Genomic DNA, 237268 nt, shown 5'->3' with positions numbered 1-237268 from the left:
CCCCCCATTTTTCTGTATGATTAGAACTTGACCTCAGTGGGCTAAAGAAAGCTTCCATATTTCCTGGATCCTTGTCAACGTGACGTCATTCTAATCTTCCTGTGAATAATTCAAGGTATGTGTAATAGTTACATCCATCCATTTAATTTATGCCTATTAACAATGAAATCATCCCTTAATCGCTTGAGTGCTTAAATAAGGGTGCACCAAGAGTTGTGCCAGTACTGTGTCATAATAAATCATTATATTACGCTTGTGTCTTGCCAGGGTTGTCTCACCTTCACAGAAAGAGATGCTGATGCAAATGTTAAGGATGAGCCTGCTAAATGATATTGATGCAAATCACCATTCTTAGAACAGGATGACTTCTATTATCTGTCAAGATTCCCCCACCCCCTTTTGGAGTCAGGATGTTATGTTGGTAGCGGGAATGGAGATAGCACAACACCAGTGAGCAGTCACTCCCAAGCAGTAGGATCATAAGGTTTGGAGTGCTGCATTAATGGAAAACTTCACCCACCAATATAATCTATCAACCTGGAGGAATTTATTAATAAATAGCATTCCTTTGTTTCATATGGTTCCTCATATGAATACAAGACTTGCCATTTCTCATGAGCTCTTCTAGAGTGATATTGCAGCATGCATTGTGGAAACGTTAACTACTATATTTGTTATTTTATGTGTATCTGTTCTGAAACCAAGGAGACCAATCAGTCCCAAATGAATCAAACTTTTCAGTTGGGGTTTTTTAATGGAAACGGTTAGTTTGTCGAAATAAATTTTGAATCAGAAATGTAAGTCTCTTTATCTTTCATTTGCTTTTGACATATATATCTGTATAATATATTTTTCAGCCAAAGGGGAGGAAGGGAGAAGCATTATTTGCACCGTTCATCCCTGAAAAGTTTGTGCCACAGCTTGTGCTTGAAAGGGATATACAAAAGATGGCAGACTATCATACTCTAAGTCCATCTGGAGATTGATTACTGCCACACACTATTGGAAGACATCTTGCCAAAAACATCTTCAAATAATTTTTTTAAATCTGTGTAAAAGCAATATATCATGAAAGCTTACAGAATACTAACTACACAACAGAGGGGGTTTTTTTGCAAGTTTTTTAAAAAAAGAAATTAACGAATTTATATAAACTGGATTTAACCTAGACTCACTTCACAATATTATTTTCAGTCCTTTGTCTAGGGAGCTTAATTTGGTATACAGGGTCACTTTCCTTTTAGCCATACAACAACGATGTGAGGTAGTTTAGAATGAGAGGTGGCAACTGGTCCATGATCACAGCATAATTTTCCTTAGGTTGGGTCCAAAATTGTAAGCACTGTACTACCTCAGTTCTCATGAGCTTGACCACATCTTTATTTATTTTATTTATTTACTCGATTTATTTCCCGCCACTCCCTAATAGGCTCGTGGCGGGCAACAACAGTCTTAAAAACCCCATTAAAACTCCCATTAAAAGACTCAACATGGCAAAAACTCTCAACATGGCAGAAAATAACCCACTCCCACCCCTGCTGCCAAGGTGACAGACAAATGGAGCAGGAGTGATGTACACTTCAAATCCCAGAGGGGGGGCAATAGATGTACCTCACTGACCCCAACCCCAACCATAGACCTGGTGGAAGAGCTCCAGTTTGCAGGCCCTGTGGAATGTTGTCAGATCTCGCAGGGCTCGTAGCTCACCTGGGAGCTTATTCTACCAGGTAGGGGCCAGGACAGAGAAAGCCCTGGCCCTGGTTGAGGCTAGGCGTACTTCCCTGGGGCTGGGAACAACCAATAGATTTCCCCCCCGCAGAGTGTAAAGCCCTGTGGGGGGCATAGGGCAATAGGCGGTCCCTCCTGTTTTTATTTACAGAACGAAGTTCTCAGGGGACATCATAAAGAAGAGACTTTCTTATTATTAAGTTAGAGGGCATATCACTCAACGGAGAAGATGGCATGCCTGTATACACAAGGCTTGAAGCTCCAGTGGAGGACAAACTAAGCAATCAAGGTGCACGATGAAGATAATGGGAGCATTTAATTGTTCTCCCCTGTATTGTCCCCCTTGTAGAATTATTCCACCCAGCATCCATGTGACTGAAATTCTGAATAGACACAGCAGTCGAGCCATTAAAGCTTTGAATGTACTAATTAAAAAACTAAATTAATATTTATGTAACCTGTCAGGTGAGAAGATTTCATGGAGCTCTAAACCCAAAAGCGACAATTTAATGCACTATAATTGTTTCCTTAAATCTGCTTTTTTAAAATCGTAGCTTTATTCTAAATTGGATAGCATACATGAACATTGAATGTTACTTTCTAATATTATTCAGAACTAGTAATAAAATCACCCTAAAAGGCAACAGGCGCTAGCCAGGGCACTGGTGTCGGTTTTGCTAGGGGGACGTCACACACAAGCATGCCTGTCATCACAAACTACTCATCTCCAGAATATAAAGATCAGCTCTGCAGGGGAAAATGGCTGTTTTAGAGGGCAGGGAGGCATTGCACTATTTTAAGGCCCCACCTACAAACCACAAGGAATATTTCCAACCCAGGTGTAGCTAACCTCCACGTAGGGCCTGGAGATCTCCTGGAATTAGAGCTAATTAGCAGACTATAGAGATCAGCACCTCAGGGAAAAGTGACTGCTTTATAGGGGGGACTCTGGGGGCTTTGTACCCCACTGAGGTTGAGGGATGCCATGCTCCAGGTGGGATCTGGGGAACCCAGATATTATTACAAATTATGCAGTTTGTAACCCCTAAAAATGTGGCAGCCAGAAATGAAGAAGGGAAGACAGTTAGAGCATAAAGTGATTTTCGACACTATTTAAAAATAAGAATAATTGGTTTGGGTCTGTGTTTGCATTTGAAGCGCTAGATCTGCTGCCAGTTATCAGATCCCTTCGGAAGCAGGTTCATTGTTTCTAATTATTAATTTTCAATTGTACCATTCATGGCAAATTTTCCAAATAAATATGGGCAGTGATAATGTCTAAAAAAGAGAAAAAACTTTTGCCCTTAACCATGCTTTCTGTCCCTAACCATTTGATGAAAGGAGGTAGTCAGAAGGAGTAAAAGGCCCAGTGCCTATATCTGGAGATGACGGCCCCTGAAAACGGTAGAGACCCAGGACGTCTTTATTCAGTTATATTAAACAAAGTTACTTAAAATTTCTTTCTGCTGCCAAATCAGTGCAAAATGGTTATTATGGCTGGTAACATTATGTTTGTTTGCTTTATCGTGTAGCCATAAGTAACAATTCTGCACTCCAACAGCATGGAAGTATTAGCTAAAACTGGGGGTAGCTTTCATTTCTACTCAAGCACTTTGGTTCAAATCCATTGCAGGCTGTGTTATCAGAATTCAAGAGAGCACTTGGCCATGGCTGTGCTTTGTATATTAGTAAACAAAGCAAATTACAAATACACCATAAGTCTCCTAAAAATCCTTTCTTGGCATTAAGTCCTATTTAATAGATCTGAGTAGTCCTGTTTATGATTCCTCTCTGAAACCTTAGAGTATTGCCGATGGAATCTACAAGTGGGAAGCTCCTGACAATATTATTAACTGTAAATCCTGATTTCTTTTCTTAGGCTACTGCATCTCAATCTAAATATGGGGATCTGTTTGCATACACTTCAAAGATTACTGCATGACTGTATGTGCTCTGAGTGGTCACTGCAGATATCAAGAGCCGTATGGAGCAAAACAGCCACAGCACTGGGTAACCCTGAGTCCTTGGTCTTATCCACTTGTCTATATCATAATTTGTGAATGCCCATTATGTGCCTGTATAATCATACTTTTTCTAACCTGAAAACCCCCAAACTCCTTCCCTCAGAGGGGAAATGCACCTTTTCCAACTCTGCAATATTGTTTTTTGAAGTGTTTTCACTAGAACTGTTACAATAATTTGAATGTGGCCACATCATACAGGGATGTTATGATACTGTCCATTTACTTTTGAGCCTCTTTCCTGAGAACCATCAGCTGTCACACACTAAGTATCAATTTCTACTGAACTGTCCACCCCAACACCACCAATCCCTTTTCTGGTCAATCACTGACAAGTCGGCTCCACTTAAGAAGACAAATGTTTCTCTCTCCACTATGTGTCACCTTATATTTACTTACATTGAGTCTTATTTGTCATGATGTGTCCATTCATTCCATTTGGAGAAATGCTCTCAGTGCTGCTCTCGATCCATTTTGATTCACGCCATCCTGAATAATTTGATATCATGTGCCAATCTGACTACCTCACTGCTCACCACTGATCACAGATAACTTATGGCCAAGTTCAGCAGCATTTGTCAAAATGACATATTTCTAGGGGACTGCATTATTTAGTTTGCACTCTCTGTTCACGTCTGTAAAGATGTTTTTGTTTCATGTTCCCTTCTGGGCTGTTATTGTTGTTTATGTTTTAAGGGATATTTTATAGGTATGCATTGTTTTTATAGTTGGTTTTTCATGTCTTTTTGACAATTTGCTGCTTGAAGGCCCAACTGGATGGAAATATAGTATTTTTTAAACAATAAACTCATAACTCCCAGTTTTAAAAAAAAGAATATCCAGAAAATTACAAGCCAGTTAATCCAAATTCTTTACTGAGTTAATGTATGGAAAGTGTTATGAAACCGAAACTTGGATCCAAAGTACCATAACCATTGACACAGCAGTTCCTTGACAGAATGTCATTTTGATATTTCTCCATTTTGGTGCTCTTCCCCTTCTCCTGAGTGGCATTACCTAACCCACCCCTAAATCTCCAAGGATTTTCAATCAGGAATTGGTGACCTTATTGCCAAATCTAAAATGGCTCCCATGACAGTCAAGAGCCAACCATAATACCATGTTCCTCACTTCATGAAGCAGTCGCAGAAGGGAACTAAAAAGAAATGAAGGAAAACTTGGGTAGGGAGGAAGGGAAAGGGAGAAGAGAGAATTAAAGGAAGGAAAGTTTGAAGGGGTAAAGGAAACTCAAGCCCTGGTTCTTCCTAGTCTTCTTGTTCCTTCAGTGACTGCAACTGCTATTGTAGCCATGGAAAACCTTTCATTCTAACAAGGGCAGCCATTAATGAGACCTGCCTTACAAACGCCTCTTCTCACCCACTTTATGAAAAAAATAGAAATAAACAAGATATACACTGCTAATGAAATCATTATCCCCAGAGTACAAATTACAAAATAATAATCAAAGCCCAATAGGGGGGGGGCACACATGCCACAATACTGTACTTCAGCAACAATAGAACTGTGCAGTCAAAGGGGTAGCTTTCAAAGGCTTATTGGAAAAAATTAGTTTATGTAACTTTCTAAACCTGCCAGAGACTGAACTCTGTTCACCTCCCTTGATTTAAAAAAGTGGGTAATTCCACAGAGAAGGTTGTAGTATTGATGGAGGGTAAGTGCACCTCCAAGAAGTAGGGTACTCCAATAGTATATACTGAGCTCACTTACATTGATGAGTGGCGCGTAGGTCCTTCAAAGTCAAACTTTATGGCTTTCCAGGCAACTGGTCTTTATTATTCTGCACTTTCTGTAATTTTTATATCTAGTTTCCTGACAAGAATCTATAGCTTTGTAAGCAAATTAGTAAAAACATTTAGTTTGAGAAGTCTAAGCACTGGCTTTAATCAGAGAGTTTTTGGAGGTGTTTGCTGCTCCTATGGCACTCTGCTTTGATGTTGTAGTTTGTTTTGTAAAGTTTATAAATATCTCACATTTATTTATTACTAGGGGCCAAGCCCGTTGCATTCAGGAATACTACGAGCACTAGATTAGGGTGTTGGAGTGGGATATCTCTGTGGATGGCCTCCCCCTCCCTCCAGGACCTGGAAAGGCGGCAAGCAGCTTTTGTGGAACTCACTGGCAGGGGCAGCTCTCACGTAGCAGGGATCTGCAGCCTCCGAGCCTCAGAGAGAAGTGGAAGGAGGAGGGGATTGAACCCCCTGGACTGAAATGTATTGAAAATACATTATCCACCCTGTGTGGTAAGCAGCTAGATTAAACCAGAGGCAACAGTGTTGTGTATATAGTTCACAATCTAATGAATGGAATCCTCTTCGATCAAGTCTATGCTTGCAGTGTAAAGAAAAGAGGGTTGAACTATGATTGCATGGCCATCGATTGATTCAGAAATGTGGTACAGTTCCAAATGTCCACATCAATAGCTGAACAGAATATAGGAAATGCCCTGCTGGATCAGAGCAGTGGTCTACATATAGCCCAGTACTCTATTTCATACAGTGTCTAGCCAGTTTCTCCAGAAGTCCAATAAAAAGGTCACAGAGGTCAGGCCTTCCTAGATACTGCCTTCTAGTACTGCTATTCAAAAAATTGCTGACCCTATATATACAGATTTCATTTACTCACCATGGGTAGTAAACACTGATGGACCTATCTTCCATGAAACTGTCCAACCCCTTCCTATGTCTGGGCCATCACTAATCAATTAGCAGTGCATTCAGTAGTTTAATTACTGGTTGACTAAAGAAGTACTTTCTTTTGTCTGTCCTGAACCATGAACTTCATCAGATGCCTTCTAGTATTTTGGGAGAGGGAGATACAGTGACTAGAACTATACAAAGTATTCTGAATGAGGCTGCACCACAGTTCTGTGTGTGGGTATTACATTATTAGCTATTTTATTTGCACTCCATTTCCTATTAGTCCAAAGTACATAGTTGGCCTTTTTATTGCTGCCGCCCAGTGAGTCAACATTTTCATTGAGCTATCCACTATTACCCCAAGATTTCTCAACCAGTTCACATCGTTTTAAGCACTTATTGAAAAATCAGGATCCTCCTCTATTGTGACTTAGTCTACATTTTCTTACCTATACTGACCTTCATTTTCCACACTGTTGCCTATTCAATTTACAGAGATCCTTCTATAAAGGGTAAAAGTATCCCTTATGCAAGCACAGAGTCATGTCTGATCCTTGGGATGATGCCCTCTAGTGTTTTCTTGGCAGACTCAATACAGGGTGGTTTTGCAATTTCCTTCCCCAGTCATTACCGTTTTACCCCCCAGCAAGCTGGGTACTCATTTTACCAACCTCAGAAGGATGGAAGGCTGAGTCAACCTTGAGCCGGCTGCTGGGATTGAACTCCCAGCCTCATTGTCAGAGCTTCAGACAGCATGTCGGCTGCTTTACCACCCTGCGCCACAAGAGGCAGTTCTATAGCTCTTGACAATCCTCCTTGATTTGCACCATCCTGGAAAACACTTTAAACAATGCATATAAACTCATCTTTACTGCATTTATTGCCTCTCTTACCATCTACGTTGTATTTTGTTGTAGTTTATTGACTGCAGATGAAACACTTATAACGTCCATTGCTAACCTGCCTCATGAAATAACTCCCATGCTACCCATAACATAAATCATAGCATATTATTATTTCTTGATACCATGAAGTAAGAAAACAAATAAATCACACCTAGAATAGCTTTGTATTTTCAGTCAGCTCACTTGTAGATGCAGTTGTCATGCTGAATTCTGTTGATATATCTTCTATATATATTACATATATTTTGACAGCGATTACATTGAAACGGAGCATTATTTCCTCAATGCTTAGCCTTGGAACAATATCTCCAGATTTGTGGCTCCGTCTATGTTCTTCTAGGTTTTTCTCCCTCTTAAATCCCATCCCATAATGTTGATGCTTTCTTATATTTTTTCATGGCTACATACCTCTTAAAGAGGGAATTCATGGGAATTATAGTCCATGGACATTTGGAGGACCACAGGTTGACTTCCCCTGTTGTAATGCAATGGAGTCTGCTCTCCAAAGCTGCCATTTCCTCTGGGGAATTGAGCTCTGTAGTCTGTAGTTGTAATTCAGGAAGAGCTACAGGTCCCACCTGGAGGCTGGTAACGCAGCTCATACAGGCTATTTTAGAGCTGAAATAGATAAATTTATTTTTGTGAAAACTTTTAATAAAATATCTCAAAAGTTTTCTGCCTCACATCTTGATTTTTAAGTGTTTATTACTACAATTCCCAATAAAATTTAGGACTTTTACAGAAGTAATGACCCACTGAAGATATACTAGGCATGCTATTTTAATAGTAGAGGGTATCATTATGATGACTCTGAAGCATGTAGTATCCAAACAGGGCTCTCTGAAGGATCATTTGCCTTTTGGCCAAGCCAAGGACCTGAAAGTTGACTGAACAAAAAACAGAATAAAAAACAACTATTTATTACCTAGTGTGCAAAATTCAGATGATAAACTATACAGAGAAATATTATTGAATACTTAAATCCAAGTTTATAGCACCAAAGATGTTGTATGTCTAATTCCTAAGTATCACATTAATATAACACCTGCTACACCAAAAGACCCAAAGTGTTATGACCTTGAGGGCCTTCTTCAGTAGTCACAATTATATCACACACACACAAACTGTAACTTTTCCAATTCAAAATATCTCCATCAAAAGTGATGAAGATAGTACAGGAATCCTGAAATGCTCCCAGCATCTTTCACATATTTTATTCCACATGTTCCATGCAATGTGTCCGTTCATAGGTAACTGTATTTGTACCACAGACTCGTTTATGCATTAGGAAAACAGGACATTTGTTCAAAATGCTGATTTTCCAGTCTGCTCTTAGCTGAGTATGCCATGATTGCCGCCTTGACCATTACTACAAGCTGGACCAAGCAGCCACTTTGCAATGTGTGGAAAGAGGAAGAGGGGCTGAAATGGCATGACTTCCTGTGAGACAACAGTGGATCTCTGAGGATGATTTCACCCTGGATTAAGTGCTGAGATAGGGTGTCAGTAAATCCCAGTTGCAGCTGGCCACAAGCCCAAGCGGTTGCTGATGTGCTTTGGAGTGCACCCAAGTCACAATTCAATACTCATCTATGCATTTTAGGAGTGTGGCATCAGAAGGCTCGAGCTGTGAGTGGAGACAGTCACACAACCATTTCAGCAAGCTTATTGATGAATGTATATCAGTATCTGTAGCTCACTTTTCTCTCCCATCAGGACCCGAAGCAGCTTACAACATCTGTCTCTTCTCATTTTATCCTCTCCTCATCAATCTTGTAAGGTAGTTTAGAGAGTGACTGGCACAAGGTCACCCAGCAGCAGCCATGGCAGAAGAGAGATCCAAACCTAGATACCCCAGATTCTATCCCAACACTCTCAATATACACGTCCATTTATATATTTTCACAGTAAGACTAAGAATGTGCCTGCTTTGCCATTAGCAAACTGTGAGGGGATAAAACAGCAAAGAGCTTGAGTTAATGATATTCAGAACTAAACATTAGTCAAGACTAGCCAAGTGAGCATTCTGTTTTTAATCACCTGCCCCTTTACCTTTCTGTATGTGTTTGCTGTATATATTATCTCTAAAGTAGTATTAAGATAGGAAACAACAACAACAGCATGTAGTCCTAAAAACTTCCTTGGTAATGCTAAGCCAAATGGTTGTTACATGTCAGTATTTTCAGGATCACGGTCTTATAGGTCATACTGCTACAACAACTAATATGTAGATATACTGGATTATATTCCTTCATTAATTTAAGACATATTTGGTCTAAATATAAGAATCAATTGTGGCCAAAAATTCCATACTGGGTGTCGCCACATGAGGCATTATATGGTAGGGGAAAATGGCACTGAAAGGAGTGTCTAAAATATAAAGCTCTGTTAGATTACTCTGAACAGCAAATAAAATTTAAACAGAGGGAAGATGTAACAGTAGCAAGTGGTATCTGCAGTTGGTTTCAATATAGACAATGATATGATAAATTTAAAACTGATAGACAGATTTATCAGTTTGAAAATTTTAAAAATGAGGCTGATCTGTGTATATATGAACAAGAAGAGAAATAAATTACAGCATCTGTTAAATAACATTCTATTAAGCCTCCATTAAAGTTACAAGGCAGCTTTTTTTCCTGCACCTGTTTGCAATCCTACAAATTTAGGGTTGCCAACCTCCAGATGCTGGTTGGAGTGCATCTCCAGGGATTACAATTGATCTCCAGGCAACAGAGATCAGTTTTCCTGGAGAGAATGCCCATTTTGGAAGGTGGACTCATAGAATCATAGACTCAGGGGCATTATAGCCCACTGAAGTCCCTCTCCTCTGTCAACCGATCCCTCCTCAGGCTCCACCCACAAAATCTCCAGCTATTATCCAACTGAGAGCCGGCAACTGTATAAAATGAAACTTAAACCAAGTAGCTTGACTGAGTTTTTATTTCATAGCAATGAAAGGCCAACTACTGTATAGGCAGAGGGAGGGAATTGCAAATATGGCTGAGACATCACCTGCATAGTATAGCTTTCAAAACTCAGGAGAGCTTTTCTGCACGTGGATGTATGTTTGTGTGGGTCACCGTTATAAAGTCAGCAATGCTAGAACTGACTTTTGAGTTAGCCACAACTAAATGGAGGTAGGGAAACCCAAACCCGATCAATTTTAGCAGGACTGGTTAAGTATTTTGCATTGGATCACATGAATGTATTGATAAATGCCCTTGGACCCAGCAGGACTTTCTTCTGAATTAGATTTGCTTAATAGAATGTTGTCATCCCCCCCACTGTTGGATTCTTGGGAAACGTTAATTTCTCTGAAACTAGAATGTAGTTCTTATTACACAACTGCATGCACAAGAGGCTGTGCAACCTGTTGTTTACAGAAGTAAATATTTGGATTTGGTTTCACCTTTCTTGCCTGACTAGCATAAAACTGTCATTCCATAAAGAGGAGGTTACTTTACACATCTCGAAGAACAGCTTTGATTTCAGCCCTTAGTACAATCTGAAGGAGAGCTCTCTAGCCCACTAAAGGCCTGCAATCTCCAGCATGTTTATTCAGGAGCAAACCCCATTGAACTCTATGGGACTTCTCAGTAAGAATTAATCTAACTAGGCTTCAGGGATCACTTGACAGAGCTTACTTAGCTCTCATCATCATGGAGCTAACCCTTCGCACTCTCAGCAATGTGGCCAAGTGTCCCTCTCACCTCTCTATTGTTGAAAGGCTTCTAAATGTGTGCTGTGAGTACAGAACTAGGTAGTGGTAGTTACTCCGGGTAAGGTAATATGAGAGTGTTTTATCACAGAGCCAAGGTATACAACTAAACTTAGTATGGATCCTGTAACTCCACTAGCCGGCTCAAAAAGATTTTCCTCCTCTTTCAGCGCCGAAGCTGGGTTTTGGGCCATGTCAGCCGTTGGCAGGAGTGAGTGAATTGAGATGACAAGGTGAGTTTCTGTCTGGGCACCATTTTAACCTGTTTTCCTCCGCCAGACAACCACCCCCACCAGGGAAAAGGAAGGGGGTGGGGAAAATGATATGCCCTCCCTGCTGGGAAGATTTATTTATACGTATCCCCCCCCCCCCGCCGCCCCCGAGAGCGAAAGCGACCTCACCTCCGCTCTGGAGGGGGCTATAGGGCGCTTCCACCGCCGGCTTGCCGCCTCAGTGGGTTGCCACTTCGGGGGCGTCGACTGGCTGGCTGGCTGGCTGGCTGGCGGTCGCCCGTGTGGGTGGGCTGCGCCGGTGCCGCATCCCCAGCCCGCCTCTGCCTCTCTCTCTCCCCTGTAGGGAAAGAGGCAGACCCAGAGGGGGAGTGCGCCCGCCCGCCTCCCTGCCTGCCTGCCTGTCTGCCAGCCAAGTGCTGCTCCCTGGTGCTCAAAGGCTGCTCCATCCCCAACTCTCTCTCATTCATTTCGCCGGCTAACATGAGAGATCATGGCCGCCTTCGGGCTCCTCAGCTATGAGCAGAGACCCCTCAAGCGAGCGCGCCTGGGGCCCCCCGACGTCTACCCGCAGGACCCCAAGCAGAAGGAGGTGAGTGGCCGCCGGGCCGCCCGTCCCTGTTGCGCCCCCGGCGAGGGGGAGAAGTTTGCCCGGCTGCTGCCCCCTGGGGGGGAGGGGAGGGGAGGGGAGGCTGGCGAGGGGGGCGGAGGCAAGAGGGAGCAGGAAGAGGCGCCGCTTCGCCCCTCAGCGCCGCTGCCCTCCGGCTGGGGCAGGGAGCCCGTGGCCAGCTGGAGGGAGGAGAGAGGGGGGGGGGTTCTCTGTCTGTCTGTCTGTCTGGGCCTGACGCGCTCCAGGCTGGCCTGCCGCTGGCTCCCCGCCCCCTCTCCCATCTTCCCTGGCTCTCTCCTCAGCGCACCCCCCGAAACTTTTGGAAAAATGTCGCCTTTGCACAGGGGAAATGTGCTGCCCCCCGCCCCAACACAACACGGGCTTGCATTTTGTGCCCCTAAAAAGCAGCTGGGGTTGGGGCCGCCTGGGCCAGCTCTGCTAGCCCTGTGGGAATAAGAGCGCATCCCTCCCTCTCTCTCTCTCCCCCCCCTCCCGGGAAGCCGGTTCTCCTTGGACGCCCGTCCCCCTGACCCTGGCTGCGTGGCGGGAGGGGCTGGCCAACCCGGGGGGAGCTACTGCTGGGGTTTGTGTGCCTACATGATGAGAGCAGGTATAGCAAATGGGCAAGTCACTTGAAAGCTGGTTAGTGGCAGGCGCTCCTTGGCGTGATTTCTCTGGAAGGGGAGGGGGGGGAGTCTTCCTCAAGCAGGTGACTGCAAAACACCTGCACTCTGTATTTTTTATATTATTATTATTATTACATTAGCTGGTCCAATACAGTAACTATGATGTTCTCTAGGTATGCTACAGAGCAATTAGCAGATAATTGCTTAGGGGGCTTGTTATAACAGCAGGCTTGTTATAATACTCCCCAACCGTTTGTCAAGGGATTTGTTTGTTTCCTCAACTCACCTGCTACCCGTTTGTAACTCGTTTCTTCCCTCTTAAGGTTAAAGTCATAAGTTATTGATAAACTGTTTCTTAAAAGGTCAATTCTGGCATGCTATGGCTGTTGTAATTTTGGAGTAAGTCTCTCTGCTTTTGGGTGGCAGTGGTTCTGTGTGAGGGCTGTAATGTTTGCATACTACTTGGCTCTTTCCCTGTAGAAGTCTCCACTTCGGTGCCTCTTAGAAATGTGTGGTATTTGAATGGAATCCCTCTCCATGCAACTGGATCAATCAGCATGGCTTTGCAGCATGGAAATGTTAGAGCTCCCTGATGAAACTAGCACTGTGCAGAATGCGGACCTGAACCTCCCCTTGTGGGGGCTTTGTTTGATGTTTCCCTTTAAAAAAATAATCAGTGGTGGCTTCCAAATTGCTGCCCAGCTTGTATGGCTAATTTGAACTGCGTACTAGTAAAAGCATATTCTTGTCTCACTTAAAAACTTCTGGTTTTAAAATGATTTTTAAACATTTGTTTAAAGTAACAATGCCATCATAAGCAAAGGTGCATAGTTATAAACCCACTAACTGGACTTACAACAGTGAAATAGCTGTCTAAGATGACACTGTGAAAATCTGACACTTAGTTTTGGTAACTTATATAGTCTAAAACAGGGGTAGTCAACCTGTTTTAGCAAACGCTGGCAGGGGCTCATGGGAATTGTAGTCCATGAACATCTGGAGGACCGCAGGTTGACTACCCCTGGTCTAAAAGGTCTACTGGATTTGCTGGAAAAGTTTGCTATTCTTGAGAGATACTACTAATAAGTATTTGCCTAATGAATACTTTTTGGCATTAATTAGGGCAGGTTGAGGTCTCTTAAAGCATAAAGAAATGATGCTCAAATGTCAGACCTTTAAAATAATTTTACCTACATTCTCATACAAAATTTTTATTCTTGAAAGTAAACATATGGATTGCTAAAAAAGGAACAGAGGAGGCTGCTCCTCATGTTAATAATAGAACTTCTATCTCACTTTATCAGGGAGAACTGATATTATAATACTTGTTCGGTTAAAGAATGGAGGAGTATCATGTATATTCTACATAAACTGACCAGTCTGTTCTTTGACATTGTTGTATTATATATCTAAAAGTGAGAGTTACTATGCATAGGACTGAGTTCAGTGGTCTCAGTATTAGTGCAAGGGCACAGGTAATCACTACAGTTTGACATCTCAGTCCTGCCTCTACTGTGGGAGTATTTGCTGTGGTACCCTGTTTCTTGTCTTGGCTGCCAATATTCAGATGTGCTAAAAACATCTGCTTCTCTCTCCTTGATACTCTAGCATCCCTACCCATGGAAAGGTTGGTAGCTTCATGTAGCTCTGTTTCCTCCCTTTTTATTTGGCCTATTTTTCTGTGGATTGGAGACAGACATGGTCAGTGGGTTATCAAAGTGGCCATTATAGGCTGGTGTGTGAGGCTCTGAGCTTTGTAACTGGACAAACCAATCTTTCTCTGTCTGCTGGGGAATTCCTGAGAGGGCTAAAAGAGGCAGCGATTCAGCCTTTACTGGGAAAAGTTGGACTTCTAGGACCTAGCCAGCAACTGCCCTATCTTGCATTTGGTGTTTCTGGGGAAGGGTTGAAAGGGTGGTTGCAGACTGACTCTTAGCATACTTAGCTTCAGTTCTTAACTCTTTCCTGTTTGGCTTCCATCCTGGCCATGGGGTGGAGACAGTTATGGTTGCCCTGACAGATGACCTCCAATGGCAGCTGGGCAGAGGTGGGTCACTGCTGCTTGTATTGTTAGATCTCACAGCAGTATTTCATCTGATATACCATGAGCTTATCACTTTGCTGAAACTGGTATACGAGCAACAGCCCTTCAGTTTCTGATCTCCTTCCTCCAGGGCTGCAGACAGACGGTTGTAGTGGGAAAGAATCAATTATGATGCTGCCAGCTTCCCTGCAGAGTACTATAGGGCGCTGTTCTGTTTCCCACCCATGCGCCCTCTAGCCCAGCTAGTTTTTGTGTTTGGACTTGGGTGTCACCCATATGCAGATGATGCTCAGCTCTGCTTTCTAATGGATGGATGACTGGGCTCTCCCCCCCTCCTACATTTTCTGGGTGTTTCGAAGCAGTTCATACAGAGCCATCTGCAACTCAACCCCTCCAATACAGAGGTCTTGTGGCTGGCAAGCCCTTTATCGAATGAGTATTTTAATTTTTCTATTATCTTCATCAGGCTTATGGGGGGAAATTTTGTATTGAATTTGAGCTGCCGATTGCTTATTTACTGGGCAGGTTGTTATTACTGTGTCATGACTGCAAGGTTTCACATTCCAGCTGTTCATGTTGCGTGAGGGTGTACAGATTGGCAATGTGGTGCTGATGTGAAGTGTAACCAGTGGAAAATAAGTGTATGTGCAGCTGCGAAGATACATGAGGTTACTTCTTGCTACAAATGCCAGAGGGGTAGCTGGACTGGTCTGCTGCAACCCAAATAACAGTGTGCCCAAGACTAATGAATTTAATGTGATTTAGGGTTTTGTGAGCCAGATCTCATAGTGTTGTTAGATCTCATAATGTTATTGGCTGTGTCTTTGTGAAGGCTTATACTACAGTGAAATTGTTAGTCATTAATATGTTGCTCACTGGAGAGCGTTTTTTGATGGCATCCCTGGGGTGCCACATCCTGAGAGATTAATTATCGCTGGCAGGACATTTACCCAATAAGAGTTTGATCAGTATGGAACATGTCTACATGGAATGGCTGATGAGCAGCAGATTTGGAAAGGATGTAGAATTCAGACAGGAAACATCAGGCAAAATATACCATTGCTAGCATCAATCTCTATCTTCAGATGTAATCTCTGAATGCCAGTGCTAGGATGTGGCATCAAGGGCAGCTCTTTGGCTTCTGTGCTCTGTTTGTCGGCCCTCCAAAGGAGCTGACTGGCCCCTGTGTGAAGTGAGTTCCTTGATGGGCTACATCTCTGGTGATTAATCTTGGACAATTCCAGACAGGACAAAGTGCATCAGAACAAGGTGCACCGTGATCCTACTGTCCTAGTTGTGAAGAAGGTAGCTGAAGCTGTGATGTGAAGACCTAGAAAATTAGACTCTCCAGTGAGATATAATTTTTAGACCTTTGGGGGGGGGGGAGATGGTAAAATTAAGAAGTCTTGACAAATACAAAACTCTTTTGAAACATTTTTACTGTGAGTAGGATAAATGCTTGTAAAAGGGAAGGCTTTAAAATAGCTTGTCTTCTGCATACTCCCTCAAAATGCCTTTTGATACATATATAGTAATTTATCATATCTGGGTAATTACATCTCCTATATAATGCTCAATATGAGTGTAATTCGAGTCCTCCGGTCTATTTCAGGTTCTTCCAGCTGTTTTGACTGTTGAAACAAAATATGTATACCAAATAAAAAACATAAGCAAGTTGGCATGTGAAAACAGTAGGGAAGTTTTAGTCTTTGCAAATTGTCAATTCTCTGAAGTTTGTTTTGATCCTAAGGAGAATTTGAAAGACTCATTCGTAGAGCATACACTCCCTTCTTGCTTTTGTATGGTTTCTTGTTTGTATTTCTGACATAATTTAGAGACTTTTAAAGTTCAAATTCATAAAAATATCCTGCCTTGAAGCAAGATTTAGAGTTTCTATTTTATCCTTTCCCCTATTTTTACAATTGCCACAAATACATGTTGCAGCTTGCTGCACCATCTCTGTGTATACTGGTAATTTGAATACTAATCCTTTTAAACTTCAGAATACAAAGAATTTAATGTACCATTAAAAACTTATTTTATGTTAAAGTAGAAAAGTGTTTATCTAATTTTAAAAATTGGGAACGTTTCAATTTTTTTGGCTTTTACATCCTGCTTTTCACTACCCAAAGGGGTCTCAAAGTGTCTTACAATCACCTTCCCCACAATAGGCACCTTGTGAGGCAGGTGGGGCTGAGAGAGTTCTGACAGAACTGCTCTGTGAGAACAGCACTATCAGGACTCTGACTAACTCAAAGTCATCCAGCTGGCTGGTTCTCCAGACTATAGGCTACACGACAATGGCTCTCCGTATAAATTAATTCCTCCTGGAGAGATAAAATGCTCCCCCCTCCCTTTATGGTTTCAGAACTGCTTACATCACTAGGATTTGAAGGGATTTGGAAGGTGTGCAACTGGCCAAGAGAAGTAATTCCTTTTTTTTTGTTCAGTCCTTATAAGATTTTTAAACATTCTGTTTTTCAGCAAAATGAAACCATTCAAGATTATTTTAAATGTTTTCCTTCCCACCATGCAACTTCTTGTACATGCAGTCTCTTTCTAGTGTAAGCCATTGAACCACTGAATGTTAAGAAGAGTAATAATTTTCTGACTTAGAACAAATTTAGAGTCAAGGCACCTTTAAGACCAACAAAGTTTTATTCAAGGTATGAGCTTCTGTGTACACACACTCTAAATTTGTTCTGCTGCTTCAGACCAACACGGCTACCCACCTGAATCCATTTTCTGATGTATTAAAGTTAGCATTGCAATGTGGGTTATATATAATGTTTCCACACTAAAAAGTGTTACGCTGGTTCACGTAGATAGAACCTATTTATCAACCTGACGTTTAGATACTAGACTTTATTTTGTGTATTAAAAACTACATTCTTGCTTCAGAAGCTAAAAATGCTTTTGGTTAGCCCACACATGAAGCTGCCGTACCTTAAGTCAGACCACTGGACTATCAGTGTCAACATTGCCCAGTTTTTTTGGCTGGTGCTATACTGGGTATCAGAAAGAGGTTTTTAACCTCATGGGGTTTTCAGTGGAGATGCTGAGGACCTTCTGCATGTAAAGCTCTACCACTGAACCACTCTATCCAATCTAATACATGCTTAGTATCAAACTGAATGTCATAAAGAAGAGTTGTTTTTTTATATGCTGCTTTCTCTACTAGGAGTCTCAAAGACCCATTATGCACGGGGGTTTTAGCGCACATTCGGGGTGGAATGGCGGCGACTAAAATCACGGATAACGCACGGAGCCGGCTGCAACCGGCTGCAGCTTCGGTGCATGCCGCCGAAAAAGCCGCGTCAGTGAAACGCGGAAGAAAGCGCAGCTTCCGGGTGAGCGGGGCGCAACCAGAAGCGGCGCCCGGATCGGCGCGTGCATAATCGGTTACTCTGGGTTTTACCGCCGTCGCGCCCCGCCCCGTGTATAACCGGTATGCGTCGCGTCTTCCCCCTCCGCGTTTTCCATGTGACCCGAAATCGCCATTTCGGCGGCCGTGCATAATGGGCCCAAGTGGTTTACAGTCGCCTTCCCTTTCTTCTCCCCACAACAGACACCATGTCAGGTAGGTGGGGCTGAGAGAGCTCTGAGAGAAACTGCTTTGAGAGAACAGGACTGTGACTAGCCCAAGATTACCCAGCTGGCTGCATGTGGAGGAGCGGGGAATCAAACCTGGCTTGCCAGATTAGAAGCTGCTGCTCCTAACCACCATGCTGTACAGGTGGGAGAAATATCCATATGGCTCTGTTGCTTGCCCCTTCCCCTGTAAAGTGATAGTATAAGGTGTATTTGTAACCAAACATGCAGTGCATGTGTGAGGATGCTAAATCTCACCTTTCCCCCCTTCTGACTTCACCGCTTTCCATTGCTTTAAGCATTTGTTTCCCAACTCAACCCTTATATTTGAAGGAGATTAAGCATTGGTAAGGATTTAAAATCCAGAAAGTTAGCAGAGTGCCTAAGGATGGCAAGTAGCGCAGCGTGGGACAAAGTACATGTGGTCAGAAAACAACAAAGAAAAAAAGACATTCACCAACATGGTACTTAGCTAATGTAAGCAGTATTTATTACAGAACTTAATTCTACATACTTAGGGGTAAAGATGTGGTCCCTATTGTAATCTAAATGGATGGAGAGAGTTACTTGAGGTATCTCCCTTCCACCATGTTGTGGGCTGGAGAGATGGAGAAGTGGGAGAGAGAATGGGGAAACAGGAAATTACCCTCTAGGGACAGGTCAGTGAGATCAAAGGTGAGCAGTCAGTGTCCCTGTCTATTGCACTAACTCTATGACAAAGAGTCAGGAGACATCGCTTAGAGCAGTGGTCCCAAACCCCCGGGCCGGGTACCAGTACCGGTCCGTGGATAAATCGGTACCGGGCCGCGGCTCCTCCTCGTCCTCCTCCCTGGCTGCTGACTCGGGGGCTGCCCAGACACTCCACAGCTGGCTCTCCTTTGGTGCTCTCCAATGGCCGCCATGGCTGGGGCTCCCCCTCGGCGTGGCACTGCGCAGCTGCTGCTGGCAGCACTCCCCAGTGGGCGACGGGAAGTCAGGGGCATCGACAGGAAAGCAAGTGGAGCAGGAGCTCAGGCAGCGGTGGTGACGTCCCTCGGCAAAAGACTACCCCCCCGGGCCTCAGTAAAATTGTCAAGCTTTGCCCGGTTCCCAGTGATAAAAAGGTTGGGGACCACTGGCTTAGAGGGCCGTTTCCAACCATACTGGGAGAAAAAAGTTTGAGTCCAGTGCCAGTTTTATTCAAGGTATAAACTTTCCCATGCATGCATACTTCTTCAGACACAGTGAAACAAGTGATCCTCTACGTATGGGGGTGGGGGGGAGTTAGTTGGCAGGCATTCATGCAGGTAAAAACTTAGATTTTGTTATCTATTTTACTGAAAAACAAAAGGACCCTCCTCCCCACTTAACATGTGTGGAGTGCGGCATCTAGTTGCCCCTTAAACTTCTATGCATTAATGAACAGATTTACAAACTCTCTAACTTTCATTGGTCCTTGTTTGTTTATCTGAGAATGAAGTTTGCTGGTATCGCATCTGATGCACAAATCACACTAAGTGAAGAACCACCAATTATAAAAGAGCTACTTTATCTGAAAATGAATGCTGCAATCTTCTTACTAGCAAGTGTGTCACATTGAATCCAGTGGGGCTTCCTTCTCCAGAGAGCCAGTTTGATGTAGTGGTTAGGAGTGCGGACTTCTAATCTGGCATGCCAGGTTCGATTCTGCGCTCCCCCACATGCAGCCAGCTGGGTGACCTTGGGCTCCCCACAGCACTGATAAAACTGTTCTGACCGAGCAGTGATATCAGGGCTCTCTCAACCTCACAGGGTGTCTGTTGTGGGGAGAGGAAAGGGAAGGCGACTGTAAGCCGCTTTGAGCCTCCTTCGGGTAGGGAAAAGTGGCATATAAGAACCAGCTCTTCTTCTTTTCTTCTTCTTCTGAGTAAACAGGCGTCACGTACAGAATGCTGAAGGGCTGCAATTCAGACAGTTCTCGTTTGTTTCCAGTCTCTTGCTACTCAATGCACTGATTTTGATGTTTTTTTCCAGTGTGAAGACCTAGCTGGGCCAACCTCTTTCCCAGCACCTCTGCACTATAAATTGATATGTTTCAGGCTGCAGTCACCAGTATACTGAGGCTGTGCTAACGTCCAAGGTTTCCCTGTATTATACTGCTCAAGACGTGGCTGAAGCAGGTCTGAATGGATTGAAAATCATTGTGCTTGTTTTATCCCCAAAGGACAATTTATAAATATAAGCTCCTTAAAGAGCTGGGGTTTGAAATCCTGCATAATTGGGGAAGGAGGGGACTGCCAATATAGCGGCATCATAAGACTTTCTAGTTTCTCTTCCAGAATTACTTTAGAATGCCTCCAATGTAATCCTTTGTGGAGTTACTTCTACCTTTTTTTTTACCAGCAAGTTGCAGCCAACTTACAGTAACCACAAAAGTATTTCAAGGTGAGAGGTGTTCAACAGTACTTTGCTGTTGCCTGCCTCTATGTGGAGATTCTAGACTTCCTTGCTCATCTTCCATCCAAGTATTAAATAGGGTTGACCCTGTTTAGCTTCTGAGATCCAATGAGATCAGGTTAGCCTGGGCTCTCCAGGTCAGGGCTACTTCTGTCTAAGCCTGTTGGAATCAAGACCAATTATAGGAGGCAATGCAAAAATTGCTGAGTCACCTCAGAATAAACAGAAAGCTGCTGATTACTTAGGTGGCTTGGAATGGGCCATGGAATTGTATACGGTTTTGTTGACTTACCTTTGGAGCCTGAATACATCTCCAAAAGACTATAACTGTGGTTAACTGTTACAAGGATTGTTAGGACTACCTAAACATTTACAGTTTAAGGGAATTTTGACACCCTGCTACTTGAGCCACTAAAGAGTTCTCAAACCTGGTGTAAAAGCTTTGAAAATGCTCATCCCCTATATTTTCAGCATCCAGGATGAGAACTCCTTATCAGGAATATTTGGCTCCAGGAATACACCTGGTGAACAATCATTGTGGCAGGTCACATATTTAGTGTTTGATGGTGCTGTAGGGCAGTAGTCCCCAACCCCCGGTGCGGAGACCAGTCTTGGTCCGTAGATCAGTTGGTACCAGGCCGCAGCTCTTCCTTGTCCTCCTCCCCGGCTGCTGCCTCAGGAGCTGCCCTGCCACTCTGCTGCTGGCTCACCTTTGGTGCTCTCCAGCGGCCGCCATGGCTGGGGCTTCCCCTTGGCGTGGCACTGAGCAGCTGCTGTTGGCAGTGCCCCCCAGCGGGCGGCGGGAAGTCGGGCGCTGGCAGGAAAGCAAACGGAGCAGGGGCTCAGGCGGTGGTGGCAACGTCCCTCAGCAAAAGACTACCCCCCCGGGCCTCAGTAAAATTGTGAAGCGTTGACCAGTCCTCGGTGATAAAAAGGTTGGGGACCACTGCTGTAGGGTATCTTCAATTATTCCCCTGCCTTGGCTGACCATCTCTTGACAACTCACCAGATGTTACTGTTGCTTGGAAACTGTAGGGTTACAGGGCATGTTAACAACTTGCTTGCCTCCAGATGAATTCCTGTGAGTGTTGGCCATGTTTTTTGTGTGCCCCAACCTTGATTGTGAGGTTCCGCTTAAGGAATGCTCAGCAGAGGTCTCCTTAGTGCCCAGCCTTGGTAGTTGTAGGCATCAGGCTAAAGCTTTCCTCTTCACCCAAGGAGTGCAGCTATGGTTCAGTGTCTGCCTGGCATGCTGAAAGTCCCTCCAAGAAAGTTCAACCCCAGCATCTCCAATTAAATGGTATGGGTAGTAGCTGATATGGAAGACCTCTGCCTGATATGGAAGACCTCTGCCTGACACTCTGGTCTGAATATACAGTACTGATCTTGATGTGCCGATAGTCTAATTCAATATAAGGCAGCTAATTTTTAGTTGATTTTTTTTTACTGTTCTAGTTTTAAATTTAAGTTTTAAATAAGTATTGTTTTGGCTTATTTATTGTGTTTTTTTCTTTGTTAAAGCAATTGTGAGATGATTTGTTAGAAGGGTTGAGAGTGCAGGATGTACTTCTTTTTAACTAAATTATTGTCAGATAAATCAAGACTAATTCTTACATGAATAAGAATTGGAGGTTCTGCTCTTCTACTTCCTCTTATGCCTCGCAGTTCCATCCCTCTCCATTGCAACAATACTTTGCTGTTAATATCCCAACTGGCACAAGCTGGTTTGCCCTTAACTTTTTGAACAGAAATGGGAATTTCAATCAAGCCACTGTCTTGGAAGACTGTGCAAGTCATAAATTGCTGGTTCATGTGAAAAGGGAAGGAACCGTAGCATCCAAGGAGGGGAGTGACAGCTGGAGGTTAACTTATGCAAGCCTTTGTATTTCAATGTCAAACGTCCATCATGTTCCCATTAGTTTTATACATGTATTTAAGTTGCCTTGTTTTGGCACTGCTGCATGTGTAATAGAAGGTAATATACAGACAAATGACTTCTTGATAGTATAGCTGACTGAATTGGGTCTAGGCTATTTTATTGCCATGCTGTTCTGCCATAGAAGTGGAGAGCTGACCCTGGGATTTATTCTATTGCTTGAATTCTCAATGTATATCTTCGATGCTCCACTTCTGCTACTATTTTAGGTTAAGCCTTGGTTCTTTATGATCCAGCTAGAAGGCATTTAAAAATACGTTATCAAGATTTGAGGTATAGGTGACTGCCACAGAGTGTTTTCTTTCATTTTGCCTGCTAGATATGGTATCTTCATGGATCTTTTCTGAGTAACAGTGCGGCCTTCTGGGTCTTCATTTTTCTGCGTGTTCAAGAATGCCAGCTATACGACCTTTGATGGATCACACTGCATCTTTTGAATGATAGCTGGAGTAAACTAAATTGTTTACATTATTTATATATATGCAAATTGGTAGAGGCTAAGAATCAAATATAATTGTTTCCATTCATAAAAAGGCTATAATAAGCATCCTGAAAATTATAGGCTAATTAGCAAGTATATGCAGCTTCTCTAGATCTTTCAACAGCTTAGTGAACTGAGGCCATTGCAGAGATATGTTTCCAAACATAGCATCTCTATGAAACTCTAGTGCCGACTATATATACAAGTAGGGGTCGCGGAGTTAGGGTAAGCCAGTGCAATAATATGATACATAGAATTCCTAGGAAAAGAGGGACAAGACAGCCCTCTTAGTACTTGTTAACATCATTTTCCTTTTATTTTGTGTAAAAAACCGCCTACATGATTGAAGAATTCTGAAGGCCCAGTTCTCTCTCACTGTCTGCTTGAAAACTTCTCAACATTGATAACATTTCACTTTTTCAGCTGTGCATGTAAGGATGTAGCAAAGAATCCAGAAGGATAACTTTAGTCACCAGTATGAAGGTTGCTGAAAGGCTGATGAGTGCATACTCTTAGTTTTCACAATGATTATCATACCTTTGGAAGGTATCTTGTAGATTTAACGGGATACAACATTAAGCTTTATTCCTACTCAGTTTCAAATAACATTACCCTGATTTTGATAGCTAAGGGTAGCCCAGTCTTGTCAAATGTTGGATCTAAGTAAGGTCAACCTTGGTCAGTATTTGGATGGGAAACGACCTAGGAATATCGGGATCATGATGCAGAGGCAGGCAATGGCAAAACCACTTCTGATAATCTCTTGCCTTGAAAACTCCATGAGGTTGCCATAAGTCAGTAGTTACTTGATGGAAAAACCCTCCAAAACATTGGCCTCCATTGTACATCGAATCATAGAGTTGAAAGGGGCCATACAGTCCATCTAGTCCAATCCCCTGCTCAATGCAGGGTCAGATGAAAGAATCCATGAAGTATCTGTCCAGCTGTTGCTTAAAGACTGCCAATGAGGAGAAGCTCACCACCTCCTTAGGCAGCTGATCCCACTGATGGGGCATTTCTGCACATCGTTAAAAATAGCGTTATGCCAGCTGAGTGACATAATGCTACATAGAGGAGGTGGTGAGGACTACCTCACTGGCAGTCTTCAAGCAAAGGTTGGATACACACTTTTCTTGGATGCTTTGGGCTGAACCTGCGTTGAGCAGGGGGTTGGACTAGATGGCCTGTGTGACCCCTTCCAACTCTATGTTTCTATGATTCTATATAAGCGCGCTTCCTGGACCCTCCTTACCTTTTTTGCTCTCTTGCTCTTCTCTGCTGCCATTTTGCGCTTCTCCTGATCCACAAGTGCTGCCGGAAATGGCGGGAGAGAACAATGCAATTTATATGCAACTCTCTTCCACCTGTCAATCAAGCCAGGCAACCAGTCCTCTTTCTCCATGCTTTGAAGGGCCTGCACCTATTGTATTTTCCAATACAATGGGCTTTTCTGTTAGTTTTTATATAAAAAGCTGCTGTAGCTATGATTAATGTGGTGAGTAGCTGGGGCTGAAATGCTGGAGAAAATATATGGATAATTCATTTTTTTTCTTCCACTGTGAGTAAAAGTAGCATGAAGAAAGGGATTTGTACAGGAAGACACTGCTAGGAGAAAGAGTTAAATAGCTCCTTGTCCCCTGTGCTGGTCTTCTGATTAATATTTCAGCCTCATTAGATATGCTAAAAGAGATTTGTTGTGTATGTGAGAAAGAATTGTGGGGCTATGCATACTGTGTAGGATCCAGCTTTTAATGTGTAGTTCTGTCCACAGTCTTGAGGAATTTTTAAAATCTTCATTAAAATCCAAATATTACTTGATCCTCAGTTGCCTATATGTTTGTTTACATTTATTTTACTTTTAAGAAAAACCAAAAGCAATTTGTGAAGGCTTCAGATTTCGTCAAAAGACTGGTGGGGACAGGGATAATGTAATTCTTGCCTCTCTGACAACATCTCAGTAAAAGTCCTTCTCTACAATAGCAAAATCTTTAATGCATACTTGCTGTGGTCTAGAGAGGGATAATAGAAGAACAATATTGCTGTTGCCATACTTCCTTGCTATAATCATCTCCTTATTTTAAACCAAGGTGTTCAGTTTTTTCATGTCGAAATGATAGGTTCCCAAAGCTGAGAATTGCACCTTCTGTTACCCAACTTTTTAATTTGGATCAGAGTGTCCATTACAAAAGAAGTTGCACTGTTATGAACATGTTGTGTGAAATTTGCAAGATTGCCATAGCAATTTCCAAATAGTGAATAATGAAGGACATAGACACAGCACTGTCATTTTTACAATTACTTCTTTGAGCAGGTCGCAATTTAATGTAAAACAGAATTTTACAAAGGGGGCAAAAGGGATGGGGTGAGAACTGCGAAGGTGTAGCTGCTGCGTTCACAACAAATGCAGCTGCCTGCGGAGCTGTCTTTGTACAGCCAGAGAAACTTGATTAGACTTCACTTGGCTTCAGCTGACATTTTGAAAGCCAATATGATGTCCTTGCAAGAGCCTGCAAAATCCAGTGTGGTATGTCACCTGGAGTACATTATTTTGTATGTGACAGCCCTGTTCAGTCACCCTGTGTTTATTCAGTGGGGGATGACTTGGAAATCAAGTCATGCCAAATGACAGCGTGTTCAAGCTTTATACTTCCCTTAACTGAGCCTGATGCTGTGTGAACTCCTTGCTTGTCAGCTGATTCCTGTCCACCCCCACCCCACCAGTCCCACTGTAAGGTGCTTGTTGTTGTTGTTGTTTTGACTCTGAGCCATGTTGTGGGTAGGGAACAAAAATTTAATTGGAAATAAAGAGGGAACAAAATGATTTTCAACTCTGATTAGGAAAATTTACTTACCTTAAAGGTAAAGGCATCCCCTTTGCAAGCACATGGTCATGTCTGACCGGGGTGGTTTGCCAGTGCCTTCCCCAGTCATTACCGTTTACCCCCTCGGAAGGATGGAAGGCAGAGTCAACCTTGAGCCGGCTGCTGGGATTGAACTCCCAGCCTCATGGTCAGCGCTTCAGACAGCATGTTGGCTGCCTTACCACCCTGCACCACAAGAGGCTCTTAGTAAAAAGAGGGAACAAAATCATTCTCGACTCTGATTAGGAAAATTTACTTACCTTAGACGAGGAGAAATGCTTAAACTTTCTGAGAGTGCTTGCTTTGCTTCATGTGCCAATCAGATCTTTATTTATGCACAATGAAGTTTGTGAAAATCTGTGTCATGTAGTGGTTAGAGTGCCAGGCTAGGACCTTGGAGATTCGGATTCAAATCTGAGATAAGCTCTCAGATGTAGTGCTGGATAGACTCCCCCCCCCCCCGGTGGCTTTACCATACATGATGAATGCTCTTCACATGAGAAGAATTTTGAGTCTAAGTGTCTCTAGCATGACATCTGAGAGTACCTCTATCAATTGTGGGCCTGTTAGGGGGAAAAGGAGGGAGCCCCTGTCAGCACTTGCCCTTGCCCTGAGTAGCCACAGCTGCAACCTCACTAGGCCTTGGTGGTGCTGTGGGGAGGGAGGGAGGGGGGTGGTGAGCCAGTTCCTGCCAGAGCTCAAATAGGTGTTAAGGAAAGAAGTTCCATTCAAAGATTAGAAAGCGTTTTCTGATGGTGAGGGCTGTTCTCAGATGGAATATGATGTTTCAGGGAGTGGTGGAATCTCCTTTGTTGGAAGTTTTTAGGAGGAGACTGGATGAGTACATGTCAGGAGTGTGTGTTTTAAGTCTCCTAGAAGGTGAGGGGCTAGACTGGATGGCTCTTTGTGTACTCTTCCAACTCTGCGTGATTCTTGGATATTAGCATTTCCATCATTAAGGGCACAGATCCTAACATGACTCTAGTATTAACCACCTCACAAGGGACTCCCTTCTAAAACAAAGTGCTTTAAAGAGGTCTTTCAAGCCCTCACATTTTGTACTTTATTCTGCCCCTGGACATACTGTCACAGCTGACATGAAACAATAAAATCCTTTTGTCAAGAGGAGGCGGAGTATGACCTCATTTCACCTACTCTACCTCCCAATCTTTTAAAGCTTCCCTCCATGTCCTTCCTTATTTTCTTCTCTCATTTTATTAGGTCATCCATTCCTGATTGTCTGTCAGTCTGTACAGTCTTCTAGCTTGTCATGATTTCCACCACCACTCCTTTCCCCCAACAAAGCTCTATGATGAAATACTCTTGAGCAGGAGAATCAGCTATGATAAAGGATGAAAGGATTGGGGGGGGGGGGAGAGCTACAAAGTAATGTGGAGTTTTTTATTGTAAAGTAAAACATAGCAAGCTAAAAAAAGGGGGGGGGTAATAAAAAGAGCCCTGAGGTCCTCATAAAGTGGACCTGGAGCAGAATATGAAAAGAGGTGTCAGTCTTAGTATAGCAATAAAATCAGAGTCCAGAAGCACCTTTAAGACCAACAGAGATTTATTCAGGGCGTGAGCTTTCGAGTGCAAGCACTCTTCCTCAGACTGTGTCACACAACCAAATACAGCCAATGATAATCCTTTCTCATAATAGCCAATCAATCCCCTAGAATTCAGTTGTAGTTTACAAAAACACAAGTTTGACAAAGAGTGCTTGCACGCGAAAACTCACGCCATGAATAAATCTTTGTTGGTCTTAAAGGTGCTACTGGACTCTGATTTTATTGTTCTACTTCAGACCAATACAGCTACCGATTTGAATCTAGTTTGAGTATAGGGCATGGACAGAGTATCAAAATACAACATATTCATAAATCTACTCTGGTGAACCTGCGAAGGGTTATCACTTAACCTTGCCAGACAGAAGTCACTTACAAATCAAGGTACAGTCAAATAATATTAAGAGGAGCAAAACGATGTACTCTAAATCTGCTACTTTTCATCCCTGGGATTTCTACTTGGTTACAGGCAGCCTATTTCCCCAATGAGCACACTTTTTGAGTTGATAGAGGTACTCTCAGATGTCATGCTGGAGACACTTGGTTTAAGCCAGGATGACAGAACATATTTTGTTTCTTAGGTTGTAAATCAGCACTTTCACATTGAAGGTTTTCCTTGTGACACTCAAAAAGTACTAGGTGGACTTAAACCAGCCAGGCATTTGATTATGTTTCCAGCGTCTACATGGGTAGGAGATCTGAAAGGGTGGGTTATTTGTCCTAGAGGCATAGACTATTGCTTATTATTGGTTGTATGGAGCCTTTGATAGATATGTTCTGGAATTCTGATGGCAGCAAGGTTACTTCCTCTTGCAAGTAGATCTACTGTAATAAGGAATCTCTGGTTTGATATCAAAAGATAGATTCCCTCAAGCTTCTTGGCTATATTTGTCCCAGGGATCTCTGCACCCCGATTTCTTTTTACATTTTTAAAAGTCATGGATATTATTTACATGTCATGTATTTTATATATCTATTCCTATATTTCTTCCAGGAACTTTATTCAATATCAAGTTGAATGAAGTCTGTCTGGACCCTCTTAGCATATTCAGAGGGCAAGCTCCTTGCCATCCCCAGAGTAAAATAGTTTCAGACCTGTATGTTCAATTTGAGCAGCAGAGTTTCCAGGAGTGTTGATGGATCAGGCAAGAAGTGTGGGATGTAAGAATTTATGCCCTGGCTTGTTGACCATATACAGAATTCCTTTCCTACTTCACACAGAGAATAGCACTGGGTTTTTTTTGGGGGGGGGGCATCCCGACTGACCCCCTTCAAGGATCGCTGCCTTGTTGTGGCAAGGGGGCTTGCGTAGTTCAGTGAAGCTATGAGCTATACCGTGCAGGGCCACCCAAGACGGACAGGTCATAGCTGAGAGCTCTGACAAAAGGTGATCCACTGGAGAAGGAAATGGCAAACCACTCCAGTATCTTTGCCATGAAAACTCTATGGACAGTTCCAATAGGCATAACGATATGACGCTGGAAGATGAGCCCCTCAGGTCGGAAGGTGTCCAATATGCTACTGGGGATGAGCAGACGGCTAGTACGAGTAGCGCCAGAATGAATGAAGCGGCTGGGCCAAAGCCGAAAGGACGCTCAGTTGTGGAAGTAACTGGTGGCGAAAAGACAGTCCGATGCTGTAAAGATTTTTATTCCATAGGAACCTGGAACGTCAGATCCATGAATCAAGGCAAGCTGGACGTGGTTAAACAAGAAATGACAAGACTGAACATCGACATTTTAGGAATCAGTGAACTAAAATGGACAGGAATGGGTGAATTTAATTCAGATGACCATCAGGTATACTACTGTGGACAAGAATCTCGCAGAAGAAATGGAGTAGCCTTCATAATCAATAAGAGAGTAGGAAAAGCAGTCTTGGGATACAATCCCCAAAATGACAGAATGATCTCAGTTCGAATCCAAGGCAAACCATTCAACATCACAGTGATCCAGGTCTACGCCCCAACCACTGCTGCTGAAGAGGATGAAGTTGATCAGTTCTATGAAGCCCTACAACACCTTCTAGAAGCAACGCCCAAAAATGATGTGCTTATCATCATGGGGGATTGGAATGCTAAAGTAGGAAGCCAAAAGATAACCGGGATAACAGGCAAGTTTGGCCTTGGAGTACAAAATGAAGCAGGGCACAGGCTGGTAGAATTTTGTCAAGAGAATACAATGGTCATAGCAAACACTCTTTTCCAGCAACCCAAGAGACGACTCTACACATGGACATCACCAGACGGTCAACACAGAAATCAGATTGACTATGTGCTCTGCAGCCAAAGATGGAAAAGTTCTATCCAGTCAATAAAAACAAGACCAGGAGCTGATTGTGGTTCAGATCATGAGCTTCTTGTTGCAAAATTTAGGCTTAAATTGAAGAAAGTAGGGAAAAGCACTAGGCCACTCAGGTATGAACTAAATCATATTCCCGACGAATACACAGTGGAGGTGACAAATAGATTTAAGGAATTAGATCTGATAGACAGAGTGCCTGAAGAACTATGGACGGAGGTTCGCAACATTGTACAAGAGGTAGCAACTAAAACCATCCCAAAGAAAAAGAAATGCAAGAAATCAAAATGGCTGTCTGAGGAAGCTTTACAAATAGCTAAGGAGAGAAGGGAAGTGAAAGGCAAGGGAGAAAGAGAAAGATACACCCAACTGAATGCAGAATTCCAGAGAAAAGCTAGAAGAGATAAGAATGACTTCTTAAATGAACAGTGCAAACAGATAGAAGAAAACAATAGAATCGGGAGGACCAGAGATCTTTTCAAGAAAATTGGAGATATGAAGAGAACGTTTCATGCAAAGATGGGTATGATAAGGGACCAAAATGGTAGGGACCTCACAGAAGCAGAAGAGATTAAACAAAGGTGGCAAAATTATACAGAAGAACTATACAAGAGCGAGCTTAACATCCCTGATGACCACAATGGGGTAGTTACTGACCTGGAGCCAGACATCCTGGAATGTGAAATCAAATGGGCCTTAGGAAGTCTGAGCAACAATAAAGCTAGTGGTGGTGACAGCATTCCAGTTGAACTATTCAAAATCTTAAAGGACGATGCAGTAAAAGTGCTACACTCAATATGCCAGCAAATTTGGAAAACTCAACAATGGCCACAGGATTGGAAAAGGTCAGTTTACATTCCAATCCCAAAGAAGGGCAATGCCAAAGAATGTTCAAACTACCGCACCATTGCACTAATTTCTCATGCTAGCAAAGTTATGCTCAAAATCCTACAAGCTAGGCTCCAGCAATATGTGGACCGAGAACTTCCAGAAGTACAGGCAGGATTTCGAAGAGGCAGAGGAACTAGAGATCAAATTGCCAACATACGCTGGATCATGGAGAAAGCTAGGGAGTACCAGAAGAACGTCTACTTCTGCTTCATTGACTATGCTAAAGCCTTTGATTGTGTGGAACACAACAAATTGTGGCAAGTTCTTAAAGAGATGGGAATACCAGAGCATCTTATTTGTCTCTTGAGAAATTTATATGCAGGTCAAGAAGCAACAGTGAGAACTGAACATGGAATCACTGACTGGTTCAAAATTGAGAAAGGAGTTCGGCAAGGCTGTATACTGTCGCCTTGCCTATTTAACTTGTATGCAGAGCACATAATGAGAAATGCGGGATTAGAGGAGTCACAAATTGGGATCAAGATTGCAGGGAGAAATATCAACAACCTCAGATATGCAGATGATACCACTCTAATGGCAGAAAGTGAAGAGGAACTAAAGAGCCTGTTGATGCGGGTGAAGGAGGAGAGTGCAAAAGTTGGCTTGAAACTCAACATCAAGAAAACAAAGATCATGGCATCCGGCCCTCTCAATTCCTGGCAAATAGAAGGGGAAGAAATGGAGATAGTGACAGATTTTATTTTCCTGGGCTCCAAGATCACTGCAGATGGGGACTGCAGCAAAGAAATTAAAAGACGCTTGCTCCTGGGGAGGAAAGCTATGGCAAATCTAGACAGCATCCTAAAAAGCAGAGACATCACCCTGCCAACAAAAGTGCGTTTAGTCAAGGCTATGGTCTTCCCAGTTGCAATGTATGGCTGCGAAAGTTGGACCATAAGGAAGGCCGAGCGTCAAAGAATTGAGGCTTTTGAACTCTGGTGCTGGAGAAGACTCTTGCGAGTCCCTTGGACTGCAAGGGGAACAAACCGGTCAGTCCTAGAGGAGATCAGCCCTGACTGCTCTTTAGAAGGCCAGATCCTGAAGATGAAACTCAAATACTTTGGCCACCTCATGAGAAGGAAGGACTCCCTGGAGAAGAGCCTAATGCTGGGAGCGATCGAGGGCAAAAGAAGAAGGGGACGACAGAGAATGAGGTGGCTGGATGGAGTCACTGAAGCAGTCGGTGCAAACTTAAATGGACTCCAGGGAATGGTAGAGGACAGGAAGGCCTGGAGGATCATTGTCCATGGGGTCGCGATGGGTCGGACACGACTTCGCACCTAACAACAACAAATCCCGACTGGGAGTGGGCTGTAATAAAATGTTTCTAATTCAGTGTTCATAGATTTGGTAATCACTCATTAATCAAACAGATAATGCTGGTAACTTACAACTTGATAGCATTAAGGTCCCAGAATCAGAAGTTGCTCAGGGTCTCCGGCCCCAAAGAAATAAAACTAGCCTCAACTAGAACCAGAGTCTTTTTGGCCATGGTCCAAACACCCTGTCCAGTTTAGTCAGGTGGGATGCTAAACATTTCTGAAGGGCCTGTAAGACCAGGCCTATGGTTGAAACCAAGAAACTAATACCACCAGAGCACTGGCCTCCCTACCTGGAAACCACCTGAAGACATCAACTCAGGTGCTGACCACGCGCCCCTGAAGTTTTTAACCATGAAGAGACAGCTTTTAATCCTAATTTGTTAATTTTTAAAACCTAATTCATTAAACAATTAATGTTTTATTGCTATAATGTATTGATTGTTGTTTTGTTTGATTTTGCTGTTACCCACTCTAAGTCTGTAGGGAAGGGTGGGCTACAAGAATAAAATTGTTATGATATTATTATCATTTGCATAGTGACCAGTCAGAAGGACCACCATCCAAGAGAAAATCACTGCCTCAACAAAAGAAAGTTTAAAAATACAATTAATAGGTCCAGTGTGCTGAATTATTATGCAGTACGCATCTCTGCATCTGGATGCACAACTATTGCTTTAAAAATGCTCTGCTGGCAGAATTGTGCATTACTGCTTATTTGAAACTTAAGGAATTTGTCTTCATCTGTAAATTTCAGTTGTATTAAAGCATCTCTTATTCCTAAACTCTATTAATAAATGTGGTCAATACCAAGGTGCTGTTTCAGGTGTCTACCTTGAGTCTTTGTCTTTTGGATTTCCTCTTGTTTTAAAAAAAGGTGGGTTGATAGAGCCAAGGGATTGCTGCCTTGGGATAGACCTTCAGCTAATTTATTTCAACCTCTCAATTGTTCACATGGAGTAAATCAGGAAATGAGGTGATTGGAAGAGTTTAGAGTCCTTTCCTCCCTCTCTCTGTTGTGAAAGGATGGGGGTATTAAGAAGAGCTCATCCTTTCCCTGGCAGTCAGCCCTGCTGCCCTGGCCTTAGCAGATGCTTCCACCTTGTAACCCTATTAGTAGGTGTGGTGGAGCGTATGAGGATACACTCCTTTATAGATGTGTCAGTAAGAAAGGATTCACAGGCTATGGGGCTAGGACATGTTGACCACAATCTCATTATGAGCCCAGCCACCTTAAGTGTGAAAGAACCAGATATAGATTGCAATCTGTGCTTTGGTCACACATGCTAAACGTTACGAAGAAAAATTTAGGCTGGGGAGAGCAACTTTATAGAATTACATTCTATCCATAATAAACAGGCCGCAAGTCCCAAGAGATACAAGGAAAGCATGATTATTGTAGTGTGATATTATGTCAGCATACACAATTCACCAGGCATCCTAATTCCTTAAGAAGATTTTGAACTCTGTAATTAAAATTTAAGACTAAAATAGAAGTGACTTAAGAAAAATACTCTCTTTGCAGGATGAACTTACAGCTGTGAATGTAAAGCAGGGTTTCACGAACCAGCCAGCCTTCTCTGGAGATGAGCATGGGTCTGCTAGAAATATTGTCATTAACCCTTCAAAGGTAAGCTCTGGGCTGCTGAAGTCCCTGCCAAAAACATTTTCTTTAAAGGGATACTGTTTCAAGGCACATCCTTTTGTAGGCATGATTCACATGGGACGGTGAGCCATGATTTGTAATTATTGAAAAAAAACCTGGGGAAATTTTCCTAAGCACTGCCCTCTTCTCTTGATGCACAGCTAGGAAATTAAATGTTTAGATGGCAAACCCTAGTCCCTCCCTCTTCCCAAACACACTGGAAACACAAACAAGGAATCCAAACCATGGTTTATTTCTGTCTTGGAGGCAACAGAACAAATCATTGTTTGTAATTCAGATGAAATAAATAGTTGTGGTTTGGTGCCAAAACATTAAAGATGCTATCCTAAGAACAATTTCCTGGAAGAAACTCAGTTGAATAACATGAGACCAGCAAGGCCTGATGCATGTGGAGGAGGAGGAGACATGCATGCATGAGGACTCCCTGAACTTAATTAGGTAGATGTGTCTCTTAATCATTGAGTATAAAGTCTGTGGCGCTTGATAATTTACCATTCTTTATTCCAATGGTGAAGTAAAAGATACTGATTTTTAAAAATGCTAATCATTTTTCTATAAGTTGACATGATTACACCTGTCAGTGTGAAGCCAGCATGTATGTTGATAGGACTTCATTTCATGGCACAGCATCTGCACGCTCATTATGAGCCTAACTCAGCAAAAGATTTAAATCTTGAGTGAAGCCTGTTGCCACATGCTTGAGGTTAAAGACTTTTGCTGGACAGGAGCCTAAACTGATTAGGACGATTCCATAGACGACCTTAAATGCCGCATGTCTAATACGGTTGCCATGTGCATTTTTCTCCTTAATGTGAATGGCATTTTATACATTCTTAGTTGATTAGTTGACCGACTGCTTTCATTTTATAGGCTTGAAACTCCTCCTTCTTCTCAAAGGTAATGGGGTACTACTTAAGCACTTCGCACACAAAGATCTCTGACTACCACATCAGGGAATTAGAGTATAATCTTATTAAATGAATAGCCTAAACCTAAGTGATGCTTAGACCTCTTCAAATGGGGATACTGTTCGTGCCAGCGGGTAGCGGATACTTACTTTGTTGTTTTTTTTCCTCCTCCAATCAGATTGGTGCTTATTTTAGCAGCATATTAGCAGAGAAGTTAAAACTTAATACCTTCCAAGACACGGGAAAGAAGAAGCCGCAAGTAAATGCCAAAGACAACTACTGGCTAGTGACTGCTCGCTCCCAGAGTGCAATTCACAATTGGTTTGCCGATTTAGCAGGAAATAAACCACTGACTATTCTTGCAAAGAAGGTACAAAATTAGTATTTTGAAAATTTCACAGTTTGGGTTTGGAAGGCAATGAATTCATTTAAAAGTGGGGGGGTGCCAGTTATATACCCTTTGGTAATAGAATATGCACACACAAGAATCCTCTGTAGAAGAAATTGAACTCCTATATGAGTTGACTGTGTAGTCAACAGGATTGCTAGCCCCACTGGGAGATTTGCTGGCTGCAAAGAGAGGTTTAGGCCAGTGTCACCAGCCATGTACTGGTGTCGCTTATGGTGTTTTAACCCAAATACTAGAGCCCTCTGCATTGCAGGTGATGAAATGCAGTGATGCCTCTTCTGGTGCATGCCAGGGGTAATGTCACTCTGTCCCTTCCAGCACCAGCCTAGATCTAGTTGCCAGAAAGTCCCACCCCCAATTCCCACTGATTGTCTGCAGGGACCTGGCAACTCTACTTAGGATCAGCTCTATGCACATGTAGCATGAATGGACCCCAACAATAAAACAGGAATCTTTATACAAGTGGAAAGTGATGGCAGCAGCAAGCTGGATCAGAGAAGCAGACTGTATATTGATTTGGTGCTTGATATAGATAGGTTCTGAATGATACATACTCAGTTTAAAATGATACCTTGTAATTAGCATGGATTAAATCTTAAATTGGTGTGGATTTTTACTTTCCTTTTCCTTTGAAGCCTCTAAGCAGTGTTTAGCTGATTAATACTCTTTTAACTCCATTCTCTTTTACACACACTTAGTTTTGATGAAATTACATCCTTACTGTTCTTCTAAATCCTCTTCATCTCTGTGTTCTTTCTTCTAAGCCCTTGCTTAGGTTTGTCTGCATCAGCAGGTTCCCTAGAGAGCTAGTTTGTGTAGTGGTTAAGAGCAGCAGACTCTTAACATGGAGAACCAGGTTTGATTCTCCACTATTCCACATGCAGCCAGCTGGGTGACCTTGGGCTTGTCGCAATTCTCTCAGAGCTGTTCTTGCAGAGCAGTTCTTTTAGAGCTCTGTCAGTCCCACCAATCTCACAGGATATCTCTTGTGGGGAGAGGAAGGGAAAGGTGTTTGTAAGGTGCTTTGGGACTCCATCAGGTAGTGAAAAGCAAGGTATAAAACCCACCTCTTCCAGGAATTCAAGAGCAGCAGACCCCTCTGTTGCTTTTGAATGCACCATAGTATTTCTGGGACTTGTCTTTCCAAAATAATTTCTTTCTGATCTAGAAATCCACAGTAGTTGCTAAGGTATTGGGAAAGAATATTGGATAAAAAACAGAGTCCTAAAATGTTTGTGTATGAATGGCTAAGGAAAGCCATAAGGAAATTTTTGGGGAAAATTGTAATTTCACTAGAAAGTAAGAGCAGTGATTTTTCTGTTAATTTGTAAAACCCTCCGTTCTGCTTAGATAAGAATGCAGGTGTAACATGATACCTAGGGCTGTCTACCACTTTTATTTTGATCACGTAAAATTATTCTGTGTTTGGTACCATCCAGTGAAGGGTGCTTTTAACATGAATAGGAAATATGCAGGGGACCAAGCATTGGGTTTCTGTATGTCTTCTGTTGGCCTATCTGCTTTTCCAAAATGTTGTCGCTGCTTAAAACTTGTGCATTGGACATTGCTTATTTCTGTTCGTATCATAAAAGAAACAATATCTTTTGCATGTATCTTACATGACAGTGGGTTTGGGGTGGGTGTAGGGAAGCCAACCATACTGGCATTGGTATGATTCACGCTTTATTTAAACTGCGAGAAAAGATACTTCAAAGGCATACTGTATATGCCTACCATTAATTACAGCAGGAAGTTGTAAGGCATGTGTCACATGATCACCACATCTTACCCCAGAGGACACAAACTGGGTTTTTTGTGTGTGTGTTTCTTTCATTTGAAAGCAATATATTATGAATGTCTTTCTAGCATGGGTTTAATTGTATTAGGAGAGGAAGAAGAGTTGGTTTTTATACCCTTGAATTGGCTTACAATGGCCTTCCCTTCCTCTCCCCACAACAGACAGGTAGGTGGGACTAAGAGAGTTCTGAGAGAACTGTGACTGGCCCAAGCTGGCTTTATGTGGAAGAGTGGGGTATCAAACCCAGTTCTCCATATTAGAATCTACCTCTCTTAACCACTACACCAGGGATGGCCAAACTGTGGCTCTCTAATTGTTCATGGATTGCAATTACTGTGAGCCTCTGCCAGCATGGCCAATTGGCTGGGGCTCATGGGAATCGTAGTCCATGAACATCTGGAGAGCTACAGTTTGGCCACCCCTGCTCTACACCTTTCTGGAAAAAGCTAATAAGTAAACGAATAAACTGTAGCTATGGGCTACTATTGACTTTACCTCTGCATGGCAGATCAAAATTCAAAGAGGCAGGGCAAATTTTGTATGACATAAAGTTGAACCCATGTAAGGAAACGACAGAAGCTTTGCTGTTTGTATTAATTGCCAGAGTGGCAATGAAGGGAAGAGAGATGGGGAAGGACAGCAGTAAATCAGAGTTGGAATTTCCAGCTGTGCTACCATTCCATTACTCTTTGTCTTCTTCACTCTAGTGTTTTAGTCCTTTTGATGTTTTGTGAAATGGTTTTCTGTTGGTCAGTGCTTTAGTATTAAGGTTCATTAATCTACATCTTTAAGGTATTAAGTAATATTGTTAATTCCTTCCCCTTCTCCCACCCAGGTCCCCATTCTTAGTAAAAAGGAAGATGTCTTTGCATATTTAACGAAGTACTCTGTGCCGCTGCTGAGAGCAGCATGGATGATCAAGATGACCTGTGCCTACTACTCTGCAATTTCTGAAGCTAAAATCAAGAAACGTCAGGCGGCTGATCCAAACCTTGGTAAAATACAGTGATCAGGAACTGTAATGCCTTTTTGTATTAGAGGACTTCTGTGCATTCATTAGAGCATTAGAGATACCAGCCTATGGAAATATTTGTGTTGTCTGTTTTATACGTGTATTTTTGCAATTAAAAACAACCCAGGTGTTACATTTTTTTAAAGTTCTCCATGTTAATAGGCCAAAGGGAGAAAGTCATATCTAAGGGACTGTACTACCTTTTACTCCATTCCACATGTCTCCAGGGGCATGTCTAAAAAATGACATGCCCCTTCTACGAATTCAGAATTCAGATACCTTATATTTCTTCTTTCTGGATTATAAGAAGGTTCGCATTTACTAGAATGTTAATTATTTTGCTAGGAACTGAGTGGCAATCACTGAAGTGTTTAACATTCCCGAGTGCCTTTCTTAATCTTCAGTTATTCCAGAACAGAACAAGGGAAGAAATAGGAGCAACTATCTCAAGGGCATGTACGGCAGGATCTGTGAGAATGCTGTGCGTTTCTGACCTCTGCTGGTGGGGGCAGGGTTTGAATTCCATTTTGTAGCTAGGCATGCAAGGGAAGGACACATGAGAAAGCACATCAGCTCATTTGGTAGAGGAGGTAGTGGAAGCCCTGTGGCCACTCTTAGGCAAAAGTTCTGATCCTATTGTTGAATAATGTCCCTAGAAAGAAATGGAATTTTTTGCAAGGCAACTAAATCATAGACATTGAGGCAAGCAATAACAGCAGATGCATCTGTGTATTCCCGGAAGGCATCTCTCCAGCAGTTCACCAGGAAAAAGCATTGTTGAGTCCATCTGGGGGAAAGGTAGGAATAAACTGTGGAATAATCCAACCTGATTGGGTCCCTTGCCTTTGGGGACTCTCCATCTGTTGTTCTACTATGACTGTATGTTAACAATGGGTACTTCTTGACAGTGATGCCAAGGCAGAGAAAGAGAGCTAAAGAACTAGATATACAACAATCACCAAAGCTGTTAGGTGTTGGAGGCTCAGGTCATGCCTTTTCCCTCTGTTAATGGGCTGCCTGAGAACAGCCAAGAAGGAAAAGTACAATCATTAGAAAAGAAGCATTGTCAGTAGGTCTAATCCTGTGCTTGTTGGCAGCCATGACTATTTATTCAGTGTTCCACAAACCCTTTCCACAAAGTACCCTTTACCAGAATTCCTACTAGACTGTTCTGATTCTACAGGAATGGGGGACAGATAGTGGTATCCTGGCTGTGAGTGCCTTTAGGCTGAAAGAGCTTAGAATCCTGAATATGTCCTGCTCTTCCCTGACATGACCCTAATGCTTCCCACTTCCAGGCTTTTTGCTGGCATCTTATTGGTTGGGTTACTTCTGTATCACACCTGTGCTGTGCTGGCCTGTCTCCCAGATCCACTTGAGTGAGGCTTAAGTGCCAACCTGAACTCTCTACTGTGACATTGTGATTGTGCTGTGATGGTCCAATACTAATTACTTTTAAGTAGTGCTCTGGAAAATAATGAACATAAGAAGACTCTTGTGGCGATGTTCAAAGACTGAAAATATTATGCATTATTTTTTTCTTGACTGACAATTTCTCCGAATTAATGCTGTGTCTGGTAGGTGAAGCCTTCATGAAAATGATTGGCAGCTCTCTCTGTTAGCATGTATTTTTATTCTCAAGGTTGCCATGTAATTATTCATTCCTTTTAGCATAAGCATGATCCTTGGACCAAGGTTAATATCTGTGCTTGTAGGGCAGCAGGCATTGCAGCATTTTGCAGAAGACATTGTGTTACGCACCTGCTGTTTGTCTTTAAAATGTATTTTTGTAGAGAGTTATTATGCTAATTATTGATGGAAAGAGAAAATCCTGGCAACTAATTTGTATCTCCATAGAATGGACTCAAATTGCGACCAGGTACCTTCGAGAACAGCTTGCAAAGATTGCAGAATTTTATCATGTGACCTCAAACCAAGCTAGCAGCTCTGTTGCAGTGCCTCCTGAAGTAGAACAAGCCCTGAAGCAGTGGGAATATAACGAGAAGCTGGCATTTTATATGTTCCAGGTAACTTTTTCTAAAGAAATGGGATTTCGTGGGTGCTCAGTTAACATGTAGTTACACAGAACTTGCACCTTTTCCAGTTTATATTGAACACTGGGCTATTGCTCAGTGTATCTCTTGCTGTTATTTAGAAAACGAGTAGTAATCTAAGCTAGACTGTCTTGGGGTATTTGAAGACTGCCACAGAATAGGATTGTGGGAGTTCACCAAGATGTCAGCAAAATGTCTACCTACGTTTGGGTAGAAGTTTTGTGGTTATAAGATTTGTTGTTGCCAACTGGATGTGAATAAACTGGATATGCTTTTCATAAAATCAGCTGTGACAAAAGCCCTCTTCTTCTCACCAATGAGGGATGATTCTGTTTCTAGAAACCTTTAAATCTTTTGTATACTATAAAGAATATCCCTAGCGACATTTGTGTCCACTGTATTTCATGTTCCTGTTTTGCAAGTAGAGCATGAATCTGGAAATTGAGGAAATAGCAACTGCATATTAATCTTCCATCCTATATGAATATATACCACCCATCTACATGGTCTCTGCTTCCCTACATATGCTTTGCTGGAACAGAGATATAGACAGGTCCCATGACAATTCTTGTAGGCTTGAAACCTAGAAGAAATATTCTGTAGTTGCACTATTGATCATTAAAAATTCATTTCCTAATAAAATTAATACTTTAAAATCACAGACTCATTATTTATTATTTGAATGGTCAGTTGATCACACCTTTTTTTTACCAGTGCACAACCCTGCCGTCATTAGTTGAATGTCTTTTCATTGGCTGGCATATCAGTTCCATCATCTTTCTTTTTTTTTTTTAGTTAGTGTTCTCAATAATAGTAGGATGAAATAAAAAGGTAAAGGTAAAGGTATCCCCTGTGCAAGCACCGAGTCATGTCTGAGCCTTGGGGGTGACGCCCTGTAGTGTTTTCATGGCAGACTCAATACGGGGTGGTTTGCCAGTGCCTTCCCCAGTCATTACCGTTTACCCCCCAGCAAGCTGGGTACTCATTTTACTGACCTCGGAAGGATGGAAGACTAGGTGAACCTTGAGCCGGCTGCTGGGATCGAACTCCCAGCCTCGTGGGCAGAGCTTTCAGAGCTTTTAGGATGTCTGCTGCCTTACCACTCTGCGCCACAAGATGCTCTTAGGATGAAATAGAATTGTGTATATTTTATTTTTACCGGTTTTTACTTTTAACCATATTATCCCTCATATTCCTTAAGGAAGGAATGCTTGAAAGACATGAATATCTAACTTGGATATTGGATGTCTTGGAAAAAATAAGACCAGCTGATGATGAACTTCTGAAACTCCTACTGCCGCTAATGTTGCAGGTATAGTGCATCGGGCAATTGCTATTTAGAAATTGGTTCAAAACATGGCTTCTTAGATCTTGGATAATTTACTTACCATACATTTATCTAATTCTAAGTTTTAAGAACCCCAGAAATTGTGCTAATGGCAAATTGTTCTGGAGTACTGCATGACAGAGCATTACTTACTCTTAACTGAGTTAATATGGGAAAAAAATTAACATTGGCTAAATTTTTAGAGATGTTAATTGATTATTTAACTACTTACAATGGCAACAGTGATTGTTAAAATCTATGATTATATCAGCAGTTGTCACATAATGGAGCAGGGCCACGGTTCAGTGGAGAGATACTGTTTTGTATGCAGAAGGTTCAGGGTTAAGTTCTTGCAGTTTCCAGGTGAAGTAACTGCAGATGTTAAAGCTGGAAAAAAAATTGTTCTACTTTCTAGAAGCCCAGAAGGAAGAGGTACACCAATAGTCTAGCTCAGTATAGGAGAATTGTATATGTTAATATTCCATCAGAATGATATTTAAAATAATCTTACCTAAAATATGTTTTTCAGTATTCAGAGGAGTTCGTTCAGTCGGCCTACTTGTCACGTCGCCTTGCATATTTCTGTGCCAGACGTGTCTCTCTCTTGATAAATGATAGTCCTAACCTCATAGCTGCCCATTCACCTCATATGATTATTGGACCAAATAATCCTCCACTAGCAGCTCCAAGCCCAACTGCAGCTGGTCCTGTGATGAGCCCTGCACAGATGGCCTGTTCAGATTCCCTTTCCTGCCCACAACATCGTCCGCTTGTTTATGGACTCAGTTGTATGCTGCAGGTAGGTTGCTGTTTTGATGCTTCCTGGTGTCCTAGGAATGAATCTGGAAATGAGGGGCATGCATTTAGTACTAGTGATTCTAACTGCAATGAGTTGCATGGGTTTTCAGTATTTCAAATATGCCGGGAGAACTACTATTTGGTGGTGGTTGCCCTCAGTCGCAGTCTGCATCCAAAGCAGCTGAAATAATCCTACCTTCATGAAGAAGAGGTAGCTGCAGGAGTGAAAAGTTCAAGCTGGTTCAAATTTCATCTCAGCTGTGAGGTCACTAGGTGACTTTAGGGAATCCTCCTGTGTCTCAACTACCTGCAATCATGGAAATAATAATTCTACACAATGGTTGTAAAGATTACTGGGAACCTCTAGGCATTGCATTTGCATCTGGGATTGGTAACTATGTGGTGAATTTCCCATCTGCAGCAACTATGTTTAAAGATTTAGGAAAACAAATTTTGGGTTCTGGGTCTAAACAGTATGCAACTCATGATATGTTGGGGGAAAGTGCTAATGGACATATGTCTTTCTGGCTCCCTACTCTCCCAGCAGCCATTTCCAACACTGGGAAAGTTTTATTCCTGGGGTTGCAGGATGCATGTGGGTTAACAGCCATGTAGATTCGTAGGTGATAGTCGGGAGCGGGAAGTGTCCACTTGTGTGGTAAACCAGCCTGGATTGTGATTCTGTAACTGAAGTATATTTGTCATTACGTATGTATATAAATAGTTACATTGATATGGTCTTAAATTGGTGCATACCATTAATTTTCTAAATATTTCCTGTTACAGACAATAACTCTTTGTTGCCCAAGTGCCTTGGTGTGGAATTATTCCACAAATGAAAGTAAAAGTATTAATCCAGGTTCTCCTTTGGATTTACTTCAAGTTGCTCCATCCAGTTTGCCTATGCCAGGAGGAAACTCTGTATTCAATCAGCAAGTACGTTTCTTTTTGGTCTCCCATTTAAGCAAGATATTCCATGTTATGTGTTCAACAGTTGGGTCTGATGATCTTTAGATGTCAAGTTGACACAGCCAAGTCAATACATACCATTCTCTTTGCCTATTTTTTTTAGGACAGTGATGTTGTGATTATGCCTGGTGCAGTCTTGGAAGCCAAGAACTCCCGGGGACTTAGTGCCTTGCATAGCTTCTTGCCTCCCTATGTCTAGATGAAAAAGAATTAACCATGTGAATGTGCTGGACGCACATTGTTTTTACAAGTTAAGATGATGAATCTAGCTCATTGGACAGAATATAGGATATTAGGTGAAAAATTAAAACTATTATAAGTCTCATGAGGAAAGGTGTGGTAAAATGTTTTCATGAAAAAATAAATGCTATAGCCTGGGGGTGGGGTGGGTGCTGCCTTCATATGAACATGGTTTTGCCCTGCTTTTCAGGTTCGGGCAAAAATTTATGAAGTAGAGCAACAGATAAAACAAAGGGGACATGCTGTGGAAGTGCGGTGGTCGTTTGACAAGTGCCAAGAATCAACTGCAGGTAACTGATTAAATGCCGTCATAGCAATAACAACAGCAATAATAATATTGCAGGAAGTGTCAGCCTTGTTAGCCTTTATATGACCTGGACCTTCCTGAAAGTCATTATTGTTACCTTTTATAAATGGGTAAGAAATTTTATTTTTTGGATTGATGGCCCAGTGTGAGTTGGCATGGTAATCACCACTAACACTCCAGTGACAAAACTTCTTGAAAGGAATACGGGTGTGTTATAAATGTTGATATGAGAAAGCGGTAGCCTTGTGAATTATAAAATTGTATAAGGAGCAATGATTTTTTCCCCATTGATATATCATAAGAAAAGAAACAGGTGAGGGAAAGAATAAGGTAAACGTAGAATGAAGGTAGAGTGTCTTGGGTAGAATATTGAAGACTGATTGAACATGAGAATGAGCAGATTTAAAACCGGTGAAGGTATAAGGACCAAAAGCAGGACCTGGGAGAAAGGATCATCAGGTCCAGAGAAGTTGACACTCTTCCTTAGCACAAGCATTATTGCACAATTAATATTACTATTACTTTATAGTCATAGAAACTCGATTTTATGCTTCTGGTAGGTAGCTGCTTTAGCCGGTAGTAGTAGAGCAGAATTTGGGTCCAATAGCAGAGAAGAGACCATTAATTTTCCAAAGTACAGATCTTCCTGAATCAAACCTCATTTCATCTGGAAGATGATTTTTGTTGTTATTGTTGTTGTTGTGATTTCCTTGAGAAAAGTAGTCAACAGCTCTTCATGAGATTCTTCTCAGTTGTCAGGCTGTATGTGCAGTTATTTCTTTGCTGCTTCTCTTTTTACTAGGGGTTACTATCAGCCGTGTTTTGCACACCTTGGAGGTTTTGGATAGACATTGCTTTGATCGATCAGATTCCAGCAACTCAATGGAAACTCTTTATCACAAGATTTTCTGGCCAAACCAGAATAAGGATAATCAGGAGGTAATTTTATTTTCCCCATTTGTATTTTAGAACAGCAAAAATATTTTCCTTCTGTTATTTATTTGATCAAAGTTTGAAGCACCATAATAGTGTGCAAATTCCCACTGATGTTGTAATAATTGTTTTTGAAATGTTTTTCATTTTTAATGGACCATGATTTTTGCTGGTTTAGGAGCCACTTTATGATCTGGGCTTTCTTTTCTCAGGAGTGAGAGTATGGTTGTAGAAAAGTAGACTGCTGTAAAACTATGATTATCTTTACTACTTATAATTTCCCTGACATCTGGATCAGATTCTAGGGAGTGTTGCCAATTCTGGATTAGAGGAGGAACTGGTGGAGAAGGAGCTCAGTAGAGATGGGGTGGTATAGAATCCCTGTTCCAAAGCTGCCATCTTCTATGGGGGAACCGATTTCTGTAGCTGGTAGATTATTTGTCATCTGGGTGAAATCCAGGCCCCTTGTGGAGGTTGACAGCATTAGGTCTAGGGCTGAGTTCTGCCTGAGATCAAGTGCTAGACAGAAAAAAAAATTGATAATCCCTGAAGAACCAAAATGTTAAAAATCCAATAGTTTTAACCAACACAATATTTATTACATATAACATTCTTTTCCTTCTCATGTTGTTACATTTGAATGGCAAAGTTTTGCACCTTAGACTTAATGTTTCTGGGGGTTTAGTCATTTGAAGTTTAAATAATAAAATTTACAGTATTTCCTATGCTGTGAATAAAAGCAGTTAACTTTCTGACTGCATCTGAAAAAAATCATTTGTTGATGTTAAAATGTTAGCGGTTGCTGCTGTTACAACCTGTCGACTCTGTCTCTTAAAAATAATTTTATAAGGGTTATGCATCTGATTCAGACTTTAATCAGAATAAAAGGTCTCAATTATGCTAAAATGCTGCACTCTGAATAGCTTGATTGCCAATCAACACTTTCATGATTTTTCTAAATAGGCAGCAGGGAATGCTAGTGGGGCGTAAAACCATTTCCTTGGACCTGTTTTTCGGGCTTAGATTCAATGTACACAGAGCTGCACACTTTGTGTATGTAAAAATTAGGAATAGGTTTAAACCGGTGGCTCTTCTCCCTCTGTTTACTGAGCATTATGTTGTATTGATGTTTTTATTGAACAGCAGTGGGGGAACAGGCACTGCAGATCTTCAAAGGAGTTTCAGAGAATGTCATTCAGTTTCTACCTTAGGGTAGACGGTTTTTCAAACTTTCCGTGTGGTATGGCTTGATCTGTCCCATAGTCCATGAAAACGTCATCATCATTGGTTTTAAACTTCAGTACTTGAGAGAACTGCAAGCTACAGAGGCTTGTATTGTTTTATGTTTGAATGTCAGAATCAAATTGCTCAGTGCATGTTGGGCATGTGTGTGTTGCTTAAATTCACTTCGTCAGCCTCGAATAGCCATATTCCATTCGGCATCTGCTCCTGCACTGTTAGAATTGCCAGCTCTGGGTTGGGAAAGGCCTGGAGACTTTGCAGGGTGGAACCAGGTGCAGGTAGGATTTGGGGTGGAAGGGCACCCCAGTGGAGTATAATGCTACGGAGTCCACTCTCCAAAGCAGACATCTTTCTCTTTAGTCTGGAGATGGGCATCCCCAGGCTCCACCTAGGGACTGGCATCCTTATTCACTATATTTCCTCCTTTTGTCCTTGAGGGTCTTAAAGGGCCAGTAACATCTTTGTCTCTGTTGCAGGAGTTATACTGTGTAGTTCTAGTCTGCTGATACGCTGATGAAGATATAAAATCATTGGTTTCCACTTCATGTTCTCCTCAGCTGCTGGTCTTCTACAAATGCGGTCTTAAAACATGCCTGAATTGTGAAAGTTACTGAAAAATTTGTATATTTAATGCATTCATTCAGCTGGCAGCGGATGGTACATATGCTATATTTGTGTTTCTGCTTATGTTGACTCCAGCGACCAAATGTTGCTTTTGTTCTTCTCGGCTGTAGAGGGACTGTCAGATTTAGAATGTCTGGAAGAAATTGTTCCACAGCTGATAACTGAGGAATTTAGATTCATAGGATCATAGGATCTCCAGGGTCATCTAGTCCAACCCCTTGCACAATGCAGGAACTCACAACTACCTGCCCACCCACAAGTGACCCCAATTTCATGGCCAAGTGATCCCCCCCCCCAAATCTCCAGAATCCAGCCTGGCCTGGAGGAAATTCACCTATCGTCCCACAGTGGGTATGCAATGCAAGGAAGGGCCACAAGAGACAAATACTGACACATCCCTTCCTGCCCCTCCCTATAATCTGCCTAAGTTCACAAAATCAGCATTTCTGTCAGATGACTACGTGGCCACTGCTTAAAAACTTCCAAAGAAGGAGAATCCATCACCTACTGGGGAAGCCTGTTCCACTGAGGAACCAATCTGTTAGGAACTTTTTGCGGATGTTTATCTGAAAACCCTTTTGACTTAATTTCAACCCATAAGTTCTGATCCGACCCTCTGGGGCAACAGAAAACAATTCTGCCCCATCTTCTATATGGAAGCCCTTCAAGTATTTCAGGATGGTTATCATATCGCTTCTTAGTCTTCTCTCCAGGCTAAACAGACCAAGCACCCTCAACCTTTCCTCAGATGACTTGATCTCCAACCCCCTCATAATCTTCATAGCCCGTGTCTGGACACGCTCTGCTTCCTCTGCATCTTTCTTCAGTTGTGGTGTCCAAACAGTTTTGAACGGTTTTGGACACCACAACTGAAGAAAGATGTAGAGGAATCAGAGCGTCTCCAAGGGCTATGAAGATTGTGAGGGGTTTGGAGATCAAGTCGTATGAGGAAAGGTTGAGGGTGCTTGGTCTGTTTAGCCTGGCGAGAAGAAGACCAAGAAGCAATATGATACTATACTTTTAATACAGCCCAAAATCCCGTTTGCCTTTTCAGCCATTGAGTCACACTGCTGACTCATGTTCAGGAGCCCCAGATCCTTGTCACACGTACTACTGCCAAGTCATTGGGCTTCATTGTTTTAGTTAGAGAGGAGAAACAAACATTCCTTCAAAATAGATTAATAAATTATCTGGAGAGAAGTCACACGATCCCAGTGACTAATTCTGAATCAGGTCTCTTGTTGATTCGTCATACAATTTGACATACCTAACTTAGTGCTTTCTGAAAGCAGCTGTAGTGGTTGAGACTGAGAGCTTGGGTCAGGAAGTCTTCTGCCATGCACTCAGGAAGTGTGTCTCAGTTGAAAGCTTCTGCTATACCCTTTGTCTGCAAGGTTTATTATTGTGTGATTAAGAGTACAAAGAAAAAAGTGTGTGAATCCCATTGAACATGAAAACAAAAATGTTTACTTTTCTGATTTCTAATTTAGCCTTGTGTTAAAACATAGTGCTGAATGCTCAGTTTATAAATCCAAACAGAAATGGCTAGTCTCATATCTCTGTGCACCATAATGTTCACATTTTTGAGAAGTGTCAGGCTCTCAGATGTAAATGTCCATTGAGGTGGGCTGTCACTGAATTTCTGAAACCTTTGAAGCATTGTAGTTGAACCACTAGATGGCACTTTATTCTTCAGTTCTTTAGCCACAGAATGAAATAAAAGACACAGCTCGTGTGTGTTTGAAATTATCTATAATATATACAAGAACTCATGGGCATTTGGTGAAATTGGGAAGAATTTGTAACATGGTTAAGAAAGGCTATGGGATGTAAAGTTTTTTTTTTACATTATTGTACATATAAATAGATAGGGATTTATCTTAGCCTAGATTCTCTGGTTAGGGTTAGGGTTAGCCAAGTTATTATTCTGTTGGGGGTTTGTAACATCAGAGGGAGTATTTGTGACATGGTTAGGAAAAGCCATGTGAAGTATAAGTATTTTTGACATTATTGTACATGTAAAAATAGAGGAATTTACAATAGCATAAATTCTCGGGTTAGAGTTAGCTTGGGTATGTATGGATACGGATGGGTTGTTTGCAGGTTAAGTGGCTGTGTAAGGGGTGAGGAAGACTTTGTAACATGATTAGGAAACACTATGGGATATATAAGTATTTTTTGACATTACTGTATCTTTTAAAATATAGGGATTTCTAATTCCATAAATTAGGGTTAGGGTTAGCTTAGTTATGTGTTCTGTTGGGTGGTTTGTAGGTTCAGTGACTAAGCTAACCCTAACCGGAGAATTTAGACTATTTTCCTAATCATGTCACAAATAACAGCGCAATTGCAGCAATGTCCAGCTTTTCCAGGGCAAACGAGCCAGCTGTACAGAGGTACCTGTTGCATTGCATTGGTTTTTGGACAAATCCTAATTACTCTAGTCTGATTTCATATTGTTAGCTTTCCATGGTTTAGAGTTGCTTTCCTGTATCATGGCTATTTACTCCTTGTGCTATTTTTTGTTCTGAGTCTTCTTCTTCTAATGTCGTTTTTTACTTTAAATTCTGCTGGAGGATAGCATCTCAGACTTTGTTGCTCATCTGGGAAGCACCCTTCATGCAATAATGGGGGCAGCACAAAGGAAACTAAAGAGAAAGGGTGGTGGTCTAGGCCCCCTTGTTAAGGACCATCAAAAACTAGGCTGGTAGGAACATATTACCACATCCATGTACAGAGTGGCTGGAGGTGTAAAGGGGGTAAAAGTTGGTCTTCTGCTTCCAAAAAGGGTTCCACAGCGTATTCCCTCCTATTCCAAGCACTGTGTTACTGCTGCAACCACTAGCTTAGTGGGATGTAAGATATATATCAGCACAAACAACAAAGACTCAATGAAACCTCCATGTTCAGAGGTAGTAACCCTCTGAATACCAGCACTGGGGAAGAATGATGAATGTGTCTGACCACTATCGAAACAGGATGCTGGACTAGTTGGACCACTGGTCTGATCTAGCATGGCTATTCTTATTTCTTTATTGGTGTGATGCCATAGCTGCAACATAGATTATCCAAACTACTTTAGTTCAATATTGTGGTAGATAGTATGGTTGCAAAACCAGTCTCGTGTGCTAGTCTTTGATTTCTGCGGTCTCTTAAGATTTTGAATATATTTGCTTTTATTTATAGGAGGGATAGAAATGGCACAGGAAGTTGAACAGTTGGATTGGTAGCTTCATTGCTTTATTGAGACAGTGAGAGAAGTTGTAGTCCTTTGATAATATATTTAACACCAGTAACCTGTTTGGTGTGAAAGGTGTAGCTATACCCTTAAATTGTTATCTTAGTTCCTTGGATGATTGAATATAGTTGCTTTTTGTAGATGAATAGAGGAGTTCTGAGAACTCTCAAGTGTTGGGACCAAAACCAAATAACTGTCATGGCAACAAGAATATACTCAAATCAAACATCAGGGAATTTATGACTTGGAACAAAGGCCCTGGGCTTAACTCTGGTTTGGCTGGGTTTTGCCCTTTCTGTATTGCAAAGTTTTCTTAATGGATATAGTGTTCTGTTTTGTATTGTGGGAGAGTAAGTTGAAAACTTTAATAAAGCAATTTTATTCTCTTGGGTAAAAACCCTCTCAACAAATAACAGATCAACTTTCCCCCTTCCCCTGCTGTGCTTTAGTAGAATAAGCCCTTGAAGTCTTCCAGTGAAGTCTTTAGAATAAATAACTTGAAAATTAAATACTCTGCTTTGGCCCATCCCCAACTGATGGGAAGCTCCAGTCTGTCCTTATGCACTCAACATCTCCATTCCATCCTGCTGCTCAAAGCCAACTTCTTTTCTTGCCCAGATTTCTCTTCCTCTGGTTTTTTACTTTCAAATCTTAGATTCTCTCTCTCCAGTCATTTGCAGGGAGATATGCAAACAGCTGCTCTTCACAGGAGGTTTTTGTTACAAAGAGACTTGGTCCAGTATTGAGGAATGTGTGGATATAGGTACTTGCATCCAAAAACTACACCCTAGGAACACTATTTTGCAAAATAATTCTTTTGCAAAATAGTGTTCCTAGGGTGTAGTTTTTGGATACAAGTACCTATATCCACACCTGTGCATCTTGTAAGCCTGGGATTTTCACTTCTTCCCTTTGACCTTAGAAACTGCCTTATATGGAACTTCCAGTCCAATAATGGAAGTGTGTGCATGTGTTTGTTGTAAATAAGGGAAAGGAGCTGGTGATAGCTTTCTGTTATATGATTCTGAATGGCTTGATTTTGCTTCTTTCATTACTACTATTTCATATTTCCTATTAACTATTTTCAGTGGAGAAGTCTAAATACTTTCAAACCAAACTTAAGTTAAGTTCATACATTTAAGGGCTATATTATCCCCAAAGCTATACTTATATATTTAGAATATTTTAATTTCATTTTTCACTGATGCTAAAGCCCCAAACCACCTTACAGAACGAAAGGGAGAACAACAACAAAATTTGCAAAAGCTTATATGCTCCAGCAGGCTAGCTTTAATATTAACTTTAAGCAGCCACAAGGATGTCCCAAACTTGATTGATGGTTTATTTGGCACATTGTAAATGAAGCATGGTTGCTGGTTATTAGAAATTAGCCAACAAGGTAGGTCCTTTTAATGTTGCTCACCAAAATGTCAACAGGTACTTATGGAATTTGTGTTGCTATAATAACACAATAAAGGAAGCTATGGCCCTAAGTTTGCAAGACCAGAGCAAGGCTGTTAATGATGGGTTGTTTTGGAGGTAATTAATTAATAGGGTTGCCATAGGTTGGAAGTGTCTGGGAACCAGAGGAGAGCTGGGGAAGGGACCAGGAAGAGGCAGCCAGGACCAGAACATCCAGTCAGTGGAAGATCTACAGCATTATACCTCAGCAGGGTATAATGCTATAGAGTGCATCCTCCAAAGCAGCTGTTTTCTCTAGGAGAACTAATCTGTCAGTTAGAGATTAACTGTAATAACATGCCCCATCTCTCCTGGCTGAGTACAGACTGTGGCTGGCACTCCAATAAGCGTCCTTGGCATGCTGTGAAAGGGGGAAGGGAGAGAGACACCAGCATCGGGTTGTGTGCAGCTGGACTGGATCAGTGGCTGGTCTCTCTCTCTCCCCCCTTTCAGAGCATGCCAAGGAGGCTGCTTGGAATGCTACCAGTGAAACACATGTAGGAAAAGACTTGCAGGATTGCAACATCTTGCACAACTTTTAGAGTTTTTTCTGTGTTTTATAAAAGTCAGGGATCTAAGAGTAGTGATAGTCTCATATCGTTAGTCTTATACTCCTTGTAAAAAATTAAAACAATGAGGGGAAAATTTAAAAAATGGCGCTTGTATGCCATTGAAGGGGGGAGGATGGTAGAAGGTGCAAAGTGGGTGGAATGACCTTGATGTGGGTGGGGGAGTGGGCTTCAAGGGGCAGCAGAAGGGTGCCAAAAGGGTGATGTGCAGGGGGAAATTTGTGTGCTTTTGAATTATCTTCAGCTTGGAAGTAAAACAAGGAAAAGTTTGGCACAAATGTGATCTCAGAAATCCTGGGGAAACAGCAGCCAGAAAGTGAACTGAGTGCTGAAGGGAATGCAGAATGGAAAAGAAAACCTGAAGAACATTCATGGTAAAAGTAAGGGGGGAAAAACACCCATTTGTGATAGAACAACAAAATATAGAGTCCAATCACACCTTTAAGACCAACAAAGATTTATTCAAGGCATGAGCATTCGAGTGCATGCACTTTTCCTCAGGCTGAATGAAAAACCATCAAAACAGCCAATCAGTTTTGGCAAAGAAAAATTTGTCGGAGGTTGGGTGGTGGCCCCGAGGTTTAAGATCGGGTTCCTCACTCCCCTTAGGTACTGGGCCAGTATTAGACTGGCCTTAAACCATGAGGTGATCGATCCCCTGGTGATATCATCCCAATCATTACATCTGCCCATTCTTAGACCAACCAGTGGTCTTACTGTGTGGGTTGAATTTTAACTAAATTAATTAATTCTGCCATCAGCTGTGTAGTTGAATTTTTATAGTTAGGTTTTAATGGGGGATTGTTTAAATGGTCGATTATGTTTGTATTGGATATGTATTTTATAAGATTGCAAACAGCTGCGAGCCAGTTCACTGAGAGCGGTGGTTATATAAATAAATAAATAAACAAATAAAAAATATCATATGGCTTTATTTGGATATTGTGACAGTTTACTAATTTGCTATAATCTGCTTGTGCCGTATATCTCCACAGTTATGATGGTTGTCTATTCAGTCTGAGAAAGAGTGCATGCACTTGAAAGCTCACGCCTTGAATAAATCTTTATTGTTCTTAAAGGTTGAGCCTCTGGGGAGGGTGGCATATAAATAAATAAATAAACAAATAAACAAATAAATAAATATTGGACTCTATTTGTGTTGTGCTACTTCAGACCAACATGGCTACCCACCTGAATCTGTGTGTGATAGGTCATCAATAAATGTTGCTCTGTTTTTGAAAGAGAACATTCAATTTATTCTGTATCATAAATTCCTTACAGACGGTGTATACACTTTTCTCTCCTTTATTCCGAAAACAGTGCTATGAATTTGTTTAGGTAGTGATTGACTCAAGCTTGTTCAGTAAGTTTCATTTCATGGTGAGTGGTGATTTGAACCTGGTTCTCTTCGTTGCCAGCCCAATGCACTGACTTTTGCTGCTTATGAAACCCTTTCCTTTGCAGCCCCATGTGCCTGTCCCCAACTGCTGCTGCTGGGGGTTGGAGGAAAAACTAAAGCATAATATTCTGTGATTTAAGTTTGTTTCAGTACATATCCTCACAATCCTACACCTATATTCTAAAAAGTTTTTGTATTTTTGAGAGCATATGTTTCTTTCATTCAACATTCAGCTTCTCATGCAGCCTTAAACTTAAACAATTACTTTTCTCTTGAAAAGTTATAGTTGTGCTTGCATATGAAAGTACTGTAATTTGGAATTCTAATCCTAATCCTATATAGTTTCTTCCACATTAAAAATACTTGGCTCCTATTTTAACTGCATCCGTATATGTTGGCTGGCTTTTCCTGTTTGTTATTGTAGTTTAATGGAAATAATAGTTTTCTCTCTCACACACTCAAAAGAGAGTGCATCATCCAAAGTTTTGTAAACATTTTTGTGAATTTTATTCTGCTGTGCTCCCTCTGGGCTTTTCTACAAACTGAGAAAGATCGAGCAGCTGAAACTCTCTAGTCCATTTGTATCATTCAGCTACTCTTAACGTTCTGTCTAGCAAAAGCTGTGGCTGTCTCTAGCATGTCCTGTTTGTGAGTTTTTCAGAGGTACCAAAGCCAACTTTGCTGCAAGTTTCCTACTCTTCCCACAAGTGGTCATGACATTCTGATGGCAGTTGTGTCCAGAATATCAACCATTAACAATAAGTATAGCTAGTTCAACATTTACGAAAATTCTTTGCACAAGACGTTAGGCAAAGGCAGGAGAATGTGGGAAAGCAATGTGCTAGCATTACGGTTCTGGTCTGTTACTGCTGAAAAAAGAAACTTCTATGCCTAAAGTATTTTCTAGCGCACATCTCAGGGATCTGCATGTGGTGTAATAAGCAGCCTTTGTAGTCTGTGTTTTGCAGAAAATATTTTAAGTAGGTTTTGATGGTTGTTTTTCCAAAATCATAACTGTAGGCACTTTTTAAATTAGTTTTGTTGTCATTTTGGTAAAGTCAAAGTAGCATGTACCAGCATCATTAAAGGCTATAAAATTAACAACAAAATATTTTCTAACAAGCATCTTAACTTTTATTTTGTTTTTATTGGAAATGTTTATGGCCTGCTTTTCTAAAAGTCTCCAAGGCTGCATGAAGATTTTATCTAGCCATTAGTAGAAATGAGCACATTTGACTAATTAAAACCTTTGCTTTTTTTTTAAAGAAAAGGTAATCAGCTGTCTTAAAAGGCAGTGCAAGCATACCTATCTTGTACATATAGTCCTTAGTTGGACTTGCCACTCCAGGTTGGAAAATACTTATTACTAATTAGATTTCTATTGCACCTTTTCCCAAAGTTTCAGAGGGGATTGCAAGAGTAAAACAGCAAGTAGATTTATAAATGCATAATATGTAAAATAATAAAATTGGCCACTGACCATTCATAAATACGATACAATATAAAGAAGTGGATAGATTTCATGAAGGTGAACAGAATAAGATTGATCTTGTAACCTCACGGAAGCTTGAAAGGTGCCACAGGATTTGAACCTCAGCTGGCAAGGCATTCTACCAGGATGGGTAACCCAATGGCCCTCTTGGGGGTCTGCCATCACCAGTAAGCTGCATAATGATGAGTACAGCATACAAAGGGGATTACAGTGGCAGGTTATTCCAGCCGACAGTCCAGTAGCCGTGTTCTGAACTACCTGAAGCTTCTGGAACTGCTTCAAGGGCAGCCCTGGAGATTTTGAGGGTGGAGCATGAAGAAGGCTGGCTTTTCAATGGGATATAATGCCAGAGAGTCCACCTTAAAACACGATCATGTTCTCCATGATCTGTCCAGGACATTTCTCGCTACCGCTTGGAGATTAAGAAGCCTACCCCTACTCTTCCTGATTCTTCTGTGCCTACTTTATATGTCCTCTTTTCCCTTGAATTCATTTTGTCAGCCCATGTGTACCATCTTGAAAACAAATCTTAATAAAATGGTATGGTCTGTCCCTGGGGTAATGAGGTTTAGAAACTGAAGCAGGAAACGTATTACTCTTTTTCTTGCCATCTTTGTATTTCTAAACTGTCAGCATGAATAACCCAGAAACTTATTGCCCTATTTCCTGCCGTTTTTGCATTTCTAGTTGACAATCAGCATGATTAACCCAGATTAAAGAGGATGTTTATGTTTTTGTGATTTTACAGGTGGCGCCTAATGATGAGGCTGTGGTAACATTGCTTTGTGAATGGGCTGTGAGCAGCAAAAGATCTGGCAAACACAGGGCAATGGCTGTCGCCAAGCTATTGGAGAAGAGGCAAGCTGAAATTGAGGCAGAAGTAAGTTGCCTTATAGTTTACTGAATGTGGATAGGGAGATATAATTCATTTATGGGGAAGTCCCATTGACTTGAAGCAGCACGTTTAGAGTAAAGTATTAAACTGACCAACTTGTTATGGTGCATTGGTTTTGGTTGTTTGCCTCAGACCGAGTATGAAACAATATTCTTTTTAAATCTGGTTTTTCTGAATGACAGATTGTGTGGGGCAGGGAGAAGGGCATCAGCTGTGACATTAGAATTCTACACGGATTGGTTTCTACTCAATTGTTTTTATCTTTGTAGAGATGTGGTGAGGCAGAAGTATTGGATGAAAAGGAATCCATTTCTTCAGCATCGGTTGCCGGATCCAGCCTTCCTGTTTTCCAGAATGTGTTCCTTAGGTTTTTAGATACCCAGGCTCCCTCATTATGTAAGCATCAGTTCAGCAGGATGACAGTGAAAAAAACCCTGCAAATCTTTTAAAGTAACTTGCTTATTGAGAGGTTTACTCATTAACTGATAATTATTATCATAATTAGAATATGAGATATTATATCTCATGAGACCAAGCTTGGTGTAATGGCTAAGAGCTTCTAATGTGGCAAGCCAGGTTTGAATCACCACTCATCCACGTGCACCCAGCTGGTTGACCTTGGGCTAGTCAGTCTTGTTAGAGCTGTTCTCAGAGCAGTTTCTCTCAGACCTCTCTCAGCTCCACCTACCTCACAGGGAGTCTGTTGTGGGGAGAGAAAGGGAAGGTGATTTTTAAGCTGCTTTGAGACTCCTTTGGGTAGTGAAAGGTAAAGGTAAAGCACTGAGTCATGTCTGACCCTTGGGGTGACGCCCTCTAGCGTTTTCATGGCAGACTCAATACGGGGTGGTTTGCCAGTGCCTTCCCCAGTCATTACCGTTTACCCCCCAGCAAGCTGGGTACTCATTTTACCAACCTTGGAAGGATGGAAGGCTGAGTCAACCTTGAGCCGGCTGCTGGGATTGAACTCCCAGCCTCATGGACAAAGCTTTCAGATGGCTGCCTTACCACTCTGCGCCACAAGAGGCTCTTTGGGTAGTGAAAAGCAGGGTATAAAAACTAACTATCTCAGATTGGCTCTAAACACATCAGACATTTTAAGTTCCCTCCAATTTAAGTGGACTTACAAGGGTGTAACTCTGTTTAGGAAGGCACTATCAATCCCTGACAATCGCTCTTGATTTTTTTCATTGTTGTTGGTACTTGCTGCTGCAGCGGTAGACTTTCCAGTGTATGGGGGAAGGTTTGCTGTAAGGTAGTCCATCTAGAGATGCATAGAGCAAACCTTCCCCAATCTTGTGTTGTTGAAAGAATCACTGAAGGAGAGGACATGTTCCAATGACATGCAGTCATTATGTGAACTGGCACCTCCAAATGGGAGTAGAAATGATGATTTTTGTACATGACTGGTAAATAGGAATTTGCTATGCTGGAGAATAGAACTAGAAGTTCTCTGTCACTGCTTAATGGAGAACATAGTGTGTTTGTATAGTCTTTAAACTCTCTTTAAGATTTGTGTAATTTTTTTTACGTATTTGTTTAAATAAATGCAAATTTATTACCTACCACCAAATAACTCAATGTATAGGCTTTGTTTAAAATCTTGCTAGAGTCTTCGGGAAGAAAAATAAAATCTAACTTTTATTGATAGCTGACCCAAACAGTGAATATGAGAAGATGGAATTTGTGAACCTGGTTCTACTTTTCTGTGAATTTATTCGGCATGATGTTTTCTCCCATGATGCTTACATGTGCACTTTAATATCACGAGGAGACTTAGTCACTGCAGCCTCTCGATCCCGCTCGCCAACTGGAGAAAATGTGGATGAACACTATTCTAAAGAGCAAGATGCCAAAATGGAGGTAAGCAGTGTGTGTGTGTGTGTGTGTGTGTTTTCCACTGGGATTTTGCTTAGTTGAAAAATACAATTCAGAAGTCAATGTCTTCCTTTTAGAATAAAAATTGCTCAGAATTGGATTATCACCTGGTTTATTTTTCAGATTCTCAGTCTATCTCATGTAGCTTGTTGAGTTCTGTCAGTCTTGCATCAGGTGAGTTGTGTAGAGCAGTGGTCCCCAACCCCCGGTCTGCGAGAGCTTCGGCACTGGGCCGCGGCTCCCTCTCCCTGCTGGGTGCAAACGCACATGCGAGGCAGGTCCAGACATGCGTGTTTGCGCGGGGCCACGGGTCGCCCTCTCCCCCCACCCCTTGCCAGCGGTCCGCAACCTGAAAAAGGTTGCGTACCAGTGGTGTTAGAGGACCAGTGTCAGCATGGCTGCTTCCTAAGTCACCAAGGTGACTCAGGAAACTGGGCTTCATAAGAGTAGCTCATGCCAAAGATTAGGATTGACCCAGTTTCTGTGGTTCCTTCTATGTGCTTTGGGATTGCACCAATAATATGGGAAGAAATTACTTCCACACTAACAAGGCATATGGAATCATAGGTAGCACTGTCATATGTTTGTACTTCTCCCTTTCAAAGCATTGTTTAAGTGAGAAAATTACTTTGGACTGAGATATAACCTTTACTGCAAAGATGGAGAAATGAAAAATGCCAGGTACGTGAGTAAACACCTGTTATGTTGCATATAAGGATATTTGCTGGATCATGGTCCCTTGATTTGTCAGGGTTGATAGTAGAACACATGCAGACATAGTTGGAATGATAGGAAAAGGCTTGCTCCCCAGATACTTTCTTGGATTTTGCAGATATTAGTGAACATTAGCAATATATAAATGGAATGGTATCCTCTCAGGGAGTACTCATCTCCCTAGAGAAGTCATGGTGGTTTGGCTGCAGCCATTCTCTAGTCTGAAGTAATTTCTTAGCAAAAGTGAATATTTCCTGAAAGATTCACCATTCAGTTACTTGGAGGCTGTCCCCTTGAGAGGCATTGTCCCTGAGCTTGTTGTCTTCGTTTTATGATTGTGACTTTGAAAAAGCTGTTTCTTTTTCTCTTTGGTGATCACTAGGAGCATAGTATTATGGAACATATGTACATTGACTCTGGAACCACTAATATTTTTGATGACATAGACAAGAATGACTTTAAAACAGACTTTGGTTCGGAATTTCCAGTAGGTTTAACTTCTGGTCTTTGTTTTTCAAGACACATTCCCTCATTATTCTACATATACACCAGCATGGTCTGACACATAGACATATTCTAACCAACATTTTTTTCATACCTTTTAATAGTATCCAAACATCTCGCTTCTGTCCTCCATAACCAGCTTTCTCTCTCTGGAATAGCTTCACATTTTTAGGTTTATAAAAGCTGCCTCATCTGTTTCCCCTGTGTTCGAAATGCCAATGTCATAAACATACCAAAAACAGTCAAGCATGATTTCATATCTTTTATACTTGCAAAGCTTACAATATTTGAAGACTTTTGCTACTTAAAAATGTTAATTTTTGTTGGAGATTTTTTGATGCTGTCTGCTGGTCCCAGTCCCTTTCCAATTCATTTAGGGGATGTGGATGGCTAGAAGGACTTCAACATTGTCAATAAGTAAGCATAACAAAGTCCTGAAACTATATATCTACATATGTTCATAGTCTTGTGTGATCTCTTGCAATGAGTAGCAGTGGGGAGTCAGGTGTCAGTTCTCGGGATCAGAAGGGCAAAGTTGTCACAGATGAATGTTCTTCCATTCTAAAAATATACAATGCTTTCAAACATCAAAGTATTACGTATTTCTATAAAGTGTTCCAAAAAGAGTAGTGTGAACACAGTCCTGCTAACTCATTTAATTATTTTTCAAACCACTTCTCCACAGTCCTGCTTGAAATGGCTTACAAGTAAAAATACCTTATGGCCACCATGAATTAACAATAACAGCAACAAAACACAATCAGGGGCATTCAGTGGCATAATTTAGAAATTATCAATTTACCCAACCTCTCTCCCCAAGCAAATGTGGTAACTAAGAAAGCGTGTTGAAGAATTAGTGAAATTACTGCAGGCTTTATCTCAAGAATGTACCAAGACTACATTCTAAGCCAGGGGTAGTCAAACTGCGGCCCTCCAGATGTCCATGGACTACAATTCCCAGAAGCCCCTGCCAGCATTCACTGGCAGGGGCTTCTGGGAATTGTGGTCCATGGACATCTGGAGGGCCACAGTTTGACTACCCCTGTTCTAAGCTAAGCATGTTTCCTTGTCATTAATAACTATAATTTAATCCCTTCTGTCCCCCTACTTCATATCCAGGAGCATCCCATGTTCACTAATCTAGGAGCTTGCTTCTGGGAAGGAGGAATATTCAGTAATGTGGGGTTGTATACCCACTCTTATTTTCAGTAAAATTCACACAATGGGTATGATCTTAAAAGCACACTTAATCTGAAAATTAGATGGGTTTCAGTTAAGCTTCCCAGCCTTCTGGGTTTGCAACTAATCTTTAAACAACAGAAATCAGTTCACCTAAAGAAAACAACTGCTTTGGAGGATGGAGATCATTATACTAAACTGAGGTCACTCCCCTCCCCAAACCCTGCCCTCTCTAGGCTCTAATCCCCCAAATCTCCAGGTATTTCCCGACTTGGAGCTGGCAAACCTAATTTCAGTTGACAGTCACTTGAATATAGAGGACTGTGCTGTCCCTTTGTGGAGATCTTTGAAACTGAATAAAATGCTGTTGTTATTCCTAGACATTTTGTCATTTGCATTGACGTATATCACAAAAGTATCTGTTTTGAAACAAATTCGTTATACAAGTGAGAAAAAAATACCGAATCATGTAGATTGTGTAAAATACAATTGCTATTTCTGTTTACAGTATTAAATGCTTGTTTCACATGATCTAGATTTTTTCTCCAATGCCTGGGGAGACTTGTGAGAATCTGAGCTCCATATTAGAGAGAAGAATTTCAGTGAACAGTGAAAAGTCTATGAAGAGAGAAAAACTGAGAGAACTGATATTTCCATCAAACTACAATCTCCTTCGCCATTTGCAGTATGCGACACATTTTCCAATACCTCAGGTAAGTAGACGGTTTTGTCTTTTTGAAGAGTCAAGGAAAGTTTCTGTTTATGTAATGCCCGTCTGGAAATAAATTCTATAAATAACAGCAACTGAAATCACAAACTACTTTAGCTGAATCAGGCTTCCTTCTCTCCCTCCGCTCATTTAATAAGTCACATTGGAATCAAAGAGATTGGAATTAGTAGTTTGGGTGTTTCCAATGAAACTTTCAGTGCAAGCCTTTGGAGAGTCTGTCCATTAGATGGAAATAACTCTATATAGCAGTGGTTTACAACCTTTTTATCAGCGGGGACCAGTCAACGCTTGACAATTTTACTGAGGCCCGGGGGGAGGGGTAGTCTTTTGCTGAGGGATGCTGCCTGAGTCCCTGCTCTACTTGCTTTCCCGCTGGTGCCCCTGACTTCCCGCTGCCCACTGGGGGGGTGCTGCCAGCAGCAGCTGCGCAGTTCCACGCCGAGGGGGAGCCCCAGCTATGGTGGCCGCTGGAGAGCACCAAAGGTGAGCCGGTGGCAGAGTGGCAGGGCATCCCCCGAGGCAGCAGCCGGGGAGTAGGACAAGGAGGATCCGCAGCCCGATACCAATTGATCCACGGACCGGTCCCGGTCCCCAGCCCTGGGGGCTGGGGACCACTGCTATATAGGATTGCGTTACTAGTCACAGCTAATTTAACCTGGATTAGGGCCTGAATCGTACTATGAACATTTATGAATTTATACATTGCCTACAAATCATGTAGTAACTTCTGCTCAAAGAGCCTTCTCTTTTTGCTTTCAGTGGGTGAAACAAGAAAATAATAAAATTGTTGTTGTTTTATTCCTTCTGTTCATGTTCATGTTTAGGAGTTACGTGCAAGTTAGGTTTCCTGGGCTGGGTATTTTCAAAAGCTAGCTGTGTTTACCTTGAGTGTACTAGCTAAATAATATTAAAATATACTGGATCAATAATATTAAAATCTAGCTTTCATTTGAAACCACCTCATTTTCATAGCAAAGCTAATAAAATGTTCTCCATGGAAGTATTCGTCAAAGCAGCTGTGAATTTCAGAGTTCAGTAATTATTACCTGAATGGATTTCTTTTTCCTCTTTCTGAAGCATAGTTATAAAATTAGAAATCAAACAAATAGATTTGAGTGGATACGAATCAGGAGGCTGATTACTATGAAGGTTTAAACCCAAAGCATGTAATTTTGTTCTTCAAGTTATTGTCTTATGGGATTTTTCTTATGCATGCGCATGTTATGATTCATTTGGCTCTAATCTGCAGGCAGGTTCTCACCTGGTCCCTCCTTCCCAAGATCTTTCCTTACAGTTACTTAAACCGTTTCTGAGCAGTACTGAAGCCATTGTGAGACAACCCCTACTAACAATGCTTCAGAAACAATAGCTTATGGTTAGGTGTTGTTGTTAGGTGCGAAGTCATGTCTGATCCATCGCGACCCCATGGACAATGGTCCTCCAGGCTTTCCTGTCCTCTACCATTCCCCGGAGTCCATTTAAGTTTGCAGTCCATTTAAGTTTGCAAGCTTATGGTAGAGGAAGACAAAAAGATATGGCACATTTAAACATCTCTGTTCAGAAGTAATCTCATTCTTCATACACTCAATAGATGACTTTGATATTGTGCACATTCAAATGATAAAACTCTGCAATGTTTCAAAAACTGGTATATACGTACGAACTCCAAACTCAGTGTGGTGAAGCAAGAAACATGCTGTGGTGAGGTTGTCACTTGCTATTAAATATGCAAGAAACTTGTGACATTTGTTATACACAGCAAATACAACCGGAAGTGAATATGTTATACTGTATGTGTGGGAAAGAAAGAAAGTACAGCTATTTCCCAAGAGCACTTGGAGTGATCAGAACGTGTTGTGGAGCAAAGGTGAGAGAACTGTGCCCAGAAATTAAGAAGAAATGTGTTTTTAATGTGCAGTAAACCGCACTTGGTCAACTGAAACTTCACACTGCTGTGTCTGTTCTTCATGTGTTCCTTGCTGTTCTTCTGCGAAAGCATTTTTCCCCTTATGTGATCCAAAATTCTTGCTCACCTGCAGTCTAAATGTCTTTGAAAGGTAAAAATACAAAACAGGGTCAAAGCAGAGGTTCGACACTCCAAACAGCAGGGTTGCTTCTTTTGCTTTGAAGAGGGATTGTTTGAAATAGCAGTCAGTGGTTATAGCTTTGCTTTGAGTCAGAGTGTATGGGATCCGAACAATGTGGTAAGGAACGAAGCACACAATGTAGCTTGCAGTGACCAACAGTATGTTCACCAATGCTTTTCTTACATTTCTGTAGTTCTCACTGTATTTGCTTCGATAGAGCAGTCTGATCACAAGGAAGTTAGAAATGAGCACTACAGCCGAGAAATTTAGAAATATCGCAGAACATATGAAATTGGTAAATACATGCCAGTCTCTTCCCATTTTGGTTTTGAACTCGATGCATCCCACCGTTGGCACTTCTTTAATTTCTTTGATTGGAATCATCATGTTTGGCATTGTGATGAGGAGAACCATTACCCAGACTACTGCTGATATCATCTTGGCAAATCCAGGTTCTTGAATACGATAGATCTTACATCTGTGTATTAACTGGAGACAACGGTCCATGCTCACAAAGGCCAAAAATATGATTGATACATACATGTTGATATAGATGAGGCAAGCTGTGACTTGACAGTGAAAGATTTTCAGTCTCCAGGGAGCGATTCCTAAATCGACAATGATTTTCACGGGTAAGGCCAGGGTCAACAAAAAATCTGCTGTGAGGAGGTTAGTTAAATAGATACTCATGCACTTGCGGTTCTGCTCTGTATGGATGAAGGTCCATAGGGCAAAGCAGCTCCCGATGAAACCAATAAGGAATATCAAGTAATAAAAATAAGTAAATGGCTCCATGGCGGTATAAACACTGCAGGCTGATACATTGTGGAGGGACATCTCAGGAACTTTATGGGAGAGACAAAATACGCGTCCTTGCCTAAGAGAAGAGAACCTATAGAGAATGAAAGAAAAATAAATCAAAACCAATAGCTAAAATGATTGTGCCCTTATAATTTTTATAACATGCATGGTTAGCATGAGACTATTTTCCTCGCTTCACCCACTGGAACTCTTTATTCTGGTGTGTTTCCTCTTAATGTTTAATAATTTGGAGGGTAAATCTATTACTCTGAGTCTGCATAAGTCTCAGCAATTTATTCATACAGAGATGCTTCTTATTTAGAGGGTCTGATCCACTGATATTAATGCTGAAAATGGCACATTGTGTTGTTTCTGAGTTTGTGTAAACTTGTATGCTACTGAAATTTAGCATTGGCAAATACAAAATGTGTTACTGTAAACCTTTACTGTCCCTAATATTTAGAAAGGCCTTCCAAGACTCTTGTGTGATACCATTTCCCTCTTTACTTTCAGTTCCTTTCTACCTTTCCCATGAAGGCTTTAGCACAACTTTGTCTCTCCCCCTTTCCCAATAAAACTGAACCCCAGCCAGTCAATTGTGTTTATTACTGTTGTTTTAACTGATTTGTGTTTTATTGTTTTGAAGTATGATTGGAAGTAATCTCTGGAGCTTGTGTACTTAGCATTTTAAATACATAAGTGCTTCCAAGTGAAATGAACCTCATGTATTTATCTCTAATTCCCTCAAAGTTGGTGTAGTGATTAAGAGTGGCAGCACCTAATCTGGAGAACCAGCTTTAATTTCTTACTTCTCCTCCATATGCAGCCAGCTGTGTGACCTCTTGGCCAGTCACAGTCCCTTTAGAGTTGTTCTCGCAGACCAGTTCTGTCAGAACTCTCAGCCCCACCTACCTCACAGGGTGGGGAGAGGAAAGGAAGGCCACTTTGAGACTCCTCTGGGCAGTGAAAAGTGGGGTATAAAAACCAACTCTTCTTGCCCCTCTTTTTGTTGTCTCTTATAAAAAGAATAAAAGATAGATTGACAGGGTTCCGATTTCAGAAGTTTACGATCTTGTATTGGAAAGAGTCCTCAAGTTGCAGCTGACTTATGGCAACCTGTAGTGTTTTCAAGGCAAGAGATCATAGAATCATAGAGTTGGTAGGGGCCATACAGGCCATCTAGTCCAACCCCCTGCTCAATGCAGGATCAGCCCTAAGCATCCTAAAGCAATGTAAAGAGATGTTCAGAGGTAGTTTTCCATTGCTTTCCTCTGTATTGGTGCTACATCCATAATATGCTGAAGCATGAACAAACGTTAGTATATATATTAACCAATGATTAAAACAACAGTTGTTAAATCAATAAGAACTCTGGCTCCAAAGTGGGGAAAGAAAGAACACTCTCACCAAGAGCTTGAGTGAACAAGAGGCATTGCCCAGAATTGCTAAGAATGGTAAAGGAGTAATTGCTAAGAACAGTACAAGGTGAACATTCCAGGGGAGGAAGTGTGTGCAGACACAGAAATGGCATTGGATGATTTTCAAAAACGGGCACCTAGTGTTGGGTCTCTGATGACTGAACTGATGGGCAGGATCATATGAAGAAAAATAGTCCTGTAGATACCTTGGTGTTAAGTGTAAGGCTCTGAAGGTCAGCACCAGCAGGTGCACAGAAATATACCCAGAAGCAAACCAGAAACTAGCAAAGTTCTTTGAGAACAGGAAAAATATGCCAGTTGTATTATTACTGCTGAGCCTGCTGTACAAACTTTTAGTGGATTATAAATTTTGAAATTAGGATAGAAAATGGATTAATATACAAAAATGACATAGAATAATTTATTGATGCTCAATTTATTGTAAGTTTGTTTATTTATTATACATTCAAAGACCCGCAAGTCATAAAATTCAACTTCAAAGATTTTATTGTAAGTTAAATCTGTTTCAGTGCTGTTTTGGTAGCAGTCATTGTTAGAACATGAATGTTGACGAAGTGGTGCATATTTTTAAAACATTTCTAAGAAATGTTAACAGGGTAGTCTGCCCCAGACGATAAACACTGAGGTTTTGGCTTCCTATAATCATATTGTATCACCCAGATCTACAGGACACAGAATTGAGCAACTTCTGATGAAAGGAAACTGACATCTAGATTAAATGTTTGAATTGTAAATTTTGGCAAAATTATATTCATCACTATGACAAGTAGGTTACAGAGGTTTACACAAACTTTTAATTTAAATAGAAGCCTTTTAAAGGACAGAGTGTTCTGTAATATGTGCAAATATTGGATCGACACACATACCACCATTCTGAGAGCAAGGAATTATGGTAGAATCAAAATGTGGGATTAAATAAGTCAAATGTTATAAAAGCAACAACTACAGAACTAGAGACCACTTCAGAAGGAAATTATTACCCTTACCAACCTGGTTCAGTGGCACACCTCTGTGTACCCTGAATTGCCTCTTGCTGTCCTTGTAGGGGGGGAGTGTGGGCTGAACTAGATTTGTCATTGGTCAGTGTTATGCAGTGCCTTTGATAATAAAATAGCAGTTCCCCATATAATTCTAGTACCGTGGATTTCTGCTCACATTCTTCTGCCATCCTGCTTTCTTTTATGCATATGTATTTCCTTCTGCCAAAGTTGCGATGAGCAAACATTAACAAAAGGGCAACCAAATTTAACCAAAGAGTTGTTTTTTATATTCCACTTTTCTCTGTCCTAAAAAGTCCTAGAGCGGTATATAATCACCTTCCTCTCCCCACAAAAGTCCCTTTGTGAGGTAAATGGAGCTGAGAGAGTTCTGAGAGAAATGTGATTGTCCCAGGGTAACCCAGCAGGCTTCATGTGAAGGAGTGGGAAATCAAACCCAGTGCTCTGCATTTGAGCACCAATCTTAACCATTACGCCATACTGGTCTCATTTCCAGGATGTGAAAACTGACTTTCAATCATAGCATTTTCCACAGGAAACAGTAAAAACAAAACACACAAATACCTCTGTAAAGTTAACACAATTTGTGTTAGTGTTTTAATCAGTCAATTCAAAACTCAAAATTTTTTTTTTGTTGGAACAGGAAAACTTTAATTTGGTTATAAAGTGCTAGAATCTCGTGGGCCTTCTGGGAGGGGTGTGTAAGAGTTCCACAAAACCCAAATGTATTGAGTAAATATCAGGTACGTTCTCTACCAGAGTGGAGTTTAGCAGCAGATTGTTAGACCGATGTCTTCTGTGGTTGTGGTGGTGAGGCTACTGGTGAATCTATATTCTCTTTAGATTTTAATACTGTTCATAGAGACTGTGTCATAATACATGTAATATGTTTGATTTTTGTAGCAACAAACTAACACATTCTCCACTGGAATGTGGAAAGCAGATTATACATTTGTTCCATTATGGGACTGTGTTGTATCCCAATTGCATGGAATAGGTTCATGTGGTAGCATAATTTTCCATTAATTTATTTACAATATTTGTTACTCCTCAGTCCTATTAGTAGTCTATATAAGATATTTTAAAACAATAAAATCCACAATCACATTTTGCACAATCCCTTCTTTTAAAATTTAGGCTTTAATTTTTCAGAGGGCTAATGGTAGTTTGAAGCAGTAAGGTCAATTTTCATAGGAATGTTAGTCATATACATGTTAGTCATATACATATACAGTGAACATACAATATGCTTAAAATGTTTGACCTACAACTGGATGAAAACATCCTCAGATGAGATAATCCCATATTCTTTGTGCAGTTTGCTTTGTAATCGGAAGACTATAAAGGAACTGCTTATGGTTGTTTCTGTTGAAACACACACACACATGCACAATCACTAATACTATGAAGAAAAAACTAGAAGAGTTGGTTTTTACACAAACTTTCACTACCCAAAGTAGTCTCAAGGAGGCTTACAATCGCCTTCCATTCTTCTCCCCACAATAGGCACCCTGTGAGGTAGATGGGGCTGAGAGACAGAACTGCTGTGTGAGAACAGCTCTAACAGGACTGTGACGGGCCCAAGATCACCCAGCTCCTCAAGTTAGAGGCCGTTATACTATGATCACTCAGTTACCAGAACTGAATCCTTGATAACATTTTACAATGACCACCATACTTCCGGCAGTTCTACTTCACAAGATTTTCAAGGCAAGAAATGAGCAAGGACGGCTTACTATACACAACACCCCAGTGTTTCTTGGTGGTTTCCTGTCCAACTACTAAACATAGAATCATAGAGTTGGAAGGGGCCATACAGGCCATCTAGTCCAACCTCCTGCACAAAGCAGTCTACAGCATCCAACGATTGCTTAAGGACTGCTAGTGAGCTCACCACCTCCTTAGTTGGCCAATTCCACTGTTGAACTACTTTGACTGTGAAAAATGTTTTCCTGATATCTAGCCAATATTGTTCTACATCTCATTTAAAGCCATTATTTTGGGCCCTCTCCTCTGCTGCCATTACATTGCCTCTAGTTTGCACTGATCCCAACGTGGTAAATGTTTCAAAAAGAATGAGAAGTTGCATACCTGCCGTATTAGCTGCAGTAGTGTCAGAAACATCGAGCGAGTCAGTTAAATGCTGCTAGCTTATTGCCCAGTGATTTGCTCCTTTTTCCTTTTCAGAATGTTGGTTAATTTTTTCTAGCTTTCTTCTTTGTTGACGTTATATGAAAGAGGGGGGGAAAAACCCTTGTGGTTTTAAATGTGCTGGTTGACGTAAATGAAACTAGAAATGAAAGATGTGTGCTTCCTAAACAGTTAAGAAGGGCTCAAGAAATGTATTTGTGAAGTAGTTTTTTTAATAAAACGGCGTGGGGAAGACAGAAGAGGGAGCATAGTACCTTAATTAATTTTTATTGTATGTTTTAGTAATGGATGCTAATTATGTAATTGGGATTTGTATTTGTTATCTTTTACTTTGAGTTTTGCCTGTTGTGGGAAAGGTGGGATGTATAAATGTTGCAAATTCAAAAAAACAAGTCCTTATTTTTATACAATCAAATTAGGATGTTGATAGGTGTGCATTTACAAGAAATAGAAAGGGTATTAGGATTCCTCTCTGGGATACTTCAAATGAATTTAGGTGGTTTAGTTAGTTTGTTCAGGCTCTTTTAATACAGTGTAAGCTGTATAGGATGAAGGAAGAGATTATTTACTATCAGTTTATGGAGTGATTACATATATATCAAGAACTCTGTTATCCTAGTTCATGTGACCAGTTGATGAAGCTAATGATAATGTTCTAACTTAGTTAAACTTTGGATTTAACATTTTTAATACTTGAGATTGCATAAACTGTGCCACTATTTTGGTGTCGCTGTTCTCTTTGTTTCTGGTTCTGTAATAGGCAAGAGAACCAAATAGGAATTGACTTGGCTGTAACTTTTAACAAAAAATCTGCTAGATGGATAAGGATGCTGTGAAACTCCAGACGTATGGACCAGACCTCAATATTGATGATACTGCCACAGATCGTACAGCACTCTTTCTGTAGGGGCCATCCCATCCAGATTTAGATCTAATATGGTGCCAGATGCTTAGTTCCTCTTCATAGGCATGCCTTAAGTCACCCTGTTTTGAATGACCTGAAGCCGCAGGTGTTCCAAAGGATTTCCCTAGCCAGCTTTGGCCTACAGCTCCTCACAGAAGTGCCTCATAGTGTAATCCTATGAAAAATTACTCCAGCCCATTGAAATCACTATTTTTAGACTGGAGTATTTCTGCATGGGATTGTACATTCAGAATATTTTTTTTTACAATAATGAATCATGTTTTCCTTCTTTAGCCACTACAGCTCTTTCACACAACATAACCACTTTCGTGTGGCTTACCTCCCACTCTTCCAGAAGTTCTTTGAGCCCTCTGAGAAATTCCACCTTTTCAGAAAAACTGATACTATTCCTGGGTGAGTAATTATCACACATGCCAGGTGTACCACTGACTTCCTGTGTCTTCCTTAACCTTATGATGGATGTCTTGGTTGATGAAGCACTTGCTTTCCCATTCAGTGTTCTAGGCCAGCAGGTATAAAAGGTCATAGCCATCTCCTAACATATTCCTAACTTCCCCTCCAACTCTAAACATAACAGTATGAATATGGTAGTTCCATTTTTCTCTCATGACTGGTAGGAGGGGCTTTCAAGGGTGTGTGTGGGGAATGGGAGCTTTGTATTAGTGGTGCTGAGGGAGGAAGTGATGGAAGTTATTTGGTGGGATTAGTTGCTCTACTTACTCCTCTGCTTTTTAAAAAAGTACTCCACTTTTTACTACCCAAAGGAGTTGCAAAGTGGCTTACAATCACTTTTTTGTCCTCTCCCTACAACAGATGCCTGAGGTATGTGGGGCTGAGTGAGCCCTGAAATGTGACTGGACCAAAGTCATCCAGCTGGCTGCATGTGGAGGAGGAGGAGGAGGAGGAGGAGGAGGAGGAGTGGGGAATCAAATCCAGTTTTCCAGATTAGAGGCAGCTGTTCTTTAACCACTACACCAAGCTGGCACCAGCTTTGACTGGGAGCCATGAAAGCTAAACAGAAAAACTGAAATACAGAATAAAATTATGATTGTTTCCAGCAAAGCTCTACACACATTACTCATGTACCTTTTTTTACTTGTAAGGGCAATTCAAGTGGAATATGACTCACCTAAATTAGACACACATGAATGTGATTCACCTAAAACCAAGTGTCAGACTACCCCCTTTTCAAAGATAATTGGTTCACTTTTACCTCCATGATAAGCTTCTGATTACTGCAAATTTCACTTGGATGTATACTAGAAAAAGCCACAATCCTGTGGAAGTTTAATAACCCACTTTAGTCAGAACATAGCAGCTTTATCTGGAGAATAAGAGTGATTTTATAATAAGTTTAGCCTCCAGCTGGCTCCTTTTTAGCAGTGAGGTAAAAAAAGAAAAGAAACGGCCACCACTGAAGCATGTCTTTAATGAAATGCTGGTGAGGCAAAAGAACTTATCCATATGACTTTGCCTATGTTCACCATCATACATTTACTGTTATCCAAGCAGGAAAGTCATGTGTGTGGCCTGGTAAGGAATGTTTGCCCCAGGTAGAAGCTCACGTTAACCAGCACTCTGGATGTGTGCAACATTGCACATAAAAGGGTATTTTGCCTCATTGTGTAGCATTGCCAACATACAGACGGCACCTAGAGATCTCCCCCTATTACAATGGATCACAAGATGACCAAGATTAGTCACTCTGGAGGAAATGACTGATTTAGAGGGTGGACTCTGTGGTGTTATACACTGCAGATGTCTCACCCTTCCTAGGCTTCACCTGTAAAATCTCCAGGTATTTCCCAAGCCAGAGCTGGCAATCCTGCCTATCAGCCTTAATCAGGCCTGAGTCTGCACCTCTAAAGGAGAACTGATAGCTGGTGTCTTTGGACACCTGAAACCAATTCACACGAGGTTATTTTTCATTTAATTTTATGTAAGCTGTTGCATGGAGACTGGATCTTCCAACTTGAATTCAGCTTGTGGTACAGAATTTTATTTGAAGGTGGATGAGCTTTGGAAAGGATGGTCAAGCAGAATGAAAAAGCTTTCTAGTGGAGAAGCTCAGAAATTCCTCTGTCTGACAAACTAATAGCACTTCTTCAATTAAAATCAGTAAACAGGTTTACTAATGATTTGAGCTAAAAAGATGCCAATTTTATTCCATCTGACACAAATTCAGGTACATAGTTATGCCAATTTTTTTCACATTTGTACCTGTTTTGAATAACAAAAATCTGAAAACTAAGTAAAATAGTCAGTGTATTGACATAAAAGTCTTATAGGCAGTCTGTTTTATTTAAGTCTGGTTTCAGGCATGTGAAATTATGCCCATGTATCTGGGATATGACTGTAGAAAATGTATGTTTTCTAAACAATGTGATGTACACCGATCTAAATTTCAGACATTTTTTGTGATCCAATGAACACTAATTTGTTTTGTACTGGTAGGAACTATATCCTGTGTTGAACTATATTCTGTATTGAACTGCATTCTCTCTTTCCATATGACAAGCAAAAGAAAAATGGGTGCGGTTTTAAAAATAATTCAAATTAGGGGTCATTTAATGATCTAGGAACACAAGGTGTTCTAATCATACGAAGACTTGACCTTTATTCTGGATGGGAACCTGATATGTATATAATGATCCTGTTACTGCTACAGGCCCTGTTCCCTTTCATCCATGGAAATGTGTGATTGATTCCACCCTGGTACTTAAAAAGCTTGAAAAAAGAGAGGAGTGTTGGGTGCTCTGCTTCTTGGACAGGCAATGGAGTGCCACAGCAACATATAATCACTGGTCATGGCCAATTAGCAGGATCACAAGACCTCAATATTACAGCAGTTATGCTGGCTTTCCAAGAGTCTTCTGAGGCTAATTCAAGCTGTTGTGTTTTTTTACCTTTAAAGCCCTATATGGCCTATAGTGCTGAGGTATCTAAAAGATCTGCTTGTGTACCTACCTGGAAACTAAGATCATGTGGAAGGTCCTCTTCACTGTCCCATTGACCAAAGAAGCTTGTCTGGTGGGTACACAACAGAGGCCTTTTCAGTGGAAGCCCAATAATTCTGGCACAACCTCTACAGCAGGGGTAGTCAACCTGTGGTCCTCCAGATATTCATGGACTAAAAGGTAAAGGTAAAGGTATCCCCTGTGCAAGCACCGTGTCATGTCTGACCCTTGGAATGACGCCCTCTAGTGTTTTCATGGCAGACTCAATACGGGGTGGTTTGCCAGTGCCTTCCCCAGTCGTTAACGTTTACCCCCCCAGCAAGCTGGGTACTCATTTTACCGACCTCGGAAGGATGGAAGGCTGACTCAACCTTGAGCTGGCAGCTGGGATTGAACTCCCAGCCTCATGGGCAAAGCTTTCAGATGGCTGCTTTACCACTCTGCACCACAAGAGGTTCTTATTCATGGACTAGGGAACTGTAAATGCTTCTTACCAAAACAGGAGATCACTGAAGCACAACCCCAGGACCTCAACCTGCAGCAAAACCTTGTCCCCATATCCACTCAGGTAATTCTATGACTCCCCAAAATCAGCAGCACCATCTTTGGCTCATCCACTTGCATGTAATCTGGTATGCCATCATGGGCCAACTGTGCACTTTAGCTATCCATGTTGGACAGATAGGTCAGTCCCTATCTGCCGGAATCAATAAATATGATGTACCATTAAAAAATCACAATACTGGGAAGCCAGTGGGTGAACATTTTAATCTTCCTGACATACTGTTGCAGGTCCGAAACTCACTTTTCTACAAAATCTTTAAACATAGTATACAATGTGAAAATGCTGAATTCATCAAGAAATTAAACACCCTGTCATCCTGATTCAAACCAAGACTCATTTCTTCGCCCATTGTAATTTTGATAACCCAATGGGGCCCACTTTAATGGACAGTTCTTAGCATATTAGATTATACTATAACCCTTTGATATCAGTTAGTTTTTCCCTGCTTCAAACTTTCATCTTAATTAATCTACCCTACTTTATTGCATTTCTGTGTATTTTACTGCATGAGAGATTTTTGAACATCTGAGCTCTCTCATCATTTGTAATGTAATCTAAATTATGATATAGAGACTCACACCTGATTTAGGATACCAGGACTTTCCTTTACCAAACTATTTCTGTCCCCTTTCTTTCTATAATGTTCTGGATAAATATGATGGAAATGGTTTTCTTTCTGTTGCATCTGAAGAAGCGAGCTCTGACTCATGAAAGCTCATGCTATTTTAGTCTTTAAGGTGCAACTGGAATTCTGTTTTGTAGTACTACAACAATCATTCTTGGACATAGAACATGCAGTGGAAGTGGGAAAACTGGGCAGTGTAAGAGCAATAGAATGATTCAGTTGAGACAGATGTGTGATTGTTCGCTGAATCCGCATTCGCGAATCTGCTGCACCATGCATTTGTTCCCTTAAACTGGTTCAGCATACCCCAGTTTTGACAGTATATTTTGCTTCCAACGTTCATGAAATTGCAGTTTCGCAAACTGCATTTGATCTTCTTGATCTGGAGTTTTCTAGTTCCTCAGATGTCTTCACCTTGAGGTGTAGTTTCTGGTACAGCCTTTCCTTGAAAGGTTGGCAAAGGAATACATAAATAACAGGATCAAGGCACACATTTGCAGCAGATAGTATTAGACTGAATTCCTTCAGGTAGAACAGAGGTTTTTTTGACTGGCAGCTGTATTGGGGTGAAGTTTGACTTAATGTATATGGGATTCTGCAAATATGATAGGGAACAAAACAGATGATAAACACAAGCATAATAGTGAAAATATTCCGATTGGCTTTCTTCCTTGCCACTGTAGAGTTTCTTTTGAATTTTCTGTGGGAAATGTATATTTTCCTTGCAATAGAACTGTAGCAGGCTATTAATATAGCGAATACAGTCCAAAAAATTCCCAGGCAGATATAGTTTGAAGCCTTGTGCCACTGTAATCCCAAATTACCCTTGAGCTTCATACAGCTTCCTGAAATTTCTTTGGTAGGTGTTTCATCAGTTAAAATCATATTGGGAAGTGACACAAGAATTTGCAACGCCCAAGCTAATAGGCAGAGTATTTTGCTGCAACGAACTTTGTGAACAGAGGTCACATGCTGTGGTTTCACAACTTTGGAGCATCTGTCAAAGCCTATGAGCCCAAACAGAATGATACTGATATACATGTTTAGATAAAAAAGAACAGCTGAGAAACGGCAGACAACGACATTGAACTGCCAAGGGCCAAGTTTTGTGTCAGCAAGGATTTTGAATGGGAAAGTTAAACTCATGATGAGGTCAGCTATGACAATGTTCTTGAGATAGACGACAAAGGTGGTTTTGCTCGGGACATGTAGGAAAACCCAGGCCGCTATTCCATTGAGTAGGATCCCTCCAAGAAAGATGAAACTGTATATGACTGGGATGGCTTGTCTTGTTATTATTGCACTGTAGTTGCAGTGGCTTCCTAAACTGGTATTGTTAGAGTTCAACATTCTTAGTTCATTTTCAGTTCCTACAAGCAGAGAAAAAAATTCAGTAAAAGGAAAAATTGCTTCTCTATTCTCTTTGGTTAGACGTTTGATCTATATTGTAGAATCATTCTAAAATGGCAATTCTGAGCATTGGAGCAAATACATGTATAACTTGCAGCAAGTACATTTACATCATGAATAATTTCCACAAGAGTAACCCTTGTGACCTTTGACTAACATCCTAGAGAGAAGCATTTGGAGCTTCCCAGAGAAATATTTTTGGTGAATGGCAGCTTAGATGTGCTATAGCTGCATGATCCCCCCTTGGGTGTCAAGACACTGTTTTCCAGATCTGCATTACTCATGGTGTTCCAATACTCAGGATCCCATCTTGTCTACAAAATCATTTGTTTTATAGGTAGGGGTACAAAATGTTCTTTCTTTTGCATCATTCTTTACACATATTCCCTCTAAGCGAATTTCCAAAATTACATGAATTCACATGTAATTCACATGTAATGGAATTTACATTCACACGTAAATATTTACATTTGCAATCCGAAATGAATTTGTAAATGTCAATATTTATTGGTCTGTGTACTTATTTCTTAGACTCATGCAGGTTTGCTGGCAAGGCATGTGGTTTGCAGAGGAGGGGGGGAATCCTGGGTTTAATCCTTTGCTTCTCCAGTTAGGGCAGCTCAGATAGACCTGAGACCACAAAAAACCACTTCTAGTTACAGCAGACAGTACAGAGTTAGATGGACAAAGGATTTAATGTGATATGCTGCAGTTTGTGTGATCATAAGTTATTGTCTTGTCTGTAAATTTTAATGTGTTCCTGGTTTTGGATAGCGACAAACAAACATCTCGATGTGGGAATTAGTTCTTAGAAGGAATATGAATGTGTTGAGTGTGACCAAGACATATCCAGAATTAAAATAACTGACTGTCATTATGTGCAAGAGAGTGAGAAAGGAATCAGAAGATAGAATTCAATGAGACCTGAGCATGCTGGAAAAATGGACAAATAAGAACAAGATGCAATTCAATAAGGATAAGTAGAATTCTACATCTGGGTCATAAAAATGAGAAGCATAGATACTGGATAGGAGATACTATATTTTGGGCACTGCAAATGAAGAAAGATGTAGAAAAACGGGAGCGTGTCCAGAGGAGGGCTACGGTGATGGTGAGGGGTTTGGAGACCAAGTCATATGAGGAAAGGTTGAGGGAGCTTGGTCTGTTTAGCCTGGAGAGAAGACAACTAAGATGTGATATGATAACCATCTTCAAATACTGGAAGGGCTGTCATATAGAAGATGGAGCACAGTTGTTTTCTGTTGCCCCAGAGGGTCAGACCAGAACCAATGGAATGAAATTAATTCAAAAGAAAGAAATTCCTGACAGAGCGCTTCCTCAATAAAACAGGCCTTCTCAGGAGGTGGCGAGTTCTTCTTCTTTGGAAGTTTTTAAGCAGAAGCTAGATAGTCATCTGACAGAAATGCTGATTTTATGAACCTAGGCAGATTGTGAGTGGGTGGGCAGGTAGTTGTGAGTTTCTACATTGTGCAGGGGGTTGGACTAGATGACCTTGGAGATCCCTTCTAACTCTAAGATTCTATACCGCATTGGTCAGACAGCACATACAGCACTGTGTGCAGTTTGCAGTTCTGGAGGCCTCAATTCAAAAAGGACATAGGCAAAATTGAGGGGGAGCAGATGAGAGTGGTGAGCTCCCTCTCACTTGACAGTCTTCAGGTAGTGGCTGTACAGATACTTATCCTAGATGTTTTAGGTTGATTTTGCATTGAGTAGGGGGTTGGACTAGATGGCCTCTATGGACACTTTCAACTCTATGATTCTATACAAATTAGAGAAAGAAGGATAGGATTGCTGAGACTCCCACTCCTGTGCAATACCCTGCAAGTAGAAGGTAGAGAGAGTAATGCTAAACTACTGAAGTACTTCCTTTTTCATTCCTTTCCTCCATACTGTTAGAAGACAAAATAGCTGGAATAAAACCAGAACAGGTTTTTGCATCTCCTGGCATGAAGACCACCCCTTATTCCCTAATCGACTTTCTATCTTTATCAACGCTACGTTTTTAACACTAATTTTCCCACCACCACTTCTTTTACCTCGAACCTCCCCCAGAGATTCAGTTTCTGCATCTACAGTTTGTGTGTGTGTGTCTTTGTGTGAAGAAGAAGCAGGACAACAGCAGAAATTTCATTTGCAGCCCTAACTCTTGCTGCTTATTTTGAGGGAGATACTTCTTTGCAGATGTAAAGATAACTAGGAATGAGGAAGTTTGGTTTTTGAAGTGCAGAAGCACAGGACATCCGGTGACGCTGTTTATATCGACGTTCTTCTTCCGCTGTGGTCTGTAATGCAATTGCCAACATGATAACTATGGGCCTTATAGACTGATTTGCATGTTTTTTTTTAAGTGGAGGGTTCAGCTGCTTTGTGGCAGTGCCTGTGCAATAAGAGAAGGTGATTTAAGTTGTGTTTATGGCAGATCTCTATGTATCTTACGCGCCGTATATGGTTCATGCATCATTTGTTGACTTGTTGACTTGTTTAAAGGAATTGTGGAAATTAGACCTTGGTGTGTGACAGGCTTTCTTAGAAGAGTTGCAAGGGGCTATATAGGCCATTTAGTCTAAACCTGATCAGTGCAGGAAATTCAGTGCTCCCCCCCCTCCCCCGGAGCTGGCTGCCTCTTCTTAAAGACCACAAGTGAAGGCAGGTTAATCCCTTCTCCCTAAGTAATTGGTTTCAGGATATTGGCTGGTTCTCATGAGACATCAGCAGAAAGTGCTGATTGTCACAGTTTTTTCCTGCATCCCATTCCACCTAGCCAAAACCTAGGAAAATTCATTTTGTGAGTTGCAGGGCCTGAGTGGCCTAGTAAGAACCAAAGAAGAGCTCTGCTGGATTACACTGGTGGTCACATGAACACAAGAAGCTGTCTTATACTGAGTCAGACCATCAATCCTTCAAGATTCACATTGCCTATTCATACTGACGGTGGCTCTCCAGGGTCTTGGGCTGAGGTCTTCCACATTACTGCCTGGTCCTTTTACCTGAAGATGCCAGGGATTGAACTTTGGGCCTTTTGCATGCAAAGCAAACTAGAGGCTCTTTCACTGAGCCACGGTCCATTTAGTACAGCATTCTGCCTCACATAGCAGCTACCTGGTTACTCCAGAGGGTAGGGTATGAAAAAGGCTGCTGGGAGGGGGGAAGTGGTGATGAATATGGGAGAGACCAATGATCTTTTACATCTGTGGATTGCGGAATCAACCCTATTATGTTCCAATTTTGATTCTATTTTTATAGTTCTAGTGCAGCGTCCTTGATTTATGTGATGGCTTTTGTTGTGTTTGTTTTGTTTGTATACATTTATTGTTCTAAACAAGGTGATAATCCACCTTGAACATGAGGATCAAGAGAGCAGGAAATAATTATTTTGAATAGATAGTTTTATTCAGATGGACCTGTCACAGTATGGAACCTATTTCTAGTATCTCATCTAGGGCCGCATGAAACCTGGAGCTAACCTTGCAAAAAAAAAAAAAATCTGTAAGGCAGTTGAAATTGACTACATTGCATTGTTTACCTATACCTCTATTATGCATTCTGCTTGGCTATGTACCTATAAAGGATTCTTTTAAAGAAGGCATGCTTTTGCTATTCTAAGTTATTTGGTGTGGACAAGAAGGAAAAAAGTAGTCTCAAGCATATCAAGAATGATTTTGTTCTTCTTATAGCTTCCTATGGAAGAATTTCTAATATGCTTGAGACTTTTGAGTCAGTTTTGTAAAAAGTTTCAGATACCTTGCCATCCATACAGAAAATCAGCTTTTCCCTTGACAAGAACTTATCATTCACTTCCTTCACATCCTTAAAACTGTTAAGCTCTCAAGTAGTAGAAGAAACAAGGAGTAGATTTGGGTGTTAGGAAATTTGGAGAAATTTAATTTTGCAGTCTGCTTATTGGATTAAGTTTTTCCCCAGGGCACTTCTGATAAACCATCTGAGATTTGTTCTTGACATTTTCTGTCCCTACATCACTGTGGGGAGAAATTAATAAAAAGTAGGGAAGAGAGGGACTATACATTTTCTTGGCCTTTGGTACTTCTCTTTCAAAGGTTACCAGCTTTAATGGAAGATCTTCTTTACAGAATCCATAAGTGTAGATGAGTTGATGATGATGATAATAATTCAAAGGATAATTTGCTGCAGAGGCTTAGGATGGTTAGCAATCTCAATACAACTAATTCTCAGCCTGTCAGTATAGCAATTTCTCAAATCTATGGATACTTAAATCTGGAAATTATAGCCATGACTATACTATATGTCCCAGGCTTGCAGAAGAATCTAATATCTTAAGAAAGGGGAATTAATCCTCTACTAAGCAATTTAAGCAGTGCCGGTAGCTTTAAGAATAAAATGCCTCTAGTGGCAGTTACTAGGCAACCCCACAGTATTGCCACACTTCTAGCAGTTATCTTTATCAGTAAACAGGTTGGCATTTTCCAGAGATGCTTTGATTTTTAAAGGAAAATTAATTGGGGCCAGACCTGGCAAGTTGCTTCTATGTGACTTGCATGACTCACCCAGAATTGGCTGCTTGCTACAGTTCAAGAGCAGCCACACTCACATATAGAAGCCAGCGTGGTAGAGTGGTCAGAGTTGCACAGTAGGATCTGGGAGGAGCTGTGGAAGCTCACTGTGGGTGATTTTGGGCCAGTAACACAGCCCTCACAGGATTCTTGTGACAATAACATGAAAGAGAGGAGAACTGTATAATCTGTGCTGCTTGAGATTTCCACTGTGATGCAAGGCAGGGTAGAGGGGAAGTTAGAAAATCTGAAGGCAGGGGACAAATAAAAGTAGGTTGTCTGATAGATGGGAAGTAAAGAAGGAAACAGGAAAAGGAGAGAGGCTTTGGGGGCTTTCAGGGAAAGGGAAAGAAGGAATAGTGAAGGAGTAGAAAGAGACCCCTTCTTAAAAGTTACACACCCTTCAGTTTCACTTGTCCTATAAAACTGTCATCTTGCATTACTTACTATCACTTGGTTGAACAAATAATGTGTTCCCTTATTTTGGGACCATTGAACTTTACTTCCTTTACTTTTTGTTATACTTTTGATGCCATTAGTGGTCTGGAGAATCTACATGTATCACATTTTTAAGTGTCAAATGTTGAAAAGTACTGTTGAAGTACTGTTGAATAATCAGTGCTCTTTTGGAAGGACCAAGATGCGAAGAGCAGTGAGGAGAAAATATGATGCATATGGTATGGTGTTATCCTAGTTTTGGCAACCTGAGAGCTAAGGAGATTTCAGAAATATTATACTGAACACTATTACAGTTCTTTGTGTTTATGGAAACCAATGAAAATAGTTTTACGTGCCAACAATTTTCCTTTACTTCTGGCATCTTCAAAGAATTACTTTCCCTCAGCTGGGTCTTGAAGGTTTTGAAAGTGAAATTATATTATAAATGTGCGTTACATATTTTTGTTTAATATAAACTGGAAATGGAAATAACTGTAGCAAATAGTGGCATTTAACAAGAAAGAAACGCATTACTTTGTTAAGAAAAAAAAAGCTCAAACTGTGCTGTGTCTACCTTGGAATATGTGTTTGTACCTATTTAATGAGAGTGCCATCAAGTCACAGCTGACTTCTGGCAATCCTGTTGAGTTTTCAGGGCAAGAGATATTTAGAGGTAGTTTGCCTTTGCATACATTCATGTGAAGGATCAAGGGGGTGGCAGGTTACAGCGGATGAGTGATAGGGTTGTGAGTGTCCTGCATATTGCAGGGGGTTGGACTAGATGACCCAGGAGGTCCCTTCCAACTCTATTATTCTATGATTCTATGTCACAACCGTGGTATTCCAAAGACTTCCCTTCCAAAATCTCACCAGTGTCAAATTTAGCTAGTCTGGGCTATCCAGGTTAGGGGGAAATGGAAGTAAATGCACTGAATTCAGTAGGATTTATCTTATTTATGTGTGTAGGATCTTTCTGTAAATTTGCCTGTACTTGTCCCGAGAGGGATAACGGTCAACTGTATTTCTTAAAACAGTTGAATTCTTCTCCCTTAATAAGCTTGCACAAATTCTGCCTCCCCTCGCTCATCCAATACCAATCATTTGTTTCTTAGCTGAATGTGCAGAGAACTTTATAAGTAGTAAAATGCATAATATAACCAGCTGCTGATTGAGAGAATCCTTAGATTGTGCTAGTACTTCTAGCATTACAGAGCATTAGACACTAATCTGCAGAACAGGGTTTGATTCTCCACTCCTCCACATTCATCCAGCTGGGTGACCTTGGACCAGTCACAGTTCTCTTGGAGTTATTCCCACAGAACAGTTCTCTTAGGGCTGCCTCAACTCTACCTACCTCACAGGGTGTCTGTTGAAGGGAGAGGAAGGGAAAGGTGTTTGTAAGTCGCTTTGGGACTCCTTCAGGTAGCAAAAAGCAGGGTATTACAAAATCAACTCTTCTTCTGCAGAGACATTGAGATAAATAGACTAATTGCCCTCTCCTTAAAGCTATACTACCTGAGAAGCATGAGGAGGAAGCAGCAGCTTTCCCCTCCCAAATTGCATAGATCCCCCCATTCAGTGCATGGGGGCAGCCAGTCATTCCAGGGTTTGGCTGGTGGGTGAAAAAGGATTCATCATGCCCTGTATAACTTCTACTAGTTAGCTGCCATCATGACACCGATGTTCTCAGTTTCTTGACTGAGGCTATTGTTAGATTCCTTCTAGGACTTGTTGGTCCTGATGTTAATTTTTAAAGAGCTAAATTTCTAGTCTTACAATTCTGATGCTTGTGACAGTGAGAAAGTCACACAAACATTCCTGTGTGGTACTTTGGTGCAACCCCTCCCCTGCCTAACCTAAAAACTGTTGGAGGATTAAAACAAATACTGATTTTTATTTGAGAAGCCTGCTAATCCTTTAAAAATACTTGCTTAGAATTCTACCATGTATCCCTCTAAATCCAGTGAATAGTTGTGAATTAATGTTTGGTCATACAAAAAGACTAGTGCAACGATGAAGCGTTTTCCCCAAAACAAAATAATTAATATCAGAACAGGCACATTTTAAAAGACAGGTTAGATTTCCTGCTGCTAATTTAGATCAGCAGAGAGAGAAACTTAATAGACGACCAAGTGTGAACTCATTATGGAAAGTCTGCCAATGGGGGGTGGGGTGGGGAAAAAAACAACAACAATGCTTATTTCAAATGCAGCATTTACTTACCAACAGATCGCCGGAGCCTTCAAGGTATCAGCCATTGAAATGGCCTTCAAATTCACGCAGAAGAAATGCTTGCCACTATTCCTGCATCACCCTTTAAAGACCGGGGATTTGCTATGTTAGCTCCCAAACTGGACTTTTTAAAAACCCATTGTGAGTACAGTCCTGCAGCTGCTATGTATGGATTGAATGTCAAATGGGCAGCTTCTGTGTACTTCCACAAGGGGCAGTTCTGAACTGCTTGCAAGAGTGACAAATTTGCAATCCTTGGCGAAAGAATAAGTGTTCTGAAGCTCAAATCTTAAAAAAAAAAGAAAAAAGAAAAACCTCCAAGGGAAAAAAAAGAGCCGTAGCTATTATAGTAACATGGGAAGTGTACTGAAAAATGGTTCACAAGACTTCAGCTGCAGTCACTGCGAGCTCTCTGGACAATAATATAATGATTTTGCAGGGGTGGGAAGAGGAATGAGTTTTCCTTGGCTGTCTGAGTAGCCAATTGCCCCCTGCTTGCTGCCTTCAAGGCTTTTGACCTAAGTAATGATTGGCTGCAGCCACTGATTTGGACAATAACCTCTTTTTCTAAATCAAGCCATTCCTGTTTATTTTCTGGTCAATAAAATTATGGTTTCTCTCTCTATATATATTTAGACTCTCCTCCCAAGAGTACAAAGCAAAGGAAGTACCCCATTTTATCCTTTTGAGGTAGATTGGGGGGGGGGAACTGTGAGGGTCTGAAGCAACAGAACGACGTTCTTAAAAATAGGATTATTTATTTATTTGATGTCTTCACTGCCCCTCCCAGCATAGCCAATAATACAATATGCACTCATTAATAAAATACAATATAAATCTCCAATATTAAAACCGGAGTTATGCATTTAAAACAACCAGTCCGCAAGTTTTTAATCCAAATATTAATATTCCAGTGCTGTCTTGTATCCATCCCAGAATGCAGGGGAGTAGTCGTAAGGAGGAGAGCCCAGAAGATGCACTATTTGGTACGTTTGTTACTTCTGGTGTTCATTGGCCCCAACCAAAAGCTCTGTGTTGCAAGCCCTGCGGAACTGGGTCAACTCCAATTGGCATGGAATAGCAAAACTTTACACAGGAAGTTCTAGGGGAAATGGCTTGGTCACCCTAAAACTATTTCTCAGTAAAATAGGAATCTGCAGTGAGTGTGGGAAGAGTTTGTAGGTGATATTTCTGAGAAATTGCAGCCCATGACACAATTCCAATAAAGTTTTGTTGATATCACCAGGGCTTTAATGAGATTCGACTAAAACATATCTCAAGGAATCGCTTTCTTCTTAGTGGACAAAAAAAAGATAGAAGTTAAAGGCTCGCACAAGAAGACTCATGAAGCTGTTTTATACTGAATCAAACCATCTGTCCAAGCAGAGGTCTTTTGCATCCCCTCCCAACTGATTCTTTTAGCTGGAGATGCTAGAGCAGGAATCTCCATGGAAACCAGGGGGTCCGCAGGTTACTCCTCCTACCTTAGTGGACTGATCCACTGGCTGGGGAACTAACCACTTCCATTTCCCCTCTCCCAAGTGTGAGTTATTTCATGGTTTATGTGCCTGCATGCCTATTCCATAAACCACCTTGTCTCTCCCCCCCCCCCCCACAGTCATCCTGTGTTAATGCAGGCGGCGATGCCACTTCTGGGGGCATGGCAGGGATGTATGGCCAGCTGACATCACTTCCAGAGCTCCTTGAAACCTAGATAATTATTTCAGGGGCTCCTCCACCATCAAAAGGTTGAAAAAGGCTGTGATGGACAGTGAACGTGGGACCTTCTGCATGGGGATAAATGCTGTGTAGAACCCCCCCCCCCTTGAAATGATGATGCCAACAATACAAACTTGGTATTGCTTCTTACTAACCATTGTCATATGACAGTGAAGTATTCATTTGAGAGGTGTGATGTGGAAGCAATACATTAAGTGAAAGCAGCAGGAAAAGAGAAGGACCTAACCTGAGGTAGGTTGACCTGTACAAGTATATAGGGCTATTGACAGTAGGGCATTTTGGAGGACATTAATTCATAGGCTTGCCTGAGTCAGCCGAAATGCTGTCTGAAGCTCTGACCATGAGGCTGGGAGTTCGATCCCAGCTGCCGGCTCAAGGTTGACTCAGCCTTCCATCCTTCCGTGGTCGGTAAAATGAGTACCCAGCTTGCTGGGGGGTAAACGGTAATGACTGGGGAAGGCACTGGCAAACCACCCCATATTGAGTCTGCCATGAAAACGCTAGAGGGCGTCACCCCAAGGGTCAGACATGACCTGGTGCTTGCACAGGGGATACCTTTACATATATATATCTGGCCACTGTAAGATGGAGACCTAGATTTGGCAAAGCCCCCTCCTCCCCGACAGAATGTATTTAATGGGATTTGTTTGGGATGGGGCAAATAAAAGATTATCAAGATGCCTGAGCAGGAAGAGTAATGACTCATTGTGTCATCACATTTTTCTGTGGAATTACTTTTTTGTGTGAGAAATGAAGGAGACTCTGTGTATAGTAATGCTGACAGTTTCCAGTTAACTTAACCCCCCCTCCAAGATGTGACTTTGCTTCTTTCCTCTGGGTTCCATCTTTTCCTAGAATCTTAATTACCTGATCCTTAAAGGTAAAGGTAAAGGTATCCCCTGTGCAAGCACCGAGTCATGTCTGACCCTTGGGGTGACGCCCTCCAGCGTTTTCATGGCAGACTCAATACGGGGTGGTTTGCCAGTGCCTTCCCCAGTCATGACCGTTTACCCCCCAGCAAGCTGGGTACTCATTTTACCAACCTCGGAAGGATGGAAGGCTGAGTCAACCTTGAGCCGGCTGCTGGGATTGAACTCCCAGCCTTATGGGCAAAGTTTTCAGACGGCTGCCTTACCACTCTGCGCCACAAGAGGCTCTTTTTACCTGATCCTTATCCACTGCTAAAATAAAGCATAAGTACCAGTGGTTTTAGTTACCAGTGTTGGTACATCTCTTATTCCTCTCTTCTAGGTGTTCTTTTTATGTGCTGTCAAAATTTATATTGTAAGCTCCTCAAGGCATGGATTTTCCCCTAAGTCTTGGAAGTAGACATAGTCAGTGGTTGGAATGAGAGACCCTGTTCATTTGTGAAGCAAACTGGGTGACACTGGAACAGTCATGCATTCACGGCCTCCTTTCTTGCAGAGTTGTGAGGGCATAATTGTGTATATCATCCTGAATTTCTTGGATGAGGAACAGTACAAAAATGTGATTGATTAGGAAAGTCAGGTAGCTGCCACCAAAAGCTGCAGTTTAGGTATATAGTGTATCAGGATGCCTGCAGTGTGTTTGGACTCACACTGAGTACAGAATTTTAGTGGGAGAACAACGGATGGATATATCGCTTACTGGCTATTGTTCATCTAGATCTCCTATGCGATAGTTTAAAGGATATTCAAACTACCTGGAAGGGAAGAAGACTGTGAGCATGGGTGCTCTGCTTTGGTACTCCACTGAAAGTAGAGGTGATGTGGAGATATCCTTTTGTGTTGAGTGACTTGGTTAAGATGTGTGGCAAAAACCATGATTTAATGAAGCTAGTTTTGGTTAGTGTTATCCATGCAGGACATTAATTGTGGTTTGTTTGTGCTGCCCTGATTTGGATGTCCAGGCTAGCCTGATCTCATCAGGTATTAGAAGCTACATAGGGGCAGCTCTAGCCAGTGTGGTGTAGCGGTTAAGAGCGGCAGCTTCTAATCTGGTGAGCTGGGTTTAATTCCCTGCTCCTCCACATGCAACCAGCTGTATCACAGCACTGATAGAGCTGTTCTGACCAAGCAGTAATATCAGGGCTCTCTTAGCCCCACCTACCTCACAGAGTGTCTGTTGTGGGGAGAGGAAAGGAAAGGCGATTGTAAGCCGCTTTGAGACTCCTTCAGGCAGTGAAAAGCAGAGTATAAAAACCAACTCTTCTTCTAGCTGGTACTTGGATGAGAGATTATCAAGGCATTAAAGGGTTGCTACGCAGAGGCAGGCAATGGCAAACCTTGTCTTTTTGTCTCTCGTCTAGATACCCTACAGCAGGGGTGGGCAAACTGTGGCCCTCCAGATGTCCCTGGACTACAAGTCCCATGAGCCCCTGACAGCGAATGCAGGATCAGAACAAGTCAGCTGACCCTTGATGGCACTCTCCTCCGCTGCCAGTTAGGGTTTGTCGGACTAGGAGCTGGAATACTGTTTGGAGTTGGTTTATTAAACACAGTCAGTCATAAATATGGTTTTGTTTGACATGTATGCAGATGTCCTAGCTCATTCTCCACTGCAGCACTTACACGTTCCCTGGCTAAACAGGGAATGCCTCTGAACATCAAGGGCTGGAGGTGTGACTGTCTCATGGCCTGTAGGCATTGTGCGTGTGTGTTTGTGTTGGGGCATTCTGGTTTATTCTGGACTGGTGAGCTGGGAGGGGGGTTGTAGGAGGGTATTATTATTATTATTATTATTATTATTTAGATTTATAGCCCGCCACTCCCCTAAGGGTTGTGGTGAGTAACAGCATATAAAACTCTGTGATAAAAACCCCTAATACATAAAAACCATCCTAATATATAACACATCAACCAACCCAACACGGCGACATTACCCAAGGAGGAGACTAGGGATGTGCCTGAAGGACTGCAGAAGAGGGGGACCCAATCACACCAAGTGACGCTGGCCTCAGCCATAAGCCTGGTGGAAGAGCTCTGATTTGGAGGCCCTGCAGAAAGCTGGTAAATCCCCCAGAGCCCGCAGTTCTTATGCTGCCCAAGGGACTATCCTATTGTATTATTTATGTTTTATTGGGGTTTTACTGTAACCCGCCAAGAGCTGGCTTGATCCAGAAGTGGCGGTCAATAAATCAAATAATAAATTAAAAAAATCAACAGATGCCTGGCCACCTTTTCACTACCCAAAGGAGTTTTAATGCAGTTTACAAATACCTTTTCCTTCCTCTCCCCGGTACTGTGGCTTTTGCGGCCCGCCACTGGGCCGCGGACTGGGGGTTGATGATCCCTGCTTTAATGCTTTCCTTAATTATTTCTTCAGATTATGGACTTCTGCTTTAGGTCAGTTGATGATGGTAAAGACAGAGTTGTTCTAAAGTGCTAGATAATGAACTTATGCTAAAATAATGCAGCAGCGTTCTCTTAACAATGTTGCTGGAGTCAGGGACTGTAGTTAGGTCCAGAATGTGTAGCCTTATGTGGAGATTAAAGGAAAATGTACAAAGTAAACATTTTGAGATAATTGCAACAAAGTCATTTTTGTTAAGGAAAAAGACAGCAGAGCATTGCTTCCACAGACTCCGCCAACAAACAGTGAGATTTCTCATGTCTGGCTGTGTCATGATACAGCTGTTAGAAATGTGTTTTGGGTGGATATTTCTGATTGTTGGCAGCTCTTTAAGCAAAGGGATTGATCCTGGAAGGGTTTAGCTGCTCGGCTTTTTAACATCCAAATTCACTCATGGATGTAATTCTGTTAAACTTAATGTCTAACCTTACTGGGATTCTGAGTTCATGCATGAGAACCTGATTGCAGAAGAGACTCAACTTACAGTTGGATATTTGTATGTATATTTGTAGCTAAGGCTACAAAACAGCAGTAACATAAAACAATAAAATCTCTCAGTTTTCCTGCCACTGCCCTTCTCCTGCTTTCCAGCAACATCTCCCTCCATTATCCTATCATCCCTTGGGCCTGTGGTCACATCCCCAATTGTATTTCAATGGAAAAATCTTTGTTGGAAGTAAATCCCATTTTAATCAGCGCTATCTAATGGCGCTCTAAAACATTGCACCATTCAACTAAAAGAAGAAAATATTATTATATTGTATGCGTGAGACTTTAAAGTTATTCTTGTTTTCTTCTAAACTGCCTTTTGCTAAAAGAGTCTTCCTCCAGTGAAGGAAGATTTCCTCGATCAGAGGAAAACTTTCCCTTAGAAGAAGAGAGTTTCTGGATCCACCCCTTGTATCTTATTCTATGGGGCAACATGCTGGGCTGTTGAAGTCAACCAAAAACAATTTGGAGATTTAATTCTTCTGAATATTATTATGATAGGAAAAGGTAAAAATTGATCCTTTTATGGGACTTAAATCCTGAAGAGAGTTATTTTCTTCATTCATGTTAGTACTAGTAAGTTAATAAGAAATGTCAGGATATATGAATAACCAAGTAATCTTTTGCTACCTTCTGGTTGTGCAATTTAACTGCAATTAATAAAAATAATTAAGTTTCTGTATTTAGACCATGCAATTTTCAGAGCTGCTGATCTACCAGCTTTTTGTTTAGACTCGCATTAAGACTAGAATAGAAGCCTCTTGCTTTGAACTGCCTCGTTTTAATGCTCCCTACTAAAATAATACTATAAATAAGTTTGGAGTCATGGGTGAATAGTCATCCATGTACTAATTTCATTTGCACTTTTCCCCTTTAGGGTGAAAGTGATTCAAAATATTTAGAACATATACAAAAATCAATTATGTGCATAATCAGAGAATTCTGTTGTACTTTAGTGATTAGAGTTCAAAGCAGACCCATTACACTTTGGCAAGCAGTGTGCCTTTCAGAGTAAAGCAGGCCTGCTTTCTCTTATGCATTCTTTTTCTCCTGAAAGGGCTTGCATGCCCTTTCAGGGCAAAAAAATGTTGCATAAGGGAAAATATGCATGATGGGTGTATTTTCTTGTACAATCATGGGCTTGTATGGAGAAATAGTGTGAACATGCTTGTACATGAATATGGCTAGACATTTGTTTTAAAATACACTGTTACCATTTTATCACAAAGTGACTGTGCAAAATAATTTCAAATAGGCACCAAATTGTAAAACAAACCATATCAAAGAGATAAATTTGGCAGCAGCAGAAATGTGCAATAGTATCCGTTAGCCATCAATAGAACAACACAATTTAGCAACAGATGAAATTAAAAGCTGTGTCAGACCACACAGGGCTTCTGATAAACCACAAAAGACAAAACCACAGGGGAAAAACAAAGCAGACCACATGGGAAAAGCAGTGTCAGGATAGAGCATGACCACTGACAAAGCCCTCTTCATTGTAGCTATCTGGTGGGGGAACATGGAGCCAAGCCTCTCTAGATTAGAATCATAGAGTTGGAAGGGATATCCAGGGTTATCTAGTCTAACCCCCTGCACAGTGAAGGAACTCTCAACTACCTGCCCACCCACATATGATTCTATGATTCCCTGATGACCGTGGGAATACGAAGTAGCCTTCACTAATAGTCAGTGGGATGCTATGGAGTGTGTGGCAAGCCTCTTATGATTTGGGTAATTTGGGTTGTATACAGCTCAGTTGTATATAGTTCTGAGCAAGTCTGACCACCTAGAACAGATTTTCACTGGCTACCAATTGCCTTGGTATTTTATGACTTTTCCCTGAGCTCTGGTATGAGTATTCCACTGTTCTGTCATACTTGTGGAAGAGAACCAATCAGTTGTGAGGTTCAAGGCTAGCATTATATCATAGCTCATGTTGCTGTCCTAACGTGTGGGAAATCATAACCTAATCATTTCTACCTATTTGCATCTTATAGGCAAGAGAACTTATTTTTACACACTTTTTTGATGCAACTATACTGCCTATAGTTTTGAATTTTTATAGTTATTTATGATAACATTGAGCATTTATGGTACCTCGAACATTTATGGTACCTTGATGATAATATCGAACATTTGTGGTACTTTATTATGCATTTTTTCTCAAATTGTGATTTCAGGAGGTGCTATCTGGAGTTCACAATGCACTCCTGTTTTTTTTAAAAAAACTGTCTTGTGGTTTTGTACTATATATTTGCATTTTTCAAAAGTGTTCGTTTTTGTTTTCCGTATTGCAAACTGTAACATGATAATTTCTTTGAAAATTCAGCACATCTTGTAACTGTGAAACTGGCATCTACATATTTAATTTAAGTGTCCGTAGTCCTGGTTGGTAGGTACAATTCAGAGAACATTGACTCAAGTACAACTGCAATTCTAAAGACTCCTAAGAACAACATATATTATTTTGTTCTCCACTAGATGGCACGGTGTAACTTCTCTAATACTGCGGAATCCTCACCCCCTCCCCTTCCAGTCACCATTTCAGATATTGCCATTCTGCCAATGATCACTGGGCTGCATTTGAATGCTTCCCCTGCACATTGAGAAATATGAAAACTTTGATTGGTTTGGCACATCTTTGTTTAAAAAAATGTATAACCAAACAAAATACTTTTATTATGTACAAATATCAAACCTACTGGTGGTACACACAAGAAAAAAAAAGTCTTTGAACAAGGTGCAGTAATATCATCACAGGTCAGTGTAATCGTGGTATATGCGCACTTCGGACCTTCTGACACTGTGAAGTGATCTAATGCTTTCACTCCTGGTTCGCATGTTTGACTTCCTGAACAGCCTTCGTGAAAACGATCTACACATAAAAAAATAGATAATTGGATCTAGGCACACGTTACATGCAGACAGGAAAAGAGTCACTTCCTTGCAGTAGTACAGGATTTTGTGTGCTGGATCGCTGAAAAATGCATCCAGGTGACCAAAAATAAAAGGTAATCTGCACAAATGGTATGGCACAAAGCAAGTAAAAAATACAGCCACGACCACCCTGATGCTTTGGTTGTGTCTCCGTTTGCGACTTGAAGCACTAATAAATTGCTTGCTCGATTTTTGAATATATTTGGATATTTCAATATAGCACCCTATTAGGACTGTCAGTACAATGATAAACATGCTGTTGTTGACGTATAGGGCCGCTTTGTGCCACTTTACTCCTAGAGGACTTTTAAGTTTTAAGCAGTCACCTATATTTCTCCTAGTCGGGTAACCATTTGTAAGGATCATGTTTGGCACTGCCAAAAATGTCGTAATAATCCAAACACATGCCGATAGAATCTTGGTAAATGTGATGCTGTACATCCGGGAGTCTCCAAATGGTTTCACCACTTTTAGATACCGATCAATGCTAATGAGTCCCAGAAATACAATGGTGGTGTACATATTAGCATAAAACAGAACCGTCGTATACCGGCATAGGAAGAAATTGAAGTACCACGGCCCCATTCTTGAGTCCTGAATGATTTTAAATGGGAACGTCAGAGTCATTAGCAAGTCCGCGACCACAATGTTCTTAAGGTAAAAAATGAAGCTTGTCTTGTTTTGAATGTGGAAGAAAATCCATACTGCCAAGCCATTCAGCAAGATGCTTGCCAGGAAGATTATGAGGTACAGCACGGGTAGCACAATAGTTGTGAACTCATTATTTGTTGAATTCCCAAGCAGACCTTGTGAATAATTGGTTGAAACACTGTTATCTTGACCCAGTTGATGGTAATGATCTATGAAAATGATGGAAAGAAAGAATCTAAGTTGGTTACCGTTTGTAGCTACTCATACGTTGCTCTCATGTAACTATGGGAATGCCATGGGGACAATAATTCCTAGTTACAATGAAAATAGTGTTCACATGTTACTTGGAAGAACAAGCAGAAGAGCCACTTCTTGTACTTGGAAGAACAAGGAGAAGAGCTTTCTGGAAACATTTTCCCAAGCATCCATTTAAATTCTTGGCTTGAGTGTATATGTTCAGCCCCAACAACTGTGTGACTAGCCCAAGGTCACTTAGCTGGCTGCAGGTGGGTGGAAGGAAGAGGAATCGAACCCAGCTCTCAAGATTAGAAGCTGCCGTTCTTAATCACTACACCAGGTTGCAGACAGAAGAAATTGGAAAACTGTCTTAGAGTTTTTTGATATTTACCTCTGCTAAATTTTAGGGAGGGGTTCTCTGCCATTGCTTTGTATCAGTGGTACTGGTTTATCTCAAGGGCTTTCTTCCTTATAGCCTGTGTTTCTATGCCACAGGCAGTGTCTTTAGAATGCTGCTTCAGCCATGGGATGGCAAGGCATTTGTCCTTTAAACTGAAGCAGCTGTAGCCAGCTGCACAAGTATACTGAGGGAAGCAGATGACTAAGTTCCCCTCTGCATGCAAAGGCATGTTTGACAGAGTCCTGCAATGCTTAGCCAAAGACGCAGACGTAGACTGATGATAAAATGCGGTTTGGGACATTATCTGCTGTTCATAACTCTTAAAAGCGGCTCAGCAGAATTATAAGGGAGGTGTGGGATTGGGGGGGGGGCGTAAGGAGGCCACAAGTCCAACTGAAAGTGTGAGACTGTGGAAGATTTGAATACCCCAATGTAATTATGCAGATTCCCTCCCTCCGTGTCTCTGGATGGTGATTAAATCTCAGCTCTATCTCTCAGTTCATGCTTCAACAGCATTGCATGGAAAAGTAGCTGTGGAGCCTAGTCTTGACTCGTAACCATAGCCAGTATCCGTACTAAAAGTTGTCTGGCCTATTCCTTTAAGAAGAAAGGCCTTGGGATATCAGTTATGAACTCCATCATCCCTTTGGTCTTGTGTTTCATAGGGCATATGAAATGGGCTGACTCTGTTCCAGGTGATTAAGTAGGTCTACTCAGTATCCTACTGTACTCTGTTCAGTGGGCTTTACTCCTAGGAAGGTGGGTTTAGGATTGCACTCAGCACTAATATATAAGTCCTTGAATATAACAGCAGTCATTACACAAGAATCTGTATTCCTGCAGGCCTACCATGCTCATACGTAGTTGGGATGCCAGCTTGCTTATGGGTAGGCCTGTTTGCTTTTCCTGGAAATGGGGGTGGACTCAGAATTCAGTCCTCTCATCCACAGACAAATGGAAGCATGACCCTGTCTGTTCAGATTGCTGATGTGTTTTTGGCCCAGCAACAAGCTTTAGTGTCCCAGAGGCTGACCTAACAAATAGAAATGCATGTGTGGTACACGAGGAACCAAATCAAACAACAAAAAAGGGGAATTTTGTTTCCGTGCTTTTAGTGCATGAGGAAGACATCATCCTATTTGTAACAATTACGTCATGAGAAGCATTAAAATGGCTATTGTGAAATTGGTGTAGTTGTAATGGACTGTGGTTAAGGATGGGGAAATTCGTGTAAGGGGAGGGATTGGACTGGGGAAGGCAGATGCAGTTCTGTGGCTTAACATCCTTCAGTAGTTTACATCAGGATAGGCCCCAGTAAATCACTTGTTAGCGACAATAACATTGCTCCTTAGAGGAACATTCTCACAGTTATAATGGTTAATGTGATGATAAAGGAGTAGAATCAGCACCACTTCATTGCAATAGCTGTTCATAATCAGTCACTTAGCTGCATTTTAAAGATTTCCTTGCCTGGGGTAGGCACCCATCCCTTTGTACGGCAATCCACCCGTCTGTTCTCATAATAAAGAGGATTTTAAAGCATTGCTAAGAAGCATGATAACAACCACTAGTTAGCTAAGGTAACCATTATTTGCTCCTTGAAACAGTAGAAGGTTATTTTTCTCTTATTAAACTGTCAAATGTACATTAAATGAATATTGGTGAAAATAAGGGGAGACTGGTCTAGATTAATTGGTCCTCTTAGTGCTTGACGATATAATAACTCATTCTTCATGAGTGATATATTATCTGAATATGAAATGATGCTTCAAAAGTGAAGAATAAAGGCAAAGCAGCATCATTAAAACAAATAATATCTTCCTGAAAAGATGAGAGCTGTCAGAAAAAAGAGCAGAAGGGGGGAGGGCATCTTGGAGGTGAATTTAAATGACAATTATGTAATTTAATTTTCTTCTACATATAATCTCCTTTTAAGGGGAATGGTCTTACATTCCCATGTTCCTTTTGGTTTAATACAGTACTAAAAAACAACCCATTGTGGTACATTCTAGTGTCGTTATTTTGGCTTGTTCATTGTTTTGTGAAGGCTGCAAGAGTTGCAAAGGGGCACGATTCAACTTCCTAACACCTAGCAATGAGACTTGTCCAAACGCCAATGATGTTGAAAGCCCTAGTACCAGTTACCAGGTTTTATGACTAAGATGCTGTCTGGACTTCAGCTGACACAGTGTGTAATAGCAGAGAAACAGTTTTACATGAATGCCTTAGACCAGGGATAGTCAACGTGTGGTCCTCCAGATGTTCATGGACTACAATTCCCATGAGCCCCTGCCAGCAAACACTGGCAGGGGCTCATGGGAATTGTAGTCCATGTACATCTGGAGGACCACAGGTTGACTACCCCTGCCTTAGACGTTTTGGCATGACGCATGTATGCCCTTTATTGTGCTTATTGTGTTTAACTCTAGAGGTTGGGTTGCAGAACAAGGCATACCCTCAAGAGTGTGCCCTCTGAAGCAATTGTTTCACAACGAGTCCTGGTATATCCAGACCTGCTGAAACTGGTTGCTAATGGCAGCTAACTAATTAAAGGGTTTATTGTCTGACTTTGTTCAACTGAACAGGGCCATTATTATTTAGATTCTATGTTAACCTTGTATGTTAACCTATGTTAACTTTATTTTCTTTGTATAGGGTAATTCTATTCAGTTGTAGTTTAGGAAGGCTTTGAATGTTAAAACATGCTACTTATAACTAAAGCCCATGTATGAAATAAACATTAAGGTGAGGGTATAGTGGATTACCAGGAATGTTCTTTTGACCCAGAATTAATGCTGATATTATGGGTTGTCACTTGGAAGTCTGAGAATTAGAAAAAAAGTTTAGGTAATAGTCCTTCTGTGCTGTTTATTATTCAAAAGCCAGATGTTTAAACCTGACCTGTTCTTAAAATTGGTTACAGTATTAATCAGGAAATAAATAATCAACTATGATTTTATATGAAAGTAACTGAGGAAAGCTTATTGAGAAATAGTGATTACATTTTTCTCCATTGGGAATTCCAAATTAAAAAAAGTTACCTGAAAGCTTCACATATGATACATTGGACCCCATTATTATTGCTGATTTGCAGGTCAAATGCTTTTCAGGAGACACGCTGGTGGCAATTGATATGGGGTGCATCATGGGTTGTGCAAGTTTTAATTTCTGAAAAATACAGGAAGTGAAGATATTGACAAGTAAGCACGTAGTTCACGGAGAATAGCAGAATTTAAAAAAAACTTTGGTATAAGAAGGAGAAGAGGGTGATGGGGTCAAAATATTCTACAGGTTACTTTCTAATTTTAAAGGTAAAGGTAAAGGTATCCCCTGTGCAAGCACCGAGTCATGTCTGACCCTTGGGGTGACGCCCTCTAGCGTTTTCATGGCAGACTCAATACGGGGTGGTTTGCCAGTGCCTTCCCCAGTCATTACCGTTTACCCCCCAGCAAGCTGGGTACTCATTTTACCGACCTCGGAAGGATGGAAGGCTGAGTCAACCTTGAGCTGGCTGTTGGGATTGAACTCCCAACCTCATGGGCAAAGCTTTCAGGCGGCTGCCTTACCACTCTGCGCCACAAGAGGCTCTTATTTCTAATTTTAGGACTTAACAAAAACCAACTCCTAACATACAGGTTGGCCTTTCAGGAGTCTCCATGTGAAGACTGGGCACTGGCTTCTCATGTACTTGCAAGAAATTAAATCCTGGCAATGTTCTTGGTTGATATTAAAGGGGGGGGGGCATTTGTTTTTAATATATAGGGGAAATAAAATGGTGAAAAATGTGTAAAAAGTGACGTATAGATATTCCTTAATAACTGTGTTACATTAACAGCTGTCTGTATAGTTCTTGTCAGACCTATATTTTAATTCCCAAATATTAAGTTTCATGTCCATAATTTGCCAGTGTGCCTCTGCCCTCAAATCTAACTCTGTCATTGGCTTTTAGTAACTGCTCCTTTGTGCCCCAGGACCATAAAACTAATTGTCTGTCTGTCTCCAGATAATTATCATTTCTATAGTTCTCATGAGTATATGGCATGACATGAAAGAATGCAACAAAGACTGGTTGTACCTTGTGGGCAGGTAAACATGTGCGTGTTTGTGTAAAAAAGAAAAGAAGGCCAGTAGCTAACTCTTTCAAAGCTAATTTTCCTGCTTTAGATATCAAATGTGATTATACTGCCTGTAGCCTACTAAAGAGCCTCTTGTGGCGCAGAGTGGTAAGGCAGCCATCTGAAAGCTTTGCCCATAAGGCTGGGAGTTCAATCCCAGCAGCCGGCTCAAGGTTGACTCAGCCTTCCATCCTTCCGAGGTCGGTAAAATGAGTACCCAGCTTGCTGGGGGGTAAACGGTCATGACTGGGGAAGGCACTGGCAAACCACCCCGTATTGAGTCTGCCATGAAAACGCTAGAGGGCGTCACCCCAAGGGTCAGACATGACTCGGTGCTTGCACAGGGGATACCTTTACCTTTACCTTTAGCCTACTAACTGCTGTTACGTAGCTCATATGGTACATAGCTCATAGGGTCCCATGAAATCAAAGGAATTTAAATATAACTGTATTTTGGATTGTTTACCTATTTTGGTTATTAGCTTCTGATGACTGTAAGTCGTGTCTACCATTCTTGGCTTGAAAGTTTCTTGAGCAAAGGCGTAAGTACCCACCACGGGCCTTGAATTGTAAACTAGAGAGAGGGTAAAGTGATTTAACAGTGACAAACACACACTTCTGGTAAGAGAACTCATATATCACCTCAACTTCATCCCATAGTAAGTGATCACATAAATAATATTGGGGATATCTTTGACATAGTTCTTAAGAAGAAAAGAATTAGATAAATGCCTATATGATCCTTTAAGGATCCTTGAAATACTCTGGAGAGAAGTGGTTAACTCAATGAAACATCATTAAGGTTAAAAGGAAACACGTAAGCCCATTTTCCATGTTATTCAGTGAACCTTGAGATAAGTTCTGCAGGGGATTGAAGTGTCATAGCATCTAGATATGGCTTCTATGCTAAGCCTTTACCCATCTTCTCTTATTTCACACCAAGGGAAGATAACTGGCTGGATCCAGAAGGAGACTGAAATGTCTTTAAATAAATGGCTTTGTAAGCTCTCTTGAAGAAGTCATAATTATTTCTTCATGATCTTAACAATGATCTATTCACAAACATTCAATTTTTAAACACAGTGCTTGAATAAATGATGGCCCTACAAGTCCAGGTATTCATGAATGGAATAGGTTATTGGCAGCCAATCCAGTTTTTGGTAGATGCTCAGAATTCAAATTGTCTTGTTTGCCTTAACGTGACAGTTTTCTTCAGACATAAAGTTGGGAGGAATATGACTCTGTGAATATGACTCTGTTGATTCTCCTGGTCATCTCAGGGATGTTCAGGGCTGTCAATCATGGTATTTTGCGCTGTGTGTCTGGAATGTGTGTTGAGAGCAATATCCTCCAATGATCTCAGTCCTATTTAGTGGGCCAGTTCTAGAATATAGTACTAAGAGACTGCTGCTCAGTTCCCTGGCACTATGCTATGAAGTTCTGCCAAAATCTTTTTTTTTAATGTCTCATGCTATTTAATAACTGTATTAAACCCTAAGAAAGATTGTCTGGGAACCTGGAGAAAAGAGCTATCAACAGCTACACTTCTCCTTTTTAATAGATACCGATGAGATGACATATATTCTAAGCAGGCATTTAAAAATGTAATGGAATCGGTGTGGGCCAATAATCTGCTGCTCAGCCCACATTAGACAGAGATGCTATTGGCTGATGAGTACAGAATTTTAGTGATGCTACAAGTCTTGCTATGTAAATGGTACATTCCTATTATCATCCTTAACCCACTTGAATTGATGCATGAGTGGCCTCCTAAAGATATATCAATGGTATAAACTAAATAAGTAATTTCCTAGAAAGGCAGCATTTGTTCACAGATCATCTATGCTATGATTGAACACACATAGTGTGAGGTTGCTTTTGCACACTGTCTGGAAATTTCAGAATGCAGCTGCTAGATTAACTAGTAGAGATTACTGAGAACACTTTTAAAAATAATTTTGAAAGCACTGCCAGTTAACTTCTGGACACAATTGTTAGTGTCGTCTCTTACCTTAAAATCCTCTAATGGTTTGGGACTATTGTAAGGCCTTTCTTGTTCCCATAAAGAGGTAATTGGGTTGTACTTTACACAACAAGTTACAAGGCTATTTGGATAAATTGCTGTAATTTGCAAGGGCGGGTGGTATATAAATATAATGAAATAAATAAGTAGGATCCTTTAATGTAATTTTAACATTATTTAATGTGTCAGGTTAATAGTTATAATTTGCTTCTGTTCTGTTTTTTAGCTTTCTGGTTAGTTTCAGCCTTCTACAATTCTAATCCTATTTCCTGTTGATTGGATTGATTCATTCTGTGTAATCCACATTAAGTCCCAGTGACAAAGTCAGACTATAAATAAAGTAAATAAATAAAATAAATATAAACTCCAACTGGTATAGTTTTTTTTCCAGAGACCCTACTCTTGTAACTTTAAGAGACAATCTGGGTGACTGCCAATGATAGGATTTTCTTAGTAACACCAATATAGGCAATTCCCTTTACCTTTTCTTTTACATTTTAGGCATTAGTTAAATATTTAGTTTCCTAGACTTTTAATAATGCATGCTTACTGCTACTGGCTCCTTCACTCCCATCCATCCATCCATCCATCCATCCATCCAATTTTTATACCGTGCTTCCATATGGCTCAGGGTGGTTTACATATTACATCATGGGGGGGGGGGATATATGAAATGACCTAACATATAACATAGTCAATACATCAACAATAATCAGTGGTTCTGAATAACACAATTTTAGTGGTCTTAAACAACAACAATTAACAGGAACTGTAATATTGCTGCTATTTTACTGTTCCTATGACTTTCTTTTACCATCTGACATATATTTCTTATGTTTTATGCTTACTTGTTTGCTAATGAGGTTATGAACACAGTAAGAACATTCCTTAAATTTTTTTTTAAAAAACTAGGGTATTTATCTCCTTACTTGCCTTTATTTGATTTCTTTGATTGAGTCTGTACAATATGTCACCTACAAGGATAAATTCACACCACATGTGTGAACTTATACCTCCTGCTTTTGCAGCATCCCAGTGCAAAACTAAAGGTTATGAAGCATCTGAAATGCCATCTAAATAATTGGTGAAATTGCACTTGGGAAGTGCTGTTCTTCACATATTCTCTTGAAAGAAGAACTACACTGTTCACAAACCTTCCTAAGCTCTTTTCCCCCTTAGAATACCTTACAATAAAAAGACAGGGTGGTTTATTTGGATTTCAGGAACTTCTAGAAGTTTCTATGGAAGATGATCACCCTGTTCAACCACATTAAAGGTCTTATCAGTGCTCATGTGATTTTGCTGGGTGCCATAGAGCAGGGATCCTCAACCTGTGGTCCTCCAGATGTTCATAGACTACAATTCCCATGAGCCCCTGCCAGCAAATGCTGGCAGGGGCTCCTGGGAATTGTAGTCCATGGACATCTGGAGGGCCGCAGTTTGACTACCCCTGCTCTAGGCCCTGTTGTTGGCCATCCTGTGTGAGACAGGATGCTGGACCAGATTGAACCAGTGGTCTGACCCAGCAGAGGGTGGCCTTATGTTCATGTGTTATGTTCTTTTGAACACTCGTACCCTTTTTTTTTTTTGGTATCCCCCTCCTGTCCTGTATAATGGAAATTTTGCACTGGGATTTGCTTAATATTTCTAAGTTGTTCTTCACATTAAAGTCTTGTTCCTTTGTATAAACTTTGAGGCCAGCTGGAGTCTTTTGAGCAGATGTTCCTTTTAGGAGCCTAAAACATTTTTTGGAAATTATGCAAGGCTGTTCTCCTTCAAAAAGATATTTCCACATTAATACTACTTGGGAAAGTAGGAATTTCTGTCACGGGGAAATGTAGTTGCTACATTGCAGGTTCTGATCGATGTGATTTTTCTGAAGCTTGTAAAATGTACATGTAATATTTTGATTTTGTGAGCTGTTTTGAACATTGTAATAAAGTAACATAAATAAACTGAGAAAAAGAAAGAGACTCTGAAAATTGGGCCAGCTTTCTCTCCTGTCACTGAGCCAGAGGAAACATGAACCCACTAAAATGGTGGGGCATTGAGGTCAATTTGTCAAGCCTGATCTCTGTCTGAACTCTTGTTATAAGAATTCATCTAAAACTCTACTGCATTGCTATTTCTGCATTTCTATTTTGTTAATTTCTGGTGTTCATAACAGGTTTTCTCTGGAAACTGTGCAGTACAGGCATACCCTACCAAGGTGACATCTTGTAATTTCCCCACCTTTTTTTAGAATGTAAGCAGCATAGTAAGTGGCACAGTACAGCTGAATATTGTCAGCTGAATAAGCAGTACTTGGAAGGGAGACCACCAAGGAAGACTCTGCAGAGGAAGGCAATGGCTAACCACCTCTGCTTCTCCCAGACTAGCATGACCTTGCTTGGAAGGCCCTTGCTGGGGGTGCTACAAGTCAACTCAACTTGGTGGCATGCCATGTACACAAGCAACAGAGTTTTAGCTCTTATGTCCTTGAGTGAACCTTATGATTTTATGAGCAATGTTTATGTCTTCAAAGATTGCATAAGAAAAGATAAGGAATTATAATACATACTTAATGAAAAAAGCGAATTTCCTGACAAGATATGCTTTGTGAATGCTTTTATTCTTTTCATTTGGCCATCATACAGTGAGCTCCTATATCATAGAATACGGTCCCTATCACAGGAAACCGTATGTGCAGGTGTAGGTAATTTGTGGGAGGAGTATTCTGGCACTTATTTGCAGAGGAGTCATGAATATCATGGCTGAATCTAGAAAAGATGAACCAGTTTGGCAGAGAATTAGATATATAAGGGATCAAAGGCTCATCCAATATGAGTGACTTTCCATAGTTTAGTATTTATTCATCAGTCTCCATCTCCCCACAGCTCAGCCTACTCATTGCCCAGTGTGTCATAAGCAGAGAGCAGGTTCAGTACATGAAAGGTTCTGGCATACCCAAGGGTACTCCCATGAAGCCAGATTATGATAGAAAGAAAGCAACAACACCACACATCTTGCCAAATGGTTGTAAAGATAATAAATGTAAGTGGAACTTGTTATAATAACAATTTAAGTAAAAGTGTTACAAATGAGGAGCATGAATTTTATAAATTTAAGTTTTGGTTCAAGGTGGGGATGGACTGGATTTAATTACCCCTAAGGGTCCTGATCTTTATAGCCCAGACTAGCATGACCTTGAAAGAAAAGCAGGCTCAGTCCTGGGAGACTACCAAAGAAGTCCCAAAGTTATGATGTGGAGGCAGGCAATAGCAAACCACTTGAAAGCACACTGTCATGTCCCCAGCAGCTGCCATTGCCCAGACGGTCCTGCCGCTTTCACTATTTCGAGGTATGAATAAAAAAGCAGCCTTGTGTGTTACAATGCAGCAGCATTGTAGCATGATAACCTAGGTGTTATCATGTTAACATCATTTCTGTTATTTAAGAAATAACATCTGGTATACCTTGAGGGGAAGGGGAAAGGCAATTGAGGGCACAGAATTGTGAAATGATGTGGTGCAATTTTTTAAAAAGGTGCAAGCAGGCACCATTTATTTCAGGCCATCTGTAAATTAAGTGATGCTCCCAAGAAGGCCTTTTGGGGGTGGGGAGAGTGAACTGCACAGCCGATGGAAGAGGGGAGCATTTGGGCTCCCTCCCAACAAGAGGGGGAGGGAAGATGGTGATGAGGAAATAGCAATAAGGAAAAAATAACATCCAGTATACTGGGGCAGGCGATTAAGGGCACTCAATGGTGGAACAACGGGGTTCAATTAAAAGAAAGGTGAAAGCGGGCACTATTTTGCAAAAAAAAAATACTTTTTAGGAAAGGGGAAGAGAGCAAAGCATCATGTGAGCTGCCTCCTTCAGACTCTCAATGCAGAAAACATGGCATATTTCAGCCTGGGAAACTAGGGGAGGGAAGCCCAATTACAGAAAGCAGTGTCCACTCGAAGCATCCAATCAAAATCCAGAGTGAGGCTAAAACAAGGTATGTCTCCTTATGTGTAAACAATCTCATTGGAGCTCATGTAATCCCAAGCACGTATATCCAGTGGTCTTACCTTAAAAAAAAATCTGTAACAAACATTTCCTTTTTTTTTTTTAACTTGGAGCTGCCAGCAAAAGCTTAAGATGGTAGTAGTTAATGCCAGACCCCCTTCAAGGATCGCTGCCTTGTTGTGGCAAGGGGGCTTGCGTAGTTCAGTGAAGCTATGAGCTATGCCGTGCAGGGCCACCCAAGACGGACAGGTCATAGCTGAGAGCTCTGACAAAAGGTGATCCACTGGAGAAGGAAATGGCAAACCACTCCAGTATCTTTGCCATGAAAACTCTATGGACAGTTCCAATAGGCATAACGATATGACGCCGGAAGATGAGCCCCTCAGGTCGGAAGGTGTCCAATATGCTACTGGGGATGAGCAGACGGCTAGTACGAGTAGCGCCAGAATGAATGAAGCGGCTGGGCCAAAGCCGAAAGGACGCTCAGTTGTGGAAGTAACTGGTGGCGAAAAGACAGTCCGATGCTGTAAAGATTTTTATTCCATAGGAACCTGGAACGTCAGATCCATGAATCAAGGCAAGCTGGACGTGGTTAAACAAGAAATGAGAAGACTGAACATCGACATTTTAGGAATCAGTGAACTAAAATGGACAGGAATGGGTGAATTTAATTCAGATGATCATCAGGTATACTACTGTGGACAAGAATCTCGCAGAAGAAATGGAGTAGCCTTCATAATCAATAAGAGAGTAGGAAAAGCAGTCTTGGGATACAATCCCCAAAATGACAGAATGATCTCAGTTCGAATCCAAGGCAAACCATTCAACATCACAGTGATCCAGGTCTATGCCCCAACCACTGCTGCTGAAGAGGATGAAGTTGATCAGTTCTATGAAGCCCTACAACACCTTATAGAAGCAACGCCAAAAAATGATGTGCTTATCATCATGGGGGATTGGAATGCTAAAGTAGGAAGCCAAAAGATAACTAGGATAACAGGCAAGTTTGGCCTTGGAGTACAAAATGAAGCAGGGTACAGGCTGGTAGAATTTTGTCAAGAGAATACAATGGTCATAGCAAACACTCTTTTCCAACAACCCAAGAGACGACTCTACACATGGACATCACCAGACGGTCAACACAGAAATCAGATTGACTATGTACTCTGCAGCCAAAGATGGAAAAGTTCTATACAGGCAATAAAAACAAGACCAGGAGCTGATTGTGGTTCAGATCATGAGCTTCTTGTTGCAAAATTTAGGCTTAAATTGAAGAAAGTAGGGAAAAGCACTAGGCCACTCAGGTACGAACTAAATCATATCCCCGACGAATATACAGTAGAGGTGACAAATAGATTTAAGGAATTAGATCTGATAGACAGAGTGCCTGAAGAACTATGGACGGAGGTTCGCGACATTGTACAAGAGGTAGCAACTAAAACCATCCCAAAGAAAAAGAAATGCAAGAAATCAAAATGGCTGTCTGAGGAAGCTTTACAAATAGCTAAGGAGAGAAGGGAAGTGAAAGGCAAGGGAGAAAGAGAAAGATACACCCAATTGAATGCAGAATTCCAGAGAAAAGCTAGAAGAGATAAGAATGCCTTCTTAAATGAACAGTGCAAACAAATAGAAGAAAACAATAGAATGGGGAGGACCAGAGATCTTTTCAAGAAAATTGGAGATATGAAGAGAACGTTTCATGCAAAGATGGGTATGATAAGGGACCAAAATGGTAGGGACCTCACAGAAGCAGAAGAGATTAAGCAAAGGTGGCAAAATTATACAGAAGAACTATACAAGAGCGAGCTTAACATCCCTGATGACCACAGTGGGGTAGTTACTGACCTGGAGCCAGACATCCTGGAATGTGAAGTCAAATGGGCCTTAGGAAGTCTGAGCAACAATAAAGCTAGTGGTGGTGACAGCATTCCAGTTGAACTATTCAAAATCTTAAAGGACGATGCAGTAAAAGTGCTACACTCAATATGCCAGCAAATTTGGAAAACTCAGCAATGGCCACAGGATTGGAAAAGGTCAGTTTACATTCCAATCCCAAAGAAGGGCAATGCCAAAGAATGTTCAAACTACCGCACCATTGCACTAATTTCTCATGCTAGCAAAGTTATGCTCAAAATCCTACAAGCTAGGCTCCAGCAATATGTGGACCGAGAACTTCCAGAAGTACAGGCAGGATTTCGAAGAGGTAGAGGAACTAGAGATCAAATTGCCAACATACGCTGGATCATGGAAAAAGCTAGGGAGTTCCAGAAGAAAATCTACTTCTGCTTCATTGACTATGCTAAAGCCTTTGATTGTGTGGAGCACAACAAATTGTGGCAAGTTCTTAAAGAGATGGGAATACCAGAGCATCTTGTTTGTCTCTTGAGAAATTTATATGCAGGTCAAGAAGCAACAGTGAGAACTGAACATGGAATCACGGATTGGTTCAAAATTGAGAAAGGAGTTCGGCAAGGCTGTATACTGTCGCCTTGCCTATTTAACTTGTATGCGGAGCACATCATGAGAAAGGCGGGATTAGAGGAGTCACAAATTGGGATCAAGATTGCAGGGAGAAATATCAACAACCTCAGATATGCAGATGATACCACTCTAATGGCAGAAAGTGAAGAGGAACTAAAGAGCCTGTTGATGCGGGTGAAGGAGGAGAGTGCAAAAGTTGGCTTGAAACTCAACATCAAGAAAACAAAGATCATGGCAGCCGGCCCTCTCAATTCCTGGCAAATAGATGGGGAAGAAATGGAGATAGTGACAGATTTTATTTTCCTCGGCTCCAAGATCACTGCAGATGGGGACTGCAGCAAAGAAATTAAAAGACGCTTGCTCCTAGGGAGGAAAGCTATGGCAAATCTAGACAGCATCCTAAAAAGCAGAGACATCACCCTACCAACAAAAGTGCGTTTAGTCAAAGCTATGGTATTCCCAGTTGCAATGTATGGCTGCGAAAGTTGGACCATAAGGAAGGCCGAGCGTCAAAGAATTGAGGCTTTTGAACTCTGGTGCTGGAGAAGACTCTTGCGAGTCCCTTGGACTGCAAGGCGAACAAACCGGTCAGTCCTAGAGGAGATCAGCCCTGACTGCTCTTTAGAAGGCCAGATCCTGAAGATGAAACTCAAATACTTTGGCCACCTCATGAGAAGGAAGGACTCCCTGGAGAAGAGCCTAATGCTGGGAGTGATCGAGGGCAAAAGAAGAAGGGGACGACAGAGAATGAGGTGGATGGATGGAGTCACTGAAGCAGTAGGTGCAAACTTAAAAGGACTCCAGGGAATGGTAGAGGACAGGAAGGCCTGGAGGATCATTGTCCATGGGGTCGCGATGGGTCGGACACGACTTCGCACATAACAACAACAAAAGTTAATGCCAGAAAAGTTTTTGCCTACGTTGCTGCTTCAATGTGAATTTTAGTGTGGAAGACTCCTTTTTGCTGACAGATCTTAGGTAGTATTCTGGCTTGTGTTGCTACGTTTATTTTAGCAACAATAAAATGAAAGCTTGACATAGATAATGAATGTATGTTAAGTATACTATACTGCCCATATGGTGCAATTTGTGTCACTAATGTTGATAGACTGGTTTGTGTGAATCCCTGATATAGCTATGTGCAAGAAATTAAATCATAAGTTGTAGGATGTATTGAAATAACTCAAGAGGATGATGGATTAACTGTAATTGCTAGTGTGTTTGCGATATTTGACCTATTTAAGAACTGTCAAATTGAAAGAGTAATAACAGAAAGTACTGCATGAAACCTTCAATCCCTCTCAATCTGGCTGCTATCTGTGTAATACATTTTAATCCTGCCCTTCATCCAAGAGGCTCATGGAGTGTGCAGTTCTTCTTTTCTGATTTTATCATCTCTTACCCTGTGTGAGAGAAAGTGAGTGATCCAAGGTCACCAGCATGCTTCATGGCAAAGTAGAGATTTTCACCTGGGTCCAGTATTTTAACCACTTAAATGCTCTGGCTCTTGTCCCTTCCTCTATATGGTTCTCCAGAGCTAGTGGACCATAATGACTAAAAGACTGGATTACAAATCAGGAGGTCCAGTTTGATTTTACTAAGTAGCTGTAGGCAACTCACCCTTTTTAAACCTAAGTCCTCCCATGAGGGAATGACAGATTGACCTTTGTATAGACTTTTTGCAATGTACGTGAAGTCCTTTGGCTAGCTGAAATAAAGGCTTTCTGTTGATACAGCCTAGTTGTAAGAGAAGTTATTTTCACATCCTGGAGGAAAGACTCGGCTAGGTTCAAGTGACAGGTTAGGAGCAGCATTGGAGGTTTATCACAGTCTGGATCTCTGCAAAAGGAAGATGTAAGCAGAAGTGGTGTGGAGGAGGAGAGGATGTTAATAGCATCGATGTAGGCAAGAGATCAAGATGACTTGTCTGGGTTGCATATTGACAAGAGGAAGATCCCAGTCAAGTCTGTTTCAAATGGTTTTTCAGTTTAGTAATTATTGTGAGAAGAACACATACCAAGATGTATAGAGCGTTAACTTGTATGAGTATGATGAATACAACTGTTCTAAGAGAGAGAGAAAAAAAGCCCTGGAAAGCCCAACTTTGTCCTCTCAGCAGTCTTAATTTCTTTCTATGCATTCTATTGGCCATGAAAACTAGATAAAATGATATTACTGCAAGAACCCCTGTTAATTTCATATCTTCTACCTCTAGGTTTTCTTCAAGCACCCAAGTTGGAAGATAGCTGAATTATAATTATGGGAGTGTGTGTGTTAAATCTCCTCAAGGAGACAATGCCTCAGTTCAGACATAATACGGAATTATTTTAACTATAGTTTGTTACTTTGTTATTTTGGGCAACCAGAATCCCGCTCATCAAATTCCTGGTTTGTCTTGACAAATGCTGATCTTATAACTTTCTTTGCTCTGTGGCCCACACTGTGTCCCAGAAGAAACTGAGCTTAAGCCCCCCAAAGTCCACATTAGTTTGTTATTTGAAACCCAACATTGGATTAATTCTTTTACTAGGAAAATGGAGTATTCTTGGCTTCAAGGATACTGGATAAGCATCAATGCAATCATTCAGTAATGTTCTTTCAGAGATAAGGCATGTTGCTGAATGCAGGAGTAAACTGTGTCTTTTCTGTGACAGAATGGAGTTTAAAACACTTGCAGTATTCCTCCGATAAGGTTGAAAAATGACATTATATTTGCCCAGTTTGTAGCTTTAGATCCAGGCCTGAGTGGGCCTATACTGAATTGTATTCTTCGCACTCAGTCGTATCAAACATTGGCATTCATGTGTACATTCAAACACATTTCCAGTACTACTGTTCACGCTATGGGTATTCTCCCCATGTCAAGCCCACAAAGTTCCTTGCGTACTGAAGTTACAATAATTATATTCCTAGCCAAGAACTTCAAGAAATGCCACAGCAGGACATTTGTAAGTCCTGAAAAATTAAATATTAACATTATGCATATGATAGCATGGGTAAGTATAGACTTTTAAGTGATGCAAGCTACTGAGGCTTAATTATTGGGAAGATTAACTTAGTGCACTAAGGAAGGTTTCTGCCTTGTACTTGGGAGTTCAGCTATCTTTGGTGGAACTTCCAAATAAACAACCAATGTAATTAAGCTTCATTTTTGTTAGAGTAGATGAGTGATAGGGTTGTGAGTGTCCTGCATAGTGCAGGGGGTTAGACTATAGATGGCACAGGAGGTCCCTTCCAATTCTATGATTCTATGTTTTTAAAGGCCTTCTCTTGCCAGAGCTTTTCCACTTCAGTGGTTATACAGGAATCTGTAATCAGTTTGGGGGTTTGAAGTCCATAACTGTGACTGTGGAAGCAGAAACTTAATGTGATTTGTGCAGTGCCATCCCTGTTAGAATGTGATCGAAAGGAGATTAGACAGATCCAATGACATGGTGACTAAAGGGAACCTCCACATGCTGAGGGAATGAACTTCTGAATACCTGTACCAGGAGGCAACATCAGTAGGGCTATTTTTGGGGCCCTCAGAGTAAATGGGCCATCCACTGTGTGAGACAGGATACTGGACTGCTGGCCTAATCCAGATGGGATCTTCTTATGTTCACATTCTTCTATAGCATCTTCAGCCTCCAAACAATTGAAGGGTAGGATCGGAAAGCCCTTTGTGTTGGTAAAGGATGGCTCTTCTTAAGAGGAACTATTCCCTTCCAAGCTTATTCCAAACAATAGCCTTGAACAACTCACCAAATCCTATCAGATAGTATAGTTTGCCCCTTATTCCTAAAAATTGAGGTTGTGATCCAGATACTCATTTTTATTCCCATATTATGTTCCCCACTACTCACAGATTTGTGGAAACATATTAATTTTGACCCCAATATTTACACACCAAAGGCTATAGTTATGCTTTTAGCTCAGTGTTCCATTATCCATTGCTTACGGTTGCAATGACATGGATATGGTGCAGGTTCTTAATTCACGGAAGATACTAAAAAATACCTTTGGGTCTTTTAAGGAAATGTGTAGAGTGGAATGTGTAGAGAAACCAATTGTATAAATGCTTAAATAGCTCAGGGTTTTTGGCACAATCCCACTCTGTATTTCCTGTAAATAGTAAAACATTACTTCATCATGTGAGGCAGTGATGTGTTAGTATTTTAGGACTGTCCTGCACATCATTTATATCAATTTTCAAATGACGCATGACCATCAGATTAAAATATGGTTACTACAATATTTCCATAAGATTGTATCCAAAGACTTGCAGTTAGTATGGGAGTCACCTTTCCTGCCTTTGCATGGCCCTTCCAGACCCCGCCTCCATGGCTGCTCAAGTATGGGATGTAGTGTAAGGCAGGGGTAGTCAACCTGTGGTCCTCCAGATGTCCATGGACTACAATTCCCATGAGCCCCTGCCAGCCTTTGCTGGTAGGGGCTCATGGGAATTGTAGTCCATGGACATCTGGAGGACTACAGGTTGACTACCCTTGAGGTTTTGTAACGACTGCTTGTAATGACATCTCAATCCTGCTACCCTTGCAGGATTTTCTCTCTCTAGTTAATCTGGCAATCCACGTGCTAGAATAATGGTCTCATTGAAAACTGGACACCTATAATTTCTTAAGTTTTTTTTTTAATTGGACTTTTCTCTGTCTCCCCCCCCCCCCCCCCCGTAAGCAGCTTTTGCAAATTGGACAAACTGCTGTTTTAGGATGAAAATGGAATGACAGCGTTGAATCTTAAGAAAGCAGAACTCAAAACTTGCCTTGTTTTCCAATTCTGGCATTCTCGTAATGGCCTTGTTGCAAATGAATCCAGGAATGAGTGCCGAATGGGCTGATGTTTTTGTGAACTGAGCTGCATATTGTTCAGAACATTGCATTCTACCATGCCAGGGCTTCCCCAGGCATTTTGGGAACTGGTGCAACCCAGACACCTCTACATGCCACTACATGTACAAAAGAACTGTATAGCTGGTGAGTAAACTCTGCCTAGAATCCCTCTAGGGTAGGGAGTGCAGGGAAGGCACCTGCGGTTGGGAATGGAGACTAACGTGCATTGTAGAGGGGGAACACTTAAGGATGAAAGAGGGCTGAGAAAGAGGAAGGTGGAGAGTCACACAGGCTGAAAAGATATCAGGAAGTTCAGAATTTTTTTTTGGGGGGGGGACTTCTCACACACCCTGTGAGGCCAGGATGACTCTTTTCAATTAAACCTACTTTTCTTTTCCCCAACAGACAAGGCCATATTTCTCTCTGCAGCTAGTAAATGCAGTTAAACTCCCAAAGACAAGAGAAAGTTCAGGATGAATCGTGGGAGGTACAGGAAGATGCTCCCCCCCCCCCCGCAAATAGTGCACAAATGAAAACTGCTGCTCTATGGCTTCTTTTAAACTTCTGTTTTTGAATTAGTAAAGAAAGGGGATCCTGGAAGCATGCAGTCCAAATCTTAGAAAGCAGTCCTGCTTCTGTGAAATCATTGGTTACCCTTTTTGCTATCAAAACTAAGCAATGTGCATACTGACCTTTAACCTGGGGGGGGGGTCCCTTCAAAATTTTCAAGCTTTAAAATATAAGCTACAATAAAAGCTTTCACTTCACCTGTCTAAAAAGATTAGATCAGAGCTTTGCTGCTTTGCAAGCTGAAAGAGCTTGGCTGTTTATGAATTCATTGAATAAAACTTTGTTGGTTTTAAAGGTGACGCTGGACTCTAAATTGGTTATGAATTCATTGATAAGCTAGCTGAATGCAGGCAATTATGCCCAGTCAGGTGGCATAATCATAAGCAGCCTGCTAACAGCTTAGAAGATACATTCATGGTATTTTGAAATGAGGCGCCTTGTTTGTGGTGGTTTTTAAAAGATTCGGTTAACCCAGAGTGTGAAGCAGCCTGATTTCAGAAACATTCATGTAACAAAGGTAATTCAAACCCAGTAATTCTATTTGCTGAGCAAGACACAACAGATCTTTCGGTTAGATTGTATTCCGCTCTTTGCCCCAGAATCTCAGATTTCTCCCTTCGTTTTATCCTCCCGACAATCTGAGAGGTGAGGCTGGTGCAGAGAGGTGACCCCAAGTCACCCAGTAAGCTTTGTGCTTCCGTGGGGATCTGAACCCAGACCTCCCTGGTCTGCTGCTACTCCACACTAGCTCTTTAAAGCTAAAAGCAACCGTCCAATACAGTTTTTAAGTTTGCCTGTTTTACAACATGTGAGTTAAATCTTTTGGCTGCCTCTGGCTTCAGGAGCTGAAAGACATCACTTCACTACTCCATGTAACATATGAAAGGTCAATCAGTCTACTCTAGACTTTTTGCAGATTAAAGCGGAGTGGAAACCTGCCTCCGGAAACACTTTACACTTAATGCATTTCACGCTGCCTTTAAGTACTTGCTTCAGATATACTTTAAAAACATTTCATAAAATATAGTTATTATACTGAGAGAATTTTTAAAAAGTACCTGCCATTGTCTTTGTTACTCTTCAGCGTCTCTGGAAGGCATTATGTGCTCCTTTCTTGTTTCCAGTAGAAGAATAAACACATGTCTTGATCTGAAGTATGGAACACCTTCTCTGTGTAAGGTGGGTTTATTAATTCAAGGGGAGGGGGGTATTAGATCCTCAGTTCATGCATGCCGTCTTCATAACTCCTCATCAGAAATGCCCCAGCTAGGAAGAACTTGAGCAACTGGCTTTTGCAGTACCGGTGGATGACTCACAAGGTAGTGTAGGTGAGACTCGGAAACGTGGGGCTTGCTTCCCAAATCCAGAGCAAAATTAAAGTGGCAGTGATTTGACTGTGAAAGCAAAGAAAGGGCTGGAATGCATGCTTTATATTAATAGAAGAGGTGAAGAAGAGCTTGTTTTTATACCCTGTTTCCCACTATCTGAAGGAGTCGCAAAGTAACTTACAAACACCTTTCCCTTCCTCTCCCTACAACAGACACCCTAGGACAGAGGTAGTCAAACTGTGGCCCTCCAGATGTCCATGGACTACAATTTCCATGAGCCCCTGTCAGCAAACACTGGGAATTGTAGTCCATGAACATCTGGAGGACCACAGGTTGACTACCCCTGCCCTAGGAGGTAGGTGGGGCTGAGAGAGTTCTCAGAGAACTGCTCTGTTAGAGAACTCAGCTGGCTGCATGTGGAGGAGTAGAGAATCAAACACAACTCTCCAGATTAGAGGTGCTGTTCTTTAACCACAACACCATGCTGGTGTCTTATATATGGGGTAACTAAAAGATAGCCTTCATTTTGAGGATGTGTGGGTCAGAAACAACAGTAGACGTATGTCAGAAACAGTTTATTAAAAGATCAGTTGTCTTGCCTCAGATATCACTGAAACCAGTGAAAAGAGACAAGGGCAGAATATGGGTTATACCTTTTTCATATGATGGGCTGTCATAGGAATAACAAATAGTGAAAGTTCTGTGGTGCCTTAATAGTCCAGTGCTAACTTCAGGATTTTCAAGATGTTAGGCTAGACATTTTCATGAAAATGGGACACTCTTTTGCTGTGTATTTTATTGCGTGTTCTGTGCAAAATGGCAATATTAAGGTGGTAACTCCTTTACCTGCCATTTAGGAAATGGCCAGTTTACCACTTGCTAGCCACTACATCTTTTTATTTTGTGATCTAATCATATGTGAAGAGGAATTTTCCCTATTATGTAGTTCAGATATATTTTCCACATCTTTATGTTGTTTGTTGTGCAGGTTTTTGAAAAGTTAGTTGAAAAACTCCCCCTTTTCCCACCCTCTATTTACTGTATAAATATGGTATTAGATGGCCTCTGGAAGCCTCTTTTTCCTTCTGTTAAATCTTCAAAATTACTAGAAGAGGAAGAAGAAGAAGGAACTGGTTCTTATATACCCCTTTTCCCTACCCGAAGGAGTCTCAAAGCGGCTTACATTCACCTTCCCTTTCCTCTCCCCACAACAGACACCCTGTGAGGGAGATGAGGCTGAGAGAGCCCTGATATTATTGCTCGGTCAGAACAGTGCTGTGGCGAGCCCAAGGTCACCCAGCTGGTTGCATGTGGTGGGGGAGTGTGGAATCACACCGGCTCGCTAGATTAGAAGTCTGTGCTCCTAACCACTACACCAAGGTGGCAATTTACTCTCAGTGGCAAATTACCTCTCAAGTATTCCTTGCTTTGAAAACTACTGGGTTTCCATAAGTGAACTGCGACTTGATAGCACCCCCCCCCCCGAAAACTGCAGGTGTTTGTGTTTTCAGTGTGTACGTGCTTGGCCAGACACAGCAGAAGTTTTATTATACTGATGAAATTTACTGTAGTATAAAAAGGGTTAAAACTGTCCTTGGAGTTGCTTTTAATCTAGGCATAGTTTTAGCCAGTTTGCAAGCTGAGGCTTGTCAAGCTTTAAGTCTGCCTATAATAAGAAACTCCACGAGGTGGGTGACATATCTGGTATGAAATGTAAGGTGGATGAGTAGAACAAGGAAAGGCTGCAAAATCCTGCAGAAAGACCCAGGGCTTTGGACAAATTCATACACAAGCATTTCAGATTTTGGGATCTGGGGGCTGAGACCTCAGTGTAGATGTGGGACAATAGACCCATTCTATCAAACATGTTCCAATGACTTACAAGCTATGTTTATTGTGTATTTTTAAAATGCCTTCTAGTTCTAAAAATGCTGTCAACACTAATCAAACAATGAAGCCTTTTTCTAAGCATAAGGCTTTGTACATCATCTGTTTCATTCTTCATAACAGTAGTCATTCTGGACCAAATGAAAAGCTTGATTAGACCTAATATGTTTCTCCGTCTTAAATAGCAACCCTAGTTCAGATCAGAACGGCAGCTTAATTATTTAGCTCACATAGAGTTTTCATAACTACAGCTGCCCCCCAGCCAAGTTGATATCTGGCTTATTTGAGGATATGAACAACTCAGGTAATAGGTTCAGGTTGTGCAGGTGCAACCACTTTTTCAGTTTGCTTAATGTATTATAAGAGTTCCTCCAACTGTACCTCCAAGGTGCCATAGTATTTTTCTTATACTGTACCTCCAAGGTGTCATAGTATTTTTCTTATACTGTACCTCCAAGGTGCCATAGTATTTTTGTCACTTTTCAACTGCATAACAGCAGAGCAATTACTACTTTAAAAATATTGAGCTTAAAGGTATTTGAGAAAATGGTAGAATAGTGATTAGAATGGTTGGACTATTCCTGGCTTCAAATCTGCATACTAACATGGAGCTCCCTGGATGACTGTGAGCCAGTCTGCCCTTGGTCACCTTCAAGGGTAGTTGTTAGGATAAACAGGGAGTCTAGAACCATACAGAAGCTTGAAGTTTTTTCGGAAGAAGGTTGGGATAAAACTGTGTTACAGAGATAGCCACACTAAGAAAAACAATTTACCCAACTGAGACAATCTCTAGCGGTAACGATAGAGCACAATTAGCCTTACGTTTATGAAAGTTGGTACCTGAGAAGGATGGCTTATTATTATCAGCCTTGCAAATGACTCCCAATTCAAGACTTCCTATCAGATTTGTACTACTTAGCATGTTATTCTGTTGTACTGCTACCCACTGCTGCCTACCTTTCCTATGCTGTTCCTTCTCTTGAGCATTCCAGAGTTAGCATGGGTGGTAGTGGTGGGGAGAATGTGTATGCCATAGAGTTGCCGACCAAGCACTCAACTTGGTCTGACGAAGAGTGCTTGCCCTTGAAAGCTCACTCTCTGAATAAATCTTTGTTGGTCTTAAAGGTGTTACTGGACTCTGATTTTATTGTATCCCTTTAAAGTAATTCCACATTTTAATCACTGTCTGTGTAATTTATTTATTTGACTTATACCACTCTCCCAGTGAATTGGCTCAGGGCGGTGTGCAATATAATAGGTTAAAATATAAGGGTTAAAAACAGGTAGAATGCAAATTTAAATTAATTGAAATTTAGTTAACATAAAAAGGGTAAAAATAAATAAGTAATAGTTAATAGTTAACGGGGAAAGATTGTCTAAGCCAAGGAATTAATCCTTATGAAATTCATGTGCGGTTATCTGTATGGTGGGCCCAATCATTATTTGAATAAATCTTAGGCTTGAAAGTTGAATGCAAAATTGCTTAGGGAAATTGAGTTGTCATAAGTTGTGCATAAACAATTCTTCGCTGTTTTTGTGGCTATCACAACTAGTAGAGAACCAATGGTCTACAAGGGATGGCTGGGTGGTTGTCTTAGAAGGGTTTCTGAGCAAACAAGCAACTATCCATCTTTCTCTTTCCTATTAGAGTTCACACATAGGAATGTAGCCATCTTGCTCCCTTGGTCTGTACTTGGCCTTTTTTGGTACCACCTCCAAAAATATTTAATAGCACTCACCTGCTGCAGTTCTTTATATGTTTGGCCAAGAAATGGAGACATGTTAGATTGTCTCATTGTACTTTGCAAAATGAATTAAGGCTAAAGTTTCTCTTGGTAGTCTGAATACAGTATACACTGATAGGCTTAATTTAGGCATGTCAGCTTGCCCTTCCTGTCCATAAAAATCGATATTTGTCCTCCCCAATAAAAGATGAAAGAAAAGCAGCTGATTCAAGCATTTCTTAACCATTGGCACACCCATCTTTTAAGAAGCAACTCTGTTTTATACCATGGTTACACCCTTCATTAAGGTTAGGCCCCTTGCTGTTGTGCAGTATGTCCTGCCAGCACATATTTACATGCTATTTTAAGTAATCGTTTGGTGCTTTATAAATAGCCAGAAATAGCTGAGAGAGAGAAAAATATATGCAGAAGTTTATTGCCAATTCATACCAGTTCTTAAGCATGGGCATGGGGAGTAATTTGATTAGCCATGATGTCAGAGAAGGTTTCATTTCACCTCCCCCACCTGCTGTTGGCTCCGTGGAACTGGCTTCAGGAAAAGAACTGGCTGTATGGTACCAATAAGTTTATCCTTCAGTGTAAACATCACTTTGTGTGTTTTGAATATGGGGAAATGGCATTGGCTCCCTGCCTTTCTCCTGTGATCTAGGTTCAGTGTGAATTGCCCTGCCACACTACTGTTGTTAGACTTTAAAAACAACGACAGTAGGAGTTTCTGATTACAGTTTTCTTGGTCATATCTGGTTTGGCTCTGAGTCGGCCTCATCTTGTTCACCCTCAATGCGACTGTGTGAAAAAGACTAAGGCCACCTAGGGCAGGCTTTCTCAGCTAGGGTTTTGTGAAACCCTGGGGTTTGTTGACAGCCCTGGAAGGGTTTCCCAAATGGGTGAGAATTATATATATATTATATTTTTAATTAAAAAAAAAACATTTATCAGGTGATATGACCATATATGGTCATGTTGACCTGCCCCCACCTCCCAAAATGTCCAGTAATGGGCTGGAGGGGGTGGGAAGGGGAGGGGCCCCATGTGGATGTGTACACAGCTATGCTTCCCAAACATATTCTGCACAATTGCGCCACTTCTGGGGTTTCTCGAAGCCTGAAGAATATTTCAGGGGGTTCTCAATGGTAAAAAATATAGAGAAAGGCTGAGAATTCCAGGATGAATTTTTGAGTTGCTGTATTGTACTGACTAATAAGGATTTTAGCTTTTAGTCATTATTCAAGCACAAAGAACAGACGAGGTAGAAATGAGCTTTTATGTTTGGTACTATCCAGCCAGCCAGGAATATTACAAATAATTCTTCTTTGTGTATTTCTAAATTACTGCAGTGCTTGCTATGTTTAACCATAGTATGTAATTCCATACATTCTGTGGAAGGAATAATTTTGACTAGGCTGGCAATTGAGTAAGATCACCTCAGCTTCGTTGTGGAGGTGAAAAAAGTCTAAAGGATGTTCCCATAGTGCAGCTTAAACGGGTTTCATAATCCTTACCTGAAGCAATCTTAATGTTGAAATAGTTATCTGATACTTTAACATAGTGAATTTGTACATACCTGTTCTACAGCAATAGTATGTAGTTCCTGCAAATAAACAAAGTGAAATTCATAGCAATTAGTACATGAAGAAAATGTGCAGCATTTCGGTATTAAAACGTGCTGCATTGACATATGCTAGGGTTGCCAACTGCAGCTTGGGAAATTTCTGAAAATGTTAGGGTGGTACCAAGGGAGGGCAGAGTTCGGGGAAGGAAAGGTGCCGCCATAGTGTCTACCCTCTGAAGCTGCCATTTCTTCTAGGACAGGCTTTCTCAGCCAGAGCGTCATGAAACTCTGCGGTTTCTTCATGGGACCTGGAAGAGTTTCCCAAATGGGTGGGATTTAATTTTTAATAGTTTTTTAAATAATTGAGTGTTTATTAAGGGATATGACGATATATGGTCATGTTGAGACATCACCCTTGGGGGCCTGGAGGGAGTGGGAAGGGGAGGGCCCCCAGGTGGACGTGTACACAGCTATGCTTTCTAACCATATTCTGCATGATGGTGCCACCTTTGGGGTTTATTGAAGCCTGAAGAATGTTTCAGGGGTTTCTCAGTGGTAAAAAAGTTGAGGAAGGCTGCATCAGGCTAATTTGGGGACATTTGCTCTATAGGAACTGATCTCTGGAGTCTGCAATCGCACAATCACAGAATCATAGAATCATAGAGTTGGAAGGGGCCATACAGGCTATCTAGTCCAACCCCTTGCTCAATGCAGGATCAATCCAAAGCATCCTAAAGCAATCAGGAGAACAGTTATCATTCCATGTGGGTGGAGTGTTCCTTACTGGCTCCTTTTATCTCTGTGGAACCAATCTAGAACACATGATATAAGATATAGTGGGAACTATATAAAGATAGAGAACATTTTGTGTACGTTTGTGTGTGTGGGAATGAAATGATAACTCATAAGAAAAAAAGTAGAAGTCAACAAATATGAGCATATTTGTTCCCCTCAAGGGGGGGGGGGTGGAACACAAAAACTGTCCTCAAAAAGTGCAAATTTAAATGTGTCACAGAAGAGGAGAAGCCAAGTATAGATTTATTTTATTTTGGCTATTTATATGTCTTTCTTACTGAGACTCAAGGCAAATTATGTTGTGTAAATCAAGTACAAACCACAGAATGGTACGCCCCATGAATAGTATTAGTAATGGGAAATAAAAATGCCAGCCATATTTATAATCACATGAAATTCAGTTTGCTGCAGTTAAAAATGGAAACTGAATCATATAATAAAGTTTGTACAATTGCTAACGAGAAACAGATCAGAGGACGGTTTTCGGTGTGATCCTAAACCTCCCTTCTAAATCCTTTGAATTCAATATTCATTTATTTATTAGTAATTGGATTTGTAGACCACCCCTCTCTAGCAACAGTGGCCAAGAAAGGCAATACTGTGTTCAGAATTGTGCTATAAACACTTCTACAAAATACAAAATAGAGCGGGCAGCAGCAGACCAGCTACTAGCATTTCTGGAGGAAACTTCGGCCCTAGATCCATACCAGTCTGGCTTCCATCATGGCCACGGGATGGAGACCGTGCTGGTCGCCCTGACGGATGATATCCAGCGCCAGCTGAACTGGGGTAGCTCCGCCATACTCGTGTTGTTAGATTTGTTGGCTGCTTTCGATGTAGTCGACCAGGAGATATTGGCTCACCACCTCGCCGGAACTGGAGTTAGAAGGACTGCACTGCAATGGTTGGTCTCCTTCCTCCGGAACTGATCGCAGAGTGTTGCAGTGGGGGATGAGATGTCGGACCCCTGTGGGCTCCCTTGTGGGGTTCCACAGGGGGCGATACTCTCTCACCCACGCTTTTTAACATCTATATGCACCCTGTAGCCCAGCTGGCCCGGGGCTACGGGCTGGGATGTCACCAATATGCTCTACTTCCTAATGGACGGGCAGCCAGACTCCCCCCTGGATACATTTGCCAATTGTTTGGAAGTGGTTGCTGGATGGCTCAGGCAGAGTCATCTGAAACTCAACCCCTCCAAGACAGAGGTCCTGTGGCTAGGGAGAAGAGACCTGCACCAGTTGCCAGGAATTTGGGGGTGACTTTTGATGCCTCCCTTTAAATGGAGGCTCAGGTCACGAAAGTAGCCAGGATGGCTTTTTTCCATCTTCGCCAAGCCTGGCTACTAGCACACTACCTGTCCCCAGAACACCTGGCCACTGTAATCCATGCAACGGTCACTTCCAGATTAGACTAGTGTAACTCGCTCTACACCGGCCTACCCTTGTCCTTGATCCGGAAGTTACAGCTGGTACAAAATGTGGCTATGAGGGTCCTCACTGGGACATCTTGGGGGGCCCATATCCCACCGGTGCTTCGTCAACTGCACTGGTTACCTGTCTGTTTCCGAGTCAGATCCAGGGTATTGGTATTAACCTTTAAGGCCATATGCGGTCTGGGTCCTGCCTACCTGTGGCACTGCTGGCTTGCTTATGCCCCCCCACAGGGCCCTTTGCTCTGTGGGTATGAATTTACTGGTTGTCCTGGGCCCCAGGGACGTATGCCTGGTCTTAACCAGGGCCAGGGCCTTTTTGGTCCTGGCCTCAACCTGGTGGAATGAGCTCCCAGAAGAGCTAAGAGTCCTGCCCGAGTTACCAGCTTTCTGCAGGGCCTGTAAGAGAGAGCTCTTCAGCCAGTTGTACGGTTGAGGCCAGGGCAGAGTCCCAGGGATGGGGTTTTCCAACTGGTTCCCAAATTCATCTCGGCCCCGGATCTCATTACATTACATTAGATTAGATTAACATTAGATTTAGATCAGTGCTCTACCTGAGCAAGGAGGGATTATTAGAGATTATGGTCGCCATTGCATAGTTGGTTAGTATATGATTGTTATTTTAATGGGGATTTTATTGGGGTTTTATTGTTTTAGAATTGTATGTGCGGAGGTATAGAAATTTAATAATTAATTAATTAATTAATTAATTTAAAAGGGGCCATCCTTTGAAGATAATCAACAATCAGGTTAAAGTGATAAAGGCAATACTTCACATCATTGTAACCTTTGGAACTCATTGTTGTATTATCATGGGATGACAACTAGTATATTGAAATTCAATAAAAAAGAAATAGTACAGGAACAAACTTGGGGGGGGGTAATGTATACATTACTATTTTAGTTAGAACAAAATCATCTTGCATAAAATAACTTCCTAATAATAATGTCCTTGTTACCCCAATCTGTTTGCTGATCTCTGTGAATATTTGTATTTATTTATACAATTCACAAACTATGTAAAGTCAAAAATTAATGTATTAAAAACTGAACAGATTACTCTGATCACTACGCACTAATGACTGTGGAAGTCAAACATATAATCTTCATGTTCTTTTTTGTTTGCAGACTTTTTAGAGGTTTCCTGTTCTGCGTAACCGGCCCAGATATACTGTTAGTCTAGTACAGTCAATGACTATCTTTAAGGGGAAGTAGTTACAATATCCTTTAGGAAATGATTATGCTTCTGTAAGTTAAATTCTAGTAAAAAAAATCAGTTCTAGCAAAATTTTCAAGAATTTTCAAGTTGTATCAAATGGGGTCACTGCTGTAGAGGAATTATACATTGTGATGCTAATATTAGTAGACCCCCTACAAATTTGGATATTATGCAACCAATTTGGGATTGAACTATATAACCAAGACATTATAAGATACTTAAGTTATTTCCAACAATCATAAAAACACTATTAGAGAAGATTGAGTTATTACAAAATTGAGAATATCACTGATGAAGATATAGAAAACAGCTTATACCTGGGAATCTGTTTTGAAATTGTTTTGAACATTGTGAAATTGTTTTGAAGATTTGCCATCGCCAGCTTGAGACTTTTTTCTTCTACTTTATTATGTCTGATAGGTCTTTACCTGTTGCTGTTATATCAAATCTGGCAGTTGATTTGCATAAATCAGTGATCAATTAAAATGAATGAGAAAAAATGAATTAGCAGAGTAATTATGTCACTTCCTTGGAACAGTTGCACTTAAACCATACAGAATGGGATACAATCAACAAAACTCTCTTTGTTTTAATTTGGCATATATTTTATTTTGGCCACGTTGTGGAAATACTTGAATGTGGAAACAAATTCACCTTGCAGAAATCTCTACGTAGATACTCCAGTGTCCAGTGCAATGCTTATGTTTTCCTGCCTTGTACTTCTAAATTTCCGCATTTTAACACAGAAGATTTTTTCTACAAATTGTCTGCACAATAAAATGTATATTAGGGGATCCATACAAATATTTGTAGCTGCTAGCCAGAGAGTGCCTTCTTTGGCAATAAATAATTGGTTTTGTATGCTGCAGTTGCGTGTTTTGCCTGTTTGGCTAATAGTATAGGGTACTCGGGCAAAATGAAAAGGGGCAAAGCAGATGAAGAAAACAGCTATAATTATAAACACTTTACCCTTGGCTCTTTGTTTAATTTTGCACTCTGCCGTTTGAGTTTTCCTGTAAGAGCTGCATATCTTTTTAGCAATGACAACATAAAAAAGGAGAATGAAAATCAGCACAGTCCAGAAGACAACCTGGGATATGTAGGTAACCGCTTCATGCCACTTCAGTCCTAGATCACTCTTCAACAAAGTACACTTCTTTACGGACAGTGGTGTTGCTTTGCGGTTGGACAAAATCATATTGGGCAAGGAGAGGCCAAAAAAGAACAGCCATACAAATCCTGAAAGAATTTTTGCAGAAGTGACAGTTCGCAACCAAACCTTCCCAAAGGGTCGAACAATCTTGAGGAATCTGTCCAGCGAAATAAGGCCAAGGAGCACTATGCTGATGTACATGGTGTCATAAAATACTACAGCGGAAAAACGGCAGACAAAACCTTTGAGTTGCCAAAGCCCCAGTTCTGAATCGGCCAGAATCTTTAGGGGCAGCATAAGTGTCATTATGAAATCTGAAAACAAGATGTTCTGGAGGTACACAATGAAACTTGATGTGGTTGGAATCTGGAAGAAAGCCAGTATGGCCAAGCTGTTAAGTAGGAATCCAACAAGGAAAAGAATGGTGTACAGGACTGGAAATACCACTTGAGCCACTCTGGTGTCTCTGTGGCACTGTCCAGAGAATGATGTCGTCTCATTGGAGATGTTGATACTTCCATTCATATTCTAAAACAAAGTGAGGAAGAAATATTTTATAGAATGTCAGCCTTTTCTTTCTTTTTTCTTTTTTTAAAAAAGGCATTGCTCTTCTGCAGACACTGAGGGTAGGGCGTAGTCTGCACACATAGGATAACACACTTTCAATGTGCTTTGGCAGCTGGATTTTTCTGTGCAGAACAGGAAAATCTACTTCTGGAGTGCATTGAAAGTGCATTATCTATTGTGTGCAGAATAGGCCTAGGATGCAGACTAAATTGCCTATTTGTCAAACAGAATTTTACTTCCTCTCTCTTTCACTGCTGCTTACTGATCTTTTCATAATGCTGCTCCTAGGGATAGGGGCCCAAAGGAATGAAATGGAAGAAGACAATGGTGGAAATTGCCAATTGAGTCTGACCCTCAATACTCAAGGAAATGCCTTATTGATGAAACAGACTATTTAAAATACTGAAAGCTAAACAGTTTTTCTTTATGCTTTGATTTTGAAAGCAAAACAAATTGAAAGGAAACAAATGCTTCATAACTAGGATGTTGTTTACTTAGTAAATGGCTCTGCATGTGATGTGGAAGTGGGTGATGCTCTTTCCACATGTCTGTGATCTTGTACAAGTTGAGTGACGTGTAGTCAAAGAGGGAAGTCATGTTTCTCATCACAGACATAGGCATTCTTCAATGTGTGGTCACAGACAGTGTGTTCACAGAGACACTGAATGAAGATGCTCATTCTCTTTTCCTGCTACCATCCCATACAAACCTGTTCTAGGTCTACCTTATTTATTATTTGTTTAGGACTCTTTCATCCTCCTTTTCTTAGGAGCTCATGGTGGCATACATAATTCTCCCCCTCTCCATTTATCATCACGACAGCAGCCCTGTGAAGGAGAATAGGCTGTAACTTGTGCAGTAACCCAGCCAGCTTTGTGGGGATTTGAACCAGGGTCCCCCAGATTCTAGTCTAGCTCTCTAGCCATTATACCATGTTGGCTGTCAAACAAAAGGGCCAAAGCTTTAAGTAGGTTATACTAGTATTAGACCTTTTGTGAGAAGAACAAACATTTATAAGCAAATGTCCGTAACAAAACTTGGACTGCTGTTTTTTAAAACAACACCACAGTGCTGTTTTGGGAATGGCAAATTTGAAGAAGAGAAACAACTACGTGACTCTTTCAATACTCAATGCTGCTTCTTCCTCTTAGAACTCCGAACATGGGATTTTGAAAGTAAATAGCTGTACGGACTCAGTCATGGAGATCAGTGAAGTGGGAATGGAGCATTTCATGGAAATATGCAAACTTCCTTATCCTGTTGCTATTTCTCTGTTCCTGGTCACTCCTGCCAAAGGAGGCTTTGTCTAACAAAAGTACCCATAGAGTATATAGGGTGGGAATGGTTGTTGTCAGTTGGCTATACTTATCTGCATGTAGCTGAAGAGGATTCAGGCTGTGCACAGTTATTTTGGGAATAAGGACCTTAGAGATGTGATTGTAAACTTTTCAGATGACAAATTTGCTGAATCAACATCCCTGACACCCATTAGTCATTTATGTGCCAATCTCCACGATGATCCTTCCTAGTTCAAATAGTCACCCAAAAGATTAGCAGGGGCACCACAAGGTGACCCAGTTCTATATTACACGATGATGGATTGCTTTTGAAATGTTACCAACTATACTGCATGCAGTGTTTGGAAATGTGGGAGGACTGGTATTGAAAAGAAAATAAAGACAGGTTGTAGAATAAACTATGCACTTCTTTAGACAGCTACCATCATACATACTTGGAAAATATTTCAGGAGACATGATATATCTCATTTAGCAAATCAGTAATGAGTTACTAGCTTAAATCTAAACAGTTGTGTCTCTCTTGAAATCTTACATGCTGTATTTTGCTTTACTGTATTCATTGTGTCAAATATAGTCTGGTACATTTTCCTAAAAATATTGTGGCACAAGCTTAAAATGTACATTATACAAGGCTAATTAAAATTGACTTCATAGATAAATAGCACGTTCTCAGTAATTCTCTGAATCAAACATTTCTATGGCCAGCTTTGATAAGGATGAACTGGAAGGCAAAGACTAGAATAAAATAACTTACCTCTCTTGATAGGAATAGTTGTCTTTTGCTTCAGTGCTAGGCGATCTCTCCAAAGTGGCATTACCAACAGCAGCAAAAGTGAAATGTATTTTCAGAAACAAGCTTACATAATTTTGTTCTTGCTGTTCCTCATTTTCTTCACCACCCAGTCTCCTCCACCTATTGCAAGTGGTAAGGAAAGTGCTCAAGAATCAGATGGCTGAACTCTTTTTTTTTGTTACTCAGCAATAAGGACGCTTGCGCATTGGGGTGAAAAATGTAGACACATGCAGCTGATTTTCAGTAATGATGGGAATCAAGAAAAAATGCTGTGGGAAACTGGCTGACCTCATGGGCAAGAGAAATGAAAGCATAAGAAATATCTTGCTGCAGTGGTACATATTGTTCAGGTTGGGGTTTTTTTTTTAGAAAGATGCAAATACTTGTGTTTATCCAGCATATTTCTGTTACTTCATAGATTGCATCATTTGAATTTTGTTTATTGGTATTTTGTTTACTGTTATATTGTATTAATGCATGCATATACCATGGGGAGCTTGCTTACACCCCCTAGAATGTGTTTGCAAGTAAGAGGATGGTGTATAAAGAATGAAATTCTTTAGGCTGCATATGCTTATATTATTTATTTTATTTATATTTGCTTTTATTCACTGTCATTCCTAGACCCTGCCAGCACTTGGCGGTTTACAGTAAAAACATAAAAACCCACATATAATACAAGATACAAATACTGGCGGCAAAATCCAATCTATATCCTCTTTCCTCCACCTGGCTGACAGCAACCACACACAACCACTGGTGGAGGGGCGGGGATAGCTCCTGTCCAGATGTCGGCACATAGGGCCTATACAGGGAGGGACCAGATCTTCCTGGCCTGGCCTCAACCACAGCCAGGGCATTTTCAGTCCTGGCCCTAACCTGGTGGAGTGAGCTTCTGTAAGAGCAAGGGGCCCTGATGAAACTATCACAGTTCTGCAGGGCTTGCAAGACAGAGCTCTTCCACCAGGCATTTGAAGGGGACCAGAACAGAGAATGACCTAGCCCTGGTTGAGGCCAAATGTGCTTCCTTGTGCCAGGGATCACCAGCTAGTTGACATTTGCTAAGTGTAATGCTCTTTGGGGAGCATAGGCAGAGAGACTGTCTCTCAGGTACACTGGATCTAAACCACTTATGGCATTTTAGTTTGATCTGGGATTCAGCTGATAACCATTGCAGCTGTTGGAGTATGGGTTGGAGGAGGGCCCTCCAAGGTATCAAGCTCTTAGATCACTAAAGCAACTAACATTTCATTATTTGGTCTGAATGTTACCTCATTTCTAAATGGTAAAACAAACAAAGTCATGGGTAATTAATAAAGACCAAGGTATCCATTATCCCATACCTACTCCAGTCAATTTTAATCCTTTCCCAGCCAGAGAAATTTGCAAAATAATATATGCTGCTCTTAGTATTATTATAGCATCTTTCTCTTTGACCCAGGTTCAGTCCTCAGCATCCCCAGTTAAAATGATCAGGTAGCAGGTGATGTGAAAGACCTCTGCCCGAGATACGGGAGAGCCGCAGCCAGTCAAAATAAATGATATTGACCTTGATTGACAAATGGTCTCATACAGTAGAAGGCAGCTTCATGCCTATCCCATTGTGTCCCTATATAAAGTAGATATTTTGTATGTGATTGCCTTTTACCTAAGGCTATAAAGTCAACCAACAAAATTTCCCCTTAGAGCTGCATTATTTATAAGGACTCCAATGGACTAGATCCAATGTTCTGACTATACAAAGATCACAGATCATTTCCCTATGTGCAGCAATCCCTTCCAAACTGAGGAAAGCTCATTCCCTGGACCATGGGACCCAATGGAGCCACCATTAAGAGTGCTCTGGTAGTGAGGGGAAGGAGTCAAAGTCACCCTCTCTTCTCTCTCCGGTCAGCGGTATCCCCCTCCCCCTCCTCACTGAAGCCTCTGAGCCTGACTGGGTATTACTCCCACAACCCCCAGAATAATTTATTTTGGGACAGAAAGGGAATTGTGAAATGAGGAGGCAGGGGCGATTTTCAGCCATCAGCACTTTTTGCTTGCTAAAGGATCTCTGGATGCAACTCAACATCCTGTTTTTATTTCCTTGGTCACAGGAAATTATTCTTGTGGTGTGTAGCTGGCTGCAAGTGTGGTGAATTAAATAAATGCAAGTGGAATGCTCATCTAGTACCACTGACTAATCTGCAAAATTCTGCACATTGCCTGGCTGCATGAGTAATTCTTAGAAAAAGGAGAACTGTAAATAGTTAGAAGTGTGAATTAAAATTAGCTAATGAATAGGTCCTTGGCATTTAAACATTATTAGACATCTATCTACAATTATAGAGAATTTAATTTTTTTTAATTTACAAGCATTTTTCCTGTGGGCTACATGTACATTCTTCATAATGTTTTTTTTCCCTTTCAATACAGTTGTGGACATCCTGAAGGCCATATTGGTATTGTGGCTGCTTCCACTGCCCTAGTACACTTTTGGCTTTATTTTTATATATATATATATATATATATATATATATATATATATATATAACACTGCAAATATCATCTTTTCTGGTCTACTTATAATGTGTTCATAATGTTGTTATAATGCATCCTCGTATGCAGTCAAGGATATGTTAATGTGATTTCATGGGTAAAACACATAGCCAGTTTTGGCAACTTGATAATTGCTCCATATTGAGATTTTTGATGCATGAATTAACACAGCCTTGCAAAGAAGAGTTCCTTCCAGGAATACTTACCAATTGCAGTAAACACTTAGTGGTGGAAATTGCCATTTAGTCACAGCTGATTTATGGCAGCCCCAAGGCAAGGCAAGAGAGGAACAGAAGTGGCTTGTCTCTGCCTGCCTCCACGTAGCAACCCTGGACTTCCTTGGTGGTCTCCCATCCAAATACTCACCTGGGCTGCTCCTGCTTAGCTTCCAAGATGAAGCCAGCCTAAGCCATCCAGGTAAGAGCCATTAAACACTTAGGTAGTTGTGTTATGTAGCCCAGGGGTAGTCAACCTGTTGTCCTCCAGATGTTCATGGACTACAATTCCCATGAACCCCTCTCAGCATTCGCTGGCAGGGGTTCATGGGAATTGTAGTCCATGAACATCTGGAGGACCACAGGTTGACTACCTCTGATGTAGCCCATCTACAAGTGTTAGTTTTTTAAAAAAAAGAAGCTTAAAGTTCTGCCATCTACTTCCCTTGATTATAAATTCCTTTTATAAAACATGGTAGGTGGTAGATGCTCATGGGCATGAATCCCAGACCAATTAGTGCTAGTAACATTTGCCTCTGAGTCCTTACTAAAGATTTCTCAAATTGGAAAAGAAAAAACCCTGACAACTCTCCAGAGAGGTTACACTGATTGAAAACTGTCTTATGCACACATACAATAAGTACTTGAAGGAATGTCTCAGAATAAGAGAATACTGGGATTTTAAAACCTTAATTGTATTCCTTTATAGAGAAGGGGAATCTCCTTCTTCTGCAGAGTCTGAAACCTTGATCCTCCCTATCATAGCAGAAAATAATATAATACTTTGTAGACATTAATATGTGATTATCTGACATGTTTAATAGTGCTTACTAACTTTTCACATTCATTCTTTATTAATATTTTAGTATACCAGTAAGTAGTAAAATTGATGGATTATATGTGTGCTGTCAGCATAGAATCATAGAATAATGGAATAATAGAGTTGGAAAGGGACCTCATGGGTCATCTACTCCAGTGGTCCCCAACCTTTTTATCACCGGGGACTGGTCAACACTTGACAATTTTACTGAGGCCTGGGTGGGGGGTAGTCTTTAGCCAAGGGATGTCACCGCTGCCGCTTGAGCCCCTGCTCCGCTTGCTTTCCTGCTGGTGTCCCTGACTTCCCACCGCCTGCTGGGGGGTGCTGCCAGCAGCAGCTGTGCAGTGCCATGCTGAGGGGGAGCCCCAGCCATGGTGGCCGCTAGAGAGCACCAAAGGTGAGCCGGTGGCAGAGTGGCAGGGCAGCCCCTGAGGCAGCAGCTGAGGATGAGGAGGAGCTGCAGACTGGTAGTGACTGATCCACAGACTGGTCCCGGTCCCCGGACCGGGGGTTGGGGACCACTAATCTAGTCCAACCCCCTGCATTATGCAGGACACTCACATCCCAATCGCTCATCTACTGTAACCTGCCACCCCTTTGCCCTCACAGAATCAGCCTCTCTGTCAGATAGCTATCTAGCCTCTGTTTAAAAATTTCCAAAGATGGAGAACCCACCACCTCCTGAGGAAGCCTGTTCCACTGAGAAACCGCTCAAACTGTCAGGAACTTCTTCTGGATGTTTAGATGGAATTTCTTTTGAATTAATTTCATCCCATTCATTCTGGTCTGTCCCTCTGGGGCAAGAGAGAATAATTCTGCTCCATCTTCCATATGGCACCTTTTTAAATACTTGAAGATGGTTATCAGATCCCCTCTCAGTTGTCTCCTCTCTAGGCTAAACAGACCAAGCTCCCCCAACCTTTCTTCATATGTCTTGGTCTCCAAACCCCTCAGCATCTTTGTTGCCCTCCTCTGGACACGTTCCAGTTTGTCAACATCCCTCTTCAATTGGGGTGCCCAAAACTGAGCACAGTACTCCAAGTGAGGCTGAACCAGAGCAGAGTAAAGCGGTACCATAACCTCCCGTGATCTGGGCACAAAAGCACAAATCCCAGCAGTTAATACATCTCAAAATGGTGTGTATTCTACTTTTATTGTTACATGACATTGAGGCTGTTTTGCTGCCACATAGTACCATTCACAATATTGTCCGTTACAGAAAGCAAGTTTCTCATAAGTGTAATCTGTTACAATTTTAATGTAATTTTAGTTAGTTTTTACCATCCACAAAAACTTACTTCCGGCAGGTAAAATGGCAGGTAAAACTGGCCAAGGCTAGTGTAGCTTTACTTGTAAAAGAATGGCACTAATGCTGTCTCATAAAGCCTGTTCTTTTTAGCATCAACTTTGAATTGTCAGTCCTATGGTCTGGTTTACAGTGCTGTTGACTATTGGAGAAAGTATATAATGGAAAGTAAAATATTCATTCTGATATAACTCAGAGAAAAGGAAATAACTTTTCTATATGTGCTGTTCTTAATTCATTGTGAAGCAATTTTAATGTGCGTTGTTCAGTTCCTAATTATTGTGCAGCAATTTTAATGTGCAGTGTTCAGTTACTTAGCAGACAGAAGATTTGGTGAAAAGCTGCAGTGACCCTCATTGCACTGAACGCAAGGATAGCACTTTAAAATAGGTTGCAGAACATTAGTTTTAATATTCCAGTGTATTTTGAGTTTTCATTCAGGGGGCTAATTTTTAAATATAAAAAGATAGATCTCACCATGTTTCCACTTAAACATATGAGAGGATGCACCCCTTTTTGACACCTCCAAGATTATGCAAAGGACCAGGTTGGGACCCATGTGTACAAGAAGCTATAGTGAATTGACTTTTGCAGTGAGAAAAGTAGTTGGACCAGATCACCCCTCTTCCACTACCAGAAAAGCTGATAGGATCCAACCCCAAATAATTTCATGTTAGTAATCCAGAGTATAAAATGGAATTCCTGTTTCTTTCCACATCAGCACAGGACATTTGAATTCCAGTCAATTTGGGAGCTGAAACGTACAAGTACCTCTGGCACCACCAACTTCCCTGATGGGAAATTATACAAAAGGATTCTCATTTGGGAGAGTGTGAACAGTATGTACATATTGCTTGATGGATAGATTCAAGTAGGTAGCTGTGTTGGTCTGAAGTAGCAGAAAAAATAGGGCCCAATAGCACTTTTAAGACCAACAAATATGTATTCAAGGCATGAGCTTTCGAGTGCAAGCACCCTTCCTCAGACTAAATGAAAAACCATCATAACTGTGGAGATATAAGGCAAAAGCAAATTATAGCAAATTAGTAAACTGTGTCATAATATCCTAATTAAGCCATATGATGCCATATGATAATTCTTTGCTAACTGAACAACTGAACTCAAAAGCATTCGAAAGCTCATGCCTTGAATAAATTTTTGTTCATCTTAAAGGTGTTATTGGACACTGTTTTTGTTATATTACTTGCTGTGTCTGTATCTACATCTCCCTTCTTTTTCTTTATATGCACCTATCTAAAAAAGAATGCATTAAAATATATTGGTCCTGTCTTTGTTCTGTTAGCCATGAGTACATCTCTTTAATCTGTCACCTTTCAGTTTTTCTCAGTGTACACAGTCACAGTTTTAAAAGAAAACACAACTGTAGTAATACTGCAAGATCTCTCGTTTAGAAGCTGCTTGCTGCAAGTACTGTGTAATATGGTGCTTCAGTATGGCTCAATAGCCCCCATGTCTGCAAATGATGACCAACTCAATACAACAGAGAGAAACATCAGTAGATGTATGAAACCCATTCCAACCTGTTGGCTACTCCTGTTGTACCCCATCATTCCCTGCATCTCTGAAAAGATGTTCTTCATGAATATAGAGCCATAGTTGAAAACAGAGAGTTGCCCATTTACAAAGAAATAGCTGACATGGACCTATCCAAATTAAGAGCCTGACCCCCAGCAATCCTGCAATCACTAAATTTTGATCTAGGGAATGAATGACTGTGAACATGGCTACAATCTGATATCCATAACCTGATAAAACACTAACAAGAGACCTGCAGGGTTTGACTTGCCATTTAAAGTATGGATGTCTAATAATACAAGCAGGCTTGGCATTTGTGCTCACTTGTTTAAATTAGACAAAATACCAGGGCCCAAATATGTTTGTGGCGCCAAACTATCTTCCATCTATCACAGGAATGTGAGCATCAGGCTTTCCAGGGTGATGTGCAGGAGCTCTTTGAATTCTTCCCAGCAGCAATTGAGTGAATTGAAAATTTAGATATTACTATTTAGGGAGATTGACCAATCGATCTGCATACCTGTTATATCATTTGGTTAAGTATTTTGTGTTATTACATGTTTCCTGTGTGTAACTCTACCATATGATAAATGACGTTGCTACTATTACAAAGGATGTGTGATTCTGAAAGTTTCCTGACTGGAGCAGAATGAGGAAAGGATGTTCATGGTTAGAACAAATACATTCATTGAAAAGTATACGAGATGTCTTTGGCTACATTATATGGATGACTCACTCATTGATCTATATCGGTGTTTCCTCATCATCTGTTGTTTCTACTTTCTGATCCCCCCTCGTTTTAAATGCATATTTATGCAGGGTCTTTCGAAGTGATTTTCGAAAGGCTTTACAGAGAGCAAAGTATATAAATGGATCTAGACAGGCATTCAGCGAAGTCAGCCATAATGTGCTCTCTTTTATGTAAAACAATGTGTTCTGAGTGGAACATTTGAAAACATCTCTTGTTTGGCTCAAAGTGTAAGGAATCCTGGCAAAATGGAAAGGTACAAAACAGATGAAAAACACACCAATGATAATGAAAACTTTAACATTCACAGTCTTCTTGTTTGCCTTTCCCAGGCTTCTTGTTCTTTTGTAGGATTTGTACAGTTCTCGTGTTATGAGTGTATAGCATACGATTATGATGGCAAAGTTGACCCAGAAGATAAACTGGCAAACATAGTTAACAATTTCGTGCCACAGCAACCCAAAATCAGATTTCAGATCAGCACATTTTTTCACTGTTTCCTGTGTTGGTTCCTTGTTTGTCAGAATCATGTTTGGAAGCGACAGAGAGAACATGAATACCCAAATAAGTATGGAGAGAACCTTGGCGGCCAATACATTGCCAGTGTTAGACGATCGGAAGGGTTTGGCTGTTTTCAAGTAGCGATCAATGGTTATAAGGCCCAGGAAAATAATGCTGATGTACATCGTGAAATAAAATATGACTTGGGACACTTTGCAAACAAACCCTCTCAGCTCCCAGGATACTAGTCGTGCGTCACTGAGAATTTTGAATGGAAATGTCAGAATCATGAGGATATCAGAAATCACTGTGTTCTTAAGAAAGACAATGAAATTAGACTTGCTGGAAATCTGGAAGAACACTCCCATGGCCAGTCCATTCATAATGATTCCCACGAAGAAAATAAAAGTATACAGCAAGGGAAAGAGAACTTGATTGATCTTGTTATCACTGCTGCAGTTGCTGGCGTTTGCAGGAGGGTCATATTCTGTTTTCATTTGGGCTGTGGTTTATTTCCTCCTAAAAATAAAACCAGATGGCTGGTTTCAGGATGGCTGCACCTAAATACATTGACAAAATAACTAAGCCTCCCCATAACTGGGTCAATCCACGTTGCATAGAAAATCCATAACTAAGACTAAACAATAAAGAGGAAAAAAAAAACAACTTGGCACAAGGACAGCTGACATAAGGGGGTTTAATCTGCCCTCTCCATTTAATTTCTTCAAAAGAGGTTTTTCCCTGGAATTGTGGATAACTGCAACAGTTATTTGCATAGTAGTTGCAGCAACTGGTGTGTATGTATGTGTGAGTGCTGTTTAAGTGAATTCTGATTCCACTTCCTTTTCCACTGCACATCAAGCTGAAATTACCCCCTCCCCCACCACACACACACACACTTTTTTATTGGTAAAGAAAACATTCGTTGATCCAGTTGCAGATCTTCCATATAAGATCACCAGCTGTTGTGTATATTGCTGGTGCCATCTTGTGGCTGATCCAAATAAAGAAAATTTCAGAGTTTAATGGCTCAGTCTGTGAAGTAGTTGTTTGATATAAAAATAGAAGGTGAAGAAGAGCTGGTTTTTATGTGCCACTTTTCTCTACCAGAAGGAGTCTCAGCTCTATTACAGATCTAATATGATTTTCACATAGCTTTATATTATCCTATATTAGTAATTCTAAGCATTTGTATGCCAGGCTTTTTATTAAAACTACCCAAGGCAGCTTAGAGTGAATCACTGAGATAAATCCAAATATAATAGGAAAAGATCCAGGTAATTTAGGTAGCAGCAGAAAATAAGACACAGTCTTATGGGGTATAGCCCTATTCGGATGATGTCTGGGGTAGAATGAATGTATGTTAAAAAAAATCTCTGTCTTCAATGTATATTCATTTGTTTCAAAGGTATGAATAGACCCTCCTTATGAACAACTGTATGACCATAGAGAGCTCTTTGTTCAATTGGAAACCCAGCTTTTTCTGTGATTGTCACCATATTAACAGTTCCTAGCCCTTTATGGTGGTATGATCATAGGCTCCTTTCTTTCTTTTGGATGCCCAAAGTGATATACAATAAAAGATAGTAAAAATATAAAACAGTGCCCACTGTTAATTAAATCCATCCTTAAATGCTGAGCCAAAATATATAAAACATAAATCGTCAGAGAGTTTAAAATGAGTCCTACACAGTTCTCAAGCAAAAAGCGGACTATAAAGATAATATTAAAAACCCACCCTTAATTAATAGCCTGGTAAAAAAGGATTGTTTTGGCCTGGTGTCTAGGTGAGAGTAGTGTAGGCACCCAAAGAGCCCGAAAGTGAAGAGCATTCAGCAGTTGAGGTGCCATTAATGAAGCACTGTTTCTGCCCCTCCCCCATTTTTTTGTGGGGGGGAGAGGCAGAGACCTGGGCTTGTGAGGAAGTTCTTAGTCTGGAAATATGGGAGGAAATAGTCCTTCATGGCCAAGCCATTTAGGGCTTCAAAAATAAAACAGCTGGACAGTCAGGATTAAACCTTTAGTCCTGGGATGCTATCAACCCTGTATCCCATCCCTGACAGTAGCTTGGCTGCTGAATTTTGGAGCATCTGAAGTTTCCAGGTAGTTTACAAGTGCATGTAAAGTGAGGAGAAAAACCTGCCAGCGTGATCCTGCTCTTTAATGTTACATTCACCGCAGTAATCCCTACAGCTCTAGAATGCCCTTCCCGTTGCTAGATAATCATTTGGATTTTTTGAAAGCTCCAGAATACTTATCCTATCAACAGATATACTGGAAGGCCTGTCTGATGATTGCTTGTGGAGTGTGTGTGTGTGTGTTTGTGTGTGTGTTTGTGTGGGGATATTGTGTTTGTGTATGCAGACAGACAGAAGGGGATATTGAACTCTTGTGCCTTTGAACCAAATTTGAGTCCAGTGGCCCCTTTCAGACCATCCAAGTTTAATTCTCGTTATAAGCTTTTGTGTACATGCATATGAAAGCTTGTACTGAGAATTAAACTTTGTTGGTCTTAAAGATGCCACTAGACTCAAACGATTATATTGCTTCAGACCAACACAGCTGCCCACCTGAATCTATCTTGTGACTTTGATGGCCAAGCCATTTCTTATCCACTCATTCCTGTTATGGGATTGGAAACAAAACCCAGCTGTGTTACACAGGATAGTTTTAGGACACAAACGCCACCAGATTACATGAAATTGGCATGGGCCAATACTCTGTTTGAAGGATCAAGCTTCTGTAATGTCTATTTTGCTATTCATGCTCAGGTTCTGAAAATGAATTAATGCCCCCTCTCTCCCTCGCCGCCTTATTGTGGTGATTCTAGTGGAAAATGTCACCAAAGGGGAAAAAACAGTATTTTCACCAGTCTTCCACAGCTGGCTAAGAAAGCTTATTAAATTATTACCTTAGAGTCTGAAGGAAATCCATTGCATTGTTTTCCTAAGGAAGAATGTATTCACATACTAGTGAACATGATGTTGATTTTTTAAAAACATGTATAAAGAACATTGTCTGGAGATGTCAAAATATTTATAAACATGCAACTTGGCTTTAGTGTCGTGCATGCTAGCTGCTCTGTTGTTGTTATTATTGTTGTGAAGAATAATAATTTGTGTGATTTTCCAAAGCTATAGATAAGAAACTTGGTTATCGTAAAATTAAATTGATTAAAAAAAAAAACAGAGCAAGTACCCAAGTCCGCTCTAATGTTCTTTTAGGAAGGTTTAACCGCATTCATTTAGCGGAGAGACTATGTTTTCACGGCTGTATGGTCCCTGATCTCCTTCCGCATATTATTATGTTCTGCCCTAAGTTTTCTTTATACCACCAGGGGATATCCGACATTCTATCTTCCTTTCAATTCCATAGTAATGAAACGGTAGTGGTTAATAAATTACTCGATAGCAAGGATCCTGAGCGGATCGCCCGCATTGCAAAATTTTTAGCAAAGGTTTTTAGAATTAACTCCTTGTTTTTAACAAAATTGAGCAACTCTGTCTGATTCTTATAATTGTACTACTTTGTATTTCCCTACCTGTATCGTTCCTTATGCCAATAAAGGCTTCTGTATCTGTATCTGTAACAGAGCAAGTAGAGATGTAGCGTGGCTTAAAAATGTTCAGAATGTTTCAAATAAATCTGAACAACAGTGCATGCACACAAAAGCTTATACTCAGAATAAAACTACATTGGTCTTAAAGGTGTCGCTGGACTCAACTTTGCACAAATAAATAAGTGTAAAATAGACTACATCTGATGAAGTAATCTCTGTCTCATGAAAGCTTATGGAAGAAATGAATACTTTTCATATCTAAGGTGCCACTGGATCACTTTAATATAATTCCTAAGCCGGTCTAATTCGACACTTGTTTCTATTAAAATTATTAAAAATACTGAATTTGTGTACACATTTAAATTTTACTCCTAGTAATCATAAGTTATTTCCTGCTGCACAGAAAAAACATAATAGACCCCAAAATGAATTAAATTACCTGAGTCTGTTGTAGAATTATGAAGTACTTGGATTTTCCTTTGCTTTTTTTGCATTTGCTGAGAGTCAAATGATGTACTCCGTTCAATTTCCCCCTCTTTGTCTTGGCATGGGGGTTATATTTGTTTAAAATACTCTTTTCAGCAAAAAAAAAAAATCCTTGTTCTCTGCAGCCGAAGTCCAAATGAGTGAGTCAGGCACAGATGAGAGGAAGCAGTGGGTTTGTTTCTTTGGGTGCTCTGTGATTTTTAGCAGCTGGAATACAGTCAGTTTCAAATTCTGGGTGACAGCTTCTGCCCTTTTACCTCTCCTGAAGGAAAAAAAAAAGCAAATAGGGTTTTATTTTTGCTCAAGACAAAAAGAGATCATTGGTTGCACAGAAAGCAACCTCTTGCTCTGGGGTAGATTCAGAAAAGTCTTTGGAATAGCGCTGGCACGATGCTTGGTAGATGCTAATATTTGTCTTCGAATGCAGATCAAAACACAAACTCTTGTTCAAAAAGTATACTCTCTATAATGCAATTCAAAAGCTTTTAGTTCAGGAGTAGGCTGTGTCACTTAGCCATGTTAATATAATAAATGTCCCCTCACCCTCGGTTTGTGGATAATAAATACATCTATTTCAGAATAGATGCCCTTTTTATTATTTGCTAAAAGAGAGTTAACTAAAGTGGTAATTGTATTAGTTCGAAATAAAGAAAGGGCATCATTCTTCACTCCATTGCCCATTGGAATAATGTTATCATTGATCAGCACCCTGCAGGAAGTGGTCATGTAACACTTTAAAAGCCTCCAATATAAATGTATGAAATCATAAAGCTAGGATGGGATAAACTAGAAATGAAATCTTTCTATCAGATAAATAGATTGCCATTATCCTCATTTAGGAAGACAGAAGCATTTTTCAAGGATCCCATTTTTGAACTTTTATACAGTCTAGTAGTGTCTTAGATATCAACAAGCTGCCCTGAGATGACTGGTTCAATAGGGGCTTATACCCTGGAAGCTTGTATATACCCGGAAGACATTTCTGGTGTTTAAGATATTGCTGGACTAGAATCTAGCTCTTCTACTGCAGACCAACGCAACTATTCTCCTGAAACTATGAATTTATGTAATGTGTAGGGTTGCCAGCTCTGGATCGGGAAGTACTTGGAGATTTTGGAGGATGGCGCGTGAAGAGGGCAGAGTTTCAGGAGAGACTTCAGTGGGGTATAATATTATAGGCAATCCTCGTTGTGAAGGAGTGAGTGTGAGAGAGAAAAAGTCCATGATGCTTTATTGGTAACGTTTTTTTTAATATGAATCATGATACCTTAAATCGAATTATGTCTAATTACAATAACAAAAACACAAACAAGGAAAATACTTTCAAGTGGGTGACTTTTCACAGAAAAAGAGGACAATGGTTCCCCTCTCAGTGTTCAGATGTAAGTTCTGAATGGTTTTTTGGCTGGAAACAGTGAGAGGTTAAAGACAAAGCAACATGGATATCCTTGTGACAGCTAATCTATGACCTATTAACCAGCTTTACTTTGGGTCCCCTGTTTAAACAAAATAATCATTTAAGGGGAAAATCTAACTGTTTGAGAGAATTTAATTTCATGATTTAACATTTATGTGTTTCTCTGTTGTTTGATTAAAAGGATGAATCTTCAAATCATGAATGTAACCAGCGCATGATTCTCCTTTATGGTGTTGGCAAAGATCGTGAAGAGGCCAGGCATCAGCTGAAGAAGATTACCAAAGATATCTTGAAAATCCTGAATAGGAAGAGCACTACTGAAATGAATGGTAATCATCTGCCTGCACATCGCTGAGTTTTCTGTAGTTTTGAACACATGATAGAGTAAAGGAAGTTAAGAAAGTCTCATTTTATTAATTATGTGGAATCTCAGGATTTGAATCATCCTGCTAAAAGCACCAAACATTTTTGGTGTTTATCATGAAATGCAAACCACAAACTAGATTTATGGCTGTGCTGTTTTATTACAAATGATGAAACAATGTTAAGTACATAATAAAATGATAGAAATTTACATTCCCATGCTGAAGTTGAAATGATGAAAACCTTCAGCTGGATGGAACAAATCATATTTCACATGCATATAAAATAACCCAGATATGCCATTCATCAAATAGAATGCTGGGTGAAATGCAGAGGTGGTCCCCCCCCCCATCTCTGATGTTTTCGCATGCAAAAAGATTTCCTACTTGGCCATTCTTAACTGAAGTAGCATCAAGTTAGGGATCTGTATTTAAGTGGAATTTTGAAAGGATGCTAAACTATGTAAACAACATATTAATATAAAAATGTAACTGTTTAAAAATGCAGCTGGTGATGAAGGACAGAAAGTAAGAAAGAACAAGCAAGAAGCGTTTCCAACTTTAGAAACATTGTTTAAGAAACTGCAACAACTCTCCTATTTTGATCAACATCAAGTGACATGCCAGGTACATTTGTTTTGAAGTGATGATCTTGCCCCATTTTCCTTCTGTTAATTTTAAGTAAGTGGTATTGATAGGAAATGTATATCAATAGGACTGAATGTATATCAATAGAGCTAAAACTAGAGTAGAAGGTCAAGCATGATAAAGAGGAAACCAAGGATAAGTGGGTTTTAGATCAAAGCAAGCCAAATTTTCCCCAGGGAGCTAAAAACTGGTACTTTAGTCACAAGGAGGTGCAACTCACTGGGAAAGACGAATGAAGCTAGGAATAGTTGGTGGCAGTAGGAGAAGAGGAAGACCCAACTTGAGGTGAATTGGCTACATAAAGTAGGCCATGGTTTTCAGATCACAAGCCCTGAGCAATGGTAGAACATTTTAGAGGTCATTAATGCATAGGGCTGCCATAAATTGGAAGTGACTTGATGGCATATAACATACAAGTATGAGAATAGGGTGAACTCTTAATGGGCAAGAGAAAGCATGTGGACAGTTTTGTGATAGGACAGATATTGCTGAAGATGTGGGAAGTGAACATCTCAGGCTGCCTTGGTCCACCTAGCTGAGTATTTTCTCTGCCCCTGAGACCATGGAGAGGTACTTTTAGCCAGTATAAAGGTTTTTCCCGATGCTTTGTTGCTTGGTTCTATAAATGGTGGTGCCAGGGAATGAAGTTGGAGCCCTGTGCTTAGAAAGCATGCAATCTACCACTGAACCATACTGAGGATGTAGGACAGAGAAAGAAGGGAGAAACTGTTCCCTTTGTAGGGAACAGCGTGAATTGTATCTTGAATGAAGATGCTTTTTCTGCAACCACAAAGGGGTTCATAGAAACATAGAGTTGGAAGGAACCTCCAGGGTCATCTAGTCCAACCCACTGCACAATGCAGGAACTCATAACTACCTGCCCACCCACTCACAATCTGCCTAAGTTCATAAAATCAGCATTTCTGTCAGATGACTATCTAGCTTCTGCTTAAAAACTTCCAAAGGAGGAGAACTTACCACCTCCTGTTTCACTGAGGAACCACTTTAATTGTCAGGAACTTCTTCCAGATGTTTAGCCAAAAATTCTTTTGAATTAATTGAAACCCATTGGTTCTGGTCTGACCCTCTGGAGCAACATAAAGCAACTCTGCTCCATCTCCTATAGCAGTGGTCCCCAACCTTTTTATCACCGGGGACCACTCAACGCTTGACAATTTTACTGAGGCCCGGTGTGTGGGGGGGTAGTTTACTCCTCTACTCTCAACCACTGCCCTAACACTCTCTGATCGCTATGGTAATGTTTAAACATCCCTTCAAAATAAGATACAGACACACCACAACAATGAACATAAGGAACATTTTATTTTCATGGAAATTTTAACTCATGACAATGACAAGTCAATGGGAACCCTGAGCTTGTTTCTCTGCAACAAGATAGTCCCATCTGGGAGTGATGGGAGACAATGACACCCGAAGTGTGTTGTAAAGGGCCGGGGGGATGAAGTAAAGGGGGGGGGAGAAGGCGTCCTTCGCGGCCCACCTCCAATTAGTCGACGGACATGTGGTCTGCGGCCCACAGGTTGGGGATCGCTATTCTATAGGACAGCCTTTCAAGTATTTGAAAATGGTTATCATATCACTTCTTAGATGTCTTCTCTCCAGGCTAAACAGACCAAACTCCCTCAACCTTTCCTCTTTACCAGGTCCACAAGGCTCTTTGAAAAGACATTTTTTCCCACCTTCACAAGGTACAAACCATCTTCCAATAGAAGAGCTTCATCATGGTAGCATGATCCATGGTCCAAAACTCCAAAACTTTCCCAATGACACCAGTGACATAGCTAGTCATTTATCTGCATTATTTTTCTTTCCCTTCTGAAGTCTTGGCCCTTAACTGGAAGAACTGATGAAAATACAACCTGTGCTCCCAAGTCCTTCACTTTCCACCCCAAGGCCACGTAGTCTTGCTTCATATGCTCCACCCTGCACTAGGCAGTATCATTTGTTCCCACATGAATGAGCGGGAAGGGATATGTGTCTTGGGTTTTACAAGTCTTTCCACATTTCTGTGACATCCTTGATTCTCGCGCCAGGTAGACGGCATACCTCTTGAGACAAGTCCGGTCGACATACTTTGGCTTTTACTCCTCTCAGTAGGGAATCCCCAATTACCATCACACGTCTCCTAGTCCTAACACACTGGGTTGTTTTACCCATGGAAAATTATGACCTTTTATTGATAAAATATTATAATAACATTTTGCAATTGTTCTCACTAATATAGCTGCATATCCTTCTAAGTAGTTGGTATGACCAAAGATTTTAGCTGTGTGTTCCATTCACTGCATGAAAATTCATAGAAAGCTGATTGGCTTTCTGAATATTCCTTCTTGATGGTCAAAAAAAAGCTGGAGATGCTTGCCTAGATGTCAAAACTGGACTTGAGGGCTTTCCCCCCCAGAAGTCCAATCTTTATTTCCTCAAAAGTGTTTTTGGCAATTAGTATCTAAGGCACAACTTCAGCCAGGCAAGCTTTATATAGGGGTGAACAGGATTCCATCTTGACACTGTTAATTCAAGCATTGGTTTCTCTTGGGACATACTCCACATCAACTAAAGTGGGCGGCCATGTTGATCTGAAGCAGCAGAAGAAACGTTTTGAGTCCAATGAGACCTTTAAGATCAACTAAGTTTTATTTAAGGTTTAAGCTTTTATGTGCATGCACATTAGCATTAATTGAGGCAAAATAAAGACTTTCTAGACTCCACAAGGAAGCTGTTCAAAAGTAGCAGTTTTAACATTAGCCATTTTGCTATATATAAAGGCCATCCATTTCCATGCTAAACTTGCATCAAAAACAGGAGGGACTCTTGTGACACTTGAAAGACTACCAATTTATTGTAGCATCAGCTTTTGTGGGCTAGAGCCCATTCAGCATCTTCATTTTTTTCTGGTGAAGTGGACTCTAGCCAACGACAGTTTGTTATGATAGATTGTTAGTCTTTAAGGTGCCACCAGATTCCTTTTTGTGTTTTCAGGCCAACAACACCTTTCCCCCTGCTTGTGAGGTATCAAGGTAAGAATTTTTCTTTGAGTGGCAAGGCAGGAGCATGCAGAATGTTCATACTTGGTAGGACAGCTCTTCATGTGGTGAGTGTATTGGTTAGCGAGGTTTAACAATCAGAGCAGAGAATAAATTTAATTAATTAATAATTTTAAATTTCTGTCAAATCAAGGCAGTTAAAGCAACAAAAAGTTGCAAATGCATAAAAAGCAATAAATTTGTTAAGGACAATTTGTTGCATTTTTACAAAGGCTTAATTTTATTGTTGTACCATTCCTGTACTGAAATGATTTGTATTGCTGACAGCTTTGGGGAAACCGTTAAAATAGCTAATGTTAACTGTGATTATAGATGTAATTTTAGTCCAACTTTTTGAGTGGTTTGATATGCTTGTAGTTCCATCTGTTTTGCAGATTTCCAACAACGTCCTGGAACAGATTACTAGCTTTGCTTCAGGAACATCATATCATCTTCCTCTTGCTCACCACATACAACTTATCTTTGATCTCATGGAACCTGCTCTAAATATCAATGGACTTATTGACTTTGCTGTCCAGGTAACAGAGATTTTCTTCTTTAGAATGATCTTTCAAAGCACAGATACATTTTGGCACAAATGGTATTGGGCAGCGGTCTCCAACATGGTGCCCGTGGGTGTCATGACATTGGTCAACATCATTTCAGGCACTTGCCAAGTATTTTTAGGAAGTGGGTGGAGCCAGGTAGAGCTTTTCCTTAGCAAGGCTTCTGATTGACTGTTGGAGGTTTGATTGGCAGATTTTTCAAATCATGTTGTTTGGCAGCAGCTGCCATCACAGGACAGTGTGTTATGAAGTTAAGCTGTGTCATTCATTTTGTGGCTGGCTCCACCTCACGTGGCAGCCATTTTGTTGTTGCACTTGCTATGTCATGTTAGAATTTCAAATGTGCCTGCAGTCTCAGAAAGGGTTTTCAGTTTATCATTCTGAGAGTTTTCTGCTTATCTTCTCAAACAGCACTGCTGTTATTGTACAGCTAAAAGTTACTTCTGGAATAAAGTATTGCAGTTTGCTACTTCAGGGGGAAACAGTTGCTTTTATTCTCCTGTCCCTTACTACAGCTGGTGAAATATGGGATCTTGGCACTGTTATCCATGCTTGGTTATTTTCTATATCTGAAAAAGGGATCTTTGACTTTTAGAAGTTTATAATCTGAAGATATATTTGGTTTCTAAGGTGCTACTGCACTCTTCTACTGCAGACCAACATAACTTCCCTGCTGAATTGATCTACATATCAAACTAGTGTGCTTTATGTGAGATTGCCTATAAAAAGCAATCAGAAACTGCAGATTATTAAGAAAGCAACTGCTTCGATACTGATGGTTTTTTCAGTATGTTTATATCTAGATGCTTTGTTTAAAGCCCTCATTTTTTCCTAATTTGTTTCTAGGCATAGTTCAGAGTGCTGGCTCTGACCCAAAAGCCCTAAATGAGTGTATTTGAAAGACAATTCTCCCTAACATAAATCTCCCTATTGATTACGGTTCTTATCAGAGGGCCATCTACAGATAGTTCCTACTTCAGGGATAAGGTGGAAACTTCATGGCAATGAGACTTTATTGTTAGGTCTTGTGGCCATTTGTTTTTAGCACATCGTCTCTAGGCATGTGGCATCTTCATGAAAAGCCAAATCACAACTCTTTTCTTCACTAAGACCTTTGCTTAATACCTTAGAGCAGGGGTAGTCAACCTGTGGTCCTCCAGATGTTCATTGGCCACAATTCCCTTGAGCCCCTGCCAGCGTTTGCACATCAAAAGTGATATGTTCACAATAACCCAATCATCAGTAGCTTTCTATTAGATAAGAATGAAGATTATCTCCAATGAATTCCTTTAGAGTCAGGACCTGGAAAACTCTGCTTTTATGTCTGCAGGATACTCAAAAAGGGGATATTTGTAAAGGTCTCTAAGCAAAAGATAGGCTTATTACATCTTTCCCTGAAGACTGGGGATCCCTGACAGTCCTCTGAAGATGTCAGGCCATGGGGGTAATATAGGGTTTCCAGGATCTGATGTCATAGAGCCCACCCTTGAAAGCAGCCATTTTTTTCTTTGCACTACAGTAATTTTAGATCTGTAGTAATTCCAGGAGAGCTTCACCTCCCATCTGGAGGTTGCCAAGCCTAGGCTGATTGCCAGTCACACCTTTCCATGATTCCACATCAGCTAACAAGATCCAAGGACCTCACTGTTCACGTAGCTTTTCAAAAGTCGCAGTGTCCTAATTGCATGGGAGCACCAGCACCTATTTGTGGAATGCTTTATCTCTAACTATGAACTACACCCTGAGGCTAGTTGGCAAATTTTTTATAGTGCAAGCCTTAATCCTGGAGTAAAGAGAGAGAGAGAGAGTGCAAACAGAGGTCATTCAGAGTGTTCTGTAAAAATTCACTTTCTTTGCTAAAAAGAACTATTAGGATACTTCTTGATGGCAAGTTTGCAGCTGTCTAATGCCTTGAATCTGCAGATACTTAACAACATCAATCCATGCAACGATCAGTATGGTTTGCAGCAAAGCAATGATTTTTCTTAGGTTCTCGTTCATATACGTCAGTGCTGACAATGTGTAGCCTCGTTCAAACAAAAGGCCCCACCATGCATATTGAGATAATTGTTTCCATTGTGGGCTCTTGGTCTATTTAGTTGCTGGGCTCCCAGCACTTACAACTCTAATGAATTCTAGTACTTCAGTCCTTTCTCTGGAAAAGAACTGGAGCATCGCATTTCAGCTTTCCTGCAGAGAGGTGCTAAGAGAGCCAACCTAAAATAAATAAAACTACGGGGAGAAGGACTAAATTCAATACTTATCTTTTGTTTCAGCTGCTCAATGAGCTGAGTGTGGTGGAGGCTGAACTCCTGCTGAAATCGTCCAGTCTGGCGGGAAGTTACACAACCGGGCTGTGTGTCTGCATTGTTGCTGTTCTGAGGCATTATCATGCCTGCCTCATTTTAAATCCAGACCAGACAGCACAGGTTTTTGAAGGGTTTGTAGTGGTAATGTTTTTTCCCTAAAGCTTCACAATGTTATTAATTTTATAAAGTATTAGTATGTGAAAAGAGGCTGCAACTCAGGGGTACCTGAGCTCCTACTTTTATCAAATTTATAACATATATATCCCTGTTGATGGATACCAGCCATGGTGGTTACATGGAAACTCCTTGCTTAGAGGGCATGCGCTTCTCACTGCTAGTGAGTGAGAGGCTTTGGCCTTATATAGGCTTTCTGGAGGAATGTAATTGGCCACTTTTGGAAATGGTTGTATCCTACAGATCTTTCTCGGTTAATGGTAGTTCTTTCTTTTGTGGCAGGAACTTTCCATTGATCTTCCACCGGGGGTCTACAGAAAGCTTCTGGCACTGGATAAAAGTGCTGCCATTAGCAGAAATCACACACATAATCTAACCCAGGATGGTGGACTTTTAATTTGACTTTGTTTATATACTTATGCTCAGTCTAGATATACCTAGGGATGGGCATTATCCTGGGAAATGCACTTCAATTCTTGGTCTGTGGTGTGCCTGGTTTGTGAACCACAGACTATCATGACTTTCTCCCTCCATGCTAAATGAACTAATTTGGTTTGTGAAGTTTGTGATGGGGTAGAGTGACCCCCTGTCCCCCAGTGTGCTAGAGAAACCAAACTTTCAGGTAATCTTCCATTGACTGTCCTCTATTAGCCTTCCAGGTTTGGTGAGGATTTGGTTTACGGGGTCAAATTGTGCCCCCCCAAAGGTACCTCTAAGAAAGTGCTGGGGAAGTGACAGACAGGTTCAGGAGGTCCAGGAAAATATAGGATATAGGATGGATCCTGTGCAGACTAGAGACACAAAACTTGCAGCAGATCTCTGACTGACTCTCCAATCTGCCCCCAGATTCAATGAGAATTGGATTTATGGGGTCCAAGATAGGACCCTTCAAAGAAGGTACCCCATTCTCCATTACTTTCAATGGACTATGGTCAAACCAGAGAATCTCTTAATAGAAACTGAAGTGGAGACATGTCTGTAAGTCCAACAGAACCAGTACAAAGTGGCACTACAAACCCAACTGGATAAAGGTTAAGCCAGGAAAGTGCTTTTGGGGGAAGTATTATGCAGAGGCTTAGAAATGTATAGGATGAACCTCCTACAAGCAACATACACCAAATACACAGGGAACCTCACCTTGGTGCCTGCTCCACATTTGGAGTGGATTACATTTTGGGGATCCCAGTTATGGACTCTTAAAAATGTCACCCTAGTGTTCTCTCTGGAAAAGACACATGCACTTATAGGAGCCCATGGACTTGTTCAGGAACAAGCAAGTGACACCAAACTCAGGTACATGTGAGCATAGAGAGCAGAGCAGAGCCCTAAGTTCACCAAGACCTCCAAAGCTCAGCAGGGGAAAGGAATCATAATCAAATTATGGGTCCTCAATTAAGGAACCATCTAGCTTAGTCCCTTTGCTTGGTGTGAGCAGAAAGACAGGTGGCTCAGGGCTCTGTGTCCACAAAGATCTGCACCCCAGGAGTGGGGAGGAATCACAATCAAAATGTGGTTCCTTAACCAACATTTTTTGTCTAAGCCTCTCTGCTTGGCATGAACAGATAAATGGGTGTCTCAGCACCCTGAATCCATCAAGACCTTCCAAACCCCAGCAGGGGGGAGGAATCACTATCAAAATGTGGGTCTTCAGTCAAGGAGCCCACTAGCTAAGACCCTCTGCTTGACATGAGCAGAGAGACAAGGTGGCTCAGAGCCCTGAATCCACCTAACACCAAAGCCCCAGCAGTGGTGAGGAGTTCCCAGTCACAGGGAATGTGTTCGGCTAGTTTGTTTTTTAAAGTTTCCTCCCTTTGTAACTGCGAACAGCCAAGAGAAGACAGGTTGCAGAGCTGAGAGCATATATGTAGATTTCTGATCCAAAAGAGAAGAATAGGACCTCTGTTATTGGCAGTCATCAGTGCCTGTTAAGCTTTGGTGGGCTCTTATTGGTGTTACAAAGGCTGTCCCCCATTGCCTTGGAATTTTGTAAACAGATTACTTCAGCGGAATTTGTGATCTCACCTGTACCCATCCCTAGATATACCTTACATTTCAACGAACCTGAGGAAAATGCCAAGACATCAGTATTATGTGAAATGCAATATTGGAAGGCTGCTATAGAAATGTAATAAATAATAATAAGTAATAATGCAATGTATGTTGATATTGCCCCAGGAAATAATCTGAAGATGTCTGACAAAGCTCAGGAAAATTAACCACTGATCCTCCACACTGTGCAAGTTTCTTGGAGGAAACCTAATAAAGTAGAGATTTGTGAAGCTAGAAGGTTTTGGTAACTGATGTTTGGGTAATGTGCTCTTCCCTTAAAAAAAAATGCTAACCAAACAACTAGAACTACTTTAACTCCTACAGGGTTTCCAAAGAGTCCTGAGAATTGTAGACATGGCATTAGTTAAAAAAAACCTTTGTCCTTTTACAGAATTAAAGTTCTTATGGCTTCTTCAGAGAGTCAAAATGAGGCAGGGTAGGCATGGCCATCATATAACCTCTGTGGTCTTCCTGGAGTAGACAGTTTGTAGTTAAGAGGGAATGTTGCTTACATACAAACAACTATAATTTGTTGTTTAGGATTGTACAACCCACTTTATGCCTCTTTGCTTGGATCTAGTTGAATCCAAAGGGGGCTTATTGTCATGTAGATATGCTTAGAAATACAGCCTAAGTTAAATACTGAGATGCTGAAATGTATTAAAAAATTGTATTGCTTTCAGCCATTAATGATTTTTTCCCTTGCAGGTTATGTGGTGTTGTCAAACATATAATAAATCCATCAGAATGCTCTTCCCCAGAAAGGTGTATTCTAGCTTATCTCTATGACCTCTATGTGTCCTGTAGCCATCTCAGAAGCAAATTTGGAGATCTTTTCAGGTTGGTTTTACTAGTCTTTTCTTTTGTTTTTCTTTTAAACTTGACTAGCTGCTAACACAACAAGGAATTAACTAATAAATAAGTGGAAGTGTCTGTACACTTCATATGTGAGTGATGGTCTAATTATTATCTAATTATTGATAAAGGACACAAAATAGTCAAGTGCTTAAGTGTAGGACATCTTGGACTTTCACTCTTTGAAATTCTATGTAAGCAGAACTGGAGAACATTGTAAGCCTTTTTACAATTCTTGTTAATATTTTGCTGGTATTGAAATACAAAGTGGATGCAGCTCCCCCCCTGGAGTTCATGTATTGTTTCACTATTATATACAAGACGGATCTAAAATACCAACACAACTTGGTTGCCACCAAGAGTACAAGTCATGTGGGTGGTGCTGTCGAAGATTCGGCATTTGTTAAGGGCACTTGTATGGCCATAGCACAGTTGCTCCAAATTAGCCACAAGCTGCACCTTTTTGAAAGTATGTAGCTAACTGAATCACACGCAGACCCCCCCCCCCAAGGTTAGGACTTTGACTTCTGTAGTTCAGCATCTTACTGGCTTAATACTATTTGTTCCTCTGATGTGAGGAAGTGATACCTTTTCATAATGGAAAAGAAGCGAGAGGTGCTGATGAGGAGGGGGGAAATAAGGCGTTCGCTGTCTTGAAAGCCCATGGACTCCCCCTCTTGTTAACAATGCAGCATCTTAAAGAATCTGTCGATAGCCTTAAGAAGCAACATGTCTTGTTGAAACATATCTATAAGAAATTTCTCCTGGCATTTTTCTTGCTTGCTATTAGATGATATACTTGATATAATTTGAAGAACCTTTACATTCCAGACAACAGAGCAATCTAAAGCTGTTTCCTATGAAGCCATTTGATTTAGGCTTAGAGCTCTTTAGATCTGCTCCTTTGAAATTCCCAAAGTTAAAAGAATTAAAACAAACTCACCATTTATCTCTGAATGAATGGTGGCTATCAGTAAACAGCTGTTCCACATGGGCAAGTTTTTCTAGTGTTACATTTATTACAATTTTCCCCATGGAACATAGCACTGGACTTAAAAAAATAAATAAAGTGCACCAATTACTTCAAATAAACTGTTTGTATTAAATTTGGGTCTTACCTATGTTTTACTTCAAGCTGTAGCCTTTTCATGGATTGCCCGTTGCAGATGACATATAAAAATCCTGGGACTTCCTGTTTTAAGTTTTGTTGTCTTTTTCAAAACTTCCTTTATTTTTAAAGTGAACCGTGGCTCTTTCTGTGCCGCCCTTAACTGAAAGGCATCATATGATGTAGAACCTTAGGTTGTATTGTCTGGCTGACTTGCTAGCCAGCAGTGTATGTTCAGAAAAGCTTTTGCATAACTATAAGACTATTTTCTAATTTAAACAAGTTGGCTGACAGGATATTAGAAATGTTTCTTAAGTTCTGACATTCATTGAGAAAACAGGAATTCCGTTTTGCTGGGTAGTGACTAAGGCTGTTGTTTCCAGTATTCTAAGAAGCTCAGTTCTTAGTGTAGATCTTTTAACAATTATATAACTGCACTAGCTTTTCTGAAGGCACAGAAGTACTGTTCAGGCTGGAGCTCTCTGAAAGGAAGTGTCTAACTCAAAGGTAAAGTCACAGAATGTAGAAGACAGTGAAGCTTTGCAACTTTTTTGTTCTGCTTTGACTGCCATTTAGATATCGTGTACGTTATGTGCAAACTGCGTACAAACTAGTTTCTTATCATTTTCCTGAATGCAACTTCCTTTGTGTATGATGTGTGATAGGTAACCATGATGCATGTATGGGTGCATACATACAACTTAATAGAATGAGCCAGAGTTCTAATAGAGCACAGTGTGTTTGAGCACTTAAGCACAGTGTGTTTGTGTGTATTAAATTTATGTTATTATAGTTTGCCTTTCTCACAGAGAATCAAGGTGGACTCTGCAATGTCAGTCGGTCAGTCACTCCCAAAATCATTATTATTTCATGCGTATGCCTTCTTCCAGTTATTAGTCAAAGCCCGTTATACCCTGTTGACAGATACCATTCCTTTTTTCTCTTTTTATTCCCATACCTGTGTAAGAGCTCTACGGTGCTATTGTTAGATTATATTGAATATCAACTGGTCTTCACTCCCAGTGGTTAGTGCAGGATTTTCCAACCAGGCCCCTCAATGGTACCATGGCATGGAAGGTTTCAAAATGGCAGAAATGGGGCCTAGAGTTCTCCTGGAATTTCAGCTGATCTTCAAACTTCAGGGATTATTTCCCCTGGAGTCTCAGATGGCAAGCTCTGACATCATATTCCTTATGACTTCCTTTCCATCCCCTGACTCTGCCCTCTGCAGGCAATGCCCCAAATTTCCATAACTTTCCTAAGGTGGGATTGGCTATGCTACTAGAGTTGGACCTGGAATAACACAGCTGTTTGATCTTTCAAAACATGAATTTTAGGGTCATGACAACTAGGATTGCCAACTCCTGGGTAGGAAAAGGCTGAAGATTTGGGAAATGGAGCCTGGGAAGGCAGTATTTATGGAGGGAAGGGATCTCAGTGGAGTATAATGTCACAGAATCTACGGTGTAAAATAGTCAAGGGAACTGATCTCTGTCATTTAGAAATCCATTGTAATTCTGGAGATTATTGGTCCTGCCTGGAATTTGACAGCTCTAAAAGCAGCTTTTAGTTTGCTTGCTTCAATTTACAAAATAGATTATTATAGAACATAAAGAAACTTTGTATGTGTTTATGAAACACAAGGTTATCATCTCCACAAGATGCATGCACTCTGAATTATCCAGCTGCAGTCAGGGTTTTGAATAAACACTTTACGGAGTGTGTGTTGATTTGCCAGCTGTTGAGCATTAAGGGAAGTCTTTAATCAAATTGTGTGTATGCCCTGTTTGCTCTAATCATGTACATTTTGACCAAGAGCTCCCTGAAAGTTTGCACAAAATGAATGGTGCCTGAACTTGCTTCCATACACCTTTGAGTTTCTTCTATTGGTGCTATTTTTAGAATTCCACAGTATTTTGATAAAGCAGAGAATGTTTGCTTGAAAAACTGCATTTTGTGAGTTGTGGTTATTGCTTTTGTAATATAGGTACTGTCTGTACTCACTTTTTTTCACTGTTGATCCTGCCAAATTTTGATAGATTTTAACCTAGGTCTTCTAACAGATCTGCAATGTTGCTTTTTTCCAACTCAAAACAGCTTTCACTAAGACACTGTCTTCTGCACTTGAATCGTTCCAATTGTCAGTCTGCTTTCTCCTTCCTGCTTTATCGAGGGGGGGGGGCAGCCACATGCACTTTTGCCTCCCTTCCTGGAAAGCTCTGAAGCTAGAATGCGAGGGGTAGGGGAGCTCCAGCTGGCATTGAAGGAAAGCAAAGCTGGAAAGGGCTTTATTTCCAGCCTTTTGTCCCCTGATCCTACAGCCAGAGCAAGCTGGGGAAGGGGGGAAGGGGATGTCTCCTACAGTCTTTGAACTGATGCCCTGACCAATCAGTGACAGACTACCATGCTACATCAGCAGTGGAGGTTCAGAGAAGAGGATAAACAAAAACAAAAAACAAACAAAAAAACCCCACTCAGCATCTACACTTGCAGTACTAGGCTTTCAGAGTATGTTTCTCAGATTTAGCAGATAATATCTACTCCTGGATAGCCCAGAGAAAATGTAATGCCACTGCAGAGTCAATCACAGATGTTACAGATGGAAAATTTAAAGCGATCAAAATCAGAATGGAAATCTGAAAAGGTTCAAATTGCTTTTTAAAATCTGGACTTATAGAGGATAAAAAGCCCAGTGCAGATAAGACCCTATATTGACTTTAGTGTTATATTGTGTTATGTGACAGAACAGGATATGATTGAAACATTCATTTGCACACATGGATACATGACATCCTTCTAAAATAATTGACTTCACTGGTTTCACAAGGGTATGGCTCTTTTCAATATTGCTGTACTGATGGTTGTCCAGTGAGATCCTGCTCTATACTCCTGCAGCAGCACATGAGCCTATACAGCAGTTGCTTGTTCTTGGGAAAATTTTAAAATCTCCATGGAAATATTCAGCCAGGCATTTTGGGTTATTCTCTAACCTAGTCCTATAAAACAAAAACAACCCAGCAACTCTTTTAGCTTGGTTTTTAATTATTATATTGATTTTGCATACAATGCTGTTTTTAAACAGTAAATGTATTATTATAGCATTTTAGGATGTGGTGTTGCACAGTGACAAAAAGATGACATTATTGGGAATGTCATCTGTTCGAAACTCTTGGCTCATTTCAGTGCTTGCTGAGCTGATGCAAGGATTAATGATTATATTATATGAATAATTTTGAATGTTGAGAATGGTATGCAAACACAATTTCTAATTATTATAATACAGCATTGATTTGTGCATAATACAAACACGCAGATACCTGCTGCTTTAAATATTAATAGAAATAGTTATGCATTTGTCATAGCTACAAATACAATCATTGAAAGCTAAGATAGCCCGTGATATTCAAATTTTTCATGTCTGTCATGCTGTTCTGTCATTGAGTTGTAACTAGGTTACAAAGTCTGTGTATTCTATAGGGAAGTATTAGTCATTCTGATGCTTAAACTTGAAACAGGTACAATGAAACCCCTTGGCAGTGAAGTTGTGGTCAAGAAACCAAATAATAAATAAATAATACAATACAATACAAATCATTCATACACTTAGAAGACAATTCAGGGTTTTCATTTAGCTAACTTTTCCTTTCGGTCTTGCTTCATCCCACATTACTTTTGTCCATGCAGGTCCCATGATCCTGAACATAGCCTTTTTTTAGTAGTCAAAGGGGATGCTCTGCTTCCTTTGGGTTTCTTTAAAACTAACCCTCCCCCTTTCTCCTTTTAGTAGTGCCTGTTCGAAAGTGAAGCAAACCATCTATAGCAATGTGCAGCCTTCGAACTCAAATTTGTTATGGGATCCAGAATTCATGCTGGACTTTATAGAGAATCCTTCCATTCACAGCCTCAACTATTCAATGTTAGGCAAGATCTTGAGTGACAATGCACCTGGTCGCTATAGCTTTGTGTGTAATGCTCTGATGAATGTATGCATGGGCCATCAAGATGCTGGCAGGTGGGTGAAATTGTAAATACCAACTTGTGTTCCATAAGCATATAATTTCAATTTCCTTTTTCTTATCCTTTCCCTTCCCCTCTTATAGTTTATTTTTATATTGTATAGTTATCAGCAGTAACAATGCTAACTGGATCTTTACTGAAGATGTATGACTTTCCTGATGTGTTTACCTGTACTGTACTGGATTGCTAATGTTCATGTATCAGATGCTAATCTGAATTTCAATTAGGTCAAAATTACTAACTGTGATTTGGACTCTTGCCTCCAAATTAAGAATTTAACCATGTTTTAGAACCATGATTTGCAAGCAAGAGAATGAACTACCGTTTGGCCAGGATTCGGAAATTATAGCAACTTGTGATTAATCCCAACCGAGAATCTTCACAGTTGCATATGAGAGACTGAAGACTACCCAGCTTGTTTGCTTATGTGAGGGGGTAACCTTTGATGTTTTCAAACCTGGAATCCATGTTTGATCCCCAAATGGGACTTCTCTCTCTCTCTCACTTTCCTTTTAAAAGCCCTGTGTGCTTATTTCAGCAGTGCATATACTCAACTTTTAAGTAAAACTTTGTCTCAACTTTCTCTTCCATCCTACCCTTCACCTGTGTTTTCTTAACAATCCTTAATTGGGAGGGGGGGGGGGGAGAGAGAGAGAGAGAGAGAGAGAGAGAGAGAGAGAGAGAGAGAGAGAGAGAGAGAGAGAGAGAGATGAATTCCCATTTGTGGGCTTTGTCCTACCAGCTGCTGACAAATATGCTGTTGAAAATAGCAGACATTCAATATTTTCCTTAGCAATGATTGTTGGCCATTCAGCATTCAGGTTTTTGCTCTGTTCTTTCCTAGAATCAATGACATTGCTAACCTGTGTGCTGAGCTGACGGCTTGCTGCACAGTGCTAAGCTCAGAGTGGTTGGGGGTCCTGAAAGCTCTCTGCTGCTCTTCAAATCACGTCTGGGGATTTAACGATCTGCTGTGCAGTGTGGACGTAAGTGCAGAATATGCCATTTTAAATTGTAATGCTTCTGCATATCTTCTGTAAGTTATCTAAGATTATTGTGTAATCAAGGCTTGTGGGACCTAAAACCCCCCTGAAATTACACACCTCATCTCAAGACTGCAGAGATCAGGTTCTCTGGAGAAAATGCATGCTTTGGAGGATGGACTCTGGCATTGTACGTCATTGAGGTCCCTGTCCTCCACAGGCTCTGGCCCTAGATCTCCAGGAGTTCCTCCACCTGGAGCTGGCAACCCCACCCCCAGCCTCCAGCATTGGCCAGGAGGGACCTGGCAGCATGAGCTGGCATTTGTTTAGCACTCTTTCCATATTGCAAGGCAAATTGCTTTTTGTCTCAGTTGAGATCAGTTGAGGTTTGCATGGTTCGCATTAAAAAAAATCAAATTAGTGTTTTTTGTTGCTGTTTTATTTATCTTGTTGTGGCAAGTGTTGTATTTAGGACAGTCAGATATTAATTTAATAACAGCAATAGTAATAAATGAAAAAATAACAGCAAGTGAAAATGGGAAGGAGGATTAAAATAGGGGTGTAGGAAGGAGAATACAGGACAGAGAAACAGGTTAGCAATAAATAACTGAAAATATTTCCATACAAATTAACTGGGCATCATATACTGGCTTGTGAATAATATTTGCTATACTGAAAGCAACTTTGAGTCTCTGCTGGGGAGAAATTCAAGGTATACATATCTAAATATTCTACATCTATTGCACATAATATATTTGTGGAACGGCCTTGGAGGAGGAGCGTGTCTCATGGCTTATATACCACTCAGCGCTTAACACCCACTCAGGGCAGCTGTCCCGCCCCTGAGTACCTCCTCCTCCAACTGTCTTGCCCGTCTGTCCAGCAGCCACCCAATTGCCTTCTTTCCCCCACTCATGACCACCCCTCCTCTTTCCACTTCCCTCTGAGACTCAGAGGCTGCAGATCCCTGCCGTGTGAGAGCTGCCCCTGCTGGTGAGTTCCTTTCCCGGAGGCCTCCAGTCTTTCCAGGTCTTGGGGGGCGGGGGAGGCCATCCACAGAGTTCTTCCACCCTGCCCCCCCATCTAGCGCCCATTGTATTCCTGAATTCAATGGGCTTTGCCCCTAGTAAATATATAAAACCATTTTGCACATCTTCCTGACTCCAGAAAGTGAAGGCACCCTGTGCGCCCATTCTTGTAAACCATCCCAGCAAGAAACAATAAAGGCAGCTTTAGTAAGCTGTGTTTCCTTCCAGACAAATGGCAAAAATGCCAATGCTTTTCTCCCTTTTTAGGTGAGTGACCTGTCGTTCCATGATTCACTGGCCACCTTTGTTGCGATCCTGATTGCACGGCAATGCTTCTTCTTGGAGGATGTAGTTCAACATGTAGCCCTTCCATCTCTGCTTACAGCAGGTGAGTGAAAGCAGGATGAGCTGTTTTTTTTAAAAAGCTTGTTTTGTAAAATCAGTATAAAGCACTGGGGGTGGGGGTCTGGATGCTCATCACCTTTGTTCTTTCTTGGCCTAAGATTAAGGTGAGTACTTTGGGGGAAAGACTTGTTTTACTCAAGTCATGTCATCGTCATCTAAATTGTAATTTGATCCTTTTGGTAACCTGCCATTTCTTATTGTTTTCATGCATTTTCTGCCTACCAGAAACTAAAGCCAGGGCGAGTTTACAGTATATGAATTCAATTTTTATTCTTGCGTGTCTCTTCTAGTTCCCCAGCTAGAAATTTTTGTACATGTCGTCATTGCTTTTGCCCTCAAACACAACTTCTGCTAATTTTTGGTTCTTGCCAACATGTTGCAAAGTGACTGGATGTAATAGACTTCCCACACTCTGACGGTGCCACGTTGTAACACTTGGAATTTCCTGTATTCTTGTCTTCCACCCAATTTTTGTATTATGCGGTTTGTCATCTTCACCTTAGAGGTCTGGCACAGCTTCATTCAGTTTTTATCTCTACCCTTGATAGTACTTTCCCGTGTTTTCCTTTTTCAGCAATTAATTCTACATTTCCCATGACCTTTCCCTGTTTATTCCCCCAACATACTTTAGTCTGCAGATGTCTCCATGTTATCTACTTAGTACATTTTTTTCCACAAGTTATCCCTGTAGCTTTTGTGAATATGGATTCTTTGTCTGCTAAATGGGCTAATTCAGGCACTTGATACAATAATTAAGCACCACCTGAATTTTTAGGACTGTAAACTACCAAAAATCCTTCTGATGTTTAGAACAGCATTGGTTCCTCTGAGAATTTTCTCAGTGTCACTTTTAACATTTGGACATCATAAATCCTTCTCTGCAGGCGGTTGTAGATCCAGCAAGGTGCTTGAATAGGTATTGGTTACACAGCTTGAGGCAGTGTTGTAGGAGATGGATCATCTAGACCAGCTAGACTTCAGTCCAGTAGCACCTTAGAGCAGTGGTCCCCAACCTTTTTATCACCGGGGACCGGTCAACGCTTGACAATTTTACTGAGGCCCGGGGGGGGGTAGTCTTTTACTGAGGGATGTCATCGCTGCTGCCTAAGCCCCTGCTCCTCTTGCTTTCCTGCTGGCGCCCTTGACTTCCCACTGCCCACTGGGAGGTGCTGCCAGCAGCAGCTGCACAGTGCCACTGAGGGGGAGCCCCAGCCATGGCGGCCACTGGAGACCACCAAAAGTGAACCGGTGGCAGAGTGGTAGGGCAGCCCCCGAGGCAGCAGTCAGAGAGGAGGAGCCGCGGCCTGGTACTGACTGGTCTATGGACTGGTACTGGTCCCTGGACCGGGGCTTGGGGACCACTGCCTGAGGATCAAATTTCCTTCTTCAGATATAGACCAAGAGTCCTCAACCTTTTTGAGCCAATGTGCAACATTGGAATTCTGGCACAAAGTGATGGGAGCAACCACAGAAAGCCTGTTGTAGGAGGCAGATGGCAGAGAGCGAGAGGGAGAGAGATAAAGTCCAAGTTCAGGGGAGAAGAGATATAATTTAAAAAAAAACACTGGGAAAGAGGAGAGAGAAAGACCATTTCCGCATCTGGAATTCAGCCTCTGGTCACAAGGCTAATTCCTGCTACTGGATGACGTTGGTGTTGATATGGGGCAGTCCTGGACCTGGTGTGACTCAGGCTCTCGGTCAGCCCATGGAAAGGAAACATGGATACCTTTTCTTGGAGAGAGGGATTACTTGGTGTTTTGCTATATTGTGTATAGTTTTAATTTGGATTTTGGTAAGACATCACGAGCTACAAAGGAAAGGTGTGGTCTAATATGTTAATGAGCAACAAAAGAAATTCTCTCATGCATCATCCACAGCCTGTGGTGATCCGGATGCTGAACCCGGGGCAAGGATGACATGTCGACTTCTGTTGCATCTCTTTAGAACCCCCGAAGCTTGCTTCCTGCCAGCTGGTAAGTATTTCAGGCCTGAATGTTGCCCCCCTAGTCTCTCCCTTTCAGCATTCTTGGTTTAAGTACATGCACATGTACCAGCTTTTTTCTGTACTGTGTGACCTGGATCTATGTATTTGTGTATATGCATAAAAACATGCCCATATATGTGTGTAATTTTTGTTGCTTTTTCTTAATCATGATAAGAAATATGGGCCTTCTGTGCATGGAGAGGAGCACAAGATTTCTGACTGATGCCAATTTTCTGTCTGAAATAGCTAATCCCTGACATACAGAGAAACAAAGCAGCAGTTGTGCCCAACTTTCTGCTTAACAATGCCTGTATCAGGCCATTTTATAAATTCATGTACTTTGCTTCTCCGAAGACTACACCTGATATAACTAGAAAGCTGTTTTAATTTATATAACACTTTCCATAATATGTTCAAAGTACTTCATGTAAATTATCTCCGTAATCCTTACAGCAAAGCTTGGGATAAAATCCTGTGTTATATTACAGATGCTGGCGCTAAGCTGAGGGTTGTAGGAGAGCCAGTTTGGTGTAGTGGTTAGGAGTGCAGACTTCTTATCTGGCATGCTGAGTTTGATTCTGCACTCCCCCACATGCAGCCAACTGGGTGACCTTGGGCTCGCCATGGCACTGATAAAACTGTTCTGACCAAGCAGTGATATCAGCGCTTTCTCAGCCTCACCTCCCTCACAGGGTGTCTGTTGTGGGGAGAGGAATGGGAAGGCGACTGTAAGCCGCTTTGAGCCTCCTTCGGGTAGGGAAAAGCGGCATATAAGAACCAACTCTTCTTCTTCTTCATAAGTTAACAGCTTAGCCAGAGATTTTTTCTTCAAAGTCAGAGGTGTCAAATTTCCAGAAATTTGAAACTATGGGAAGAATTTTGTGTGTGTGTGTGTGTGTGTGTGTGAAATATATGCAATATGCTTGTACTTTCCTGTCAAATCTAAAATCATTTTTCTGCCCTAACATAAAATGCATCATTAGCTTATCAAATAGTATTAATTGGCACATTTATAATAGTTAACAGTAAAAATCCCTTGGGTTTCTCCCCCGCAATTAGCATTGCAAATATACCAGACGGTTCATGGAGAGTTGCAAACTCTTGCATTGGATGTTACCTTGCCTTGCCATTTGAGAGGAAGGAAAAATAAATGTTGAACTGAGAAAGCAAATTCCGGAGCAAAGGAAAGTGAGTGCATTATTTGGCCAGAATCAAATTCGTGCAGCCACAGCAAACAGGACCATTAGCACATCTGGATATCCGTTAAACATCATTGAAAATATGGAGCTCTTTAATATTGTATTATTACAAGACATATGCTTCCTATATCATTTGCATTTAAACTAGAAACTTATTCTTTAAACTGTGTTGCATATGTTTACAGGACACGTAGGAAACATCATAGCCTAATGTTTTACTTTTTCTTAGGTAATCTTTTTTATGCTTTACATTTTGAGTGAACAAAACATCTTCAAAATAATTTCACTCATTCTAAAAGACAAAATTAGCAAATAAACAAATAAACAAACAAACAAACAAACAAATAAACAAATAAACAAATAAACAAATTCAGAGGGGCTTTTTTGGTGCCCCCCAAAATTTCCTAATGATTCTGTTGGGAAAAATGAAAACAGCTCTTGGAAAAAATGGGTCTTTTCCTTTTTGTTTTTGTTTTTCCTGAGCCTTCACTCAAAGTTTTCAACCTATTCTACATATTTTGCATACTACTAGCTTCACTAGAAATACAACTTGGTGGCCTTTGGAGGAAGAAGTAGTACCGTTGTGTGGGGCTTGTGAGAGGGAGCTCTTTCGCCAAACTTTTGGTTGAGGCCAGTGAGCCATAACCCCCCCCCCCAATAATCTATTCCACGTCTACATCTTACTCTGACAACAGACTTATTCAAAGGGATGGCCCTAGAAATACTAGCTGTCATTGATGTTTCTGTTAAGATGGTTTTAAATGGTTTTAATATGTATTATTTTAATTATATTATTGTTTTGGGATGCTGTATACCACCCTGAGCCAGCCTTGTAGAAGGGCGGTACATAAATGGAATAAATAATTTTATAAAGCATTATTTTCCTTAAAGGTCCTTTAAGACTTTAATTAAGATCAGAAGTCTGCAGAAGTTCTTGTAAGGAAATAGTGCCTTCTATATCACAACCAGTGTTTACCCAAACCAAGGGGCTGATTTTTGCTGTTTATGCCCACCCAAGCAAGTTGCTTTTAACAATGGTTTAAGGTAGCATGAATGAGATGATAATGAAGGGGAAGAAATTGTCATGAACCCCGACTCATGCCCCCTCCCTTGCTGTGGTCTTCCCGAGGCCAAGCATCATAAAACTATAAATCCTTCCCTGGTCTCTACACTCCTATGCATTCCACTGAAGTTCCCAGCGGGGCCCCCCGCTATCTATCTGATTCCAATGACCTTGTTGGGCTGGCAGAGACAAAACAGAAATGTAACTCTTAGGATCAAAGCGGAGCCATCTGGCTTGGCTGGGAAACTTTGCACCTTTTGGTATCACTTGCTCTCCCGCCTAAACCTTAGCCCCCCTCCCCTATGGGGTCACCTCTATAAGAATCACCTAATGTCTATTGTGCCTTTGTATCTGCCAAGACCTTTGCTCAATGGGTCTTGGCGCGCATCTGTATTTCATACTGTCTGTTTAATAAAGCTACTCTTTGGATTTTCACCTGCCTTGGAATCCTGGAGGTTCCTTTATCAGGTACTTTACTAACGGGCTTGGCCTGATCCCTGACAGATATGTATTTCTTCATTGCTGAGGTAACCCAGACCAGGGGTTCCTGTTTTGCTGTGCTATTCTGGCAGGCAGTGAAACCACCCACAGGGACCTTAGTTTCTTTCAATATGACCTCATACGTTCCCTCTTCCTCTCCTTTCATGGAGACAGAAAACAATGAAAAGGCTTTCTTCTCCTTCACTTGTATAGCTTTGATTGGCTATTTTGTGTTGACAGGGCTGCATGACCCTGGATCACATAGCCAGGAACATGCAGTGTAAAGATAGTTGCACCAGATCAGCAGGCATTGGGTGCTGTGAATATGCTGTAGAAAAGGTGAGGAGGGTAAGACTGCATAACCTTTTAGGCATCTGTGCAATTAGAGGAGTGGGGAAGGAGTGGAGAATATTTGTTGGAATCCGTATGTGATTTTAAAGGCAGAGATGTTCCTGGGTTTTGTGTCTCGAATGAAAGAGGCTTTGGCATGCAACCCGAGTAATCCATCAACATTTGAGTCTTCCCTTTTGTAAAGTTGTGTCTGAGATTTGGAAGATTTAGAGGTTGACATAATATGATTTTATGTAGTAATTAATATGTATTCAATTTTAAGATCTCAGTGTAATTTTAAGTCAAGCATACCATTGTGTACTAATTTTCTTCTTCCTTAGAGAAATCTTTTCCAGGAATTCGGTCATCTTATGATCGTCACCTCTTAACCGCTGCTCACAATAGCATAGAAGTTGGAGCTGTGTTTGCTGTTCTAAAAGCCATAATGATGCTTGGTAAGATCATGTATGGCATCATATGTAACATTTTTCATTATATGCTTTCTATATTGATCTGGACTCACTTCACCTTCTCAAACACTGCTTGCAACTGGGCAGACATATCTATTGATATTAATTATACTAGGGGGCAAGCCCGTTGCATTCAGGAATACAACGGGCACTAGATTGGGGGTGGTGGTGAAAGAACTCTGTGGATGGCCTCCCCCTCCCCACCAGAACCTGGAAAGGCTGCAGGCAGCTGTTAGGGAACTCACCAGCAGGGGCAGCTCTCATGCGGTTGGAGGAGGAGGCACTCAGGGGCAGGACAGCCGCCCTGAGTGGGTGTTAAGCACTGAGTGGCACTTAAGCCATGAGACACGCTCCTCCTCCAAGGCCTTACCAGAAATATTAAGTGGAACAGATTATTTCATATCTACTAGAGGCCATATTAGAGTGCTGCCCCTTTGTTCTTTACCATTCTCCAGTGCTTTACTATTCTGTTTCTCTGAACGGCCTACTTGGCATATTTAGCCAAGAGACCAGGCTGGTCCTGTTTTCTGACTCACTCTGTGATCTTTATAGTTAAGAGAAACCAATGCTTCCACGTATCTTCCCGGTATCAGGAACACTTACTCATCCTTATGCTACTTCTGTTCTGTAGGTGATGCTGAAATTGGAAGCAGCAGCATTCCGTCCTTGAAGAAATCCGATTACTCTGTGCGAAGATTGTTAGGTGACCTCGATGATGATGAGGTGTGGGGTGGTGCCTCACATGCTTTGAAATCATGTGGAAAACCTGTTTCCATAGAAACCGCTAGCCTCAGTGAATATGCCAGATATGTACTAAGAACCATATGTCAACAGGTAATTCATAACAATCATTTACCTTGGGTGGAGTTGTATTCTTAGAGAGTTGTATTCTTAGAGTCACAGCTGTATTCCTTTCCCCAAAACCTGAGAGACTGAGCAACATGGCAAGAAGAATATGGCCAATTTACAATAGCTTGTTTCTAAATCAAGGATAAGTTAGGTTTGAATGAGACACCAGAATTACATTACTACATATAGGACTCTTGACATTATCTGATGTCAAACCTGGCCACGCATTTAGCCGAGAGTAATCAAGGGATGGAGATAAAGTGATATGCACACACACAACATACTTTGTCGCTTCTGGGGTACCATATCAGGGGGTTGGGAATTTAGTAGGCTGCTTAAGGCCCCCAAAGACAGCCTCAACAACAACAAAAAGGCAACCCTGCCAAAAACAGTTTAGTTCCACAGGCAAAATAATTCGAAGATTAAATTGTTTTGCTCTTTATTATGAGTCTTAAAAAAAAAATCTGCCATTGACTTTTAAGTGGATTTAGGTGATTCTGACGAACTTCACTACATGCAGAAGAAAATCCTTTTCACCTCTTGTATCTGAGAATGTCTGAGCAAAAGCCAGGGTTGTACATTAACTCTTTGTGACCGTTAATGCACTGGGAACTTCACTGCCCCAGCTCCTATGTAGGAGCACAAATTGGTGGCAGATGAGGTGCACCAGGCCAAATGCTCTCCCATGTAAGTGCAGGAAGAGGTAGGGCAACCTGCCACGACTAAAACTCCAGCCTGCAGGCCGGCATGAAACATCCAGTGCATAAACGGTCTGTGTGTGTGTGAAGTGCTGTCAAATCACAGCTAATGTAGGATGACTCCGTAGGATTTTCAAGGCAAGAAACAGAGGTGGTTTGCCATTGCCTGCCTCTTTGTAGTGACCCCATACTTCCTTATTGGCCTCCCTTCCTAGTACTGAGCAGAGCTGATCCTTCTTAACTTCCATGATCTGATGAAATCAGGTTGCTCTGCATCATCCAGGTCAGGGCCACTCTGTTTATTTTTATTTTTATTTCATTTATTCATTACATTATTGTCTGTAACGTAAATTTCTTCACAGTGCTTTTATTGCATCCAATACTTCGTACTTCAACAAAATAAGCCAGCTGGAGTCTCAAAAAACATTACATTTGATAAACCCTCCCACAGATGTGCGTCATGTTAACAGCTGCATTATCTTTCCAACTCTTTGTTGATAGGAGTGGGTGGGAGAACACTGCTTAAAAGAACCAGAGAGACTGTGCACTGATAAAGATCTTATTTTGGACCCTGTTCTTTCAAACAAGCAAGCACAGACCTTGTTGCAGCTTATCTGTTATCCTCATGGTGTTAAAGAGTGTGCGGAGGGTGACAATCCTCAAAGACAACACATCAAGCGCATCCTTCAGGTAAGTTCAAATCCAGAAGCAGTGTAATTCCCATGTTATTAGGATCAGCCAAAACATCTCCAAATAGCAAGCAAGCTTTCAGGTTTATCAAAGCCTTCATCAGGCTAGCTGTCCAGTACAAAGAAAGGGATCAGGCAGGGACAAGCGCTTATTTTATAGTGCTTGAGACTTTAAAATTGAATAAAGGAGGTTTTGCAGATAGGGATGTGCATTTGGGTAATTTGAGCCCAAACCTCCCCCTGAAAAACACTTTCCAGGTGTTATTTAAGCCAATTACAACCCAGAAAACCTGATCGTCTACCAATATAGCTGACCGCAAATAAAAGCCAATTTTTCGTGGCTTTTATTTGTGCATATTCAGGTATACCAATCAATTTAAACTGAGCTGCAACAGGAGCCAGCCTAGAATCTGCTGATGTGTGTGTGGCAGGGAGATACCTCCACGTTGCATGAAGATCCAGGGGCCAGCTTCTTCCGTGGTGCAGTTTAAACTATACCACAGGGGAAGCTCTTCCAGCCAGGTCTGCATGTGGTGGGAAGACCTCCCCACTGGGGTCAGCTTCTCCTGCAGGACAGTTTAAACCATGCTGCAGGAGAAGCCAAGGAGAAGACCCCAGGGTCAGGGCTGGCTTTTTAAATTGATTTTTTTTCCTTCTTGGGCCTATTGGGCCAGAAAAAATCAGGATTTCCAAAAAATCCCGGAACCTTATACCATACTGACCTGAACTGAAAATAAACCTGTTTTTTTTATTGCAAGCTCCTAATTGCAGACATGATTGGATTTCAAGAGTTAGCATTAGGTAAAGTTAAGAGGCATGGCTTGAATTTCGATTCTGCTATGGAAGCTTGCTGGGTTAACTTAGGCCAGTCACATGTTCTTGACCCAGAGTACCTAACAGGGTACTGAATGGAGAAGAGGAGAATGACATAAGCCACTCTGGATCCCCATTGGGGAGGAAGGTGAGTATAAATGAAAGACACAAATAATTAATAAAATTAGATATGGCTTTCGCGATATACCAAAAATGTACCATGAAAAGGGTTCAGTCTTGCTGCATCCATATTAATTGTTGTAGTGCAGAAGTATACACAACACAGTATACACAATGGAGTTTTCTTATGCACTTTGCTTGGTCATTCCCTTGCAGCTTCTATTTTCCCCTTGCCACACCACCAAAAAGCTTTTTGCCAGCTAAAAAGAAATAGTAGTTGCTATATCCAGATGGCATTACAATGTTTTAAATGTGTTAAAGCAAGAAGCCCTCCAGCAGCAGTGCAAAGAAAATGGCAGCCATGATGGGGTGGCTGCAACAAACTGGACATCTGAAAACCTGCCCAGATGGTGTACTAATTTGCTTGGACTGTGTTCTTTCTGGAAAGAAGAAAGAAAAAAACAGGGGGAAACATGGAAAGTGGGTGATTGGTGGATAAACTTTGTTGGTTCAAAAATAGTACCCCAGTTAGGAAGTCCAGGTGGAGCAAAACAGCCATGTAGATGCAACTTCTCTTTGAAAATATAAAAGAAAGTAGTAAATTGGGTGTCTCCCCAAAACTAATCCAAACATGTGTATTCCTTGTGAGGCAGAAAGCAGAAGAAAACCATAGTTTCCCTTATGTTAGCAAAAGCAGGAGATTAAGTTTAGATGATGCTTTAAAAAAATTGCTTTAGGTAGACTTAATAGAAACCAAATTGAATGCTATTGTATAGTGACTGGGGGACAACTAGCACATCATAATCAAAATTCCACTTGAAGATCCTCCTCTTTTTGAAGATGTCTTTTTTTGATGTCCACATTTGACATTTCCCAAAGCATTATTATTATTATTATTATTATTATTATTATTATTATTATTTAGATTTATTAGCTGCCCCTCCCTTGAAATGGGCTCAGGGTGGCTAACATCAATAAAAATACATATACAAATACAAAACATTTAAAAATTCTTAATCTAAAGCCTTCTTGGGTGCCCTAGATGTGAGAACTTGTGTAAGAGTAATTCTGGTATCGATTTTTTGTCCAGCTTTCAGGATGGAAAGGGAGGGAAAAAAGGGTGGCCTTGTTGATATCATATGCAAAAGGGAGATCATTTGCTAGCCATTTGGTTGAGGTCGATCTGAACCACTGCTTCCCATTGCCCCTCGCCTCCCAGCCTTCCTCCTACGGTAATCACTGCATAGCCGCCCAACCCACTGGGCCATCAGTGTGCATTGATTTAATGTTCTTCTCAGCGTTCAATTGTTCTACAATACTGTTTGTTGTTATCACTATCTGTAAACAGCCCGTGGCGCCACGGGCGCCACGGACTGTATAAAGGAGTAAGGGGTAGTGGGGAGGAGTTAGGGCGGGACCGGTCCGGGATAAAAACTCGGGGGGGGCCAATCAGGAGCCGCGAAGCGGCTCCTGATTGGCCCCTCCGAGTGTCAATCCCGCCCCAAGCAGACAATTCGCGCGGCTCCCCATTGCCTGCTTCACTCGCTCGGAAAATGGCGGCCCGCCTGGTGAGAGCCTCGGCTGGGGGGTGGGCCGGGAAGCCTTCTCTCGGCCGGCGGAGCGGCCTCGCAGCGTTGTGGACGCTGCGAGCCCGCTCCGCCGGCCGAGAGAAGGCTCCAGAGAGCCTCGGGGGGGTGGATGGGTGGGGGGGGGAAGGGAAGCCTTCTGCCGCCGGCCGCAGCGGGCTCACAGCGTCTACGACCCTGTGAGCCCGCTGCGGCCGGCGGCAGAAGGCTCCAGAGAGCTTCGGGGGGGGGTGGATGGGTGGGGGGGGAAAGGGAAGCCTTCTGCCGCCGGCTGCAGCGGGCTCACAGCGTCGTAGACGCTGTGAGCCCGCTGCGGCCGGCGGCAGAAGGCTCCAGAGAGCCTCGGGGGGTGGATGGGTGGGGGGGGGAAGGGAAGCCTCCGATTCCCAGCCCCAGCAACTGCGAGCCGCGCGGCTCGCAGTTGCTCCCGGCCTGACGAGACTCCAGCCGGCGAGAAGCTGAAGAGAAAAAAAAAACACCCCTGTAGGAGCCTTTCGCAGCTCCAAGCCGGCACGCCCACGAGAGCCAGCAGAAAAACATTAACCCTGTAGGAGCCTTTCGCAGCCCCAAGCCGAGAGCCAGCAGAAAAAAAACCCTGTAGGAGCCTTTCGCAGCCCCAAGCCGAGAGCCAGCAGAAAAAAAAACCCTGTAGGAGCCTTTCGCAGCCCCAAGCCGAGAGCCAGCAGAAAAAAAAACCCTGTAGGAGCCTTTAGCAGCCCCAAGCCGAGAGCCAGCAGAAAAAAAAACCCTGTAGGAGCCTTTCGCAGCTCCAAGCCGAGAGCCAGCAGAAAAAAAAACCCTGTAGGAGCCTTTAGCAGCCCCAAGCCGAGAGCCAGCAGAAAAAAAAACCCTGTAGGAGCCTTTAGCAGCTCCAAGCCGAAAGCCAGCAGAAAAAAAAACCCTGTAGGAGCCTTTAGCAGCCCCAAGCCGAGAGCCAGCAGAAAAAAAAACCCTGTAGGAGCCTTTCGCAGCCCCAAGCCGAGAGCCAGCAGAAAAAAAAACCCTGTAGGAGCCTTTCGCAGCCCCAAGCCGAGAGCCAGCAGAAAAAAAAACCCTGTAGGAGCCTTTAGCAGCTCCAAGCCGAGAGCCAGCAGAAAAAAAACCCTGTAGGAGCCTTTCGCAGCCCCAAGCCGAGAGCCAGCAGAAAAAAAAACCCTGTAGGAGCCTTTCGCAGCCCCAAGCCGAGAGCCAGCAGAAAAAAAAACCCTGTATGAGCCTTTCGCAGCCCCAAGCCGAGAGCCAGCAGAAAAAAAAACCCTGTAGGAGCCTGTAGCAGCTCCAAGCCGAGAGCCAGCAGAAAAAAAAACCCTGTAGGAGCCTTTAGCAGCTCCAAGCCGAGAGCCAGCAGAAAAAAAACCCTGTAGGAGCCTTTCGCAGCCCCAAGCCGAGAGCCAGCAGAAAAAAAAACCCTGTATGAGCCTTTCGCAGCCCCAAGCCGAGAGCCAGCAGAAAAAAAAACCCTGTAGGAGCCTTTAGCAGCTCCAAGCCGAGAGCCAGCAGAAAAAAAAACCCTGTAGGAGCCTTTCGCAGCTCCAAGCCGAGAGCCAGCAGAAAAAAAACCCTGTAGGAGCCTTTCGCAGCCCCAACCCGAGAGCCAGCAGAAAAAAATACCCTGTAGGAGCCTTTCGCAGCCCCAAGCCGAGAGCCAGCAGAAAAAAAACCCTGTAGGAGCCTTTCGCAGCCCCAAGCCGAGAGCCAGCAGAAAAAAATACCCTGTAGGAGCCTTTCGCAGCCCCAAGCCGAGAGCCATCAGAAAAAAAACCCTGTAGGAGCCTTTCGCAGCCCCAAGCCGGCACGCCCACGAGAGCCAGCAGAAAAACATTAACCCTGTAGGAGCCTTTCGCAGCCCCAAGCCGAGAGCCAGCAGAAAAAAAACCCTGTAGGAGCCTTTCGCAGCTCCAAGCCGGCACGCCCACGAGAGCCAGCAGAAAAACATTAACCCTGTAGGAGCCTTTCGCAGCCCCAAGCCGAGAGCCAGCAGAAAAAAAACCCTGTAGGAGCCTTTCGTAGCTCCAAGCCGAGAGCCAGCAGAAAAAAAACCCTGTAGGAGCCTTTCGCAGCCCCAAGCCGAGAGCCAGCAGAAAAAAAAACCCTGTAGGAGCCTTTCGCAGCCCCAAGCCGAGAGCCAGCAGGAAAAAAAACCCTGTAGGAGCCTTTAGCAGCTCCAAGCCGAGAGCCAGCAGAAAAAAAAACCCTGTAGGAGCCTTTCGCAGCCCCAAGCCGAGAGCCAGCAGAAAAAAAAACCCTGTAGGAGCCTTTCGCAGCCCCAAGCCGAGAGCCAGCAGAAAAAAATACCCTGTAGGAGCCTTTCGCAGCCCCAAGCCGAGAACCAGCAGAAAAAAAACCCTGTAGGAGCCTTTCGCAGCCCCAAGCCGAGAGCCAGCAGAAAAAAATACCCTGTAGGAGCCTTTCGCAGCTCCAAGCCGAGAGCCAGCAGAAAAAAAACCCTGTAGGAGCCTTTCGCAGCCCCAAGCCGGCACGCCCACGAGAGCCAGCAGAAAAACATTAACCCTGTAGGAGCCTTTCGCAGCTCCAAGCCGAGAGCCAGCAGAAAAAAAACCCTGTAGGAGCCTTTCGCAGCCCCAAGCCGAGAGCCAGCAGAAAAAAAAACCCTGTAGGAGCCTTTCGCAGCCCCAAGCCGAGAGCCAGCAGAAAAAAAAACCCTGTAGGAGCCTTTCGCAGCTCCAAGCCGAGAGCCAGCAGAAAAAAAACCCTGTAGGAGCCTTTCGCCGCTTCAAGCCGGCGCCCTGGGAGCCCCGGCAGCCGCCCACAGCACAGCTGCTGGGTGCTCCCTGCCCTCATGGCCCCAGAACACAATGGAGCCGCCGGGAAAGCCGCAGAAGAACAAAAAAATGCAGAGGAGCCGCCACAGCCCAGCGCACCACACCTGGGACTCCCGCCTCCTCTTTCAGGTAGCCTGTCCCTCGCTCTGTCCCTCGCCTGCCGCTCGCTCTGGTCCCCACCTGCTAGCGCCCATTGTCTTCTTCATACAATGGGCTTTTTTACTAGTATGATTATAATCTGTATCATTCCTGTTTTATGTAAACTGCCCTGAGCCTTCGAGGAGGGCGGTATATAAATATACTTAAATAAATAAATAAAAATTATGCTTAAGTTGGCCTCAACCATATGCCTTTTAGAAGAGTGCCATCTTGCAGGCCCTTTAGAACTTTGTCAGGTCTGATAGGGTCCAAGTCTCACTGGCAACTCATTTCACCAGACTGGAACCAGGTCAAAAATGATTGTAGATAGGTTCATTGGTCCGCAGAAATTCCAAAACCACAGTAGTATTGGAACCTATCAAATTGCCCTAAAGGAGTGAGCAAGTTTTCAGTACCCCAGATGTCTTCATCAGACTAGATACAGAATAAGACATACTAATTTTATAATCACAAAAATGCAAGTTTTAGGTGGTTTGGTAGGTAGAGTAATTAGAAACAAGCTCAAAGAAAACAAAAAGGCGGAAGGAGGACAGAAAATGATAATCCATAGACCACTAAGGTTACTTACTGTTGTGCATTTTCCTGCATAACTCTGTTAAATGTTTTTACACCACTTTTGCATGCAAGTTAGGGTCCCCAAGATAGCATAGAATCAAAATAATTAAATCAAGCCTTAAAATATATAGGCTATAAGAACAATTAAAAACTATGATTAAACAAAACACGTACAAAGGATACAAGGTACAGTGAGAGAATACCCAATAAAATGGGCTGCCAGCAGGAATGGAGGGAAATGTACAACATGCCATTAAATGGGATCAGTGGTCCCATAAATTATAGGAGAGACTATAGGGTGCTGTTAGCCTTGTGCTACATGCTGCGTACAAGATGTTCAATGTCATATCAGCCTCCAGACAGAGGCTGAAATTTGAGGGGGGAAAATCTGTGCTTATATAGTCAGTTGCAGCCCCTTACTTGACACTGGTTCCCTCCTTGCATAATTGCTCCAGCTGCAAGGGCCAGATCCACAATGATCCATAGCAGGCAGTAGAAGAGAATAAGGTATATCTGGCACAAAGTGCTTAAAGAAAAGAGATGAGTCAAACAACATGCTGAGTTAACTGGAAAAGCAATTCTTTTGAAAAGCAGTAAATATTATCTCCTCTTCTTTGCACAGAACCTGGATCAGTGGACCCTCAGGCAGTCCTGGCTGGAACTCCAGTTGATGATCAAACAGTGCATGAAGGACCTGGTGAGTGTTTCTTTGCTTACGGATTTACTTAATCAAGTGCATAAAAAAAAATTAACCTAGTGTACAAGAAAACTTGCCGTGAATGTGCTAGTTTACTTATGTTTCACTGTAGGGTTCTGGGTCTGTGGCTGAAATGAACAGCTTGTTGGATAATATTGCAAAGGCGACAATAGAGGTGTTCCAGCAATCCGCTGATCTAAACAATAACTCTTCTAACTCTGGTATAGGCCTCTTCAATCCATTCTCTGTTGGAAATGCTGACACAAATATTACGAGGCAGAACAGTAAAAAGATATTCCTCAGGTAATGAAATAAATCTGAATGGGCTTTGATGAGTAGAGCTGAAACATTATGAACATTTCTTTTTGTGCAAGGATGCTTGACAGAACTGCAAATTATTTGGCTGCTGCTTGTTGTTCTTAACCATGGTTGTGGTATTAATTCCAGGTATCTGGAAACAACATGTTTTGCATACAACCTTGTTTCATATTGTAGGTCAGGGGTGGTCAAACTGCGGCCCTCCAGATGTCCATGGACTACAATTCCGTTTGCTGGCAGAGGCTCCTGGGAATTGCAGTCCATGGACACCTGGAGGGCCGCAGTTTGACCACCCGTGTTGTAGGCTGTCAAAAAATCTGCCTCTTTACTTGGAAGCACTTACTGAATTTATTTAATAATAGGCTGCTGGGACTGAGTCTTGTATGTTTCACACTTCTAGTTCTTCTGAACGGCAAGGAGTGTGGCTAGTGGCTCCCCTAATCGCAAAACTACCGACTTCTGTTCAAGGCAGAGTCTTGAAGGCTGCTGGAGAAGAGCTAGAGAAAGGCCAGCATTTGGGGTCATCTTCCAAGAAGGAGAGAGACAGGCAGAAGCAAAAGAGGTAGATTTGACTGGGGAGAAAAAATATGAGTGCACCTTATAGTAATAATGTTTGTCACAGAGACACACTGGCTAGGCAGATTTGTGCTTCCATTACAGAAAGCAATTTGTCCAATGATTGCTTGGTAAATTCATTATTTCTGTCATGCAACGAAGATTTGTTGTATCAGAATCTCTGGTTTGTATGCCCAGCAGTGATTCTGCTTGGTCTAACTGTTGGGACATTGCTAGAAAGAAAACCAGCAGTATGTATTGTTAAACAAAGCATTTGTGGCACTTGATAGATTTATTTGTAATGTAAGCTTTGTGGATTAGAGTCCATTCCTTAAATGCCACAACTAATGTGCTGGGAAATGTCACATTCTAAAAAAATTATGCCGATCAGTTGTTGTGTAATTCAATAGAAATAGCACCATTGGTACTTTAAATGTCAAGTATTCATCACTTACTAAAGGCATTTTCAAAAGGAAAGTTGAGTTTTTACAATGTTTGGCTCTCATATGATAGTCTACTTCCATCTTAAGCAATGCCTGGCCAGTGTGATAACTTTAGATGTGAATGAGTAATGCATTCATTAGAATTGGTATAAAATAGTTCAGAGAATACTGTGAAGTTCCAGTTTTTCTGCATGAATTCGCACCTATCTAAATTCAAAAGTCTTCCTCAGAACATTTAACCCTTTCCTGCTTTCCTTCCTCTTACCCTCCATATTTAACTTCATGATTGCTAGTTTCAATCACACTAACCATGTTTTAACTCTTTATCAGTTTTAGACTAACTTGCAGTTTGACAACATGCTGATCCTTCAGTGGCATGATTTCATTAGCAAGGCTCAAAGGCACTAAGTGCTTTCTTCTTTTGCTTCTTCTGCACCTGACGTGAAATTGGCATACTGCACACTTTTTTGGTTTAAATTTAGAGGACATGCCATAGAGCTATAGACAGATAAGGAGCAGAGAGCAAAAGTATCTTGCTGTTCTCTGTCTTGTAGGAAAGAGAACTTCTACATATCCTGCCACTGAGTGGGTGAGTGGGGTGGGGGACACTTTTAAGATGTGGAGACCGTTCATTTTAGAGAGTACATGAAAAAAATGTTTTTGATGAATCAGGAAAAAGGCACATGTATTTTTGGTTGGCCTTTTTTTTTTGTCATGCCCAAGTAAAGAATCATTAGCCTCCATTTACTTATTCATGTGTTCTACTGCTGGATCCAAACATTCTACATACAAAGAACCTTTCCTGTATTAATTGATCTTCCCAGGAACCCTTCATATTGCAAAGGTAGCTTTGATGCATTTGAAGGTGTTGCAGCATTTGACATTGGCAGTTCTCTGATGCTTCTTATTTCAGAGCAAGATCAGTAATGTGAGAAAAGCTTTTGGAAAAGTTTGTTTGCATTTACTGATCTTCCCAGTTCCTGAGATACACAAGGTTCATTTTTAAGCAGTTGGAAACCTGTTGGCATAATCACTGACTCTGGCTTTGTAAGGCTTTAGATTGCTACTGAAGTACATGTGGCCTTATCCTGATCTGGACTATTGGACTAAATATTGTCTACCAGGATGTGGTAGTACCTATGAAGGATCTCAGGCAGAAAAAGATCTTTACTAATGCCTCCTACCTAAAATCCTTTAACTGATGCCAGACTGAGTTGAACTTGAGGCTTTCCCTCTGAAAAGTACTCTACTGCTGAACTGCAGATACTCTTAGTAAAACAGACATAAGGGAACAAACCCTTTTAGGGAAAGTGCAGACAAAGGGAAGGAAGGGGTTGGAGACAGGATGTATCAAAATAACATTACTAACTGAATCTTGTCTCTGCCTCTTTTAAAGCATGTCTCTTTTGAGTCAGCAACCTTTCCTTTCTTTGGTTCTTACTTGCCTTAAGGGACAGGATGAGCAGCGAGAAGGGCTTCTCACATCTCTACAAAATCAAGTTAATCAGGTAAAAATAAGTAGATAAGTTTTACGGTCTACATCTGATGCAAATCAATTATACTAATGGATTCCCTGCAGATGGCAAGCAAAATTGAAAAATATTCCTTATCAGTTTCAGGGAACAAATGATGGAAGAGCAATGATGGGAATTTCTTCAAGTGTTGGAAATAATATCCCCTCCAGAATTTCCCGTTTATGATCAATACAGCTACCAGTCCCAAAATAGTCCATCCCATAAACCAACTTTACTGTTTTTGACACTAAATGGTCTCTCAATGTTTTAGGAACTGAGATCCAGTGAGAAAACTTTGGTTAGCCCAGTTTTAATGGAGAGTCTCACCATTAGTGTGCTTAAATCTATAGTACCAAAGAATTAGTCTGTGGATCTACTGAGTTTTGAGTAAAGGTTTCGAGGGTAATGATGATGATGATGATGATGATGATGATGATGATGATGATGATGATGATGATGATAGCATTCAGCATTCAAATAATATCACCTACTGCCAGATCTCTTAACTGGAGATACTGGGAACTGAACCTGGGGCCTTCTGGAGTAGATGCTCTACCATGAAGCCACAGCCCCAAAATGCAGTTTTCCCACCCCAAAATGGCCTAGGGAGCATTCGTTGACCCATTCTGAGGCTGCACACATGCTGTATCCCCCAATTTGATTCATGAACTATAAATTGAGTCCAGTAGCCCCATATAGACCAACAACAGTTTCAGGGTATACACTTTCATTAATCAAAGCTCCTTTCATCAGGCACAGAAAACAAAGGGAGCTTTGATTCTCCAAAGATTGTACCTTGAAAATCTTCTTGGTCTCCAAAGTGCTATTGGACTAAAATCTAACTGCTCTTCTGAAGACCAACCTGGCTACCCTCTGAAACGACCTTCATGAATCATCATCTAGTTCTGCTCTTAGCCTCTGTTCTATGCCAGGTTTGTGTGAGATTTCTTAAAACTTTTTTTTCTTTTAATAGTGGATTGCCCAGCCTAATTGCAATCCCTCTTTGGAAACCTACTTCATTCAGTAAAGACCTCCTTTTGGAGAATTGCCTTTTGGGAAACAGAAGCACAAAACTCAGTGGGCTTACAGACCTCATTTTTAAAGCACAATAAGGGCAATAAATTTCATTAAAACCAGTAGGACCATGCCACATTATTAAGAATTGGGCAATGTACATCAAAAGAAATCACAGGATTCAGCATGGATTCTATTTCATCAGTGGTGGCGCAACAGAGATCGCAGTCAACCATCCTTGCTGCCCATTTCTACTCTTGTCCCTCACTGCCTGCCCAGCACCCAGGAGACACTGATGTTCCATCCCCCCTCACTCCCAAGGCATCTTTTAATGGCAGTGCAGCAAACCACATTTGTCCATTTAACTTTCCAAACTCTTGAGTACATGTAGTTTTCTTGCTATCTTAAAGGATGCCTGAATAATGAGGAAGGAAGAGCAACAGTTGCTCTGTCTCCTTAGTGATGAAGTGACGGTAGTAGAAATTGCCCCCTCCACCTAATATTGTCACCTGAAGAGGCCACCTTTGCTCACCTCATTGTACAGCTAGCCATGCATTTGATCTTTGCTTTTCAGTGTTCAATTCCTATAATGCCATTATAGGATTTGAACTCATTTCTTTGGTACAATTTCATGCCATGCCCATAATGGCTTGATGAAAGATCTCTGTGGACAAGGTAAGTATCATCAGCTTACTTCCAGGAATAAACCAATCTGCTTGCACTGGTTACAAGGGTCTTCCATCTGAACATTGGGAGTGTACTATGGGGCCACACTGTGTGTGTGTGTGGGGGAGATACTGCCATTCTGCTGCAATAATATAAGTTAGTGTAGTGACCCATAAGTTACTGCAGGAGAGAGGTTCATAGTCATTTGTGTCTATGTCAAAACTCACCTTATATCCAGTCCCAACTGCTACATTACCTGATACTTTTCTCTACTTCCACTTCAACTGCCTTTAAATCCTTCTCTTTGATTCAACTCTCCTAGACTTTCATCTGGAGCCAGTATAGCTTAAATGTTTTAATGTAACCATCCAGTCTTGACTGTGTAGATTACAAAGTGTTAACAGCACTATCGGAGTACTGTCTTTGGAGCATGATGCAAATCTCTGCAAATGTAGAGGATTCTTTTTCTCTTCTGTTGAGTTGAAAGATATGTGTGAACATGAGAAAGGGTGCATTGCTCATAGTCATTAGTGAGAAGCTCATACTTGTGCAGTGTGTTGAATTGCATCCTTAGAATATATGTACAAATTGTGCAATGAAAATGGGGTGGAGAATTTTTTTTCTTTGCACAATATAACAGATTTAGCTTGGCAAAGAAATTAAAAGTAAAAACAGTAGTTTCCATTATACAGTACTGAAAGTGAGCAAGAACATGTTACTAATATATTTTATTAATAACATATAGCTTTGCATTAATATGCTTTTTTAGCCTGTATTTGTTGGGATTATTCTACAGCACCTAGCAATCTGCTGTATTTTAAATAAAATGTAATACAATTAAAAAATGAGCAAGAAGAGTAGAAAGTTACCAGCAAACAACACTGAAAGAAACTTTTGTGGTAGTAGATAAACATGATATTCTGTTTCAAAAAGGCTGTAACATTAGTGTTTTAAATAACACACTTGTGTTAATTGCTTTTTTTGTTCCTAGATATTAAGCAATTGGAGGGAAGAACGATATCAAGATGATGTTAAAGCTAGACAAATGATGCATGAAGCCTTACAACTCCGTCTTAATTTGGTAAGAATAAGACGTTTCTCATGTTCTGGGATTTTGTTCATCTGCAAACAACAGCCAAAGGTTAAAAATTATTCTGATAGTAATGGAAAAGCTGCAGAACAGTGAAGGAAAGAGCATAGTTTAAATTGCATGGATCAGGCTTTCTCAACCATGGTTTCATGAAACCTTGAAACTTATTTATGGCCCTGGGAGCTGAATCTTCTCTGGGGCCATTTCCAGGCCTGCCCTGGCCTCAGCTCGGACTGGGGCAAGGCTGGGTCTGTTACCAGCATCTGCACCTCCTCTGCTGGTGAACTCCTGGGGTCTGCCTACAGTCAAGACCTCTCTCTCAGGACTGGGCCTGGGTGCCCTTCCTTCGTCATCTCTTGCTCTGTGTCTCTGTCCCTGGGCTCCTCTATGATGTTGCTTCCTCCCTGGCCACTTCAGTACCATCCAGCCTCCCTGCCTCCCCAGGACCGTTTATGCACTGGAGGTTTCATGCCAGGCTGCAGGCTGGATGTTTAGTCGTGGCAGGTTGTCCCACCTCTTCCTGCACCCACATGGGGGAGCATTTGGCCTGGTGCACATCGTCCGCCTCTGATTTGTGCTCCTGCACAGGAGCTGGGGCAGTGAAGTTCCCAGTGCATAAACCGTCCAGAAGAGCCCTGAGCCGGCACACAGGCGAGTGGGTGGGCATGTGTGACCCCCGTGGCTCTTTCCCCTTCCAGGCTATTCTCCAGGAGCTCGGGGCTGTGGGGGGAGTCAGCAAGGGAGATTTTCTAGCACTGATACACTTTTTAGAATAAAGAGCATTGTTCTTTTGCATGCCTGGGATGTTTTTTTGGTGATCGCTTGATTATGCTTTTGAACTTTACTGGCATACATACTTGGAAAACAACTCCCTGCTCCCAACTTCATGGTAAACTTTCCTATACTGAATCAGCATCTTATCACTCACATGTCTGTGGCTGATGGAGTCAAGTAGTGGAATGGGAATTCCGTGGTTTAAGATGCTGGATAAAAGTGAGGGCATGTAGATGACGATGGTTTCACGCATTGTTTGTGGCTGTGAATGCTCATTTCCTGTCTTTTGTATGTTAAAGATAACACCTGTGCTGGGGAAGCCATAACAGTTTCATTAAAAAGTTGTTCCTGTGCTCATTTTAAATGTGATGTATTGCAGATATGAATGGGAAAAATGTTTGTATAATTGATATCTGTATAATATAGACAATGTTAGAGAAACATTGAGGTTGCTGTGCAAAGACCCTGTATGTACAGGAAGCAGGGTCAGGGATGCTTGACAACAGATCTCTTATACTTTGGATAATGCACTCTCTCTATCAATTGTTTGTAATTCAATTTTCCTGTTTGGAAAAGCCAGTTGCAAACAATTGCTAAGCTACAAAAAGAGTGCATCATCCAACAACTTGTGAAAGCAGCCCTCATAGAGCTGTAGGGGATTTCCCCTCACTGGGCAAGCAGCTGTATACCCAAAACATATTGCTATAAGGCCTCTTGCACATTGAAATCAGGGTCATCTGTCATCAGCCTGCTCCTAAGAAGGCCACATACCTGTGTTCAGAATAGCCCATGTGAGGGTCTGAAGGAGGAACAGTGCATCAGTGATGGTAGGAACAATGCAAGAGATTTTGCAAGACTGACCAGCTCCTAAACAGTGAGTAGGGAGGTTACCCTAGAGCAGGGATAGTCAAGCTGAGGCCCTCCAGATGTCCATGGACTACAATTCCCATAAGCCCCTGCCAGCATTATGAGGAGCACCTGCCCTAGTGGCTCATGAGGAGCACCTCTGGATCATTTTTACATTTGATTATTGGTTTACATCATTTGTCATCTGCCTTTCTCACTGAGACTCAAGGAAAATTATTACAGAGTTATAAAATTCAATGCACTATAGTGCATAACATGAATAATGCAGTAAAACCAGATTACACAAGTTAAATTACAATGAAATAGGAAGAGTATAATGCATACAGGAAGCAGGATCTCATAATCAGAGGACGCTGAGCTACAGACGTTAGAATACATTTAGTAACAGCGCAGTATAACGAAGGCAACCTAACAATTTTACAGACAATTAAAATTAAAGCTGCCTTATTATAAATATATATATAGAATTTCCCTTCTGAAGATTCCCCTCTGAATGAACATCTGTACACCGTCCGTGGCGCCGCGGGCGCCACGGACTAAATAATTTGTTAAGGGGCCTTGAGGTGGGCTTTGTCCGTGATGAGGAAGGGTCCGGATTGGACCCTTCCTCATGACAGACAATCGGAGGAACAAACGGCAGGCGCAAAGCGCCTGCCGATTGGTCCCTCCGATTCCCAGCCCCAGCAACTGCGAGCCGCGCGCAGCGCGCCTCGCAGTTGCTCCCGGCCTGACGCGGCGAGAGGCGCAAAGCGCCTCTCACTGCGTCAGGCCGGACCCCAAGGGAGCCGCCGACGCAAACACAAGACTCCAGCCGCCGAGAAGCTGGAGAGAAAAAAAAAACACCCCCAGAGGAGCCTTTCGCAGCTCCAAGCCGGCGCCCACGAGAGCCAGCAGACAAAAACAAACTCCTGTAGGAGCCCTTCGCAGCTCCAAGCCGGCGCCCAGGAGAGCCAGCAGAAAAAAAAACTCCTGTAGGAGCCCTTCGCAGCTCCAAGCCAGCACGCCCACGAGAGCCAGCAAAAAAAAAAACTCCTGTAGGAGCCCTTCGCAGCTCCAAGCCGGCGCCCAGGAGAGCCAGCAGAAAAACAAACTCCTGTAGGAGCCCTTCGCAGCTCCAAGCCAGCACGCCCACGAGAGCCAGCAAAAAAAAAAACTCCTGTAGGAGCCTTTCGCAGCTCCAAGCCGGCGCCCAGGAGAGCCAGCAGAAAAACAAACTCCTGTAGGAGCCCTTCGCAGCTCCAAGCCAGCACACCCACGAGAGCCAGCAAAAAAAAAAACTCCTGTAGGAGCCTTTCGCAGCTCCAAGCCGGCGCCCAGGAGAGCCAGCAGAAAAAAAAACTCCTGTAGGAGCCCTTCGCAGCTCCAAGCCAGCACGCCCACGAGAGCCAGCAAAAAAAAAAACTCCTGTAGGAGCCTTTCGCAGCTCCAAGCCGGCGCCCAGGAGAGCCAGCAAAAAAAAAACTCCTGTAGGAGCCCTTCGCAGCTCCAAGCCAGCACGCCCACGAGAGCCAGCAAAAAAAAAAACTCCTGTAGGAGCCTTTCGCAGCTCCAAGCCGGCGCCCAGGAGAGCCAGCAGAAAAAAAAACTCCTGTAGGAGCCCTTCGCAGCTCCAAGCCAGCACGCCCACGAGAGCCAGCAAAAAAAAAAACTCCTGTAGGAGCCTTTCGCAGCTCCAAGCCGGCGCCCAGGAGAGCCAGCAGAAAAAAAAACTCCTGTAGGAGCCCTTCGCAGCTCCAAGCCAGCACGCCCACGAGAGCCAGCAGAAAAACATTAACCCTGTAGGAGCCTTTTGCAGCTCCAAGCCGGCGCCCAGGAGAGCCAGCAGAAAAAAAAACTCCTGTAGGAGCCCTTTGCAGCTCCAAGCCAGCACGCCCACAAGAGCCAGCAGAAAAACATTAACCCTGTAGGAGCCTTTTGCAGCTCCAAGCCGGCGCCCAGGAGAGCCAGCAGAAAAAAAAACTCCTGTAGGAGCCCTTCGCAGCTCCAAGCCAGCACGCCCACGAGAGCCAGCAGAAAAACATTAACCCTGTAGGAGCCTTTTGCAGCTCCAAGCTGGCGCCCAGGAGAGCCAGCAGAAAAAAAAACCCCTGTAGGAGCCTTTCGCAACTCCAAGCCGGCACGCCCAAGAGAGCCAGCAGAAAAACATTAACCCTGTAGGAGCCTTTTGCAGCTCCAAGCCGCCGCCCAGGAGACCCAGCAGAAAAAAAAACTCCTGTAGGAGCCTTTCGCAACTCCAAGCCGGCACGCCCAAGAGAGCCAGCAGAAAAACATTAACCCTGTAGGAGCCTTTCGCAGCTCCAAGCCGGCACGCCCACGAGAGCCAGCAGAAAAAAAAAATCCCCTGGAGGAGCCTTTCGCCGCTTCAAGCCGGCGCCCTGGGAGCCCCGGCAGCCGCCCACAGCGCAGCTGCTGGGTGCTCCCTGCCCTCATGGCCCCAGAACACAATGGAGCCGCCGGGAAAGCCGCAGAACAACAAAAAATGCAGAGGAGACGCCGCCCGCCTCCTCTTTCAGGTAGCCTGTCCCTCGCTCTGTCCCTCGCCTGCCGCTCGCTCTGGTCCCCACCTGCTAGCGCCCATTGTCTTCTTCAAACAATGGGCTTTTTTACTAGTATACACATAAGTCTAAGAGAGCATATCATCAAAGACTTCCTTGGAATTAATGCAGTATAGCTGTGACATGCTTTAAGGACAGTGTAATATATTTATGTCTACCTTTTCCATGTTATTCACATTCTAGGTGGGCGGAATGTTTGATACTGTGCAGAGAAGTACTCAGTGGACCACAGACTGGGCACTTCTGCTCCTTCAAATAATCACCTCAGGAACGGTTGATATGCAAACCAACAAGTATGTAACTACCATTATGTAAATTTCTCCACCATTCAGTAGTAACATTATTCATATGTGCATGGATAAAGTGGTAGTAGAAAGAGCTGCTAAGTCATAGCTGACTTATGGAGACCACCCTTAAGACCAGCAAGGCATGAGCCATTGGACTCACATTTTGTTCTCCTACTTCAGACCAGCATGGTTATCCACCTGAACCAGGAATATGGTTCCAGCAACCCTGGACTTCCTTGGTGGTATCCCATCAAGTATTAACCAGAGGGTAACCCTGCTTAGCTTTGAGGTTCTGATGAAAATTGGGCTAGCTTGGTTCGTCCAGGTCAGGGCATGGCTAAAGTAGTCTCTCCAATTTAAACAAATGTGTCCTGAAATATTTTGGCCATGTACAGTTTTTGCCATATTCTTCTCAGGAAGAGTTTTCAAAGGTCTGATATAAGTGAGCTTTTATAAGCCTAGGGGTAAAGGCCCCCTAAGTCACAATCAAAGAAACTAATATGACTGGACAGATAGTGGCTCACTCCCGTCCCTAGATAGAACAAGGAAAATCAGAAAAGAAGGCCACACAGATGTCAGGTTTAAGAACTTGTGGAAAATACAACCAAATGTAGAGGGTTACATTTTGCCACTATTTTCATTCAACAGATTTATACAACTCAGACTAAGAAATATTGCATTCTAGAGAAGAATCTAAATAAACTATTTGGCTAACTGAAATAAACCATTGTTTCTCATTAGGAAGTAACCTGCTGCTTGTTTGTTATTTTTAATTCTCTTAGTGAATTATTTACAACTGTGTTAGACATGCTGAGTGTTTTGATCAATGGGACTTTAGCATCGGACCTGTCAAATGCATCCCAAATTGGAGCTGAAGAGAATAAAAGAGCATACATGAATTTAGTGAAAAAGCTGAAAGTAAGTGGTTGCCTAGTTGAGTTCTGAAATCTGCGTCCATTAAATTGAGTTTTGGCTACAGTTTCAAATACTTTCAATTTTGTTGTGGAAAAAATATTTTAAGATAAAGGAATAAGGGAAACATGTATATGCGTAGACATTTTCTGCTTGTCTCTTAACCATTTTTGGAGATAGAGAACAAGCATCCATGTTGTAGGGGGGAAAGTGATGGGAGTTATTAGGTGTGCCTTCCTTATGTGGAAACAGCTAATAAAGGAGGGTTACAAGACTGAAGAGCAATGCAGGAGAGCATTGTATTACATTTAATAAAGAATATAATAAAGGTGGATTGCAAAATTAAAGAACAATACAGTAAGCACAGTGTAATACACACAGATGCATACAAAGACTGTCTTATTTTCCACAGACTGAAACTACTCCCTTATTCAATTATAACCCTCCCTCCCCCAAACAATTACATTTTTCACAAGTGCAAGATCCTTCCTGTCCTCTTCAGGCAAGCCATCCCCTCCCCAAAGGTGAGAGCAACTACAGAGAATGCTTGGGTATAGAAAGCTATTGATCTTATCTATTTGTATGGTGGCTGCCAAGAAATTATGCCAAGCCTATCAAAACACAGTATTTAGAAATAAGCTATTATTCTTTGTATCTACTATGTGTGGGAAATGTTATATCAAGAAATGAGAACTAAGACGACTAGAGCAAACATGGAGAAAGACTTGTGACGAAGTGGTGAGAACATCCTATAGAATGCAGTTAAGAGTCTATGAGATGAAGGTGAAGTCAGTAAAATGCAAATTCTACTTGTCTGAAATTGCATCTGCTAACTCACACCCAGCACAATTATTTAGGGTAGTTCGATCCCTTAACGCCTGGAGGAAGGGTGCCAAAATAATAACCAGTTGGACATCAGCTGTAAGGCCTTTGTGAGTTACTTTACGGATAAAATCTCGTCACTCCACCACAACCTCCCTCCTGCTTTAGACACAGAATGTGAATGAGAGGCCCCTTAGCCATCTTTGGAGAGTACATTGAGTGACTTCAGATGACTCACGCTGATCAAAGTGGACAAGATGATAAAGACAGCAAAACCAACCACTTGTCCTCTAGACTCATGTATATCATGGCTATTAAAAGCATCTGATATAAGAGTACTGGCCCCCCTCCAGGAGATGATCAACCTCTCCCTTTCAACAGGAGAATTCCAGAGGGGCTAAAAGAGGCAGTGGACCCACGACAGCCTTCCTACTACTGCCCCATCTCTCACTTAGCGTTTCTGGGGAAAATGCTTGAAAAAGCTGTCACGGACCAACTAACGGCATACTTAGAAGCAGCTTTGATCCTAGACCCATCTTAGTCAGGTTTCCGGCCTGGACATGGGGTAGAGACAGTGCTAGTCACTCTGATGGTCAACCTCCATCGCCACTTGGACCATGATGGTTTGGTGCTGCTTATTTTATTAGACTGTTCTTCAGCATTCACCATGGTCAACTATGAACTTCTTGCTAACCACCTCACCGATGCCGGGATCAGAGTGACTGCCCTTCAGTGGCTGATCTCCTTTCTCAGGGATCGTGGAAAGAAGGTAGCACTAGGAGAGAGCTCATCAAGCCGCCACCAACTGGCTTGCGAATGCCTCAGGGAGTAGTTCGCTCTCCAATCTTACTTAATATCTTTATGCTCCTCCTTGCTCAATTGGTGTGGAGGTTTGGGCTGGGTTGCCACCAATATGCTGATGACACCCAACTCTGATGGATGGCCGCCCTGACTCTCCCCCAGAAACATTAGCCAGCTGCCTGGAAGCAGTGACGAGGTGTCTCAAGCAGAGTCATCTGAAGCTCAACCCTTCAAAGACGGAGATCCTGTGACTGGGCAGGACAGGTCCAAGTGAGGAAGCGCACCTACCCAACCTGGATTGGGTACAGCTATCAGTGGCCCACTCCACCAGGAACCTGGGGGTGATTATTGATACCTCCCTCCCTATGGAGGCTCAGATCCTGATGGTAGTGCAGTTGGCATTTTACCACCTTCACCAGGCCAAACTACTAGCACCCTACTTGGCCCTGGAACACCTAGTCACAGTGATCCACACAACAATCACCTCTAGACTGGACTTCTGCAACTCACTCTATTGGCCTGGCCTTATCCTTGATCTGGAAACTACAACTGGTCCAGAATGCAGCTGCCAGGGTCCTCACGGCCACATCTTAGAAGTCCCACATTCAACCCATCCTCCAACAGCTGCACTGGGTTCCGGTCGAATTCTGGATCAGGCTTAAGGCTTTGGTTATCACCTTTAAGGCCACATGCAGTCTGAGCCCAGTGTACACAAGGGGTCACCTCTTTGCCTACACCCCTCAAAAGAGCCTTACACTCCACCACTTACAAATTCCTGATGATTCCTGACCCCAAGGAATCCCGCTTGACCTCGACCAGGGCCAGAGATTTTCTGTCCTGGCCTCCACCTGATATAATGAGCTCCCAGAGGAAACCAGGGCCCTGATGGAACTTGAACAGTTATGCAGGGCCTGCAAAAGGGAGCTCCTATGCCAGGCACTTGGTTGAGGTTGACCCGAACCACCACTTCCCATCACTCCCCCCCCCCAGCCTTCCTCCTACAACCATCACTGCAGACTCGCCCACCCCACGTTGACTTATTGTTCTCCCCAATGTTCTATTGTTCCATAATGTTGTTATTATAATATTATTATAAACTGAGTTATTTGTATTGTTTCTGTTTGATGTAAACTGCCCTGACCCTTCGGGGAGGGCGGTATATAAATATAACAATTAAATAAATAAATGAGAATAGAAAAAAACTATATTCATAATAGAACATTGTCCATAGGGATTGCTATGATATATCAAGTTATGGCCCTACTTGGCACTGAGTAACTCAGGGGTTGTCAACCTGTGGTCCTCCAGATGTGCATGGACTACAATTCCCATGAGCACCTGCCAGCATTTGCAAATTGTAGTCCATGAACATCTGGAGGGCCACAGGTTGACCACCCCTGGTGTAACCATTCTGTGTTGCTTTCATGGTTCTCTGGCTTGGGGCCAATATTCTGACATCTCTGATGATTGTTCTGCTACTTTTGTTCCTCTGTCCTCCCCACCCCAGCATTCTAACTCAGCATTTAATGCACATTTCTATGGTTACATTTTATTTCAACAGAAGAGGAAAACAGCTTAGAAAGCATTCTTGTGGTGCTTGAATCTTGAGTAAAATTAGTAAAAGTACAAGGAAGTGATTCATCTGAAATGTGGCTGCCTTAGGATTGTGACACATTTAACCTTTTTTGCTCTCTGTAGAAAGAACTAGGGGATAAGTGTTCAGAAAGTATCGACAAAGTTCGGCAACTTCTACCCTTACCCAAACAGATGTGCGACATCATTGCTTGTGAGCCTATGGGATCACTGATTGATACTAAGGGAAACAAAATTGCTGGATTTGACTCCATAGATAAAAAACAGGCAAGAAAAATATTTCCCTTTGAGACATTGTTTATGTATCATGATTGGTAGTCTCTTAATTAGTAAATTAATTAAATTTATTTGCACAAGATGTATCTGTATGTATAACTTGTTACTAGGACATTTAGAGTATATGTTCATAAACTATTTCATCTTTGGAGCTTCTACCCTTAGTGGACTAAAGGAACAGTGATTAGGTCATATTACAGCCAGACTGCTGAATTATGCTGTATATATTACAGCCAGAATATAGTACAGTGACTATAAAATGGCAAGGATAGATGACTATCCCACAGGAATAGACTTTAAGGAATAGGAGATTAAGGTGTGATCTTAAATCACAGTAATGTCCTAAACTCATTGATCTGGTCTCAGAAGGGTGTAACTGTTTAAGATTGCCTTGATACTGAAGGCCAAAATGGAATCTGTGACTGACATGGACCGTTCATGCCAGGCTGCAGGCTGGAGTTTTAGTCGTGGCAGGTTGCTCTACCTCTTCCTGCACCCACACGGGGGAGCATTTGGCCTGGTGCACCTTATCCAGCCCCGATTTGTGCTCCTGAACAGGAGCTGGGGCAGTAAAGTTCCCAGTGCATAATCGGTCATGGAGTGCCATATAGATCACCCGCATTACCACTTGGTGGCATGAAGTTCTTCCACATATGGCATGAAAGAGATTGCCACATTTCCACAAATCTTTCAGGTTGAACATTTATAGTAAGCAAAGAAAATGGTTTTCAATGCTTGGTGAGCCACTACTTGCAAATTGCTTCATACTAATGTAAGTTAAACAGTCTGTCATAATGTTGACCACGTTGCCAGACAGTGGGAAAATGGCAATTGTCATTTGTAAGCACTGAGGCTTGCAAATGCCCTTGATTGCAGTTTTCAATAGCATGTAATATTTTTTCTAAAAACAAATCTCAGATATCAACCAAGCATGCCGTGGATTTTAGCGTGAGACAGTTTCACAATACACTGTTAAAACTCTAAGCTTTCCTCACACCTTTCCCTGCAATGGGCTCTTTGTCTTCTCCCTCTTGCTACTTCACTGTGTAGCTCAGGGGTAGTCAAACTGCGGCCCTCCAGATGTCCATGGACTACAATTCCCAGGAGCCCCTGCCAGCGAATGCTGGCAGGGGCTCCTGGGAATTGTAGTCCATGGACATCTGGAAGGCCGCAGTTTGACTACCCCTGGTGTAGCTATATTGATGAGGGTGGTGGTATTCAATCAGAACCTTAATTTCAGAAGATACTCCGGTTAGCTGTGAGCTGGCATCTGACCACCAGGCAAACTCGTTCAGCATCTGTTTGAGATATGTAATGCAATCAGGACATATCCCCGATCAGCTCATCTGATCACAAGTGTCTAGCAGGGTGAATGTGACTGCTGATCAGGTTCACTAAGAAATCTGCAGTCAGTCTAATTAGCTTCAAAGTGAAGATTCCGCTCACATGATGCTGCATTGTATGGTGTCACAGTTTTAGAGTTGGTCAAAAAATGTCATCGTTTTTATTCTTCATTTTAAATTTTGAAACAGGGGCTTCAGGTCTCAACTAAGCAGAAAGTATCCCCCTGGGATTTATTTGAGGGTAACAAGAATCCCGCTCCACTCTCCTGGGCTTGGTTTGGCACGGTCCGCATCGATAGGAAGATAATAAAATACGAGGAGCAGCAGCACCTTCTTCTCTATCACACTCACCCGAAACCCAAGCCACGGAGTTACTACCTCGAGCCTTTACCTCTTCCTCCTGAAGAAGACAAGGAAGAGGAAGAGCCCATCACTCCCGCATCTCAGGAACCGGAGAGAAAATCAGCAGAACTGTCAGATCAGGGGAAACAGTCTACTGATGAAGAGAAGAAGGCAAAAGGCAGGAAAAGAAAAGGCAAATCAAGTTCTAAAACTGATGTGAGTGATTAGAACACAGGACACAAAAGGTGGGAGGCTTTGTGGTATACCTTTAACCCTGCTGGGAATCTGGAAATGTCTTTTGGTAGATACAGAACCTGCTTTGGACTTTGTACAATTGCACCCAACAAGGTCACGTTTAAGCAGGAAAATTGTTGGGTGTATCCAATGGGTTAGATCAACAGTGTAATATGTTGGGATACAGAGCTGGAAAGGGTACAGGAATATGCTGTCTTTCTACCTAATGTTTTGAGGTGAAATCATGCTATGTTATTTGGTAGGAAGCACACTTGGAGAACAGTATCCTAGCAAGTCAGGAACAGGGGCTTCCTCCCTTTGAAACCCACAGCTGAATTTTACCTTTGACAAGACAGCAAACATGATATAAGTTTTTCTGCCCCCCTCCCCAAGAAAATCAAGGAGGTGCAGCTTTATTTAGAATACTGTGGGCGGTTCTGGTAACCAAATCTCCAAAAGGACATTGCAGAGCTGGAAAAAGTACAGAAATGATCAACCAATATTACTAAGAGATTGGAGCATCTTCCCTATCAGGAAAGGCTGTAGAATCTAAGACTTTTCAGTTTAGAAAAGAGAAACCTTTATAAGTTTATAGAATAGAAGTTTATAAAATAATGCATAGAATAGAGAGAGTGGGGAAAGTGGATTTTCCCCCTCCTTCTCTCAAAAGACTAGAGCTCAGGGGTATGCAATGAAGTTAATGGGCAGTAGATTCAGGATGAACAAAAGAATATACTTCTTTACTCAACATAATGGTGTAACATGCTGGTGACCCCTGTGCAGAATGGGATGCTGAACTAGATGGACCAGAAGTCTGATCCATCAAGGCTCTTGTAATGTTCTGATGTTCTTAGATTTTATTTTATTTGTTAGCCTTCTAGGCTGCCCCTCTCCAATATGGTCCTTGGGGTGGCTTACAACAAACTTGCAAATAAAAACTCCATACAATAAAATTAATAAAATCCTAAAAATTAGTCTACTGAAAAGACATAAACCAATCAATTACACCTGGCTATGGTCATGGCCAAGCACACATCCTTGGGCTGGTCACCACCAGCAGGTTGGAATTTGCTGAGTGAAGTGCTCTTTGGGGGGGGGGGGGCAAATACAGAGAGGCAGTCCCTTAGGTATGCAGGTCCCATACCAAGTAAGGTCTTAAAGTTCAAAAACAACACCTTAAATCTGATCCTGAACTCAACCAGCAACCAGTGCAGTTGCTGGAGAACAGGTTGAATATGGGATTTCCACAGGATCCTTGTAAGGACCCAAGCAGCCAAATTCTAAGAGGGGTAGCGGAAACTATGAGTCAGATAAGCCTCATTTGAGGGATGGAACTAATCTTTCTACTTCTTCCTCATTTATTTTTGTGCAAAGTTGCACACAATCTCCATTCCTAAACTCATCCTTGCAACTCTTCAAGTGTCTGTGATTCATAGATTAACAGTGAACAAGATTCTAATGTTAATTGTCTTGTTTCCCTAAATGTGGCCGTGGCAAATATCCAGGTGATTGTGGTAGAATACCAAATGAAGCCTCTGTGCCTGTGTGTGTTCTTGTCACTGAAAGGGAATGATACTGTGAGGCTGTATCCAGAGAAAACCTTTATCCGGGACCTGTGGAGGGAGCCCTAGGACAATGCAGAAATGCAACCAGCCAAAATTATCATATACAGCAGGAGTAGTCAACCTGTGGTCCTCCAGATGTTCATTGACTACAATTCCCATGAGCCCCTGCCAGCATTTGCTGGTGGGGGCTCATGGGAATTGTAGTCCATGAACATCTGGAGGACCACAGGTTGACTACCCCTGATATACAGGGAACAGAGCCACATATTGTTCGATACTGAATTAGTATAATCTCCTGGAGTTTTTCTCCCACCAAGAAGTTCCAAGAGATGAATTAATACAACAGCACAATATATCATGATGTGTAACTTCTTACCAGTGTTGGCTTTCCTGTGTATGCTTCCGCTACAACATTCATAGCATTGTGACCCGCTTTTAAAATATCCGCTTATACACAGATTAACTCGTAAAAGCGATACAACAGCTAGGAAAAGGTTTGTTCCTTGCTTTGGCTTTTGTAGATTCTGTGCCGGAATCTATTTTTAACAGGGTTCTAAGCCACAATGGGAATGGCTGTGAAGCCTTTAATAATTCAGTAGGAAAACTGGCATTATTTATGAGGTAGTAGGGTCTGAACGTCAGTAACATTTTTTTTCCTGCTTTGCCTAAGGATTACCCACAGAACAACATATATAGAGTACCTCCCAATTATTCACCGGTCTCTTCTCAAATGATGCACCATCCTCAGTCAGCCTTGTGGGGCTATAATGTTATGGGGCAACCACAACAGACTGGCTTCTTTGTTCAAAACCAGCCTCTTCCATCAGGTATGTCTGGGGTTCATATGAGGGCACAAGACATTTGCTTTTTAAAGGCACAGGCAGCTTATGCTCTTTTGAATATTTGAATACATGAATACATAAATAAAAAAATAAAGGGAATATTGTTTGATACATTGTTGTATTGAATAACATTAAAGATTGGTCAAATCCAGATTGTTTTTGGCTGCTACAGGGGAAAAAAGTACCTATAGTAAGGTTTAATCTGTCACTTGGAATGATTGGTCATTTGGCTTCATTGTTATTAGTAAGGGAGAAAAAGTTTCCCTTTTCCCCTTAAAGAAAGTATTTTTTGGATAACATCAGCAAATCTTTGAAAAACTATTTCATATACTCTAGAGGGCAGCAGAGCAAGACTTTGGTTCTATAGAGGGTAACTGTTCTTGCTCTCTAGAGAAAGACACAAATATTTAATGCTGTTTCTTGATACACAATACATTTGAAGTTCCACATAAAGAAATCTGTATTTCTTTCAGAAGTCTTTAAGATAACAATGTGTGTAGTAATCAAACCAAATTAAACGACACCCTTTGTTTCCCAAGACAGTTAAAAAAAACTACTTTAAAACAAAAATAGCTTTTCTTTTTTATATTAGTCAAAGCCAGTTGCATGTTCATATCTACATATCCTTGACCTTAAACAAATATTATTTAGGAGCATTCATGTTGGGGGTGGGGGAGGAGTGATAGATTTCAGAGCTGGTTTCAGATGGAGAGCTGTGTTGGCATGCAGGAAAAAGCAAGATTTAAGTCTAGGAGCATCTTAAAGGCTAACAAGATTTCCAGGGTATAATCTTACAAAAGCAAAACCTCCCTTTGTTTATTTTGAAAGTGTATCTCCTGAAAATCATGTTGGCCTTTTAAGATGCTGTTGGACCCTAATCTATATTCCAGAGTGAAGAATTCTGCTATGAATAATCGGGAATGTGTAATCTTTTCTTGGGCCATGATAAAGATCTACTTCAAGTTAAGACATGATGATAAAATATTTTCTTGTTGAAAATACTGAACTCCTTTAGGCTTCTAGCCAGTGTTGAGACAGCCCATCCTATGAGTGGTATCTCTCATCAACTCCACACACTCTGTAGTCCAGGGGCAGTCAAACCGTGGCCCACCAGATGTCCATGGACTACAATTCCCATGAGCCCCTGCCAGCAAACTCTGGTAGGGGCTCATGGGAATTGTAGTCCATTGATATCTGGAGGGCAGCAGTTTGACTACCCCTGCTGTAGTCCATAGACTCAAATAGGCCAGCTAGCCTTGAGGTTATATCACATATAGGAGACAAGAACCATGCTGGCTTTTTCCATCTTTCAAAAGAAACAAACCACGAGCCTGAAGCTATACCTGTCAAACAATGTGGATATTTTTGACCCTCTGAATCATCATGGTAGACCTATGGACCTGAGAGCCAGCATAGTGTAGTGGGTAAGAACAGCTGTCTCTATTCTGGAAGAACTAGGTTTGGCTCCCTGCTTTTCCAAATACGGCCAGCTGGGTGCCCTTAGGTCAGTCACAGTTCTCTCAGATCTCCCTCAGCCTCACCTGCCTCACAAGGTGTCAGTTGTGGGGAGGGGGAGGGGGGGGTGATTGTAAGCTACAGTAAAAATTGGGGTACCAAAAAACAGCTCTTAATCCTCGTCTTTATACAGTCCCACCCCAAGTGAGTGTGGTTATTGTTGTATATTGTGGCAGAAAACATGAAATTGGGGTCACCGTGGGTGGGCAGGTAGTTGTGAATATCCTGCATAGTGCATGGGGTTGGACTAGCTGACCCTGGAACTGCCTTCCAACTCTATGGTTCTACGATTCTATGATCCATTGCCAGTTGATGCTGCTATAATGTTTGGGCAATATTGGTTCATTTTTTACAAAAAGGTATGTACTAGTCGGGGTCTGGTCGCTGTTTCTATCCTTGAAAGAATATGTTTCTTGGCATTTAGCTTTGTTGTCTGTGGATTTTCAGCCTTTGTGAGCTGAGCAGATGTTTAGAAATTTGTGTTCTTAGGTGGCACCAGATTGGACCCAACTGGTACCTTGGTCCCCAGCAGCACAAAGCAAGTCCTGTCCAACATGTTGCAACGGCGTTCCGGCACTGTGATGCAACCACCACCCATTCATGCCGTTGCTTCTCAGCAGCACCTCCTCCAGATGAAACTGCTACAGCAGCAGCAGCAGCGTCTTCTAAGGCAGCAAGCCCAGGCAAGGCCTTTCCCAGTAGTTTTCCCTTCAATCTGGGGAGTGTACTAATTTAATTCATTGTCTTTTCCAGTAGGATTATATGAGGCAGAAAACTGTGTCAGAGGCCAAGTTAGGATAAAGAACGTTTTAACTTGTTGCACATGGGTGGCTGGTTTCCTTTAAATGCTGCTCTCATCTTGTCGTCTCCATTTCCTCTTTTAATTTTACTGCAAGTCTTGTAGAATTCTGTTCTCATGTGACACAGGCAGCAGATGGGACACTGAATGTGATTCTGATATTTAAAGCCATTAAAAATATTCAAAATAAAGTAGTTTTTGACCAGTTCTGAAATCTCTTACATCACTTATGCTATTGTTTTGTGGTTATCACATTTAGAATGAGGTTCTGGACTCATGTGAGATGTTTGTGCCTGGACACACTATCATTTGTGTGTATCAGATTTGAATACTGTCAATAATTAGGCTTTAAATATCTTTAGCCTGCTGCTTTGCAAAACCTTTGGAAAATTGAAAACTGTTCCTATAATTTGTCCATTAAACTGGCTGAGGCTAGTCATGGCCTTTCCAGATAGCTTAATCCTGGCCACCCACAATTTAGCAAAATTAAAGTATCGTGCTTCTGAACCAGGCCTGTGCTTTGGCTTTGGCTTGCTTCATCTGTCATACTGAACCACAGTTTGTCATTATATCCAGATAATCAAACCATTTCAAATCGTTTCTCTCTCTCTTCATTTCATTACTTGCCTTATTTCAAATGTATTTAGACACCAGGAATGTGCTCTGGATTGTAGCCAGAAGCGCTGCTCACTTCTTGATCCTGCAAACTTTGTTCAGCTACCAGATTACTTGATGTTATTTAGACCTTTCCAACTCTGTGACTTCTCTTGAGGGACTCTTGGCCTGAAAACAGCTTCTTTCCTTCTGTTCCCTTGAACCACCTGGCCTTTCTTCTTTCAGATTCCTTTTCAACACCCAGTACAATGCCAGAAGCAGGTTCACCCTTAAATTTACACCACCTTTCAATTTCCAGTCTCTTACTCACCTTCCTTCCCCTAGCCCCAGTATTTTCTGTTGCATGATCTGTGAGCTTTCCAGGAAGGGACTAAGCTACTTCCACATTCTGCACTGCCCATACTAAAATTGAATAGAAGAAATAGCTGTATTGGAATGTGGCCAGTCTCTCTTTCTAGGGTAAGTAAAATGGAAGAAGAAGTGGCCACAGTGTTAATACTAGGACTGGGAAGACCTGGATTCAAACCAGCATTTAGTTATGAAGCTCAGTGAGTGATCTTGGGCCATTTATCTTTAAGTTTAACTTATTTCACAAGATTGTTGAAAAGATAAAGTGGAGAAAGGAAGATGCATGTATGATGTTTTGAGTCCTTGGAAGAAGGGTGGGATAAAAAAAATGAGAAAGTGGACCGCTTCTCAGTCTGTGGGTTAGGAGTATTCTGAGAAACCTATGCTAGATCGGGCTGTGGTTGCTTAGAGTCATATATTGCTGCTGGAAGACAAGCAGTGAAAGATTCTTGTCTTGTGCTTCAGACAGGACAAAATCCTAGTATATTTTAAGGATCTAGCAACACTTCCTGCTGGTGCTACTTGGTGGAACAGAGAGAGAGAGAGAGAGCAAATTCATCCCCATTCCTGGGTGGAGTTGTGATTGTATTAGAACTTTCTCCCAGAACACCTGGGAGATGACATTTTTTTTCTTTCTTCAAGTTGTTTCTTAAAATGTCCATGAAGCCTTTGTGCCAACCCTACCTCTCACTTACTGTCCAGGTGTGTGAGACTGAAGTTAATGTGTTTCCCTTCCATTATTTATCCCCACCTCCAGTTTCCTTTGTGGTCCCTCTGTTACATCACATTTTATACTGTAAGCCCTTGAGGACAAGGTCCTATATTGCTATGTTCTGATGAACCAGGCCCACTAATGCTGCTAAATAAAGAATCACACCAGGGTGTGTTCAGGAAATTTTCTACGAATGGCTTAGAAAGAGAAATGGAAATTATTTCCGCAAGAATTCATATAGGAAGTAATGTTTCGGCTTTTGACCCTGGGTTGCATATAACGTATTTGCCGGCGTATAACGACTGGGCATATAAGACGACCCCCCAACATTTCCACTCAAAATATAGAGTTTGTTACATTACATTACAGTACCTGTCATTGTCACCATTGTACGGCTGCAGCGTGACCACAGTGCCTCCGGCCCACCCCTGCATCTCCCTGTGACCGGCACTAGTGCGCAAGTGCGCATGTGCGAGCTCTGCGTAGACAAGGGGCGGGCCAGAGTGCCACTGCTTCCCGCCGAGCAGAATGGGCCGGTTACGCCTAAAAGGCTGGCACCCCTGTCTTGCTGCTGATGCTCACCACAGCCACGCTGATGACCCGCCACGGGCACGCTGAATACCGCGCGATACTGGACGGTATGTAGAATGAGGTGGGTGAGCATCAGGAGGCCACTATGGGCAGCTCTGTCTATCCCAACTGAAGTGCACCCGGTGTATAGGACGACCCCCCCCCCACTTGGAGGCATGTTTTTCGGGGGGGGGAAGTAGTCTTATACCCCAGCAAATACAGTGATATGTCTTCTGTTACACACCTAATTGTTATATATAGTGTGCAGCCATATAACACTTTTGCACATTTTTGTTTGCAAGTGTTCAAACTTTTGTTCCTGGATTTTATTTACAAATTTCTCAACCATCTGCACTTCTCAAACCCATGTCCATGGCTTCAGTTTAGAATACATAGAATTAATGTTCTGATTTTTAAATGCATTTTCAGGGCCCAGCAATTGATCAGGCTGCTGTTTTTGCTCAACAAGTCCGGTCATCATCTCAGCTTCCCCAATACCCAGGGCTTCAGCAGGGGCAGGTAAAGAACTCTTCTTAAGGATGGATTCCATATGGGATTGTGTGGGCTGGTGTTGGAAATACAGCTTGAGGTTTGGGATGCCCTACAACTGGTTAGTGATTTACAAGTGGCTTTAAGATAGCTTATAATCATGCATAAATAGAAGAAGAGGAGTTGGGTTTTGTAGCCTGCTTTTTCACTACCTGAAGGAGTTTCAAAGTGGTCTGATTCAGTATAAGACAGCTTCTTGCATGCTCAAAGTCACCTCTGAGAAAAGATGGGCTCCTGCCTCCACCCCTCCAAAATCATTTTCCTGCATGGAAAAAAAAACACACTATTTCCCTGTTTTTTGCTGCTTCACATGGAGTTGTCTGTGCATGTGGAGGAGTCCCCCACAATGTTGTTCCACCACAGAGAAAATAGCTTGAGGGATGACAAGAGCTCTCCCCCCCCCTAACAGTGGCATTCTGAGGCCATTTGTTTCTAGTTTTTAAAAAGCTATACCCTGCAACTGCTGTTTGATGGTGGGAATTCCACAGAAATGTGCACAGAAAAAAAATCAGCACTCTTTGAATCTGGATTAAATCAATTTGGTCGAATCCAAATAATCTGAATCACTGGTTTGGATTTGGAGGTTTGGATTTGGAAATTTGGGTTTGGACGAATTGATTCAGCACCATTAAAGTCCATGGGTGCCTGTAAAATTGAACCTCCTGGCCCAATCTGTTTGAAAATTGAGGGTTCTTTTGAGGGGAGGTTCTCACAGCTACACTGAAAATTTGGTGCCCCTACGTCAAACCTCCACCCTTCCTGACCACAGAATAGATGGAACCCTGGACTTGTCTCGGAACCCTGGACTTGTCAGCCCAGTGAATCTGGGAGACATTTACGGCTGGGCCACCCAGGTCAAACTCAGCAGGCTCCAGGCTTACAACGGGACCATCCCCCAACTGGGAGACAAGGCACTCATCTGCCACCATGCCAGTAGCTGCCAAATTTGCCATCCAAGCCCAGGGGAACCCACTACCACTCCAACAGAGGGCCCTGACACCCAGGCAACTGTCTGAGCCCAAGATAGCTCAGCTGCTAGGCTTCAACAAGGCTGATGTGTGCATGGGGGGGGGGGAAGAGATGCTGCCACAGGACCCAGCCAGGAGCCAGTTCCTAGCACTGGCTCCCTCCCTGCAATGCCACAGGTTCCTCTCCCCCTCACTCTGGCCTCAGGGCTGGCCAAGGGTCCCGGTGAAGGAATGGGACAAAAGTAGTATTTGTCTGGCGTCCATAAATGTTGTGCCCGTTTAATAAAAACTGGCATGGAATGGATGTCTTTACAGCTGCCAATTGAACCTAATTTTCTTTATTAGGTTCAGTTGGCAGCCCTAAAGAAATGTAAACACCCTATTTAAAATCCAGGGATTGAAAAAAGGGTTTTAGATGGCATGTTGGAACAACAGTGCTGCTTTACAACTTACAGATCATTCATTCCTTTTGTCATCTTGCTTTTATTAAAGCAGTGATATTTTTCCCAAAGCATAGACATTGAAAAAACCTTTATCTTTGAATGTTTTCCATGCAGACTATTCCTCATGGCTATACAATGTATAGTACGCAGATGTCATTGCAACCACAACCGTCTGGGGGTATAGTCCTTTCTCCTACCTACAATCCCAGGGCATATCAAGCAGCTCATTCTAATCCAGCTCTAATGGAAAGGCTAAGGCAGATGCAACAGCAGCCAAGTGGATACATCCAACAGCAAGCAGCTGCCTATCTTCAGCCTTTAACAGGCAGTCAGCGGTGAGACACTCTCCATCCTTTAGCTGCCTTGATTTATGCACTTTGTCAAAAGACAGCCTTACAGGCAAGCCTTTGAGAAACGTTGCCATGTTAACAAGCTGCAGTATCACATCACAGCCAAATCTGGTTGCACTCCCTCTCCAAATCAGGATTGCAAACCATGGCATGCAAGGCAAGGGCGAGCCTGAACATAATTCCAAGCTGTGTTTTGGAGCATTTCTACAGACAGAACAATTTCTGCCCATGGAGCATGAGAGCCCCACCAACAGTTCCCAAGCTGGGCATGTTGCTGAAATTGGCTCTACCGCAAGACCTCTTGAGGGAGCCCCAGAATCATGGCATGTGGGCACACAGGCGTTGTCTCACTAACCAAAGGATCTGTCCCATGTCCCAACCACCCAAAGCTGTGATAAATCAAGCATAGCCCATAACAACCAAATCCCTGGGAAGGTGAGGAGGGCAGCTATGGCAGTCAGAGACTAAGGATTGCACAGCTACTTGGCTATATAGGGGAGGATCAGGCAGGTAAAGCCCCCTGAACTGCCTGCCTACTTGCAGCCTCCCTGATGTTGACCCATGCTGGGTTCTGGGTGCCATTGCTGGAGGTCTGGCTCCCCACCCTAGCCATGCAACCCAAGAGTTTGCTGAGCACATGGACACTCCACCGGCTTCCTTAAAGTCCTGTAGCTGCAAAAATGGTAACAGGGCCCTGTAGCACCAAACCATGCTGTGGTTTTTCAAATCTGAACCGTGGAAATGTTAGAAAAGGTGACATCTCATTGAGACCAAACAGTAAGGCATAATGAGTGACTCATAATTATGTCACCTTTTTAATGTGATTTAAAAAGACAGGCTGGGGCTGGATGCTTCTGAAAAATGGTATCTCAGCTGTTCACCACTTCCATGATGCAATTCTATAATTTCAACTAGATTTGTGATGAATGCTAGAGTGTGTACCCTCTTACGTATTAGTACTTATCGTAATGGAATCTGTTAATCAGATTGCTACAATTTGTTCAGTTGAACAGAATTCAAGCTTGTAAACAAAGGGTTGGTTCCTACAATTCCCTTTCTCTAAATGCAGAGTTGTACCCCAGAGGGAAGGGTGTAAAAGTTCTCCAACAAAACAAGACTTCTTAATGGAGGACCCGACCCATAATTTTTCAAAACGTTTGATTCTACAGCGCATCTATCTGAAGTTGTAATACTTATTAAAAGCTTTAGCTTGCATATAATAATATAACATTTCCATAAAACAAAGTATCCCAGAGGTAATAGGGACCAGACATGGAGCAGTCTTGGCAGTCTTTATGTTCCAGATGTTCCATTTCTGTGATCATGAAAACATTCTATTTCTTAGGCAAATATCAAACTAACAAGACAAAGCCAATGGAATAACAACACATAACTCACAGAATTGTCAAAAGAACTAAAGTTATAGTAATTGTTTAGTGTTAAATTCTCTTCCTGTCTTCATTTATTTTATATTAATCTCAAAGCGGCCTAATTAACTAAAGACGTTACTGAAGAACATTCTGTGGATAAAATATTGGCCCACTGGGTCAGTTCAGAAATATATCACACCTAGATTTTACTGTTCTTATTATAGCCGTTCAGGAAGCCGTTCTTATGGCTAGATGCTATCTTGCAAAGTACATCTGTGCCACCTGTCTCTTGCCCAGCTATAATAAAGCAAAAATTGAGCCCCTTTTCAAATAATTACACGTCTGACTTTTCTGTTGGGGGGTATGTGGGTGGGGGTGGTAGATACATTAAATTAATTAATACATAAATGGTTTTTTTAGGGTTTTTTTTAAGGGATATGCATGCAGTTCCAGTTTATGAAAAGACACATGAAGAAGCCTGCATACATGTTTAGCTTATTTGAGTGCCCGGCTTGCTTGATCCTACAAAGCCCCCCCTGAAAGCAGTGTAATGACTGGAGGTTGATTTCTGGCCACTTTGCCTTCTTAAACATTTAAATTTTCATCTGAATATTTGCATATTGAAAGGAGAGCAAAAGAGAGCGCATGTGTTAGCTTCCTGTTTTTATTATTTCCAGCCATATCCACTCATTTTCCATTCAGTCGCTGCGAGCCTAGGCAGATTTTAGTATGGAAGCCTTGAAAATTAAACTTGCAGATTTTCATCTATTTCCCCAGCTATAAATCCGTGTATAATCCATTCCTTTCTTGCAGACTGAGTCACCAGCCTTTGCAGCAGAACCCCTTAGTTGGAGGAGCACTGGATGCCATACCAGCCACAGCTTCCCACCCAAACCTTAATTCGGTTCAGATGCCTCAGGAACAGATGAGACAGAGACAACAACAAATTCGACAGCAGCGACTCCTCCAGGTTTGGGTCTTGCCTTACTTTCTATGTCAAGGAACGGATCACTTGCATTCCTCCTGCAATTTCTGCAGCTGGAAGGATTTCCATCTGAAGGATTGTGACAACCAACTCCTTCCTCTTTGCTGCATTTCAAACCCCTGCCCCACGCTGAAATGCTCTTCTGCGGGAACAGGGGCTCCCATAAACAGCTTGGAGGAGAAGTGGAGGTCTTCTGTACAGAGAAGGGATCAATGAAAATGTCCCCAACTCCACTTGTGCAATGGGCAGGATCTAACCCAATATGAATATATAGCTATATCTTATATTAAAGATACAGGAACCCATCTTAGCTGCAAATGGTGGAATAATACATTGGAATAATACATTGTTTTGAACATATAACTTTATAGTGTGTCAGGCCATTAGGTCTTGCCAGCAGATCGTAATGAGTACCATTGCAGTCATGGTGGTGATGTTTTCTCAGTTGCAGCTGCAGCAGCAGCAGCAAAGTCAGCAGCAGGCCCTTGGTCTCCAAGCAATGCAGCCTCAGCAACCTTTGGTAAGCAAATGTTTTAAAATGTTCTTAAAACATGCCTAGCCTCCCCCTCCTCAGTATTAACTAGCCCTACTGGACGCTCAGGTTGTCTTGCAAAACTTTTTAAAATTCTGGTTCACAGAAAAATAAACAGCTGTGGAAGCAGCCACAGAAAATAATATTTAGAGACCGGTATTCAATTAGCAGTTAAACCATTTTAAAATAGCAGTTTCAAAACTGAATTAGACACACGCAGAGACTTTGGTTGGGGGCTTTTCCTTGTTCAAGCCGGGGTATCTTGCCTCATGTTCGCCATTGATTTCTGGGATCTTAAAGAACAAAGCTGTTTCACTGGCTGATGTGAGAAGTGACTTCATGTGTATTTAAAAGTGGTTGGCTGAGATGACCTTGCGCCGCCAGATGTCCTGCCCCGCCTGCTGGAGGCGGCGGCCGCCTGGGCGTTGCAGTACCCCAGGCTTCTGATCCTGGGCGACTTCAACGTCCATGCGGACGCGCCCCCTTCAGTCCATGGTGGAGACCTGGTGTCATCCATGGCGACACTAGGGCTTTCGCAATTTGTTGCCGGGCCCACCCATCACGCCGGCCACACACTCGACTTGATTTTCGGCGCTGGGATAGAGGTGGATCTGGATACAGCTTTAGCTGTGCCGTGGTCAGACCACTATGCCCTGCGGGCCCGGCTCAGGATACCACCCCCCCCAGTTGGGCGGCGGGCGCATTCTAGCCCGCCCGCGGAGACTTATGGATCCAACTGGATTCCGGAATGCTCTGCGGGACCCGATGCCTCCTGGCGACTCACTAGCGGCTTTGGTGGCGGACTGGCAGTCCCGCCTGACAGCTGCTATAGATGAGATCGCCCCTAAACGTCCTCTCTGCCCTCGACTCAAACGGGCTCCCTGGTACACCGGGGAGCTACGGGAGAAGAAAAGGGAAGTGAGACGACTGGAGCGAGTGTGGCGGAAGACTCGCGACGAAGCTACGAGAACATCTTATCGCACGCTTATGAGGGCGTATGAGATGGCGGTGAAAGTGGCAAAACGTGAATTTTTTGCCACGGAAATCGCGTCCGCAAGCTCTCGCCCGGCCCAATTATTTAGGGTAGTTAGATCCCTTACCGCCCTTGAGGGGCGCCAAAATAATAGCAAATTGGAACTCGGCCGTGAGGCATTTGCGAGCTATTTTGCGGACAAAATCTCGTCTCTCCGCCACGATCTTCCCGCCACAGTTAATACAGTAAATGAACTGGAGGCCTGTTGGCCGCCTCTGGAGGTGACGTTTGATGGCTTCAGACGGCTCTCTTTATCCGAAGTGGACAAGTTGCTAGGCTCAGTTAGGGCGACCACTTGCCCCCTTGACCCCTGTCCATCATGGCTCCTTAAAGGAGGCGGCCAGAAGATAGGAGGCCAGCTCAGGGACATTATCAACCTCTCCCTGGAGTCCGGGGAGTTCCCTGAGCAGCTGAAGGGGGCAGTGGTTCACCCTCTCCTGAAAAAATCTACGCTGGATCCGCGGGACCCTGCCAGCTATCGCCCAGTGTCGCACTTGGCGTTCCTGGGCAAGATGGTTGAAAGGGCCGCGGCAGACCAGCTCCTGGCATTCTTGGAAGAAACTTCGGCATTCGATCCATATCAGTCTGGCTTTCGACCTGGCCACGGGGTGGAGACGGTGCTGGTCGCCCTGTTGGATGACCTCCGTCGCCAGCTGGATAAGGGCGGGTCGGCAGTGCTGGTTCTTCTGGACCTGTCGGCCGCTTTTGACATCGTGGACCACGAGCTGTTGGTCCACCGCCTTGCCGGCACGGGGATACGGGGCACAGCGTTACGCTGGATACGCTCCTTTCTCCAGGACCGGACCCAGAGGGTTGCAGTGGGAGATGAGTTCTCGCGTTCCTATAGACTCCCTTGTGGGGTCCCTCAGGGTGCGGTCCTCTCCCCCACATTATTCAACATCTTTATGCGCCCTCTGGCCCAGCTGGTACGGAGTTTTGGACTGGGTTGCCACCAGTACGCTGATGACACCCAGCTCTATCTCCTCATGGACGGCCGCCCGGACTCCCCCCCGGAACCATTCGCCAGATGTTTGGAAGCAGTGACAGAATGGTTCGAACAGAGTCGCCTGAAACTCAACCCCTCCAAGACGGAGGTCCTGTGGCTGGGACGTAGGGGGCAGGACCAGGAAGCGCGCTTACCCACCCTGGCAGGGACGCAACTCACCATCACGTCCCAGGCCAGGAACTTGGGTGTGGCCATTGATGCCTCCCTGACTTTGGAGGCGCAGGTCAAAAAAGTAGCGGGCCAGGCGTTTTTCCACCTTCGCCAGGCCCGACTATTAGCGCCCTATCTGTCCCCCGAACACTTAGCCACAGTGATCCATGCAACGGTCACCTCCAGAATAGATTTCTGTAACTCGCTCTACGCGGGCCTTCCCTTGTCCTTGATCCGGAAACTTCAGCTAGTGCAAAACGCAGCTGCTAGGGTCCTTACTGGCACATCTTGGAGGGCCCACATCCAGCCAGTTCTGAGGCAGCTGCACTGGTTGCCAATTGCTGCCCGGATCCGGTTCAAGGTTCTGGTTCTAACCTTCAAGGCTTTACGCGAGTTGGGACCCACATACCTGAGGGACCGCCTATCGCCCTATGCCCCTCGCAGGGCCTTGCGCTCTGCGGGTGAAAACCTGTTGGTCGTTCCCGGCCCTAGGGAAGCACGCCTGGCCTCGACCAGGGCCAGGGCCTTTTCGGTCCTGGCCCCGACCTGGTGGAATGAGCTCCCGGGAGAGCTGCGGGCCCTGCGGGATCTTTCAACATTCCGCAGGGCCTGCAAGACGGAGCTCTTCCGCCAGGTTTATGGTTGAGGCCGGGGCTGATAATAGATCTATGCCTCCCCCGGGGACTCGGGTTCTGGACCCGAAGCAAAACATCATCAGGACCTCCTCTCCACCCGCTAGTAGTGGGAGGGAGGGGGGGAGTTGAGCTGCCATTCTTGCCATGCCGGCAATATTGGCAATGTTATTATTGTTTTATGGGGTTTTAATGGGGAATTGCGATATTGTTACCCGCCACGAGCCGCAAGGGAGTGGCGGGCTATAAATCTAATAATAATAATAATAATAATAATAATAATAATAATTTCTAGCTCTAGTTCTGGTATATAACACAGGCAGATTGATGTGACTATGCACTTTTTCTGCCCGGTTTGAGAGGAATGGTAACTTTGGAGAACATTTGGTGGCTGTGTGTTCTGTGATGCTTGAGTCGAACCGCCCTCTAGTGGCCGACACATTAGAGACATTTCAGAAGTATTAGCATGACCCTTTACATTAGATTTGCGACTGTGCAGCAGATTTGTATGCGGTAGAACGATATTTTCCCTGCCAATATATTAAAGAAATATCACAAGCCTTTAAATATGAAAGGCAGAAATCCATACCATTGCAGTGCTTGTAGCATAGGGGTCTGCCACCTTTTTGAGCCTGCAGGTACCTTTGGAATTCTGACACAAGGTGGTGGGTGTCACGTTTGAGACCGTGCCAGCTCTGGGTTCGAAAATGCCTAGACATTTTGGGGAGAGGATAAGATTTGAGGAGGGGAACCAGCAGACTATAATGCCATAGAGTCCACCTTCCAAACCAGCCATTATTCCCAGGGATTTGAGTCATCTGGAAACCAATTGTAATAGCAGGAGACCTCCAGGTGCTCTCTGGAGGTTGACAATCTTCTCCTGCTGTAGCTCCTAGCCTGAGTAATTTTACTGTACATGTTTGGAATTTCCACAAGGGTTGAAGCAAAGCTGAGTTCTTCTTACACATGTGCTTCATTTTCTGTTTTTTTAAAATAGATATTTATACATGAGGAAATATGTATAGATGGGTCTCATCGTGTCTGATTTGCCCCTAAGGCTTAGTGGTTTTTTGGGAAGGGTTTGTAGTTTAGTGCCAAAATATGTGAGTCTGTCATTGCAAAAAAATTTCCATAGATGGTTTATAGGAAGCTTTAAAAATTCATTAGGCAAGAAATTCACATATAAAGAAATGCTCCAATAAAGAAGAATTCCAGTCTGCCCTGCCAGCTACCTATTACTAGACGTTAGATCTCAGCTATGATCCATGTCATGAACAGCGAATAGCAAGAAACTGGACTGAAGATGATAAATAAGGGAGAAAGGGGTTGCTGGAATGCTATATTGTTTCACTGGCATTCTGGTCTTGTTTCTTCCTGCATCCAGAGAGAAAAGAGGAGATGATAGATGCCCAGAGGAAACTCAAAACACAATGGTGTGTGTATGTCTAAATTAGGGGAAGGTGAACACACATGAAGCTGCCTTATATTGGGTCAGATCATTGGCCCATCAGGGTCAGTACTGTCTACTTGGCAGCAGCTCTCCTGCATCTCAGAGACCGTTTATGCACTGGAGGTTTCATGCTGGGCTGCAGGCTGGAATTTTCGTTGTGGCGGGTTGCCCCACCTCTTCCTGCACCCACATGGGCGAGCATTTGGCCTGGTGCACGTCATCCATTCCTGATTTGTGCTCCTGCACAGGAGCTGGGGCAGTGAAGTTCCCAGTGCATAAACGGTCAGATAGAGGTCTTTCACAGCACCCACTGCCTGGTTCTTTGTAACTGGTGATTCAAGGAATTGAAACTGAGGACTTCTCTGTGCAAAACAGAAGCTCATCCCCTGAGTCACAGCATGTCCCTGGTGACTCGGATCAGCAGCCAAGACTTCAGAACTTCTACCTTTCTAGGGGTTTGAGATAACACTGTGGGTTCAGCCAGTTATATGCCAGAAATGTATTTGCCAAACTGACTATAGATTCATTGTTTAGGCACTTTATGGGATTCCAGTATGTGGCTTAATTAAAAAAGTGTTTCATACAAACAGGTATTGTTTACACAGGACTAGGAGGGAATGTACTGTTGTTTACATTTGTAGTCACCACTGTCCATTACCAGGCATTTTGTGCCACAATACAGATGACTGGAAAGAGGCAAACAGAAGTGAAGAAGAGTAACAGCCAATGACATCCTTAATTGTGGTGGGAGTGAGAAATTAGAGGTCTCAGCAGGGGATACTTTCAGCCCTAACACCTTTAACAAGGAGCAGTAGTCAGATTTAGGTACTTCTAAATCTTGTTGTGTACTTCCAGCACTTTAACTGCTTGAAGTTCTTCAAGCCCCCTATAAAGAATAACTAAGGTTTTGTTCCATTGAATTCTTGGGAACTGATAGCTCTTTAATCACCTCAAGTCCCTCCGAAATTTTGGAGGGATACCCCAAGGATACCTTTATGGACTCACCTGAGACACGTACTGGCTGTTAAAGGAGTGGGTGATATAGGTCACAAGAAACACAGCAGCCCATTGGTCCTGAATGTGCTCTAAAATCTCCCCCTCTAAAACAATGAATTTCCACAGGTTTCATCTACGAAAGTGTTAAAAAGCAAGTTTTTAGTCCCATAGCACCTTAAAAACCAACAAGATTTTTGGGGTATAAGCTGTCAAGAGTCAGAGCTCCTTTTGCCCAATACAAGTAGGAAAAGGGTTAAAGAGCATTCATTCAATTTCCTCAGTAGCGAAAGGCTTCTAAATTTCACGTTGAGTTATGAGATATCACATGTGCTTCTAGCAGACACAAGGGCAGATTCATCCATCTTAGGGAAACACTCCATTTATCATCCTCTTTTCAGCAGCATGAATGCCGACTGCCCTAACATTACTTTGCTATTTGTCTTGTCCAGATTCACCAAAATGGCTTCCAGCTTTAATTGCCTGCATATTTAGGTGACTAGCTTTCAGTTAAAGTAATGTTAAAACAAGTTTTAAGTAGACATAATGGCAGCATAGTATTTCTTTAAAAAAAAAAACCTTGGTCAGAATGGCATTGAGAGTGGGGGGGAAAAACCACTAATACATTTTATTTACAAAGAGGAAAGGGATATTTGCATTGAAGAATCACTATACTGTTTACAAATCAGTTAATTGTTAGTTTCTAATTCTCAAGTTGCAGGCTTTTTAGTTGTTCACAGGATTTTCTTTCAGATGTTAAAGTTCTGTCTTAAATTGAGAGATTTCTCTACTGTGTTTAACCCAAAACACATTTGATTTAGTAGTCCACTACCTTCTGAGGCTACTAGAGTTCTACATATCTGAGGAAATATACCCCCGAATTCCTCTTACAACTAGACAGGGCTCTACCTTCTCTTTCTTAGAAGATCTCACCTCAAACTGGCTTAATTTCAGAGCAAAACCCCTATTTTCCCTGCCAAATCACTGCCCTAGTTGATCAGACACTGTGTAGAGTAACTCTGTCAATTGTAAACCCAGTGCTCTCTCTAGAGTTTCCCCTCAGCTAAGGATCCATCAGACTTATCTCTCTGACACAGACACCGCAATATCTCAACTGTCTGGCCTCCAGCACACAGCCAGGAATCTCCGCTCCCACTCAACTGTGTGACAACCAGCCGCAAATGAAAGAACAAAATCAAAAGGCGCAGACTGCAGTGGTTTGGCCATGTCCGCAGAATGAACACCAGCAGACTGCCTCGTAAACTCCTCTGGCGAGAACGGCCAACTGAATGGAAGATCCAACGAATAGCGCCAAACAAAACAAAACATGGCTTAAACAGATTGAGGAAGACCTTAGAAACCAGTGATTGACTATCCATATGGCCAAAACTACTGCCACCAATCACCAAGAATGGAAGTATATTTTAAACAAGGCAAAAAATCCAGCGGCACCTACAGCAGCGCATTGGCTGAGAGGACAACCTGCTCCACCAATCACCAGCTAAAGGATAAAAAGAAAGAAGAGCAGCCTGTAGCCCTTGCTGTGTTTGCCCCTCACTGCCCTTAGCTATTGTTACAGCACTCAAAACCTCCTTGCCCAGGTGCTGTCTGTTGCAATGGGTTGAAAGTGTAACGTGATTTTTTGTGATCTGTGCCTAACCTGAACTATTTTGAGACTTATTTGGAAGGCATGATATCCCATTGAACAACTGCCCCTCCCCAAACTCCCCAAGCTCTCTTCATATCTTCAGGTATTTGCCAGCCTGGAGCTGGTAATCCTAGACTTTATGGGTGCTGGGATGGAGTATTTCACACTCGCTTTATCAGCTGGCATGTTTCTCTTCATCATGATACCCAACCAACGATGTCCCAGAGTGTGGCTGGAAGGCAGACTTGCTGAAACGTAGCAGCCCTGGCTCTGCTGAGTGGGAGACCTCCTGGGAATCCTTTCTATGCCACCTTGAGTTCCACAAAGAACATGCAAGATTGCTAAATAAATAATAAATAAGTAGGTTATATTTCTGATGGACTTAGTTGGTTCTGGACAGCAGCTTCTGAAACAAGCCCCTGAGATATTGCCTCTGCTTTGTTGCTCAGCTGTGTGTGTACTTACTAGCCTGGATCCTCAGTTGCCCTTCTGTTTATCTCCATGTGCTGTTGAGAATGCCCTGCTGCATTAGACTCAGAAGAGGTACCTGTTGACCTTGCCTGTAACATTAATTGTTAGCCACCCCCTTCTCCCAGGCTGCTTTATTCATAGGAGCTATGCACTCATTCCTTAAGGCACCACTCAAAATCTCATCTCCTTTACAGCATTGTAAATAAACTCTAGCAATGCTCTCACTACTCTTCCAGTATGAGCCTGTATGTCCTCCCCCCACCCCCTGACTGCAATCCCCCTTTACAGTGTCTGTCTATGGCCCAGCAGTGCCTAAGGATGCCAGCCTGCAGGTGGGGCCGGGGGATCTCCCGGAATTACAGTTCATCTCCGAGTCTACGGAGATCAGTTCACCTGGAGAAAATGGCTGCTTTGGAGGGGGACTCTTTGGCCTTGTACCCCACCGAGGTCCATGTCCTTCCCAGGCTCCATCCATGAGTTTCCCAGCTTGGAGCTGACAACACTATTTGCTCCAGCTTAGTTTAGTGGTTAAGAATGGCAGATTCTAATATAGAGAACTGGGCTTGATTCCCCACTCTTCCACATGCAGCCAGCTGGGTGACCTTGGGCCACTCACAGTTCTCTCAGGGTTATTCTTGCAGAGCAGTTCTCCCAGAAAACTTTGTGATTTAGAAACACAGTAATACAGTGGTATCCAAGAAAGGATTACATTTACCTTATATAATACAAAACCACCCCTGATAAGAAAATAATTCTTTAATGCAGGGGTAGTCAACCTGTGGTCCTCCAGATGTTCATGGACTACAATTCCCATGAGCCCCTGCCAGCAAATGCTGTCAGGGGCTCACGGGAATTGTAGTCCATGAACATCTGGAGGACCACAGGTTGACTACCCCTGCTTTAATGCAGTGTCATAACATCTGCAAGAATGTCTGTTATTCTAACTAATACAAATTGAACAAGCAGCATGCAACGAAACACACATCTCCAGGGTTTATACAAAGTTAACAAATGGCTTAATAGCCAATAAATTACTACCTAGTAAACTGAAGGCAACATAACCATGCACAACATGTTCAAGTCTTAAACATAGTGAATAAGTAATACAATGGGTAGACAGGGTGATCAGATAAGATGGGACTCTGGTAACACCCCACTTGGAACTTCCCATTTATCGGTGATCTTCCAACAAGTTTTCTGTTAGTAGAACAACAGACTAAAAACAATATTTTGGTAATAAACTGTTTCTTTAAAAACATGGAATACTCCGCTGGCTGCTCTAACGTTGCATTCACATTTTTTTTGTAGGATCAAGCCTCTGTGTGGACATACATCCCTCAAATGCGCTATTTATCTCAATCTTGTATAACAAACCCAAAAGGTATTTGTAAACTATATTTACCATATGCTAAATGTAGGCATTTTAGAATAATACTCACAGATCTTCTTAGGGATTCTACAAACTGACCCGAAGTCTAGAGGCATGCTTAGGAATCTCCAGTTAGTGACCTGGGACAAATATAGTTATCTGCAACAATGTTTTGAGACATTAGACCGGGTCTTTCTAAGAAGCAAGCAACTTTAATAGGGCTTTTAGAAATGTTACTGGACTTCTGTTATGTTTCTTTAAGAATGTTGATATGAAATACACAGCTGCAATTTATCAGTTAGGCTTTTAGACATATAACTCTGTGTGGTTTTCTAATATCTTTTTGGTTTGTTATACAAGGTTGAGATCAATAGTGCATTTGAGGGACGCATGTCCACATACCTACAAAAAAAAAATGTGAATGCAACATTAGAGCAGCCAGCTGGGTATTCCATGATTTTTAAGAAACAGTTTATTATCAAAACCTTGTTTTTGGTCTGTTGTTCTACTAACAGGAAACTCGTTGGAAGATAACTGAGGGGAGGAATGTCCTGGCTCTAATACTTTTAACTTTAGTACTATTTTTTACTTAATATTCCACCTTTATCCCTAATAGAGATCCAAAATAGCACACAACATTCTTCCCTTCTCTGTTTTATCCTCACAACAACCCTGTGGGGTAGGTAGGCTGAAATTGTGTGACACTAAATTTCATACCACACTGGCTCTTTACTAACAGTAAAAACTAAGGGAATTTTTTTGTTGTTCTTCTTCATTGGCCAAGTTCCTGAAAAGATCAGGATGTTTTTCAGTTGCTACATTTCACTGACACATATGAGGTTCTGGAACACATGTGCCAGAGCTGGAATGCACGTACGTTACCCCTCGCAGACCATATGGCAGTTGTGTGAAGCTGGACAATGACTGATCAGGACTTTTGTGAGAGCAGCTGAAACAGGAAACGCTGGCAGGGGCTCATGGGAATTGTAGTCCATGAAAATCTGGAGGACGACAGGTTGACTACCCCTGAGCTAAAATGCAGATTTGGGGAGATTAATTTATTCATTCTGAATAGAGTTCATAGGCAAACCAAGACTCTGTATTCTGCATGGGTTCTGCTTGGGGAAGACCGATTTACTCAACTCTTTTTATTGTGGGGAGGGGGAGAATGTCATAAAACAACAAAACAGCATTTCCCCTCTAAGTTATCATATCATCATCTCTGCTGGTTTACCACCAATTGAAAATGCAACTCTGAAGACACAAAGAAACATGTTGAATTCTCGGAATGATAAATAATGCCTTCTAGAAGGAACATATGGGAAAGAGATGTTTTGACCAATTTTTTTCCATTTCTTGCTGGTGCAGGATTGTCAACATATCTTTTAAAAATAAATATTTGGCCGATTTCTCGTAGTGAATGAGCCTTAATCTACTTCATGTCACAATCTTGAATTTATTTCGTATTTTTTTAATCCATTACTAATCACACTGACAAAACATGCAACATCAAATTGTAGGTTGTGGTTTGAGGAAAAGGATCTTGTAGGTCAAACGGCTTGCATTGCAAAAGTAATGTAATGGCCTCTGGAAATCAGGGGGTTCTTTCCACTTAAACCCTCAAAGCTGTTTTCATTTCCACATCTTCAAGATTAAATGTGGTGAAGCAAAAACCACTTTCAATGAGGATGTGTGGGATTCCCCCCAGTTGGAGTTTTACCACGAAATCCACAAACCCATTCAGAGTCTTCAGATTTCTGAAGTGTTCTGGCCAGTCAGATTGGCCTGCTTTGTCTAGGAAGACAACAGTTTTCACTATTTTATGCCTAGCTGGGCTGCATAGAGATAACTACACAGAGATGCTCAGACAGAATCCAGAGAAAAGGAATCCATTTTACTATATTGTTTTCAAATCCACAGGTTTGCAGCATTATTTACATTTTCCATGGCATTTCCTTTAATGTTTTCTTACACGCTCTACCTGAAATACTGCTATTATCACATTGGTTTAGATTCTTTTCACCTTCCTTGCATGCAGCTTTTGCTAACTGCCAGCTGTTGATCATTTATCTGAGAAAACTCAGTCTAAAGGAATTTGCCTGAATGTATGGAAAATATTATTAGCTGGACTCGAACTAGAATATAGGCCTCTAAACTCCCCAGCAAGCATTGTACTTAATCCAAACAGCCATAAACACATAAAAGAACAATTCCAAAGGGAGCCATTATCTTCTGAGTGAACATCGAGCTAGATTTTGATCATTTTTGTGGGAAGTGAAATAGAGTAAAGTATGACTTGACCTCCATGTCCTAGCACTCCCCTCCCTTCACAGTACATGTGCTGCTTCATGCTAGCATGATCCAGATGGGCAGCATAGCTTCAGGTATATCATATTTTTATCCGATTTGCACATATATTTTATGTTGAGAGCCTCCCATTTTAATTCTTGTAAAGGGTTAAGGGATACAGTTTTCAACTGAAAAAGGGAATAAAAGTATGATACTTATAATTATCCTAGCATAACGTTAGTGCCCAACATGTTATACCCTCAGAATCATTGTGACAATATATCCCCTTTAAAAAATGAGGGGGGGGGTTAAGACAGAATGCCTTGTCTGAGGTCATGGCCAAGCCAGGCTGGATTCTGGAGATTTTTGGTGGAGGGATCACTTGAGCATGAAATTGGGGCCACTATGGGTGGGCAGGTAGTTGTGAGTTCTTGCATTGTACAGGGGGTGGAGATGACCCTGGAGGTATCTTACAACTCTATGATGGCACTGGGATGGTGTTGAGGGCAATTGGTCACAGTCACTGTGAGATACAGGGTGTGTACAGTTTGCAAGCAATTCACTTGGGCAGCACCATTACTTCGAAAAGAGACTAGACAAACCCATGTCTGTCAATGGCCATGAGTCATGATGGGTATCTGCTTCCTCTAGTATCAGAGGCAGTGTGCCTCTGGAGCAGTGGTCCCCAACCTTTTTTATCACCGGGGACCAGTCAATGCTTGACAATTTTACTGAGGCCCGTACGGGGGATAGTCTTTTGCCGAGGGACGTCATCGCCGCCTGAGTCCCTGCTCCACTTGCTTTCCCGCCGTCCGTTGGGGAGCACTGCCAGCAGCAGCTGCACAGTGCCACGCTGAGGGGGAGCCCCAGCCATGGCGGCCGCCGGAGAGCACCAAAGGTGAGCCGGTGGCAGAGTGTCAGGGCAGCCCCCGAGGCAGCAGTCAGGAAGGAGGATGAGGAGGAGTCTCGGACCGTTACCAACTGATCTGCGGACCGGCACCGGTCCCCGGACCGGGGGTTGGGGACCACTGCTCTGGAGGATTAGGTAGAAGGATTCTGTTGCATCCTTTCTAGAGGTAGCTGGCCAACCGCTGTGTGAACAGATTGCTAGACTAAATGGGCTTTTGGTCTGATCCAGCATGGCTTTTCTTATGTTCTCTGCTTGGTGCTGAACAGGATCTACTGAAGTCATATTTCTAAGTCTAAAAAATGTTCTAATAAGAGTGCACTGGATTGACACTTCCCTCCCACCCCAAAGTTACAAGAATCAGTGTACAAGGAAAGGGACAAAATGACCATGTCTTCTCTCCTGACCTTCCTAAGTAGCATCTTTCTGTTAATGGCAGCTCGGGCTGTGAACCATAGCAGTATTTTGCTAATTTCTTCTGATGCTGACTGTTACAGTTCCCAAGGCAAGGCTTGCAACAGACACAACAGCAACAACAGACAGCTGCTCTCGTCAGACAACTCCAGAAACAGCTGTCAAGTAAGTATGCAGCTTTTTATGTCTCCACAACTGACCTCTTGCATCTTCTGGACACATTTTTGACATTGCCTTGATAGAATAAATCTGGTCGTAGGCAGTTCTGATAACTCAGTAAGTGACTCCCTCTCTCTCTCTTTTTTAGTCATAAGTCTTGAAAAGTGCCACACACATGGACATTTCTTTAGCAGGGACTGGGAGAGTATCAGCCAGCATTTCTGTCGATTTGCTCTCAAGTTGCACAGCTCTGATCTAGAATGCCGAAATGGTTGATTAAACTAGTTCAGCCTGGAGAAAAGGAGGTTGAGAGGGGACATAATAGCCCTCTTTAAGTATTTGAAAGGTTGTCACTTGGAGGAGGGCAGGATGCTGTTCCCGTTGGCTGCAGAGGAAAGCACACGCACTAATGGGATTAAACTACAAATACAACGATATAGGCTAGATATCAGGAAAAACCTTTAACAGAGTAGTTCAGCAGTGGAATAGGCTGCCTAAGGAGGTGGTGAGCTCCCCCTCACTGGCAGTCTTCAAGCAAAGGTTGGATAACACTTTCTTGGATGCTTTAGGATGCTTTGGGCTGGTCCTGCATTGAGCAAGGGGTTGGACTAGATGGCTTGTATGGCCCCTTTCAACTCTATGATTCTGTAATTTTGTGATCTGTCAGTTGTGAGGATGATGATAAACTGGATACAGACTATGATTGATGGAATTACTTGGGGGAAGTTAAGTCAGACATTTGCAAGGTGTCTAAATAATGTGTGCATTTAACAAATGTTGGGAGTGTAGAACTTTGATCCATCCAGCCACTGTAGGTGGTTTCTCATTGCCTGCCTCTGGTTTCCCACCCAAATGCTAGCCAAGGTTGACCTTGTTTAGCTTCCAAGATCTGACAAGATTGGGTCATCCTGGCCTATCTGGGTAAGGGCATCAAGCACCAAGCATGCCACAAAAGATAGCTGGTTGGCTGTGATTTAATTTTGTGGATCGCAAGTTCAGCAGGCAGCGTTTACTGTAATTTCACTGCAGCGATGCTGTCCTGACATCCACAGCTAACAGTTCCCTTAGAGCAGGGGTAGTCAACCTGTGGTCCTCCAGATGTTCATGGACTATAATTCCCATGAGCCCCTGCCAGCAAATGTCCATGGACATCTAGAGGACCACAGGTTGACTACCCCTGCCTTAGAGGAGTTGTAATATGGAACTGGGATGCATGGTGTAGTAGCCAAGTTTGCCAATGATATCAAAGTAGTCAGATGAACCAAGGAAGACTCTGAAGCAGCAGGAGGCTGTCTCTAAACTAGTAGGCAACCACATGGCAAATAAGTTCAAGGTCAGTAAGCATGAGGTGATGCACGCTGGAACAAAAACCCTAACTTTAGGCACCCGTTGAGTGTATGTAGTGGTGAAAAAAACAAATTCTATGCTGAGGTTATCAGTAAAACAATTGAAAATAAAATAGCCACTATTGTGATGCAGCCTCATTTGAATATTATATACTAAGGATGGGCATGAACCAAAATTTCCTGTGCAATTGCCTTGGGTTGTGCTTCCCAGAACCTTTCATGGACTTTTGTACAGTTTGCTTGGCAGCCTTTTTAGGCTGACCAGAGAACACTATGCTGTCAGCCTAAATTGGCTGTAAGCCATTTTAGCATGCCAATTTACTTCCCTTGCTTTCAAAAGGAATGAAGGGAACCAGCCTGCTGAATTGGCATCCCAGCAGACCACAAACCGATCATGCAGAGAGCTTGCTGTCCACGTGATCAGCTGTTTGGTGGGGTCTGCTTTGCTGCCCAGTCTGCACTGGGCAGTCCTACAGACCCCAAGCATATCCTGCAGAAAGCAAGCTCTCCACAGGATCAGCTGTTTGGCAGGAAGCCATTTTAGCTGACTGTTTGACTTCCCCCTTCTTTAATGCATTTATTGGGTTTTTTGGGGAGGTTGGGGGGGGGGAGTCAGGTCATTGGGGGTTTGGGAACATCCTGAACCAAACTGGAATTTTCCAATCTGAGCCCACCTCTACTGTATACTGTATTCTGGTCACTCTATCTCAAAACAGATATTGCAGAGCTGGAAAAAAAGCACAGATCAGGGCAATCAAGATGATTAAGTTATTGGAGCACAGTTCCTATAATGAAAGCCTGAAGAATCTGGAACTTTTTAGTCTGAAAAAAAAGATGGCCAAGTGGAAACCTGATAAGAGACTTATAAAATTATGCATGGAGTTGAGAAAGTGGATAGAGAAAGCTTTTTAGCTTTTTTCTACAATGATAAATTTTGGGGCACCCAGTGAAAATGATGGGCAAGAGGCTTGTGACAGATAAACATGTTTTTTTTTAAGTCCATGAGTAATTAGACTGTGAAAATCACTGTCGGCGGACACAGTGCTGACTATGAGCATAGATTAGTTTAAGAGTGAGTTGTATAGATTCATGAGAGATAGGCCCATCAGTTGCTACTAGTTATGATCAGTGAATGGAACCTCCATGTCCTGAGGCAGCAAACCTTTGAATACTAGTGCTGAGAGAGCATCAGGGGAAGGCCTTGGCCTCTGTGCCCTGTATGTTGGCCCTCCAGGGAAACTGGTTGGGCTGGTGTTTGAAACAGTTTGCAAGACTAGTTGGACAGGGTTTCTTATTTATTTATTGTCAAATTTCTAAAGTGCCCCTATCTGTGCAGCTGTCCCAGGGTGGTTTATACAATAACAGTTAAAAATACCGAAACCATTAAAATAATTGTTGTCCTTATACGGAATATTGCTATGTTAGGGTGAAGACAGATGTGAGTGAAGATTGAATGGATGACCTACTCTAGATATGCACAGCAGATGGACAGACCTCCAGACTGAACTAAGTCCAGGAATGCTTTGTTCTTCCCCTTTCTACTAGAAGGCAGAGCGTTGGCTGATCCTTGTTCCAGTCACAAAGCAGCCTTCCTCCCACCTTGCCATCGTGTTGACTGGTCTCTTTCGTAATCAGAACAGTTTTAAAACAAGGTTTAAGTGAATAGATGTGCAGGGAGCCTGAGTGAAAGAGGCTAAACCTCTGGGGGGGGGGGGGAGAACTGAAAATCCATGCAAAAGCTGGAACCAGATAAGGATGTGGTAAGAAGGGCGAACGCAAGGAGAGTCAGCCTGCATCAGAAACACCCTGTTATCTGCCTTCTTCCCAAACGTATTTATTTGGAAGTAAGGCCAGTTTGAAGTGAGCCCTTTTCCTGATCCTCTGCACATTTACTTGGAAATAAGTCCTGTTGATTTCAGCAATCTGGGTTTCAGTCTTTGTGTATAGTGTCTAAAATGTTATTGGTTTTTTGTTGTTGCTGCTTCCTAGGTAACCAGCCACAGCAAGGTATGAACCCCTATGGTCACCCTTCACATTTCTGAATCTGGAAGACGGGCGCAAGACGAAGTGTTTGCACTGAAATATAGGAAACACAGGACTTGCACTGAAGAATTGGAAACAGTTATTAGAATTTCCCTCTTTTTTTGTGCTGCAGCTGATGTGACTATGTCAGAAATAGGTGCATTTTTTTTTCTTTGCATATAATAATTTTAAACATGGATTATGTGGGCCTATATGAAGAACATTGTTGCTGCAGAATATATATATTTGGTGCTTGTAGGTATTAATACTTTTTCCCAAGAGGATTAAAAATCCTGACTTTCTTTTTGAGGGAAACAATATCAGGTTTTTTTTTCCTTCTTAAGAACTGTGCTGGACCAAACTACTAAGTAGGAAGGAATTTCCTTTTTTTCTTTTTGCATAAATGATTATTTTCACTTTTTAGTATTTGGTCAACTGTATATTGATTTCCAATATGTTGATTTTGATCTTGTTTGTAGCTTTCTTAAAGCACTTTATAAAATTAATTGTTTCAAATGTCCTGTGCTTTTCCACCCCCTTAATTTCCTGATAGTAATAAAGTTCCCAAAGGTGGATCCTTACTTGTATTTATAAAGTTTCTGTGAAAATACTACAGTTCAATAATAATACAATTTGCTAGATTTTCTTTTCAATGCAGATTTCAGCCACATGAGCGCTTTCTGAAGGATCAAAACAAGAAATCAAGTCCTAAATAACCACTGGGGACTTTCTTCAGAGGGGCATTATATGCCCCAAGAAAAATCACAACAGTTTTGCTAATTTCAGGTTGCAGTTCTGAGCTGTTACTCATTCTTAAGTCTTATGAAGTCAGAGGTATAGAGTTCTGGCCTACATATGCAGAAGAATGCAGTGGATGTGCTGTTAGACCACTGCAGGTAGGGCTTATATTTTTCATTCACTTTAAAAGAATACACCCTGCAAATAAAGAACAAAAAAACCTTAGCAAAATCAGGGAACAGGCAGGGTTGAACTTTTTTATACTGGTGTACTTTTTTTTTTTTTTTGATAGAGCAAACAAAATGCCATCCCTTATTTGCAACTTGAACTGGTACACATGTGCCCAGCTATAGAAAATGAACAGTCTAGCCTTCTAGTTGACAGCCAGTGTGTTGTGGTGACCAGAGTATCGGACTAGGGTCTGGTATAGACCAATGTTCAAATCACCACTCTGCCATGGAAGCTTGCTGGGTGACCTTCGGCTGGTCACACTGTCAGTATCACCTACCTCACAAGGTTGTTGTGATGATAAAATGAAGGAGCAGAGAATGATAGAAGCCACTCTGGGTCCACATCATGGAGAAAGATGAGGTGTAAAGAAAGTGAATGAAATAGAGATCAGAGCTGCTAAACACACACGTTTCTTGTCCTGTTTCTCTTGAAGTATGCAAACACAGGCCAACTGCAGAATGTAACAGGAGGAGGCTTTTTTATTACCAAGTGTGTGTGTATTTTCCAAAATAGTTTCAGAAAAATGTTTTAAAAAGATTTAACTAATAGCTTCCGTAACAATTTCATAATGCAGGGGAAACAAGTGTTTTCTGAAACACTAGGTTACTACTTTGGCATGACATTTAGCAATGAACCTCAGCGAACTAGATGTAGTTTGCATAAATATCTTTTTAGGAGCTAAACCTGTGACTCTCCTGAACCACTTCAGAGACCAGGCAAGTTCTCAGGTGATAGATATAGAAAAACAAATATGTTAGGACTAAGCAGCACTTCTGGCTGGGCTAAGTAGTGCTTGTTTGCCATATGAGTCCACCTACCTAAACTCTGATGGCTGGTTCATGTCACAAAAGTCTCCTGTTGCCCTGAGGACTTTCAATTATATGTGTAGAGGTAGTTCCATGCTGAAAACCTAGTTTGCAGGTATGCAGGAACCCAATTCAGGTAGGGACTGTAGGATGCGGGGGCAGGGGGGAGAACGACAACAAGTATTTAATCTACATCATTTGCCCATTCTCAAACAGCCCTAAGAAGCTACTTGTCTGCTTGTTGGGGAAATGTACATGTTCTGATGGAGCCATGTTTCCCCAACCAGCAACTCCTTGGGTTTGTTTAATGTCTGGGAAGGATTAAGCCCTCTCTCACTACACACACTAGTCCCAGTCTGAATCTGGACAGTACATGTTTGTAGATGACATTCCCATAATGGTTCACGTGTCCCCAGTGAGGCCACCATGCGGAATTGGCCTCCGAGTAGTATCATCCAGATACAAATCACCACCTTACCTGGTGTTTGTGAGAACCTGACCCTAGTTTTCTAGTCCCAGAGACAATAGTTATTCCTTGTTTCATACAATGGCTAAGTTTGAACTTTTTTAGTTGTGTAAATATTGTTGTATTTATAACTTTGCTGTAAAGCACAAGTAAATTATGAATTAAATTTATTATTATGGAAGACAAAATATTTTAATCTTGTGCAGTGATACTGGCTCATATTTGAGGAACCAAAACCACTACTGTTTTGTGAAATTTTGAGTATATTGTGCTATGTTTATAGAATTAGATGCACAAATTTTGAATGTGAATTGTGTAGGGCATTTAGAGATACTTGGGACTATTTTGCCATGTTTCTGTATGAACTTTTCATTTACCTTGTGATAAGATTACAGTAAGGTTTACTGTGAATAAACAATCTTTAAAAAAGAACCCTAGTCAATTATATAAAATAAAATAATTTCCATTGCATTACCATCCAATGTAATTTTATGTTCTTATAGAATGTCAGACTCTTTATTATGTTATTTTTGTGTGTGCATTGTTGCATATGTTTATGGAAAACCCTTGGGGGCAAACTGAGAATATGTCATTCTGAATTTCTTTTCAAGATTATTATATGTTCAGAATTACATTCCCTTGATATTTGTAAGCAACACTATTTTTCACTTTTCATATTCTTAACAAGTTATTAAGAGCTGTAAAGTAAAGGTGTACTGTCACAAAAAGAGGGTTTCAAGTGGATAGCCGTGTCGGTCTGAAATAGTACAAAATTTTAGTCCAGTGGCACCTTTAAGACCAACAATGATTAATTCAAGGCATGAGCCTTCATGTGCATACACACTTCCTCAGACAATGGAACAAGGATCATAAGAATACAGATGTAAGGAAAAAGTAAATTAGTAGCAAATTAATAAACAGCACCGTAAGTCCAAATATGCAGTATAATCATTCTTTGCTAGAACAAGAAGGATATGGGTTTCTTATTTCACTATGTATGCTAACCTCATTCAACTCCTATATCTACGTTCCTTACAATCCCGTCTTCTTTTTATTTGGGATAACAAGACTGTTATGTGATATAAGTAAATATGTAATGCTATTTAGAATCTAACTTTCTGTTCTCAGGACAGGATAACATACTCAACATGGCTTGCAACTTCCAGGGATTCCTCCATGCCTGGGTAGAGATGGGTGGGGCTAACAAGAAACCGCTTTTAATTACTTCTTTTCACAACTGGGAAAGTGTCTGCTATTAAGCACTAACTTGACATTTTAATTGCCCCAGTCTTTTTGTGAACAACGATTGAACCCATAGGATTGATTGGCTTTTCTAGCAAAGAATTATCATACTACATATTTGGATTGATGATGCTGTTTACTAATTTGCTAGTAATTTACTTTCTCCTTACATCTGTACTCTTATGATCCTTGTTCCATTGCCTGAGGAAGTGTGCATGCACACAAAAGCTCACGTCTTGAGTAAGTCTTTGTTAGCCTTAAAGGTGCCATTGGACTCATTGCATGTTGTCCCATCACAACTCACTCATGGATGCCCCATGAATTTCTATCTCATGAATTTTCATGGCAAGAGATAAACAGAGCAGGTTTGCCACTGTGTTTCTCTACTAGCAAACCAGTCTTCTTCGGACGGTCTCCCATCAACATACTATCTAAACTCTGAGTAGTCTGAGCTATAAGACTGAATATATACTTCAACATACCTTGTAGTGTTTATGCATGAATTGCAGTGAGCCAAGGCAGAAGAGAACTGCTTATATTTACTCGCAGTTCCACATTTTCCCAATGCCTTGGGAATATAATATGGTGGACCTGATTATTATAGATGAGAAGCCGCAATAGAAGCTACACATTACATGACAATTCTGCTTTATTCTAGGCTGCAACGGAGGTTCATAATTGGATTAAAGTGGTGATCCTAAGGGACAGATCCTTTGAAACTCTGTACTTTTTCCTCACTCAAGGTGCTGTTAGTCTTTCCAAGGGTTTAAAGAAGATACAGGGGACTCCGAATCTGACAAACCCTTGCAAAGATGAACAACACCTAACAGCAAGAGATCCAGTCACATTTCTGTTGTGTACCATGCACTATGAGTGGGTGGGTGGGAGGCTTTCACCCCAATGTCATCTGGCATATAGATCTAAGCTGCATACAATCTATGACTCAAGCAGACCTTGGGAAAATCTTTTGGATCTTTTTAGTTTTAGGATTTAGCCTCTTGAATGATATGGTGTCTTCTGCTTGCACAAATCATTACGTCTAATTAGTAAAGAACATTCCTAGTCAAAATATGGTATTGCTTAATGTAATCTTGTTCGTGCAACTTCAAATGTAGCTCCAAAAAGTACATAAAAATTGGTCTATGTGAAGGTCTGTCTAACCCAGCATTGTTTCCAGCACTGATACATCAGAAGTCTCTGGAAGCTGACAAAAGCAACTGTCTTCCTTCCTTATCTGCAAAATCTCTCATGTAAGTACAGCAATAATTTATTCAGTTTTTCAGCGTTTGGGGGATCCACCCATTACTGACAGCTTTGCTCTTTGGATGAATTCGGCAGCTGTAAGTACATCTTGATAGCACAGACTGATTGCTCTTGAAAAATCTCATTAGAAGCCTGTTCTGCTTAAATATTTTACAGGGATATTCAAAATGATCACAGTACACTGTCTGCAACTTGGCAGTTTCTTTGCTTTCATGGATTTGCAGAATCCTTCCTTGAGGAACTTTGGAAGCAGTGCATATGTCTTATGTTAGGTGGGCTAATGTGGGCTTACAGTGGGCTTTGCTTTCAACTATATACTACTGTAAATCTCTGGGATGAAACCAATTGTAAATCACTTAACAAAAGCTGGAGCATGGTTTCTTCTAGGCATCACGCACAACAGAACTCTTGCAAACAGCTGTCACTTTCCACTTTTTCACATATCAAGTAATTTGTGCATCCAACTTCAGCCCTAGTCTAGAGGAAACCCATTGCAGCTACAGGCTACTTGAGTTACTTCTTGGGATTTTACAATGAGACAATTGAGAGCTGTATTGTGCTATCTATAATTACATCAAATTTGAGACCTGGGCATAAAGCTTCCACTCTTTTATTACCCTCAAGACGCCATGGGATGCATAAATAAAGCAGGAAAGCTATGTTGGCAGCCAGCCCTGATGGGACTGGGGTGTCTGTGTATAAGGAGTCTTGATGCAGCGCGGAAAGTTTTGCCAAAGCCTGCCTCCTCCTGCAGCCTATGTTTAAATGTTTAAAGCCAGTTTCACTCACTAAACGTAATGGAGTGCACTAGCAGCAATTTCTTACATGTGCTGTTTTCCGTTGCACTTAAAGAGTTTAATTAAATCAAAGCAAGGGAGCTCTCTAGTCTAGAACACTACAGAGCCAGCTGCCTGCTTTAGGAAGACAATGAGCAGCTATTGGCTCCCCTGCAAATTGATAATCCATTGTAAATAATGCAGATTTTAAGATCCTTTTAAAGTGTAAAACAGTTAGTTACTAAGCGTTAGGCAGTTAAGAAATGGCACACATTTGCACTCACTCATAAGCATATTTGGTGTTTATTTTAGAAAAATAACCCATATTGTGTTCCACCCCCCCCCCTCACATCCCTCTCATTACACTATTTTCTATTGGTTCTTCCACTGTCCCACAAAAAAGGACTGCTGTGGGAAAGAACAAGCTGTTAGTATACAAACTGGTCAGCATATTTTGCTGGATTAAAATGTTTGTAAGAGTACTACAAAATATTCATACATGTCCATACGGGAGCGACTAGCAAACATCTGTGTTTTTTACATTTTTTATAAAAAACCGTCTGCCATGCTTATACTGCTCTCAGACAGGAAATAAGCATTTCTTTAAAGTCTACCCTTATACTAAATATCTCTTTATATTACACATATTTTTAAGTAAGGTAGTTCCATGTTAAAGTGTGCAGTTGCTGTGATGGCAAAATTAAGTGCCAAGGAGTCTTGAAAACATTTCATAATGCAGATTTCCCACCCACCCACCCCCAAGCAGACCTGTGTCTTAGCACATGTCTTCTCAACTGAACATTAACAGTAAGACCAACAGGCTTCTGTTTTTGATTAAATATTTTCAAAAATCAAACTTTGTCCAGGTTAGACTTTTGTTATCATTTGTTCAGAGTATTCCTTCTCCTTTCAGACGACTTGAATGTATGTTACTGTGGAGTCGCTGCCAAGCTGGTTCTTAGCCATACATTTATATGTGCCGGAATCTGAAGATTGGGGATTCTGAATGACTAATGTTCCTTGCGGATGAAGCAGTTCACTTCCAGACGGCCGGCCTTTGCTGCCTGTGGAGAGTAGTGAGTGGTCAGGAAGCTCCCAAGTAATTTCTGGATTTGGTATTCCCAATGCCATGCAATTAAGCTGAACTGACGCTCCAGCCACAGTGCGTATATTCCTTGGCGGTCTGTTTGTAATCCGTGGTGGATGTGCTATAACCATTACAAAAACTACTATTGTTGAATCACCAGCATAGTTCTGAGCCTTGCAGGCATAACTTCCTCTGTCCTGAATGGCTGTTTCTCTGATAACTAAAGTACCGTTTTCCATTAATGTGTACCTTCCATTAATTTGAGGCCGGTCTAGGACAAAACCACTAGGTACTGTCCATACAATGTTTGGCTTGGGATTCCCAGATGCAAGACAGTGAAGGGCTACTGATCCCCCACTAATAGTCCTTACTGCTCCTCCAGAGGGGGTCAGAATGGTCGGTTTCTGGCCAACTTCCAGCACTATCAGTTTTTCAATGTAGCCAACCTTGTTTTTAGCTGCACACCGATATTTGCCTGCATCCGCTTTAGAAGGGTTATAGACAATGAGAGTGCCATTGCTTCCCAAGTAGTACTGGAGTGTTCTGACTCCCCTAAAGAGTCTTGTACCATTTGGTAACATCCAGATTATTTCAGGAGGAGGGTTGCCATCTACAGAACAATTCAATAGGGTTGCTTTCCCAGGCTTTGCTATGACTTTCTCATTAAAAGGATTTCTAAACATGGGCCGTCTTAGCATCTCTAACACTTCCAGCTGGACCACCAATATGCTTTCTCCCCCATCATTACGGGCCACACAGATGAACTCTGCTGTGTCTGAAGACCTTACATTGCGAATTTCAAGAGTCCCGTTATTGTGCACTGTTATTCTGCTTCCATAATACGGGGCTGTCAGGAAAATATTGTCAGGCATGATCCACATGACTTGGGGTAAGGGTGTCCCTTCAGCTCTACAGTCTATTTGCTTCTTCGAATGCTTAATAGCTGTTGTTTTAATGACCGTCTTGTTTGTATACATGCCATTGATAAGAGGTGGCTTAGAGACCACGTCTAGTTTATACAGTTTGGTGTCATCTCCACCAGAATTGCGTGCAACACATACGTATTCTCCAGCATCCAACAGCCTCACCTCAGTGACCGACAATGATCCATTAACATGTAGAAAATACCTGTCGCTGGAAGCAGAAATCATGCCACTGGAAGGGACCAGCCAAAATATTTTTGGCTTAGGCTCTCCAATGGCTTCACAGTCAAACATTGTGGTGCCTCCCGCTTTCACCTTTGCATAGGCCTTAGAGTTCTGCTTGATGCGAGGTGCAGCTGCTATTACTGATATGTGTACTTTCATCTCATCTTTTCCAAGGGTGTTTTGAGCATGGCACGTGTAGTCCCCTTCTTCGGAGATCCCAACTTTGTTGAAGTACAGAGTTCCGTTGTCGAACAGAACGTACCTCCGAGACCTGCGTCCGCTGTCATCCGCTTGCATCACATTATTGATCACTGTGCCGTCTGGCAGACTCCAAGATATTTCTGGCTCGGGTGACCCAGAAGCTTTACAGTCCACTTTGAAGTCTTTTCCATAAGGTACCAGTTTCTTAAAATACTGCTTTTGATCGATTTTTGCAGGCTTCATGGTCACGCTAACTTTCATAAGGATCAGGTCATCTCCCAGTTTGTTTCTTGCAACGCATATATAGTCACCTGCATCTTTTCCTGTGACTGCCTCAATAACCAGGGTCCCATTGGGATGTACATGGATTCGGCTTCCCATTCTACAGAGAGACGGGAGAAAATATATACTAGTTAATGACACTGTATACTCCTATGTTTTATATACATACCAGGATGAAGAAATGTTGATTTTTATATTCCTCTTTCCTCTACTTTAAGGCTTACAATTGCTTCACCACAACAAGCACTTTGTGAGGTATCAGAATCACCTAGAGCTGGAAGATACCACAAAGGGCTATCCCCTAAACTTCTCAAGGACTTTAAAATCACACACTCCTGACAGGTTCTCACCCAAACTCCTCCTAAAAACTTCCAACAAAGGATACCCCACCACCCACTAAGGCAGCAAATTCTGTTTACAAACATCCCGCACCATCCAAAAATGCTTTTTAATATTTTGCTGCATCCATCTGTTGCCCTTATTGATGCGGAATACACCTTCTGGCATGGCCCCTGGGACAGAAATAGGTACGGATGCAGTGTCTGCAGCCCCACCCAGGGAGCATGCCAGAAGAGGCTGGGGCAGCTGTGGGATGCTGTGGCAGTTGGCCAGCTATGGCAGTGCAGACCATTGCAGGAGGAGGCTAGGGCACCACTGCACTGTCCAAGAAGGCCTGGGCGATCATGGTGGCTGGGCGGGCCAGCACCACCACAAAGATAAGGAGAGGGAGGGGGAGGGAGCTGCAAGTCTGGGTGGTGGGGAGGCCTCTGGGGGCTGGGATGGAGATTGCATGGCTGGCAGAGGCTGAGGCACCCCCAAAGGCCTTTGAGAGCCGGTTGGAGGCTGCGGGGCTCCTGTGGTGGGGTGGCTGCCCTGTAGGCCTCCAGGGGCCAGGGTGCAGGCCGCAATGACAGCACAGGCCCAGGCACTGCCCTCCAGGCTGGAGGAGGTCAGGGCCCTCCTGCAAAAAGAGGCACATGTAGGTTGAGAAAGGAAGAGGGAAGGAGAGAGAGGAGAGGAGGAAGTGTGGAGGGAAAAAGTCTGTGTGTGTTCGTGAAAGGGAGGGGGGAGGGGATGGATTAAAGAGTTCTGGAGCAGGTATGTGTTCCACATACCAGTGAGAGCCTGGGTGTCACTAATTTTATTCTGTATAAGCATAACAAGCAACTCATGTAAAATGTGAGTGTGTTTAGTGCTATCACTGCTGGTTCTCCAAAATGTCCTCTTGTTAACCGCCTTGATCAGGTCTTGCCAACTGAGGACTGTAGCTTTCTTTATAAGAGTCATTGCATCTCATTTTGGGTCTTCCTCTTTTCCTGCTGCATCCAACTTTTCCTAGCATTATTATCTTTTCCAGTGATTTGTTGTCTCATATAAAGTGATGAAAGTACAGTAAATTAAAATGTGAAACCCATACTGATGAAGAAAATGGCCTCTAGGGAAGGCTTGGTCAAGGCAATCGGAAGCTTTTGGTCATACAGCGCTATAGGGCAGTTAAGAATGGGCATGTTCAAACACGCCATTCATTTTATGCATTACATTTTACTCATTTACTCATTCCCTGCCTCACTGGCAAAGAAGCTACCTATACGGTCTGGCCAATAGGACTCTGTGATCTTCCCCAAATCTGAGACTATTAGTTATACTGGAGTCTGAAAATTACAAGATTCTTGCTGTCAGGCTGTCAAGTGTGGCTTCACTTAAGAGCCCAATTCATGGTCATTGTCAAATTAAAGCACTATTAGAGTGCATTGCATTGTGACTAGAGTTATAATCAACTCCTTGCTTTTAATTATGAGCCTACTGAAGTTGTATGGAAATAGCCAAGGTTAGGAATAAGGAATGGATACTGATTATGATCTATCTGCTTCTCGAAAATCCATTAAGTACTAGGGTTTCATTACTTAAGGTTACTTAAATAGTTACCTTATCAATACAGCATCTGTTAAAATGTAATTACTTAAGTGGTTTTAAGTGCTTCTGGATCACAGGCCATAGGAGGAGTTGTTGTTTTTAACCCTGAAAATTTAATTTGACTGGAGTGAATTATAGGGAACCTGGTGAGTTAATCTGTAGTGGGGCTGCTGTGTTTCTAGACCCAAGCAAAGGTGCAGATTTTTATCTACGATCCATGCCAAAAAGACTAATTGCTCCCAAATGAACCTGCCCAATCTTGAAGGCCATCTGCGGTGTTTCTTCTCCAGATCACTGACACCAGGAATTAGTTAGTGGTTCCTGGGCTTTTTTGGTGGTGGAGCTCCCAGTAAAGATCAGCCTCCCTAGAAAAAAATTCTCATTGAACAACCTATCCTGAAGTAGAGCTGCTAAGTGAAACTGGCTCTCTTCGCCTAAATCTCTATTTTTATTAGTTGCTATTTCTGTATATTTTCACAGTGCAATGTTTGGCATTGTGGAACGGATATAAATGACCTAACCCCCTTCCCTCCCCTCCCATACTCCTGTGTCTTGAGAGCGCCTTTCCCAGCTAAAAACCTCCTCTGCTGCTGTCACCATCCTAAGAAGAGGCCCAGCAATGAGCTTGATCTTTACACTACCTCGAAAACAGCAGGCCCCTTTGTTTATTGGTTGGGACATTTCCTGATAATGTTGAGTTATTTTGTAGTACATGTTTACTTTATTTTTTATTTGCATTTGTAGACCACTCCTACTGAGCCAGTTGTCTCATTCCCAGAGGACATCAGGGTCCTGACGGAGCTGGCTTGCCGCTCACTTCTCTATTCTCAGGAGACAGGCAGTCCCTTAGATCGGGGTAGTCAACCTGTGGTCCTCCAGATGTCCATGGACTACAATTCCCATGAGCCCCTGCCAGCAAATGCTGGCAGGGGGGCTCATGGGAATTGTAGTCCATGGACATCTGGAGGACCACAGGTTGACTACCCCTGCCTTACACAGGGCCTGGACTGCATATGGCAGGGTTTCTCAACCAGGGTTTCATGAAGGCCCTAGAAGAGTTTCCGAAACAGGTGGTACACACACACACAGATTGACATTGTATCAGGTGACATCACCATATATGATCATGGCAATCTCCCTCACAGCCAATGATGAGCCTGGAGGGATTGGGAAGGGGAGGGACCCCAGGTGGGTGTGTCCCCAGCTATGCTTCCCCACTATATTTTGCATGATCACACCTCTGCTGGGGTTTCTCAACAGTAAAAAAGTTGAGAAAGGCTGGCGTATGTCCTTGAAGGTTAATACCAAAACCTTGACCAGAACCTGAAACTTGACTGTGAGTCAATGTAGCCGCTGCTATACAGGTCTTATATGAGCCCTCCATGGTATCCTAGCAATTATCCGTGCGGCAGCTTTTCGGAATAGTTGTAGTTTCCAGATTAAGGTCAAGGATAGGCCTGCGTAGAACAAATTACGGTAATCTCATCTAGAGGTGACCATTGCATGGATCACTGTGGCTGGGGCCAGATAGTGCGCTTAGCTTGAGGAAAATAGAAGAAAGATGATGTTCAGTATTACAAGCAATATTTTAAAGTGTTTTCCAGTATATATTGAAAATGTAGAGGTCCAGACTTCTGACCTGATCTGTGCTCAGCTAGAAACTTCAGTGTGTTAACCAGTTAAGAACACCCCCAACATGAAGAATTGCTTTTTTACCCCGCTTTTCACTTCCCAAAGGAATCTGATAGCAGCTTATTATTGCCTTGCCTTTTTCTCCCCACAAGAAACAACCTGTGGGGTAGGTAAGGCTGAGAGAGAGCTATGAGAGAACTGCCTGGCCCAAGGTCACCCAACTGGCTGCATGTGGAGGAGGAGTGGGGAATCAAACCTGGTTTGCAAGATAAAGGCTGCCTACACCAAGCTGGCTCTCACACCAAGCTGGTTAGTTAATTATTTCAACTCACTATTTCTAGTTCAGCCTTCTTCACTGTTACAGCTTCTGATCACTGACTTTCCTTTAGCCATGTCAAATTGATTTCCTGCTCTCAGTTTGCTTCTGGCTTTCTCATTTTTCTTGACCATTTCCTTTTTGATCCACCCTGCCCTTAATCTCCCTTTTTCCTTTGAACTGCTACTACGAATTTACAGTCTTTTTCAGTCATCCTTTTCAACAACCTCTGAGAAAGAAAGTCTTGCTTTGCCCTTTTGTGACATAAAATACAACTCAGGTTAATCCACTGCTACAAACTACTGAGCACACTGTAATATGGAGCCAGCTTGATATACTACGTGCGGGGGGGGGGGGGGGGGAGGTCAGACTAGGACGTGGGAGTCCCAGGTCTGAATTCCCACTCTGCCATGGAAGTTTATTAGGTATTATTAGCTTACCTAATAGTTGTGTTGTGAGGATAAAAGGGAGAATATTCTACACAGCTTTGGATCCCCACTGGGGAGAAAAGTTGGGGCATAAATGAAGTAAACAAATAAGTAGAAATGCACAAGCAACCAAAACAGCTTCAAAGACTCTTACCTGTGCCACTGGTCAACCACAGCTTTGGAAGGCAATCTCCAAATTATCCTGGGCTTTGGCTCTCCCATAGCTGAGCAGTTCAGAAGCAACCTGTCCCCAAAATTCAGCTGAGTCACTCTTTGCGATGCACCAGCAATTCTGGGGATCGTATCACTGTGCTCTACCTCAAGTATGACCACTCTCCTCTCAGAACCAGTGGAGCTGGTAGCTATGCATTCATACTTTCCTCTGTCAGGTGTAGCTATATTCTTGAGGTAAAGGGTTCCATTAGGGAACAGGAAAAGCTTGCCACTTACATACTGCAAAGGCTTTACCGCAGTTCCATCAAAGAGGACCCAGTGAACATTTGGATGAGGGTTCCCTTTGGCTGTGCAAGGAAGCGTCAAGCTTTCCCCCACCCTCCGTAGTACATGCTGTCTCTTTTCTTCCAGTATAATGGGTGGGGCAGCAATTACTTGCAGCCTTACGACCACTGAATCGGAACCAGCTGGGTTACTTGCTGTACAGGTGTAAACCCCTCTGTCATACATGCTGGCCTTCTTGATCATCAACGTCCCATCTGCTTGCACAACAGCCATCTCGTTTCCCACTGAAGACTGTGAGATGTATGTTTGGTTGGCGAGGACCCAGGAAATGGTCGGGGTCGGGCGGCCTTCAGCTGTGCATTTCATGGACACAGGCTTGTTAGAGTGGACAGTAATGATCTTCGACCTTCCTCCCCGGATTCTAGGTGGATAGGCCACCACAGATAATGTGATCAGAAGTCTGTCGGAGCCATGCGGGTTGGTAGCCATGCAGAGATACTGTCCACGGTCCTGGATGTCCACGTTCTCAATGGAGAGAGTGCCATTGGGAAGAACCTCAAATCTGCTGCCATGTTCATGTTTCAGGGCTTCAGTTCCTAATTGCAGAAGACAAAAACAAAATTAGGGGAGCATTTAGATCTTGCCTTTTTGCTTTGTATCCTACCAGAATAATTTGCCAGCCAAGGAACGTAACATCTTAAGCTTCGTGGTTAAGTTCCTTGGTAGCCTTCCTTCCCGCAGCATTCGTGCAGGCTCCCTTTATCCTGGCTCTGTTCCTTTTAGAAACTGTAGGGAACACAGCTGCGCATAGTAAATTGTATTCATATGCTACTAGAGCTGCATTTTAAGGGATTGGAAAAGAGGTTGCCAATTCAAATTGTCCCTTTGGTATACGTGCAAAGTTTATAGAGCCACTGAAAATGGAATACAGATTTTCTTTGTATTGCTCTTTTGTAATAATGCACCAAAATAATCACATATCTGTTGTGGATCTTGGAAGTTGGTAATTCATAACTCTTGAAAAAATGTCTTCTATTCCCCCCCCCCATCATGTGAGAGACCACCAGGGGAAGTTGACATGATGATAACTTCATTCCTGTGCGCCCCCCCCCCCCCACGGGCCCAAATCTGCCTTTCCTGAGACATTTTGTAATCTTCCAGCCAAGTCTCTGGATTCCTTTGCACCAGCACTCCTTTATATCCTTCCTAAGGGCATATTTTCCTCACATTTTTAAAGAATTATTTTTTTAAATAATCATAGTCCATTGTAACATCGTTACATAAATTCCAACTGTACAAAACCGCGTTCCGTTTGCAAATCAGTTGGCATACATTAATGTCTAACTAGCGTACCACACTGTTTCATGCATTAATCTACCATTAAATTTAAATATCTAATTAAAGACTGTGACACTCAGGGTATCCTATCCCATGGGCCCTGTGGGGAGCCCATAGGTGTTTTGATCGCCAGCAGCTACACTGGCTGCCGGCTGAGTTCTTAATGAGGCTCAAGGTGTTCTAACCTTCAAGTCCTCAGGTAGTCCACGCCCTGCCTATCTGAGGGACTGCCTATCCGAGTATGTTCCCCAAGAGCATTACACTCTGCTAATTCCAATTGGTTGGTGGTTCTGTGGCCTTTCCCAGAAGTTCACCTGGGCACTCACATTGCTAAATGTCACAGGGACCCACTTCCACTGTAGTTCTACAGGCCTAGTGTCTTTTTCCACAATGGAAATGGTAACTGATTGACTGGCTCCCACATCTTACTTCCATGCCCACGTCTCTGAAGGGCATGCCATCATTTTGGGGGAAAGGCTGAAAAAGGCTGCTCTAGTCTATCAAGTGATGTATCATCACTGGATCTCTGGTTTAGTCTCCTGCAATTTAAACTGGGGATGCTGAGAGCACCCAGGAGGGGACTGGGAAGTGAAAACGGCCCTGAAACTAGCCAAACTGTACAGATTTGTGGCACTACGAGTCACAACAGAAGGGACCACTCAGCCCAGCAGTTCCAGAAATGGGCATCACCTCATCCATTGTCTCCTCATTCAGGCTGACAGGCGAAAATGGCAGAGGCGCCACAAGCCGCATGCCGTGAGGATGGCTTCTGGGATGATCTTGACTTTGTGCCAGCCACTCCAACAGCAGAGAGGCCACGTTGGCCACTGATGGCAGGAGCTCCCCCGCCAGGTCTTTGGTTGCGGCCAGGGCGTGGGAGATTACAGGGGCCCCTCCACAACCATCGGCACCCTTGGAAGTGCTGATGGAGTGGGGAGGGGAGGACATGGGAGGTGGAGGAGGGATTTTATTTTTCTCATCGCCGGAGTAGGTTGGGATTTGGTTTTTTATGGGTTTTATATATTGGGGTTTTATTCTTGTTGTAACCTGCCGCAAGTCAATTCTGAGAGCAGTGGGTAAGAAATCTATTATGATTATTGTTGTTGTTATTAAGTTAATGATAATGATAAATCGAAGCAACTACTAGAGCCAGCAAAACACATTCGGGGGGAGAAAAACCCCTCCCATTGCAGTATAGGCATGCAAGCAACGCAAGCAAGAGTGCCCAAGAGCCTAGCAACCTGAGTGTGCTGCCAGGAACACCCAGGAGTCAGGTGCAAATGGCGTCTGTTACGGACAACGTGCAAATTGTTCCAGGCCACTCCAATTGAAGGCTCTCACATGGTGGGCGTGCAAAGAAACCCTGCTCCGCTACTGAGCACCTGGAGGCCTGTCCCCAATCCAACTAAAAAAAACCACAATGGTTAGATTCAGGATAAGGCAGCTTTATATGCCCAGGAGCTTCTGAGCTCTCCACCCAGCCCGTCATGATTAAGGAAATTGTTACACTCCGGACTTTTTCCTAACTGAAATCTTGAAACCGGTTTATTTTCACACTAACTTTTACTAGGATGTGGCAATTCCCAGTTGCCTCAAGAATGTTAAAGGATATTTAGGTAAGAGGCCATAAAACCCCGATGGGATCCTGTGTTGAAATGTGAGGTCTAATGCAAATGTGAGCATGTTTGTGTTAACTGCAAGCAAACATTTGTGCAAGGCATACCTGGAATGATTCTCGGCCTTTCATCTTCTATTCATGTCAGCCTTTGGGGGGGTTTTGTTGTTAATAATTGAAATGAAACTGCAATGTTTATATCCTGCCTCTGAATACGAATTTCAATTCACTCATTGTAACAAATGCACATTGTTAGGAAAAAAGTCATCTTTCCGACGAGTGTCAGGAATACAACTAAGAAGCAGCTTCTCCTTCCAAGAGAAGAACCAACAGCAGCAGCTAAATCCTGACGCTGGGAGAAAATACTCAGCAGTTGCCCTGTGCCCATGTTCAAGCTTTACCATCCCAGATGCCGCGATGCTATCGCATAATGATCCTTCTGGGTGTGTCTGTCCTACTGAAGCTGAAACCATTTCAACTTCCTGCAGTGTTTAATCTATTATTTTGTCAGCAGTACACTTGTTAGAGACATACGTCTGATACTTCTCATCTGAATGCAGGATTACACCTTCCCCACAGCCCAATCATATTCCAGTAATCAAGCAAAGCTGCCTCCGTGCTTTTATTTAGAAATCTTCACTCCACTTTTCTCCTCAACTGGGACCCAAAGTAGCTTACAACGCTGTTGGTGTGGTGGTTAAGAGCAACAGCTCCTAATCTGGTGAGCGGGGTTTGATTCCCCGCTCCTCCACATGCAGCCAGCTGGGTGACCTTGGGCTAGTCACAGCCCTGATAGTGCTATTGTCACAGAGCAGTTCTGTCAGAGCTCTCTCAGCCCCACCTACCTCACAGGGTGTCTGTTGTGGGGAGAGGAAGGGAAGGCGATTGTAAGCTGCTTTGAGACTCCTTCGGGCAGTGAAAAACAGGACTTAAAAAACAACTCTTCTTCTACCCCCTCCTACATATTAGCCCTGATCCAGATGGCCCAAGTTAACCTGATCTCATTACTGGATGGGAGACCACCAAGGAAGTCCGGGGTTGCCACACAGAAGCAGGCAATGGAAAATGACCTCCATTCACCTCCTGGCTTTAAAAGCCAACAGGGTTGCCATAAATCAGCTGATGCTTCGTGGCAATTTCTGCTACTAACATGTTATCCTCACAGCAACCACCTTGTGAGTTAAGTGAGGCTGAGAGAAAGTGCCTGGTGCAAGATACCCTGCAGGCCCCACAAGAGAACTGGAATTCGAACCTGGGGGTAATCCAAGGCGCCAACCGGCCCCATATCCACTGCAGCACACTGGCTCTCTTGTACAAGGAAAAAGAGGGCATGTTTGACGTAAACTTGGGAAACTTACCTGATGATATTTTGGTCCAGTGTATCGTTGGCCGAGGGTTGCCAGTGGCTTCGCAAGGGATGAAGGCATCAGAATTAGCCAGGACTGTGAATGCCGCAAGCTTCCCCCCAGTTATCCTGGGTTTGGCGAGCCCAGCAAGATGGAAAGATTCCAAAGCAACCAGATTGGTGGTTGTGGCTTCCTGCTCTGCTGCCTTCTCAGGCCAACTTCTATGGAAACTACTTTTCTTCTTCTCCCACACGGGAGCACGTTGAGTGAAACTCTGTGGAGAGTTCAGTATCGTCACAGTGTTGACCAGGAAAGTCTTGCCACTTTCTGCAATTTTAGGATCCGGTGCGTGCCAGAACTTTCCCCCCCACCTGGGAGATGCAGTCGTTTGCAAGACAGGCGTGACTGATGTGAGGGACGTCAGCTGGCTCAGATGCTGCGTGGTGGGAAATCCTGCATCAGTTGGAGCTTTGATACTTCGCTCGTCTCCAGCAGGAAGAGATGCTTCTGTTGTGGGTTTTCTTATTGCATTCTGGTAGGATTCCTTGTGCGCTACTGTTGTGGCCAGCATTGCTTTGGCAGACACTGATGCTGGTGTTAAGAAGGATGTGGCTGGTACAACAGTGGTCACACCTGAAATATTCAAGGATGACTCTGTGAGTGAGATTGTGATGGCTGGTCTATGAGAAGGCCCACCATACCCCGGCAGCTTAGTAGAGACCACATCTTCAACGGTGGCCTTCCTTGTTAACAGCTGAGGGGTGACTGTGGAGGTACCTCTGATTATACTGGTGGTGTGAAGGATTGGTGGTTGTAGTGTAGTTGCCATTCCACTGGTCCCAGTGTATCCAGAAAGCAGTTCAGTGGATATGAGGGGGATGGGCTCTGTTACCTTTTTACTGGCTGTGGAACTAGGTGAATCCGTAGTTCCTTTGGATGGAGCAGCAACAGCTCCAGCACCCACAGTGACATTTCTCTGTGAATGCATAAATCTTCTTAGAGGCCTCTTCCTCCTTTGAGTTCTTCTCCTTCCTGGTCTTAACACCCTGATTCGGGAAACTTTTGCTTTAGCATGAGCAGGAGTAGGCAGAGACAGTATTGGCTTGGTGCTTGGGCCATGGAAGCCCTTGCTTAGATGAGTTGCAAGACTGGAGAGGGGGGCTGAAGATGGTGATTCTGTAATGCTGAGTGGTTGAGTGGAAACATGTTCTTTGAGCACTCTGCTGGCACCTTTGGGGCCAAACAGGCTTCTGAGACCATCCGTTCGGTTTTCCTGTCTGGAACCAGCAGCTCTATGTACAGGGGACACTGTTAATGTTGGTAGCAGCCCTGTAGTTTGGAAAGGTGGGTCCCGGTCTTCAGGCAAGGGTTCGTCACTTGTCTGCTGCCCAGGTTGCTTTTCCAGTAGTTCTTTTTGGAAAAGCCAAGAATTTTCCCCTGTTGAAACACCAGGAGACAGGTCTGTCCTAAGGGTTGGATGAAACGTTTTAAAATCTGAAAGGGGAGCACTGCTTGTGGCAAACATGTTTCCCAGGGCAACACGAGGTGTACGGATTGCCTCTGCCCGCAAACTGCTGCTATATGATGGATACGTATCAGTAACTGTCTGTAATGGAGTAGAAGTTTTTCCTTGTCTTTGTGGTACTATTTGGGTGCTTTCGGGATAGAAGGGGACCGCTGTGGAAGCTCCATGCTCTTCAGCTGTGACCGGTTTGTTTTCTGGATTGAAAGAGGGTGTCAAGGTTGGATTTACAGTTGTCGTTTCAGGACGATGTACGGTGAACAAAGTGGAAACAGGTGCTTGGAAAGCAAGGTGTGCAAGAGACTGGTTTGGCCGAGTCCAGGCAGAAGTATTTATTTCTACAGAAGGAGGCGCTGTTGAGCTTCCTTTAGCAATTCTAGGTCTAACAAAAGCAAATCTACCCCCAACAGTGTTGGGAATACGATCGGGTCTAACAATTCGTCTCCTGGCAGAGATCTTCCGCCTGCTGTATCGTCTGGAGAGCGGGACACGAGCTGTAGTAGCATCCCTGACGATCTGAATCTGCTGATGAGCAATAATGGTTGAGCCTGCAGGCAGCTGCGGGGTTGTTATTTTTTGGGTACTGTAAACATAAATGTGCCCAAATGCCTCACCTGGTGCACTAGCTGCCACCACAGATAGCTGATGAGTTGATCTTGATGTTTCATCAGCGGCTTCTGCAAATAAATGAGGCTTTTTAGTAACTCCGTGGGAAGTCACCGGGCCGGCTGTCTCTGTAACCGGCACAGCTGGTGCCATTGTTGGTTTCATTTTTAAATGCAAATCCTTTTCCCCAGAAGGGAAAACGTTCAGTGCGTTCGTTGTACTATTAGGCAAGAAAGACGACAGCTTCAGCAGTTCCATACTCGTGGGTGGTGGCTGGAAGGCCTCCAAAGCCCCTCTGGTAATTTCTGACTGATGTTCTGCATATGACTCCTGGTTCTTTGACATCTCAGAATGCGTAACCTTTGGGCTGCGCAAGGGAGTTACAACTTCCGTGGTGATGCCATAACCTGCCGTAGAGTGAAAATGACTCTGTATGCTTCCAAATTCTGCTGTCACGACATTTCCCGATGCTTCTCCCAGTTTGTACATTGCAGGTCTTTTAGTCACTAGTAGCAGAAATTCCTCCTCTGGAGGAATATCTCCAGACATCTCCCTTTCATTTGCAGAAATCTCTGGGGGCAGAAGGACTTTTACTGTTGGCTTCATTGTGGCATTGTCTTGTTTTCTTGGCAGTGTGAGATTCTTTGTTTTCCCCAAAAATGCTGCCCAACGCAATGGATCGATTCTCCTGGAGGAAGGACCGAATTGTCTTCTTTGTCCTCGAAGCCGTCTGGTCATCTTGTCCCTGTTGTGCTTGTAAACTTCTTTGTAGTTATTATTAGTTCTCTTCAGTGTGGGACGGTTTGTGAACGGAATTGCAGTAGATGCCCGGCTGGTTGCTTGGGTTTGCACCGCAGAAGTATGGCTTTGTGTTTTGGCCATAACGTCAAGTTCTCCATTGCCGGAGCCTTCAGCTGCTTCTTCATGATGATCTAACTTTTGTGACCAGTTTGAATTTTTTTTAACTACTACCTGATGAACCAAAAAGTCAACACCATATTGATTGGCTGCTATGCACTTGTAATAGCCACCATCCCGGTCTGATGTTAGTTGTACTTTCAGTGTACCATTGTGGGAAAGTATCTTGTTCTTTGAAGAGTGATCAAGAACCAAGTGCTCAGGTGAGACCCAATGAACTGAGGCATCCGGGATACCGGTAGACTGGCATGGAAGGAATAACGTTTCACCTAAAAATGCTGAGAGCTGACGTCCATTTAAATAATTGTGGTCCATATAAGGGTCAATCACAGTAATCCTAAAAGACAGGACATCTGCGTCATCGTAATTGGTTCCTATACAGTGATAGACTCCAGTGTCAAAATTATCAGCTGTATGTAGTACAAATTTGCCCGATTTTGCTATCACAATCCTCCCATCTTCACTGACATACGGGGCTCTAACTTTGCTACCATCAGGTAAGACCCACTCAATGATAGGAGGAGGATCACCCAGTGCCTGACAGTCCAGTTCTACAGATCTGCCTGCCAAGACAGTGTGTTCGGTCCTCGTACTGTTGACTCGTAACATCATGGCCCAGTTCTGTGTTTCTTTTGGGGGGGCAGTAACCGGAAGAGTGATTTCAGCATCCACTGAATACTGAATGTGCAAAGTGTTGAGTGTGGTTGCCGTCCTGTCTAATCGCAACGATACATGGCTCTGCATCAGCCAAGAAGGTTCAGCCCTCATTTCACCTTCTATATTTGTGAAAATGTCTTCGTTTTCAGGATCAGCCTGTTTGTACTTATAACTGATATAAGGCACTTTGGTCAGTAAGCGATCCCTGTTAAGTTTCAAGGGAGAGTCGCTGTACAGGGCAAGTATGCTCCACAGTTGCTGTATATGTTCGTAGTCAATGCTGCACACAAGAAACGTCGATAGGGATGCTTTAAGTACTATGCTGTCGTTTTTCTCAAGCTGGACAGGGGGCGTCTTGGGAGGCTTTTGCACACTGCAAACCACACTTGCCTGGTTTCCTGCTTGGTCTGTCATGTTTAACGTGATAGATCCTATGGGAGCAATGAAATCCTTAGAGGAGACTAAAGTGAAGTCTCCGTCCTCTGGCACAGTGATGTTCTTGGATTTTAAGGCTGGGTCAATGGTCGGCTTAACACAGTTCAGATCTGAAGACTGAAATTCCAGTAACTGTTTGCCTTTAGAGTTCCTGGGACTGGAGCACGCTGGACACTGCAGGACACCGGAAGGGGCTCTGTCTTTTTTGCACTTGACCACATCTAGAGAGAAAAAGAGCAAGGCGGGATTCAGAAACTTATTTTGGTGCAAAAGCTCCTTAGAGGTACTCTTGTGTCTGTGAGATAAGGCAGACTGCAGTTGAATGATCTTTTTAAAATGCTGTCTGTAAATGTTTACCACTATTGTTACAGAATGTACTTCTCATGGATCAGGACAAGGGATGGGAGGAAAAATAATTAGGGCAAAAAGATCCTGGAAACAGGTTTAGGAAGGAGACACAAGACAGACAGATATAGCTCTTCTTATTGCTCATTTTGAAACTTAAGCTCCAGCCATGCATCATATCTGGTCCTTATCTTCTAAGACGTTCCCATTCAGAACCTGTCTCTACTTTACTGAATAAATGTTCTCCTGTTCACATGTTAAAGTGAATGCACATATGTTCTATGTGATCACTTTACAAAGAAAACTGGGGGCAATGCCTGGGTAAATGGAGGGTTTGAATCACACATTCTGCTGAACATGCATTGAATAGAACATGGGAATTACTCAATGTGTAGCCAATAAAAAATCAAGCATACACTGTATACAGATTGTACAAACATACTCTAAATTCTGAGCAGCACTAGTGTGAATATATAATTTTCTGAGCATATCCATCATGAAAACAGGATGTCAAACCCCAACCCCCCCCCCAATACCTCTGACCTTAACTGGACTGACTACAGTGCAATTGTTTTACACCATGGAAATGACTTGAAACAATTCCCAAGGCACAATGGACAATTATCAGATTACACTGAAACTTTCACAGGGATCTTGAAGGAATCTCTGAACATCAGCCAACTAATTGCTATGGATCTTTCCATCAGAGCATTGATTCTTCCATGGAAATAATTCCCACCTATGGTAGATCAGATTTCATGAATGGATTATCATGAATTTGGATATCTTTATTCTGAAAAAGTATGGGATGCTTTACAGAAAATACCAATGGATACTGTAAAGCCTATGCTTTTCAGAATATAAATAGAAAACTGTAGGAAAATGAGAAATCCTCTGAAGAGACCAGTATCTGGGGAAGTGCTTGTAATGCAATAGCTTGCTTCCCATGAAGAAAGCCAGGTTCAGTCCCCAGAATCTCCAATTACAGAATCTCAGGTAGGAGGAAAGACCCTTCTCTGCCCAAGACCATGCTGCTAGCCAGGGCAGACCAATAGTGGTCTAAGGCAGGGGTAGTCAACCTGTGGTCCTCCAGATGTCCATGGACTGCGATTCCCATGAGCCCCTGCCAAAAAACGCTGGCTCATGGGAATTGTAGTCCATGGACATCTGGAGGACCACAGGATGACTACACCTGGTCTAAGGAGAATCTATGGAATGACTTGGTATTAAGGCACCTTCATGTGTTCAATATTTCTCTGGAACAACAGTTGGTACACAATTTATTCAGTAACATCTCAACATTTTTAAAAGTACAAAGAGAGGAAAATATCCAATACCTGGATGACGTTCTGCCCACTCAGCAAACCAGTGCAGTGCACAGTCACAAGTCCAGGGGTTTCCATGAAGATAGAGGCTCTCTAGCTCAGACATGTAAGAGAAAATATCTTGTGGCAGTGAGGTAAGGAAGTTGTCGGACAAGTAGACATGCTTTACAGAGGATGTTTTGAATATCCGGATGTAGCGTAACGTGACAAAAGTGTCTGTGTGAAGTTGTTTAAGCATGTTTCCTTCCAAGTGGACCAGCCTCAGCGATGTAAGACCATAGAACGCTTTTGGGCTTACAAATTCGATTTGGTTATGATCCATATGTAAACGCACCAAACTTGTGAGGCCATGAAAAGTATCTGCTTGAATAACGTTGACTTTGTTATAGCTCATTTTTAAGATCTGTCAATTGGAAACAAAAAAAAAGAATGAAAAAAGAAACCCCAGGCAAAATGTACATGTGTCATTTGAAGACATGTAATCAATAATCTTCGGTTTAAAGCTATGGGGTGAGGTGGAATTTGTTTACTATTGAGTGGGACCCTACAGATGAGTAAGCAAAAGCAAATTTCTGCATCACTCCCCTTGAAAGAAGACTATTTGCCTCAAATATCGGGAAATGAAAACTGAGCATGACTTTAAGCAGCATAAATGCTGGATAATCCTTACCTGTAACGAACGTAAATCAGAGAATGTCCTATCGGGGATTGTGTGTATCTGATTACTGTGTAACATCAACAACTCCAGCTTGTCCAGTCCAGAAAAATCCGTCTCAGTCAGTTTAACCAAACTGTTGTAGCTGTAACAAACATTTCATTCCAGATCTGGGTTTAGTCAGTCAGCTATAGTTTGAAGGTAAAACAAACAAAAACAGAGACTCTCTTTTGCAAATGCATGTTAGCAATTTTTAACTGTGTTATTTAACAACAATACAGCTTCTAACAAAATCATAATACAATGCTACAGTTATAATCTACTCATAAAACTGCATTGAAATATTAAATGTCAATGAAATATACCAGCTAATATAAAACATGGTTTGTTTGTTTTTAAAAAATCATTCCTTCAATGCATTTTTCAGCAAAATGGAAAGCCTATGTTTCAAATTTGTAAGCATGAGTCTCAGTCCAGCATATGATCTTGTATTTGTCACATGGGAATCTTCATAGTAATTCCATCTTTTATGCTGCTGCTGTCTTTTTAATTCAGTGGAACAGACCAGAGCTTTATTTGACTCCAGCAGACTGACCCTGTAGACTTGCGAGCATTACAGAGGTAGGGAGTCTATGGAGCAAAGGAGAGAATCCTTTCATAAAAATGTCATCGATTGTCACTTGCACAGTACAAAAAGGTACAAATGAACCTGTATCTGTGTTAACACAAATCCACTCTGCAGCTCTCTACCTTCACCGTATAGAGCTAACCCGTAAGTTTTAGAACTGTGGCCATCCCTACATCCACCTGCACTTGCAGACAGGCATAAGTAGGGTAAGCAAGGTCTGTGTGGGATGATGTGCAGCTGTCCTGCATTACTTGTGTTTTAGGAAACTTTGCTGTTGCTTTGAAGT

At 42.1% G+C, this 237268-nt stretch overlaps 7 protein-coding genes across 19 annotated transcripts in view; 1 reads left to right on the top strand and 6 right to left on the bottom strand.

The window, feature by feature from the left end:
* Positions 1–11503: 11503 nt before the first annotated feature.
* MED12L (mediator complex subunit 12L) lies at positions 11504–213334 on the top strand. Of its 6 annotated transcripts, none has more exons than XM_077348671.1 (44): positions 11505–11854; positions 33424–33528; positions 34651–34842; positions 37515–37674; positions 39549–39718; positions 40947–41057; positions 41602–41871; positions 42657–42806; positions 43270–43369; positions 44189–44325; positions 55093–55224; positions 55509–55635; positions 56888–57099; positions 58211–58315; positions 60048–60224; positions 136304–136451; positions 136993–137111; positions 140572–140715; positions 143019–143182; positions 145983–146114; positions 151022–151249; positions 152099–152240; positions 153533–153653; positions 155548–155643; positions 159068–159181; positions 159828–160030; positions 161245–161433; positions 168071–168145; positions 168258–168448; positions 168864–169025; positions 170858–170969; positions 173647–173736; positions 178125–178234; positions 179011–179146; positions 182462–182623; positions 184165–184533; positions 186787–186943; positions 188963–189156; positions 191947–192036; positions 193592–193812; positions 196011–196167; positions 196634–196702; positions 209160–209241; positions 212571–213334. In XM_077348671.1, the coding sequence occupies exons 1-44, from the start codon at positions 11756–11758 to the stop codon at positions 212621–212623; spliced, it is 6477 nt and encodes a 2158-aa protein (XP_077204786.1). In that variant the 5' UTR covers positions 11505–11755; the 3' UTR covers positions 212624–213334. The 6 variants fall into 6 exon arrangements, with proteins under 6 accessions (XP_077204784.1, XP_077204786.1, XP_077204785.1 ...); XM_077348670.1 differs by having other exon boundaries at positions 196628–196702; XM_077348669.1 differs by lacking the exons at positions 209160–209241; positions 212571–213334 and adding an exon at positions 203076–204831 and having other exon boundaries at positions 11504–11854.
* On the bottom strand, positions 60219–67823 carry GPR171 (G protein-coupled receptor 171). Its single transcript, XM_077348678.1, has 2 exons — positions 67658–67823; positions 60219–63220 (listed from the first exon to the last, which is right to left on the bottom strand). The coding sequence occupies exon 2, from the start codon at positions 63163–63165 to the stop codon at positions 62149–62151; it is 1017 nt and encodes a 338-aa protein (XP_077204793.1). The 5' UTR covers positions 63166–63220; positions 67658–67823; the 3' UTR covers positions 60219–62148.
* On the bottom strand, positions 72349–81814 carry P2RY14 (purinergic receptor P2Y14). The gene is made up of 2 exons (XM_077348679.1): positions 81414–81814; positions 72349–74159 (listed from the first exon to the last, which is right to left on the bottom strand). Exon 2 carries the CDS (start codon positions 74137–74139, stop codon positions 73129–73131), a length of 1011 nt encoding a protein of 336 aa, XP_077204794.1. The 5' UTR covers positions 74140–74159; positions 81414–81814; the 3' UTR covers positions 72349–73128.
* Positions 89509–110748, bottom strand: GPR87 (G protein-coupled receptor 87). Of its 3 annotated transcripts, XM_077348676.1 has the most exons (4): positions 110285–110748; positions 95794–95901; positions 94254–94380; positions 89509–90784 (listed from the first exon to the last, which is right to left on the bottom strand). In XM_077348676.1, exons 3-4 carry the CDS (start codon positions 94357–94359, stop codon positions 89742–89744), a joined length of 1149 nt encoding a protein of 382 aa, XP_077204791.1. In that variant the 5' UTR covers positions 94360–94380; positions 95794–95901; positions 110285–110748; the 3' UTR covers positions 89509–89741. The 3 variants fall into 3 exon arrangements, with proteins under 3 accessions (XP_077204791.1, XP_077204790.1, XP_077204792.1); XM_077348675.1 differs by lacking the exon at positions 95794–95901; XM_077348677.1 differs by lacking the exons at positions 94254–94380; positions 95794–95901.
* On the bottom strand, positions 119782–134795 carry LOC143843090 (P2Y purinoceptor 13-like). Of its 2 annotated transcripts, XM_077348681.1 has the most exons (4): positions 134659–134795; positions 122958–123116; positions 121629–121731; positions 119782–120865 (listed from the first exon to the last, which is right to left on the bottom strand). In XM_077348681.1, the coding sequence occupies exon 4, from the start codon at positions 120860–120862 to the stop codon at positions 119852–119854; it is 1011 nt and encodes a 336-aa protein (XP_077204796.1). In that variant the 5' UTR covers positions 120863–120865; positions 121629–121731; positions 122958–123116; positions 134659–134795; the 3' UTR covers positions 119782–119851. The 2 variants fall into 2 exon arrangements, with proteins under 2 accessions (XP_077204796.1, XP_077204795.1); XM_077348680.1 differs by lacking the exon at positions 121629–121731 and having other exon boundaries at positions 119784–120865.
* On the bottom strand, positions 127692–134794 carry P2RY12 (purinergic receptor P2Y12). 2 transcript variants are annotated; one of them, XM_077348684.1, is made up of 3 exons: positions 134659–134751; positions 134202–134243; positions 127692–131179 (listed from the first exon to the last, which is right to left on the bottom strand). In XM_077348684.1, the coding sequence occupies exon 3, from the start codon at positions 131155–131157 to the stop codon at positions 130156–130158; it is 1002 nt and encodes a 333-aa protein (XP_077204799.1). In that variant the 5' UTR covers positions 131158–131179; positions 134202–134243; positions 134659–134751; the 3' UTR covers positions 127692–130155. The 2 variants fall into 2 exon arrangements, with proteins under 2 accessions (XP_077204799.1, XP_077204798.1); XM_077348683.1 differs by lacking the exon at positions 134202–134243 and having other exon boundaries at positions 134659–134794.
* Positions 213335–218429: 5095 nt separating the features above from the next.
* IGSF10 (immunoglobulin superfamily member 10) overlaps positions 218430–237268 on the bottom strand; it is a 23339-nt gene continuing 4500 nt past the window's right edge. For 3 of the 4 annotated variants that reach the window (XM_077348665.1, XM_077348666.1, XM_077348664.1), the window contains 5 exons: positions 236370–236499; positions 235712–236102; positions 229904–234250; positions 225288–226188; positions 218430–220943 (listed from right to left, as the gene is read on the bottom strand). In XM_077348665.1, coding sequence (XP_077204780.1) covers positions 219035–220943; positions 225288–226188; positions 229904–234250; positions 235712–236102; positions 236370–236499 — 7678 coding nt within the window. In that variant the 3' untranslated portion in view covers positions 218430–219034. Of the gene's footprint in view, positions 220944–225287; positions 226189–229903; positions 234251–235711; positions 236103–236369; positions 236543–237268 lie in introns of all 4 variants that reach the window. The other variant, XM_077348667.1, reaches the window with a different exon arrangement.

The sequence above is a fragment of the Paroedura picta genome, chromosome 8 (assembly GCF_049243985.1).
Source record: "Paroedura picta isolate Pp20150507F chromosome 8, Ppicta_v3.0, whole genome shotgun sequence".
Lineage (NCBI taxonomy): Eukaryota > Metazoa > Chordata > Lepidosauria > Squamata > Gekkonidae > Paroedura > Paroedura picta.
This window is presented reverse-complemented; position numbering and strand designations above follow the sequence as displayed.

Excerpts from the sequence above, each read along its gene's own strand:
- LOC143843090 (XM_077348681.1), bottom strand. The coding sequence starts at position 120,862 with ATGAATGGAAGTATCAACATCTCCAATGAGACGACATCATTCTCTGGA.
- P2RY12 (XM_077348683.1), bottom strand. The coding sequence starts at position 131,157 with ATGAAAACAGAATATGACCCTCCTGCAAACGCCAGCAACTGCAGCAGT.
- GPR87 (XM_077348676.1), bottom strand. The coding sequence starts at position 94,359 with ATGATGCACCCCATATCAATTGCCACCAGCGTGTCTCCTGAAAAGCAT. Across the intron at positions 90,785-94,253 it reads ATCATATGTGAAGCTTTCAG|ATCATTACCATCAACTGGGT; the intron begins GTAACTTTTTTT and ends TCATTTTCATAG.
- GPR171 (XM_077348678.1), bottom strand. The coding sequence starts at position 63,165 with ATGTCCCTCCACAATGTATCAGCCTGCAGTGTTTATACCGCCATGGAG.
- P2RY14 (XM_077348679.1), bottom strand. The coding sequence starts at position 74,139 with ATGTTGAACTCTAACAATACCAGTTTAGGAAGCCACTGCAACTACAGT.
- MED12L (XM_077348669.1), top strand. The coding sequence starts at position 11,756 with ATGGCCGCCTTCGGGCTCCTCAGCTATGAGCAGAGACCCCTCAAGCGA. Across the intron at positions 137,112-140,571 it reads AACATCAAGTGACATGCCAG|ATTTCCAACAACGTCCTGGA; the intron begins GTACATTTGTTT and ends TCTGTTTTGCAG. Across the intron at positions 178,235-179,010 it reads GTTGATATGCAAACCAACAA|TGAATTATTTACAACTGTGT; the intron begins GTATGTAACTAC and ends TAATTCTCTTAG.